The 288,358-nt window shown below is 44.3% G+C and overlaps 1 protein-coding gene across 1 annotated transcript; it reads left to right on the top strand.

Annotated features, from left to right (window-relative positions):
- Positions 1-54,168: 54,168 nt before the first annotated feature.
- On the top strand, positions 54,169-273,540 carry IGF1 (insulin like growth factor 1). Its single transcript, XM_077265624.1, has 4 exons — positions 54,169-54,519; positions 58,367-58,523; positions 267,558-267,739; positions 270,940-273,540. The coding sequence occupies exons 1-4, from the start codon at positions 54,457-54,459 to the stop codon at positions 270,997-270,999; spliced, it is 462 nt and encodes a 153-aa protein (XP_077121739.1). The 5' UTR covers positions 54,169-54,456; the 3' UTR covers positions 271,000-273,540.
- The last annotated feature ends 14,818 nt before the right edge of the window (positions 273,541-288,358 follow it).

Raw genomic sequence — 288,358 nt, 5'->3', positions numbered from 1 at the left:
ACTCCATCTTTAAGAATACCAACAGGATCAGCGACTCCAGGAGCATCAGGCACAAAGCTCCTAGAAAGAGCATCGGCCTTCACATTCTTTGAACCTGGTAAATACGAGACAACAAAATCAAAGCGGGAGAAAAACAATGACCAGCGGGCCTGTCGCGGATTAAGGCGTTTAGCAGACTCGAGATACATCAGATTTTTGTGATCAGTCAAGACCACCACACGATGCTTAGCACCCTCGAGCCAATGACGCCACTCCTCAAATGCCCATTTCATGGCCAACAACTCCCGATTGCCCACATCATAATTTCGCTCGGCAGGCGAAAACTTCCTAGAGAAAAAGGCACAAGGTTTCATAACAGAGCAACCAGGGCCTCTCTGCGACAAAACGGCCCCTGCCCCAATCTCCGAAGCATCCACCTCAACCTGAAAGGGAAGTGAGACGTCAGGCTGGCACAAAACAGGCGCCGAAGTAAACCGGCGTTTCAACTCCTGGAAAGCCTCCACGGCAGCAGGAGCCCAGTTAGCTACATCGGAGCCCTTCTTGGTCATATCCGTCAAAGGTTTCACAATGCTAGAAAAATTAGCAATAAAACGACGGTAGAAGTTAGCGAAGCCCAAGAACTTCTGAAGACTCTTAACTGACGAGGGCTGAGTCCAATCAAGAATAGCTCGGACCTTGACTGGGTCCATCTCCACAGCAGAAGGGGAAAAAATGAACCCTAAAAAGGGAACCTTCTGTACACCAAAGAGACACTTTGAGCCCTTGACAAACAAAGAATTTTCACGCAAAATTTTAAAGACCAACCTGACCTGCTCCACATGCGAATCCCAATTATCAGAAAAAACCAAAATATCATCCAGATAAACAATCAAAAATTTATCCAGATACTTCCGGAAAATGTCATGCATAAAGGACTGAAAAACTGAAGGCGCATTGGAGAGCCCAAAAGGCATCACCAAGTACTCAAAATGACCTTCGGGCGTATTGAATGCGGTTTTCCATTCATCACCTTGCTTAATGCGCACAAGGTTGTACGCACCACGAAGGTCTATCTTGGTGAACCACTTGGCACCCTTAATCCGGGCAAACAAGTCAGACAACAGCGGTAAAGGATACTGAAATTTGACAGTGATCTTATTTAAAAGCCGATAATCAATACAAGGTCTCAAAGATCCGTCCTTTTTTGCCACAAAAAAGAATCCCGCACCAAGAGGGGAAGAAGACGGACGAATATGTCCTTTCTCCAGAGACTCCTTGATATATGAACGCATAGCGGTATGTTCAGGTACCGACAGATTAAACAGTCTTCCCTTAGGAAACTTACTGCCTGGGATCAAATCTATAGCACAGTCACAGTCCCTATGAGGAGGCAGTGCACTGGACTCAGACTCACTGAAGACATCCTGATAATCAGACAAATACTCCGGAACTTCCGAAGGCGTAGAAGAAGCAATAGACACAGGCAGGGAATCCCCATGAATACCACGACAGCCCCAACTTGAGACTGACATAGCCTTCCAGTCCAGGACTGGATTATGGGTCTGTAACCATGGCAGCCCTAAAACAACCAAATCATGCATTTTATGTAAAACCAGGAAACGTATCACCTCGCGGTGTTCAGGAGTCATGCACATGGTAACCTGTGTCCAATACTGCGGTTTATTTGCTGCCAATGGTGTAGCATCAATACCCCTAAGAGGAATAGGATTTTCTAATGGTTCAAGAGTAAAACCACAGCGCTTAGCAAATGAGAGATCCATGAGACTCAGGGCAGCACCTGAATCTACAAACGCCATGACAGGATAAGATGACAGTGAGCAAATCAAAGTTACAGACAGAATAAATTTAGGTTGCAAATTACCAACGGTGACAGGACTAACAACCTTAGCTATACGTTTAGAGCATGCTGAGATAACATGTGTAGAATCACCACAGTAGTAGCACAAGCCATTCCGGCGTCTATGAATTTTCCGCTCATTTCTAGTCAGGATTCTATCACATTGCATTAAATCAGGTGTCTGTTCAGACAACACCATGAGGGAATTTGCGGTTTTTCTATCACATTGCACCGAATTAGGTGTCTGTTCAGACAACACCATGAGGGAATTTGCGGTTTTGCGCTCCCGCAACCGCCGGTCAATTTGAATAGCCAGTGCCATAGTATCATTCAGACCTGTGGGAATGGGAAAACCCACCATAACATTCTTAATGGCTTCAGAAAGGCCATTTCTAAAATTAGCGGCCAGTGCACACTCGTTCCAATGTGTCAGCACGGACCATTTCCGAAATTTTTGGCAATACACTTCAGCCTCGTCCTGCCCCTGAGACATAGCCAGCAAGGCCTTTTCTGCCTGAATCTCAAGATTGGGTTCCTCATAAAGTAAACCGAGCGCCAGAAAAAACGCATCAAGATCAGCCAATGCCGGATCTCCTGGCGCCAGCGAAAAAGCCCAATCCTGAGGGTCGCCCCGTAAGAACGAAATAACAATTTTTACTTGCTGAGCAGAATCTCCAGATGAACAGGGTCTCAGGGACAAATACAATTTACAATTATTCACGAAATTCCTAAACTTAAACCTGTCTCCGGAAAACAGTTCAGGAATCGGTATTTTAGGTTCTGACCTAGGATTTCTGATAACATAGTCTTGTATGCCCTGCACACGAGTAGCCAGCTGGTCCACACTTGTAATCAAGGTCTGGACATTCATGTCTGCAGCAAGCATAGCCACTCTGAGGTAAAGGGGAAGAAGAAAAAAAAAAAAAAAAACTCAGAATCTTCTTTCTTATAATCCCTCTTCTGCAATGCATTAAACATTTAATACTGGCCTGGCAAACTGTTATGACCCCAATTGCGAGGGTCTCAGAGGAACGTGGAAGTCTGCAGAATACAAAAATCCAGCTCATAGGGCAGTGGTAACTGGGTTGACCATATATCTACTCCTAACGCCAACACTAGAAGTAGCCGGGGATCATTCCTACGTTGATTCTAGATGACACGCGCCAGCCGGAGAATCTAGCTACCCCTAGTAGAGGAAAACAAAGACCTTTCTTGCCTCCAGAGAAGGGGACCCCAAAGCTGGATAGAAGCCCCCCACAAATAATGACGGTGAGGTAAGAGGAAATGACAAACACAGAAATGAACCAGGTTAGCACAGAGAGGCCCGCTTACTGATAGCAGAATAAAGAAAGGTAACTTATATGGTCAACAAAAACCCTATCAAAATCCACACTGGAAATTCAAGAACCCCCGAACCGTCTAACGGTCCGGGGGGAGAACACCAGCCCCCTAGAGCTTCCAGCAAAGGTCAGGATATAGATTTGGAACAAGCTGGACAAAAATACAAAACCAAAACAAATAGCAAAAAGCAAAAGGCAGACTTAGCTGATATAACTGGAACCAGGATCAGTAGACAAGAGCACAGCAGACTAGCTCTGATAACTACGTTGCCAGGCATTGAACTGAAGGTCCAGGGAGCTTATATAGCAACACCCCTAACTAACGACCCAGGTGCGGATAAAAGGAATGATAGAAAAACCAGAGTCAAAAAACTAGTAACCACTAGAGGGAGCAAAAAGCAAATTCACAACACAGGACTTAGCTTAATTTTGCAAGATCCAAGACCAGCAGACAGGAGCAAACAGAAAGGAACTGATTACAACGATGCCAGGCACTGGACTGAGAAACCAGGAAGTTTATATAGCAACACCCCTGGACTAACGACCCAGGTGGGTGCCAAACTGAGGAAAGACAATCCCAGAGTCATATCACTAGTGACCACAAGAGGGAGCCAAAAAAGTCTAATTCACAACAGTACCCCCCCTTTAAGGAGGGGTCACCGAACCCTCACCAAGACCACCAGGGTGATCAGGATGAGCAGCGTGAAAAGCACAAACTAAATCGGCCGCATGCACATCAGAGGCAACCACCCAGGAATTATCCTCCTGACCATAGCCCTTCCACTTGACCAGATACTGAAGCCTCCGCCTGGAGAGACGAGAATCCAAGATCTTCTCCACCACGTACTCCAACTCGCCCTCAACCAACACCGGAGCAGGAGGCTCAACAGAAGGAACCACAGGTACAAAGTACCGCCGCAACAAAGACCTATGGAACACGTTGTGAATGGCAAACGACACCGGAAGATCCAAGCGAAAGGACACAGAATTAAGGATTTCCAATATCTTGTAAGGACCAATGAAGCGAGGCTTAAATTTAGGAGAGGAGACCTTCATAGGAACAAATCGAGAAGACAGCCATACCAAATCCCCAACACGAAGTTGGGGACCCACACCGCGGCGGCGGTTGGCAAAACGCTGAGCCTTCTCCTGTGACAACTTCAAGTTGTCCACCACATGATTCCAGATCCGCTGCAACTTGTCCACCACGGAATCTACCCCAGGACAGTCAGAAGGCTCCACATGTCCCGAGGAAAAACGAGGATGGAAACCAGAGTTGCAAAAAAATGGCGAAACCAAAGTAGCGGAACTAGCCCGATTATTAAGGGCAAACCCAGCCAACGGCAAGAAGCTCACCCAATCATCCTGATCTGCAGAAACAAAACACCTCAAATAAGCCTCCAGAGTCTGATTAGTTCGCTCCGTTTGTCCATTAGTCTGAGGATGAAAGGCAGACGAAAACGACAAATCAATGCCCATCTTAGGACAAAAGGATCGCCAGAACCTGGAAACAAACTGGGATCCTCTGTCAGACACAATATTCTCAGGCATGCCATGTAAACGAACCACATTCTGAAAGAACAAAGGAACCAGATCGGAAGAGGAAGGCAGCTTAGGCAAAGATACCAAATGGACCATCTTGGAAAAGCGATCACATACCACCCAGATGACAGACATGCCCTGAGACACCGGAAGATCTGAAATGAAATCCATGGAAATGTGTGTCCAAGGCCTTTTCGGGACAGGCAAGGGCAAGAGCAACCCGCTGGCACGAGAACAGCAAGGCTTAGCTCGAGCACAAGTCCCACAGGACTGCACAAATGACTGCACATCCCGTGACAAGGAAGGCCACCAAAAGGACCTAGCCACCAGATCTCTGGTGCCAAAAATTCCCGGATGCCCTGCCAACACCGAGGAATGAACCTCGGAAATGACTCTGCTGGTCCACTTATCAGGAACAAACAGTCTGTCAGGTGGACAAGAGTCAGGTCTACCAGCCTGAAATCTCTGCAACACACGTCGCAAATCCGGAGAAATGGCTGACAGGATAACTCCCTCTTTGAGAATACCAACTGGTTCTGCGACTCCAGGAGAGTCAGGCACAAAGCTCCTTGAAAGAGCATCAGCCTTCACATTCTTTGAACCTGGTAAATACGAGACCACAAAGTCAAAACGGGAGAAAAACAATGACCAGCGGGCCTGTCTAGGATTCAGGCGTTTAGCAGACTCGAGATACATCAGATTTTTGTGATCAGTCAAGACCACCACACGATGCTTAGCACCCTTGAGCCAATGACGCCACTCCTCAAATGCCCACTTCATGGCCAACAACTCCCGATTGCCAACATCATAATTCCGCTCAGCAGGCAAAAACTTCCTAGAGAAAAAAGCACATGGTCTCATTACAGAGCAACCAGGGCCTCTCTGCGACAAAACGGCCCCTGCCCCAATCTCAGAAGCATCCACTTCAACCTGAAAGGGAAGTGAGACATCAGGCTGGCACAAAACAGGCGCCGAAGTAAACCGGCGCTTCAACTCTTGAAAGGCTTCCACAGCTGCAGGAGCCCAGTTAGCAACATCAGAACCTTTCTTTGTCATATCCGTCAAAGGTTTAACAACGCTAGAAAAATTAGCGATAAAACGACGGTAGAAGTTAGCAAAACCCAAGAACTTCTGAAGACTCTTAACTGACGTGGGTTGAGTCCAATCATGAATAGCTCGGACCTTGACTGGGTCCATCTCCACCGCAGAAGGGGAAAAAATAAAACCCAAAAAGGGAACCTTCTGTACTCCAAAGAGACACTTTGAGCCCTTAACAAACAAAGCATTCTCACGCAAAACCTGAAACACCATCCTGACCTGCTCTACATGCGAGTCCCAATCATCAGAAAAAAACAGAATATCATCCAGATAAACAATCATAAATTTATCCAGATACTTCCGGAAAATATCATGCATAAAGGACTGAAACACTGAAGGAGCATTAGAGAGCCTGAAAGGCATCACCAAGTACTCAAAATGACCTTCGGGCGTATTAAATGCAGTTTTCCATTCATCTCCTTGCTTAATGCGCACAAGGTTGTACGCACCACGAAGATCTATCTTGGTGAACCACTTGGCACCTTTAATCCGGGCAAACAAGTCCGACAACACAGGCAAAGGATACTGAAATTTAACAGTGATTTTATTCAGAAGCCGATAGTCAATACAAGGTCTCAAAGATCCGTCCTTCTTGGCCACAAAAAAGAATCCCGCACCAAGAGGGGAAGAGGATGGACGGATATGCCCCTTCTCCAGTGATTCCTTGATATACGAACGGATTGCGGTATGCTCAGGTACAGACAGATTAAATAATCTTCCCTTAGGAAATTTACTACCTGGAATCAAATCTATAGCACAGTCACAGTCCCTATGAGGAGGAAGAGCACTGGACCTGGACTCGCTGAATACATCCTGGTAATCAGACAAATACTCAGGAACTTCCGAAGGAGTAGAGGAAGCAATAGACACCGGCGGGGAATCACCATGAATTCCCTGACAGCCCCAACTTGACACAGACATTGCCTTCCAATCCAAGACTGGATTATGGGTCTGTAACCATGGCAGACCCAAAACGACCAAATCATGCATTTTATGCAGAACAAGAAAACGAATCACCTCCCGATGTTCAGGAGTCATGCACATGGTTACCTGTGTCCAAAACTGCGGTTTATTTTCCGCCAATGGCGTAGCATCAATACCTCTAAGAGGGATAGGATTTACCAACGGCTCAAGAACAAAACCACAGCGCTTGGCAAACGACAGATCCATAAGACTCAGGGCAGCACCTGAATCCACAAACGCCACAACAGGGTAGGAGGACAATGAGCAAATTAAAGTCACAGACAAAATAAATTTAGGTTGCAAATTACCAATGGCGACAGGACTAACAACCCTAGTTAGGCATTTAGAGCATGCTGACATAACGTGTAGAATCACCACAGTAAAAACACAACCCATTCTGACGTCTATGATTTTTCCGCTCATTTCTAGTCTGAATTCTACCACATTGCATTAAATCAGGTGTTTGTTCAGACAACACCACCAGAGGATTCGCGGCTTTGCGCTCCCGCAAACGCCGGTGTTGTGGATTCTGTTTGCGGGCTCCCTCTGGTGGTTACTGCTGGTACTGGGTGACTTTGGTGGGTTGCGGCCTTTGGTTTCCATCTGTCCATCAGAGGCTGGGTGTTTCCTATTTTACCTGGCCTCTCTGTCATTTCCCTTGCCGGCTATCAATGTGTTCAGATGTGCTCTGTTTGGTTCCTGCCTACCTGCTCCCAGATCTTTCAGGATAAGCTAAGTGCTGATTTTCAGTTGTTTGGTTTTTTGTCCAGCTTGCTTAGAATGTCTCTTTGTTAGCTGGTTGCTCTAGTGGACTGAGGTTCTCCCCATGTGCCATGAGTTGGCACATGGGTTCTTGTAATCTCAGGATGGTTTTTTTGATTAGGGTTTTTTGCTGACCGCTCAGTCCCCTTTTGTGTCATTCTGCTTTCTAGTTTTCAGCGGGCCTCTATTTGCTAAAGCTATATACATCATCTCTATGTGTGTGCCTTCCTCTCATTTCACCGTCAATACATGTGGGGGGCAACTATATCTTTGGGGTTAATTCCTCTGGAGGCAAGTGAGGTCTTTGTTTTCTCTGCAGTACTAGTTAGCTCTTAGGCTGGTGCGTGGCGTCTAGAACCAACGTAGGCATGCTCCCTGGCTATCTCTAGTTGCGTTTGTCAGGTGTAGGGCAGCGGTCAGCCCAGGTTCCATCACCCTAGAGCTCGTCCGATATTTATTATACTTTGCTCATCCTGTGCTATCCCTAGCCATTGGGGATTCATGACAGTATAGCCGGCCCACAAAGTGTTAATTGTTTGGGCTGAAGCAGGAGAAAAAGAAGTGTTCAAGGAAAAATTTTTTTTTTTTTTTCCTTCAGAGTTTTGCTGCCTAGCCCTTAATTGCTGTCTAGCTGCTTCTTACCTCCTCTTAACCCTTGAATGGCTCTGATCTTAGCTGTTTATCATGGATGTCCAGAGTTTGGCTTCCAGCCTGAGTAATCTCGCGGCAAAGGTTCAAAACATACAGGATTTCGTTGTTCACACTCCCATGTCTGAACCTAGAATTCCTATTCCAGAGTTTTTTTCTGGAGATAGATCTACCTTCCTGAATTTCAGGAACAATTGTAAATTGTTTCTCTCTTTGAAATCTCGCTCCTCTGGAGACCCTGCTCAACAGGTCAAGATTGTTATATCGTTCCTACGGGGCGACCCTCAGAATTGGGCATTTGCATTGGCACCAGGGGATCCTGCATTGCTCAGTGTGGATGCGTTTTTTCTGGCATTGGGATTGCTCTATGAGGAACCTAACCTAGAGATTCAGGCTGAAAAGGCTTTATTAGCCCTCTCTCAGGGGCATGATGAAGCGGAAATATATTGTCAGAAATTTCGGAAATGGTCGGAGCTTACTCAGTGGAATGAGTGCGCCCTGGCTGCAAACTTCAGAAATGGTCTTTCTGAGGCCATTAAGGATATTATGGTGGGGTTCCCTGCGCCTACAGGTCTGAATGAGTCTATGGCTATGGCCATTCAGATTGATCGGCGTTTACGGGAGCGCAAACCCGTGCACCAGTTGGCGGTGTCTTCTGAACAGGCACCTGAGACTATGCAATGTGATAGAATTCAGTCCAGAAGTGAACGGCAAAATTATAGGCGGAAAAATGGTTTGTGTTTTTATTGTGGTGATTCAGCTCATGTTATATCAGCATGCTCTAAACGCACAAAAAGGGTTGATCAATCTTTTGCCATTGATACTCTGCAGTCTAAGTTCATTTTGTCTGTGACTCTGATTTTTTCACTGTCTTCCATTTCCGTCGATGCCTATGTGGATTCAGGCGCTGCCCTGAGTCTTATGGATTGGTCATTTGCTAAACGCTGCGGTTTTAGTCTAGAGCCTCTGGAAGTTCCTATTCCTCTGAAAGGAATTGATTCTACACCATTGGCTATGAATAAACCGCAGTATTGGACACAAGTGACCATGCGCATGACTCCCGTTCATCAGGAGGTGATTCGCTTCCTTGTACTGTATAATTTACATGATGTACTAGTGCTTGGTCTGCCATGGTTACAAACTCATAATCCTGTCCTGGACTGGAAAACAATGTCTGTGCTAAGCTGGGGATGTCACGGGGTTCATGATGATGCACCTCCGATTTCTATAGCTTCATCTACTCCTTCGGAGATCCCTGCGTTTTTGTCGGATTATAGGGATGTTTTTGAGGAGCCTAAGCTCAATTCGCTCCCTCCCCATAGAGAGTGTGACTGTGCTATAGAATTGATTCCTGGCAGTAAGTTCCCTAAGGGTCGTTTATTTAATCTGTCACTGCCAGAGCATACTGCTATGCGGAATTATATTAAGGAGTCCTTGGAAAAGGGACATATTCGTCCATCTTCGTCCCCTCTGGGAGCAGGTTTTTTTTTCGTGGCAAAAAAAGATGGTTCCCTGAGGCCTTGTATAGATTATCGCCTTCTGAATAAGATTACAGTCAAATACCAGTATCCATTGCCATTATTTACTGATTTGTTTGCTCGCATTAAGGGGGCTAGGTGGTTCACTAAAATAGATCTTCGTGGTGCGTATAATCTGGTGCGGATAAAACAGGGTGATGAGTGGAAAACCGCATTTAATACGCCTGAGGGCCATTTTGAGTATTTGGTAATGCCTTTTGGACTCTCCAATGCTCCGTCAGTCTTTCAGTCCTTTATGCACAATATTTTCCGTGAATATCTGGATAAGTTTATGATTGTGTATTTGGATGATATTTTGGTGTTTTCTGATGACTGGGAGTCTCATGTTCTACAGGTCAGGAAGGTGTTTCAAGTTTTGCGGGCCAATTCTCTGTTTGTGAAGGGCTCAAAGTGTCTCTTCGGAGTCCAGAAGATTTCTTTTTTGGGGTACATTTTTTCTCCTTCTACTATTGAGATGGATCCCGTTAAGGTTCAGGCTATTTGTGACTGGACACAACCTACATCTGTTAAGAGCCTTCAGAAGTTCTTGGGGTTTGCTAATTTTTATCGTCGGTTCATTGCTAATTTTTCCAGTATTGTTAAACCTTTGACTGATTTGACTAAAAAGGGTGCTGATGTTGCTGATTGGTCTCCTGCGGCTGTGGAGGCCTTTCGGGAACTTAAGCGCCGGTTTTCTTCTGCTCCTGTGTTGTGTCAACCAGATGTTTCACTTCCTTTCCAGGTGGAGGTTGATGCTTCCGAGATTGGAGCGGGGGCGGTTTTGTCACAGAGAAGTTCTAATGGCTCGGTGATGAAGCCATGTGCTTTCTTCTCTAGAAAATTCTCGCCCGCCGAGCGCAATTATGATGTGGGTAATCGGGAGCTTTTGGCCATGAAGTGGGCATTTGAGGAGTGGCGTCATTGGCTTGAGGGTGCTAAACATCGCGTGGTGGTCTTGACTGATCACAAGAATCTCACTTACCTTGAGTCTGCCAGGCGTTTGAATCCTAGACAGGCTCGTTGGTCGTTATTTTTTTCTCGTTTCAATTTCGTGGTTTCATACCTGCCAGGTTCAAAGAATGTGAAGGCAGATGCTCTTTCCAGGAGTTTTGTGCCTGACTCCCCTGGAGACACTGGGCCTGCTGGTATCCTTAGGGATGGGGTAATATTGTCCGCCGTATCCCCAGACTTGCGACGCGCATTGCAGGAGTTTCAGGTGGATAAACCGGATCGATGTCCACCAGAAAGACTGTTTGTTCCGGATGATTGGACCAGTAGAGTCATCTCCGAGGTCCATTCTTCTGTGTTGGCTGGTCATCCTGGAATATTTGGTACAAGAGACTTGGTGGCCAGGTCTTTTTGGTGGCCTTCCTTGTCTAGGGATGTGCGTACCTTTGTGCAGTCTTGTGAAGTGTGTGCTCGAGCTAAGCCTTGCTGTTCACGGGCTAGTGGGTTGTTGTTATCCTTGCCCATCCCGAAGAGGCCTTGGACGCACATTTCCATGGATTTTATTTCTGATCTCCCGGTTTCACAGAAAATGTCCGTTATCTGGGTTGTGTGTGACCGCTTTTCTAAGATGGTTCATTTGGTGCCCTTGCCTAAGTTGCCCTCCTCCTCTGAGTTGGTTCCTTTGTTTTTTCAGAACGTGGTTCGTTTGCATGGGATTCCGGAGAATATCGTTTCTGACAGGGGATCCCAGTTTGTGTCTAGATTTTGGCGGACGTTTTGTGCCAAGATGGGCATTGATTTGTCTTTCTCGTCTGCATTCCATCCTCAGACGAATGGCCAGACGGAGCAAACTAATCAGACCTTGGAAACTTATTTGAGGTGTTTTGTTTCTGCTGATCAGGATGACTGGGTTGCTTTTTTGCCACTGGCCGAATTTGCTCTTAATAATCGGGCTAGTTCGGCCACGTTGGTCTCTCCTTTTTTTTGTAATTCGGGGTTTCATCCTCGTTTTTCCTCTGGTCAGGTGGAGTCTTCGGATTGTCCTGGAGTGGACGTGGTGGTGGACAGGCTACATCACATTTGGAATCAGGTGGTGGACAATTTGAAGTTATCTCAGGAGAAGACTCAGCAGTTTGCTAATCGCCATCGCCGCGTGGGTCCCCGACTTCTTGTTGGGGACTTGGTGTGGTTGTCTTCTCGTTTTGTCCCTATGAAGGTCTCTTCTCCTAAGTTCAAGCCTCGGTTCATCGGTCCTTATAGGATCTCGGAGATTCTTAACCCTGTATCTTTCCGTTTGGATCTCCCAGCATCGTTCGCTATTCATAATGTGTTCCATCGGTCGTTGTTGCGGAGGTATGAGGTGCCTGTTGTTCCTTCGGTCGAGCCTCCTGCTCCGGTGCTGGTGGAGGGAGAATTGGAGTATGTTGTTGAAAAGATCTTGGATTCTCATGTTTCCAGACGCAAACTCCAGTATTTGGTTAAGTGGAAGGGTTATGGTCAGGAGGACAATTCCTGGGTGGTCGCCTCCGATGTTCATGCGACTGATTTGGTCCGCGCCTTCCATAGAGCTCACCCTGATCGCCCTGGGGGTTCTCGTGAGGGTTCGGTGACCCCTCCTCAAGGGGGGGTACTGTTGTGGATTCTGTTTGCGGGCTCCCTCTGGTGGTTACTGCTGGTACTGGGTGACTTTGGTGGGTTGCGGCCTTTGGTTTCCATCTGTCCATCAGAGGCTGGGTGTTTCCTATTTTACCTGGCCTCTCTGTCATTTCCCTTGCCGGCTATCAATGTGTTCAGATGTGCTCTGTTTGGTTCCTGCCTACCTGCTCCCAGATCTTTCAGGATAAGCTAAGTGCTGATTTTCAGTTGTTTGGTTTTTTGTCCAGCTTGCTTAGAATGTCTCTTTGTTAGCTGGTTGCTCTAGTGGACTGAGGTTCTCCCCATGTGCCATGAGTTGGCACATGGGTTCTTGTAATCTCAGGATGGTTTTTTTGATTAGGGTTTTTTGCTGACCGCTCAGTCCCCTTTTGTGTCATTCTGCTTTCTAGTTTTCAGCGGGCCTCTATTTGCTAAAGCTATATACATCATCTCTATGTGTGTGCCTTCCTCTCATTTCACCGTCAATACATGTGGGGGGCAACTATATCTTTGGGGTTAATTCCTCTGGAGGCAAGTGAGGTCTTTGTTTTCTCTGCAGTACTAGTTAGCTCTTAGGCTGGTGCGTGGCGTCTAGAACCAACGTAGGCACGCTCCCTGGCTATCTCTAGTTGCGTTTGTCAGGCGTAGGGCAGCGGTCAGCCCAGGTTCCATCACCCTAGAGCTCGTCCGATATTTATTATACTTTGCTCATCCTGTGCTATCCCTAGCCATTGGGGATTCATGACACGCCGGTCAATTTGAATAGCCAGCGCCATGGAATCATTCAGACCTGTAGGAATGGAGAAACCCACCATCACATTCTTAATGGCTTCAGAAAGGCCATTTCTGAAATTTGCGGCCAGAGCACACTCATTCCACTGAGTAAGCACGGACCATTTCCGAAATTTTTGGCAATTCACTTCAGCTTCATCCTGACCCTGAGAAATAGCCAGCAAGGCTTTTTCTGCCTGAATTTCAAGATTGGGTTCCTCGTAAAGCAATCCGAGCGCCAGAAAAAACGCATCAATATTTGCCAATGCCGGATCTCCTGGCGCTAGCGAGAAGGCCCAATCCTGAGGGTCGCCCCGTAAGAAAGAGATAACAATTTTTACTTGCTGAGCTGAGTCTCCAGATGAACGGGGTCTCAGAGATAGAAACAATTTACAATTATTCCTGAAATTCCTAAACTTAAATCGGTCTCCAGAGAACAGTTCCGGAATAGGTATTTTAGGTTCAGACATTGGACTACTGGTAACAAAATCTTGTATGCCCTGCACACGAGCAGCAAGCTGATCCACACTTGTAATCAAAGTCTGGACATTCATGTCTGCAGCAAGCACAATCCACTCAGAGGTAAAGGGGAGGAAAAAAGAGAGGAAAGAAAAAAAAAAAGAAAAAAACCTCAGACTTTCCTTTCTTGTAATCCCACTTCTGCAATGCATTAAACATTCAACCTTGGCCTGGCATACTGTTATGACCCCAATGGCAGAGGGTCTCAAAAGTACATACCAAGTCTGCAAACACAAAAAACCAGCTCATAGGGCAGTGGTAACTGGGCTGACCATATATCTAATCCTAGCACCACAAATAGCAGCAGCCGGGGAACGTGCCTACGTTGGTTCTAGACGTCTCGCGCCAGCCGGAGAACTAACTAACCCTAGAAGGGAAAAGATAGACCTTTCTTGCCTCCAGAGAAAAGACCCCAAAAGTTGGATACAAGCCCCCAACAAATAATAACGGTGAGGTAAGGAGAAAAGACAAACGTAAGAATGAACTAGATATTTAGCAAAGAGAGGCCCACTGACTAATAGCAGAATATAGTAAGATGACTTATATGGTCAGCAAAAACCCTATCAAAATCTCCACGCTGGATATTCAAGAACCCCCGAACCGTCTAACGGCCCGGGGGGAGAACACCAGCCCCCTAGAGCTTCCAGCAAAATCAGGAATCACATTTAGTACAAGCTGGACAAAAAATAAGAGCAAAGCAAATAACCAAAAAACAAGGAAGCAGGACTTAGCTTAATTTTGCAAGATCCAAGACCAGCAGACAGGAGCAAACAGAAAGGAACTGATTACAACGATGCCAGGCACTGGACTGAGAAACCAGGAAGTTTATATAGCAACACCCCTGGACTAACGACCCAGGTGGGTGCCAAACTGAGGAAAGACAATCCCAGAGTCATATCACTAGTGACCACAAGAGGGAGCCAAAAAAGTCTAATTCACAACAATATACTATGTGGCTGTGCTATATACTATGTGGCTGTGGTATAAACTATGTGGCTGTCTGTGTTATATACTATGTGGCTGTGTTATTTACTACTTGGCTGTGGTATATACTACGTGGCTGTGCTAAGCGCGACATACATACATACATACATACATATTCTAGAATACCCGATGCGTGTTATATACTATGTGGGCTGTGTTATATCCTGCCTGGCTGCTATATACTACATGGGCAGTGTTATATACGGTGTGGGCTGTGCTATATATTACGTGGGCAGTGCTATATACTATGTGGCTGCTATATACTATGTGGCTGCTATATACTACGTGGCTGTGCTGTACAGTATACTACGCGGCTGTCTGTGTTACGTGGGCTGTGCTATATAGTATGTGGCTGCTATATACTATGTGGCTGCTATATACTATGTGGCTGCTATATACTACGTGGCTGTGCTATATACTACGTGGCTGTGCTATATTCTACATGGCTGTGTTATACACTACGTGGCTGTGCTAAGCGCAGCATACATACATACATACATATTCTAGAATACCCGATGCGTTAGAACGCATAATCCTAAATAGGATTATTTAGTCTAGAAAAAGGATGACTGAGGGGCGATCTAATAACCATGTATCTATCTATATAATCGTCTAAAGGTCACTTCCATCTGTTTGTCTGTCACGGAAATCCCACGTCGCTGATTGGTCCCGGGGGGCCGCAAGCAATCAGCGATGGGCACAGTCCGGCCGTGAAGTCGCCCTTCCCTACTCCCCTCCAGTCAGTGCCCCCTCCAAACTCCCCAGTGAGTGCCCCCATAGCGGTTTAGCAGTCCGTTAAACGACTGCGTTACACCGCGGCATAACACGGTGTAACGTAGTCTGTTAACGCTGCTATTAACCCTGTGTGACCAACTTTTTACTATTGATGCTGCCTATGCAGCATCAATAGTAAAAACAAATAATGTTAAAAATAATAATAACAATAATAATAATAATAATAAAAAATCATTATATTCTCACCTTCCGGCACCTTTCCCGCTCCTCGCGACGCTCCGGTCCCAAGAATGCATTGCGGCAATCACTCGAGATCACGTAGCAGTCTCGCGAGATGATGATGTAACGGTCTCGCGAGACCGCTACATCATCACGTGTTATTGCTGCAATGCATTCTTGGGACTGGAGCGTCGTGAGGAGCATCGCTAAACGCCTGGGCTGGATTCAAGGGCCACCGGAATCCAGATTTTGAAGACATTGTTTCTTCAAGAAGTGGTACAGAAAAAAAAATCTGTATCTTTCAAGAAAACCATAATTTTTATGCAGGACATTGCTCCATCGCATACATCACAGTACTGTACTACTTGGCCATCTAGTAAAGACCTTAGAGATGAAAGAATAATGACATTGTCCCTTCCTCACCTGACTTAAACCTTATTGAGAACTTGTGTGAAATGTATGGTGAAGGAAAACAGTACACTTCACTGAACAGTGTTTGGTCATCAACAGATTAGGAAACTTATTGAAAAAAAGAAGGACTATTGGTCATGGACACTAATATTTTTTTGAAATGATAGAATGTATTTTTGCACATTTTGAGATGTTTCATTAGTATACTCACTCTAACAGATGAAAATAAAGAATTGAGATGGAAACTATGTGTTTCATTTAAATACATAATAATTCTGAGCATTAATAGTTGCTCAATAAGTCTTCACACATAGATACTCTCCAAAGAAAGACAACACTTGACTTTTACTTTCTTAAATATTCATGTTTTTTAAAGGGAATCTGTCAGCAGGTTTTTACTATTTGATTTGAGAGCAATATAACTATAGCCATTGAGAGCCCGATTTCAGGGACTTGTCACTTATTATGGTGTGTGTTGAAGTTTTAATACAATCCCCATTTTATTAGCAGAAGATTAACAATGCTCAACTTCAGCTCAGTGCAGCTTAAACAGTTAATAAGTGCAATCCCACTACCACCAGCAACACTAAGGAGCACCTTGCTCACATTGCACAGTGGAGCGCCCCCAGACGCAGGGCCGCGGGGTACTCGGTACCGGGCCTCTCTGTCTCAGTTCTGGGGTCGTCACGGTGGCTAGACCCGGTCCGTGACCCTGCTAAGGGGCGTCCAATGAAAGGTGTGATGATGGTGCGTGGTGCAGGTCGCGATGAATAACGAGGACACAGGGTTGCAGTCTCTTTACCTCTTTACTGAAGGCTTCAGGATCCTCAATCCAGAGTACTGCTAACAGGGCTGTCTGAGACCGGCCGGTCCAAAGGCACATCCAGAGTTCCCTTTGCAGGTGGAAATCAGTGCCTACCTTCTAGCGCCTGTGTGTTGTAGTACCTCCCTGCTGAGCACCACGGGATAGTCCTCACAACTGTTGTGTCTGTTTCTGATATTCTTCTCTGTCCCCCAGATGATATGGATAGGACGCACCCGTATGATGGGTAGGCCTGGAGTTCTTCCGGGACCCTAGCGTCGCCCCTCTCCCACAAATTGCCCCCTATGTCTGCTTAGGTGATTTAGGTGAGACAGCCAACCTAAAATTAACTGTCCTGCCGCTGTTTGAAGTATTGCTTGGAGCCTAATACTTCCTCGGCGTTCCGGCCACCGGCTACGCGCCTCAGTAGGATGTTGCCTCGATCTTACGGCATGACTCCTACTGGCTTTATCTCCTTTTTGCTGTGATCTCGTTTCTCACTTCTCCACAGTAAACCTTGCTTCTTTTCCTTTCTTAGGATGCCACCGCACTCGAGTGCAGGCGCGGCTCCGTAACGTTCTGTTCTGTTCGCTAGGCCACTGTCAGGATCCCACCCCTGACAGAGACCCCCCTGAATCTTCCCCCCCCCGCAACACCCTCTGCCACAGGATGTTGCCTGGTTCCAGCCCAGTCAGCTTCTCCCTAACTTCCTATCCAGCCCCCAGTTTTACCAGATTGTGAGGAGTGACCTAATGCATAGAACCCTTTGCTCCCCCTGGTGGCCAGAATGTGAAGTGTAAAGTGTGACTGTGATACCTGGTCAGGTGAACTCCTTAAGTGCCATCAGACGTACCATCACTCCCCTTAGCGGCGGAGCATCAGTACTGCAATGACCAGGACTCTGGGGCGCTGCACACAGTGTACACAACAAGCTGCCAGTCAGGGATGTGGGCCGGATTATACACAGTTTAACTCTTACATTTGCTGTGTCTCATCAGACAAACAAGGTGTTCTAAAACTACAGTAAGCAGTCCAGTAAGTGATACACCCCTCAGATTATATAGCAAAAACCTGCTGACAGATTAACCTTTTGGGTTTGTAAGGTGGCCAGTGTGGTAGTAAAGGCGAGGGGCTGTTGTGTTCCCACACCCTGGCACCCTGCAAAGAAAACATAATGTCCAGTCTGATGTGTGGTGTGGGAGTATTGCACAACATTCACGTTTGCATTTGCACATCCTGCTGATCCCATAGTCCTGTCTCCGGAAGATATCACACACTCAGCAACAGACACCATATTCTGTTTTAACAGTGTAACTTTACTTGATAACAAACAATCCATGGCAGTTTCAGTACAGCATGTTTTCAGCCTGAGCTTTCCCTCCCAATGCTGGTTTTTCGAGCTCCTGAGATGCTCTTCCTGGCTCTGTGGTTAGTGTTGAGCGATACCGTCCGATACTTGAAAGTATCGGTATCGGAAAGTATCGGCCGATACCGGCAAAGTATCGGATCTAATCCGATACCGATACCCGATACCAATACAAGTCAATGGGACACCAAGTATCGGACGGTATCCTGTATGGTTCCCAGGGTCTGAAGGAGAGGAAACTCTCCTTCAGGCCCTGGGATCCATATCAATGTGTAAAAGAAAGAATTAAAATAAAAAATAGGGATATACTCACCCTCCGACGCAGCCTGGACTTTACCGCCGTAACCGGGAGCCGTTGTACCTAAGAATGCGCGCTTGAAGGGCCTTAGATGACGTCACGGTGCTCTGATTGGTCCGTAGCGGTCGCGTAACCGCTACGCGACCAATCACAAAGCAGTGACGTCACCTAAGGTCTTTCAAGCGCTTGAAAGACCTTAGGTGACGTCACTGCTTTGTGATTGGTCGCGTAGCGGTCACGTGTCCGCTACGGACCAATCAGAGCGCCGTGACGTCATCTAAGGCCCTTCAAGCGCGCATTTTTAGGTACAACGGCTCCCGGTTATGGCGGTAAAGTCCAGGCTGTGTCGGAGAGGTGAGTATATCCCTATTTTTTATTTTAATTCTTTCTTTTACACATTGATATTAATCCTGATACCGATTCCCGATACCACAAAAGTATCGGATCTCGGTATCGGAATTCCGATACCCGCAAGTATCGGCCGATACCCGATACTTGCGGTATCGGAATGCTCAACACTATCTGTGGTCCCATACTCAGCCTGAGCTTTCCCTCTCAATGCTGGCTCCTCTAGCCTCTGACATGCTCATCCTGGCTCTGGGATCCCCATATTCCTGCGCCCTCTTTCCCGTACTGGTTCCCACTCCAGCTCCCCTTCACTGGGAGATGAAAAAGGTTCCTCTGTCCTGATTCGAGCCATAGGCCCCAGATTCACTAAGGAATACCATTGTACGAAGTGGCGGCTGACCCCATTCTGCTTTTCCCAAGCGTTCTTTGCCATTCCATAAAGTGTGGCACTCTGGCCTCTTCTGCCTTCTCCTGAATCACTTTCCAGCACTTTCTTAACGTTACAACTATAATACATTACTGTACACTGCTCCCAATTGCTGACTGAGAATCAGTCAACTTGGAAATCCCCTACATATTCTTATACTGGCATCCTAGTTTCCCGACTCTATTGTGCCCCACAATACTTTACCCAATACTATTCTAATTTATAGCTAGCCTCTTATCTTATCCTTTACATCTTTCCCTAATCTTATAACAATATAAAAATGCATAAAATTAGATGTAAAACTCTTATACACTATAACCTCATTATTATTAGTAAGGTACACATAAGCATAATTTACATTACCACACATTAATTGTATGCCCATGAACACTAAGGGGAGATGCGCATTACAGCTTCTGTCACACTCTTACAGGTTGACTGACAGGGCTATAGTTATTCATTTATAAAATGAAACATCAGAAATACAAAATGCCTAAGAATTGTGAAGAATGTAAATTGCATAAACCAATCAACCACTGCATATCCAATGCAACTTTAATAAAAACAAATACAAATAGTGGCCTGGTTAAGGAAAAAAATTGCCATTGCTAGTAAATGAGCAGCATATCTTGGAAATATATGTGAATAGATATTGATAAGTCAGCCACTGTAAGAGAAACCTGAGCGAAAGATAAAGCAATCCAATGAATAAGCCCCCACCCCACAAAGCTTTATGGCAAATTACTCTCCTAGCTGACACAATTTAAAAAAAAATGATAAATACAAAATTAGAAACTTATCGAAAAGACAGAAGAATTCAGAGATAACTGGCCAATCCCCATTGTTCATTATGGCAGTGGGGTCTTAATGGTTTTCTAAAGTGTGATTCATTTTACTTCACGTTTGTATAAATTTATTCATAAGGTTACCTGCTCTTGACCCATAAAACACTTGGTCAAGGGCTTTAACTTGTGAGCTAACCGGTGATATTTCCACTAGTGTCTGGGAATTGGTTTAACTCTAGTGATGAGCGAATATACTCGTTACTCGAGATTTCTCGAGCACACTCGGGGGTCCTACGAGTATTTTTTAGTACTCAGAGAATTAGTTTTTCTTGCCGCAGCTGAATGATTTACATCTGTTAGCCAGCATAAGTACATGTGGGGTTGCCTGGTTGCTAGCCAACCCCCACATGTACATATGCTGGCAAGCAGACGTAAATCATTCAGCTGCGGCAAGAAAAACTAAATCTCCGAGTACTAAAAAATACTCGGAGGACCCCCCCAAACATGCTCGAGAAATCTCGAGTAACGAGATTATTCGCTCATCACTATTTAACTCCTAAATGACATGGTGATTTTTCACTTTTGCAGTTTAGTTTTTTCCCTTTCCTTCTTCCAACAGTTAAAACATTTTTATTTTTTGCCAACATAGCCATATGACAGCTTGTTTTTACTGTATGACCTTTAGCTTTGAGTGACAATATTACCATTAGTGTTGAGCGATACCTTCCAATATCGGAAAGTATCGGCATCGGAAAGTATCGGCCGATAACGGCAAAATATCGGATCTCGCCGATACCGATACCCGATACCAATGCAAGTCAATGGGACGAAAATATCGGAATTAAAATAAACCCTTTCTTTCCTTGTAGGTTCATTCTACATGAAGGAAAACAGCTAAGAATAATGTAGGATGTATTGGGGGAGGTGGCGGAGACATTAAAGGCATAGAGGTTTAGCCCAATCACATAGAATAGCAGGAATTTTAATTTTTTTTAATACGTTCGGAGTTACAAAGATATTGACTATGTTAAGTTTTTTTTTATTTTGTCAGATATTGATGTTTCACTACTTCCACACCCTTCACCCACTTTTTTACTTCTCCCACACTTTCTTCTTCATCATCATCAGCATCTTTGACATCAACTTCTTCTTCACCTTATTCATCTTCTTCTTCATCTTCTACCTATTTTTTTTTTTTGTTACATTGTTCATATTCTTTATATTTAACTATTATTCTTCTTCATATTCAACTTCTTCATCATATTCTTATTTGTGACAGGCATTCCCGTAGTTGTTATCTCTAAAAGTTTGAAGATTACACCTTCCGTTCTGCCTGTCACAAAAGAGTTACATTTGTCTGCGTTCAGTTTGGCCTGCAGCATCAGGCTTTATCCAGGGGCACCACGAGGAGGAACGGACTCACGCCCATACACTGCTTAGTCTTCTTCTGCTTATAACTTAGATAATATATTTTGCTCTGATATTTAGTGTTATGCTTAATGTTCTTCTGCTCTTTGTTCTGCAGCCTCTTGTTCTTCTGCTTCTCGGTCTCCCATGTCGTCGTCGTCTCCAGGGTCGTCGTCTCCGGGGTCGTCGTCATCGGGGTGGTCTTCAGGGTCATCGTCTCCAGGGTCGTCGTCATCTCAGTGGTTGTCGTCTCTGGTGTCGTCGTCATCTTAGGGGTGGTCTTCCGGGTCGTCGTCTTTAGGGTCTTGAACTTGGAAATGTAGCAGAAGGTACAAGAAGGCTGAGAAAATGCTGAGAAACAGCTGATGGAACTGGAACTCGGATGGCTACCCGAAGGTCCAAGAGCCAATGGAACTACCGAGGACCAGCCGACGTTACTGGAACCCGGTTACTAAGCAGGAGGTACTCGTGCCTGAAAGCACTACCGAGGACCACCTGACGTTGGTGGAACTCGGATACCCAGAAGGAGGCACCTAAGCCAAAGGCTCTACCCGGAACCAGCTGACGGTACTGGAACCAGGATGGGGACCTATGCAAGCTTGTCTTCCTAGAGCCCCAACTAGTGGTGTTGGAGCAAAGGGTCAGCAGGAGGAGCAGAGTGTAGGCCGAAGCCTGCACTGGCGGCAGTCTGTTGTGTCTGCGTGGCGTTTGCAGGACACATTGCTGGCTACACAGCAGGGGCACAGCTGGCGTTGCTGAACCCCACTGACACATTGGCGGGTGTTTTTCTCTGTGCAGCCAGCACTTCCGAGCACCAACTGGTGGTGTTAGAGCCCAGGGTCAGCAGGAGGAGCAGAGTGTAGGCCGAAGCCTGCACTGGAGGCAGCTTTGTGTCTGTGTGGCGTTTGCAGGACACGTTGCCGGCTACACAGCAGGGGAACAGCTGGCGTTGCTGAACCCCACTGACACATTGGCGGGTGTTTTTCTCTGTGCAGCCAGCACTTCCGGGCGCCAACTGGTGGTGTTGGAGCCCAGGGTCAGCAGGAGGAGCAGAGGGAGCAGAGTGTAGGCTGAAGCCTGCACTGGCGGCAGTTTTAGGTCTGTTGTGTCTGCGTGGTGTTTGCAGTACACGTTGCCGGCTACACAGCAGGGGAACAGCTGGCATTGCTGAACCCCGCTGACACATTGGCGGGTGTTTTTCTCTGTGCAGCCAGCACTTCCGGGCACCAACTGGCGGTGTTAAAGCCCAGGGTCTGCAGGAGGAGCAGAGTGTATGCCGAAGCCTAATTGAACCAATTTTAAAGGTAACCTTTAACCCCCCCTCAGGTGTTACAAACTAGAAGAGCCACACCTTGTGCAGCTGTAATGCTGCACAAGTGAAAGGTTGCTCTTTAAGTTTTGAAACTTGCAGACGCTGAACGAAACACGTATAAAATTTAGCCCCTTATACAGTCAAACTGTCTTGGAGGCGTGACTTTCGTTCTTAATGAGACGCAGCACAGCTGTCAAAAATCCCACCTTGGTGCTGGGCGCAGCCTCCTGAGCGTCGTTATTAGCTGTACAGGAGTCTGCGCTGTTGTGTTATCCCTTGGCCATGCGCTGTTAGCGCTGCCCGTCTTCTGACATCATTTCATGTCGGCCGCTGCGGTTCGCGATGCCCATGAATCCCAGCCCCGCAGTGTCTTTTCATTAATTCACACTGCGGGGCTGGGATTCATGGCCTTGCGCAGTCAATATGTTCGCCTCTCACTCGTGTCCTTACACCTGCTACAGACTGTGCGGCATCAGCTGATCCCTTATTGCATGCCACGGCCATGAAGCCGTACAGTCTGAAGAAGGCGGAAGGAGATGAGTGACAGGCGAAGATATGCACTGCTCATGCCCGTCAATCACACCCTCGCAGTCAAAATAAATAAGACACCGAGGGGCGTTGTGTCGGGCAGGGTGGCCACAGAGGCGCAGCCAGCCAACCAATGATGTCAGAAGATGGGCAGCGCTACCAAGGGGGTTGCAGCGTGTCATTACAAAGGAAATTCACACCTCAGGGACGGTTTAATGGTCTCAGGGGACACATTTTAAATGTGTTGCGTTCGGCGTGTGCAAGGAGAATAACTTAATGAGCCACCTTGTACAAATGCAGCATTACTGCTGTACAAGGTGGCTGTTATACATGCCAACGCCTGGGGGGGGACAGGTTCCCTTCAATTTCAGTTCTTGTGTCTGCGTGGCGTTTGCAGGACACGGTGCCGGCTACACAGCAGGGGAACAGCTGGCGTTACTGAACCCCACTGACACATTGGCTGGTGTTTTTCTCTGTGCAGCCAGCACTTCCGGGCACCAACTGGTGGTGTTAGAGCCCAGGGACAGCAGGAGGAGAGGGAGCAGAGTGTAGGCCGAAGCCTGCACTGGCGGCAGCTTTGTGTCTGCGTGGCGTTTGCAGGACACGTTGCCGGCTACACAGCAGGGGCACAGCTGGCGTTGCTGAACCCCACTGACACATTGGCGGGTGTTTTTCTCTGTGCAGCCAGCACTTCCGAATCAACTGGCGGTGTTAGAGCCCAGGGTCAGCAGAAGGAGCAGAGGAGCAGAGTGTAGGCCGAAGCCTGCACTGGAGACAGCTTTGTGTCTGCGTGGCGTTTGCAGGACACGTTGCCGGCTACACAGCAGGGGAACAGCTGGCGTTGCTGAACCCCACTGACACATTGGCGGGTGTTTTTCTCTGTGCAGCCAGCACTTCCGGGCACCAACTGGCGGTGTTAGAGCCCAGGGACAGCAGGAGGAGAGGGAGCAGAGTGTAGGCCGAAGCCTGCACTGGCGGCAGTTTTAGGTCTGTTGTGTCTGCGTGGCGTTTGCAGGACACGTTACCGGCTACACAGCAGGGGAACAGCTGGCGTTGCTGAACCCCACTGACACATTGGCGGGTGTTTTTCTCTGTGCAGCCAGCACTTCTGGGCACCAACTGGCGGTGTTAGAGCCCAGGGTCTGCAGGAGGAGCAGAGTGTAGGCCGAAGCCTAATTGAACCAATTTTAAAGGTAACCTTCAACCCCCCCTCAGGTGTTACAAACTAGAAGAGCCACACCTTGTGCAGCTGTAATGCTGCACAAGTGAAAGGTTGCTCTTTAAGTATTGAAACTTGCAGACGCTGAACGAAACACGTATAAAATTTAGCCCCTTATACAGTCAAACTGTCTTGGAGGCGTGACTTTCCTTCTTAATGAGACGCAGCACAGCTGTCAAAAATCCCACCTTGTTGCTGGGTGCAGCCTCCTGAGCATCGTTAATAACTGTACAGGAGTCTGCGCTGTTTTGTTATCCCTTGGACATGCGCTGTTAGCGCTGCCCGTCTTCTGACATCATTTCATGTCGGCCGCTGCGGTTCGCGATGCCCATGAATCCCAGCCCCGCAGTGTCTTTTCATTAATTCACACTGCGGGGCTGGGATTCATGGCCTTGCGCAGTCAATATGTTCGCCTCTCACTCGTGTCCTTACACCTGCTACAGACTGTGCAGCGTCAGCTGATCCCTTATCGCATGCCACGGCCATGAAGCCGTACAGTCTGAAGAAGGCGGAAGGAGATGAGTGACAGGCGAAGATATGCACTGCTCATGCCCGTCAATCACACCCTCGCAGTCAAAATAAATAAGACACCGAGGGGCGTTGTGTCGGGCAGGGCGGCCGCAGAGGCGCAGCCAGCCAACCAATGATGTCAGAAGACGGGCAGCGCTACCAACGGGGATGCAGCGTGTCATTACAAAGGAAAGTCACACCTCAGGGATGGTTTAATGGTCTCAGGGGACACATTTTAAACGTGTTGCGTTCGGCGTGTGCAAGGAGAATAACTTAATGAGCCACCTTGTACAAATGCAGCATTACTGCTGTAGAAGGTGGCTGTTATACATGCCAATGCCTGGGGGGGGACAGGTTCCCTTCAATTTCAGTTCTTGTGTCTGCGTGGCGTTTGCAGGACACGATGCCGGCTACACAGCAGGGGAACAGCTGGCGTTACTGAACCCCACTGACACATTGGCTGGTGTTTTTGTCTGTGCAGCCAGCACTTCCAGGCACCAACTGGCGGTGTTAGAGCCCAGGGACAGCAGGAGGAGAGGGAGCAGAGTGTAGGCCGAAGCCTGCACTGGCGGCAGCTTTGTGTCTGCGTGGCGTTTGCAGGACACATTGCCGGCTACACAGCAGGGGCACAGCTGGCATTGCTGAACCCCACTGACACATTGGCGGGTGTTTTTCTCTGTGCAGCCAGGACTTCCGGGCACCAACTGGCGGTGTTAGAGCCCAGGGACAGTAGGAGGAGCAGGCTGGAGGTATTGCCGCAACACAGCAGGGGAGCAGCTGGCGTTACTGAACCCCAATAACAGAGGAGCGACTGTTGACTGTGCAAACAGCACTTCTGGGCAGCAACTGGCGGTGTTGAAGCCCAGGGACAGCAGGAGGAGCAGATTTGTTTTGCCAGATACACAGCTGGGAATCAGCTGACGTTACTGAAACCCAATAACACGGCAGCAAGTGTTAACTGTGCAGCCAGCACTTCCAGGCACCAACTGGCGGTGTTAGAGCCCAGGGACAGCAGGAGGAGCAGAGGAACACAGTGTAGGCCAAAGCCTGATTGTAGAAAGTCGAAAGGGAACCTTTAACCCCCACCAAGGCGTTTGTAGCTGAAAGAGCCATCTTGTGCAGCACTAAGGATGCAAAAGGAAAAGGTGGCTCTTTTTATTATGCTCCTTGCAAACACAGAACTAAACACTTATAAAATGTGTCCCCTGATACCGTGAGACCGTCCCGGAGGTGGGACTTTCCTTCGTAATGGGACGCAGCTCAGCCGTCATTCCTACCCCCTTGGTGGTGTGTGCCGCCTCCTCAGTGTTGTTTGAATCTGTCCTGGAGCCTGCGCTGTTACGTTATCCCTTGGCCAGGCACACTTAGCGCTGCCCGTCTTCTGACATCATTCAGGTGTCAGGCTGGCAGCGCCTGTGCGGCCACGCTGCCCAAGATCCCACCTCGCAGTGTTGTCTAATGTAATCCCACTGCGGGCCTGGGATCCATGGGCATGCGCAGTGCATATCCTCGCCTCTCACTCCCCTCCCCCCGGCTTCTTCAGACTGTGCGGCATCACGGCCGTGGCATGCTATTAGGGATCAGCTGACGGTGCAGAGTCTGAAGAAGGCGGAGGGAGATGAGTGAGAGCCTGAGGTGAAGATATGCACTGTGCATGCCCATGGATCCCAGGCCTGCAGTGTGTTTAAATCAGAAGACACTGCGAGGCGGGATCTCGGCCAACGCGGCCGCACATCCGCAGTCAGCCTGACACCAAATGATGTCAGAAGACGGGCAGCGCTAGGTGTGCATGGCCAAGGGACAACATAACAGCGCAGGTACCGGGACAGAATCAAACAACGCTGAGGAGGCGGCGCACGGCACCAAGGGGGTAGGAATGACGGCTGTGCTGCGTCACATTACGAAGGAAAGTCCCACCTCCGGGACGGTTTTACGGTATCAGTGGACACATTTTATAAGTGTTAAGTTCTGCGTGTGCAAGGAGCTAAACTAAAAGAGCTACCTTTTCCTTGTGCAGCATTACTGCTGCACAAGGTGGCTCTTTCAGTAACAAACGACTGGGGGTGGGGACAGGTTCCCTTCAATTTTTGTTGTGCCAGCGTGGCGGTCGCATGACACGTTGCCGGATACACAGCAGGGGAGCAGCTGACGTTACTGAACCCCACTAACACATTGGCGAGGTGTTTGGCTCTGTGCAAACAGCACTTCCGGGCAACAACCAGCAGTGTTGGAGCCCAGGGACAGCAGGAGGAGCAGAGTGTAGGCCGAAGCCTGCACTGGAGGCATGTACATGTCTGTTAGTGTGCTAGCGTGGTGGTCGCATGACACGTTGCCGCACACACAGCTGGGGAGCAGCTGACGTTACGGAACCCCAATAACAGAGGAGCGAGTGTTGACTGTGCGGACAGCACTTCCAGGCACGAACTAGCGGTTTTAGAGCCCAGGGACAGCAGGAGTAGCAGATTGGAGGTATTGCCGCACACACAGCTGGGGAGCAGCTGATGTTACTGAACCCCAATAACAGAGGAGCGACTGTTGACTGTGTGGACAGCACTTCCAGGCACCAACTAGCGGTGTTAGAGCCCAGGGACAGCAGGAGGAGCAGATTGGAGGTATTGCCACACACACAGCTGGGGAGCAGCTGACGTTACTGAACCCCAATAACAGAGGAGCGACTGTTGACTGTGTGGACAGCACTTCCAGGCACCAACTAGCGGTGTTAGAGCCCAGGGACAGCAGGAGGAGCAGATTGGAGGTATTGCCGCACACACAGCTGGGGAACAGCTGATGTTACTGAACCCCAATAACAGAGGAGCGACTGTTGACTGTGCGGACAGCACTTCCAGGCACCAACTAGCGGTGTTAGAGCCCAGGGACAGCAGGAGGAGCAGATTGGAGGTATTGCCGCACACACAGCTGGGGAACAGCTGACGTTACTGAACCCCAATAACAGAGGAGCGACTGTTGACTGTGCGGACAGCACTTCCAGGCACCAACTAGCGGTGTTAGAGCCCAGGGACAGCAGGAGGAGCAGATTGGAGGTATTGCCGCACACACAGCTGGGGAACAGCTGACGTTACTGAACCCCAATAACAGAGGAGCGACTGTTGACTGTGCGGACAGCACTTCCAGGCACCAACTAGCGGTGTTAGAGCCCAGGGACAGCAGGAGGAGCAGATTGGAGGTATTGCCGCACACACAGCTGGGGAACAGCTGACGTTACTGAACCCCAATAACAGAGGAGCGACTGTTGACTGTGCGGACAGCACTTCCAGGCACCAACTAGCAGTGTTAGAGCCCAGGGACAGCAGGAGGAGCAGATTGGAGGTATTGCCGCACACACAGCTGGGGAACAGCTGACGTTACTGAACCCCAATAACAGAGGAGCGACTGTTGACTGTGCGGACAGCACTTCCAGGCACCAACTAGCGGTGTTAGAGCCCAGGGACAGCAGGAGGAGCAGATTGGAGGTATTGCCGCACACACAGCTGGGGAGCAGCTGACGTTACTGAACCCCAATAACAGAGGAGCGACTGTTGACTGTGCGGACAGCACTTCCAGGCACCAACTAGCGGTGTTAGAGCCCAGGGACAGCAGGAGGAGCAGATTGGAGGTATTGCCGCACACACAGCTGGGGAACAGCTGACGTTACTGAACGCCAATAACAGAGGAGCGACTGTTGACTGTATGGACAGCACTTCCAGGCACCAACTAGCGGTGTTAGAGCCCAGGGACAGCAGGAGGAGCAGATTGGAGGTATTGCCGCACACATAGCTGGGGAACAGCTGAAGTTACTGAACCCCAATAACAGAGGAGTGACTGTTGACTGTGCGGACAGCACTTCCAGGCACCAACTAGCGGTGTTAGAGCCCAGGGACAGCAGGAGGAGCAGAGGAACACCGTGTAGGCCGAAGCCTGATTGGAGCAAGTCGAAAGGGAACCTTTAACCCCCCCCAAGGTGTTTGTAGCTGAGCCAGCTTGTGCAGCACAAAGGATGCAAAAGGAAACGGTGGCTCTTTTAATTATGCTCCTTGCAAACACAGAACTAAACACTTATAAAATGTGTCCCCTGATACCGTGAGACCGTCCCGGAGGTGGGACTTTCCTTCGTAATGGGACGCAGCACAGCCGTCATTCCTACCCCCTTGGTGGCGTGCGCCGCCTCCTCAGCGTTGTTTGATTCTGTCCCGGAGCCTGCGCTGTTATGTTATCCCTTGGCCAGGCGCACTTAGCGCTGCCCATCTTCTGACATCATTTGGTGTCAGGCTGGCTGCGCCTGTGCGGCCGCGCTGGCCAAGGTCCCGCCTCACAGTGTCGTCTAATGTAATCCCACTGCGGGCCTGGGATCCGTGGCCATGCGCAGTGCTTATCCTCGCCTATCACTCCCCTCCCTCCGGCTTCTTCAGACTGTGTGCCGTCACGGCCGTGGCATGCTATTAGGGATCAGCTGACGGCGCACAGTCTGAAGAAGGCGGAGGGAGATGAGTGACAGCCTGAGGTGAAGATATGCACTGCGCATGGCCATGGATCCCAGGCCCGCAGTGTGATTAAATCAGAAGACACTGCGAGGCGGGATCTTTTCCTTGTGCAGCATTACTGCTGCACAAGGTGGCTCTTTCAGTAACAAACGCCTGGGGGGGGGAAAGGTTCCCTTAAATTTCAGTTGTCATGTCAGCGTGGCGGTCGCAGGACACATTGCCGACTACACAGCTGGGGATCAGCTGACGTTACTGACACCCAATAACACTGGGTCGTATGTTTTGACTGTGCAGACAGCAGTTCTGAGCCTCAACTGGCGTTGTTGGAGCCCAGGAATTACAGTTCAGGTGGTAGAAAGATGAACACAACAGGAGACCTGGATACTGTAGACAGTCACCCAATTATTTAATCAGGAAGAGGAGTGGCAAATTCCTGCGAGATCCAGGCCTGGTTCATTTTCAGGAAAGTAAGCCGGTCAACGTTATCGGAGGATAGTCGCATGCGACGGTCTGTTAGTACACCACCTGCAGCACTAAAGACGCGTTCCGATAATACACTAGCCGCAGGGCAAGCCAGCACCTCCAATGCATACTGGCTTAGCTCTGGCCATGTATCCAGCTTAGAGACCCAAAACTTGAAAGGGGAAGAGCCGTCTGGGAGTACAGTAAGAGGGCAAGACATGTAGTCTGTCACCATCTGACGGAACCGTGGCCTCCTGCTGACTGGAGCCGCCTGTGATGGTGTAGACATTTGTGGCGGGCACACAAAACTGTGCCACAGTTGGGCCATACTGGTCTTGCCTTGGGCAGAGGCACTGCTTCTGCTCCCTCTTTGTGCAGAGCCTCCTCCACTGCCAGGACGCACTGAGCTGCTTTGTAAAGCACTAGCAGCACTTCTCTCAGTTGGACTGGAGAAGATGATGGAATTCACCAGTGTGTCTTGGTACTCCCGCATTTTACGATCCCGGTTCAACGGTGTGATGAGGCTTTGTACGTTGTCCCGGTAGCGAGGATCGAGGAGGGTGTACACCCAATAATCAGCCATGTTGAGAATGTAGGCAATGCGCCGGTCGTTTCTCAGGCACTGCAGCATGTAATCAACCATGTGCTGCAGACTGCCAACTGGCCAAGAAACGCTGTCCCCCGCTTGAGGCGTGAGCTCTGCCCGCTCTTCATCACCCCACTGTACACTGTTGTGAACTATACTTCTTGGCTCCCTCTTGTGGTCACTAGTAATTTGGCATTTGATTGTCTTTTACCAGGTTGGTACTCACCTGCTTCGTTAGGCCTGGGGTGTTGCTATTTAAACTTCCTGGATTCTCAGTCCAGTGCCTGGCATCGTTGTAATCAGTTCATTTCTGTTTGCTCCTGTCTTCAGGTCCTGGTTCTTTGCAAGATAAGCTAAGTCCTGCTTTCTTATTTTTGTTTATTTGCATTGTTCTTATTTTTGTCCAGCTTGTACAAAATCTGATTCCTGATATCGCTGGAAGCTCTAGGGGGCTGATATTCTCCCCCCTCACCGTTAGTCGGTTTGGGGGTTCTTGGATACTCAGCGTGGATATTTTGCAGGGTTTTTTTGCTGACCATATAAGTCATCTTTCTATCTTCTGCTATTTAGTCAGTGGGCCTCTCTTTGCTAAAATCTAGTTCATTCTTACGTTTGTCTTTTCTTCTTGCCTCACCGTTATTATTTGTTGGGGGCTTGTATTACTTTGGGGTCTTTTCTCTGGAGGCAAGAGAGGTCTTATTTTCCCTGATAGGGTTAGTTAGTTCTCCGGCTGGCGCGAGACGTCTAGGATCAACATAGGCACGTTCCCCGGCTACTGTTAGTGTTTGTGCTAGGATCAGCTATATGGTCAGCTTAGTTACCACTTCCCTATGAGCTGGTATTTGTGTTTGCAGACTTTGCTTTAATCTTGGAGATCCCTTGCCATTGGGATCACAACATTATGCCAGGCCTTAATAGTTAATGCATTGCAGAAGTGGGATTAAAAGAAAAGGAGTTCTGAGTTTTTTTTTTTTTTCTCCTCTTTCTTCCTTCCCCTTTTTCTCAGAGTGGCTGTAAGCTTTGCTGCAGACATGAATGTTCAGACCTTGATTACTAGTGTGGATCAGCTTGCTGCACGAGTGCAGAGCATTCAGGATTTTGTTGTTAGCAGTCCTATGTCTGAGCCTAAGATACCTATTCCTGAGCTGTTCTCTGGAGATCGATTTAAATTTAGGAATTTTAGGAATAATTGTAAATTGTTTCTATCTTTGAAACCTCGTTCGTCTGGAGATTCAGCTCAGCAAGTTAAAATTGTTATCTCCTTTTTGCGTGGCGACCCTCAGGATTGGGCTTTCACGTTAGCGCCAGGAGATCCGGCATTGGCGGATGTTGATGCGTTTTTTCTGGCGCTTGGATTGCTTTATGAGGAGCCTAATCTTGAAATTCAGGCAGAAAAAGCTCTACTGGCTATCTCTCAGGGCCAGGATGAAGCCGAAGTGTATTGCCAAAAATTTCGGAAATGGTCCGTGCTTACTCAATGGAATGAATGTGCTCTGGCCGCAAATTTCAGAAATGGCCTTTCTGAAGCCATTAAGAATGTGATGGTGGGTTTCACAATTCCTACAAGTCTGAATGATTCTATGGCGCTGGCTATTCAGATTGATCGGCGTTTGCGGGAGCGCAAATCCGCTTATCATCTGGCGGTTTTGTCTGAACAGACACCTGTTTTAATGCAATGTGATAGAAACCCCGATCCAGCAATGCAATGTGATAGAATCCTGACTAGAACCGAACGACAAAATCATAGACGACAGAATGGGCTGTGTTTTTACTGTGGTGATTCTACACATGTTATATCAGCATGCTCTAAACGCCTAACCAAGGTTGTCAGTCCTGTCTCCATTGGTAATTTGCAGCCTAAATTTATTTTGTCTGTGACTTTAATTTGTTCATTGTCTTCCTACCCTGTTATGGCGTTTGTGGATTCAGGTGCTGCCCTGAGTCTTATGGACCTGTCGTTTGCCAAGCGCTGTGGTTTTGTCCTGGAGCCTTTAAAAGTTCCTATTCCTCTCAGAGGAATTGATGCTACGCCACTGGCGGAAAATAAACCGCAGTTTTGGACACAAGTGACCATGTGCATGACTCCTGAACATCGGGAGGTGATTCGTTTTCTTGTTCTGCATAAAATGAATGATTTGGTCGTGTTAGGTCTGCCATGGTTACAGACCCATAATCCTGTTTTGGATTGGAAGGCTATGTCTGTGTCGAGTTGGGGTTGTCAGGGAATTCATTGCGATTCTCCGCCGGTGTCTATTGCTACTTCTACTCCTTCAGAAGTTCCTGAGTATTTGTGTGACTATCAGGATGTATTCAGTGAGTCCAGGTCCAGTGCTCTTCCTCCTCATAGGGACTGTGACTGCGCTATAGATTTGATTCCTGGCAGTAAATTTCCTAAGGGACGATTATTTAATTTGTCTGTACCCGAACATGCCGCGATGCGTTCTTATGTCAAGGAGTCTTTGGAGAAGGGGCATATTCGTCCATCCTCTTCCCCTCTTGGTGCGGGATTCTTTTTTGTGGCCAAGAAGGACGGGTCTTTGAGACCTTGTATAGACTATCGGCTTCTGAATAAAATCACTGTTAAGTTTCAGTATCCTTTGCCACTGTTGTCAGACTTGTTTGCTCGGATTAAGGGTGCCAAATGGTTCACCAAGATAGATCTTCGTGGTGCGTACAACCTTGTGCGCATTAGGCAGGGAGATGAATGGAAAACTGTATTCAATACGCCCAAAGGTCATTTTGAATACTTGGTGATGCCCTTTGGGCTCTCTAATGCTCCTTCAGTGTTTCAGTCCTTTATGCATGATATCTTCCGGAAGTATCTGGATAAATTTATGATTGTTTATCTGGATGATATTCTGGTTTTCTCGGATGATTGGGATTCTCATGTGAAGCAGGTCAGGATGGTGTTTCAGGTTTTGCGTGATAATGCTTTGTTTGTGAAGGGCTCAAAGTGTCTCTTTGGAGTGCAGAAGGTTTCCTTTTTGGGTCTTATTTTCTCCCCTTCTGCTGTGGAGATGGACCCAGTCAAAGTCCGAGCTATTCATGATTGGACTCAGCCCACGTCTGTTAAGAGTCTTCAGAAGTTCTTGGGGTTTGCTAATTTCTACCGTCGCTTTATCGCTAACTTTTCTAGCGTTGTTAAACCTTTGACGGATATGACCAAGAAAGGTTCTGATGTGGCTAATTGGGCCCCTGCAGCCGTGGAGGCCTTCCAGGAGCTGAAGCGCCGGTTTACTTCGGCGCCTGTTTTGTGCCAGCCTGATGTCTCACTTCCCTTTCAGGTTGAAGTGGATGCTTCTGAGATCGGTGCTGGGGCTGTTTTGTCGCAGAGAGGCCCTGGTTGCTCTGTGATGAGACCATGTGCTTTTTTCTCTAGGAAGTTTTCGCCTGCTGAGCGGAACTATGATGTTGGTAATCGGGAGTTGTTGGCCATGAAGTGGGCATTTGAGGAGTGGCGTCATTGGCTCGAGGGCGCTAAGCATCGTGTGGTGGTCTTGACTGATCACAAAAATCTGATGTATCTCGAGTCTGCTAAGCGCCTGAATCCTAGACAGGCTCGTTGGTCATTGTTTTTCTCTCGTTTTGACTTTGTGGTCTCGTACCTGCCTGGTTCGAAGAATGTTAAGGCTGATGCTCTTTCTAGGAGCTTTGTGCCTGACTCTCCTGGAGTCTCGGAGCCAGCTGGTATTCTTAAAGAGGGAGTAATCATGTCGGCCATATCTCCTGATTTGCGACGTGTGTTGCAGAGATTTCAGGCTGGTAGACCTGACTCTTGTCCACCCGACAGACTGTTTGTTCCTGATAAATGGACCAGCAAAGTCATTTCCGAGGTTCATTCCTCGGTGTTGGCAGGGCATCCGGGAATTTTTAGTACCCGAGATTTGGTGGCTAGGTCCTTTTGGTGGCCTTCCTTGTCACGGGATGTGCGGTCATTTGTGCAGTCCTGTGGGACTTGTGCTCGGGCTAAGCCTTGTTGTTCTCGTGCTAGCGGGTTGCTTCTGCCCTTGCCCATCCCGAAGAGGCCTTGGACACACATTTCCATGGATTTCATTTCTGATCTTCCGGTGTCTCAAGGAATATCTGTCATCTGGGTGGTGTGTGATCGTTTTTCCAAGATGGTCCATTTGGTACCCTTGCCTAAGCTGCCTTCCTCTTCCGATCTGGTTCCTTTGTTTTTTCAGAATGTGGTTCGTTTACACGGCATTCCGGAGAATATCGTGTCCGACAGAGGATCCCAGTTTGTGTCCAGATTCTGGCGATCTTTTTGTGCTAAAATGGGCATTGATTTGTCGTTTTCATCTGCCTTCCATCCCCAGACTAATGGTCAAACGGAGCGAACTAATCAGGCACTGGAGGCTTATTTGAGATGTTTTGTTTCTGCGGACCTGGATGATTGGGTGACCTTCTTGCCATTGGCGGAGTTTGCCCTTAATAATCGGGCTAGTTCCGCTACTTTGGTTTCGCCATTCTTCTGCAACTCTGGTTTTCATCCTCGTTTCTCCTCGGGTCATGTTGAGTCTTCTGACTGTCCTGGGGTGGATTCCGTGGTGGATAGGTTGCAGCGGATTTGGAATCATGTGGTGGACAACTTGAAGTTGTCTCAGGAGAAGGCTCAGCGTTTTGCCAACCGCCGCCGCGGTGTGGGCCCCCGACTTCGTGTTGGGGATTTGGTTTGGTTGTCTTCTCGGTATGTCCCTCTGAAGGTTTCCTCTCCTAAGTTTAAGCCTCGCTTTATTGGTCCTTATAAAATTTTGGAAGTTCTTAACCCGGTTTCTTTTCGTTTGGATCTTCCGGTGTCGTTTGCCATTCACAACGTGTTCCATAGGTCTTTGTTGCGGCGATACGTTGTGCCTGTGGTTCCTGCTGTTGAGCCTCCTGCTCCGGTGTTGGTTGAGGGCGAGTTGGAGTACGTGGTAGAGAAGATCTTGGATTCTCGTCTCTCTAGACGGAGGCTTCAGTATTTGGTCAAATGGAAGGGCTATGGTCAGGAGGATAATTCCTGGGTGGCCGCCTCTGATGTTCATGCGGCCGATTTGGTTCGTGCCTTCCACGCTGCTCATCCTGGTCGCCCTGGTGGTCTTGGTGAGGGTTCGGTGACCCCTCCTTAAAGGGGGGGTACTGTTGTGAACTATACTTCTTGGCTCCCTCTTGTGGTCACTAGTGATTTGGCACTTGATTGTCTTTTACCAGGTTGGTACTCACCTGCTTCGTTAGGCCTGGGGTGTTGCTATTTAAACTTCCTGGATTCTCAGTCCAGTGCCTGGCATCGTTGTAATCAGTTCATTTCTGTTTGCTCCTGTCTTCAGGTCCTGGTTCTTTGCAAGATAAGCTAAGTCCTGCTTTCTTATTTTTGTTTATTTGCATTGTTCTTATTTTTGTCCAGCTTGTACAAAATCTGATTCCTGATATCGCTGGAAGCTCTAGGGGGCTGATATTCTCCCCCCTCACCGTTAGTCGGTTTGGGGGTTCTTGGATACTCAGCGTGGATATTTTGCAGGGTTTTTTTGCTGACCATATAAGTCATCTTTCTATCTTCTGCTATTTAGTCAGTGGGCCTCTCTTTGCTAAAATCTAGTTCATTCTTACGTTTATCTTTTCTTCTTGCCTCACCGTTATTATTTGTTGGGGGCTTGTATTACTTTGGGGTCTTTTCTCTGGAGGCAAGAGAGGTCTTATTTTCCCTGATAGGGTTAGTTAGTTCTCCGGCTGGCGCGAGAGGTCTAGGATCAACGTAGGCACGTTCCCCGGCTACTGTTAGTGTTTGTGCTAGGATCAGCTATATGGTCAGCTTAGTTACCACTTCCCTATGAGCTGGTATTTGTGTTTGCAGACTTTGCTTTAATCTCGGAGATCCCTTGCCATTGGGATCACAACAGTACACACTGACTACTGGACAATTGTGTAACTCCCTCCTCTGGACGGATGTCTTCCTCCTCCATTGACTCCTCCTCATCCTCCTCACAAAGTGTCCCCTGCCTACGCGTTTGTGAGGAACCACGTGGCGATGACTGTCGAGAAGCTGATGTAAATGGTGAGTCCTCATCCTCCACCTCTTCCACAACATCATCCCTTAGCGCTTGCAGTGTTTGTTGAAGCAAGCTGATAAGGGGGACAGTCATGCTCACTAGTGCATCATCTGCACTCGCCATCCGCGTGGAATAATCGAAGGGACACAAAACCTGGCAGACGTCTTTCATAGTGGCCCACTCTGTGGTTGTGAAGTCTGAACGGCGCGGAGTGCTGCTTACACAACCGCTCCAACATATGTAACGTGGAATTCCACCTGGTAGGTAGGTCACATATGATGTGATGTTCCGGAAGGCAGAATCGGCGCTGCAGAGCTGCAATGCGCGATCTTGCCATGCTGGAACGCCGCAAGTGAGCACACTCTAAGCGGACCTTGTGCAGCAGTGCATCAAGATCCGGATAGTCCCTCAAAAAACTCTGCACGACCAAGTTGAGCACATGCGCCAGACATGGGATGTGAGTGAGGTTGCCGAGGCCCAGAGCTGCCACCAGATTTCGGCCATTGTCACACACTACCATGCCTGGCTGGAGATTCGCTGGCACAAACCACACATCGCTCTCCTGCTTGATGGCATTCCAGAGCTCCTGCGCTGTGTGGCTTCGATTCCCCAAAGAAATTAATTTCAAGACGGCCTGTTGACGTTTGGCCACGGCTGTGCTCAAGTCGGTCGTAACAGGTAATCGTTCACGGGTCCATGTGGAGGTGGACTGTGACGGCTCCTGCAGCGATGTTTCTGAGGAACTTGTGTATGAGGAGGAGTCAATGCGTACAGACTGGATTCCTGCAATCCTTGGAGTGGGCAGGACACGTCCTGCGCCACTTGCACGATCTGTACCCAGCTCAACAACATTAACCCAATGGGCAGTGAGTGAAAGGTATCGCCCCTGTCCATGGTGACTGGTCCACGCATCTTTGGTGAGGTGGACCTTGCTACTGACGGCTTTCAGTAGCGCATGTTTTATGTGTCCCTCCACATGCTTGTGCAGGGCAGGGACGGCTTGCCTGCTGAAATAAAAGCAGCTGGGCACATTGTACTGTGGGACTGCCAATGCCATCAAGTCACGGAAGCTGTCAGTCTCCACCAGCCTGAATGACAGCATTTCCAGTGACAGAAGTTTGGCAATGCCTGCATTCAGAGCCTGTGCTCGTGGGTGGTTTGACGAGAATGGCCGCCTTTTCTCCCATGCCTGTACTACCGATGGCTGTAGACTGGCCTGGGAGTGTGAGGATGACTGGGAACGTGGTGCTGCGGGTGGAATTACAGTGGGTCTCTGGACAACAGTGCCAGAGGTTTTTCCATGGCGATCCTGGGAGGAAGCCGAATCAGCTGTGTGTGAGCTGGAGGAAGAGGCAACACGAGCTGAAGAGGTGGTAGCTGCCGCTGTTGGTTGGCCTAGCTCATCAGTGTGTTTTTGTAACTCCGCCGCGTGCCTGGTCCGCACATGTTTCCACATATTTGAGGTATTGAGGCTGCTGACATTTCTCCCTCTTTTGATTTTCTGATGACACACCTTGCATTTGACAAAGCAAATGTCATCTGCAACTGTGTCAAAAAAGGCCCAGGCACTGCAAGTCTTGGGAGCACCCTTTTTGGCTGTTGGAAGAGGCATGCTCCGAACGGGTGCCGAAGTGGAGGCTACAGGCTCCGCAGTCTTCCCCCTCCCTCTCCCTCTTTGGCCCGTTCGGGGAATCTCTTCCTCAGAGCTGCTCCCACCACCTTCCTGTCCCTCACGCCACGATGGGTCAAGGATCTCATCATCTACACTACCCTCTGCCACCAACTGCTCCTCCTGGGTAGTCTCAGCAGCACAGCACACACCAGAAATTGGCACCTGAGTGTCATCATCAGCGGATGCGTACTGCGGTGTGGTGACCAAAGGCACTGGCCCACCCGCCTCTTCAGACTCAGAGAGAAAAAGCTGTTGGGCATCACTGCACACTGCCTCTTCTTCCATTTCTCCAATGTTGCTTGGCTGGCCCCCTGTTTCCAAGCCAAGAGATTCAGAAAACAGAAGTAGAGACGGCTCCTGTCCTGGGCTCTCTGACTGGGCAATTTGGCAGGTGGTGAAGAGACAGATGGGTGCTCTCCAGTGCTCTGTGCCTGAGAGGATGTGGCACTAATTGAAGTCGATGCATTAGCTGCCATCCATCCGACAACGGCTTCAATTTCGTCTTCACGCAGCAGCGGTGTATGGCGCTCTCCGACAAAGCTGCGCATGAAGGACTGTTCCCTGCTGAAACTGGGTGATGATGAGTCACCGGTGCCCGCAGCAGGCACAGAATCCCCACGTCCTCTCCCTGCTCCGTGCCCACGCCCACGTGCCTTACTGCCTGCCTTCTTCATCTTGGTTGACTGATAAAGATAAGCAGAAAAGTACTAACGGCTTAGGCCGGCGTCACACTCAGCGTAAGACAATACGGTCCGTTTTTTATGGCCGTAATACGGCCGTAATACGGAGAAATGTTCCCAAAATAGTGGTCCGTATGTCATCCGTAGGCAGGGTGTGTCAGCGTATTTTGCGCATGGCATCCTCCGTATGTAATCCGTATGGCATCCGTACTGCGATATTTTCTCGCAGGCTTGCAAAACCGACATCTAATGGATTTATGTGCTCAAATGTTCGGTAAAACATATATACAGTATATATATATATATATATATATATATATATATATATATATATATATGTCATTGAGACACATATATATATATATATATTCTGTATTTATATTTAATTCAGCGCGATATATGTGAAAAGCCGGTAAATCAATTGCCGGCTTCTCATTTCTCCTTCACAAACCCGACATGATATGAGACATGGTTTACATACAGTAAACCATCTCATATCCCCTTTTTTTTTGCATATTCCACACTACTAATGTTAGTAGTGTGTATGTGCAAAATTTGGGTGCTGTAGCTGCTAAAATAAAGGGTTAAATCGCGGAAAAAATTGGCGTGGGCTCCTGCGCAATTTTCTCCGCCAGAGTGGTAAAGCCAGTGACTGAGGGCAGATATTAATAGCCTAGAGAGGCTCCATGGTTATTGCCCCCCCCCAGCTACAAACATCTGCCCCCAGCCACCCCAGAAAAGGCACATCTGGAAGATGCGCCTATTCTGGCACTTGGCCACTCTCTTCCCACTCCCGTGTAGCGGTGGGATATGGGGTAATGAAGGATTAATGTCACCTTGCTATTGTAAGGTGACATTAAGCCAGATTAATAATGGAGAGGCGTCAATTATGTCACCTATCCATTATCCCTTTTCTGGGGTGGCTGGGGGCAGATGTTTGTAGCCAGGAGGGGCCAATAGCCATGGACCCTCTCCTGGCTATTAATATCTGCCCTCAGTCACTGGCTTTACCACTCTGGCAGAGAAAATTGCGCTGGAGCCCACGCCAATTTTTTCCGCGATTTAACCCTTTATTTTACAAGCTACAGCGCCCAAATTTTGCACATACACACTACTAACATTAGTAGTGTGGAATATGCAAAAAAAACGGGATATGAGATGGTTTACTGTATGTAAACCATGTCTCATATCCTGTCGGGTTGGGGAAGGAGAAATGAAAAGCCGGCAATTGAATTACCGGCTTTTCACTAACACCGCTGCGTATTTCTCGCAAGTCACACTGCTGGTCCGTGTGGAATCCGCATTTTTCTCGCCCCCATAGACTTTCATTGGCATAATTTTTGCGCAATACGCTGACAAACGCAGCATGCTGCGATTTTGTATGGCCGTAGAAAGACGTATATTACGGATGCGTTATATATGGCTGATAGGACCTGACCCATTGGGAATAATTGGGCCGTTTGTTAGGCGTGTTTTATGGACGTATTTTATGCGCTCTTATGTCCGTAAAACTCGCTAGTGTGACGGCAGCCTTAGTGTGCTTATTCCTGAACAGCTCCTAACAGGTATAAGAAACACTAATTTTGTGGACAAGACTTTAATATGAGCTAATGTGGCCTACACAACTGTAAAGTGGTGTTTGGTGAACTTTATTAGTTATTTATTTTTTGGGGGCTGAACTGACTACAGTGCGAGCTGCACTCACACGGAGACCGTGCAGACAGCCGTAAACGGCGCTGCAAGGCCCAAAAAACCTCCTCTATGTTATCCTATGTAGTGTTTTTCCACAATTTAGCTGGATACGGGTGGAAAGCCACTAATAGGAATTATTTGAAAAAATGTGCAGCTGGTTGCACTATTTGCAAAAAAGGACAATGTATTTTACGCTATGAGGCAGTGACGCACCCTGAGCTGGATACAACCGGCTGTGGCTGCACACAGACTACAGGGCGAGCTGCACTCACACGCAGACCGTGCAGACAGCCGTAAACGGCACTGCAAGGCCAAAAAAACCTCCTCTACGTTATCCTATGTAGTGTTTTTCCACAATTTAGCTGGATACGGGTGGAAAGCCACTAATAGGAATTATTTGAAAAAATGTGCAGCGGGCTGCACTATTTGCAAAAAAGGACAATGTGTTTTACGCTATGAGGCAGTGACGCACCCTGAGCTGGATACAACCGGCTGTGGCTGCACACAGACTACAGGGCGAGCTGCACTCACACGCAGACCATACAGACAGCCGTAAACGGCGCTGCAAGGCCCAAAAAACCTCCTCTACGTTATCCTATGTAGTGTTTTTCCACAATTTAGCTGGATACGGGTGGACAGCCACTAATAGGAACGATTTGAAAAAATGTGCAGCGGGCTGCACTATTTGCAAAAAAGGACAATGGAATGGATAGAACAGTATGAGACAGTGAACCACCCTGAGCTGAATACAACCGGCTATGGCTGCACACAGACTAGCGAGTGGGCTGCACTCACACACACACACAGAGACCGTGCAGATAGCCGTAAACGGCGCTGCAAGGCCCAAAAAACCTCCTCTACATTATCCTATGTAGTGTTTTTCCACAATTTAGCTGGATACGGGTGGAAAGCCACTAATAGGAATTATTTGAAAAAATGTGAAGCGGGCTGCACTATTTGCTAAAAAGGACAATGTATTTTACGCTATGAGGCAGTGACGCACCCTGAGCTGGATACAAACGGCTGTGGCTGCACACAGACTACAGGGCGAGCTGCACTCACACGGAGACCGTGCAGACAGCCGTAAACGGCGCTGCAAGGCCCAAAAAACCTCCTCTATGTTATCCTATGTAGTGTTTTTCCACAATTTAGCTGGATACGGGTGGAAAGCCACTAATAGGAATTATTTGAAAAAATGTGCAGCTGGCTGCACTATTTGCAAAAAAAGACAATGTATTTTACGCTATGAGGCAGTGACGCACCCTGAGCTGGATACAACCGGCTGTGGCTGCACACAGACTACAGGGCGAGCTGCACTCACACGCAGACCGTGCAGACAGCCGTAAATGGCGCTGCAAGGCCAAAAAACCTCCTCTACGTTATCCTATGTATTGTTTTTTCACAATTTAGCTGGATACGGGTGGAAAGCCACTAATAGGAATTATTTGAAAAAATGTGCAGCGGGCTGCACTATTTGCAAAAAAGGACAATGTATTTTACGCTATGAGGCAGTGACGCACCCTGAGCTGGATACAACCATCTGTGGCTGCACACAGACTACAGGGCGAGCTGCACTCACACGCAGACCATGCAGACAGCCGTAAACGGCGCTGCAAGGCCCAAAAAACCTCCTCTACGTTATCCTATGTAGTGTTTTTCCACAATTTAGCTGGATACGGGTGGACAGCCACTAATAGGAATGATTTGAAAAAATGTGCAGCGGGCTGCACTATTTGCAAAAAAGGACAATGGAATGGATAGAACAGTATGAGACAGTGAACCACCCTGAGCTGAATACAACCGGCTATGGCTGCACACAGACTAGCGAGTGGGCTGCACTCACACACACACACAGAGACCGTGCAGATAGCCGTAAACGGCGCTGCAAGGCCCAAAAAACCTCCTCTACGTTATCCTATGTAGTGTTTTTCCACAATTTAGCTGGATACGGGTGGACAGCCACTAATAGGAATGATTTGAAAAAATGTGCAGCGGGCTGCACTATTTGCAAAAAAGGACAATGGAATGGATAGAACAGTATGAGACAGTGAACCACCCTGAGCTGAATACAACCGGCTATGGCTGCACACAGACTAGCGAGTGGGCTGCACTCACACACACACACAGAGACCTTGCAGATCGCTGTGAAAACAGCGCTGCAAGGCAAAAGCAAGGTGAACACACAGCGGTTGCTAAATTAGCCTGGGAAAAGCACAAAGAAGCAAATCGCTATCTCAACTGGCCCTCAGTCAGAACACAGCATCCTATGCCTAACTGAATTGACAGCAGAGTGAGCCAGAACGGGCGGCAGCGTTTTTTATAGTGCATCATGACATCATTTCAGCAGCCAATCACAGCCTTGCCAGTAGTTACATGCCCACCATGCTGAACAAGATGTGCCCACACTTGTAATCATTCCTCATTGGCTGAATTTGTGCTGTTTGAATTATGGGAACTTCAGATTCCGGTATCCGATATGCGGTAAGTATCAGATCTCGGTATTGGAATTCCGATACCGCAAGTATTGGCCGATACCCAATACTTGCGGTATCAGAATGCTCAACACTAATTACCATTCAATATACTGGTAAAACAGAAAAAAAAGTGTGGTAAAAAAAATTTGGGGGTCAGTAATGATTGATCATGCCAAACATGTATAGTTTTCCTAAGTGGTTAAAAAATTAGAATTTTGTATAAAAAAATATAATAAAAAGGTTTTTTTTACCATATTCTAAGGGTACTGTCACACTCTGCAACTTTCCAACGATCACGACCAGCGATACGACCTGGCCGTGATCGTTGGAAAGTCGTTGTGTGGTCGCTGGAGAGCTGTCACACAGACCGCTCTCCAGCGACCAACGATGCCGAGGTCCCGGGTAACCAGGGTAAACATCGGGTTACTAAGCGCAGGGCCGCGCTTAGTAACCCGATGTTTACCGTGGTTACCAGCGTAAAAGTAAAAAAAAAAAAAAACGTACATACTCACATGCCGGTGTCCTTCAGGTCCCTTGCCGTCTGCTTCCCGCACTGACTGAGTGCCGCCGTAAAGTGAAAGCAGATCACAGCGGTGACGTCGCCGCTGTGATCTGCTCTCACTTTCCGGCCGGCAGTCAGTCAGAGCGGGAAGCAGACGGCAAGGGACCTGAAGGACACCGGAATGTGAGTATGTACGGTTTTTTTTTTTTTACTTTTACACTGGTAACCACGGTAAACATCGGGTTACTAAGCACGGCCCTGCGCTTAGTAACCCGATGTTTACCCTGGTTACAAGCGAACGCATCGCTGGATCGCTGTCACACACAACGATCCAGCGATGACAGCGGGAGATCCAGCGACGAAATAAAGTTCCAAACGATCTGCTACGACGTAAGATTCTCAGCAGGGTCCCTGATCGCAGTAGCGTGTCAGACACTGCGATATCGTATGGATATCGCTGGAACGTCACGGATCGTACCGTCGTAGCGACCAAAGTGCCACTGTGTGACAGTACCCTAAGACCTGTAACTTTTTCTATCAATGTGATGGCTTTTTATGATACCTTTGATGAGTAGATACGATTTTGATCTTTTTTTATTGCAATTTTTTAGTGGATGTTGTGACCAAATAAATATGAATTCTGCAGTTAAGATTTTTTTTCTCATTACGCTGTTTACCTTTCGGGTTAATTCATTTATATTTTTATAGATCCTACTTTTACGGGCATAGTAACACATGTGGTAACACCAAATATACTTTTCTTTTAATTTCTTTTTTATTAACTTGGGAAATTGGAGGGATTTTAATTTTTAGATTTTTCTAGTTTTTTTCAGGTTTTAATGCAATTTTACTTTTACTTTATACTATTTTTTAGTCCCTTAGGGCACTTGAACCAGCTATCATCTGATAGTTAATACAATAGTATTGCAGTGTTTAGCTGAAAAATATACTCCTTTGAAGTTCAGCCACAGGGTTGGCTTCACAGAAAAACAAAGGTGACGGCCATGAGGGTAGCTAACAGGCCCCCTGCTGCCATGAAAATCTGGCTAAATCTTGGAAAATCTATCCTAAAACATTCTAATATCAGGGTATAATATAAGTTAGTACAATTCTTAAGGTTATAGGAAGAACTGTGACAATGCATTAAAATGCAATAATGGGAGATCAAAAGATTATACCTGCACCAAAATTATATAATTAGAAATGTCAGCTCTGCGCACAAAAAATAAGCCCTCACCCAACCCGAGATCACAAAAAATGAATACGCTACGGGTATCAGAATATGGTGCAATTTTTTTTTAACCCCTTTCTGACCTCGGACGGGATAAGTACATCCGAGGTCAGAAGCCCATCTTTGATGCGGGCTCCGGCGGTGAGCCCGCATCAAAGCCGGGACATGTCAGCTGTTTTGAACAGCTGACATGTGCCCGTAATAGGCGCAGGCAGAATTGCGATCTGCCCGCGCCTATTAACAAGTTAAATGCCGCTGTCAAACGCAGACAGAGGCATTTAATTACCGCATCCGGCCGGGCGGCCGGAAATGACGGCATCGCCGATGCTTCAATATTGTAACCATAGAGGTCCTTGAGACCTCTATGGTTACTGATCCCGGGCAGCTGTGAGCGCCACCCTGTGGTCGGCGCTCACAGCACACCTGATTTTCTGCTACATAGCAGCGAACAGCAGATCGCTGCTATGCAGCAGAGCCGATCGTGCTGTGCCTGCCTCTAGCCTCCCATGGAGGCTATTGAAGCATGGCAAAAGTAAAAAAAAACAGTTAAAAAAAATGTGAAAAAAATAAAAAAATATAAAAGTTTAAATCACCCCCCTTTCGCCCCAATCAAAATAAATCAATAAAAAAAAATCAAATCTACACATATTTGGTATCGCTAAACAGCGTAGCGAGAAAAAAAATTGAAACGCCAGAATTACGTTTTTTGGGTCACCGCGACATTGCATTAAAACGCAATAACGGGCGATCAATGGAACGTATCTGCACCAAAATGCTATCATTGAAACGTCATCTCAGCACGCAAAAAATAAGTCCTCAACCGACCCCAGATCATGAAAAATGGAGACGCTACGAGTATCGGAAAATGGCGCAAATTTTTTTTTTTTAGCAAACTTTGTAATTTTTTTTCACCACTTAGGTAAAACATAACCTAGTCACGTTAGGTGTCTATGAACTCGTACTGACCTGGAGAATCATAATGTCAGGTCAGTTTTAGCATTTAGTGAACCTAGCAAAAAAGCCAAACAAAAAACGTGTGGGACTGCACTTTTTTTGCAATTTAACCGCACTTGGAATTTGTTTCCCGTTTTCTAGTACACTACATGCTAAAACCAATGATGTCTTTCAAAAGTACAACTTGTCCCGCAAAAAATAAGCCCTCACATGGCCAAATTGACGGAAAAGTAAAAAAGTTATGGCTCTGGGAAGGAGGGGAGTGAAAAACGAACACGGAAAAACTAAAAATCCCAAGGTCATGAAGGGGTTAACAAAGTTTGGAATTTTTTTTCACCATTAAGATAAAAAAGAACCTAGACACGTTTGGTGTCTTTGAACTCATAATGACCTGGAGAAATTATATTGGCAGTCAGTTTTAGCATTTAGTGAACCTAGCAAAAAAGCCAAAAATAAGTGCGGAATTGCACTTTTTTTTCACTTTCACCGCACTCGGAATTTTGTTCCTGTTTTCTAGTACATGACATGGTAAAACCAATGTTGTTGTCCAAAAGTACAACTTGTCCAGCAAAAAACAGGTGCTAACATGGCCATGTTGACAGAAAAATAAAAAAAGTTATGGCTCTGGGAAGAAGGGGAGCGAAAAACAAAAAATGCAAAACAGAAAAAAGTTCCAGGGGTTAACGGGTTAAGAGTATCATGTGCGGATGTGATGCACAAGACTGGAGAAGATGGAAGTCTGTAAAGACAAGCTGTGGCTGTGAAAAATCAGCATGATGTCTGAATATTAAGAATAAAAGAAAGAATTAATCAAATAAAAGGCAACATCATCTATAAGGTACCTGGATATAAATTTTTATTTGTGATACTGACTAATTCTTATTAGTACTGTGACTCCTGTGTGGTCCTCAGTCTGATGATGACTTTAAGGAACAACTCCCAATATCTCCTTGCCATTGTTAAGGATGTACTAGAAGTTGTAAGTTCATGCGATACAAATGTGTATGAGTCTGACCTATTATTACAATTGATGTACCATGTGATGGTTCTGGTGATGTATTCATGTACTGATGGTGGTTATGGTGATATATTCATGTACTGATGGTGATTTTGGTGAGGTATTCCTTTACAGATAGTAGTCCTGGCGATGTATTCCTGTACTGATGGTTATTCTTGTGATGTATTTCTGTACTGATGAGGGTTTTGATGCTGTGTTTTTATACTGATGTGGGTTATATGGATGTATTTCTGTACTGCTGGTGGTACTGATGATGAATCTCTTTACCGCTCGTGGTTTTGGTAATGTATTTCTGTACTAATGAGGGTTGTAGTGATGTACAGCTCTGGCAAAAATTAGGAGACCACTTCAAAATGTTCAGTTTGTATGATTTTTGAGTAAAATGTAAATTGTTTCTTTATTCTATAAAATTCTGACAACATGTCTGCGAATTTCCAAGCAATAAATTTTGTATTTTTTCTGAAAAAGAGAAATGGTCAAAATTTAAAAGACAGTGTTTTCATACCTCAAATAATGCTAAAAAACAAGTTCATAATCATTTATAAACAACAGTACAAATGTTTTAACTCAGGAAGAGTTCAGAAATCAATATTTTGTGGAATAACCATGATTTTTAATCACAGCTTTCATGCTTCTTGGCATGCTTTCCACCAATCTTTCACACTGCTTCTGGCGCAAAAATTTAAGCAGTTCTTTGATGGTTGTGGAGCGCCCGCTAGGGCCGTGGAATACTCTGTACCGGGTCCGGAAGTGGTCACAGTGCCAGTGACCTGGTCCGTGGCTCTGGGCATCCAGTTAAAGGGGAAGTGAATGAAAGTGGAAAATAAAGTCTTTTAAGGAAATGTTTGTGACACCGCCTGTGGAATGGCAATGGAGATGTTAGCCGACGCTGCTATGTAGTCCTCTGGGGCAGATGATAATGCAGCTGAGTTGTTAAAGCTCTCCACAGGTAGAGCTTGGTCTCCAGGGCAGTTAGTGGTGTGGGTGGCAATGTTGCTAGTGGCAGGTAGTGGTGCAGGGTAGGTAATGCCGGAAAGAAATGGAAGGAAACAGCATGTTGCAGTTTTCACAGTTTTACTTATAGTTCGGGCCCCCAGCCGGGGTGCTGTGTCCTATGGGTAAAAAGTCCAGGAAACTCTCCGGCAAGTTGGGCACCTGTATGCCTCTCTTGGCCGTCTTTCTGCACTGGCTACCTCCTTTCATGCCCTTTGCTTGCCACCCAGTGTCCCAAGCCAGTGAACGCGGGTCTTGTCGGGCGACATACTCTCTGTCCCCTGGACCCTCTGAGTTCACCTTTTCAGCGAATAAGTGCTATAAGTGCAAGTTTGGCTGCTTGCACTTACAATCACAGCAGCCTCTGGATTGTTAGCTGGAGCCTGAAGCTGTCCCACTGGTTCAGGGGCCGGTCCCCTGTTATGATCCGGTGGTAGGATCTCAAAACTGACCTGACACATATGACCAGAATATAGGACAAGTTCTGGGGATGTGGAAGCTATACTGACCGCAATCCTGATCCTATCCACAAACACTAAAGGCAGCTGTGGAGCGTTCCTAAAATCCTAGACGCCTCGTTCACAGCCTGAGAAACTGACTACCCCTAGAGAGAAAGTAAAGACCTCACTTGCCTCAGAGAAATAACCCCAAAGTTATAGTCAGCCCCCCACAAATAATAACGGTGAGTTAAGGGGAAAAGACAAACGTAGAAATGAAACAGGTTCAGCAAATGAGGCCCGCTAACACTAGATAGACTGAAAATAGATAGGAGTCTGTGCGGTCAGTACAAAACTATCAAAAATAAACCACGCAGAGAATACAAGAACACCCACACCGACTCACGATGTGAGGGGCGCACTCTGCACCCCAGAACTAACCAGCAAGCGAAAAATCATATATAAGCAAGCTGGACTGAACTCATCATATACAGAGAAACGTTTTCAAGGAAATAATGAGCAAAATGAACAAACAAACTTAACTTCTCCAGCAGGAGACTGGTCACAAGGAATATTCAGGAGCTCTCAGAAACAGAACTGAATACACCGACAGCAGGCAACAAATGAAGGTCCAGGTGAGTTAAATAGGCCCAGCATAGAAGGAAATGAAGCAGCTGAGCCCAGCCATATCGCTAAAGGCCACCAGAGGGAGCCCAAGAACAAACTCACACAGTACCACTCATGACCACAGGAGGGAGCCCGAGAATGGAATTCACAACAGTCCCCTACTACTGCCTGGTTCCTCCACTTCTGGATATGGGTCCCATGGGTGGCCTTCACACTTCCCGTGCCCCTGGAACCCCTTCTAGCTTCCTGGGAGCTTCTTGCTTTCCTTCTCCCTTCAGCCTGTCAGGATCTGCAGACCCTCACGTCTGCTCAGCTGAGCTCCACTTCCTTTCTCCAAATCCCTCCTGTATCTAACTCTGTGTGTCCTAGCTCCCCCTCTTTCCTACCTTCCTCCACCCACACCCTCTACCTATTAACCCTCTCCAACCTGGGATGAGGCCAACCTCCCTTAGGGTATGCCCAGGTGCCCTGACTGGAGTAGTGTGGTGTTGGATGCAGGTGTTAGAGTTCTGTACAATGTTCCCTTCTTACCAGAGAGTTGGAATACTACACCTCTGGCTGAGATGCAGTACCTCTGTGGCGTCTGGACCCTCAAGGGCGCCACAGTTGGCTTGTGACTATCCGTCACCCACTTGATTACATTTCAGAGGTTTTCAATGTGGGTCAGGTCTGGAGATTGGGCTGCCCATAACAGAGTTTTGATGTGGTGGTCTCTTAATTTTTGCCAGAGCTGTATTTCTGTACTGCTGGTTGTTTCTGTTGATGAATTTCTATACTGCTGGTCTTTCTGATGATGCATTTCGGTACTGCTGATGGATCTGGTGATATATTTCTAAAGTGATGAGGGTTGTGATGATGTATTTCTGTACTGCTGTTGTTTCTGATTCTTGTGCTGTTATTGGTTCTTATCCTGTACACATGTAACTATTCATTACTTGTAAGATTACAGAATACAAGGCTATGTTAATAAAGTGTTGTGCAGTCTGAAAAGTTAAGGGTTACTATGCTTTTATCTATGTTAGGAGCATTAAAGGGGTTGTCAAAGTTTGTGATGAATCTGCAGTCATTCTGAATTCTTACAACGTGCACTGCAAGAAACTGATTTACATAAATATGGTCACGTTCAAACTAGAAATACAGTACGTTGCCCCACTCAATGAAAATGAATTGAGCAGGGACACTTCTAGTTGAAATGTGACCAGAAGTAAACAAATAACATACTTGTTCTCACATGACCGTTCTCTCTTGCCACCGGCAACAGAGAATCCCAAAAGTGTGCAGTGTATGCGCTGTTAGAATTCAGATACTTTCATCTCAAAAGATGAGCAGTCATCTCATAATCATAAAAGGTTTGGCCAATTAATGATAAATGTATTTTTATGCTGGATGCCACGCTAAAACAAGTTAGTAATAATGCACACTACATTTACATAGAGAAGGGACTGTACTAGAGATAATCTAATCCAGTCAAATTTTATTAAACTTTTTTTTTTATCTTGCTGAATTTCAATAACTCAGTAGAATCAAGCAAACATGCCATCTGACACTGATTCCATTATTTTTTTTGTTTAAAATATTGTGCTGTCTTGCTGCTGCTTTCTAGTGCTTTATGACAAAAGGTGACTACACCATATTACTGAACACGCACACTAGTCTGGGATTGATGCTGCTAGCATACCTCCTATATCTCCACACTTATTAATTGAATCTCTATATCATTGGAGACAACTACTCTCATCTTCTTCAGTGCAGTTTTTACAAAACATTCCTGTCTGTATCCAATGTTTTGGAAATGCAAAAACTCAGTAGAGTTGCCTGTGACAAATAAGCACACCTTCTGACACCGATTTTAGATTTTTTTCTCTGTAAAAACTATTGTGCTGTTTTGCTTCTTCTTTTTATTATACACTGCTCAAAAAAATAAAGGGAACACTAAAATCCCACATCCTAGATATCACTGAATGAAATGTTCCAGTTGTAAATCTTTATTCATTACATAGTGGAATGTGTTGAGAACAATAAAACCTAAAAATGATCAACGTAAATCACAACTAATATCCCACGGAGGTCTGGAGTTGGAATGATGCTCAAAATCAAAGAGGAAGATGAAGTTATAGGCTGATCCAACTTCAGTGGAAATGCCTCAAGACAAGGAAATGACGCTCAGTAGTGTTTGTGGCCTCCATGTGCCTGTATGATCTCCCTACAACACCTGGGCATGCTCGTGATGAGGAGGCAGATGGTCTCCTGAGGGATCTCCTCCCAGACCTGGACTAAAGCATCCGCTAACTCCTGGACAGTCTGTGGTGCAACATGACATTGGTGGATTTTGCGAGACATGATGTCCCAGATGTGTTCAATCGGATTCAGGTCTAGGGAATGGGCGGGCCAGTACATAGCTTCAATGCCTTCATCTTGCAGGAACTGCTGACACACTCCAGCCACATGAGGTCTGGCATTGTCCTGCATTAGGAAGAACCCAGGGCCAACCACACCAGCATATGGTCTCACAAGGGGTCTGAGGATCTCATCTCGGTACCTAATGGCAGTCAGACTACCTCTGGTGAGCACATGGAGGGCTATGCGGCCCTCCAAAGAAATGCCACCCTACACCATTACTGACCCTCTGCCAAATTATATCACAAGGTATAGCATAGCCAATCAGGAGGGACTATCATACCTTGTAAAAAATAAGGCATGGTAAGGAGCAGCTATCAGTATATCTTCAGAAAATGGGAAGAATACAAAATTCCCATAGAAAATCCATACAAACATAGAACATATAAACTACTTGCCGATATTTTCCTTACTGGGTTTTGAACCCAGGACTCTAACATGGCAAGGATACAGTGCTATCCACTGAGCCACAGGACTGCCTTTTGCGTAAGCCATGTACTAGGGGTCAATGAATAGTTACTTATAGAGTAATCAACATTATTCTCACCCCATTGCAATTTAGACAATGTTTTTGTTCTTTTTTTTAATGGTCTTCAGTAGTGTTGAGCATTCCGATACCGCGAGTATCGGGTATCAGCCGATACTTGCGGTATCGGAATTCCGATACCGAGATCCGATACTTTTGTGGTATCGGGAATCGGAATCGGAAGTTCCCAGTGTATGGTTCCCAGGGTCTGAAGGAGAGGAAACTCTCCTTCAGGCACTGGGATCCATATCCATGTAAAAAATAAAGAATTAAAATAAAAAATTGGGATATACTCACCCTCTGACGCGCCCTGGTAGTAACCGGCAGCCTGCTTTGCTTAAAATGAGCGCGTTCAGCACCTTCCATGACGTCGCGGCTTGTGATTGGTCGCGTGGCGGTCACATGAGCGGCACGCGACCAATCAGAAGCCGTGACGTCATGGAAGGTGCTGAACGCGCTCATTTTAAGCAAAGCAGGCTGCCGGTTAACAGCGTTAAGGTGCAGGGGCCTCCGGACGGGTGAGTATATCAATATTTTTTATTTTAATTCTTTATTTTACACATTAATATGGATCCCAGGGCCTGAAGGAGAGTTTCCTCTCCTTCAGACCCTGGGAACCATCAGGATACCTTCCGATACTTGGTGTCCCATTGACTTGTATTGGTATCGGGTATCGGTATCGGCGATATCCGATACTTTTCGGGTATCGGCCGATACTATCCGATACCGATACTTTCAAGTATCGGACGGTATCGCTCAACACTAGTCTTCAGCTTCATGTCAAGCTATGGCGATTTGATGGATGAACAATCTGCAGGAAGATCGATCTTGTGCAAGCCTAGATAGGTCCTCCAGGGTCTTCTCTACAGATATCTTGATAGTATGAAGCCATCGGTTTCTTGTTTTCCTCTTGTTATTCCTTCTAGTCTTCTGACCATAATGTTCTTCAGTGATTCCTCTCTTCGTATGATGCGTCCAATGTAGGCAAGTCATAGCGTCATGATTCTTGCTTGGAGTGACATGTCTGGTTTGATTTGTTCCAAAATTGATTTGGTTGTTCTTCTTGCCATCCATGCTATTGGTAACATCCTTATCCAGTACCACATTTCAAAGGCATCAATTCTTCTTCTATTTTGTTTCTTTATTTACAAAGCCTAAGCCAGAAACAAAATGAACATATACCCTACTGTAAGTAAATAAGTAAAAGCAATAGTGCATATAAATAACACAGGGTACTTAGTAAGCACCCTTTTTGATCAAAAAGGTAAAATCCATCCCACCACTATCAAGATGAACCCAAATTTGGATAGTCCTATGCTCTGGTATTAAAACCTTACAGTCAAAGTGATGTCGATTAAGTTCTAAGTTTATCCAAACCCAACCAAAGAAGTCAAATAAGAAGAAATAAAAAAAAAAGTGAAATCATTTAATAATATATAAATGTTCTATCCTAATTTGTTTCCTTCACATTTTTCTACAAGTGTTAAGAGTATAGATAGATGTGACTACCATTTAAAGAAAAAAGGCATTACCTTGATGCATTGCACATGAATCATGTCTGCATTGTCTTTATTGTTACTGTGACACAAGTCTTTTTAATATTCCACACACGCAGCTTCATCAGCTGTATTAGTTCTGGAAATAGAACCCACATGATATTACCGCTGTTGAGAAAAGATGTTCATTACACTCTTCAGTCACACTTTCTATGTACTGTATATAGGGTTAATTTTCTGCGTCCAAAAGTTACCCATGCCTTTAACTAGGAACCATTATGACAAAGGTAAAAGTCGTACCACGTAGCAATAAAATTATATAACTCAAAGGTTAAACATTGAATGCTGCTAAGTGCTGTACTATATAAATAGAAAAAAAAACCAGCTGACTTGAGCTTTCATTGCAGAATCTCGGGGGGATCTGAATGACATCATCACCTGTGATCACATACTGACAAGCAGCTGCTATTATTTAAATGATGCCGTTATTGTTGTTTTATATACAATTCAGGATCAATGTTTGTCAAACGTTTACTATTTCTTGGAACACTTCATCCATTTCCCATGGCAAGTTCTGTGATTTCATCTGGTAACCTATCAGGGTTGTTTATAAAAATAGCGAAAAAAAAAAATAACATCTGTCATGTCTATAAAAGGCCTACTGTATCATATTGCATATTGCAATAAAAATAAGTCATCATATTTTCCTGCTTGAACTTTTATCACTGCGGACGTCAAACAGCCCTGCGCTGATTGCTTGCAGAATTCTACCTACATCATGCAGGCTTCATAGGAAAAAGATGTGAGACATGCACAGCAGCAGACTCCCTCCTGTGATTTTTTTTTTTTTTTTTTCACTATGTCACCAAAGTGAATTCCTTTAAGTAAAAATAAATATGCTTTGTGATCCAGTCCTGCAGTGCTAAGGTATGATGATGTTATTTGTCAGGCAGCCCAAAAAAAAGTCTTTGCTCCAAAAACTTGCCAGAAGAGGGAGAGAGAGAGAGAAAACACAACTGTTCTCCCAGCTGTTTCCTGTCTACAGTGTGTAAATGTAGATAAATGTGAGGATTTTCTGTAAATCCTTCTTCTGTTTGCTAAATCTGACTGTCACTGCTAAAATCAGAGCAGATCCTACGCAATGGAGTAAAGTCCTAATATTCAAATGTGACTTAGCATTGAATATCTCTCTGGATTTCTTTTTTTTTTTTTTTTTCTTTTCTTGTTATCAGCTAGCAATCTCATTTGCAGACCCTGTACTTAAAGAAGCTATGGAAAAAAACAAGTCTTTCTCGTCACAATTATTAAAGTGCTACTTTTGTGATATCTTAAAGGTAACTCATTTCTTATTTCATTTCCTTGTATGTTTCTATTCTAATGATTTCTTGTGTCTCTTTTATTTCTTAGAATGCTAGAACAATTTTCCCCATCTGTCACAGAGCAGTGAATCTGCAGCTTTCAAACTGCTGAATATGCATTTTTGTGTATGTAGCTATTTTATCTATAGTATAATGCAAAATGCTAAGAAGATGAATGTGTTAGAATGAGCTTTGTAAGATATTCATTCAGTTGTGTGCAGCCTGTGATTATCTGGAAAGTCAATGATCTGCATGCATTGTTGTATTTATGACTTCTATAGTGTAGGGGCATATACCTCTGCATTTGCTATGTATGCATGAAGTTTATTGGATTTTTGGCAATAGATTAATTCATTCATATTCAAAAGATTTTTAGATAACATTTCCATTTGCTTTTTTATGACATTGTATTTCTTTTATGACACTTCTGTTGCTTTTTTTTTAACTATTTTTAACATATCACTGCACCTGCTTTTCGGTGAGTAGGAAGTATATGTACATTGACTTTAGATATTCCCTACTTGCAAATTAGTTATTTTTCAGGACATTTGATTTATAAGTCTTCCTATAATTTCCTTCAATTATATTTTTGTGTCTCTTTTATACTACTCGTTGCTGACAAAGGGATTTAATGTTATATTAGGTAATTGATGAGTAAGTATGCTATATTATTATGCTCCCACACCATTGATATCGTTTTTGTTTGAAACATTCAGGCTTATTTGGTCATGGTGGTTATACTGACCTTTTTTTTTTACAGTTGCTGGCCAGTCTTCAAGTTTCCTTTCTCAGCATAAAAAAAGTTTCTTAGGATTGTTTTTTTTTTTTTATATAACTTGGAATGAGCTCATGCCATTGGATCAGCCACTGAAAATGTTCACTTTAGGCCCAAGCCATAAAACATGCAATTGGTTGCCCAATTTTAATTTATTTGTTTTAGGCAGAAAAAAAAGTGACAAACATATTGTAACAATCATTTATGATAATCTCTCTGTTGGCTGCTTGATTTCTGTATTGTTCTGGTTATTCGTCAGAATTGAGGTTGAAATGATGTTGGCTAGAATCTGAGTTCACAATGTTAATGTGATAGCCTCTGAAAATATCTTCTATGCCTAATGGTTGGTTTAATAAATGTGTTCATTTCATGTCTTCAAATGAAGAGAAATGTCAATGTATGGCTTAGCTACTAAATGAATGGGGCTTTAGAATTATGAAATGACAGTAATAACCATATTGCCTATTACATGGGGTATAAACTATGTGACTTTAGAAGAGAAACCAGTTGGATAGCCACCCAAGAATGTGTTTTGACTAGCTTTTTAATTGCTAAATCTTTGATATCTACCTTTTGATAAATTAAGAATGTAGACACCAAAACTTTCTCATTATAAGAACCTCTGGTGCATTGAGCCATAAATTACACTGGTTAAAATTGGGCTGGGTAATGTAAGTCTAGAAAGTAGACACAAAATGTTGCACTTAACTCTTCTCTTTTTTTTGGCAGGGTTTTTTTTTAGCAGGCAGTGATGCAAAATAATTATGTATCCTTCATCTTTTATACATCAAAGTCAGCAAGTCTGACAATCATATTATTTGACATTTGGCTTTAGAGAAGTTGAGGCACAGATTGAAAAACTGCCATAATACTTACATGCATTTAAAGAGGCATTTCCCAAACATAAGCTCCCCCGACTGGTATGGTTAATATTGAGGTATTACTAGTATTCCAACATGACTCATTTCAACCTTGTACATTAAAAAGAAGAAACATTTCCTTATCATAGTAAAACTTGTTGAATTAATTAATCACACAAAGGTTTTTATTGAAATTTAATATTTTACCCTCTCATATTTCATTGATCATTGGGTCACGCCCCTCACCCTTTTATACCACAAGCTCAGGGCTCTAAGTTAAGGAGAAGAATTGACAGTGATACTGGAATGCCTTAAAAACTTTATGTTACAAGGCTGTGAACATAAAGGTAAGGACATATTGTGCTCAAGATACTCAATAAGGTATTCAATATCACTTAAAAAGTTAAATCATTTGGCAAATCAATTTGTGAATGGAGTTCTAGCCTACATGATTCACATTGGTATATATGGTCTTAGACCAAAAATGGGAAAAGCCAATCCATAATAACAATGTAATTTGATAATAAAGAAAAGTCAGAACTCAAGTCAGTGAAGTAATTTTGATATGTTTTTCTTCTAATTTTCTAATATTCAAGTTTACATCAAACATGTTTTACCCTTTTAAAGTGGCCTTCAATAAACACTGGAGTATTTAAGTAGTACAATTACAGGGGAGAATGTTTCACATGATAGTAGCCTGCGGTTTGGCAACAATTTTTTAATGGCATGGCTGCTTACTTAGCTTATTGACCACAACATTCCTTCTTAAATCATATGTAAAATGTATGGAATTAAATAATATGCAATATATATAATAATCAGCATACATTAGCAAGAATAGAGAATCAAACTTCTCTTGCACTTCCTAATAGTTCAAGTAGAAAGAGACAGAAGTCTACTGCCATGGACCTGCTGCTATCAATTATAGTGCAGTTGTGCTTGAAAGTTTGAACTTTTAGAATTTTCCACCTTTTTGCATAAATTTAAACTAAAACTGCATAAGATTTGAACAAAAATCCTAAAAGTACATAAAAAGAAGTCAAGCCAATAAGTTAAAAATATTAGAGTTTTTAATTTAGTAAAATTATCCGGTATTGCATGTCTGTGAGGGGCAAAATTATGTGAACCTTTGATTTCAGTTTCAGGTGTAACCCCGTTCTGCAACTGTAACAGCATCTAAACATTTCCAGTAATTGATTATTAATTATGCTCATTGACTTAGAGGAATGTTAGCAAATTCCTTCCTATAAGACACCTTCAACTTTACTATGCTGGTTGGTTTTCACCCATTAACTGCTCGCTTCAGGTCCTTCTACACATTTCTATATGATTAAGATTAGGACTTTTACTTGGCCTATCCAAAACTTGTTTGTCAACCACCCCTAGTGATGGTAGTGTTTGTATTGAACTTTCTACATTTGTACAAAATCTGTCTGACTGGTGAGTGGTTCCAGTCTAAACTCTTTGGAGATGGTTTTATGACCTTTTCTAGCCAGAAGAGCACCAAAAACTCTTCTCCTAAGGTCCTCTGAAATCTTCTTTGTTCATGCCATGATATAATTCCACAAACAAATTTAGTGAATTTAGTGAAGATCAGACTTTTATAGATGAGATGTGAAATTTGATCATTTTCCTCAATAAAAAAGTTAAAGTGTAATATTTTTGGACTCATTTCTTTTATTTGGTTCTTTTTTCTACTTATAGGGCTTGTGGGATAATCTGATGTAGACTTTGTTGAAATCTATGCAAAAAACTGGACAGTTTCAAGCACCACTATATTGTACAAATAGATTATATGCTGAGATGCTGCTTTTATGTATTATAACAGCAGATAAAACTGGCTGTGCAATATACTACGTAGCTGTGCAATATACTACGTGGCTGTGCTATTTACTATGTGGGCTGTGCTATATACTACATGGCCGGCCGCGAACAATCAGCGACAGGCGCAGTCCGGTGCGGGATTTGACCACGCTTTGCTAATTGGTCGCGGCCGGCCGAATCCTGTGTATTCAATGTATTATTCTAAAATCTTCATAAATAAACTACATACATATTCTAGAATACCCGATGCGTTAGAATCGGGCTACCATCTAGTTCAAGGGATGAATGTTTTACAATCATACTATACACTATTCTAAATTATAGTAAATATCACTAATGTTATGTAATTTTTTTTATTTCCTAGGTCAAGATGCACACAATGTCCTATCTTCATCTCTTCTATCTTGGTATATGTCTACTCACTTTAACCCACTCAGCCACTGCAGGCCAAGAGACACTTTGTGGTGCTGAGTTAGTAGATGCTCTTCAGTTTGTGTGCGGAGACAGGGGCTTCTTTTTCAGTAAGTTTTTCTATTGATGTTTTAATATTTATTTATTAACTGATGACCTCCAGAAGTTATGTGGCCCAATTAAAAGGACTGTCTACTTGGAAAAGCACTTTTTATAGGAAGTATAATGCTGTTGAGTTTTCCAGCAATTAGTTATAAGGCTCATATTGGTCAGAATGCTGAGCTGGGTATAGTCTATATCACTGATTGGCAGCTTCCTGTGTACACGATGTACAGTCAGCAAGCTGCCAATCAGTGGTGAAGGCTGGGTTACACAGATTAGACTAATCATGCAGTGACAATCTCTTGCTCATAAAACACTGATTGTACTGAAACTACATGAAACTGTGGGCAAGTGACACATTCCAGCAATCAGGCTGTCTGCCCCTACATTATGCTGCTCTCAGATTAAATAGCAAAGATCTGCTGACGGATTCACTTTAAGCATTCTAATTTGATCTCCATTTACTTTATTGTGCTGGCATTCTTAGTAAATTGGATGTTCACTCCCACAAACAGACACAATATTCATTTGGCATACGCTGGTTATTTCACTGTAAAAGGAAAACATAGTAGCTTTCCTATGCAGGGCATAATAAAATAAAAAACATGTGTACCTCACCTTATACGTTTATATTTCAATGAAAGCTTGTAGTTAACATATTTCACTGTATGGTGGAATATGTTGCAAAAATCAGTGGAGAGTATATTTTAGGGGAGCTTCCCAGCTTATTCCTCCAACATACTATAGGCTGAAATGAGAGGTGAATAGAGCCAAACGTATAGGGAAACCTTACAAGCACTGTTCAATCCTGTTGGCTCAGTGGTTAGCATTTCAGCTTTACAGCGCTGGGGTCCTGGGTTCAAATCCCACCAATGACAACATCTGCAAGGTGTTTGTATGTTCTCCCTGTGTTTGCATGGGTTTCCTCTGGGTAGTCCAGTTTCCTCCCACACTCCTAAGACATACTGATAAGAAATTTAGATTATGAGCCCCAATGGGACAGCGATGATAATGTGTGTAAAGCTCTGTTGAATTAATGGTGCTATATACACACGTGGTCAAAATTTTTGGTACCCCTCATTTAATGTCAGAAAAACCCACAATGGTCACAGAAATAACTTGATTCTAACAAAAGTAATAATAAAGAAAAAATCTATGAAAATGAACAAATGAAAGTCAGACATTGCTTTTCAGCCATGCTTCCACAGAATTAAAAAAAAAATAAAACTCATGAAATAGGCCTGGACAGAAATATTGGTACCCCTGAAAATGATGTGACAAAAGGGACATGTTAAATCAAGGTGTGTCCACTAATTAGCATCACAGGTGTCTACAATCTTGGAATCAGTGAGTGGGCCTGTATATAGGGCTACAGATACTCACTGTGCTGTTTGGTGACATGGTGTGTATCACACACAACATGGACCAGAGGAAGTGAAGGAAAGAGTTGTCTCCCATCTCCAAGCAGCTTGATGTTCCTGTGACTACAGTTGTACATATTATTCAGAAATTTAAGATCCATGGGACTGTAGGCAACCTCCCTGGTCATGGCCGCAGGAGGAAAATTGATGACAAATCAAAGAGACGGATAATACGAATGGTAACAAAAGAGCCCAGAAAAACTTCTAAACAGATTAAAGGTGAACTTCAAGTTCAAGGAACATCAGTGTCAGATCACACCATCCGTCGTTGTATGAGCTAAAGTGGACTTCATGGAGACGACCAAGGAGGACACCATTGTTGAAAAAAAAATCATAAAAAGCCAGACTGGAATTTGCCAAGCTACATGTTGACAAGCCACAAAGCTTCTTGGAGAATGTCCTATGAGCAGATGAGACAAAAATGGAGCTTTTTTGGCAAGACACATCAGCTCTATGTTCACAGACGAAAAATGAAGCATATCAAGAAAAGAGCACTGTCCCTTCTCTGAAACATGAAGGAGGCTCTGTTATGTTCTGGGGCTGCTTTGCTGCATGTGGCACAGGGTGTCTAGAATCTGTGCAGGGTACAATAAAATATCAAGACTTTCAAGGGATTCTAGAGAGAAATGTGCTGCCCAGTGTCAGAAAGCTTGGTGTCAGTCGCAGTTCATGGGTCTTGCAACAGGATAATGACCCAAAACACACAGCTAAAAACACCCAAGAATGGCTAAGAGGAAAATACTGGACTATTCTGAAGTGGCCTTCTATGAGCCCTGACCTAAATCCTATTGTGCATCTTTGGAAAGAGCTGAAACATGCCGTCTGGAAAAGGCAACATTCAGGCTATATGTAAAAGTTCAGGATTTTTAGCTTTTTTTAGCTTTTTTTGGCCGTTTTCATGTGCGGTTGGTACCCAGGGTGGAGGAGAGGAGACTCTCCTCCAGGCCCTGGGAACCATATACCTGTTAAAAAAAAGAATTAAAATAAAAAATCGTGATATTCTTACCTTCCGGCGGCCCCCGCAGCCTTCCCGCTCCTCGCAATGCTCCCGTTCCCAGTAATGCCTTGCGACAATGACCTGTGGTGATGTAGCGGTCTCACAAAACCGCTACGTCATCTGGGGTCATTGCCGCGAGGCATTACTGGGAAGGGGAGCTGCTGGGAGCATCGCGAGGAGCTGCATAGGCAGCATCAATAGTAAAAAGTTGGTCACACTTGTCAAACACTATGTTTGACAAGTTTGACCAACCTGTCAATCAGTTTTCCAAGTGATGCTACAGATCGCTTAGAAAACGCTAGCATTCTGCAAGCTAATTACGTTTGCAAAACGCTAGTGTTTAGCGGAAATATGCATGCCAATTCCACATGCGTATGTCCCGTTGCAAGGAGTTGCAAATTTTCACAGCAATTCTGCAACGTGTGCACATAGCCTCAAACACGAGACAGCTGGAGCAGTTAGCTCTTGAGGAGTGGGCCAGAATACCTGTTGAGAGGTGCAGAAGTCTCATTGACAGTTACAGGAATCGTATGATTGCAATGATTGCCTCGAAAGGTTGTGCAACAAAATATTAAGTTAAGGGTACCATCATTTCTGTTCAGGCCTATTTCATGAGTTTTAGTTTTTTTTTTTAATTCTGTGGAAGCATGGTTGAAAAGCAATGTATCACTTTCATTTGTTCATTTTCATAGATTTTTTATATATTATTACTTTTGGTAGATTCAAGTTATTTCTGTGACCATTTTGACCACATGTGTAAGTGGGTAAAATAAATAAATATTGCACCATTAGCAATAATGAATCGTCCATGTGAACCAGAAGACATGTTAGGTCCTGTGTATTTGCTTCCCCTTTTAGGCATCAGAAGATTGTTCTGAATTAGAGTTGAGCCAATTTGTTCGGCTTTGGTCGTTGAATCTGAATTTGCCATACTCGTGCCATTTTGTTGCCCTATTTGTGCCAAATGTATGTTTGTTGATCGGTTCCGAACATATTCGGTAATTTCTGCTCCCACTGATTCTAATGACATTTGGCTGTGTTCGACGAACATTGCAAAAACAATATATTCTGAATCTCTTAATGTGTCATATTTAGAAATGCCCCTTTAAACTTTCATGTTTGATTAAACATATATTGTGATGGCGAATGGTACAGTTGATACTAATGCCATAAGCATAAGTTCAGTATTCGGTCAGTTTTTTACCTCAGTATCGGTAAGCCAAATCTGTTGTGAAATTGGATTCTGGGCTCCCCCGGTGGCCACTGGTGGAATTGAACTTGTGTGCATCATCCTCTCTGTTCACCTGTTCCCATCAGGATGTGGGAGTCTCTATATAACCTTGCTCCTCTGTCAGTTTCATGCCGGTCATCAATGTAATCAGAAGCCTTTCTTTGCATGTTCCTGCTACTAGACAACTCCCACCTAAGTTGGACTTTCGTCCTTGTTTGTTTTTGCATTTTGTTCCAGTTCACAGCTGCTGTTTCGTTACTGTGTCTGGAAAGCTCTTGTGATCTGAAATTGCCACTCTGGTGTTATGAGTTAATACTAGAGTCTTAAAGTAATTTCTGGATGGTGTTTTGATAGGGTTTTCAGCTGACCATGAAAGTGCCCTTTCTGTCTTCCTGCTATCTAGTAAGCGGACCTCGATTTTGCTAAACCTATTTTCATACTACGTTTGTCATTTCATCTAAAATCACCGCCAATATATGTGGGGGCCTCTGTCTGCCTTTTGGGGAAATTTCTCTAGAGGTGAGCCAGGACTGTATTTTCCTCTGCTAGGATTAGTTAGTCCTCCGGCTGGCGCTGGGCGTCTAGGGATAAAACGTAGGCACGCTACCCGGCCACTGTTAATTGTGCGGCAGGTTTAGTTCATGGTCAGTTTAGATTCCATCTTCCAAGAGCTAGTCCTTATATATGCTGGGCTATGTTCTCTCGCCATTGAGAATCATGACAGTTTGACCGGCCCAAAAGGGTTAAATTATTGGCTGAGAAAGGAGAGAAAAAAGAAGTCTGCTGAAAATTTTTTTTTTTTTTCTCTAGTTCTGAGTGTGCTCATAATTGAATCACTTGCTAGTCTGCCTATACTGCAGCCTTCCTCTCTTTCTCTCCTTCTAATCCTTGAATGGCTCTGTGTTCACCTGTTTGAAATGGATCTTCAGAGTGTAGCTACAGGTTTGAATAATCTCGCCACGAAGGTACAAAATTTGCAAGATTTTGTTGTTCATGCACCTATGTCTGAACCTAGAATTCCTTTGCCTGAATTTTTTTCAGGGAATAGATCTTGCTTTCAAAATTTTAAAAATAATTGCAAATTGTTTTTGTCCCTGAAGTCTCGCTCTGCCGGAGATCCTGCACAGCAGGTCAGGATTGTAATTTCCTTGCTCCGGGGCGACCCTCAAGATTGGGCTTTTGCATTGACACCAGGGGATCCTGCGTTGCTCAATGTGGATGCGTTTTTTCTGGCCTTGGGGTTGCTTTATGAGGAACCTCATTTAGAGCTTCAGGCGGAAAAAGCTTTGATGTCCCTATCTCAGGGGCAAGATGAAGCTGAAATATACTGCCAAAAATTCCGTAAATGGTCTGTGCTTACTCAGTGGAATGAGTGCGCCCTGGCGGCGATTTTCAGAGAAGGTCTCTCTGATGCCATTAAGGATGTTATGGTGGGGTTCCCTGTGCCTGCGGGTCTGAATGAGTCCATGACAATGGCTATTCAGATCGATAGGCGTCTGCGGGAGCGCAAACCTGTGCACCATTTGGCGGTGTCTACTGAGAAGACGCCAGAAAATATTCAATGTGATAGAATTCTGTCCAGAAGCGAGCGGCAGAATTTTAGACGAAAAAATGGGTTGTGCTTCTATTGTGGTGATTCAACTCATGTTATATCAGCATGCTCTAAGCGTACTAAGAAGCTTGACAAGTCTGTTTCAATTAGCACTTTACAGTCTAAGTTTATTCTATCTGTGACCCTGATTTGTTCTTTATCATCTATTACCGCGGACGCCTATGTCGACTCTGGCGCCGCTTTGAGTCTTATGGATTGGTCCTTTGCCAAACGCTGTGGGTATGATTTGGAGCCTTTGGAAGCTCCTATACCTCTGAAGGGGATTGACTCCACCCCATTGGCTAGTAATAAACCACAATACTGGACACAAGTAACTATGCGTATTAATCCGGATCACCAGGAGATTATTCGCTTTCTGGTGCTGTATAATCTACATGATGTTTTGGTGCTAGGATTGCCATGGCTGCAATCTCATAACCCAGTCCTCGACTGGAAAGCTATGTCTGTGTTAAGCTGGGGATGTAAAGGGACTCATGGGGACGTACCTTTGGTTTCCATTTCATCATCTATTCCCTCTGAGATTCCTGAATTCTTGTCTGACTATCGTGACGTTTTTGAAGAACCCAAGCTTGGTTCACTACCTCCGCACCGGGAGTGCGATTGTGCCATAGATTTGATCCCGGGTAGTAAATACCCTAAGGGTCGTTTATTTAATCTGTCTGTGCCTGAACACGCTGCTATGCGAGAATATATAAAGGAGTCCTTGGAAAAGGGACATATTCGTCCTTCGTCATCTCCCTTAGGAGCCGGTTTTTTCTTTGTGTCTAAGAAAGATGGCTCTTTGAGGCCGTGTATTGATTATCGGCTTTTGAATAAAATCACGGTTAAATATCAATATCCGTTACCACTGCTGACTGATTTGTTTGCTCGTATAAAGGGGGCCAAGTGGTTCTCTAAGATTGATCTCCGTGGGGCGTATAATTTGGTGCGAATCAAGCAGGGGGATGAGTGGAAAACCGCATTTAATACACCCGAGGGCCACTTTGAGTATTTGGTGATGCCTTTTGGTCTTTCAAATGCCCCTTCAGTCTTCCAGTCCTTTATGCATGACATTTTCCGCGATTATTTGGATAAATTTATGATTGTGTATCTGGATGATATTCTGATTTTTTCGGATGACTGGGACTCTCATGTCCAGCAGGTCAGGAGGGTTTTTCAGGTTTTGCGGTCTAATTCCTTGTGTGTGAAGGGTTCTAAGTGCGTTTTTGGGGTTCAAAAGATTTCCTTCTTGGGATACATTTTTTCCCCCTCTTCCATCGAGATGGATCCTGTCAAGGTTCAGGCTATTTGTGATTGGACGCAACCCTCTTCTCTTAAGAGTCTTCAGAAATTTTTGGGCTTTGCTAACTTTTATCGTCGATTTATTGCTGGTTTTTCTGATGTTGTTAAACCATTGAGTGATTTGACTAAGAAGGGTGCTGATGTTGCTGATTGGTCCCCTGATGCTGTGGAGGCCTTTCGGGAGCTTAAGCGCCGCTTTTCTTCCGCCCCTGTGTTGCGTCAGCCTGATGTTGCTCTTCCTTTTCAGGTTGAGGTCGACGCTTCTGAAATCGGAGCTGGGGCGGTGTTGTCGCAGAGAAGTTCCGACTGCCCCGTGATGAGACCTTGTGCTTTTTTTTCCCGTAAATTTTCGCCCGCCGAGCGGAATTATGATATTGGGAATCGGGAGCTTTTGGCCATGAAGTGGGCTTTTGAGGAGTGGCGTCACTGGCTTGAGGGGGCCAGACATCAGGTGGTGGTATTGACTGACCACAAAAATTTAATTTACCTTGAGTCTGCCAGGCGCCTGAATCCTAGACAGGCGCGCTGGTCGTTGTTTTTCTCTCGGTTTAATTTTGTGGTGTCATACCTACCGGGTTCTAAGAATGTTAAGGCGGATGCCCTTTCTAGGAGTTTTGAGCCTGACTCCCCTGGTAATTCTGAGCCCACAGGTATCCTTAAGGATGGAGTGATATTGTCTGCCGTTTCTCCAGACCTGCGGCGGGCCTTGCAGGAGTTTCAGGTGGATAGACCGGATCGTTGCCCACCTGGTAGACTGTTTGTTCCTGATGATTGGACCAGTAGAGTCATCTCTGAGGTTCATTCTTCTGCGTTGGCAGGTCATCCTGGAATCTTTGGTACCAGGGATTTGGTGGCAAGGTCCTTCTGGTGGCCTTCCCTGTCACGAGATGTGCGAGGCTTTGTGCAGTCTTGTGACGTTTGTGCTCGGGCCAAGCCTTGTTGTTCTCGGGCTAGTGGATTGTTGTTGCCCTTGCCTATTCCGAAGAGGCCTTGGACGCACATCTCGATGGATTTTATTTCGGATCTGCCTGTTTCTCAGAAGATGTCTGTCATCTGGGTGGTGTGTGACCGTTTCTCTAAGATGGTCCATTTGGTTCCCTTGCCTAAGTTGCCTTCTTCTTCCGAGTTGGTTCCTCTGTTTTTTCAAAATGTTGTTCGTTTGCATGGTATTCCGGAGAATATCGTTTCTGACAGAGGGACCCAATTCGTGTCTAGATTTTGGCGGGCATTCTGTGCTAGGATGGGCATAGATTTGTCTTTTTCATCTGCTTTCCATCCTCAGACTAATGGCCAGACCGAGCGGACTAATCAGACCTTGGAGACATATTTGAGGTTTTTTGTGTCTGCGGATCAGGATGATTGGGTTGCTTTTTTGCCATTGGCGGAGTTCGCCCTCAATAATCGGGCCAGCTCTGCCACCTTGGTGTCCCCGTTTTTCTGTAATTCGGGGTTTCATCCTCGATTTTCCTCCGGTCAGGTGGAATCTTCGGATTGTCCTGGAGTGGATGCTGTGGTGGAGAGGTTGCATCAGATTTGGGGGCAGGTAGTGGACAATTTGAAGTTGTCCCAGGAGAAGACTCAGCTTTTTGCCAACCGCCGTCATCGTGTTGGTCCTCGGCTTTGTGTTGGGGACTTGGTGTGGTTGTCTTCTCGTTTTGTCCCTATGAGGGTTTCTTCTCCTAAGTTTAAGCCTCGGTTCATCGGCCCGTACAAGATATTGGAGATTCTTAACCCTGTGTCCTTCCGTTTGGACCTCCCTGCATCTTTTTCTATTCATAATGTTTTTCATCGGTCATTATTGCGCAGGTATGAGGTACCGGTTGTGCCTTCCGTTGAGCCTCCTGCTCCGGTGTTGGTTGAGGGTGAGTTGGAGTACGTTGTGGAAAAGATCTTAGACTCCCGTGTTTCCAGACGGAAACTCCAGTATCTGGTCAAATGGAAGGGATACGGTCAGGAGGATAATTCTTGGGTGACTGCCTCTGATGTTCATGCCTCCGATCTTGTCCGTGCCTTTCATAGGGCTCATCCTGATCGCCCTGGTGGTTCTGGTGAGGGTTCGGTGCCCCCTCCTTGAGGGGGGGGTACTGTTGTGAAATTGGATTCTGGGCTCCCCCGGTGGCCACTGGTGGAATTGAACTTGTGTGCATCATCCTCTCTGTTCACCTGTTCCCATCAGGATGTGGGAGTCTCTATATAACCTTGCTCCTCTGTCAGTTTCATGCCGGTCATCAATGTAATCAGAAGCCTTTCTTTGCATGTTCCTGCTACTAGACAACTCCCAGCTAAGTTGGACTTTCGTCCTTGTTTGTTTTTGCATTTTGTTCCAGTTCACAGCTGCTGTTTCGTTACTGTGTCTGGAAAGCTCTTGTGATCTGAAATTGCCACTCTGGTGTTATGAGTTAATACTAGAGTCTTAAAGTAATTTCTGGATGGTGTTTTGATAGGGTTTTCAGCTGACCATGAAAGTGCCCTTTCTGTCTTCCTGCTATCTAGTAAGCGGACCTCGATTTTGCTAAACCTATTTTCATACTACGTTTGTCATTTCATCTAAAATCACCGCCAATATATGTGGGGGCCTCTGTCTGCCTTTTGGGGAAATTTCTCTAGAGGTGAGCCAGGACTGTATTTTCCTCTGCTAGGATTAGTTAGTCCTCCGGCTGGCGCTGGGCGTCTAGGGATAAAACGTAGGCACGCTACCCGGCCACTGTTAATTGTGCGGCAGGTTTAGTTCATGGTCAGTTTAGATTCCATCTTCCAAGAGCTAGTTCTTATATATGCTGGGCTATGTTCTCTCGCCATTGAGAATCATGACACAAATCCAGGAGTAGATAGAGTGCCTTGTGAAACTATTCGGCTCCCTGGAACTTTTCAACCTTTTTCCACATATCATGCTTCAAACATAAAGATACCAAATGTAAATTTTTGGTGAAAAATCAACAACAAGTGGAAAACAATTGTGAAGTTGAATGATATTTATTGGTTATTTTAAATTTTTGTGGAAATTCAAAAACGGAAAAGTGGGGCGTGCAATATTATTTACTTTCAGTGCAGCAAGCTCACTCCAGAAGTTCATTGTGGATCTCGGAATGATCCAATGTTGTCCTAAATGCCTAATGATGATAAATATAATCGACCTGTGTGTAATCAAGTCTTCGTATAAATGCACCTGCTCTGTGACAGTCTCAGGGTTCTGTTTGAAGCGCAGAGAGCATCATGAAGACCAAGGAACACAACAGGCAGGTCCGTGATACTGTTGTGGAGAAGTTTAAAGCCGAATTTGGATACAAAATGATTTCCAAAGCTTTAAACATCCCAAGGAGCACTGTGCCAGCGATCATATTGAAATGGAAGGAGTATCATACCAATGCAAATCTACCAAGACCCGTCCGTCCCTGTAAACTTTCATCTCAAACAAGGAGAAGACTGATCAGAGATGCAGCCAAGAGGCCCATGATCACTCTGGATGAACTGCAGAGATCTACAGCTGAGGTGGGACAGTCCGTCCATAGGACAGCAGTCAGTCGTACACTGCACAAATCTGGCCTTTATGGAAGAGTGGCAAGAAGAAAGCCATTTCCCAAAGATATCCATAAAAAGTGTAATTTACAGTTTGCAACAGGCCACCTGGGAGACACACCAAACATGTGGAAGAAGGTGCTCTGGTCAGATGAAACTAAAATCAATCTTTTTGGCAACAATGCCAAATGATATGTTTGGCGCAAAGGCAACACAGCTCATCACCCTGAACACACCATCCCCACTGTCAAACATGGTGGTGGCAGCATCATGGTTTGGGCCTGCTTTTCTTCAGCAGGACTGGGAAGATGGTTAAAATTGATGGGGAGATAGATGGAGCCAAATACAGGACTAGTCATGAAGAAAACCTGCTGGAGTCTGCAAAAGACCTAAGACTGGGACGGAGATTTGTCTTCCAACAAGGCAATGATCCCAAACATAAAGCAAAACCGACAATGGAATGGTTCACAAATAAATGTATCCATGTGTTAGAATGGCCAAGTCAAAGTCCAGACCTCAATCCAATCGAGAATCTGTGGAAAGAGCTGAAAAATTGCTGTTCACAAATGATCTCCATCAAACCTCACTGAGCTCGAGCTGTTTGCCATGGAAGAATGGGCAAGAATTTCAGTCTCTCGATGTACAAAACTGATAGAGACATACCCCAAGCGACTTGCAGCTGTAATCGCAGCAAAAGGTGACGCAACAAAGTATTAAGTTAAAAGGGGCCAAATAATATTTCACGCCCCACTTTTCAGTTTTTGAATTTCCACAAAAATTTAAAATAACCAATAAATTTCGTTCAACTTCACAATTGTGTTCCACTTGTTGTTGATTCTTCACCAAAAATTCATATTTGGTATCTTTATGTTTGAAGCATGATATGTGGGAAAAGGTTGAAAAGTTTCAGGGGGCCGAATACTTTCGCAAGGCACTGTAAAAAGTGCACAAGTGGTGACGTGTTTCTGCTATACTTTTCCTCTGTAACACCGACCAAATTACTCAACATGTGCATGCTGCCTTAAACTCTTTGTTTTCTTATTTTTGTCAATGTATTAGTAATCCAGATTTAAACTGTCATGTTGAGTATGTTTAATTAATTAAAGGAGTTCTCCGTGAATAGAAAAAAATACAGAAAGAAAACGTTGTTATAGATAAATTCTTAAATACCTGTATTAGCAAATAACACTTGTTTTGTCTAAAGAGGTAATCACAATAATACATTAAAATAGCCACCGTCTAATTACACTGACAGAAAGCTGTCCTAGAATGTTAATATGGCAGCTACATATAAATATGTGCAGTAGAAAGCTTTGCCCCTCCCTCCCTGTGTAGGAGATATATATTCTACTGATATACTGGAGAAACCACAGGTGCTCAGGTAAAATTAAGTTGCACACGTTGCTGTCTACTCTTACTGATCTAATACTGGAGATAATAGGGATGGTAAGGGTACTGTCTCACAGTGGCACTTTTGTCGCTATGACGGTACGATCCGTGACATTCCAGCGATATCCATACGATATCGCTGTGTCTGACACGCAGCAGCGATCAGGGACCCTGCTGAGAATCGTACGTCGTAGCAGATCGTTTGGAACTTTCTTTCGTCGCTGGATCTCCCGCTGTCATCGTTGGATCGGTGTGTGTGACACCGATTCAACGATGCGTTCGCTTGTAACCAGGGTAAACATCGGGTTACTAAGCACAGGGCCGCACTTAGTAACCCGATGTTTACCCTGGTTACCATCGTAAAAGTAAAAAAAAAAAGTAAAAAAAAACAAACAGTACATACTCACATTCCGGTGTCCGTCAGGTCCCTTGCCGTCTGCTTCCCGCACTGACTGACTGCCGGCCATAAAGTAAGAGCAGAGCACAGTGGTGACGTCACTGCTGTGATCTGCTTTCACTTTACGGCGGCACTCAGTCAGAGCGGGAAGCAGACTGCAAGGGACCTGACGGACACCGGAATGTGAGTATGTAGTGTTTGGTTTTTTTACTTTTACGATGGTAACCAGGGTAAACATCGGGTTACTAAGCGCGGCCCTGCGCTTAGTAACCCGATGTTTACCCTGGTTACCCGGGGCCTTCGGCATTGTTGGTCGCTGGAGAGCTGTCTGTGTGACAGCTCCCCAGCGACCACACAACGACTTTCCAACGATCACGGCCAGGTCGTATCGCTGGTCGTGATCGTTGGAAAGTTGCAGTGTGACAGTACCCTAAGAAGAGGCCGCACACGCTGCTGTCCACCCTGTCTATCTGATCTAATACTGGAGATAACAGGGGTGCTGAGGTAAGAAAGAGGCCGCTGACGCTGCTCCCTACCCTGTCTGTCGTATCTCATACTAGCGATAACAGGGGTGCTGAGGTAAGAAGAGGCCACTCACACTGCTCTCCACCCTGTCTGTAGTATCTCATACTAGCGATAACAGGGGTGCTGAGGTAAGAAGGGGCCACTCACACTGCTCTCCACCCTGTCTGTAGTATCTCATACTGGCGATAAGAGGAGTGCTGAGGTAAGAAGAGACCGCTCACACTGCTTTCTACCCTGTCTGTCATATCTCAAACTGACGATAACAGGAGTGCTGAGGTAAGAAGAGGCCACTCACACTGCTCTCCACCCTGTCTGTAGTATCTCATACTGGCGATAAGAGGAGTGCTGAGGTACGAAGAGACCACTCACACTGCTCTCTACCCTGTCTGTCATATCTCAAACTGATGATAACAGGAGTGCTGAGGTTAGAAGAGGCTGCTCACACTGCTCCCCACCCTGTCTGTCTCTTCTAATACTGGTGATAACAGGAGTGCTGAGGTAAGAAGAGGCTGCTCACCTTGCTCTCCATCCTGTCTGTTTTAATATTAGAGATAACAGGGCTGCTACGGTTAAAAAAGGATGCTCACAGTGCTGTCCAGCTTGTTTTTCTTAAAGCTATGTGGCTGCTAGCATGATGTAAAAGTCACAGCAGAGTTTCGTATTGCACATACTTACTAGCAATTAAACTATTACCACTCTAGGACAGCATCCTTTTTAATGTATTATAGTGATAACCCCACTGGTCAAAACAAGTGGTATTTGCTAAATAAAGTATGGTAGTTCAACTCAGGTGGTGGTATGCGGAGGTAGAAAATAGGAACATCGTGTCTTTAAATCTTCGGTTGGTTTATTATTATGCGGCATAGACCAGCAAGAAGGGAAAATAAACACAGCCCTTCAGGCTAAAAAGGAAAACAAAAAAACAAAAAAAAACACTACAACACAGTCCATACGTATGCGGATAACATCCCGCTCTGGAGGAACACAGATTCAGTCTGTCTTCAGGACACAAAAAGCACTGCAAAACCTCTCTCCAGTCTTGCTGACCAAAGACTGCCTCTAGAGCCCAGTTATTTACTCCCAGACCATGTGACTCTTGCCATCATGTGACTGACTACATGATTATGACATCACACAGGTCCTGTCAGTACACAAAGGTGCAGGTGGAGATAAGGTGGACATCTTCCCGTGCACTCTATAGATGTCCACAAAGAAAACAGCTCATGTACGAAACTTTAATTTAACCCTCCGAACACGCAGTGTGCTGGAGGAAAATACTCTGGTTTCATATCACTGATGCCTTTAGTAATAATAATAATAATAATAATTTTATTTATATAGCTCCAACATATTCCGCAGCGCTTTACAACTTATAGAGGGGACTTGTACAGACAATAGACATTACAGCATAACAGAAATCACAGTTCAAAATAGATACCAGGAGGAATGAGGGCCCTGCTCGCAAGCTTACAAACTATGAGGAAAAGGGGAGACACGAGAGGTGGATGGTAGCAATTGCTTTAGTTAAAAGCCTTTAAGCGCAGTGACACATATCTCCCCTCTATTACGCTTCCAGTGACTTCATCATAAAAGATATTAAAAAATGTATTTAGAATTACTTTCTCTTGATATTTATTTTTTGCACTCTCGGAGAATTCTTTTAAAATAGATTGCTGAAGACATTATATCTAAGTGCTCAAGCACAATGGCATAGAGCATTTACGGCAAATTTGTACAAAGCCACACGCCTTTCAGGCGCTACATTACAGGCTTCACTGTACAAAGTATCTACAGTCATACTTTCTGGAGAATTCCAAGTAGCACATCGTAAACTCAAATGCATTCTCGAGTCAATGACTGTTTCAACATTATGTGTATGGAACTCATAAGCCGGCTGGAATGTCACAGGCACTTGTAGTGCAAAGTGAAAATATTTATTGTTCTCCCACAATAATCTTGCTGGTTACTGTCAATTTAAATGATACCAAAAATAAAGGATACCCAGGTTTCATGGTTACTCCCAAATGTGGGAAGCAAATACTCTTGGAAAATTGGATTATTGAAGAAACATTACCGCTTTTTGGCTTAGGTTTGGTGGTCAGAAAGATGACTGATGGCTCTTTCTCAAAACTTCTATTCAGTGTCGAACTGGGAAACATTGGGTCCACTGGAGGACTTGATTCTGAAGCCCACCTTTCAGCTATGCAAAACCAATACATTATCATTAAAGAGGTTTTTCGGACCAGGAATAATTTTCATCAGGCACTGTGCCTACCCGTTTGTTTGGGCATCATGTGATCTCTCATACTTAATTTGCAACTTGTGGTCACATGCCAACTATCTAATCTCTCTGCCTCTTTGAATGCTAATGTTAAATCATTGAGAGAAGCAGGGAGAGAAGTTAGTCAGCATGTGACCAAAAGTATGCAAATCACATTTGAGTGATCATATGATGACTGATTGAAAAGACAAGCAGAGCCAAATCCAAGCAGTGAATATACAACATAGTGTTAGTATTTGGCATAATACAGTGGCTGAAGAATATTAGTCCGGACCTGAAAAAAAGATCACCTTTTGCCACAGGTGATTTTAATTAGCAGGAGACTGCAAAGTAAGGGGTCTAGCCCATTATGGCTCTCACTGAAGAGCTGGAGGAAGGCCAGTTTCAGTGCTCCTTTCATTTTGGTGCTGGTGCTGTGTGGCGGCCATTGTTGCTGTGGCTTTGTGCTGGTGGGGCCGCGCGGTCTGGAGTCATGGTGACTCAATCTTGCAGCATGGATGCTGTGGGGCAACAGGCCGTCTGCCCCGCTGGTGCATTGCTGCTGTGGTGGTGGTCGCCGCATGGCTCTGCTCCGTTAGGGCGGAAGGACCCACTACGAGGTTTGCCATGACGTGGCAGTGGGCTTCATACAGTCTGATCAGAATGTTAAACTGAAAACCTCATGTTCAGTTATATAAATTTTTGCCTAGCGGTTTTAGATCAACGTATGATTTTTGGAGGTGCAGTTCATGCTCTTTTTTTTCTCTTTTTTTTCTTTTTGTGCTGACCTGAAAAAAAACCTTTAATGATAATGCAAAATGACACACTGGAGAGAGCTGTGCAGTATAGGTCTATAAATGTTTACATCCGCCGGCTATCAGAGGCTATTACAGCTGATCGGTAGAGGTTCTGGGTATCAGACCCCCACTAATCATTTATCGATGACCTAGCCAAGTGATAAATCAATGTCACTTGTGAAGAGAAGTCACTTTTTTAGTAGGTTTTCACATACTATGATATTGATTTCATGGTTCTTTTTGAATGTGATGCCCTGCAAAATGCCTCTTCCATATACATTATAATATCCCCATAGTGAATTACGTAACACAACCACAGTATGATGACCTAAGAGTGACCCCAGAACACAGTATGATGGACTGCAGCTCCCTACACACAGTGTGATGATTCACACAGCTCCCTACACAGTATGATGGCCCACACAGCTCCTTATATACTGTACAGTAATATGGTCACTGTTTGGTACCGATGCAACAGGCCATAGCATACCTCGAGTCCAGTCTATACCCAGGGTTAAAGCGGCCTAGGCTTGATTATATCCCAGGTATATTATGGCCTAAGCCACTTTATACTCTGGGGTATAAATTGTCATAGGCTATTTCATACACCCTCATGCCAGATTATAACCCACTTGATATTAGGCAGCATTGAGTGAAATACACAAGAATTGCTTATTTTTTCATTATTGGGGTTCGTGGTTTTCCGGTAAGTTATGTGAGAAGATAATTTACTTAAATCTTACAGTTATAAGCAAGAAACACATAGACTTTTATTACTTGAACCAGAAAAACTTCAATTTATAAAAATATTAGACTTTCAAAAATATATAATGAGGTAAGGAATCCTATTGCACTTCTCAGTAGTTACACATTAGGCCTCTTTCACACTTCAGTTTTTTGGCATCAGTTTAAAACCGCCAGTTTCCTCAAATAACGGATCCGTCATTTTTTTTTGGCGGATCCGTTATTTTCCCATAGACTTTGCATTGGCAATGGATTGTGACTAGTGTTGAGCGATACCGTCCGATACTTGAAAGTATCGGTATCGGAAATTATCGGCCGATACCGGCAAAGTATCGGATCCAATCCGATACCGATACCCGATACCAATACAAGTCAATGGGACTCAAGTATCGGACGGTATTCCTGATGGTTCCCAGGGTCTGAAGGAGAGGAAACTCTCCTTCAGGCCCTGGGAACCATATTAATGTGTAAAATAAAGAATTAAAATAAAAAATATTGCTATACTCACCTCTCCGACGCAGCCTGGACCTCACCGAGGGAACCGGCAGAGTTCTTTGCTTAAAATGCGCGCTTTTACTTCCTTCTGTGACGTCACGGCTTGTGATTGGTCGCGTGCCGCCCATGTGGCCACGACGCGACCAATCACAGCAAGCCGTGACGTAATTTTAAGGTCCTCAATGCCTAATTCTAGGCATTCAGGAATTTAAAATTACGTTCCGGCTTGTGATTGGTCGCGTCGTGGTCACATGGGCGACGCGACCAATCACAAGCCGTGACGTCACGGGAGGCAGGAGACGCGCGCATTTTTAAAATTACGTCACGGCTTGTGATTGGTTGCGTGCCGCCCATGTGACCGCGACGCGACCAATCACAGCAAGCCGTGACGTAATTTCAGGTCCTCAATGCAGAAATAGGCATCAGGACCTGAAATTACGTCACGGCTTGCTGTGATTGGTCGCGGTCACATGGGCGGCACGCAACCAATCACAAGCCGTGACGTAATTTTAAAAATGCGCGTGTCTCCTGCCTCCAGTGACGTCACGGCTTGTGATTGGTCGCGTCGCCCATGTGACCGCGACGCGACCAATCACAAGCCGGAACGTAATTTTAAATTCCTGAATGCCTAGAATTAGGCATTGAGGACCTTAAAATTACGTCATGGCTTGCTGTGATTGGTCGCGTCGCGGCCACATGGGCGGCACGCGACCAATCACAAGCCGTGACGTCACGGAAGGAAGTAAAAGCGCGCATTTTAAGCAAAGAACGCTGCCGGTTCCCTCGGTGAGGTCCAGGCTGCGTCGGAGAGGTGAGTATAGCAATATTTTTTATTTTAATTCTTAATTTTACACATTAATGTTGTTTCGATACCGATACCCGATACCACAAAAGTATCGGATCTCGGTATCGGAATTCCGATACCCGCAAGTATCGGCCGATACCCGATACTTGCGGTATCGGAATGCTCAACACTAATTGTGACGGATGGTCGTCAGTTCCATCGTCATGCGACGGATCCGTCGAGATTTGGCGGATGTTGTCTAGATATAGACGGACATTGAAACGTTTTTTGTCAACGCCGAAATGACGGTTCTCAGCGGATCCGTCGCGTCCGTCATTCCATAGAATGGCCGCCTATGGGCAACGGATCCGTCGCGACCGTCATTTCGGCGGATCCGTCGCCCCAATCCGTTTTTTCAATTTGCGCATGCTCCAAAAAGTAGATACTTTTCCCAGACAACCCCCAAGTAACGGATTCGTCAAAAAAACGGATCCGTTGGAACCGTTTTCTCAACAATTGTGACGGATCCGTCGATCCGTCACTATGTCGGAAGTGACTGACGCCAAACAACTGAAGTGTGAAAGAAGCCTTAAAAGCATCTGTGTGTCTGAGTATGATAGAAAGAGATCTGCACTCTTTTCAACCAATCAGAGACAGGTGAGAAAATCAGTGAAATGATAGGGTTAAGTTTCAATTGCATCCTATTGTCCCTTTTCCCATATTATTAACATTGTTCCCCAGCTGTGGGCTTTTCCTCTCCTGGTTATATAAATTGTGTGGGAGTCCATGCCATTTTTTTCATTTAATTCTTTATTTAACACAAGAGGGACATAGCGGGTGCTGAATACAACTCCCATCATTGTCGACTAGTCACGCTAATCTCAGGGAGACCATGCGACAATGATGAGAGGTGCCTTCAGCAGCCGGAGCCTGGGAGAGAAAACTGTACAGCTTATCTTAATGGACAATAGCGTAATCTCAGATGTAATGACTGTTGTCTGTCACATTGTTTTGTAAAACCAATCTTCATTATGTGACACAACACAAATACCTTCCCACTATGTGTAAGTCAGTTTTAAGTTTTTAGAAAATGTAATCTAAAATCTATCTAATTTACAAGGGCTCATAAAATAGAGAGGTATATTGTATCCTGGAGGGGTATAGTTGGCCTAGGATATTTTACACCCCTGGGTATAGTTTATCCTAGGAGAGTTTATCCCCTGGGGAATACTGTGGCCTGGGCATAACTATACCCGAGTTTAATCTGGACAGTGGTTAATTTGGCCTATTGCAGCAGCTGCTCCTGTATTTAGCTACAGATGTCCCAAGGAAGATCCCAGTGTCCACTAGAGGATTCTCAAGTGAGCATGTCTGACTCTGCTTGTATGTCACTGTATCTCTTAGGGAGGCTATATAGCACACTCCAACTTTGGGATGTTTGCAGGGTTGCCTTTAGTGTTGCCCTGATGCCTTTGCAATCCTCAGATAACTACAATTTCTTTGGAACTATCCCATGTATAATGTTTTTCTCATTCTCTAAATGACATCTCTGTGGGCTACCAGTTCCAGAATATTTCTCACCTTCTATCTCATCCTGATCTCACTTGGTGGTCAGTCCGATCATCTTCACTCCTCTAGCTTTAGTTACTCCTCAATAACAAGATTATAACTTCCACCATCATATCTGGCAAACGGCACGCAATAGTCACCATTTGACTAACATCTACTCTTGATGTATTCCATTTAGGTATGATGCTCCTGATGTTATCAACTAATACAGGCCCTGACCACATATAGTGCTTTAACTAATTCTCTGAATGACACTTGTCTCATCCTCTCATGCTTTTCTCACTTGGTGGTCAGATCATCTTCACTCAAGCTTTAGTCACTGCTCAATAATATTAACAACTTTCACCATTTAGACATGCTGTTTCTGGTGTTATCAACCAACCCAGGCTGTCAAGACAATGGTTTGACCATCAGCCGAGCCAGAGGGTGCCATATGTACAAGTACTTTACAGGGCTGTGCATCCCTATTTGCAAGTTGTTAAAAACAAAAAGGTCCTATGTTGGTTCATAGCTAGTGTTGAGCGATACCGTCCGATACTTGGAAGTATCGGTATCGGAAAGTATCGGCCGATACCGGCAAAGTATCGGATCCAATCCGATACCGATACCTGATACCAATACAAGTCAATGGGACTCAAGTATCGGACGGTATTCCTGATGGTTCCCAGGGTCTGAAGGAGAGGAAACTCTCCTTCAGGCCCTGGGATCCATATAAATGTGTAAAAGAAAGAATTAAAATAAAAAATATCGCTATACTCACCTGTCCGACGCAGCCTGGACCTCAGCGAGGGAACCGGCAGCGTTGTTTGTTTAAAATTCGCGCTTTTACTTGGTTACGTGAAGTCCCGGCTTGTGATTGGTCAGGGCGGCCATGTTGCCGGGACGCGGACCAATCACAGCAAGCCGTGACGAAATTACATCACGGCTTGCTGTGATTGGTCCGCGTCCCGGCAACATGGCCGCCATTAACCAATCACAAGCCGTGACGTCACGGGAGGCTGGACATGCGCGCTTTTTAAAAAGCGCGCGTGTCCAGCCTCCAGTGACGTCCCGGCTTATGATTGGTCACGGCGCCATGTTGCCGGGACGCGGACCAATCACAGCAAGCCGTGACGAAATTACGTCACGGCTTGCTGTGATTGGTCCGCGTCCCGGCAACATGGCCGCCATTAACCAATCACAAGCCGTGACGTCACGGGAGGCTGGACACGCGCGCTTTTTAAAATGGGCGCGTGTCCAGCCTCCCGTGACGTCCCGGCTTGTGATTGGTTGCGCCGCGGTCAACCAATCACAAGCCGGGAGGCTTGTATAATACATCAGCTGAGAGGTGATACATGGGAATGTGAGACACATCCTGCAAATTCGACCAAACTTATTATGCAATAATTGATGTTTTGACAACATTGGCAGTTTCCCCTTGTTTGGTTTAGTTCATCCTCACTCATTTTGTGCGCCGCGGTCAACCAATCACAAGCCGGGAGGCTGGACACGCGCGCATTTTAAAATTTTAAAATGGGCGCGTGTCCAGCCTCCCGTGACGTCCCGGCTTGTGATTGGTTGCGCCGCGGTCAACCAATCACAAGCCGGGAGGCTGGACACGCGCGCATTTTAAAATTTTAAAATGCGCGCGTGTCCAGCCTCCCGGCTTGTGATTGGTTGATCGCGGCGCAACCAATCACAAGCCGGGACGTCACGGGAGGCTGGACACGCGCCCATTTTAAAATGCGCGCGTGTCCAGCCTCCCGTGACGTCACGGCTTGTGATTGGTTGCGTCTCCCATGTGACTGCGACGCAACCAATCACAAAGCCGGGACGTAATTTTAAAATCCTTAAGGACCTGAAATTACGTCACGGCTTGCTGTGATTGGTTGCGTCGCCCATGTGACTGCGACGCAACCAATCACAACGCCGGAACGTAATTTTAAAATCCTGAAGGACCTGAAATTACGTCACGGCTTGCTGTGATTGGTTGCGTCCCGGTCACATGGGCGGCACGCAACCAATCACAAGCCGGGACTCACGTAAAGGAAAGAAAAGCGCGAATTTTAAACAAAGAACGCTGCCGCTTCCCTCGGTAAGGTGCAGGCTGCGTCGGAGAGGTGAGTATAGCAATATTTTTTATTTTAATTCTCTCTTTTACACATTTTTACATTAATGTTGTTTCGATACCGATACCCGATATCACAAAAATATCGGATCTCGGTATCGGAATTCCGATACAGCAAGTATCGGCCGATACCCGATACTTGCAGTATCGGAATGCTCAACACTATTCATAGCACCAAAAGAAATTTGGGGTCAACAAGAGCTGGTTTCCTTTCGTAATAGACTTAAAAGTGTATGCTTTCTCTGTGATATGGACACCTTTTCATCATGCCTTTGTATACTTCACAATAGCTTAGTAACATATTGCACCATGAACCTTTCATAGATAAGCAACTTTTCCATGTTCATGAAGATTTTATATATATATATATATATATATATATATATATATAGTATATATATACACATATATACTGTATATATATATATATATATATATATATATAAATAATTTCTGATTACTCATCATGACTGAATTCAATGTCACCTGACTAGCAGCAAAGCAGCTACATGAGTAATGATGCTGAACTATAATATTTGTTTCTATATTTTATCAACGTGCATTTGTTGAGATCTCGGGATTCCTATTCCTGACTTTGCAGCATAGCCAGTAAATCTGCATTTTACAACTATGTACAGAAATCATAAACCTCTTTAAAGAAGATAATAGGCATTTAAAAGTGAACATACACAAGTAATGAAAGGCTATGTAGATACCAAGTATAACTTTTTATGGATTACATTTTCAAACAAAAAATACTGTACTTTCAAGAAAAAGTCACTGTATCCTGGCTCTTAGATGAAATGGAGATATTAGCAGGGAGGAATGGGTGTTTTAAGAACCAAAACCAAAACATCATGGCCCCTGATTCAACACTAGAGAATTTTTACAATCTTGTGATATTATTTTTTGTTATGTTGTATTCACATATTTTTTGCATGAAATTCTTTAAAATGGCACAAGTGATTCATAAATATGGCGTAAAAGCAAAAATGCAATAATTTTAGTTCTTCACTGTTTTTTGCAACTTATTAACAATAAAATTCACAAAAAGATAATAATCTTTATACAGCGCTAAGATATTCCGCAGCGCTTTACAGTTTGCACATATTATCATCACTGCCCCCAATGGGGCTCACAATCTAAATTGCCTATCAGTATGTTTTTGGAATGTGGGAGGAAACCGGAGTGCCCGGAGGAAACCCACACACACACGGGGAGAACATACAAGCTCCTTGCAGATGTTGCCCCTGGTGGGATTTGAACCCAGGACTCCAGCGCTGCAAGGCTGCAGTGCTAACCACTGAGCCACCGTGCTGCACATCTGTTTAAAATGACTCTGTATGGCTACAGCCTTGATTCCATGACTCCTGGTAAGTTCTTTACACATAGGACACAGTGAGATGAAATAGACAATTTAACCAAAAAGATGTTTGGAATGATGTTCACAAGTTCTATAGCATTTTACCATCACAGTAATCACTAAAAACTGGTGACAGGTTAGCTTTAAGTTTGTTTTGTACAATAATTTCTAAAGGGAATGTATCACTTTTGTTATTCTGTAATAATTGTAGTCTCATTTTCATAACTATTCTGTTTATATTTCCTAATTGTAGCTTTTTTGTTTATTTTTCTGTTCATAAATATGAAGGCAGCCATATTGATTAATCTATGTTAACAGAATTTAGAGCTATATTTTACATTAGCTACAAGGACCATATGAATCAGAAGTTTTCTAGGCATGCTTGAAGATCAGTGCAGAGGTCATTGTAGAGTGCATGAAAGAGGAGGAAGTGAGCTATGATCATTACCTATTCTGAAAAGTGTGACCCTTCCTTAGTTATCTATAACTAGTTGTACCTTTCATTTTCTATAACGATAGTGAGATCACTACAGAAAAGTGAACTACACAGAACAGGAAGTATTGAATATTAAGCTTAGTGGACATGGTAAAAAAAATTCAAGATTTCAGTTTATTTTTCCTTAACATAGTGATACAGGAAACTTGATTTAAAAAATTATTTCCTGACAACATATAAGGAATGAGTTTTCTGTTTTATATTGATTGCATTGTAACATCACTCATATCAGTCACAGCCAGATGATGTTATCTCATCATGATGTTACCAGTGACTCAAGCTGATTCTTTGTCAGCTTGAGTCAGTGTTCTGCTCAGTCCACGTGTTCCATCACTGTAACAAATAATGTTTGTTATAGTGGACTTCAATTCCATCAATGACAGCTTTATCTGTTCTGTGCCTTAGTTTGATAACTAACCCTGAGGGTTAAAGGGAACCTGTCACCCCGTTTTTTGAAGATGAGCTAAAAAAAGCATTAAATAGGGGCAGAGCTGGGCGTTACATTAGTGTCTTTTGTGTGCCTTTATTACCCACCTATGCTGCTGAAATACCTTTGTAAAGTCGCCGTTTTCTGCTGTCACTCACGCTGGTCTGGTCCTATGGGCGTGGTGACAGCGCTGTTTCTCCCCCAGATCAGGCTCATCATTCCGTTGGTGGCGTAGTGGTGTGCGCATGTCCAAAAGGCGAATCCACTGCCCAGGTGATGATAAACAGCGCGATCTGCGCTATTCAGCCGTTTACCGGTGGGCGCGGCCATCTTTCCTGTGGCCGCGCGTGCGCAGATGGAGCGCTCTGCTGCCCGGGGCTTCAGGAAAATGGCCGCCGCGATCTCCATCTGCGCACGCGCGGAATCCCGCGGCCATTTTCCTGAAGCCCCGGGCAGCAGAGCGCTCCATCTGCGCACACACGGCCACAGGAAAGATGGCCGCGCCCACCGGTAAACGGCTGAATAGCGAAGACCGCGCTCTTTTTCATCTCCTGGGCAGTGGATATTCTCTGTTGGACATGCGCACACCACTACGCCACCAACGGAATGATGAGCCTGATCTGGGGGAGAAACAGCTCTGTCACCACGCCCATAGGACCAGACCAGCGTGAGTAACAGCAGAAAATGGCGACTTTACAAAGGTATTTCAGCAGCATAGGTGGGTAATAAAGGCACACAAAAGACACTAATGTAACGCCCAGCTCTGCCCCTATTTAACGCTATTTTTAGCTCATCTTCAAAAAACGGGGTGACAGGTTCCCTTTAAGGAAAGTATTTCACCAGACCAACTTCTTCCAGGTGATCTCTTGAAAGAGTTGAACTGTTAGCCTTTGTTCTCTGATGACATGGAGCCAAATGCCTATCTTTGTTAATTACTCTGCAAGTTATTGTGTTAATTGCACTGGCTATTGTAACGGCACTCTAAGGGTACCGTCACACAGTGGCATTTTCATCGCTACGACGGCACGATTCGTGACGTTCTAGCGATATAGTTACGATCTCGCAGTGTCTGACACGCTATTGCGATCAGGGACCCTGCTGAGAATCGTACGTCGTAGCAGATCGTTTGAAACTTTCTTTCGTCGCTGGATCTCCCGCTGTCATCACTGGATCGTTGTGTGTGACAGTGATCCAGCGATGCGATCGCTTGTAACCAGGGTAAACATCGGGTTACTAAGCGCAGGGCCGCGCTTAGTAACCCGATGTTTACCGTGGTTACCAGCGTAAAAGTTAAAAATAAAAAACCGTACATACTCACCATCTGATGTCCGTCAGGTCCCTTGCCGTCCGCTTCCCGCTCTGACTGTCTGCCTGCTGGAAAGTGAGAGCAGATCACAGCAGTGACGTCACCGCTGTGATCTGCTTTCACTTAATGGCGGCACTCAGTCAGAGCGGGAAGCGGACGGCAAGGGACCTGACGGACATCAGATGGTGAGTATGTACGGTTTTTTTTTTTTTACTTTTACGCTGGTAACCACGGTAAACATCGGGTTACTAAGCGCGGCCCTGCGCTTAGTAACCCGATGTTTACCCTGGTTACCAGCGAACCTCGGCATCGTTGGTCGCTGGAGAGCGGTCTGTGTGACAGCTCCCCAGCGACCACACAACGACTTACCAACGATCACGGCCAGGTCGTATCGCAGGTCTTGATCGTTGGTAAATCGTATAGTGAGACGGTACCCTAAGCCAGAGCAAATCTCGCGGTGCTAATCAAGTGTATGAGGGGGACAAAGACTTCAGTGCCTTTTTCACAGAGAAGCAATTATCTGCCGAGTAAGGACTGATGATGAAGATCATTGTGTGTCGGAAAAGGCCTCGGAACCAAAGAGTGGTCCTGAGGCACTGGTCTTCTCCTGTTGTAACCCGGCATGCTACATGAAAGAGTTGGTCCTGGCTAGGTGTTGGTGCTGTGAGGGCCTTGCATCAGTGCAGGCCACCTGTAGCCAATGGGGTTGGCCAGCCGGGACCATAGGTTTCAGTGTTCAATAAGGGAGACTGCTATTCTAAAACACAGTCTTTACTGATTGATAACTTGGTAAAAGTTATATACAAGGGGTAGTGGGTGCAAAGTCTTATGGACATTTCTTTCACAGTGTAAAGCATTTTCACACACAGAGTAACCGTCCACTGTAGTCTACTCCAGAGCAGGTGAAGCACACACTGTTTTGCCCTTCTTCATCAAAGCCCAGCTCGTTGCCTTAGTCCTGATCAGCAATACTCTCTACCTGCTCAGCAGTTCCACAACCTATTTCTTTCATACTGATTCCCTGGATCTACCGCTTGGGACCCTGACCAGTCCCAAGAATTCAGTTTTGTTATCTTTGGTGTTCACCAAGCTCAGGAGGACCCCTTTTCGTTGGAAGGTCACTCTGTCCCTTTGTTCATTTCAAGGTCTCTCTACTACCTTGTTCCTTAGCTTCCTCGTTGTAGTTCACCCACTGTGGCAGCACTGCTCACAAAATACTTCCTACTTGAACTCAAACTTTTCCCATCTGACTATTGAAAGGAATTGTCATGATCCAGGTCGGGGTTTGTTTCTTGCTTTTCTTTCCCTGGCCTGGTTATGGTGGGGTTAACCTTTCCTGCCTCTCATTGGTTCGTGGGTGGCTATTTATTGGTGCCATTCCTGGTAGCATTTGTCAGTGATAGTTCCAATCTCTGGCTTGAGCAGCTGACCCGTATACCCTAGTGATCCTTCTGCCTCTGACTACCCGTATTTGTGCCTGATCCATTCCCTATCACTGACTTAGTGTGTGTTTGGTGGTTTCCTACAGTGTATGACTCAGCTTGAATTCTGAAACCTGCCTCTTACTTCCCGTTGCTACATTTCCCATCTGGCCTTGACTCTCTGGCTCGCATCAGACTACGTCTTCTGTCTCACATTTCGGATCCCGCCCTCCCGTCTGGTTCCGATTTCTGGCTTGTCTTTGACCATGTGCATTGCTGTGACCTCTGGTACTTCGTCTTCCTGTTTGTTGCTGACCGGCCTGTCTGACTACTCTGCCCCCTCCTTGTGGCGCTCCGCTCTTTGCACTGTGGTGCTACAAGGTGAGTGCTACCTTGTTCCCCTTACCTGCAACCCCTTGTGGAGGTTGCGTGCAACTGCCTTACAGTTGCATTACAGGAATGATCTCTATCCCTGACACTAAACCCCACCCACTATGGGCTAGTCCCAAACACTAACTCTATCCTTACCCTAATGTCCTACTTATCTTATGTCCTAAGTCCTAAGCTACATCTTACCCCATGCTATCCTACATTCTCACATCCTACAATCTAAATTACTACACATTACATAGGAAAAAAATCACATTACACAATATACAAAGATGCAAACCACTTTACACATGATGTGATTGGTGTATTCAGGGGTAGAAAGGTGACAATCCAGCCCACACCTTTTACACATCACTACCTACACAGCAAAATAAGAAAAATGTGTAATCTTCCATTGGTTGCCTGCAAATTTCTTTCAGGCAAAGAAAAGAAAAAATAGTCTTAAGTAATAGCCAAAAAATAAAATAATAGAAAAGATCAGGTATATATACATATACATAGCTAAAAAAAATAAAAATAAAGGGAACACTAAAATACCACATCCTAGATATCACAGAATGAAATATTTCAGTTGCAAATCTTTATTCATTACATAGTGGAATGTGTTGAGGACAATAAAACATAAAAATGATCAATGTAAATCAAAATGAATATCCCATAGAGGTCTGGATTTGAAGTGATACTCAAAATCAAAGTGGAAAATCAAATTACAGGCTGATCCAACTTCAGTGGAAATGCCTCAAGACATGGAAATGATGTTCATTTGTGTGTGTGTTGCCTCCATATGCCTGTATGGCTTCCCTACAACATGCTCCTGATGAGGCGATGGATGGTCTCCTGAGGGTTCTCCTCCCAGACCTGGACTAAAGCATCCGCCAACTCCTGGACAGTCTGTGGTGCAATGTGATGTTTGTTCTCAACACTCTCCACTATGTAATGAATAAAGATTTACAACTGGAATATTTCAGTGATATCTAGGATGTGGGATTTTAGTGTTCCCTTTATTTATTTGAGGCATGTGTATGTATATATATATATATATATATATATATATATATATATATATATATATATATAGTGGGTATGGAAAGTACGTTTCACTCTTTGTTTCATTGCAGCCATTTTGGTAAATTCAAAAAAGTTAATTTTTTTCTCATTAATGTACACTATGCACCCCATCTTGACTGAAATAAAACCCAGAAATATAGTAATTTTTGCAAATTTATTAAAAAAGAAAAACTGAAATATCACATGATCATAGGTATTCAGACCCTTTACTCAGTATTGAGTAGAAGCACCCTTTTGAGCTAGTACGGCCATGAGTCTTCTTGGGAATGTGTCATGTCGGACGCTGTTCAGACCAGGTCGATCGACAGACAGCGGTAATTCCGCTTTTGACCACTATTTGCTCATTGGCGTCGGCTAGATTTTATCTAGCTGTTCCGGGGTTAATTTACCTGATCCTCGGATTGGAAGCTGGGCCATGCCCATTGCCTTTAAATAGTTCTCCTGATCATTGAGCGTCGCCGATTATAGCTTCTGTCTTGTGCGTTGTTATCTCGGTCTGGAGTGGAGAGCTGGTTGTTGGAGATTCGTTGCTGGTGGTGTATTTTCCTTAGTCTTATTTACTCCTTCCTATATTTGTATTTATTTTGCCCTGCACATTTATAGTGTATTCCTGAGTGACTGCGGTGTGGTCTATATTTTCCTTTATCCTTGTCTGTGCTAACTGTGGGTATTGGTGTATTACCTCTTCACTGGGTGGTGGGCAGAGGTTTCAGCCTAGGGTTGAAACAGGAGACAGGGTGAGGTTCGAGGCCTGGACATGCACACCATCAGTGTAAACTCCAGGTAGAGGGTCAGTCAGGATTTCCCTAGTCTGAGGGAAATTACAGGGGCCTGGGTTATTAGCTCTCGCTCACCTCGTCTTCCCGTGAAATTATAATCTGCCAAACAACAAAAAAGAAAAAAAAGGGGTTTCTTTTTTTTTTCTTTTGTCATGGATCCCATGACTTCCATAACCCGCCAGTTGGAGGCGCTGTCCCTACAGGTCACTGAGTTGAGGGGGGCAGTTCAGCAACAGGGACTAGCAGTATCTAATGTGCAAGCTGGAGCGACAGGAAGAGTTGCTGAGCCTAAATTCCCTTTGCCTGAAAAATTTGCTGGGGATTGCAGTAAATTTCTTTCTTTTCGTGAAGCTTGCAAACTATATTTCCGTATGCGCCCGATCTCCTCGGTTAATGAGGCTCAGCGTGTGGGCCTGGTGTTGCAATTGTTAAGCGGGGATCCCCAAGCATGGGCGTTTTCTTTGCCATCTGATTCTGCTGCATTTGACTCTGTGGAGAGTTTTTTTTTCCTCTCTTGGAAAAATCTACGATGAACCTGACAGAATGGCTCTAGCAGAATCTAAGATACGCACTATTCGCCAGGGGGAGAGAGTTGCAGAGGATTACTGTTCTGAATTTCGTCGCTGGGCGATCGATACACAATGGAATGATCCAGCATTGCGGAGTCAGTTTATTCATGGGGTTTCTGGAAGGGTTAAAAAAGCCCTTCTGATGTACGAGACTCCTGCTTCTCTAGATTCCGCTATGAGTCTTTTTGTCCGCATTGATCGCTGTTTGCGTCAGGGGGAGCATGAGACACCGCCTATGGGAGAGGGTTTAGGTTCACGTGAGGTTGCTGCAGGTGAGCCCACGGAGCCTATGCAAATCGCAGGGGTGTCACATGTGAAGCGTCGAGCCCCTGAGCTCAGGAAGCAGGGAGCCTGTTTTTACTGTGGTAAAACTGGTCATTTTATTAACATCTGTCCTCTGCTGTCTAAGAAAAACGCAACGGCGGAAAACTTCTAAGCTCAGAGGGTGTGGAGGAGACCAATCTGAGTTTATGTATATCCTCCATGGTGGTTTCTCAATGCATGCTCCCTGCTAAGGTTTTTATCACTGGCAGTGAGCTGCCAATTACTGTTTTTTTGGATAGTGGTTCAGCCACAAATCTCATTGATGAGGAGTTTGCGTGCACAGCAGGTTTTAGGATTGAAAAACTGTCTCATCCTATCCAAGTGGTCACCATCAATGCTGCTCCTCTCTCTCAGGGGGAGAATACTGAATTTGTGGCTGAGGTGAAACTCTACATTGGGGTTCTACATTCCGAGCGGGTTACATGTAAAGTGCTCAGGAATCTTCCTGCTCAGGTGGTTTTGGGTTTTCCTTGGTTGTCCATGCACAACCCGGTAATTGACTGGAAAACTCAGGACATAATTCAGTGGAGCGAGTTCTGCCAGGAGAATTGCCTGGCCACATGTGTGGCTGCGGTGACTTCAAGCGTTCCAGAGTCACTTCTGGATTTTGTGGATGTGTTCTCTGAAAAGGGTTGTTCAGAGTTGCCGCCACATCGTCCCTATGACTGTTCTATCAGGTATAAACCAGGGGCCAAGTTGCCTAAAGCAAGGATGTTTAACATCTCCGGTCCGGAGAGACAAGCGTTAAAAGATTATATTGCTGAAAGCTTGCGCAAAGGGCACATCAGGCCGTCATCCTCGCCGGTGGCAGCAGGGTTCTTCTTCGTGAAGAAGAAAGATGGCTGATTACGCCCGTGTTTGGATTTCAGGGAGTTGAACCAGATTACGGTTCGTGATCCTTACCTGATGGCACGGATACCAGATTTGTTCAACCAGGTGGCGGGTGCTAAGTGGTTTACCAAGCTTGACCTCAGGGGGCGTACAACCTCATAAGAGTCCGTCAAGGTGATGAGTGGAAGACGGCTTTTAATACCCCTGAGGGTCATTTTGAAAATTTGGTGATGCCTTTTGGGTTGACTAACGCACCTGCAGTGTTCCAACATTTCATCAATGATGTGTTCTGTCATGTTTTGGGGAAATTCGTTATCGTGTACCTAGATGACATCTTCATATATTCTTGCGACCGTGATGCTCATTTAAATCATGGCAGGCAGGTGTTACAGCTTCTCAGAGAGAATAAGCTGTATGCTAAACTTGAGAAATGTGTATTTTCTGTTCAAGAGTTGCCTTTCTTGGGTTATATTGTGTCTGCTTCTGGTTTTAAAATGGACGCCGCTAAGGTGCAAGCGGTGCTGCATTGGGAACGTCCTGATAACCTGAAAGCACTTCAGCGGTTCCTTAGGTTTTCTAACTACTATAGGAAATTTATCAAGGATTTTTCCATCATTGCTAAACCGCTAACTGACATGACTAAAAAGGGTACCAATTTCTCCGTTTGGCCTGAGGCTGCTGTGCGCGCATTTGAATTTCTTAAGAACAGTTTTGTTTCAGCCCCCATTCTTGTGCAGCCAGATGTATCAAAACCCTTTGTTGTGGAAGTCGATGCGTCTGAGGTTGGTGTGGGGGCGGTACTATCTCAAGGCTCATCTTTGAGTGGTTTGCATCCGTGCGCCTATTTCTCCAATAAACTGTCGTCCGCCGAACGTAACTACGATATCGGCAGCAGGGAGTTGTTGGCAATCAAGTTGGCCTTTGAGGAATGGCGACACTTCTTGGAGGGGTCGGTACATCAGGTTACTGTTATTACCGATCATAAGAATCTGCTGTATTTGGAGTCAGCCAAGCGTCTGTCCCCCAGGCAGGCTCGCCGGGCATTGTTTTTCACGTTGTTCAATTTTGTTGTCACTTACAGACCGGGGTCTAAAAACACTAAGGCGGATGCTCTGTCCAGGTGTTTTCCGGGGGGTGAACCTTGGGAAGATCCAGTACCCATCCTCCAAAAGGGTGTTGTGGTTTCGGCTCTCACTACCGAGGTTGAGGCTGAGATTGCCGAGGCTCAGGAGGAGGTACCATCTGAGCTTCGCATCAACAAATCTTTTGTACTGCTTCATCTCCGCTTAAAGATTTTGGCGGAGCATCATGATGCTGTCCTGGCAGGCCATCCAGGGGTTAGAGGTACCTTGGAGTTGGTGTCACGTCGGTTTTGGTGGCCCAAGATCCGACAGGACGTGGTCTCATACGTGTCAGCTTGTACCACGTGCGCTAGGGCTAAGACGCCCCGCTCCCTTCCTGTTGGCACACTACTTCCTCTTGAAGTACCTAGTAAGCCATGGACGGAAATCTCCATGGATTTCATCACTGATTTGCCCTCATCAGCTAGGAACACGGTCATCTTGGTGATTGTTAATCGGTTTTCTAAAATGTCGCAGTTTGTGTCTTTGCCTTTGTTGCCTAATGCTAAGACTCTGGCTCAGGTATTTGTGCAAGAGGTGGTCAGACTTCATGGGGTTCCGTCTGACATCGTGTCTGATAGGGGGTCTCAGTTTGTGGCAAAATTTTGGAAAGCATTTTGCTCACGGCTGGGGATCAAGTTGTCTCATTCTTCGGCGTTCCATCCTCAGTCAAATGGTCAGACTGAGCGTATGAACCAAAATTTAGAACAGTACCTACGCTGCTTTGTCTCTGATAACCAGGAGGAGTGGTCTACCTTTCTTCCTTTGGCTGAGTTTGCCATCAATAATCACCGCCAGGAGTCGTCTGGGGAGTCTCCGTTTTTTTGTGTTTATGGGCTACATCCTCAATTTTGTACCTTGAGTCAGAGGAGCTCTTCCGGCGTTCCGGAGGAGGATCAGTTAGTAGCACAATTGTCATCAGTCTGGAGAAGAGTTAAACAGCGCCTGTTGAGTGTGGGTGCTAGGTACAAACGTGTGGCTGACAGTAGGCATGTGCCAGGTCCGGACCTGAGTGTGGATGACTGGGTGTGGTTATCCACAAAAAACATAAGACTCAAAATATGGTCCCTTAAATTGGGTCCACGGTTTATTGGTCCAATTAGGGTCACCGCCGTCATTAACCCAGTAGCGTACCGATTGGAGCTCCCTACGGTGTATAAGATACACAACGTGTTCCACAGGTCTCTTCTAAAGAAGGTGGTGGGTTCTGTGGACACGGCACCTATGCCACCTCCAGTCTTGGTGGATGGTAATTTGGAGTTTGAAGTCTCCAAGGTGGTTGACTCTCATGTAGTGCGTCGCACTTCACAGTACTTGGTACACTGGCGTGGTTATGGGCCTGAGGAGAGGTCCTGGGTACCAGCCTCGGATATTCATGCGGATCGGCTGGTCAGGTTTTCTCAGCATCGCCATCCAGACAAGCCGGGTCCTATATGCCGGTAGGGCCCTGGGGTCCCTCGTAGAAGGCAGGGTACTGTCATGTCGGACGCTGTTCAGACCAGGTCGTTCGACAGACAGCGGTAATTCCACTTTTGACCACTATTTGCTCATTGGCGTCGGCTAGATTTTATCTAGCTGTTCCGGGGTTAATTTACCTGATCCTCGGATTGGAAGCTGGGCCATGCCCATTGCCTTTAAATAGTTCTCCTGATCATTGGGCGTCGCCGATTATAGCTTCTGTCTTGTGCGTTGTTATCTCTGTCTGGAGTGGAGAGCTGGTTGTTGGAGATTCGTTGCTGGTGGTGTATTTTCCTTAGTCTTATTTACTCCTTCCCATATTTGTATTTATTTTGCCCTGCACATTTATAGTGTATCCCTGTGTGACTGTGGCATGGTGTATATTTTCCTTTATCCTTGTCTGTGCTAACTGTGGGTATTGGTGTATTACCTCTTCACTGGGTGGTGGACGGAGGTTTCAGCCTAGGGTTGAAACAGGAGACAGGGTGAGGTTCGAGGCCTGGACATGCACACCATCAGTGTAAGCTTCAGGTAGAGGGTCAGTCAGGATTTCCCTAGTCTGAGGGAAATTACAGGGGCCCGAGTTATTAACTCTCGCTCACCTAGTCTTCCCGTGACAGAATGGTGCAACAAGTTTTCCACAAATGGATTTGGGGATCCTCTGTCATTCTTCCTTGCAGATCCTCTCCAGTTCCGTCAGGTTGGATGGTGAACGTTGGTGGACAGCCATTTTTAGGTCTCTCCAGAGATGCTCAATTGGGTTTAGGTCAGGGCTCTGGCTGGGCCAATCAAGAATGGTCACAGAGTTGTTCTGAAGCCACTCCTTTGCTATTTTAGCTGTGTACATAGGGTCATTGTCTTGTTGGAAGGTAAACCTTATGCCAAGTCTGAGGTCCAGAGCACTCTGGAAGAGGTTTTCATCCATGATATCTCTGTACTTTGCCGCATTCATGTTTCCTTCAATGACAACCAGTCATCCTGTCCCTGCAGCTGAGAAACACCCCCATAGCATGATGCTGTCAACACCATGTTTCACTATTGGAATTTTATTGGGCAGGTGATGAGCAGTGCCTGGTTTTCTCCACACTGCTTAGAATTATCACCAAAAAGGTCTATCTTCGTCTCATCAGACCAGAGAATCTTATTTCTCATAGTCTGGGAGTCATTCATGTGTTTTTTAGCACACTCTATGTGGGCTTTCATATGTCTTGCACTGAGGAGAAGCTTCCGTTCGGCCACTCTGCCATAAAGACCTGACTGGTGGAGGGCTGCAGTGATAGTTGACTTTGTGGAACTTTCTCCTATCTCCCTACTGCATCTCTAGAGCTCAGCCACAGTGATCTTGGGGTTCTTCTTTACCTCTCTCACCAAGGCTCTTCTCCCACGATTGCTCAGTTTGGCTGGACGGCCAGGTCTAGGAAGACTTCTGGTGGTCCCAAACTTCTCCCATTTAAGGATAATGGAGGCCGCTGTGCTCTTAGGAACCTTGAGTACAGCAGAAATTCTGCTGTAACCTGGCCTGTCTCTGAGCTCCTTGGCCAGTTTCTTTGACCTCATGATTCTCATTTGGTCTGACATGCACTGTGAGCTATGAAGTCTTATATAGACAGGTGTGTGCCTTTCCAAATCAAGTCCTATCAATTTAAATAAATGCAGCTGGACTCCAATGAAGGAGTATAGCCATCTCAAGGAGGATCACAAGTAAATGGACAGCATGTGACTTAAATATGAGTGTCTGAGCAAAGGGTCTGAATACTTAATACCATGTGAAATTTCAGTTTTTCTTTTTTAATGAATATGCAAAAATTTTTACATTTCTGTTTTTTTTTCAGTCAAGATGGGGTGCAGAGTGTACATTAATGAGAAAAAATGAACTTTTTTGAATTTACCAAACGGCTGCAATGAAACAAAGAGTGAAAAATTTAAAGGGATCGGAATACTTTCTGTACCCACTGTATATCCACAGAGTGGCTGACAAAAATATACATACAAAATATGATCACACCAAAAACAAATTTATCAGTGCTGCCTGATCTCTACTTGTAGTTTCTAGTAATTTTCGTTACACATTTGTTTATGGAAAAATGTTTTCATAGCATTGATTGTGTTGTAACTGTGGATTATGGATTTATTTTTTCTGCATTAGCACTTCAAAAATCTGACAGCACAGATAACATGACTGATTTTGAATTATACAGAATGAGGTCATGTGGAAGATATTCCCTATTATGTATGTTATCAGGAGGAGGAAAGCAGTTGGGTCATAACGGATTGATGCATGCCTTGGCTTTCTGTGAAGGAGAGGGCTGTCACTGTGCCACTATTGTTTATTGTTGAGTAGGTAAATCTTTCTTACAAAATGACTAGAATCCCAGTGTGCATTCATGTGAATAAAATCAGTCAATTTTACTGGTCAGGCTATAGATGATGTTAATCTTAGCCTATCAGTCAAAATGAACTCAGATGTTTGAATCTTTTGCCTTTTAAAAGCTCCATGGGGCCTACTTGACAACCAGATTAGTTCAGTCAATCTGTTCCATAGGAAATGTCATACATGCTTTGAATCCTGGGTCTAGAGAACTGTGCCACCCGTAATCTCCATCTCATAGCCACAGTGAATGGAAAATTGGATTACACAGTTCTCTGTATTCATGTTTATGGGAGTTCCAATAATAGCCAATCACGTTTGCTTTGCTGTTTTTTCAAATCCCATAGAAGTGATTTGGAGCTGCCAATATTTGACCACCTTTCCATTCAAAGTGGCCGTGAGAGGAGGCCATGTTCTTGAAATTGGTGTGGGTCCTAGAAATGGAAGGCGTCTATCAGACATAAGAATGGCAGAAATGAGAATACTTTTTTATTCAAATACCAAAAAGTGTTTAATGTAAATGTAAGAAAAAGGTTTGTTTAGTTATTCATATACACTACCGTTCAAAAGTTTAGACAGACAATTTTGTGTTTTCCATGAAAACTCATACTTTTATTAATCATATGAGTTGTCAAATGAATTGAAAATCTAGTCCAGACACTGACAAGGTTCAAAAAAAAGATTTTTATTTGAAATAATAATTTTCTCCTTCAAATTTTGCTTTCATCAAAGAATGCTCCCTTTGCAGCAAATACAGCATTGCAGACCTTTGGCATTCTAGCAGTTATTTTGCTGAGGTAATCTGGAGAAATTTCTCCCCATGCTTCCAGAAGCCCCTCCCACAAGTTGGTTTGGCTTGATGGGCACTTTTTGCTTACCATACGGTCAAGCTGCTCCCACAACAGCTCAATGGGGTTGAGATCTGGTGACTGGGCTGGCCACTCCATTACAGATAGAATACCAGCTGCTGCTTCTTCCCTAAATAGTTCTTGAATAATTTGGAGGTGTGCTTTGGGTCATTGTCCTGTTGTAGGATGAAATTGGCTGCAATCAAGCGCTGTCCACAGGGTATGGCATGGCGTTGCAAAATGGAGTGAGAGCATTCCTTATTCAGTATCCTTTTTACCTTGTATAAATCTCCCACTTTACCAGCACCAAAGCAACCACAGACCATCACATTACCTCCACCATGCTTGACAGATGGCATCAGGCACTCTTCCAGAATATTTTCAGTTGTTCTGCATCTTACAAATGTTCTTCTGTGTGATCCAATGATCCAAACACCTCAAACTTGGATTCGTCTGTCCATAACACTTTTTTCCAATCTTCCTCTGTCCAATGTCTGTGTTCTTTTGCCCATATTAATCTTTGCCTTTTATTAGCCAGTCTCAGATATGGCATTTTCTTTGCCACTCTGCCCTGAAGGCCAGAATCCCGGAGTCGCCTCTTTACTGTAGACTTTGACACTAGCGTTTTGCCTGTACTATTTAATGACACTGCCAGTTGAGGACCTGTGAGGCGTCGATTTCTCAAACTACAGACTCTAATGTACTTGTCTTGTTGCTTAGTTGTGCAGCGGGGCCTCCCACTTCTCTTTCTACTCTGGTTAGAGCCTGTTCGTGCTCTCCTCTGAAGAGAGGAGTACACACCGTTGTAGTAAATCTTCAGTTTCTTGGCAATTTCTTGCATGGAATAGCCTCCATTTCTAAGAACAACAATAGACTGTCGAATTTCACATGAAAGTTCTTTTTTTCTGGCCATTTTGAGAGTTTAATGGAACCAACAAATGTATTGCTCCAGATTCTCAACTAGCTCAAAGGAAGGTCAGGTTTATAGGTTCTCTAATCAGCCAAACTGTTTTCAGCTGTGCTAACATACTTGCACAAGGGTTTTCAAAGGTATTCTAACCATCCATTAGCCTTCTTACAGAGTTAGCAAACACAAAGTACCATAAGAACACTGGAGTGATGGTTGTTGGACATGGGCCTCTATACATGTCCAAAGATATTGCATTACAAACCAGACATCTGCAGCTAGAATAGTCATTTACCACATTAACAGTGTATAGAGTGTATTTCTGAATCATTTAATGTTAGCTTCATTGGAAAAAACACTGCTTTTCTTTCAAAAATAAGGTAATTTCTAATTGACCCTAAACATTTGAACGGTAGTGTATATAACAGTATATAGCAATAACATTTCCACTGTTGAATAGAAACACGTCTGCCAACTAGGGTAGCTTACAAGAGAAAAAATATTCATGTGCCAAATAAGCTTAATTTCTTAATAACCAAATAATTTTCAGAGAATTATGTCATTTAATGGGATATATTAACCTAGGTCTGCCAAAGCTGTGATGCCAGGAGCAGATATGCAGTATGAGAAGGATTAAACACACTATAGTCAAGTGTTTCAGTATTTTGCCCATAATTAGAACTAGCCTAATATGTTATGGTAATCAGCTATGTCATATAATCTCATATATGTGTTTATGGTATTCTGTAATATCCGTATGTGAAAATTTAAATGCATTGTCTGATGAAAACAAGTTATCTTCAATCCACAAAATAGGTGATGACTAGGGATGATCAAATGTGCTCAGTGATACTCGGGATATCAATTGAGTATCTGGGTGCTCGAATGTGCTCGTTATTTGGTGAACATTAGCCAGTGCTCGATTTCAAACTCAAATCTCTGCCCTCATGTTTGGAACCTGGTACACAGCCAATAATCACGCGGGGACTGCATGTGAGTCACTGTGATGACATAGCCATCTTGGTAGTGGCATTACTGTGATTGGCTGGCCGTATGACATCATCACGGATGATGTGGTACATTTCGGTGGTATATAACCCTTCAAAAAAGCGTTAAAAGATTAATCGGTATTCAATTACTCATCCATATAATATTACGTGCTCTGGGGTACATGGTGGTGGCACATAACCCTCAAAAAAAGTGTTGAAAAATGTGTCTGGATTCAATTACTCATCAATACAGTATTACGTGTTCTTGGGTACATTTCAGTGGTATGTAACCCTCCAAACAAGTTGTTAAAATTTTTTCAGTATTAAATTGCTCATCCATAGAGTATTACATGTTTTTCGGAAGATTTTGCTGGTAGATAACCCTCAAAATAAGTTTACATTTTTTTTGGTATTACATTGCTCATCCATAGAGTATAACGTGTTCTGGAGTACATTTCAGTGGCATATAAATCTCAAAACAAGTTCTAAAAAAATGTTGCATTATATTGCTCATCGATAGAATATTACATGTGCTTGGGTAGATATTGTTGGTATACAACCCTCAAAATAAGTTGTCAACTTTTTTCGGTATTATATTGCTAAGCCATACAGTATTATGAGTTCTGTGGTACATTGTGATGGTATATGTTAGGGGTCGAGTTCATGCCTCTGCACAGGGGGAATCTCGATCCATCTCCGCTGCGGTCTCCCATTCTTCTCCTGCTGCAGTGGAGCCTGCTCAGTGGAGGCGTCAGTCCCAGCGTCATGCTCAGTGAGAAGGGTTACTGCTGTCCTTCCAGCTTCTGCCATTGTGGCCAGTACTGTTCAGCAGAGAGCAGACATCTTTGGGACTAAGTCCTACTTTTCCTCTTCTGAGCATGCCCAGGGTAAGATCTCTCATTGGAGATCAAGGGTCACATGCTCAGGTACTGCAGCAAATCCTATTGGTCTTCTAGGAAGGTCCTGAAGGTGTTCAACGTCTGTGGCAGTCTCTCATTGGTCCTGCTAGGAAGGTCCTGTACTTGCTGCAGCTATAAGAGGTGCGCATGACCGCATGGCCATGCGCTAGTGTCAATTTATGTACGAGCTCAGCGCCAGTGTGCTCATGTTTGTGTGTGTATTCAGGGACCCGGCTGAAATAAGCCCCTAGAATGCTGGGACCTCCGGTGAGGAGCTGCTTGTTTGCATTTGACTGCATGACCACCATCTGCTCTACTAAGTAGCTGTGTTCCTCTGTGAGCCAAAGAGGGCACAGCGTTATACTTGCTAACAGACTCTGTGAAGTAACAGAGTCTGTTTATATTACTAAGTTGTACCGCCATATCTAGCTGCAGGTGCTTTCCTGCACGGTGGATCCCGGGTTGCGAACGCACCAACTTCTTCTAATAAATATATATATGCGGTGCGTTCCGCCAACCGTAACAGTACACTAGCGCCAGGATCTGGCTAGTTATGGCGGACACACAGCAATCCATGCGGTACATCCAGCAGCTGGAGGATAGGTTGGCGGCTCTCGAGCGCATAACCTCAGCTGTGGACGTAACTGCAGTTGCTGTACAGGCTGCTAGCGTGGCTGCAGCAACCATGTCCACTGCCACCCCTGTTCTGACTCTATCTCGCCTCCCGCTGCCAGAAAAATTTTCTGGTGATAGTAAATCTTGTAGGGGTTTCGTGAGCCAGTGCTCTATACATCTCGAGCTTCTGGCCGTATGTTTCCCCACAGAGCGGGCTAAGGTGGGATTTATCGTGTCTCTCCTGTCGGACAGGGCGTTGGAGTGGGCTACGCCGCTGTGGGAGCGTGGCGATTATGTGGTGCAGAGTGCTCCATTGTTCCTGAGCACTCTGAAACAGGTCTTTTTAGGACCTCATGTCACCCATGATACTGCGCTCCAGCTGTTGGCATTGACTCAGGGCTCGTCCTTGGTCAGCCATTTTGCCGTCCACTTTCGCACACTAGCATCTGAGCTGGAGTGGGCGGATAAGGCCCTTATGCCGATATTTTGGAGGGGGCTGGCTGACCACATGAAGGACGCTCTGGCCACTAGGGAAATTCCTGCCACACTGCAGGAGTTAATAACTGTATCCACTCGTATTCACCTACGTTTTCACGAGCGGAGGTTAGAGCGAACCCAGTGTAGGCAGAGGTTTCGGCTGGCTCCCACCTTTGCCAAACCTCTGGAATTTCCGGTCCTGATCCCTGAGTCACATGAGGCCATGGTAGGGTCACGAGCGGGATCTAAGTCCCGGACCGCTCGTGCACTCCAGGCTTGTCATGTTTGCCAGCAGTCAGAACATCTTGCCACCAGATGTCCTCAGCGGTCGAGGGATCATCAGCGTCTAGTGGTAGTAGGTGGAGGTACACTAGACATGGCGACATTTGCCTCCAGATTGTCCTTTAAGGGGACAATTACTATAGGCTCATTTACCCACTTGGTAGAGCTCTGCGTGGATTCTGGGGCGGAGGGCAATTTTATGTCTTCTGCTTTCGCCCAATGTCACGCAATTCCCCTGGTAATGTTAGCTCAACCAGTAACAGTATGTGTGGTAAATGGGTCGACACTGCCCTCACAGATTACACACCAGACCATCCCTTTCACTCTGTCCTTGTCGCCATCTCATCAGGAGATTATTTCTCTGCTCGTCATTCCTGAAGGAATTGATGAGGTCCTGTTAGGGATGCCTTGGCTACGGTACCACTCTCCTCATATCGAGTGGTCCACAGGCAGAATTTTGGGATGGGGTGAATCTTGTGGGGGTAGAGGTCAGAGGGAGAGCGTTCAGGTTGCTACAACAGAGGTACCCGCAGATCTTTCCTCTCTGCCCAAGCAGTATTGGTCCTATGCTGACGTGTTCTCCAAAAGGGCTGCGGAGACCCTTCCGCCTCACCGCCCCTATGACTGTCCTATTGACCTCTTGCCTGGTGCTGAGCATCCCCGGGGTCGAGTCTATCCGTTATCTCTCCCAGAGACGGAGGCAATGTCTCAGTACATCCAGGAAAATCAGTGTCACCCGCAGGGGCTGGGTTCTTCTTTGTGCAGAAGAAGAATGGAGAAATGCGTCCATGCATAGACTACAGGGGTCTTAACGCCATCACCGTTAAGAATAAATCTCCTCTACCCCTGATATCTGAGCTTTTTGATAGGCTTCGGGGAGCAAGGGTGTTTACTAACCTAGATCTGCGGGGTGCTTACAAGCTGATTCGCATCCGTGAGGGGGACGAATGGAAGACGGCTTTTAACACCAGGGATGGGCACTATGAATATCTAGTGATGCCCTTTGGGCTCTGTAATGCCCCAGCCATTTTCCAAGACTTTGTAAACGATATCTTCCGGGATATGCTCTCCACCTCGGTCGTAGTCTATCTGGATGATATTCTCATCTACTCTCCAGGTATTGACTCCCACCGGAGAGATGTTTGCAGAGTCTTGGACCTCTTACGAATTAACTCCCTCTACACCATGTTGGAGAAATGTGTGTTTGAGCAGGAGTCCTTACCTTTCCTGGGCTATATCATCTCCGCCCAAGGATTGGCTATGGATCCTGCCAAATTACAGGCTGTGATGGACTGGCAAGTACCCCATTCCCTTAAAGCGGTGCAGCGCTTTATGGGGTTCATTAACTATTATCACCAGTTTATTCCTCATTTCTCAACCTTGGTAGCTCCCTTGGTAGCCCTCACCAAGAAGGGAGCAAATCCCAAATTGTGGTCTGTGGAGGTCTCCAAGGCTTTCACTTCTATTAAATCTCATTTTGCTAGTGCTCCCATTCTACATCGCCCTGATGTAGATAAGCCGTTTATAATGGAGGTGGATGCCTCTTCTGTTGGTGCTGGAGCAGTCCTCTTCCAAAAGGATGCTCAAGGTCGGAAGCATCCTTGCTTCTTCTTTTCCAAAATCTTCACACCAGCGGAGAGGAATTATTCCATCGGGGACAGGGAGTTGCTAGCAATGAAGTTAGCCTTCTCAGAGTGGAGACATCTCCTGGAGGGGGCTCGTTTTCCCTTCCAAGTATTCACAGACCACAAGAATTTGGTTTATTTACAGACCGCCCAGCGGCTAAATTCTCGCCAGGCCAGATGGTCCTTGTTCTTCTCTCGGTTCCATTTCACCCTCCATTTTCTTTCCGGGGAGAAGAACATTTGTGCCAACGCTCTCTCTCGCTCCGTTGTATCATCTGAGGAAGAGGAAGAGGAGCCTCGGCTTATTGTCCCTTCCGAGAGCCTGAGAACTGTGGCCCCGGTTTCGCTAGAGTCTGTGCCTCTGGGCAAGACTTTTGTACCATCCAGTTTGCGTCCGGAGGTTCTCTCTTGGGCTCACTCGTCTAGGGTGGGTGGACATTTTGGGACCAAAAGGACATCTGAGCTCCTGGTGAGGACATATTGGTGGCCGCATATGGCCCATGATGTCACAGACTATGTTCGGGCATGTGTCTCCTGAGCCAGGAACAAGTCTCCTCGTCAATGGCCAGCTGGGTTGCTTCATCCCCTGCCGGTGGCAGACAGACCCTGGGAGATGGTCGGGATGGATTTTGTGGTGGGCTTACCCAAGTCTCGTTGCTGCAACATTATTTGGGTTATCACCGACCATTTTTCCAAAATGGTGCACTTGGTGCCTCTTCCACGGCTACCTTCTGCACGGGCGCTGGCGGTGTTGTTTATCAAACACATATTTCGCCTACATGGTATGTCGGACAAAATTGTCAGTGACCGGGGTCCCCAGTTTGCGTCTTGTTTCTGGAGAGAGCTTTGTCGTCTACTCAGCATTGAGTTGAATCTCTCTTCAGCTTATCATCCCGAGACGAATGGGTTGGTAGAGAGAGCCAACCAGACCCTGGTCACATATCTTCGACATTTTGTCTCAGCCAGGCAGAATGACTGGGCATCCTTGGTACCGTGGGCGGAGTTTGCGCTGAATAACGCCGCAGCCGACTCCACCGGACAGACCCCATTCCTCCTAAACTATGGTCAGCATCCGTGGGTACCTGTGCCTATGCCCGTGTCTTCCGCCAACTCCCGGGTGGCAGACTGGGCTGTGGAGGCGCGGGACATTTAGGACCGCACTCAGGATGCCATTCGGGCCTCCAAGGAGAGAATGAGGTCCTCCGCCGATGCACATCGGCGCCCCGCTCCGACCTTTGCTCCTGGCGACTTAGTGTGGCTCTCTGCCCGTAACATCAGGCTGCGAGTTGAGTCCACTAAGTTTGCTCCTTGCTACCTGGGTCCTTTCAAGGTCCTCGAACAGGTTAACCCAGTGATCTACCGTCTGGCCCTTCCACCACGTCTGGGTATCACCGACACCTTTCATGTGTCCCTCTTGAAGCCCGTATACATGTCCCGGTTTTCTGAGTCATCTGCTGGGACATCAGGTTCGTCTGCGGACGATTATGAGGTGAATGCTATTTTGGGGTGCAAGGTGGTACGTGGCAAAAAATTTTATTTGGTGGACTGGAAGGGTTATGGTCCTGAGCACAGGTCCTGGGAGCCTGCTGAGAATTTTTGGGCTCCGCAGCTCATTGCTGCCTTCGAACGTGGCGAGGTCCAAGGAGGGGGGTAAGGTTAGGGGTCGAGTTCCTGCCTCTGCACAGGGGGAATCTCAATCCATCTCTGCTGCGGTCTCCTATTCTTCTCCTGCCGCAGTGGAGCCTGCTCAGCGGAGGCGTCGGTCCCAGCGTCATGCTCAGTCTGACACTGTGCGAAGGGTTACTGCTGTCCTTCCAGCTTCTGCCATTGTGGCCAGTACTGGTCAGCAGCGAGCAGACGTCTTTGGGACTAAGTCCTACTTTTCCTCTTCTGAGCATGCCCAAGGTAAGATCTCTCATTGGAGATCAAGGGTCACATGCTCAGGTACTGCAGCAAATCCTATTGGTCTTCTAGGAAGGTCCTGAAGGTGTTCAACGTCTGTGGCAGTCTCTCATTGGTCCTGCTAGGAAGGTCCTGTACTTGCTGCAGCTATAAGAGGTGCGCATGACCGCATGGCCATGCGCTAGTGTCAATTTATGTACGAGCTCAGCGCCAGTGTGGTCATGTTTGTGTGTGTATTCAGGGACCTGGCTGAAATAAGCCCCTAGAATGCTGGCACCTCCGGCGAGGAGTTTGGTGTGTGTGTATTCAGGGACCCGGCTGAAATAAGCCCCTAGAATGCTGGCACCTCCGGTGAGGAGCTGCTTGTTTGCATTTGACTGCATGACCACCATCTGCTCTACTAAGTAGCTGTGTTCCTCTGTGAGCCAAAGAGGGCACAGCGTTATCCTTGCTAACAGACTCTGTGAAGTAACAGAGTCTGTTTATATTACTAAATTGTACCACCATATCTAGCTGCAGGTGCTTTCCTGCACGGTGGATCCCGGGTTGCGAACGCACCAACTTCTTCTAATAAACATATATATGGTGCGTTCCGCCAACCCTAACAGTATATAACCCTCAAAAAAAAATTCAAAAATTTATTGGTATTATATTACCCATCCATACAGTATTACGTCTTCTGGGGTACATTTTAATAGTATATAACCTTCAAAAGAATTGATCAAAAATGTATCAATATTAGATTGCTCATCCATAGAGTATTACATGTTCTTTGGTATATTTTGGTGGTACATAACACTCCAAATAAGCGTTATAAAAATTTTCTGAATTGAATTAGTAATCCATACAGTGTAACGTGCTTAGTGGGCGACAAAGCAACAAAGATGGAAGAATCCCGCGAGACTCCCGAGGGAGCGACCAAAGGAATATCAGAGCCAGAACAAGCTGACGCAACAGTGGAGGTGGCAGCAGCCTGTGGTCTGTAAATACCGCTTTCACAGAACCACAAAGGCCCGAATCCAGACCTTATCCTTCACCCCTGGGGTTATTGCGGACTGCGGACAGAAGAGACAGGAACCAGCAACTAGTGAGCGGACAGCAGGGCCTATGCTGGTCTGAAGAGACAAGTAGGCAAGCCAGGACCAAGGCTGGTGAAATGCTTGCAGGCCCGCTAGCCACAAGGTACCAACAGTTGGCGTCCCTGGGGAAAGTCGTTTTATATGACCAGCAGTGGAGAAAGGGGTCCATCGAAGAGTTGGGGACCCGTCATCACATCTCATTTAATCAGCAGGCAGTAGAGACGAAACACTTGCCTCGACATCTGCAAGAGCTGATGGCTGGAACCAGGGTCATGATCCTCAAAATGGAGGATCAACATCGATGGTATGCAGTGGTGTGATCTCAAAAAGAAGGGGGTAGGATGCACCCTACTTGAGAAATGAACGGGCCTGGGAGAGACTCCTCAAGGTGGCTCGCTCGAGAAGTGACTACCATCCCCAAGACATTGTACTGTCCTTGAGATTCCCCACCTCCAATGCAGTAGGAGATAATGGTGAAGGTATCACATGGAGCTGTGGCCCATTTATACATTTTAGGGGCTCCAGCACTACCCAAAGCCAGGCCACTTACAGCCCAGACACTTGGGAATCGGGCTCCAGGAACCAAATGAAGGCAGTCCCATCAGCCTCCCAAGGAAGAAGAGGCGGACACCTGAAGAGGATTACAGTATAATTTTATAATTTTTTTCTGGCTTTGCACTTTCTGTAAATCGTTTAGGAGTGTAGGAGTACATGAAATGCACTTTCAAAGTCTTTACGTTCAAAAACTTTTCTGGATTCAATTTGTCATCCATTCTGTATAACATGCTTTGTGTAAAATAACAGTGGGTTAAAATTTTTAAAAACCGCTCAGCTTGGCTGTTTACAAAATATTTTTGCTCCAAAAAATTCCTATTATCATATATACTGTAAAACCTGCTTTGTGTGAATTTTGGTGGTTTGAAATAAAAGCTAAAATTGGCCTGCTACAAGTGTAAATGCAGTTGTTCAAAAATGCACTATTCTCACATATAATCTAGTACTTGGTTGGTGTGACATTTTGTTGGTTTCAAAAAAAAGAAAAATTTTCCTGCTACAGGAGTACAAATTTGGTCCCTCGGTACTCAGTCCCCAGCCTCCACAATTTCTCCCATTGTGGTATCCCTGCCTTGTGCCAGCACGTTCCAGAAATATCACCCTTGCCTTTAACAATGCTGTTACTGTGATTGTCCACTTAACTGCTGATATGTGTACAAGCACTTTTGGCTATGGCCGCTACATTTCCCTGATGGCACACTGGGTGAACATTGCTAATGCCAAGGCAGAGTCCCAACTTGGCACAGCACATGTGCTACCGACTTCGAGGATGGCTGACCCTTTTTCTATCAGGGTTTCCTCCACCTCCACCAGTTCTTGCACTCCTCCTGCTCATCCTCATCCATCTCCAATGTGCTATCTCAAAACACGTCATCAACATCAGCTGAAAGCTGGAAGCTCTGCAGTACTGTCTCAACTAAGTTCTGCTGAAGCTACTTTGTCTAGGAGGAAAAATGCACACCGCGGCACAGTTATTGAATGGAATACCAGACAGATCTGTGTCTCAACACTGAACCTCCAACAAGGCATGGTCGTGTGTGATAATGGCCGCAACCCAGTGGCGTCTGTGACGCTTGGCAAGTTCACACAGCTTAGTCCACGTACTCTACTTGGTAGTTCAGCGGTTTCTGAAAACCTACCCATATTTGACAGAGCTTCTGGTCAAGGAAAACCGCATCAGTGCCAATATACCCAAGTCAGCTATGGTTGCCACCACTCTGGCAGTGTCACAGCAGCAATGTAAGGGCTCATTTCCACTGGCAAGAGACAAATTGGTCCGTAATCTGGACCGAAAAAAGGGATGTAGCGTATGCGATTGTCATGCGAGTGTAATGCCAGTGCAATGCGATTTTTAATCGCACCATCCGTTTTACATCCGTATGACATCCGTATGCAATCCATTTTTTTTCTCTGCAACTATTTTTATACAGTCATTTACAGGACCATTTACAGTGTTATATGCCACAGAATGGTAATGTATCCGTAAAAAACGGACGGAATACGGATGGTCCGTATTCCGTCCGTTTTTTTTCTCGCACCCATTGACTTGCATTGGCGAGTCTCGTCCGAGACTCGCAGCAAATCGCAGCATGCTGCGATTTTTTTCTCAGTCCGATTTCGGCTGAGAAAAAAATCGCAAATGAAAAGACACCTATTGAATAACATTGGTCCGAGTGCAATCCGATTTTTTATCGGATTGCACTCGTCCGTTTTCCTTGCCAGTGGCAATGAGCCCTAAGTGGTAGCACAGCGATTGGTGTGCAATTTGACCTCATGCTTCAATTCCACACTTCATATGCTGGCAAGGTCCTGCTCGCCCCATTCTGCTCCGAATTCAGTGAGAGTAGGGAGAGCTGCTGCCGAGATAGGGTCAGAATCATGGTTTTTAGAGTTAGTGTAGGTCTGCAACTCTTAAATCCACAACTCCCGAGAAACCAACAATCCTTTTTAGGGCTAATTCGTGGGTCCCAATATTGCAGCACTAGGTAGCAGGGCACAGCATATCCACATCAGTGCAAGGCCTGCAGGCACTGTATGTGCATCCATTGCTCCCACTGCATCCCTTCCAAAGCTCCATAACTGTCTGCTGCTGCAGTTTCTTTACTATATACCTAGTTGCATTTTTTTCCCAAAAATTCACCCCCCAAAAAAAAAAAATATACAGTGTGTTCTGTCAGACTGAGGCCTGTTTAAAAATCATAGTTTTGTCAGGCATATGTAGCATAGTTGTGTGTGCTAGCCTTGTGCTACTTTTTTTTTGGTGCTTTAAATTCACCAAAAAAGGCCTCATATATCTGCGTGCTCTAAGCTTTTGCATTTCAGGCCATTTTGCCAATTTTTTGCTGTCTGTCACTCTAATTATGTACAGCACTATTTGGCATTTTAAAAATTAACAGGCCACATATTTGCCAGTGTGGTATTTCCATGACAGCCCTCATAACTCTGCGTGCTCCAAGTTTGGGCATTGTAGGCCGGAGGACCACTTTTTTTGTTGTCTGTTACTGAAATTATATACAGCACTATTTAGCATAAAAAAATATAAAAAGGGCACATATTTGCCAGTGTAGTATATCCATGAGAGCCCTCATATATCTGCGTGCTCCAAGTTTGGGCATTGAAGGCCGGTGTCAGGCCTGGATTTAGGGGGGGGGGGGGCTGAAGGAACCCGGGCCTGGGCCCTGGGCCACCCACCAAGCAGGGGCCTCCCACCAATATAGGGATTAATATCACAAAACATGTAAAATACACTTCTCTTTGCTGTGAACTGTTTCTAATGATAAGGAACATTTAACAAAGGAGAAACTATTGAAAGTGTAGGGACCTGGCTACGGTCCTACATCTCAGTGGCTGGCACAGAGCGGCAGTCATGACACCTGACCTGCGTCAGCATCCACTGACCTGGCTAGCCGAGCCAGACTTCCTTAGTACCCTCCCTGTATTTAATGCGTAGCTTATGGCATGTGGCAGCCTTCTCCGATCCCAACAGAAGCTTCTAGGCACTACCTATTCAGCTATATGATCGCTCCCTCGGATTAGATCAGATGAGAGTTTGTTCAGCTACCTTCGAGGAAGGAAGCGGAGCTACAATGTTGGCGCAAGTAGAGGATTCTCCATCGCGGAGCGCGGCAGGACTTCACACTGGATTTTCAGTCACTCAAGATCCAGAAGTGAAGTGGTTCAGTCTTCACAGTCTCACAGTGTGGGAGTATGATCTCTGTCTGTGTGTGTGTGTGTGTGTGTCTGTCTGTGTATCTTTCTTGCAGCTCCTGTCCTATACAGTACCATACTGTATATACAGGTCCACACTATATCCTGCATTACAGTGTGTCTGTGTATACTGTATGTATATAGTGTGGGCATGTTTACAGTATAGTGCTGTGTATGCACTTTATACAGCCCTCAGCCTCTATTCTATATGCAGCCAGCACAAAAACAAACTACCTGTCATCTACAATTATGGAAGAAATTATTAATGTAATGGGCGAACAAGTCCTCAGAGAAATTATTTCTCGAGTTAACAAATCAAAATACAGTACTACTCCATCTCTTTGGACTCCACACCCGATGCAGCTCGCGTTGACAACTAACCCTTGTATTGAGGAACATGGAGAAAGATGGCCCTGTGGAACGCTTTGCAACATTCATGACAAACAAAGGCCATGGCTCAAGACATGTTCAATGCCTTGTTGGAATTTTTAAAGAGACATTACTTAGACCTGGGAAATTGCCGCAGTCAAAGTTATGACAATGCATCTGCAATGATTGGCAAATACAACGGCCTGGAAGCCAAAGTGAGAGAGAAGAACAATCTTGCATCCTGGATTCCTTGTACGGCACACTCTTTAAATCTGGTTGCTAAAAATGCTGTAGAAAGCTGCTCGAGTGCTGAGCATTTTTTTGACTTCCTTGAAAAGCTGTTCCTCTTCTTCACAGTTTCAACGCATCGGCATCAGCTTCTGACTGAGGCTTTGAAAAATATTGACTCAGCAACAGCATTGACTCTCAAATGTGTCACAACGTGTTGGTCCTGCAGAGCTGACGCTACTAAGGCCCTTAAGCATGACTATCAGCAGATTAAAGATGTACAGATTGCTGATGACTTTGAAGAAAAAAGCTGTGCATGGTGTGAAGCAAAAGCACTGTTAAGACAAATGAATCAGCTTGAAATTGGTATTAATACCACCTTCTGGAATGATATCCTGCAAAGAACAAATGCTACTAGTAAAAATCTACAACACGCAAAACTTGATCTAAACACTGCTGTGGCGTCACTGACCAGCTTAAAAATGTATGTCGCATCAAAGCGTGACTCCTTCAAAATTTATGAGAAGCAAGGCGAAGAGCTGTCTGGTTCATGTGTGTATGTTCAGACGATAACTCGACACTAGTGTTGAGCATTCCGATACTGCAAGTATCGGGTATCGGCCGATATTTGCTGTATCGGAATTTCCGATACCGAGATCCGATACTTTTGTGGTATCGGGTATCGGGTATCGCAACAACATTAATGTAATAATGTGTAAAAGAGAGAATTAAAATAAAAAATATTGCTATACTCACCTCTCCGACGCAGCTTGGACCTCAGCGAGGGAACCAGCAGCGTTGTTTGTTTAAATTTTGCGCTTTTACTTGGTTACGTGAAGTCCCGGCTTGTGATTGGTCAGGGCGGCCATGTTGCCGGGACGCGGACCAATCACAGCAAGCCGTGACGAAATTACGTCACGGCTTGCTGTGATTGGTCCGCGTCCCGGCAACATGGCCGCCATTAACCAATCACAAGCCGTGACGTCACGGGAGGCTGGACATGCGCGTATTTTAAAAAGCGCGCGTGTCCAGCCTCCAGTGACGTCCCGGCTTATGATTGGTCACGGCGCCATGTTGCCGGGACGCGGACCAATCACAGCAAGCCGTGACGAAATTACGTCACGGCTTGCTGTGATTGGTCCGCGTCCCGGCAACATGGCCGCCATTAACCAATCACAAGCCGTGACGTCACGGGAGGCTGGACATGCGCGTATTTTAAAAAGCGCGCGTGTCCAGCCTCCAGTGACGGCCCGGCTTATGATTGGTCACGGCGCCATGTTGCCGGGACGCGGACCAATCACAGCAAGCCGTGACGAAATTACGTCACGGCTTGCTGTGATTGGTCCGCGTCCCGGCAACATGGCCGCCATTAACCAATCACAAGCCGTGACGTCACGGAAGGCTGGACATGCGCGTATTTTAAAAAGCGCGCGTGTCCAGCCTCCCGTGACGTCACGGCTTGTGATTGGTTAATGGCGGCCATGTTGCCGGGACGCGGACCAATCACAGTAAGCCGTGACGTAATTTCGTCATGGCTTGCTGTGATTGGTCCGCGTCCCGGCAACATGGCGCCGTGACCAATCATAAGCCGGGACATCACTGGAGGCTGGACACGCGCGCTTTTTAAAATACGCGCATGTCCAGCCTCCCGTGACGTCACGGCTTGTGATTGGTTAATGGCGGCCATGTTGCCGGGACGCGGACCAATCACAGTAAGCCGTGACGTAATTTCGTCACGGCTTGCTGTGATTGGTCCGCGTCCCGGCAACATGGCCGCCCTGACCAATCACAAGCCGGGACTTCACGTAACCAAGTAAAAGTGCGAATTTTAAACAAACAACGCTGCCGGTTCCCTCGCTGAGGTCCAGGCTGCGTCGGACAGGTGAGTATAGCAATATTTTTTATTTTAATTCTTTATTTTACACATTTATATGGATCCCAGGGTCTGAAGGAGAGTTTCCTCTCCTTCAGACCCTGGGAACCATCAGGAATACCGTCCGATACTTGAGTCCCATTGACTTGTATTGGTATCGGGTATCGGTATCGGATTGGATCCGATACTTTGCCGGTATCGGCCGATACTTTCCGATACCGATACTTTCAAGTATCGGACGGTATCGCTCAACACTACTCGACACAGGCGCCGAAACGTGTGTCTCAATCCATTGGATTATGGCCACACGGAAGAAGTACAACTCAGCCCTTCTGAAAAATACAGAACAGAAACTTTCTTGTCTATCATTGATCAGTTTATTGCTTCTCTTGACCAACGTCTTAAAGCATATTTAGATATATCAAGCAAATTTAGCTTTTTTAGGCATCTGAAATAACTGTCTTCAGACGAGCTTAAGGCCACAGCAGAGCAACTCGTCAGGACTCAGGTCTTATTCAGATGATTTGGACATTACATTTATCGATAAACTGTGTCAGTTTGTAACATTTGCCAATTTATTCACAGACGAGGAGCCAAAAGATATCATCACTGAACTTTTCATGTACAAGCTTATCATGGAAAGGGGTGTGCAGGAAACTTTCCCAAATATTGAGATAGCTCTACGTAAATATCTAATTTTGATGGTAACAAACTGCAGTTTTTAAGGACCTCCTTGAAGCAGGAATGACTTGTAAATTTGGCTATCATCAGCAGATATACTGCGTGAATTGGACTTTACTGACATCATTAGTGATTTTGCAGCACGAAAATCAAGGAAGGTGCCTGGATTGTAAAAAATGAATGATTTTACCTGAATTACTCTGCGTAAATGATTTTTGTAAATAAACTTGCGTTCGTTTCATTTTGTGTTTTTGAATTACATATTGCAATACTTTGAAAAATGGGCCTCCCTCCAAAATTGGCCCCGGGCCACCCAAATCTTAAATCCGGCCCTGGCCGATGTACCCCTTTTTTTGCTGTCTGTTACTCTACTTATATACAGCACTATTTTGCATAAATTAACTTCACAAAAAAGCACACAAAAATTGAATACAGTCTGTTATGTCAGGCTGAAGCCTGCCTGGTGTTTGGGTTTGAAAAATTGTAGATTTGCAGGCATACTGATCAGATATTATTTGCCTACTAATAAATATATTTATGTTGAGCATTTGAAATAGTGCAGTAGTCCATTTAAAATGGGCAAGGCAAGGGGCAAGGGACGGTGAAGTGGACGTGATAATGATGGTGCATGCAGAGGACGAGGCCGTGGTCAAGGTGAAAGTGGGCAACAACAAAGACCCCCATCTTCTCGCTCGACCTTCCAGTCCCAGTTTCTAGGGGACCACAGCACACCACTATTGAAGCCAGAGCACTGTGAAAGGATGGTTGGTTGGACAGCGGATAATGCCTCCAGTCACTTAGCCACCACCACCATGTCTTCCACATGGTCAAGTCTGAGTAGCCTTGAGTGTGGCCCGGATATTCCTCACCCTGATCCTCCTTCCTCCCAGCATGCCGAGTGCCCTGAGACAACTGATCCCACAAATGGACACTCTGAAAAGCTGCTCAGTTCTCCATTTCAAGATTCAGAACTCTCACTTGAAGTGGGGACAGATGAGATCGCATGTAGAGATGCCCAAAGTTTTGACCAGCCCTGGTCACATGAAGGCTATGGTGGGAAAGTGTCAGAAGAGGTGGACGATGATGAGACACAATTGCCAGAAAGTCAGGAGGAGGAGCAGGGTGCAGATGAGGAAGACGAGGTGGTGGATGACTATGTGACTGACCCAACCTGGCAGGAGGACATGCAGAGCGAGGGCAGCAGCACACGAGGGGAAGGAGGCATATCACCCCAACAGGCAGGAAGAAGCAGTGTGGTGGCCACAGACAGAAGGCGTGCATCCGTTCCCGGTAAAACCAACATGAGGGAAGTTGCCATTCCAACTGTTGGATCTTCCCAAGTCTGGTTATTTTTTAAAGACTCTGCCGATAACCCCAAACAGGCCATTTGCAGCACCTGCCATGCCCGCATCAGCAGGGGTAGCAAAACAACCAGCCTGACCACCACCAGCATGATCAGGCACATGGCAGCAAAGCACCTGACTTTGTGGGCTGAACCCCAGGCTCCAGGACCACTGCCTGCAGGTCACACCACTGCTTCTTCCACTGTTTTGTGCAGAAGCCAATCCCCAGTACACCTTGCATGTGAAGATGCCTCTAGTCCTGCACATGTTGTGGCCCACAGTCAAATAGCACCATCATCAAGCCCGTCCATGCCCTTGTCCCAGCACAGCCTTCAGTTGTTTATAGCCCACTCTTTGGAACGCAAGCGGAAATACCCAGCCAACGCGCCACAGTCCTAAATTCAAATATTTCTCTTCTGCTTTCACTAGAAATGCTGCCTTTTAGGCTCGTTGAGATGGAAGCTTTCCACAACCTGATTGTGGCGGCCGTCCTAAGGTACTCGGTCCCCAGTCCCCAATATTTCTCCCAGTGTGCCATACCAGCATTACACCAGCATGTGTCCCAGAACATTACCCGTGCCCTCAACAATGCTGTTACAGGGAAAGTCCACCTAACCACGGACACATGGACAAGTGCTTGTGGGCAGGGATGGTACATCTCACTGACGGCACACTGGGTTAACATAGTGGAAGCCGGGACCCAGTCGGACCTTGGGATGGAACACATTCTCCCCACGCCTAGGATTGCTGGCCCTACATCAATCGGGGTTGCCTGTTGTGAATTCCGTTCTCGGACTCCCTCCTGTGGTCATGAATGGTACTTTGGTTAGTTCTGCTCTTGGACTCCCTCTGGTGGCTTTGAGCGGAACTGCTGGTCACTGAGGTTGGTTTTGTCAGCTGCTCTCGTTTATTGCTATGCTGGCTTCCCTATTTAACTCCACTCAGATCGTTACTTCATGCCAGCTGTCAATGTTCAGTATTGGTTCAGATCTCTCTTGGACTTCTCTGAGGACCTCTCTACTCAAGCAGAAGCTAAGTCTTTGCTAGTTCATTTGTTGTTACTGCTTCCTGAATATATTTCTTAGTATTTCTAGTCCAGCTTTCTATCATGATATTCCCTTGCTAGCTGGAAGCTCTGGGGTGCAGAGTGGCACCTCCACACTGTGAGTCGGTGTGGGGAGTCTTTTTGCTTACTCTGCGTGGTTTTTTGTAGTCTTTTGTGCTGACCGCATAGTTCCCTTTTCTCTCCTCTGACTATTTAGTGAAGTCTGGCCTCCTTTGCTGAAACCTGTTTCATTCCTGTGTTTGTGACTTTCCTCTTAACTCACAGTCAATATATGTGGGGGGCTGCCTTTACCTTTGGGGAATTTCTCTGAGGCAAGGTTAGGCTTCTTTTTCTATCTTTAGGGGTAGTTAGCTCTTAGGCTGTGAAGAGGCGTCTAGGGAGAGTTAGGTACGCTCCACGGCTATTTCTAGTGTGTGTGATAGGAGTAGAGTTTGTGGTCAGCAGAGTTCCCACTTTCCCAGAGCTTGTTCCGATTAATAGTTTACTCATCAGGTCATTCCGGGTGCTCCTAACCACCAGGTCCATAACAGTACAGCTGGCCCACAAAGTGTTAATGCATCTCAAAAGAGGGATAAGAGAAGTTCTGAACCCATTTTTTTTTCTTTGCAGTGTGTTTTGTCTCTCTTTTCCCCTTAATCTCTGGGTGGTTCAGGACTCAGGTGTAGATATGGATATTCAAGGTCTGTCCTCTTGTGTGGATCATCTCACTGCAAGAGTACAAAGCATTCAAGATTATGTAGTTCAGAATCCGATGTTAGAGCCTAGAATTCCAATTCCTGATTTGTTTTCTAATAATAATAATAATAATAATAATAATTTTATTTATATAGCGCCAACATATTCCGCAGCGCTTTACAACTTATAGAGGGGACTTATACAGACAACAGACATTACAGCATAACAGAAATCACAGTTCAAAACAGATACCAGGAGGAATGAGGGCCCTGCTGCTCGCAAGCTTACAATCTATGAGGAAAAGGGGAGACACGAGAGGTGGATGGTAACAATTGCTTTAGTTATTTGGACCAGCCATAGTGTAAGGCTCGGGTGTTCATGTAAAGCTGCATGAACCAGTTAACTGCCTAAGTATGTTTTCTAGGGATAGATCTAAGTTTCTGAATTTCAAAAATAATTGTAAACTGTTTCTTGCTTTGAGACCCCGCTCCTCTGGTGACCCCATTCAGCAAGTAAAAATTATTATTTCTTTGTTGCGTGGTGACCCTCAAGACTGGGCATTCTCCCTTGCGCCAGGAGATCCTGCATTGCTTAATGTAGATGCGTTTTTTCTGGCGCTTGGATTGCTTTATGACGAACCGCATTCAGTGGATCAGGTAGAGAAAATCTTGCTGGCTTTGTGTCAGGGTCAGGATGAAGCAGAGATATATTGTCAGAAGTTTAGAAAATGGTCTGTGCTTACTCAATGGAATGAGTGTGCCCTGGCAGCAATTTTTAGAAAGGGTCTTTCTGAAGCCCTTAAGGATGTTATGGTGGGATTCCCCACGCCTGCTGGTCTGAATGAATCAATGTCCTTGGCCATCCAAATTGATCGGCGTTTGCGTGAGCGCAAAATTGTGCACCATTTGGCGGAGTCCTCTGAGCAGAGGCCTGAGCTTATGCAATGTGATAGAACTTTGACCAGAACTGAACGGCAAGAACACAGACGTCAGAATAGGCTGTGTTTTTACTGTGGTGACCCCACTCATGCTATCTCTGATTGTCCTAAGCGCACTAAGCGGTTCGCTAGGTCTGTCACCATTGGTACTGTACAGCCTAAATTTCTTTTGTCTGTTACTCTGATTTGCTCTTTGTCATCCTACTCGGTTATGGCATTTGTGGATTCAGGCGCTGCCCTGAATTTGATGGACTTGGAGTTTGCCAGGCGCTGTGGTTTTTTCTTGGAGCCTTTGCAGTATCCTATTCCATTAAGGGGAATTGATGCCACGCCGTTGACCAAGAATAAACCTCAGTACTGGACTCAGTTGACCATGTGCATGGCTCCTGCACATCAGGAAGATATTCGCTTTTTGGTGTTGCATAATTTGCATGATGTGGTCATGTTGGGTTTGCCTTGGCTACAGGTTCATAATCCAGTATTGGATTGGAAATCAATGTCTGTGTCTAGTTGGGGTTGTCAAGGGGTACATGGCGATGTTCTGTTGGTGTCAATTTCTGCTTCCACTCCTTCTGAAGTCCCTGAGTTTCTGTCGGATTACCAGGATGTATTTGATGAGCCCAAATCCAGTGTCCTACCCCCTGATAGGGATTGTGATTGTGCTATAAATTTGATTCCTGGTAGTAAGTTTCCTAAGGGCCGACTTTTCAATTTATCTGTGCCAGAGCATGTCGCTATGCGGAGTTATATAAAGGAGTCCTTGGAGAAAGGGCATATTCGCCCGTCTTCATCACCGTTGGGAGCAGGGTTCTTTTTTGTGGCCAAGAAGGATGGTTCTCTGAGACCCTGTACAGATTACCACCTTCTCAATAAGATCACGGTCAAATTTCAGTACCCTTTGCCTCTGCTGTCTGATTTGTTTGCTCGGATTAAGGGGGCTAGTTGGTTCACCAAGATAGATCTTCGAGGGGCGTATAACCTTGTGCATATTAAACAGGGCGATGAATGGAAAACAGCATTTAATACGCCCGAGGGCCATTTTGAGTACCTGGTAATGCCATTCGGGCTTTCAAATGCTCCATCTGTGTTTCAGTCCTTTATGCATGACATCTTCCGAAAGTATCTGGATAGATTCATGATTGTATATTTGGATGATATTTTGGTCTTTTCGGATGATTGGGATTCTCATGTGAAACAGGTCAGAATGGTATTCCAGGTCCTTCGTGCTAATTCCTTGTTTGTGAAGGGGTCTAAATGTCTCTTTGGAGTTCAGAAGGTTTCCTTTTTGGGCTTCATTTTTTCCCCTTCTACTATCGAGATGGACCCTGTTAAAGTTCAGGCCATTTATGATTGGACTCAACATACATCTGTGAAGAGCCTCCAGAAATTCCTGGGCTTTGCTAATTTTTACTGTCGCTTCATCGCTAATTTTTCTAGTGTGGTTAGACCTTTGACTGATTTGACAAAGAAAGGTGCTGATGTGGTGAATTGGTCCTCTGTGGCCGTTGAGGCTTTTCAGGAGCTGAAATGTCATTTTTCTTCGGCCCCTGTGTTGCGTCAGCCAGATGTTTCGCTCCCTTTTCAGGTCGAGGTTGATGCTTCTGAGATTGGAGCAGGGGCTGTTTTGTCTCAAAGAAGTTCTGATGGCTCTGTGATGAAGCCATGTGCCTTCTTTTCTAGAAAGTTTTCGCCTGCTGAGCGTAATTATGATGTTGGCAATCGGGAGCTGCTGGCTATGAAGTGGGCATTCGAGGAGTGGCAACATTGGCTTGAGGGAGCCAAGCACCGCGTGGTGGTCTTGATGGATCACAAAAATCTGACTTATCTCGACGAGTCTGCCAAGCGGTTGAATCCTAGACAGGCTCGATGGTCGTTGTTTTTCTCCCGTTTCGATTTTGTGGTCTCATACCTTCCAGGTTCTAAGAATGTGAAGGCGGATGCCCTTTCTAGGAGTTTTGTGCCTGATTCTCCGGGAGTCCCTGAGCCGGCTGGTATTCTCAAAGAGGGGGTAATTCTGTCTGCCATCTCCCCTGATTTGCGGCGGGTGCTGCAGGAGTTTCAGGCTGATAGACCTGACCGTTGTCCAGCGGAGAAACTATTTGTCCCTGATAGATGGACTAGCAGAGTTATTTCTGAGGTTCATTGCTCAGTGTTGGCTGGTCATCCTGGGATTTTTGGGACCAGAGATTTGGTGGCTAGGTCCTTTTGGTGGCCTTCCTTGTCTCGGGATGTGCGTTCTTTTGTGCAGTCCTGTGGGACTTGTGCTCGGGCTAAGCCCTGCTGTTCTCGTGCCAGTGGGTTGCTTTTGCCCTTGCCAGTCCCGAAAAGGCCTTGGACGCATGTTTCCATGGATTTTATTTCAGATCTTCCTGTCTCTCAAAGGATGTCTGTCATCTGGGTGGTTTGTGATCGCTTTTCTAAGATGGTCCATTTGGTACCCTTGCCTAACTTACCTTCCTCCTCTGATTTGGTGCCATTATTTTTTCAACATGTGGTTCGTTTGCATGGCATTCCGGAGAACATTGTGTCGGACAGAGGTTCCCAGTTTGTCTCTAGGTTTTGGCGGTCCTTTTGTGCTAAGATGGGCATTGATTTGTCTTTTTCTTCGGCTTTCCATCCTCAAACAAATGGCCAAACCGAATGAACCAACCAGACTTTGGAAACCTATCTGAGATGCTTTGTTTCTGCTGATCAGGATGATTGGGTGACCTTCTTGCCATTGGCTGAGTTCGCCCTTAATAATCGGGCTAGTTCGGCTACTTTGGTTTCGCCTTTTTTTTGCAATTCTGGTTTTCATCCTCGTTTTTCTTCGGGGCAGGTTGAGCCTTCTGACTGTCCTGGTGTGGATTCTGTGGTGGACAGGTTGCAGCAAATTTGGACTCACGTGGTGGACAATCTGACGTTGTCCCAGGAGAAGGCTCAACGTTTCGCTAACCGCCGTCGTTGTGTTGGTCCTCGACTTCGTGTTGGGTGTCATGGTTCCCAATGGCAAGGGAACGTAAGAAACATATAAGTAACGAACGAGCTCTCGGGTGATGGAAACTCGAGTTGACCGTGAGCTAAATCTACCACACAAATAACAGTAGCCAGGGAGCATACCTACGGCTTCCTATATGCCACGCGCCAGCCGGAGGCCTAACTACGCCTGGTAGAGGAAGAAACAGACCTGGCTTACCTCTAGGGAAATACCCCAAAAGATGATAGCAGCCCCCCACATGTAATAACGGTGAATTAAGAGGAAAAGACATACACAGTATGAAAGTAGATTTAGCAAAGAGAGGTCCACTTACTAGATAGCAGAAGGATACAAAAGAGGACTTCACGGTCAACTGAAAACCCTTTCAAAAACCATCCTGAAATTACTTTAAGACTCCTGTGTCAACTCATGACACAGGAGTGGCAATTTCAGCCCGCAAGAGCTTCCAGCTACAGAGAATTACAAAAACTGCAAACTGGACAAAAGGTACAAAACAAAAGGACAAAGTCCACTTAGCTGATCAGCAGACTAGTAGCAGGAACATGCAACCGAAGGCTCTGGTTACAATGATGACCGGCAAGGAAATGACTGGAGAGCAAGGCTAAATAGGAAACTCCCATACACTGATGGAAGCAGGTGAACAGAAGAAGCAAAGTGCAAACAAGTCACCAGTACCACCAGCAACCACCAGGGGAGCCCAAAAAGCGGATACACAACAGTACCCTCCCCTTAAGGAGGGGGCACCGAACCCTCACAAGAACCGCCAGGGCGATCTGGATGAGCCCTATAAAAGGCACGAACTAAATCCGAGGCATGAACATCAGAGGCAGTTACCCAAGAATTATCTTCCTGACCATAGCCTTTCCATTTAACCAGATATTGAAGTCTCCGTCTGGAAATACGGGAGTCCAAGATCTTCTCTACGACGTACTCCAATTCACCCTCCACCAGCACAGGAGCAGGAGGTTCAGTAGAAGGAACCACCGGTACCTCATATCTCCGCAACAACGACCGATGGAACACATTATGGATAGCGAAGGATGCCGGGAGGTCCAAACGAAAGGAAACAGGGTTAAGAATCTCCAAAATCCTATAAGGACCGATGAACCGAGGCTTAAATTTGGGAGAAGAAACCCTCATAGGGACAAAACGGGAAGACAACCACACCAAGTCCCCAACGCGAAGGTGGGGACCAACACGACGACGACGGTTAGCAAACTGCTGAGTCCTCTCCTGGGACAATTCCAAATTATCCACCACTTGTCCCCAAATCCGATGCAACCGATCCACCACCGCATCCACTCCAGGACAATCCGAAGATTCAACCTGACCAGATGAAAAACGCGGATGAAACCCTGAATTGCAAAAGAAAGGAGAAACCAAAGTGGCAGAACTAGCCCGATTATTAAGAGCAAACTCCGCCAACGGCAGAAAGGCAACCCAATCATCCTGATCCGCAGACACAAAACACCTCAAATAAGTCTCCAAAGTTTGATTAGTTCGCTCCGTCTGGCCATTGGTCTGAGGATGGAATGCAGATGAAAAGGACAAATCAATGCCCAACCTGGCACAGACTGCCCGCCAAAATCTAGACACGAACTGGGTACCCCTGTCAGAAACGATGTTTTCCGGAATACCATGCAAGCGAACCACATTTTGAAAAAACAGAGGGACCAACTCAGATGAGGAAGGCAACTTAGGCAATGGCACCAAATGAACCATTTTAGAAAAACGGTCACACACCACCCAGATGACAGACATCTTCTGAGAAACAGGGAGATCCGAGATAAAGTCCATAGAGATGTGCGTCCAAGGCCTCTTCGGAATAGGCAAGGGCAACAACAACCCACTAGCCCGAGAACAACAAGGCTTGGCCCGAGCACACACATCGCAAGACTGCACAAAAACACGCACATCTCGAGACAGGGAAGGCCACCAGAAGGATCTAGCCACCAAATCTCTGGTGCCAAAAATTCCCAGATGACCTGCCAGAGTAGAAGAATGAACTTCCGAGATGACTCTAGTGGTCCACTCGTCAGGAACAAACAGTCTACCAGACAGACAACGATCAGGTCTATCCGCCTGAAATTCTTGCAAAGCACGTCGCAAATCTGGAGAGACAGCAGACAAAACCACTCCATCCTTAAGGACACCAGCAGGTTCAGAATTCCCAGGAGAGTCAGGCTCAAAACTCCTAGAAAGAGCATCTGCTTTCACATTCCTAGAGCCCGGTAAGTACGAGACCACAAAATTAAACCGGGAAAAGAACAACGACCAACGTGCCTGTCTAGGATTCAGGCGCCTGGCAGACTCCAAATAAATTAAATTCTTGTGATCAGTCAAAACTACCACCTGATGTCTGGCACCCTCAAGCCAATGACGCCACTCCTCAAATGCCCACTTCATGGCCAAAAGCTCCCGATTACCAACATCATAGTTTCGCTCGGCGGCCGAAAATTTTCACGAAAAGAACGCACAAGGTCTCATCACTGAGCAGTCGGAACTTTTCTGCGACAAAACCGCCCCCGCTCCGATCTCGGAAGCATCGACCTCAACCTGAAAGGGAAGAGAAACATCAGGCTGGCGCAACACAGGGGCAGACAAAAAGCGGCGCTTAAGCTCCCGAAAGGCCTCCACGGCAGCAGGGGACCAATTGGCAACATCAGCACCCTTTTTAGTCAAATCCGTCAGAGGTTTAGCAACGCCAGAAAAAACAGCTATAAATCGAAGATAAAAATTAGCAAAGCCCAAGTATTTCTGGAGACTCTTCAGAGAAGTAGGCTGCGTCCAGTCGTAAATAGCCCGAACCTTGACAGGGTCCATCTCAATAGAAGAAGGGGAAAAAATATACCCCAAAAATGAAATTTTTTGAACCCCAAAAACACACTTTGAACCCTTTACACACAAAGAATTCTCCCGCAAAACCTGAAAAACCCTCCTGACCTGCTGAACATGAGACTCCCAGTCATCAGAAAATATCAAAATATCATCCAAGTACACAATCATAAATTTATCCAAATATTCACAGAAAATATCATGCATTAAGGACTGAAAGACAGAAGGTGCATTAGAAAGGCCGAAAGGCATTACCAAATACTCAAAATGGCCCTCAGGCGTATTAAATGCGGTCTTCCACTCATCCCCCTGCTTAATTCGCACCAAATTATACGCCCCACGAAGATCAATCTTAGAGAACCACTTAGCCCCCCTTATGCGAGCAAACAAATCAGTCAGCAAAGGCAACGGATACTGATATTTGACTGTAATTTTATTCAGGAGACGATAATCAATACAAGGCCTCAGAGAGACATCCTTTTTAGAGACAAAGAAAAAACCGGCTCCTAAAGGTGATGAAGAAGGACGAATATGTCCCTTTTCCAGGGACTCCTTAATATACTCGCGCATAGCAGCATGTTCAGGAACAGATAGGTTAAACAAACGACCCTTTGGAAATTTACTGCCAGGAATCAGATCTATGGCGCAATCACAATCCCTGTGAGGAGGGAGTGAACCAATCTTAGGCTCTTCAAAAATATCACGATAATCAGACAAAAATGCCGGAATCTCAGATGGAATAGATGACGAAATGGACACCATAGGAGTGTCCCCATGAGCCCCCCGACATCCCCAGCTTAACACAGACATAGCCTTCCAGTCAAGGACTGGGTTATGAGACTGTAACCATGGTAATCCAAGCACCAAAACATCATGTAAATTGTACAACACAAGGAAGCGAATCACCTCCTGATGGTCTGGAGTCATACGCATAGTCACTTGCGTCCAGAACTGTGGTTTATTACAAGCCAAAGGTGTAGAATCAATACCCTTCAGAGGTATAGGGACTTCCAGAGGCTCTAAATCAAACCCACAGCGCCTGGCAAAGGACCAGTCCATAAGACTCAGAGCGGCGCCAGAGTCCACATAGGCATCCACGGTAATAACTGATAATGAACAAATCAAGGTTACAGACAAAATAAATTTGGACTGTAAAGTGCCAATTGAAATGGACTTGTCAACCTTCCTAGTACGCTTAGAGCATGCCGATATAACATGAGCAGAATCACCACAATAGAAGCATAACCCATTTTTACGCCTATAATTCTGCCGCTCGCTTCTGGACATAACTCTGTCACATTGCATTTTCTCTGGCGTCTCTTCAGAAGATACCGCCAAATGGTGCACAGGTTTGCGCTCCCGCAAACGCCGATCAATCTGAATTGCCATTGTTATGGACTCATTCAGACCTGTAGGCGCAGGGAACCCGACCATAACATCTTTAACGGCATCAGAAAGGCCCTCTCTGAAATTTGCCGCTAAGGCGCACTCATTCCACTGAGTAAGCACAGACCACCTACGAAATTTTTGGCAGTATATCTCCGCTTCATCTTGCCCTTGAGATAGGGCTATCAAAGTTTTTTCAGCTTGAATCTCCAAATTAGGTTCCTCATAAAGCAACCCTAACGCCAGGAAAAACGCATCCACATTGAGCAAGGCAGGATCCCCTGGTGCCAATGAAAATGCCCAATTTTGAGGGTCACCTCGCAGCAAAGAGATTAAAATCTTAACCTGCTGGACAGGATCTCCTGAGGAGTGAGGTCTGAGAGAAAGGAATAATTTACAATTATATTTGAAATTCAAAAACCGAGATCTATCTCCGGAAAAGACCTCTGGTGTAGGGATTTTAGGTTCAGAAATAGGAGCATGTATAACAAAATCTTGTAAATTTTGAACCTTCGTAGCAAGATTATTTAAACCTGCAGCCAAACTCTGAGGATCCATCTTTAAACAGGTGAGCTCAGAGCCATTCAAGGATTATAAGGAGAGAAAGGCAAAGGCTGTAATTAAAGCTGAAATACAACAGATCCAACTATGGAGCAAGCATAGAGGAAAAAGGGGAAAAAAAAAAAAAATTTACAGACTTCTTTTTTCTCTCCTTTCTTCTGCCAATAAGTTTAACACATGCAGCCGGTCATACTGTCATGGTTCCCAATGGCAAGGGAACGTAAGAAACATATAAGTAACGAACGAGCTCTCGGGTGATGGAAACTCGAGTTGACCGTGAGCTAAATCTACCACACAACTAACAGTAGCCAGGGAGCATACCTACGGCTTCCTATATGCCACGCGCCAGCCGGAGGCCTAACTACGCCTGGTAGAGGAAGAAACAGACCTGGCTTACCTCTAGGGAAATACCCCAAAAGATGATAGCAGCCCCCCACATGTAATAACGGTGAATTAAGAGGAAAAGACATACACAGTATGAAAGTAGATTTAGCAAAGAGAGGTCCACTTACTAGATAGCAGAAGGATACAAAAGAGGACTTCACGGTCAACTGAAAACCCTTTCAAAAACCATCCTGAAATTACTTTAAGACTCCTGTGTCAACTCATGACACAGGAGTGGCAATTTCAGCCCGCAAGAGCTTCCAGCTACAGAGAATTACAAAAACTGCAAACTGGACAAAAGGTACAAAACAAAAGGACAAAGTCCACTTAGCTGATCAGCAGACTAGTAGCAGGAACATGCAACCGAAGGCTCTGGTTACAATGATGACCGGCAAGGAAATGTGTCATGATCTCAATGGCAAGAGAACATAGCATAAGCATATATAGGAACTAGCTCTTGGAAGATGGGAACTGAGCTGACCATGAACTAAACCTAACGCACAACTAGCAGTGGCCGGGTAGCATGCCTACGTTGATTCTAGATGCCCAGCACCAGCCGGAGGACTAAATAAAGCTAGCAGAGGAAAATATTAGTCCTAGCTCACCTCTAGAGAAATACCCCGAAAGGAGACAGAGGCCCCCCACATGTATTGGCGGTGAGTTGAGATGAAATAACAAACGTAGTATGAAAATAGGTTTAGCAAATTTGAGGTCCACTTACTACATAGCAGAAGACAGAAAGGACACTTTCATGGTCAGCTGAAAACCCTATCAAAAACACCATCCAGAAATTACTTTAAAACTCTGGCATTAACTCATAACACCAGAGTGGCAATTCCTGTTCACAAGAGCTTTCCAGACACAGTAACGAAACTACAGCTGTGAACTGGAACAAAATGCAAAAACAAACATGGACAAGAGTCCAACTTATCTAGTAGTTGTCTAGGAGCAGGAACAAGCACAGAGAGGCTTCTGATAACATTGTTGACCGGCAAGCAACTAACAGAGCAGCAAGGTTATATAGCGACTCCCACATCTTGATGGGAACAGGTGAACAGAGAAGATGAAGACACCAGTTCAATTCCACCAGTAGCCACCGGGGGAGCCCAGAATCCAAATTCACAACAGTACCCCCCCCTCAAGGAGGGGGCACCGAACCCTCACCAGAACCACCAGGGCGATCAGGATGGGCCCTATGAAAGGCACGAACCAGATCGGAGGCATGAACATCAGATGCATTCACCCAAGAATTATCCTCCTGGCCGTATCCCTTCCACTTGACCAGATACTGGAGTCTCCGTCTGGAAACACGAGAGTCCAAGATTTTCTCCACAACGTACTCCAACTCACCCTCAACCAACACCGGAGCAGGAGGCTCAACGGAAGGCACAACCGGTACCTCATACCTGCGCAATAATGACCGATGAAAAACGTTATGAATAGAAAAGGATGCAGGGAGGTCCAAACGGAAGGAAACAGGGTTAAGAATCTCCAATATCTTATACGGGCCGATAAACCGAGGCTTAAACTTAGGAGAAGAGACCCTCATAGGGACAAAACGAGAAGACAACCACACCAAATCCCCAACAGAAAGCCGAGGACCAACACGACGGTGGCGGTTGGCAAAAAGCTGAGTCTTCTCCTGGGACAACCTCAAATTGTCCACCACCTGCCCCCAGATCTGATGCAATCTCTCCACCACAGCATCCACTCCAGGACAATCCGAAGATTCCACCTGACCAGAGGAAAATCGAGGATGAAACCCCGAATTACAGAAAAACGGGGACACCAAAGTGGCAGAGCTGGCCCGATTATTGAGAGCGAACTCCGCCAATGGCAAAAAAGCAACCCAATCATCCTGGTCAGCAGACACAAAACACCTCAGATATGTCTCCAGGGTCTGATTAATCCGCTCGGTCTGGCCATTCGTCTGAGGATGGAAAGCGGACGAAAAAGATAAATCTATGCCCATCCTAGCACAGAATGCCCGCCAAAATCTAGACACGAATTGGGTCCCTCTGTCAGAAACGATATTCTCAGGAATACCATGCAAACGAACAACATTTTGAAAAAACAGAGGAACCAACTCGGAAGAAGAAGGTAACTTGGGCAGAGGAACCAAATGGACCATCTTAGAAAAACGGTCACACACCACCCAGATGACAGACATCTTCTGAGAAACAGGCAGATCTGAAATAAAATCCATCGAGATGTGCGTCCAAGGCCTCTTAGGAATAGGCAAGGGCAACAATAATCCACTAGCCCGAGAACAACAAGGCTTGGCCCGAGCACAAACGTCACAAGACTGCACAAAGCCTCGCACATCTCGTGACAGGGAAGGCCACCAGAAGGACCTTGCCACCAAATCCCTGGTACCAAAAATGCCAGGATGACCTGCCAACGCAGAAGAATGAACCTCAGAGATGACTCTACTGGTCCAATCATCAGGAACAAACAGTTTATCAGGTGGGCAACGATCAGGTCTCTCCGCCTGAAACTCCTGCAAGGCCCGCCGCAGGTCTGGAGAAACGGCTGACAATACCACTCCATCCTTAAGGATACCTGTGGGCTCAGAGTTACCAGGCGAGTCAGGCTCAAAACTCCTAGAAAGGGCATCCGCCTTAACATTCTTAGAACCCGGTAGGTATGACACCACAAAATTAAACCGAGAGAAAAATAATGACCAGCGCGCCTGTCTAGGATTCAGGCGCCTGGCGGTCTCAAGATAAATCAAATTTTTGTGGTCAGTCAATACCACCACCTGATGTCTGGCCCCCTCAAGCCAATGGCGCCACTCCTCAAAAGCCCACTTCATGGCCAAAAGCTCCCGATTCCCAACATCATAATTCCGCTCAGCGGGCGAAAATTTACGGGAAAAGAAGGCACAAGGCCTCATCACGGAGCAGTCAGAACTTTTCTGCGACAACACTGCCCCAGCTCCGATCTCAGAAGCGTCGACCTCAACCTGAAAAGGTAGAGCAACATCAGGCTGACGCAACACAGGGGCAGAGGAAAAACGGCGCTTAAGCTCCCGAAAGGCCTCCACAGCATCAGGGGACCAATCAGCAACATCAGCACCCTTCTTAGTCAAATCGGTCAATGGCTTAGCAATATCCGAAAAACCAGCAATAAATCGACGATAAAAGTTAGCAAAGCCCAAAAATTTCTGAAGACTCTTAAGAGAAGAGGGCTGCGTCCAATCACAAATAGCTTGAACCTTGACAGGATCCATTTCAATGGAAGAGGGGGAAAAAATATATCCCAAAAAGGAAATCCTCTGTACCCCAAAAACACACTTAGAACCCTTCACACACAAAGAATTAGACCGCAAAACCTGAAAAACCCTCCTGACTTGCTGGACATGAGAGTCCCAGTCATCCGAAAAAATCAGAATATCATCCAGATACACAATCATAAATTTATCCAAATAATCGCGAAAAATATCATGCATAAAGGACTGGAAAACTGACGGAGCATTAGAAAGACCAAAAGGCATCACTAAATACTCAAAGTGGCCCTCGGGCGTATTAAATGCGGTTTTCCACTCATCCCCCTGCCTGATTCGCACCAAATTATACGCCCCACGAAGGTCAATCTTAGAGAACCACTTGGCCCCCTTTATGCGAGCAAACAAATCAGTCAGCAACGGCAATGGGTATTGATATTTAACAGTGATTTTATTCAAAAGCCGATAATCAATACATGGTCTCAAAGAGCCGTCTTTTTTTGACACAAAGAAAAAACCGGCTCCTAAGGGAGATGACGATGGACGAATATGTCCCTTTTCCAAGGACTCCTTTATATATTCTCGCATAGCAGCATGTTCAGGCACAGACAGATTAAATAAACGACCCTTTGGGTATTTACTACCCGGGATTAAATCTATGGCACAATCGCACTCTCGGTGCGGAGGTAACGAACCAAGCTTGGATTCTTCAAAGACGTCACGATAGTCAGACAGGAACTCAGGAATTTCAGAGGGAATGGATGATGAAATGGAAACCACAGGTACATCCCCATGAGCCCCCTTACATCCCCAGCTCAACACAGACATAGCTCTCCAGTCGAGGACTGGGTTGTGAGATTGCAGCCAAGGCAATCCTAGCACCAAATCATCATGTAGATTATACAGCACCAGAAAGCGAATAATCTCCTGGTGATCCGGATTAATACGCATAGTTACTTGTGTCCAGTATTGTGGTTTATTATTAGCCAATGGGGTGGAGTCAATCCCCTTCAGAGGAATAGGAGTCTCCAAAGGCTCTAAATCATACCCACAGCGTTTGGCAAAGGACCAATCCATAAGACTCAAAGCGGCGCCAGAGTCGACATAGGCGTCCGTGGTAATAGATGACAAAGAGCAAATCAGGGTCACAGATAGAATAAATTTAGACGGTAAGGTGCAAATGGAAACAGATTTACCAAGCTTTTTAGTGCGCTTAGAGCATGCTGATATAACATGAGTAGAATCACCACAATAGAAACACAACCCATTTTTCCGTCTAAAATTCTGCCGCTCGCTTCGGGACAGAATTCTATCACACTGCATACTCTCTGGCGACTTCTCAGTGGACACCGCCAGATGGTGCACTGGTTTGCGCTCCCGCAAACGCCTATCGATCTGAATAGCCATTGTCATGGACTCATTCAGACCCGCAGGCACAGGGAACCCCACCATAACATCCTTAATGGCATCAGAGAGACCCTCTCTGAAAGTCGCCGCCAGGGCGCACTCATTCCACTGAGTAAGCACAGACCATTTACGGAATCTTTGGCAGTAAATTTCCGCTTCATCTTGCCCCTGAGATAGGGACATCAAAGTTTTTTCTGCCTGAAGCTCCAAATGAGGTTCGTCATAAAGCAACCCCAAGGCCAGAAAAAACGCATCCACATTGAGCAACGCAGGATCCCCTGGTGTCAATGAAAAAGCCCAGTCTTGAGGGTCGCCCCGGAGCAAGGAAATCACAATCCTGACCTGCTGTGCAGGGTCTCCGGCAGAGCGAGATTTCAGAGACAAAAATAATTTGCAATTATTTCGAAAATTCTGAAACCCGGATCTATTCCCCGAGAAAAATTCCGGCAAAGGAATTCTCGGCTCAGATACAGGTGCATGACAAACAAAATCTTGCAAATTTTGTACCTTCGTGGCGAGATTATTCAAACCTGCAGTTACACTCTGAAGATCCATTACAAACAGGTGGACACAGAGCCATTCAAGGGTTAAGAGGAGGTAAGAAGCAGCTAGACAGGAATTAAGGGCTAGGCAGCAAAACTCTGAGGGGAAAAAAAAAAAAATTTCCCTTCAACACTTCTTTTTCTCCTGCTTCAGCCCAAACAATTAACACTTTGCGGGCCGGTCAAACTGTCATGATCTCAATGGCAAGAGAACATAGCATAAGCATATATAGGAACTAGCTCTTGGAAGATGGGAACTGAGCTGACCATGAACTAAACCTAACGCACAACTAGCAGTGGCCGGGTAGCATGCCTACGTTGATTCTAGATGCCCAGCACCAGCCGGAGGACTAAATAAAGCTAGCAGAGGAAAATATTAGTCCTAGCTCACCTCTAGAGAAATACCCCGAAAGGAGACAGAGGCCCCCCACATGTATTGGCGGTGAGTTGAGATGAAATAACAAACGTAGTATGAAAATAGGTTTAGCAAATTTGAGGTCCACTTACTACATAGCAGAAGACAGAAAGGACACTTTCATGGTCAGCTGAAAACCCTATCAAAAACACCATCCAGAAATTACTTTAAAACTCTGGCATTAACTCATAACACCAGAGTGGCAATTCCTGTTCACAAGAGCTTTCCAGACACAGTAACGAAACTACAGCTGTGAACTGGAACAAAATGCAAAAACAAACATGGACAAGAGTCCAACTTATCTAGTAGTTGTCTAGGAGCAGGAACAAGCACAGAGAGGCTTCTGATAACATTGTTGACCGGCAAGCAACTAACAGAGCAGCAAGGTTATATAGCGACTCCCACATCTTGATGGGAACAGGTGAACAGAGAAGATGAAGACACCAGTTCAATTCCACCAGTAGCCACCGGGGGAGCCCAGAATCCAAATTCACAACAGTAATGACTGGAGAGCAAGGCTAAATAGGAAACTCCCAAACACTGATGGAAGCAGGTGAACAGAAGAAGCAAAGTGCAAACAAGTCACCAGTACCACCAGCAACCACCAGGGGAGCCCAAAAAGCGGATACACAACAGTTGGGGATTTGGTTTGGTTGTCTTCTCGTTATGTTCCTATGAAGGTTTCTTCTCCTAAGTTTAAGCCTCGTTTCATTGGTCCTTATAAGATTTCTGAAATTCTCAACCCTGTCTCATTTCGTTTGGTCCTTCCAGCGTCTTTTGCCATCCATAATGTGTTCCATAGGTCGTTGTTGCGGAGGTACGTGGCGCCTATGGTTCCCTCCGTTGATCCTCCTGCCCCGGTGTTGGTTGAGGGTGAGTTGGAGTATGTGGTGGAAAAAATTTTGGATTCTCGTATTTCGAGATGGAAGCTTCAGTACCTGGTTAAGTGGAAGGTCTATGGTCAGGAGGATAATTCCTGGGTTGTTGCCTCCGATATCCACGCTGCCGATTTAGTTCGTGCTTTTCATTTGGCTCGTCCTGATCGGCCTGGGGGCCCTGGTGAGGGTTCGGTGACCCCTCCTCAAGGGGGGGTACTGTTGTGAATTCCGTTCTCGGACTCCCTCCTGTGGTCATGAATGGTACTTTGGTTAGTTCTGCTCTTGGACTCCCTCTGGTGGCTTTGAGCGGAACTGCTGGTCACTGAGGTTGGTTTTGTCAGCTGCTCTCGTTTATTGCTATGCTGGCTTCCCTATTTAACTCCACTCAGATCGTTACTTCATGCCAGCTGTCAATGTTCAGTATTGGTTCAGATCTCTCTTGGACTTCTCTGAGGACCTCTCTACTCCAGCAGAAGCTAAGTCTTTGTTAGTTCATTTGTTGTTACTGCTTCCTGAATATATTTCTTAGTACTGCTAATTTCTAGTCCAGCGTTCTATCATGATATTCCCTTGCTAGCTGGAAGCTCTGGGGTGCAGAGTGGCACCTCCACACCGTGAGTCGGTGTGGGGAGTCTTTTTGCTTACTCTGCGTGGTTTTTTGTAGTCTTTTGTGCTGACCGCATAGTTCCCTTTTCTCTCCTCTGACTATTTAGTGAAGTCTGGCCTCCTTTGCTGAAACCTGTTTCATTCCTGTGTTTGTGACTTTCCTCTTAACTCACAGTCAATATATGTGGGGGGCTGCCTTTACCTTTGGGGAATTTCTCTGAGGCAAGGTTAGGCTTCTTTTTCTATCTTTAGGGGTAGTTAGCTCTTAGGCTGTGAAGAGGCGTCTAGGGAGAGTTAGGTACGCTCCAGGGCTATTTCTAGTGTGTGTGATAGGAGTAGAGTTTGCGGTCAGCAGAGTTCCCACTTTCCCAGAGCTTGTTCCGATTAATAGTTTACTCATCAGGTCATTCCGGGTGCTCCTAACCACCAGGTCCATAACAGTTGCCCCCACAGTCTACAGCTCCTGCACTTCCTCCTCCTCTTCTTCATCCTCCATCTCTGAAATCAACACATCAGTCAGAAGCTGGAAGCACTGCAGCACTGCCTCAGCCAAACGGCAGCTGGCTGTGCTGAAGCTAATCTGCATAGGTGACAAATTGCACAATGCAGAAGAGTTGTGGACAGCGATAAAAGAGCAGTCAGATGTTTGGATGACACAGCTGAACCTACAGCCAGGCATGGTTGTGTGTGACAATGGCCGTAACCTGGTGGCGGCTCTGAGGCAAGGTGAGTTCAAACACGTACCTTGCTTGGCCCATGTGCTTAACCTCATGGTTGAACATTTTCTGAAAAGCTACCAGGAGCTGCCGGATCTGCTAGTGAAAGTACGCTGTCGGTCTGCCCATTTTAGAAAGTCAGCTACAGCTTCAGCTTCAGCTGCCCTTGCCGTGCTTCTACAGAGTTTGCAGCTTCCAGCTCACTGGCTGGTGTGTGATGTCCCAACGCTCTGGAACTCTACGCTGCATATGTTGGAAAGGATTTGTGAGCAGAAAAAGGCAGTTGTTGACTACCAACATCAACAAGGCTGTCGATATTCAGTTCAGACTCCACCTACAAGACCTCAGGAGTGGACATGGATGTCCGACATATGAACCATCCTCCAAAACTTTGAGGACTGCACCAAGATGGTGAGCGGCGATGACGCCATAATTAGCATCACCATCCCTCTTCTCAGCATTCTGAAAACCTCTCTGCTCACAATTAAAGAGGATGCATTGCAGGCAGAGCACAAGGACATGGATCAAGGAACCATACAGGGGGATTACACTCAGTCCAGCCTCATGTCTTCTCAACGTAGATTGGTAGTCAATGAGGAGGAGGAGGAAGAACAGGAGCTACTTTCATGCGCTATACATGGAAGTCATTCCTGTTAGCAGTCTGGCACGCATGGCTGACTTTATGTTGCGCTGCCTTTAACGTGACCCTTGCATTATTAAAATTTTGGGTGACACTCAATACTGGTTGGTGACACTTCTAGACCCATGCTACAAGGAGAACTTTCAATCTCTTCTACCAAAGGCAGAGAGGTGTACTAAAATGTTGCAGTACAGAGGGCCCTTGTAGCGGAATTACTTAGAAAATTCCCATGTGAGAATGCTGGCAGCAGATGTCAGAGTTTGTTGTACAACCAAGGAGTCCAAGCGAGAGAGACAGAAGTACAATCCAGCTCAGGCAGGAGAACAATGGCAAAGTTCTGGAGCAGTTTTCTCAGACCCTCCCATCGTAACGGCACAGAGGCAAGGGGTGCTGTCACAAGAAGTGCAATGTTTGGGAAGATGGTGAGGGAGTACCTTGAAGATCGTACAAACGTCCTCCGTGATTTCTCTGTGCCTTTTAATTATTGGGTATCCAAGCTGGACACGTGGCATGAACTGGCTCTCTACGCCTTGGAGGTCCTGGCCAGCCCTGCTGCTAGCGTTCTGTCAGAGCAGGTTTTTAGTGCCGCTGGTGGAATTATAGCAAATAAGCGCATCCGCCTGTCAACTGAAAATGCTGACAGGCTGACTCTTATAAAAATGAACAAGGGCTGAATTGGGAAAGACTTCTGTATACCACCAAGTGAAAACAGCGAAACATAACCTCAAATACATTCTCTCTTTTGGGGAGGTGTATTCTCATGCACCTCTTCACAACCAGCTATGGGTATACGCTTCCAGATTTGGTCTGTTTGTTCTTGTCCTCCTTCTTATCCTCTTCCTCATCATCCAGAACCACTAGATGACCAGGGTGAACGTGCTCTGTACTCCTATAGGCCGGTGCATTTTGGGTAAGTGGGCTGTGATGGCACTATTTTAATTTGTAAAAAAAAAAGGTCCCCACATTAGGGATTTGGGCACGACATTACTTTGGGCCTACTTCTTAATTCTGTCTCCTGCAATGTGTCTTTTAACTGCTACTAGATCACCAGTGTGAACGTGCTCTGTACGGTGCATTTTGGGCAAGGGGGCTGTGATGGCACTCTTTTAGTTTGTAAAAATAAAGGACCCCACATTGGGGAATTGGGCATGACATTACATTGGGCCTACTTCTTAATTCTGTCTCCTCCAATGTGTCCTTTAACTGCCACTAGATCACCAGGGTGAACGTGCTCTGTACGTTGCATTTTGGGCAAGTGGGCTGTGATGGCACTGGCACACACCATATGGCCAGCTAGGGTTGTTAAATGTAACAATGACATTTCCCAGTGAATGCATTTGTAGTGGTTGAAAGCAATGTTAAAGTTGAAAAACGCTTCAAAAACACTGTGTCTGAATTAAGCCTAAGTGGGGGAGGAAACTTTAGTCCTGGGGTTAATAATTTGGCCTTACATTCAAGTCATTAACCTGCAAAGGATGTACCTTAACATATTTCCCATGAAAATCCGTTTTGGTTTCGTTTTAGTGTGTTTTTGGTGACACCGGGAAAAATGGCATGAATCTTGGAAAAAATGGTTTAAAGCTGTGAACTAGGAGTCAGGAATGCTTCCAGAGGATCCCCATGATGTTCCTGTGCCATTTGAGCAGTGTTTCCATCATTTTCAGACATTTTTAGATCTTAAAAGGACCCCCGAGGGGATCGCGGTAAAAATACTCGGGTCTCCCATAGACTTACATTGGGCTCGTTGTTCTGGCCGAGTATACGAGTATTCCAATCTGCTTGACCCGACCAACGAGCACCCGAGCATTTTAGTGCTCACTCATCACTACTCAGCCACAATAAGGAAGCCTGAGATGCTTCTAGGGGTCTTGCCAATGCTGTTCCACTTCCATTCAGCACTTTTTTCATTCATTTCAACTTTTTCACTGTCACACAGACCTGTTTATAGGGTCTGCTGGAAAAAATGCTTGGATTTCCCATTGACACTCATTATACTCGTTACTCGAAATGAGTACCCAAGCATTAGAAATTACTTGATTCAAGTAACGAGCATCCGAGGATTTTAGTGGTCACTCATCTCTAATGATGACTTATTGATCAGGCAGAACAGGAAAATGTTATACTAGTTAAAATTAGGGTTGAGCGACTTTTACTTTTTTAGGATCGAGTCGGGTTTCGCGAAACCCGACTTTCTCAAAAGTCGAGTCGAGTGAAATCGGCCGATTATCGCGAAAAGTCGGGGAAAACACTTACAGTGCCCATTTTAATGCCAAAAACATCAATTCTTGTTATTTAAGCTTGTCAATCTTAATTTACCTTATAATAATAGTTAGGCATTGAAAATTGGGGGTCATTTGGCTTAAGTTGTGGGGGGTAGGGCTGGCTCAAGTTTTTCATGGGCCCAGGAAACGCGGACTACGTCACGGCGGTGGAGCAGGGAGAGGTCAGTATTTCAACTTTGCAAGTGCTGTGATCCTGAGCAAGCAGGGGGGGCACACTCATTCGCATTGGCACTGGCACAGGGCCCCTCAAAGTACGGCGTTGTGTTTGACGGCGGGGGCGCCTCCCACCGGCAGAGACATTTTTGCATACTATGAGGGGCCCTGTGCCAGTGATGTCGCCAACGAGTATGCCCTCCCCACCTGATGAAGGAACCTGCACTTTAATCTGTGCCTTCCTCTTTGTCCCCGTGTAAGGTGGTATAGTATGCAGGAAGGGGAACCAGACTTTCAGGAGGGTCAGATTCTGGCTGTGTAGAGTGCAAGGGGAATGTAGTGGTCTGGGTAAATGTACCAGCAGACTCATCTAGCAGTGGCTGGGCAATGGGCAGGATGAGGAGGAAACACAGATATAGGCCCAAAGAATAAAGTAGGCTAATTGCAGTTCAAAATTGGTAACAGGACTAAACAGGCGGCATTGCTTTGTTCAGTGGAGGACAACTGTAATGAGTGGGAGACACAGTTAGTAGGCCCAAATAATAAAGTGGGCCAAATAAAGTTCAAAATTGGAAACAGGAGTAAACAGGCGGCACTGCTTTGTTCAGTGGAGAACACCAAGGAGCGGCAGACACCGTAAGTAGGCCCAACCAAACTAGTAGGCCAAATGCAGTTTCATTTTCTAAATACAGGCCAAAAGCCTGAAGATTGAAGCTCAGCTATTTTCAGTGGAGGACAACACCAAGGAGCGGCAGACACCGCAAGTAGGCCCAACCAAACTAGTAGGCCAAATGCAGTTTCATATTCTAAGTAGAGGCCGAAAGCCTGAAGATTGAAGCTCAGCTTTTTTCAGTGGAGGACAACACCAAGAAGCACCACACACCGTAAGTAGGCCCAACAAAACTAGTAGGGCCAAATGCAGTTTCATATTCTAAATACAGGCCGAAAGCCTGAAGATTGAAGCTCAGCTTTGCTCAGTGGAGGAGAAAAGCAAGGAGCGGCAGACACCGTTACTAGGGCCCAACCAAACAAGTAGGCCAAATGCAGTTTAATATCTGATGTAGGCCGAAAGCCTAAAGATTGAAGCTCAGCTTTGTTCAGTGGAGGACAGCTGTATTGAGTGGCGCAGACAGACACAGGTAGTAGGCCTAAAATAAAAAAGTAGGCTCAATGCAGTTTAAAATGGGGTACACAGGCAGCATTGGTTTGGTCAGCGGAGGACGATTGCAAGGAGTGGCGCAGACTTACTAGGCCTAAAATAAAAAAGTAGGCTCAATGCAGTTTAAAATAGGTTACAGGGGTACACAGGCAGCATTGGTTTGGTCAGCGGAGGACGATTGCAAGGAGTGGTGCAGACTAGTGTTGAGCGATACCGTCCGATACTTGAAAGTATCGGTATCGGAAAGTATCGGCCGATACCGGCAAAGTATCGGATCCAATCCGATACCGATACCCGATACCAATACAAGTCAATGGGACTCAAGTATCGGACGGTATCCCTGATGGTTCCCAGGGTCTGAAGGAGAGGAAACTCTCCTTCAGGCCCTGGGAACCATATTAAAATGCGCGCGTGTCCAGCCTCCCGTGATGTCACGGCTTGTGATTGGTCGCGTCGCCCATGTGACCGCGACGCGACCAATCACAAGCCAGAACGTAATTTTAAAATCCTGAAGGACCTGAAATTACGTCACGGCTTGCCGTGATTGGTCGCGTCGCGGCCACATGGGCGACGCGACCAATCACAAGCCGTGACGTCACGGGAGGCAGGACATGCGCGCATTTTAAAATGCGCGCGTGTCCAGCCTCCCGTGACGTCACGGCTTGTGATTGGTCGCGTCGCCCATGTGACCGCGACGCGACCAATCACAAGCCAGAACGTAATTTTAAAATCCTGAAAGACCTGAAATTACGTCACGGCTTGCTGTGATTGGTCGCGTCGCGGCCACATGGGCGGCACGCGACCAATCACAAGCCGGGACTTCACGTAAGGAAGTAAACGCGCGAATTTTAAGCAAACAACGCTGCCGGTTCCCTCGGTGAGGTCCAGGCTGCGTCGGAGAGGTGAGTATAGCAATATTTTTTATTTTAATTCTCTCTTTTACACATTTTTACATTACTGTTGTTTCAATACCGATACCCGATACCACAAAAGTATCGGATCTCGGTATCGGAATTCCGATACCCGCAAGTATCGGCCGATACCCGATACTTGCGGTATCGGAATGCTCAACACTAGTGCAGACTTACTAGGCCTAAAATAAAAAAAGTAGGCTCAAAGCAGTTCTACACTGGTAACAGGAGTAAACTGGCGGCACTGCTTTGTTCGGTGGAGGACAACTGGAAGAAGTGGCTGACACAGTAAGTTGGCCAAAATAGTAAAGTGGGCTAAATGTCTGCAAAACCATTTTTCCTAAATAAACAGGTGGCAAAGATAGGTACAGGGGTGGGTTCCTCTGCTGAGTAGCAGACAGTGGTAGTTCGCGCACAGTATTAACTTGTCTAAATGGAGGGCAGGGCCCCTGTATATTTTTACTATCATCTATCATTTCAACACATTTGTATTGGCAGTGCCATTGAAGGATTTATCAGCACAGACTAAACAGTGGTGGAGCATTGAGAGGTAAGTTTTACAAGTGGTAGAGCACTGTTTGAGCTGGGGAGGGGACACTCTCTCGTGGGCGGCGGTACTGGCACAGGGCCCCTCATATTACGACGGTGTGTCTGACGTTGGGTGTGCACCACCACCGCCAGAGACACTTCATTGTACTATGAGGGACCCTGTGCCAGTGCCGTCGGCCAAAAGGGGGCACACCCACCTGTCCAGGCAAACGGCACTCGCACGGGTGCTTGCGCCAAGTGGTGACCACGGCCCCGTGGGGGGAGTCAGCCCATTTAGAGAGGTGTAAAAATGGCCTATGGTGGACATTCAGCAACTGCAAATGGAGGAATTGGAGCAGTCAGTAAGAAGAGTCCAAAAGCAAGACCTTTTTACAGGAAAGCTACGTGTCAGCAGGGGAAGGTGGGGCAAAATAATTAGAAATCCATAATTGGTTCATTTTAATGAAGGTTAGATCATCAACATTTTGGGTAGCCAGACGAGTCCTTTTTTTGGTCAGTATTGAACCAGCAGCACTGAAGACTCTTTCTGATAGCACACTAGCAGCTGGGCAAGCGAGCTCCTGTAATGCATATTCTGCCAATTCAGGCCAGGTGTCTATTTTTGATGCCCAGTAATCAAAGGGGAATAACGTGTGAGGGAGAACATCGATAAGGGAGGAAAAATAGTTCGTAACCATACTGGACAAATGTTGTCTCCTGTCACTTTGAATTGATGCAGCAGTACCTGTCGTGTCTGCGGTCATTGCGAAATCACTCCACAACCTGGTCATAAAACCCCTCTGTCCAACGCCACTTCTGATTTGTGCACCTCTAACACCTCTGCCATGTTGCCCCCTGCAGCTCGTGTGAGAACTATCACCGCCGCTGTGTGCTGGGAATGCCTGAACCAAACGGTCTACAAGAGTTGCTTGTTTGGTAGCCAATATTTGCTCAAGGTTCTCATGTGGCATGATATTTTGCAATTTCTCTTTATAGCGTGGATCCAGGAGGCAGGCCAACCAGTAATCGTAATCAGTCATCATTTTGATAATGCGGGGGTCACTTTTTAGGATACGCAAGGCATAATCAGCCATGTGGGCCAATGTTCCAGGTGTCAAATCACTGCTTGTGCTGGGTTGAGGAGCACTTTCTGGCAAATCAGCATCACAAGACTCCTGCGAAAACCCTGTACCTGACCTTGCAACGCCACCAGTTTCTATTGCCCCTGAGAAGCTTCCTCCTCCCATAAATATTCATCCCCATAATCCTCCTCCTCCTCCACCTCTTCGTCTGCCATCTCATCCAGGAGAGTTCCCTGAGCAGACAATGGCTGACTGTCATCAAGGCTTCCCTCATCCTCGGCTGCAGATGCCTGCTCCTTAATGTGTGTCAAACTTTGCATCAGCAGACGCATTAGTGGGATGCTCATGCTTTTGATGGCGTCGTCTGCACTTACCAGCCATGTGCATTCCTCAAAACACTGAAGGACTTGACAGAGGTCTTGTAGCTTCGACCACTGCACACCTGACAACTCCATGTCTGCCATCCAACTGCCTGCCCGTGTATGTGTATCCTCCCACAAATAGATTACAGCACGCCTCTGTTCGCACAGCCTCTGAAGCATGTGCAGTGTGGAGTTCAACCTTGTTGCAACGTCAATTATTAGGCGGTGCTGGGGAAGCTTCAACGATCGCTGATGGTTCTGCATACGGCTGGAGTGTACGGGCGAATGGCGGATGTGCGAGCAAAGTCTTTGCACCTTCAGGAGCAGGGCTGGTAACCCCGGATAACTTTTCAGGAAGCACTGCACCACCAGGTTCAAGGTGTGAGCCAGGCAAGGTATGTGTTTCAGTTCTGAAAGGGCTATGGCAGCCATAAAATTCCTTCAGTTATCACTGACTACCTTGCCTGACTGAAGATGTACACTGCCCAGCCATGAATGAGTTTCTTGCTGCAAGAACTCTGCCAGAACTTCCGCGGTGTGTCTGTTGTCGCTCAAACACTTCATTTCCAACACAGCCTGCTGACGCTTACCACTAGCTGTTCCATAATGGGACACCTCGTGTGCAACACTGGCAGCTGCGGATGGAGTGGTCGTGCGACTGCGCTCTGTGGATGAGCTTTCGCTTCTGCTGGAGGAGGAGGAGGAGGGGTGGCGAACGCCTACAGCCAACTGTTTCCTAGACCGTGGGCTAGGCAGAACTGTCCCACTGTGGCTGTCCCCTGTGGACCCTGCATCCACCACATTAACCCAGTGCGCCATGATGAACACGTAACGTCCCTGGCCATGCCTACTGGTCCATGCATCTGTTGTGAGGTGCACCTTTCTACTGACTGATTGCCTGAGTGAATGGACAATGCGGTCTTTGACATGCTGGTGGAGGGCTGGGATGGCTTTTCTCGCAAAGAAGTGTAGACTGGGTAGGTCATAGCGTGGTACTGCGTAGACCATCAGGGCTTTGAAAGCTTCGCTTTCAAACAACCGGTAGGGCATCATCTCTAACGAGATTAGTCTAGCAATGTGGGCGTTCAAACCATGTGTACGCGGATGAGAGGATGAGTACTTCCTTTTTCTAACAAGAGTCTCTTGTAGGGTGAGCTAGACTGGAGAGCTGCATATGGTGGAACTAGCGAGGGTGGTGGTGGACATGGCAGACTGAGAGAGGGTTGGTGAGGGTATTCTTGCTGTTGGCCTACATACAGTGTTTCCTACCAACAACCTGGTGATTCCCTGACTGCTTTGGCCTTGCGACGATACCTCCACATTTGCTGCAGGTGGTGTCATAAACGGTGGGCTTACAGTGAGGGAAGCAATGTAGCGTTGCTGACTAGCTTCATGCAGAGCGGGTGCATCTATGTTAGGGGACGTTTGGTAGTTAGTCCAGGCTTGCAAGTGCATGCTGGTTAAATGTCTACGCATGCACGTTGTATCGTTGTATTTAAATTTTTGACATTCTGCCCTCTGCTAAAGGTCCTTGAGCATTTCTTACAGATAACTTTGCACTGATCATTCAGATCTTTGTTAAAAAATTGCCAGACTGCACTCTTCCTACTATCGAATACCTTTTCAGGCATTGCACGCTGTGCTACTTTCACCGGATGGCCACGCTGTCCTAAAACTGTTTTTGGTTTTGACACACGGTTTTGGCCAGTTACGGGCCTGCCAGATGAAAGCTGTTGCGATGTTGATGCCTGCTGCAGCTCATACTCCTCCACTTCAGAGCTACTGCCAGGGGCACCCTGTTCCCCCAATGGCTGCCAATTGGGGTCAACAACTGGGTCATCTATCACCTCCTCTTCAATGTCCTGTGTACCTTCCTCTGTGTCACCGTGTAAGGTGCTATAGCGTTCGGGACGGGGCACCATAGTCTCATCAGGGTCAGGTTCTGGCTCAGTACACTGCGAGGGCAATATTGTGATCTGAGTCAATGGAACAGCATAATAATCTAGCTGTGGCTGTGCATCTGTGCACTCCATGTCCGATTCATCTTGTAATGGCCTGTTGACAATTTCCCTTTCTAACCCAGGCACGGTATGTGTAAAGAGCTCCATGGAGTAACCTGTTGTGTCGCCTGACGCATCCTTCACTGTTGTTCTGGGTGAAGGACACAAGGAAGCGACTTGTTCCTGACTGGGAGCATCCACTGACGACTCGCTGCTTTTAAATTTTGAACTTTCCGAAGAGGAGGCGAAAGAGCTAGAGGCTGAGTCAGCAAGGAAAGCCAAAACTTTTTCCTGCTGCTCCAGGTTTAAAAGCAGTTTTTCTACCCCCAGAAAAGGGAGCGTTTGAGGCCTTGTGTAGCCAGACGATGATGCTGGCTGAACAACTTGAGCCTTAGGTGCTATTTTGCTTTTCCCACTACCACCAGATGCTCCACCACCACCCCCACCATCATTACCAGCTGGCAATGACCGCCCACGGCCATGACCTCTTCCACCAGACTTCCTCATTCTTGGAAAAATGTAACCAAACTAAAAACCGTTATATGGTACTGTAAAACAAGGTAGAAGGTGTATGTAAACTTGTTGTGAATTTAAATCTCCCTTTCTATGTGTGGGACACTGCTGAAAAAATCAGGCCCACTGTGTTACACTACACAGTGTACGTGGCAGAAAGGGGCTGGCAGATATACCACAAACAGGACTGACGCAGATGCACTTAGTGGCAATATAAATCTCCCTGTTTATGTGTGGGAGACTGCTGGAAAAATCAGGCCCACTGTATTACACTACACAGTGTACGTGGCAGAAAGTGGCTGGCAGATATACCACAAACAGGACTGACACAGATGCACTTAGTGGCAATATAAATCTCCTTTTTGTATGTGTGGGAGACTGCAGGAAAAATCAGGCCCACTGTATTACACTACACAGTGTACGTGGCAGAAAGTGGCTGGCAGATATACGCCAAACAGGACTGACGCAGATGCACTTAGTGGCAATATAAATCTCCCTTTTTATGTGTGGGAGACTGCTGGAAAAATCAGGCCCACTGTGTTACACTACACAGTTTCAGTGGCAGAAAGTGGCTGGCAGATATACCACAAACAGGACTGACGCAGATGCACTTAGTGGCAATATAAATCTCCCTTTTTATGTGTGGGAGACTGCAGGAAAAATCAGGCCCACTGTATTACACTACACAGTTTCAGTGGCAGAAAGTGGCTGGCAGATATACCACAAACAGGACTGACGCAGATGCACTTAGTGGCAATATAAATCTCCCTTTTTATGTGTGGGAGACTGCTGGAAAAATCAGGCCCACTGTATTACACTACACAGTTTCAGTGGCAGAAAGTGGCTGGCAGATATACCACAAACAGGACTGACGCCGATGCACTTAGTAGCAATATAAATCTCCCTTTTTATGTGTGGGAGACTGCTGGAAAAATCAGGCCCACTGTATTACACTACACAGTTTCAGTGGCAGAAAGTGGCTGGCAGATATACCACAAACAGGACTGACGCAGATGCACTTAGTGGCAATATAAATCTCTCTTTTTATGTGTGGGAGACTGCTGGAAAAATCAGGCCCACTGTATTACACTACACAGTTTCAGTGGCAGAAAGTGGCTGGCAGATATACGCCAAACAGAACGGACGCAGATGTACTTAGTGGCAATATAAATATCCCTTTTTATGTGTGGGACACTGCAGCAAAAAACAAACAGGCCCACTGTATTACACTACACAGTATAAGTGGCAGAAAGTGGATGGCCGATATACGCCAAACAGAACTGACGCAGATGCACTTAGTGGCAATATTAATCTCCTTTTTATGTGTGGGAGACTGCTGCAAAATTCAGGCCCACTGTATTACACTACACAGTATAAGTGGCAGAAAGTGGCTGGAAATATATATAAAAAAAGGGACTGTACTACAATAACAATCTCCCTACAATGATCTCAGGACAAGTATGGCAGCCAGCAATAAAAAGGACTGCTGCTCGCAAAAGTATGGACAAATAAATAATAGAACGATGCAGAAAGTAGCAACAGGACTTTTGCTTTTAAAAAAGCAGTTGGTTTGCACAGCGGCGTACAAACAGCAACGCAGCTATCAGGGTGCCTTATAAGCTACAGAGCTGATGCACAGAAATCTAGCCTCCACTGTCCCTGCAAAGAAAAGGTGGTGTTGGACAGTGGAAATCGCTACAACACAAGCGGTTTGGGGATTAATATTTCCTCCCTAACAATATCCCTGCTTCTGACGAAGCTGCAGCAACCTCTCCCTATGCTCAGATCGGCAGAAGTAAGATGGCGGTCAGCGTGCATGCCCCTTTATAGCCCCTGTGACGCCATAGAAAGCAAGCCAATCACTGTCATGCCCTTCTCAAAGATGGTGGGGACCGAGACCTATGTCATCACGCTGCCCACACTCTGCGTCCTCCTTCATTGGCTGAAAAATGGCGGTGAAAGCGTCATATGAAACGCGACTTTGGCGCGAAGATCGCCGACAGCATGGCCGATCCCACATTGGGATCGGGTCGGGTTTCACGAAACCCGACTTTGCCGAAAGTCAGCGATTTTTTTAAATGTCCGATCCATTTCGCTCAACCCTAGTTAAAATGCAATGGCAGTGTGCATTCTCGATCACCACATCTTTCACTCTTTATAGAGCTACTCTTGTTTTTCCAGAAGCCCCTAGAGAAATAATAGACCTACAGTTGGGAATCTGACCTGTGACTTAATTTTGTAATGTGGATAAAAGTTCCCCATTAAGCATAAATATTCTCTGTTCTGCCAATCCATTTGCGAACCCTGTCATTCTTATGCTCCTGTATCAGTTTGATCTGGCTGGCTTGCTGAGTGGTTGAATCATGCCACCGCTCAACAAACCACTCAGATGTAGCAGAGCTTGAGTTCTTCGTCGGACAGCATTACATAGGGATTCTTGGTGGCCAGGTGAGGAATATGGTTGTTTATTATTTTTTATTCTACAATAATAAATGGGAAAAAGAGTGACGGGGAGTATTTATTTAAAATAAATTAGTTTGAGCGTTTCTTTCAATTAAAAGATTTTTTTCTGGCTGTGTATTTTTACAATATGACTATTGGGTTAGTAATGGGAGTATTTTATAGACGCCTTTCCAATACTAACCCCTGGAGGTGATGTTAGCTGACAGTACAAAGCTAGTATCAATCCAAATAATATTACCCCACTTGTCACCGCACCAAGGTAAGTGGGAAAAGTGGATGCTAAACCCCAGAATTGGTACACGATATTGATGAGCCATTTCTGGGGCAGCTATGAGCTGATGTTTTTAGTCTGGCGGGGGCAATATCCATGGTGGCCCCTTCCTAACCTATTATAATCAGCCCACAGCTGTCTGTCAAGTGTCTAGCCTTTGCTGGTTATTGATTATAAGGGGAACCCCTTGTAATTTTTGGGGGAATTCCCTGTTTTAATATCCAGTAAAGGCTAAGTATATAGCTATGAGCTGATATTACTAGCCTAAGAAGCTCTGTGCTTATTACCACTTTCCCAGGCTATAAACATTAGCCCCCAACTGATGGTTTTTCCCCTGCTGGTTATTCAAAATTTGGAGGAACACACGCCATTAATTTATTTGATTTATAGAATTATTAGCTTAATACATGTACACTTAACTACACACACCCTACACTCATTATATACAGTATCTCAATGACATCTATCTATCTATCTATCTATCTATCTATCTATCTATCTAGCTATCTAGCTATCTATCCCATGCCTCTCTATCATCTATCAATCTCTCCCATATCTATCTATCTATCTATCTATCTATCTATCTATCTATCTATCTATCTATCTATCTATCTAACTATGGATTGCATATGCATGTCATATGGACGTCATACGGATGATAGGTGAGAAAAATTGCATGATACTCGCATGTCTCTCGTCCAACTTTTAAGTACCAACATTTTATAAAAGCAGATGAGAGTGAGCCCTCATACTGTGTTCTGCAAGACCTGGAAATGTCTTTTAGACTACGTTTGCACTATCAGTATTTGGTCAGTATTTTACATCAGTATTTGTAAGCCAAAACCAGGTGAGGAACAATCAGAGGAAAAGTATAATAGAAACACATCCCCACTTCTGTATTTTTTACCCACTCCTGGTTTTGGCTTACAAATGAGAACATATTCAGAAAATTTCCCACGCTACAGTTCATATGAGTTTATGCCACCAGGGGGCGCAGCTTTGGTGACGGCACCGCTACTCACTAAAGCTACGTTACCTTCATTTCATTCATTCCCTAGTCTTTTACAGCCGGGAGCAGCAGCATTAGCAGCGTTCCTGGTTGTAAATGTATTTAACCCCTTGAGATGGATTTACAGCGTGGGACGTGACTGTACGGCGGACAGGTATGGGATATTATTGCTTTCTTACTTTGGAATTTGTTACAGGAGAACGAGGGTCTTCAGTTGGATTGAGCATACAATAAAGATAATAAAACCCTGTGTCTTTCTTTATTTCGTTAAAATACTTTATTCTTAATGTGTGTGTTTATTTTTGACCCTTTCCTACTATTGGATTAATAATGGATAGGTGTCTTATTGACTCCTCTCCATTATTAACCAGGCTAATGTCACCTTACAATAGCAAGGTAACATTAACCCCTTATTACCCCATATCCCACCGCTACATGGGAGTGGGAAGAGAGTGGCTAAGTGCAAGAATAGACACATCTTACAGATGTGCCTTTTCTGGGGTGGCTGGAGGCAGATGTTTCTAGCCAGGGGGGGACAATAACCATGGTCCCTCTCTAGGCTATTAATATCTGCCCTCAGTCACTGGCTTTCCCACTCTGGCAGAGAAAATTGTGTGGGAGCCCACGCCAGTTGTTTCTGTAATTTAACCCTTTATTTTAACACCTAGCGCTCCCAAATTTTGCACACACACACTACTAACATTATTAGTGAGGGATATGTAAAAATATAACAGATATGAAATGGTTTACTGTATGTATACCATGTCTCATATCCTGTCGGGTTTGGTAGGACTTAGCAAAAGCCGGCAATTGAATTACCGGCTTTTATGCTATCTAGCTCTGTATTATATATATATATATATATGTCAATGACATACATATATACATAAAATATATATATATACATATAATATATATATATATCTACCTATACTATGTGTAGACATTTATTTTATCTATTCTATTCTAGCCTGTCAGTGTGATTTTACTATACACTGCACTGAATTACTGGCTTTTCTGTAGGGCACCGGTGCGTATTTCTCGCAAGGCAGATGTGTGGTCCGTGTGTAATCTGTATTTTTCTCACCCCCATAGACTTGCATTGGCATATTTTTGTAGGAATACACTGACAATCGCAACATGCTGCGATTTTCTCAGCCCGTTAAATACGGCCGAGAAATATACGGCTGATGGAAGCTGCCCCATAGAGAAACATTGGTCCGAGTGCAATGCGTTGTTTTTGCACCTCTCACTCGTCCGTATTTCTCTCTAGTGTGACCTCGGCCTTACAGTTCCAATGTCATGCTAAATTAAGTGGAAAATACTGCTCGGAATGATTACTTGACGTGGTTATTTAAACTACTGTCAGGTTTATTCAGATTTAACGCATTGTTTAGTTTCTCATTGGCAAAACTCATCTAAAGAAGCACTTGGCAAGCTTGGAAATGATTCTTGGCACATTGACTACTTTTACTTTTCCTTAGACCTAAAATACCAAGAAAAACCCTTGAATTACTTAAATTCTGGCAGATGATGTTGAGCAATTAGAGAAAGTTTTTCATACGGACTTATACTATGGTCTGACATAATTAATTGCTTTGTGAGTTTTGATTTGTCGTTTTAACCACTGGGCCAAGTCACACAGTTGACAGAGACCACACAGCCTTTTAATTAAAATCATTTGCTGCTGTGATCATACATATAAGAGAGTGACCTGTATAGTGATGGCTCTGGTGAAAAGGGCTCAATATTCCACATGTTGGAAGGATACACAAATAAAGTGAACCCTGTGTTACAATTCCCGTTGTACATGCTGTAATTCATGACACACACAAAACTATATATCAAAAAGACCGAGGCAACAAGAATTAGGTTCCACTTAAGTGCTTTCCAGGGAACATTTGAAATGATTTTTCATGTTGTCATTTTTTCCTGGAATGTGAGAACTTTAGTAAGGACTGATATAAAGTAAAGGAGTCTAGAATAGATTGTTTGTGAGATGGTGAGTAAAGACAACAGTACTTTATTAAAGTCATATTTGATGCTTACACAGTTACTTTAAATAAATATATATATATATATATACTAGCTGAAGAGCCCGGCGTTGCCTGGGCATAGTAAATATCTGTGGTTAGTTATAGCACCTCACTTCTCTTATTTTCCCATCACGCCTCTCATTTTCCCCATCACATCTTTCATTTTCCCCCTCACATCTCTCATTTTCTCCCTCACACCTCTCATTTCCCCCCTCACTCCTCTTATTTTCCCTTCACTCCTCTCATTCCCCCCTAACACTTGTCATTTCGACCTCACATCTGTCATTTTCCGATCACTCCACTATTTTCCCTCACTCCTCTCATTTTGCACTCACACCTTTTCATTTTCACCTCACACCTCTCATTTTCACCTCAGTATATACATGTTTGTCATCTCCCTTATATATAGTATACACCTGTGTCATCTCCTGTATATAGTATATACCTGTATGTCATCTCCCCTGTATATAGTATATACCTGCTGTGTGTCATCTCCCCTGTATATAGTATATACCTGTATGTCATCTCCTCCTATATATAGTGTATACCTGTATGTAATCTCCTCCTGTATATAGTATATACCTGTGTCATCTCACCTATATATAGGTATTAGACCTCGTTCACACGTTATTTGGTCAGTATTTTTACCTCAGTATTTGTAAGCTAAATTGGCAGCCTGATAAATCCGCAGCCAACAGTAAGCCCACCCCCTGGCAGTATATATTAGCTCACACATATACATAATAGACTGGTCATGTGACTGACAGCTGCCGGATTCCTATATGGTACATTTGTTGCTCTTGTAGTTTGTCTGCTTATTAATCAGATTTTTATTTTTGAAGGATAATACCAGACTTGTGTGTGTTTTAGGGCGAGTTTTGTGTGTCAAGTTGTTTGTGTTGAGTTGCGTGTGGCGACATGCATGTAGCGACTTTTGTGAGATGAGTTTTGTGTGGCGACATGCGTGTAGCAACTTTTTGTGTGTCGAGTTGCATGTGACAGGTTAGTGTAGCAAGTTGTGTGCAGCAAGTTTTGCCCATGGCGAGTTTTGCGAGTGGCGAGTTTTATGTGTGGTGCCTTTTGAGTATGTGCAAGTTTTGTGTGAGGCAACTTTTGCATGTGTTGCAACTTTTGTGCATGTGGCAATTTTTCCACGTGTGCAAGTTTTGCGTTTGGCGAGTTTTCCATGAGGTGAGTTTTGCACGTGTGGCGAGTTTTGCATGTGGAGAGTTTTGCGCGTGGCGAGTTTTGAGCGGCAACTTTTGTGTTTCGACTTTTATGTGGCGAGGTTGGTGTATGTGTGGTGAAATGTGCGCTGAGGGTGGTATATGTGTTCGAGCACGTGGTAGTGTGTGGCGCATTTTGTGTGTGTGTCCATATCCCCGTGGTGGTGTGGTGATTATCCCATGTCGGGGCCCCACCTTAGCAACTGTACAGTATATACTCTTTGCCGCCATCGCTCTCACTCTTTAAGTCCCCCTTGTTCACATCTGGCAGCTGTTAATTTGCCTCCAACACTTTTCCTTTCATTTTTTCCCCATTATGTAGATAGGGGCAAAATTGTTTGGTGAATTGGAAAGCGCGGAGTTAAAATTTCACCTCACAACATAGCTTTGACGCTCTCGGGGTCCAGACGTGTGACTGTGCAAAATTTTGTGGCTGTAGCTGCGACGGTTCAGATGCCAATCCCGGACATACATACACACATACATACACACATTCAGCTTTATATATTATATATATATATATATATATATATATATATATATATATATATATATATATATATATATATATATATATATATATATATATATATATATATATATATATACAGTGGGGCAAAAAAGTATGGTATGGTGTTTGATGGATGCAACTCAGTATTCTTTTTCCTCCAAACACGACAAGTTGTGTTTCTACCAAACAGTTCCAGTTTGGTTTCATCAGACCATAGGACATTCTCCCAAAACTCCTCTGGATCATCCAAATGCTCTCTAGCAAACTTCAGACGGGCCTGGACATGTACTGGCTTAAGCAGTGGGACACGTCTGGCACTGCAGGATCTGAGTCCATGGTGGCGTAGTGTGTTACTTATGGTAGGCCTTGTTACATTGGTCCCAGCTCTCTGCAGTTCATTGACTAGGTCCCCCGCGTGGTTCTGGGATTTTTGCTCACCGTTCTTGTGATCATTCTGACCCCACGGGGTGGGATTTTGCGTGGAGCCCCAGATCAAAGGAGATTATCAGTGGTCTTGAATGTTTTCCATTTTCTAATCATTGCTCCCACTGTTGATTTCTTCACTCCAAGCTGGTTGGCTATTGCAGATTCAGTCTTCCCAGCCTGGTGCAGGGCTACAATTTTGTTTCTGGTGTCCTTTGACAGCTCTTTGGTCTTCACCATAGTGGAGTTTGGAGTCAGACTGTTTGAGGGTGTGCACAGGTGTCTTTTTATACTGATAACAAGTTTAAACAGGTGCCATTACTACAGGTAATGAGTGGAGGAAAGAGGAGACTCTTAAAGAAGAAGTTACAGGTCTGTGAGAGCCAGAAATCTTGATTGTTTGTTTCTGACCAAATACTTATTTTCCACCATAATATGCAAATAAAATGATAAAAAAACAGACAATGTGATTTTCTGGATTTTTTTTCCTCAGTTTGTCTCCCATAGTTGAGGTCTACCTATGATGTAAATTACAGACGCCTCTCATCTTTTTAAGTGGTGGAACTTGCACTATTGCTGAATGACTAAATACTTTTTTGCCCCACTGTATATATATATATATTCAGCTCTATATCCTTTCCTAAAATCCATTACCACAGTTTTTCAGGAAGTCATGGCAAAAGATATCATTATAACAACTCGGACAGCTTCTTTTCATACCCCTCGCTTGGCCTTCATAAAATAATAAAGCCTATTCCCACCTCCAGTGGTGGTGCAGTACCCGCGGTGTTGGCAGTCGCTCCCCCCGGGGCTCTGGTTTGGAGTTGTGACACATGATTGTTGTGAATTTGGATTCTGGGCTCCCCCGGTGGCCGCTTGTGGAATTGGACTTGTCATCCTCTTTCCTGTTTCACCTGGTTCCATCAGTAGTGGGTGTCGCTATTTAAGCTCATTTCTCTGGTGGTTTCTTGCCGGTCAACAATGTTATCTGATGCCTCTCAGTGCTTGTTCCTGCTTCTAGACTACTACTAGATAAGTTGGACTTTTGTCCATGTTTTGTTTTGCCTATTTGTTCCAGTTCACAGCTGAAGTTTTGTTACTGTGTCTGGAAAGCTCTCGTTGATCAGGGATTGCTACTCTGGCGTTATGAGTTAATGCCAGAGTTTAAGGTAATCTCTGGATGGTGTTTTGTTAGTGTTTTTCTGCTGACCATGAAAGTATACTATCTGTCTTCTGCTATCTAGTAAGCGGACCTCAAATTTGCTAAGACTATTTTCCTGCTGCGTTTGTTGTTTCATCTGAACTCACCGTCATTATATGTGGGGGGCTACTGTCTTCTTTGGAGTATTTCTCTAGAGGTGAGCCAGGTCTTATATTTCCATCTGCTAGCTATTTAGGTCTTAGGCCAGAGCTGGGCATCTAGCGATAAATAGGAAATGCTACCTGGCTATTTCTAGTTGCGCGGCAGGCTTAGTTCATGGTCAGTATAGTTCCATCTTCCGAGAGCTTGTCCCTCTATAGGCTTGCTATGATCTCTGCCTGCAGAGATCATGACAGTTTGACCGGCGACTAAAGTGTTAAAGACCCAGGTTGAGAAAGGAGAGTTATAAGAAGTCTGCTGGAATTTTTTTTTTTTTTTTTTTTTCCTCCAGTCTGCCTTGCTGCAGTCTTTTTTCTCTCTCTCCTCCTAATCTCTGCATGGCTCTGTGTGCACCTGACAATAATGGATCTCCAGAGTGTAACTGCGGGTTTGAATAATCTCATCACGAAAGTACAAAATTTACAAGATTTTGTGGTACATGCTCCGGTATCTGAGCCGAGAATTCCTTTGCCGGAGTTCTTCACAGGGAATAGAGCTAGCTTCCAGAATTTCCGAAATAATTGTAAGCTTTATTTGTCCCTGAAGTCTCGTTCAGCTGGAGACCCTGCTCAGCAGGTTAGGATTGTGATTTCCTTGCTCAGGGGTGACCCTCAAGATTGGGCCTTCTCATTGCCAGCAGGGGATCCTGCGTTACGCGATGTGGATGCGTTTTTTCTGGCCTTGGGCTTGCTTTATGAGGAACCTCATTTGGAACTTCAGGCAGAAAAAACTTTGATGGCACTATCTCAGGGGCAAGACGAAGCTGAAGTTTTCTGCCAAAAATTCCGTAAATGGTCTGTGCTTACTCAGTGGAATGAGTGCGCCTTGGCGGCAACTTTCAGAGAAGGTCTCTCTGATGCCGTTAAGGATGTTATGGTGGGGTTCCCTGTGCCTGCAGGTCTGAATGAGTCCATGACAATGGCTATTCAGATTGATAGGCGTCTGCGGGAGCGCAAACCGGTGCACCATCTGGCGGTGTCTATGGAAAAGACGCCAGAAAGTATGCAGTGTGATAGAATTCTGTCCAGGAGCGAGCGACAGAATTTTAGACGGAAGAATGGATTGTGTTTCTATTGTGGGGATTCTACTCATGTTATATCAGCATGCTCTAGGCGTACAAAGAAGCTTGATAAGTCTGTTTCCATTGGCACCATTCAGTCTAAGTTTATTTTGTCTGTAACCCTGATTTGCTCTTTGTCATCCATTGCCACGGACGCCTATGTTGACTCTGGCGCCGCTCTGAGTCTTATGGATTGGTCCTTTGCCAATCGTTGTGGTTTTGATTTAGAGCCTTTGGAGACTCTTATTCCTCTGAAGGGGATTGACTCCACCCCATTGGCTAATAATAAACCACAATACTGGACACAAGTAACCATGCGTATCAATCCGGATCACCAGGAGATTATTCGTTTCCTGGTGCTGTATAATTTACATGACGATTTGGTACTGGGATTGCCATGGTTGCAGTCTCACAACCCAGTCTTGGACTGGAGAGCAATGTCTGTGTTGAGCTGGGGATGTAAGGGTATTCATGGGGACTTACCTTTGGTTTCTATTTCGTCGTCCATTCCCTCTGAAGTCCCTGAGTTCCTCTCTGATTATCAAGATGTCTTTGACGAACCCAAGCTTGGGTCGTTACCTCCGCACCGTGAGTGCGATTGTGCCATAGATTTGATACCGGGTTGTAAATATCCCAAGGGTCGTTTGTTTAATCTGTCTGTGCCGGAACATGCTGCTATGCGGGAATATATAAAGGAGTCTTTGGAAAAGGGACATATTCGTCCATCTTCTTCTCCCTTGGGAGCTGGGTTTTTCTTTGTCTCAAAAAAAGACGGCTCTTTGAGACCATGTATTGATTATCGGCTTCTGAATAAGATCACTGTTAAGTATCAATACCCATTGCCATTGCTTACTGATTTGTTTGCTCGTATAGAGGGTGCTAAGTGGTTCTCTAAAATTGATCTTCGTGGGGCGTATAATTTGGTGCGGATCAGGCAGGGGGATGAGTGGAAGACCGCATTTAATACGCCCGAGGGCCACTTTGAGTATTTGGTCATGCCTTTCGGTCTTTCTAATGCCCCTTCAGTTTTCCAGTCTTTTATGCATGATATTTTCCGCGATTTTCTGGATAAATTTATGATAATATATCTGGATGATATTCTGATTTTTTCTGATGACTGGGACTCTCATGTCCAGCAGGTCAGGAGAGTTTTTCAGGTTCTGCGGTCTAATTCTTTATGTGTGAAGGGGTCTAAGTGCGTTTTTGGGGTCCAGAAAATTTCCTTTTTGGGGTATATTTTTTCTCCCTCTTCCATTGAGATGGATCCCGTCAAGGTGCAAGCTATTTGTGACTGGACTCAGCCCTCCTCTCTTAAGGGTCTTCAGAGATTTTTGGGCTTTGCCAACTTTTACCGCCGATTTATTGCTGGTTTTTCGGATGTCGTTAAACCACTGACTGATTTGACCAGACAAGGCGCTGATGTTGCTAATTGGTCCCCTCATGCTGTAGAGGCCTTTCAGGAGCTTAAGCGCCGTTTTGCCTCTGCCCCTGTGTTGCGTCAGCCTGATGTGAATCTGCCTTTTCAGGTTGAGGTTGACGCTTCGGAGATCGGAGCTGGGGCAGTGTTGTCGCAGAAAGGTTCCGACTGCTCCGTCATTAGGCCTTGTGCCTTCTTTTCTCGCAAATTTTCGCCCGCAGAGCGGAATTATGATGTTGGGAATCGGGAGCTTTTGGCCATGAAGTGGGCGTTTGAGGAGTGGCGCCATTGGCTCGAGGGGGCTAGGCATCAGGTGGTGGTATTGACTGACCACAAAAATTTGATTTATCTTGAGACTGCCAGACGCCTGAATCCTAGACAGGCGCGCTGGTCTTTATTTTTTTCTCGCTTTAATTTTGTGGTGTCATACCTACCGGGTTCTAAGAATGTTAAGGCAGATGCCCTTTCTAGGAGTTTTGACCCGGACTCTCCTGGTAATTCTGAACCCACAGGTATCCTTAGGGAGGGAGTAATTTTGTCGGCCGTTTCTCCTGATCTGCGGCGGTCCTTGCAAGAGTTTCAGGCGGATAGACCGGATCGTTGTCCGCCTGATAGACTGTTTGTTCCGGATGATTGGACCAGCAGAGTCATCTCTGAGGTACATTCTTCTGCATTGGCAGGTCATCCCGGAATTTTTGGTACCAGGGATTTGGTGGCAAGATCCTTCTGGTGGCCTTCCCTGTCACGAGATGTGCGAGTCTTTGTGCAGTCATGTGACGTTTGTGCTCGGGCCAAGTCTTGTAGTTCTCGGGCTAGCGGACTGCTGTTGCCCTTGCCTATTCCTAAGAGGCCTTGGACACACATCTCGATGGATTTTATTTCAGATCTGCCTGTTTCCCAGAAGATGTCTGTCATCTGGGTGGTCTGTGACCGTTTCTCTAAAATGGTCCATTTGGTTCCTCTGCCCAAGTTGCCTTCTTCTTCTGAGTTGGTTCCTCTGTTTTTTCAGAATGTTGTCCGATTGCACGGTATTCCTGAGAATATTGTTTCTGACAGAGGTACCCAATTTGTGTCTAGATTTTGGCGGGCATTCTGTGCTAGGATGGGCATAGATTTGTCTTTTTCATCTGCTTTTCACCCTCAGACGAATGGCCAGACCGAGCGGACTAATCAGACCCTGGAGACATATCTGAGGTGTTTTGTCTCTGCTGACCAGGATGATTGGGTTGCTTTTTTGCCATTGGCAGAGTTCGCCCTCAATAATCGGGCCAGCTCTTCCACCTTGGTGTCCCCGTTTTTCTGTAATTCGGGGTTTCACCCTCGATTTTCCTCCGGTCAGGTGGAATCCTCGGATTGTCCTGGAGTGGATGCGGTGGTGGAGAGATTGCATCACATCTGGGGGCAGGTTATGGACAATTTGAAGTTGTCCCAGGAGAAGACTCAGCGTTTTGCCAACCGTCATCGTCGTGTTGGTTCTCGGCTTTGTGTTGGAGATTTGGTGTGGTTGTCTTCTCGTTTTGTCCCTATGAGGGTCTCTTCTCCTAAGTTTAAACCTCGGTTCATCGGCCCTTATAGAATATTGGAGATTCTTAATCCTGTTTCTTTCCGTTTGGACCTCCCTGCGTCCTTTTCCATTCATAACGTTTTTCATCGGTCGTTATTGCGCAGGTATGAGTTACCTGTGGTACCTTCAGTTGAGCCTCCTGCTCCGGTGTTGGTTGAGGGTGAGTTGGAGTACGTTGTGGAGAAAATTTTGGACTCTCGTGTTTCCAGACGGAGACTCCAGTATCTGGTCAACTGGAAGGGTTACGGCCAGGAGGATAATTCTTGGGTCAATGCATCTGATGTTCATGCTTCTGATCTTGTTCGTGCCTTCCATAGGGCTCATCCTGGTCGCCCTGGTGGATCTGGTGAGGGTTCGGTGCCCCCTCCTTGAGGGGGGGGTACTGTTGTGAATTTGGATTCTGGGCTCCCCCGGTGGCCGCTTGTGGAATTGGACTTGTCATCCTCTTTCCTGTTTCACCTGGTTCCATCAGTAGTGGGTGTCGCTATTTAAGCTCATTTCTCTGGTGGTTTCTTGCCGGTCAACAATGTTATCTGATGCCTCTCAGTGCTTGTTCCTGCTTCTAGACTACTACTAGATAAGTTGGACTTTTGTCCATGTTTTGTTTTGCCTATTTGTTCCAGTTCACAGCTGAAGTTTTGTTACTGTGTCTGGAAAGCTCTCGTTGATCAGGGATTGCTACTCTGGCGTTATGAGTTAATGCCAGAGTTTAAGGTAATCTCTGGATGGTGTTTTGTTAGTGTTTTTCTGCTGACCATGAAAGTATACTATCTGTCTTCTGCTATCTAGTAAGCGGACCTCAAATTTGCTAAGACTATTTTCCTGCTGCGTTTGTTGTTTCATCTGAACTCACCGTCATTATATGTGGGGGGCTACTGTCTTCTTTGGAGTATTTCTCTAGAGGTGAGCCAGGTCTTATATTTCCATCTGCTAGCTATTTAGGTCTTAGGCCAGAGCTGGGCATCTAGCGATAAATAGGAAATGCTACCTGGCTATTTCTAGTTGCGCGGCAGGCTTAGTTCATGGTCAGTATAGTTCCATCTTCCGAGAGCTTGTCCCTCTATAGGCTTGCTATGATCTCTGCCTGCAGAGATCATGACACATGATACTGGCACACAATCAGAGCTGACATCATTGTCCCCGCCTTTGGACAAAACTAACATGAAGAGGAATTCTGGGATCAGCTGCAGCCTGGACTCCTTCATGATCGATTTGTCCGAAAGGCAAAGGTACTGCCAACACCGGAGGAATGGTGCTGGCATGGGAGGTGAGTATAGACTTTATCATTTTATGGGAGGGGAAACATTTTGATCAAGAATACTGCGTCATCATAATATGGCCACGGCCACTCGTTCAGTATTTGTAATCCAATACCAGGAGTGGGTGATAAATACAGAAGTGGTGACTAGAGATGAGCGAATATCTTCGGCTCCCTACTTATTCGACAAGCTATAGCGCTTACCGAAGAAGCTGCAGCGGGAAACCGGATACCTGGAGTGCTCCCCATAATCAGGTGTCCGCCGCCGCAGCTGCATGTGTCGCCGCTGTGTGACAATAACAACACACAGGCTCTCCATGCATGTGTCGTGATAAGGAGGGATCTGAAGATATTCCCTCATGTCTAGTGGTGGTGTTTCTATTATATTTTTCCTCTGATTGTTCCGCATCTGGTTTTGACTTACAAATACTGATGTAAAATGCTGACCAAATAAATACTGAACGTGTGAACATAGCCTAGGAGTGACCTGAGCAAATGGGCACCTTTAGTAACATCATTTACCATAAAATGACTCTCTGATGAAAATATGGAAACCTGCATGCATTTTTTACTAAAAATCATTTTTGTAATTGGGCTACATTAAAAACTGTAAGAAATACTGGAAACAAAATACGTAAGAGGTGAACCTATGAGTGAACTTGCTCTCACAAGACAGTTTATAATTGTTATGTTACCTCTTCTCACTTGAGTTATGGTGGCATGAAGGTTAATTTGTGGTAATAAGTTGACCAAAAGAAGCTCAGAAGTACAAAGATAAGAGTTATTAACTCTCCTGTTACTACAAGCCAATAGACTAAAATTTATAAATAAACCCAATCACAAAATACGATTTTTAGCTAAAAATGCATGCATTTAAGTTAAAAAAAAAAACGTTGCCCAGGAAAGAGTCCATAGCCTTTTTCTTCTGATGCCAGAAATAATCTATATATATAATTGTCTAAGGGTTTTTCTGTCTGTCTGTCTGTCTGTCCTGGAAATCCCGCATCTCTGATTGGTCGAGGCCACCAGACCTCGACCAATCAGCGACGGGCACAGTATGGCGACGATGATGTTATAAAGGTTGCCTCGACCAGTCAGCGACGGGCACAGTCTGCCGCGAATTCGCCTCGACCAATCAGCGACGGGCACAGTATCGACATAGATGTCATAATGGTTGCCATGGTGACGATGATGTCATAAAGGTTGCCTCGACCAATCAGCGACGGGCACAGTATAGACGTAGAAATCCCGCATCTCTGATTGGTCAGCGACGGGCACAGTATCGACGTAGATGTCATAATGGTTGCCATGGCGACGATGATGTCATAAAGGTTGCCTCGACCAATCAGCGACAGGCACAGTCTGGAATCATCATTGTCCATATACTACGGGGACATGCATATTCTAGAATACCCGATGCGTTAGAATCGGGCCACAATCTAGTCTATATATATAATCATCTAAGGGGCACTTCCATCTGTTTGTCTGTCTGTCTGTCTGTTTGTCTGTATGTCACAGAAACCCCAAGTTGCTGATTGGACGCGACCAATCAGCGATGGGCACAGTCCGGCCGCGAAATGGCCGCTCCCTACTCCCCTGCAGTCAGTGCCCCCTCCATACTCCCCTCCCAGTCAGTGCCCGCCACCCATATAGTGTTTTAGCAGTCTGTTAAACCGACTGCGTTACACTGCGGCATAACGCGGTGTAACGCAGTCTGTTAACGCTGCTATTAACACTGTGTGACAAACTTTTTACTATTGATGCTGCCTATGCAGCATCAATAGTAAAAAGATATAATGTTAAAAATAATAAAAAAAAATAAAAAATGGTGCTATTCTCACCTTCCGCCATCCACCGATGCGCGCATGTGGCGAGGCTGCCGCCAGCTCCCATTCCCAGAGATGCATTGCGAAATTACCCAGATGACTTAGCGGTCTTGCAAGACCGCTAAGTCATCTGGGTAATTTTGCAATGCATCTCTGGGAACGGAAGCTGGCGGCAGCCTCGCACGCATCGGGACAACTTCGGTGGACACCAGAGGGTGAGTATATAACTATTTTTTATTTTAATTCTTTTTTTAACGTAGATATGGTGCCCACACTGCTGTATACTACGTGGGCTGTGTTATATACTGCGTGACTGATATTTTTTACATGGGCAGTGTTATATACTGCTTGGGCTGTGTCATTTACTGTGTGGGCTGTTATATACTATGTGGCTGCTATATACTATGTGGCTGGTATATACTACGTGGCTGCTATATACCATGTGGCTGTGCTATATACTATGTGGCTGCTATATATTATGTGGCTGCTACATACTATGTGGCTGCTATATACTATGTGGCTGTTCTATATACTACGTGGCTCTGCTATATACTACGTGGCTGTCTGTGTTATATAGTATGTGGGCTGTGTTATATACTACTTGGCTGTGCTATATGAACACGGGGGGAAGGAATAAATCCAACAGATAACCAATGGTCAATTAAAATTATGCTTTATTGTGCAAGGCATAGAAATGGTGACAGCAACGGATAATCACCAGACATGAAAAAGAAAGAGCACTGGGAGCCCATACGTGCCATAAAAATATATACAGTGTAACAAATGTACACATTACCGGGTACAAAAATGTATTACACCACATGTAGAATTCATCCATATACAAATCGTTTTAGATTACATGTGAACAAATACTGTCCCAGCTCCAATAAGGAGCCCAAAGACATCTAAGGCAGAGTAAGCATAAGTCATGCAGGTAAAAAAATCAGTAATACATCACTCAGAGAATACAGGCAAGTGCAGGCAGGTAGGGGGTCCCAGCGCCCGCCCCAACGCACGTTTCGGGAAACCTTCGTCAGGGGGCACATATACTATGTGGCTGCTATATATTATGTGGCTGCTACATACTATGTGGCTGCTATATACTATGTGGCTGTTCTATATACTACATGGATCTGCTATATACTACGTGGCTGTCTGTGTTATATAGTATGTGGGCTGTGTTATATACTATTTGGCTGTGCTATAAACTACATCGCTGTGCAATATACTACATGGCTGTGCTATATACTACATGGCTGTGCTATATACTACGTGGCTGCTATATACTACGTGGCTGTGCTATATACTACGTGGCTGTGCTATATCCTACGTGGCTGTGCTTTATACTACAGGTTGTGCTATATACTATGTGGCTGCTATATACTACGTGGCTGTGCTATATACTACGTGGCTGTGCTATATACTATGTGGCTGCTATATACTACGTGGCTGTGCTATATACTACATGGCTGTGCTATATACTACGGGCTGTGCTATATGCTATGTGGCTGCTGTATACTACATGGCTGTGCTATAAACTACGTGGCTGTGCTATATACTACGTGGCTGTGCTATATATTACATACTACATGGCTGTGCTATATACTACGTGGCTGCGTTATATACTACGTGGCTGTACTATATCCTGCACCCTGAACCCCCAACATCCAGCGGCCAGAACCCCCGACATCCTGCAACCAATCAGCGACAGACGCAGCCGCGAATTGACACGGGATTTAAACCACGCTTCGCTGATTGGTCGCGCCCGGCCGGCCACGACCAATCAGCGATATTGGCACGGGATTTAAACACCTCTTCAGTGATTGGTCGCGCATGTCCAGCCGCGACCAATCAGCGATATTGGCGCGGTATTTGAACACCGCTTCGGTCATAGGTCGTGCACGGCCGGCCGCGACCAATCAGCGACCGGTGCTGTCCGGCCACGAATTGGCGCCAGATGATTTGAACCACGCTTCGCTGATCGGCCAGCTTGGCGCGACCAATCAGCGATATTGGCGCGGAATTTAACCCCCACTCACAGCGCGACGTACTTACATACATATTCTAGAATACCCGATGCGTTAGAATCGGGCCACCATCTAGTGTATAAATAACTAGATAAGAAAAGTATTTTAGCATGTGAGTACAAGACTTAAAGGTTAATAGTGTGATTCACTAGTAAAGACTTTACGTTAAAGCACCACTTCGGTGTTTTTTTTAAATTTCACCACCAGAATATCACTAAGGCTGGATTCACACAGAACGTATAAAAAAATGGTCCATTTTAGACAGATAAGAATCGCAGAAATGTTCCCTGAACAGTGATCAGTATGCCATCCATGTGCAGTGCGAGGATGCGATTTTCTTGCATGTAAGCATCCGTGTGACATCCATATGACATCCGTATGGCGAGGTTTTCTCGTTGGCTTGCAAAATGGACATATAATGGATCCATAGGCTCAAATATTCATGAAAACATATATACAGTCCATGTATATATATATATATATATATATATATATATATATATATATATATATATATATATATATATATATACATATATATGTCAGTGAGACACACGTATATGCATATATATATATATATATATATATATATATATATATAGATAGATATATATGTATATACACTCAGCGGCCACTTTATTAGGTACACCTGTCCAACTTCTTGTTAACACTTAATTTCTAATCAGCCAATCACATGGCGGCAACTCAGTGCATTTAGGCATGTAGACATGGTCAAGACAATCTCCTGCAGTTCAAACCGAGCATTAGTATGGGGAAGAAAGGTGATTTGAGTGCCTTTGAACGTGGCATGGTTGTTGGTGCCAGAAGGGCTGGTCTGAGTATTTCAGAAACTGCTGATCTACTGGGATTTTCACGCACAACCATCTCTAGGGTTTACAGAGAATGGCCCGAAAAAGAAAAAAAATCCAGTGAGTGGCAGTTCTGTGGGCGGAAATGCCTTGTTGATGCCAGAGGTCAGAGGAGAATGGGCAGACTGGTTCGAGCTGATAGAAAGGCAACAGTGACTCAAATCGCCACCCGTTACAACCAAGGTAGGCCTAAGAGCATCTCTGAACGCACAGTGCGTCGAACTTTGAGACAGATGGGCTACAGCAGCAGAAGACCACACCGGGTACCACTCCTTTCAGCTAAGAACAGGAAACTGAGGCTACAATTTGTACAAGCTCATCGAAATTGGACAGTAGAAGATTGGAAAAACGTTGCTTGGTCTGATGAGTCTCGATTTCTGCTGCGACATTCGGATGGTAGGGTCAGAATTTGGCGTAAACAACATGAAAGCATGGATCCATCCTGCCTTGTATGGAGCATCTTTGGGATGTGCAGCCGACAAATCTGCGGCAACTGTGTGACAGGACAGGATATGAGACACGGCTTACATACAGTAATACAATGTATATCCGTTAGATTTTTATATGTCACTCACTAATAATGTTAGTAGTGTGTGTGTGTAAAATTTTGGAGCTGTAGTTTTTTAAATTAAAGGATTAATTCACGGAAAAAACTGGCGTCGGCTCCCGCGCAATTTTCTCCACTAGAGAGGGAAAGCCAGTGACTGAAGGCAGATATAAATACGGACTTGCCCACATTACACCTGAGGTACAGCAACAATCAGAGCCCGGAGTCACCGCGAATAGAGACCCCAAGGAAGCGGCTCAAGTTGCCTACTGTGCAGGTACTGTCCCAGGACAGGAGAGAAAGAGTACCTTGCCAGAAAGCCGCAGGCAGCAAGGGACTAATATTCAGTGCATAATGGAAGGCTCCCAATCTGACCTGCCCAAGGGGGTTCAGTCCATTTCCAGGCTGCCTGGACTCCACCGTCACCTGTTGCCAGTACCCTGGACTGAAACTGACTGCCAGCAGTAAACCAGGTAAAGACATTGCAACTCCGTGTCCTTCGTTTATTCTGGCACCACACCACTCTGGTCAAACACACAGGGAGCCATGGGGACCCCGCTTCACCTGTGGGAAGCAACACCATCTTTGCTGAAGCACCATTGCCCCCGGAGGACCCCTTTAAGCAGCGTCGGTCACCTCTGACTGAGAACCACAGGTGGCATCACAAACTTTTATTATTTTCACATCCCCTTTAAAGACTGTTCCCCTTTTACTTGGGTGCCCAGGGCCATGGACTGGGTCACCGCCACCGTGACCTCCCCTTTAACAACGAACAGACCCGGTACCGAGTACCCCAAGGCCCTGGCAGGCAACTCAAGAACCCTAAGATCACTGTTGCTGAGCTCCAGAGATGCAGTAGGAAGATGGGAGAAAGAAATACTGCAGCCCTCCACCTGTCGGGCCTTTATGGCAGAGTGGCTCGATGGAAGCCTTTCCTCAGTGCAAGACATATTAAAGCCCACTTAGAGTTTGCTAAAAAAACACATAAAGGACTCCAAGACTATGAGAAATAAGATTCTCTGGTCTGATGAGATGAAGATAGACCTTCATGGTGATAATTCTAAGCGGTATATGTGGAGAAAACAAGGCTTTGCTCATCACCTGCCCAATAAAATTCCAACAGTGAAACATGGTGGTGGGAGCATCATGCTATGGGGGTGTTTTTCAGCTGCAAGGACAGGACGACTGGTTGTCATTGAAGGAAACAAGAATGTGGCCAAGTACAATGATGTCCTGGATGAAAACCTCTTCCGGATTACTCTGGACATCAGACTTGGCCGAAGGTTCACCTTCCAACAAGACAATGACCCTAAGCACACAGTTGAAATAACAAAGGAGTGGCTTCAGAACAACTATGTGACCATTCTTGACTAGCCCAGCCAGAGCTCTGACCTAAACCCAATTGATCATTTCTGGAGAGACCTGAAAATGGCTGTCCACCAAAGTTCACCATCCAACCTGACGGAACTGGAGAGGATCTGCATGGAAGAATGGCAGAGGATCCCCAAATCCAGGTGTGATAAACTTGTTGCATCATTCCCAAGAAGACTCATGGCTGCACCAGCTCAAAAGTGTGCTTTTATTCAATACTGAGCAAGGGGTCTGAATACTTATGACCATGTGATATTTCAGTTTTTCTTTTTTAATAAATTTGCAAAAGTTACTACATTTCTGTTTTTTTCAGTCAAGATGGGAAGCAGAGTGTATATTAATTAGAAAAAATAAACTTTTTTTGAATTTACCAAATGAAAGAGTGAAAAAGGCCATTATACGGTTTGCAGAACTATGTAGGGTAAATTATACTGTTTGCAGGTCTATGTGGGGTTGTCATTATACTATTTGCAGGTCTATATGGGAAGCATTAAACTGTTTGCAGGGCTATGTGGGGGCCATTATACTATTTGGAAGCCTATGTGGGGACCATTATACTGTTTGGAGGGCTATGCGGTGGCCATTATACTGTTTGTAGGGCTATGTTGGCCATTATACTGTATGCAAACAATTATATAGTGTGTTTTTTGTAAGATCCATCATACTGTGTAGAGGGCTCTGTAGGCGCCAGTATGCTGTTTGGAGGACTGGGTGAGGGCCATTAAACTGTTTGTAAAGCTAGTGGGGGCCATTATACAGTGTGGATGGTTATGTTGGCTCCATCATACTGAGTGGAGGAGTGTGGGGGCCAATATACTGTATGAAGACCCATTATGTAGGGCTGTGTGGTGATCAAAGTTGGGGCATCTTGCTGTGCTAGGGTCACTATACTTTACATTAGGGTCATACCATGTGTGTGCAGGTTACTGTGGAAGAATTCACTGTGGGGGTATCATACTTTGTTCCAGAGGACACTATTGGGAGCAAAATACTTTATGGGGCAATGAATGGGTAATCTAGGGGATTTAATAGGAGGAAAATTACTTTGTGATGACTGCAAAGATATTATGAGATATGCCCTTCTGTAACCCCACTGAATGTTATTTTTTGGGGGGGTTCCCAATTAGAATATCTTCTATGGGGCCCCATGATTTCTATGTCACCCCTGCCCATAGCTAGCCTGCCTCTTTCAGAAGATAAAAAAAGTGATAGCAACCAAAAGGGTACAGCAGTCATCATATGGAGATCTCAGGAACTGGACACAGTCTGAGGCCAGGGTCACACTTGCAAGTGTGATGCGAGAAACTTGCACGAGTCTCTCGCATCTATACCCGGCACTGCCGCCAGCACTCGGACTGGAGCAAGTGTGACCCCGGCCTGATCTAAACTGCTCACATGTTATTATGTTGTGCTGGTAAATGCCATCATAGCGACACAACCACATGTCAACTTCAGATACCATTTTACAGTTTTGATATAGAACTAAACTGCAATATTAAGTGAATAAAATTGTAAATACACTGTATTACTTGTCTTGTAAGAACACTGACATATTGCCTGTCATACAGTCCAGAGCTGTATACATAAATTCTTTAGGCTTTAGGCATGAATACCCCTGGAATTCTTTGCTGATGCTTGTGTCTGTACAGAGGTTTCTCTATTTTTCAGATTTACTACCATGATGTACTACCAGATTTACTACCATGCCATGATATGAGTGAGCTAGCCAATTGTGACTCATCACTGAGATGCTATGGTCATGCTGACATCTCTGGAGTATTGCATAGTCTTATGTTGCTTATTTTTAACCCTTTTCCGACCTTAGACGTATAGGTACGTCCAGGGCCAGCTCCAGGTTTTGGAGGGCCCCGGGTGAAAGAGTCTCAGTGGGCCCACTCTTTAACACATACCATGATTCATGATGCACAGATACAGCAGAGAAATATAGGTATAGTACAATGCCAGATTTCACTACTTACATGAGTGATAGCTAAATTGTAAATTCTACAATACCATACAGCAGAGGGGCTTTAAATAATACCCCTTATATGCCAATTGTCGTGACCTACTCCCTCTTCCTCAGTCACCAGTAGGCATTTTATTGTTAGGTAAACTTGCTGCAAAGAATACATTGAATATGACAATTTTTAGTGGAAAACTGTTTAAAGTAAACATTAGAAAGTATTAATGTAGAACATTTGTAAAAGTGCAAAATGGGTAGCATATAGCATAGCCACGTAGTATATAGCACTGCCACGTAGTATATAGCACAGCCCACATAGTATATAGCACAGCCACATAGTATATAGCACAGCCACGTAGCATATAGCACAGCCAACGTAGTATACAGCACAACCCACGTAGTATATAACACAGCCATGTAGTGTATAACACAGCCACGTAGTATATAGCACAGCTACATAGTATATAGCACAGCATAGGCAGCATCAAAAGTAAAAAGTTGGTCACACTTGTCAAAATGGGCTCCCCGTCTTGCTATGGCCCCGGCACTTGCCCGGGTGCATCGGGTGGTGACGCCAGTCCTGGGTACGTCTAAGGTCATCTCCCCTTGTTTCCTGCGGGCTCCGGCCATGAACCCACAACTTTTCCCGCACATGTCACTTGATTTCATTAGTTGCAGCATTTAGGCTCCCATGGAGACTATTGAAGCAAATGAAATGTAAAACAAAATGTTTTTAAAAATATTTAAAAAATGTAAAAGTTTAAACCACCCCACATTCGCTCCATTTGAAATAAAACAATTATAAAATAAAATAAAAAATACTCATATTTGGTATCACCGCGTTCAGAATCACCCGATCTATCAAAATATAAAAAGAATTAGTCCAATCGGTAAACAGCGTAATGAGAGAAAAAAATGCCAGAATTACGCTTTTCCGGTCGCCGCAACATTGCATTAAAATGCAATAACGGGTGGTCAAAAGATTATATCTACCCCAAAATGGTATCAATAAAAATGTCAACTCTGTACGCAAAAAATAAGCCCTCACCAGCACCAAATCATGAATGGAGACACTACGGGTTTCAGAAAATGGCAACTTTTTTTATGACAAACTTTGGATTTTTTTTTTCACCATTTAAATACAAAAGAATATATACATTTTTGATATCTACGAACTCTTAATGACCTGGAGAATCATAATGGCAGGTCAGTTGTAGTAGGTAGTGAACATTGTAAAAATAGTAGAAGTGCCCTTCTTTGCAATTTCAATGTACTTTGAATTTTTTTTACCATTTTAAGCACATTATATGGTGCAATCAATGGTATTGTTCAAAAGTAAAACTTGTCCCACAAAAGACAAGCCCTCACATAGCCATATTGATGGAAAAATAACAAAGTTATGGTTCTGGGAAGAAGGGGAGCAAAAAACAAAAACTCAAAAATGGAAAAACCCAAGATGGTGAAGGGATCTAAGAAGCACTCCCACCAAACTTTTTATTGCCTAAAACTATGTAAATGTACATGTAGTGTAGTGTAAGTGCGGTAATATACAGCTCTGGCAAAAATTAAGAGACCACTGCAAAATGTTCAGTTTGTCAGATTTTTCTCTTTATAGGTATATTTTTGAGTAAAATATAAATTGTTCTTTTATTCTATAAACTTCTGACAACATGTCTCAGAATTTCCAAGCAATAAATTTTGTATTGTTTTCTGAAAAGGAGAAAAGGTCAAATTAAAAAAAAACAGTGCTTTCAGACCTGAAATAATGCAAAGAAAACAAGTTGATAATCAGTTAGAAACAACAATACTAATGTTTTAACTCAGGAAGAGTTCAGAAATCAACATTTTGTGGAATAACTATGATTTTTAATCACAGCTTTCATGCGTCTTGGCATGCTTTCCACCAGTCTTTCACACTGCTCCTGGTGCAAAAATGTAAGCAGATCTTCTTTGTTTGAAGGCTTGTGACTAGTGTTGAGCGATACCGTCCGATACTTGAAAGTATCGGTATCGGAAAGTATCGGCCGATACCGGCAAAGTATCGGATCTAATCCGATACCGATACCCGATACCAATACAAGTCAATGGGACTCAAGTATCGGACGGTATCCCTGATGGTTCCCAGGGTCTGAAGGAGAGGAAACTCTCCTTCAGGCCCTGGGATCCATATTAATGTGTAAAAGAAAGAATTAAAATGAAAAATATTGCTATACTCACCTCTCCGACGCAGCCTGGACCTTACCGAGGGAACCGGCAGCGTTCTTTGCTTAAAATGCGCGCGTTTACTGCCTTCCATGACGTCACGGCTTGTGATTGGTCGCGTGCCGCCCATGTGGCCACGACGCGACCAATCACAGCAAGCCGTGACGTAATTTTCAGGTCCTGAATGCCTAATTCTAGGCATTCAGGATTTGAATATTACGTTACGGCTTGTGATTGGTCGCGTCGCGGTCACATGGGCGACGCGACCAATCACAAGCCGTGACGTCACGGGAGGCAGGAAACGCGCGCATTTTAAAATTACGTCACGGCTTGTGATTGGTTGCGTGCCGCCCATGTGACCGCGACGCGACCAATCACAAGCCGTAACGTAATTTTCAAATCCTGAATGCCTAGAATTAGGCATTCAGGACCTGAAAATTACGTCACGGCTTGCTGTGATTGGTCGCGTCGCGGCCAAATGGGCGGCACGCGACCAATCACAAGCCGTAACGTCACGGAAGGCAGTAAACGCGCGCATTTTAAGCAAAGAAGGCTGCCGGTTCGCTCGGTAAGGTGCAGGCTGCGTCGGAGAGGTGAGTATATCAATATTTTTTATTTTAATTCTTTCTTTTACACATTAATGTTGTTTCGATACCGATACCCGATACCACAAAAGTATCGGATCTCGGTATCGGAATTCCGATACCCGCAAGTATCGGCCGATACCCGATACTTGCGGTATCGGAATGCTCAACACTACTTGTGACTATCCATCATCCTCTTGATTGCATTCCAGAGGTTTTCAATAGGGTTCAGGTCTGGAGATTGGGCTGCCCATGACAGGGTTTTGATGTGGTGGTCTCTTAATTTTTGCCAGTGCTGTACTCTCCGATCGCCATCTAAACCAGGTTCCAGACTATGTAGGGTATGACCGAAGCTCCCAAGCTTGCATTTGAAAAACAAATTTCAGTTCACAAATAGAACCCAGTGTCATTTTGCAAGTCAGCACAATCATCGTGTGGCCCAGAAGAGGATATATATATATATATATATATACACACACACATACAAGGTGGGCCATTTATATGGATACACCTAAATTAAATGGGGATGGTTGGTGATATCAACTTTCTGTTTGTGGCACATTAGTATATGGGAGGAGGAAAACTGTTCAAGATGGGTGGTCACTATAGTGGCCATCTTGAAGTCAGCCATTTTGGATCCAACTTTATTTTTTTTAATGTGAAGAGGGTCATGTGACACATGAAACTTATTGAGAATTTCACAAGAAAAACAACGGTGTGCTTGTTTTTAATGTAACTTTATTCTTTCATGAGTTATTTGCAAGTTTATGACCACTTATAAAATGTGTTCAAAGTGCTGCCCATTGTGTTGGATTGTCAATGCAACCCTCTTCCCATATTCCTCCATATAGTATAATGCACCTCCATATATAATGCACAGCCCATAATCCTCTACATTAGTATAATACACAGCCCATATACTTCACATAATGTAATGTACAGCACATAGTCCTTCATACTGTATAATGCACAGCCCATAGTCCTCCATACTACTATCATACAGAGTCCATATCCTTCATATAATATAATGTACAGCCCATAGTCCTTCATACTGTATAATGCACAGCCCATAGTCCTCCATATAACTATCATACAGAGTCCATATCCTTCATATAATATAATGTACAGCCCATAGTCCTTCATACTGTATAATGCACAGCCCATAGTCCTTCATATAGTATAATTCACAGCCCATAGTTCTCCATATTACTATAATACATAGCCCATATCCTTCATATAATATAATGCACAGCTCATAGTCCTTCATATAGTATAATGTACAGCCAGTAGTACTCCATACTGGTATAATGCATAGCCCATAGTCCTCCATATTATTATAAAACACAGCCCATATCCCACAGCTCATAGTCTTCCAAATATTATAATGCACAGCCCATAGTCATCCATGTAGTAGTATGGCTGCTTAAAAAAACTCATCTCCCTTTCACTCCCCCGCCACCAGGCATGCTCTTCTGAAGCCGGAAGCTGACTTTTTGTGATGAGATCGCATGACGTCACTGCCATGCACCCACAGTCAAGTGCACACCAATGTCAGCTACTGGCCTCTGTTTGGCCGCCAGTGTGCATTGCCGTGCACAGACCTGATGGGTCTGTGCACTCCAATACTATTCAGCTGAATGTGCGTCCGAGGATGCACATCCAGCTGAAGTATTTGCTGGAGTTGACAGGCCCCTAACCCGCCAGGCCCAGTCGAGGTGGAGAACTCTACGACAGCTGTAGTTGCGTCCCTTCTTATACTTACGTTTTGATCCACTTCTGACTTTAGCAAAACATCTGCAACACAAATGAGTGTGTGACAGCAACTAAACTGTATAAGATTGAAAAAAAGAATCTGTTTTCTCAACATCATGCCACACTTGTCCATTGGCACTGACACAGCTTAGTCTCACTGAATGCTTGATGAATTAGAAAAGGACTTCACCTAATGGAACACTCTTCTTGCCACAAGTCATAATGATAGGAGTCTGGTATACTAAGAAGTGGGGTGCTGTGCCATAGGTCATGACACTTTTTTGGGTCACCCTGTACCTACAGAACACAGTTTTCAAAAGTGATATGGTTTCCATGACTATAGAATTAGAGGCTTTCTTGTATCAAAGGTTCATTTTATACTAAAGAGTCAGTGAAAGACATAGGTCTGTCCATTCAGCTGTAGCATAAACTAAAATGGTCCAAATTTCCTAAACTGGTGATAAATGTTATCCTTTTCCACTTCATCTCAGTTTATAGGGCCCCAAAATCATCAGAAACCATATATGGATGTAATAAGTATGGTCCCAAAACTATGACATTATGGCAATTGTGAATTTTAGCAAAAAATTAAATGATTTATTATTATTATTATTATTATTATTATTATTTATTTATATAGCACCATTAATTAATTTAGGCGGTTACATACAGAGTTATAGACAACGTTTATGGTAAACAAATTTACAATGACAGACTGGTACGGAGGGGAGAAGACCCTGTCCTTGCGAACTTACATTCTACTGGATAATGGGGAAGAGACAGAAGGTCTCGTGCTGCGCCAGCTCTCTGGAATGCACTACCCCAGACGATCAGACTGATACCTAACCCCGACCTATTTAAGCGAGCTTTAAAAACCCATCTCTTCAAACAAGCCTACCACACCAACTACTCAGTAAACTAACGTTGCCCTGTTCCCTCCCTCCAAATATTACTCTGAATCTGCACCCTACTATTCATCTGTCTCCACACCCTCCATGCACGCGATTAACTGCACTTGATACTTGACTATTGCACTTAAACACACAGGCTGATGACCGGATCATGCAGCTTTGTATGAAAATCCCTATGTATTATAATTGCCAGACCTGAAATAACAAGCACTTTTCACCTATTGTGTCCCATTTCCTTGTAGATTGTAAGTTTGCGAGCAGGGACCTCACTCCTAATGTCACTGTTTAAATTGTTTTAACTCGTACTGAATTTATTGTTTGTACATGTCCCCGCTTAATTGTAAAGTGCTGCGGAATATGTTGGCGCTATATAAATAAAAATTATTATTATTATTATTATTAAGGTCGGTGGTGCAGCAGCACGGGTGGTGGTGAGGGGCAGAATGGTTATTGCAGGCTGTAGGGTTTCCTGAAGAGATGGGTTTTCAGGTTCTGTCTGAAGGATCCGAGGGTGGTGGATAATCGGATGTGTTGAGGCGTGGAGTTCCAGAGAATGGGAGATATTCAGGAGAAATCTTGGATGCAGTTGTGTGAGGAATGAATAAGTGTGGAGGAGAGTAGGAGGTCTTGGGAGGATCGAAGATTACATGAGGGAAGATATTGGGAGATTAGTTCAGAGATATAGGGAGGGGACAGGCTGTGGATGGCTTTGTAGATCAGTGTTAGCAGTTTGAACTGGATTCCTAGGGGAATTGGGAGCCAGTGGAGGGATTTGCAGAGGGGATAAACGGGAGTAGCAAGGAGAGAGGTGGATTAGCCAGGCAGCAGAGTTGAGGACAGACTGGAGTGGTGCAAGAGAGTTAGCGGGGAGGCCAAAGCGGAGGATGTTGCAGTAATCGAGGCAGGAGATGATGAGGGCATGCATGAGAGTTTTAGTAGATTGAGGGCTGAGGAAGGGACGGATTCTGGCAATATTTTTGAGTCGGAGGTGACAGGAGGTGACAAGAGTTTGGACGTGCGGTTTGAAGGACAGGGCAGAGTCGAGAGTTACTCCGAGACAGCGGATTTCAGATGCGGGAGAGAGCGTGATGCTGTTTACCATAATAGATAGATCGGGAAGGGGGAATACGCAAGATGGAGGAAAGATGACGAGTTCAGTTTTGTCTACATTGAGTTTTAGGAAGCGAGAGGTGAAGAAGGAGGATATGGCTGATAGACACTTTGGGATTCTGGACAGCAGAGAGGTGGCATGTGGGCCAGAGAGGTAGATCTGAGTGTCATCTGCATACAGATGGTACTGCAAGCCATGGGACTTTATGAGTTGCCTAGGCCAAGGGTATTGATGGAAAAAAGTAGGGGCCCCAGGACAGAGTCTTGAGGGACCCCAACAGATAGAGGAGGGGATGAGGAGGTAGTGTGGGAGTGGGAAACGCCAAATGTGCGGTCTGAAAGGTATGAGGCAATCCAGGACAGGGCAAGGTCTTTGATGCCAAGGGAAGAAAGAATCTGTAGCAGTAGGCAGTGGTCGACTGTGTCGAAGGCAGAGGACAGGCCGAGGAGGGAGAACTGTCTGTTAGCGTGGGCTGTGAGTAAGTCATTAGTAATTTTGGTCAGGACAGTTTCGGTGGAGTGGTGGGGGCGGAAGCCAGATTGGAGGTTGTCAAGGAGAGAGTTAGATGAGAGGTGGGAGGAAAGCTGAGCATGGACATACTGCTCAAGGAGTTTTGAAGCAAACAGGAGCAGTGATATGGGGTGGTAGCTGGGCATAGCAGTTGGGTCAAGGTTTGTTTTTTTGAGGATGGGTGTGATGGTGGCATGTTGGAAGGCAGAGGGGAAGGTACCAGAAGATAGCGATAGGTTGCAGATATGGGTTAGGGCTGGAATGAGCATGTTAGTGAGGTTGTCGAGCAGGTGGGAAGGGATGGGGTCAAGTGCACAGGTGGTGAGGTGTGATTTGGAAAGGAGGTGAGTAAGCTCTCCTTCAGTGATGTTGGAGAGGGAGGTTATTAGGGAAGGGCAGAGGTCTGGTATATGGAGTGGTTGGGATGGTGGAACAGTAAAGGTTTGCCTTGCTTGGTCGATCTTGTTTTTGAAGTAGGTGGCAAAGTCCTCGGAAAGTATGAGGGGAGTTGGGGGTGGCAGTGGTGAGTGGAGGAGAGAGATAAATGTGCTCAACAGTTGTTTTGGGTTGTAGGATAATGAAGATACAAGGTTTGTGAAATAGGTCTGTTTAGCAGAGGTGAGGGCTAATTTGAAGGCAATTGTAGCTTGTTTGAAAGCAGTGAAGTTGTCTAGCAGACGTGTTTTCCTTCAACGCCTTTCCGCGACCCTGGATGCTTGTAGAAGTTTTTTGGTGAGATTGTTGTGCCAGGATTGCCTGTTGATTTGTCACACTTTGCCATGCATGAGAGGGGCGACTGAGTCTATGGCTGATATGAGGGTGGCGTTACAGAAAGTGGTGGCGCTGTCCAGGTCGTGGAGTGAAGATATGGAGGACAGGGATAGAAGAGAGTCTGTGAATGTCAAGGTGTGCAAGTTTTTTGCGAGGATGTGGTAGTGGCTGGATGTGGGGGATGGGTGAGGAGGACAAGGATGAGAAGGTGAGTAGATGGTGGTCAGATAGGGGGAAGGGAGAGGTTGTGAGATTAGATATGGAACAGAGGCAGGTGAAGATGAGGTCTAGTGTATGTCCATCTGTGTGTGTGGCTGTGGAGGACCACTGAGTAAGTCCAAAGGATGAAGTAAGGGCCAGGAGTTTGGAGGCTGCTAGCTGGCGGGTGTCAGTAGGGATATTAAAGTCACCCATGATGATGGTGGGATTTTCAGCAGAGAGAAAGTGAAGAAGCCAAGTAGAGAATTGTCAGTATATGACAGACATTAGGAGATTAGAGGGAGAGTAGATACGGACAGAGTGAACCTCGAAAGAAGGGAGGATAAGGGAGGATGGGGGTTGGATAGGGTTGAATGAGCAGCTTTTAGAAAGAAGGAAACCCACACCTCTGCCATGTCTGTTACCAGAGCGAGGAGTGTGGGTAAATTGGAGGCCATCGTAACTCAGTGCAGCAGGGAAGGCCGTGTCAGGGGGTATCAGCCAGGTCTCACTGAGGGCCAGGAAGAAAAGGTTTGCTGGAAGTAAAGAGATCGTGGATCATGTGGAGCTTGTTGCAGACAGAGCGGGCTTACCAAAGTGCCCCAGAGAGAGGAAGCAGGGGGGTGGGGGTCAGTGGCACAGATTTTAAGTGTGAGGGATTGCGATAGTTTATTATTAATAATAATAATAATAATTTTATTTATAGAGCGCCAACATATTCCGCAGCGCTTTACAAATTATAGAGTTTCTCTTAGTGTGAGAAGGATAGGGGTGATTAGTGGGATGTATGAGGCAGGGGAGCAGCATTAGAGGATATGTCACCAGCAGTGAGCAGAAGCAAAGAAAGGGAAAGCAGGTGGTGAAGGAGAGTGATCGGCTTATATTATATTTTAGTAGGAGATGTCACAGGTTAAGGAGCAGGTCTGCAGATGAAGCGAGGTAGGGGGATAAGAGAAAGGGGGAGATAGTTATTTGGTTCAAGAGTGCAGGGGTTTGGGGGATAGCAAAGGAGAGTGAGGATTAGTGGTGAAAAAATGGTGAGGGCAAATGTGAGTGAAGCGCCCCCACTGCCGCAGGGCCGAGGGGATACCCGGTACCGGGCCTCTGAGCCTCTGCTCTGGGGTTGTCACGGTGGCTAGGCCCGGTCCGTGACCCTGCCGAGGGGCGTACAGTGAATAAGTATGACGGATGATGGTGGTGAAGCTGTAGTGGTGCGGTGCAGTAAATAACGAGGACACCAAGTTGCAGTCTCTTTACTTCTTTACTGAAGATCTCTGGGTCATCAGTCCAGAATCTGGATAACCAGGCTGCGCAAGTCCGGCCAGTCCAATGGCACCTCCAGAGTTCTCTTAGCAGGTGGAAATCTGTGCCTTCCTTCTAGCGCTATGTGTTGCGGTCCTTCCCTGCTGTGCTTACGGAAAGTCCCCACAACTGTTGTGTCTGTTTCTTAAGTTCCCTCACAACTCGATTAGATGATGTTCTGCTAATCCTCCGTCCCTCCGTCTTACAGCACGACCCCTACTGGTATTCTCCTTATTGCTTTGATCTCGTTTCTCACTCAGCACAATCTATCTCGCTTCTGGTCCTTCCTTGGGCACCGCCGCTATCCTGAGCAGGCACGGTCCCGTTACGTTCGTTCAAGTTGCCAAGCCTCTGTCAGGATCCCACCCCTGACAGAGACCCTACTGTATCTTCCCCCACAACACCCTCTGCCACAAGGTGTTGCCTGGTTCCAACCCAGTCAGCTTTCTGACTAACTTCCTGCCCGACCCCCAGTTTACCCACTATGGTGGGGAGTGGCCTAGTGAATAGAACCCTTAGCTCCCCCCGGAGGCCCGGCTGTGAAATGTATTGGTGTCTGTGATACCTGATCAGATGAACTCCTTCAGTGCCATCAGACGCACCATAGCTCCCCATAGTGGCGGAGCCACAGTACTGCAACGACCAGGACTCTGGGGCGCTGCACTAGCATGGTTAAAGAGCAGGGGAAGAAAAGAAAGGCAAATAAAATTAGAAGACAGTGATTATTCTTACCTTCTGACCGATTTCTCATGTTACACTTTAAAGAAGTCACTTCAAATGATGTCACATCTGACCTGCTCCATTCAACTTATGCCATTCAAATGTCCATTAAATGAAGCCAGGTGAGAGAGAGAGGGGAGGACAGTTCACAGCAGGAAGCAATTAACAGATTGCAGTTAATACAACATTTGACTAACAACAAAGCTGAAAAAAGACAGAATGAAATGATAGGGCTAGGTGTGAGGAGCATGGATATATCAATATGCATTCAGTGAATTTGAAGTATGATACATGGAATTAGTCAGTGACTAAGCCACAGTGTACCAGTTGGAACAGGAGCACATGGGATTCTGGGGTGCAGTGGGTGTTCTGGATTAAAAGATAGTTCAGACATACCAGTTAGAACAGAGGAGCACATGAGATTCTGGGGTGCAGTGAGTATTCTGGATTAAGAGATAGTTCAGACGTACACATAGTATATTGCAGCTCCCGTGTCAGGCGCTGGGATTCTCCCTCTGCACAGGAGGGATCCCAAGCCTTGTCTTCTCCTGCGGTCTCCCATTCATTCTCAACCACAGTGAATGCTGCTGAGTGCTGAGCAAAGATGTCAGTCTCAGTGTCTTGCTCAGAGACAGGCTGTACGCTTGGCTACTGCTACCTCTCCAGGTTCAGCTATAGTAACTTTAGATTCACAATTCAAGAATACCACAAGAGTGAATAAGATAAATGTAAATTGGTAGGGAAGCTATATGTATGTTCCTTAACACACACTGAATAAGTTATTTTTATATCTAATTTAGGGTCAAAAATGTTTTTAGGAATTGCTTGGAAACCCAATATTGTAATTATAAAACTACTTGCAATAAGGCTGGAAAACCAGTTGGCAGTGAAGAAATACTTCTTATATCCAATTTCTTTATTTAAAAAAATTGACGTAGGTTTGATATAAATTAATTTTTCTTGGCCCAACATTTTGGTCCCATTCCCTATGAAATTGCACCTTATACTGGTGTCAAGAAAATGGAAAAGATTGCATTTTATGATTACCTGCATGTACAAGAAAGCATTTATTTTTGCCCCACAATAGTTTCTGTTGGATTGCACTTTATTATTTTTTTAAGTAAATACTTCATAAAAGTTTTGCACAGTATTAGTACACTTTGCATATACATTGCCAACAAAAAAATATTAAAATGATGCTACTCAACGTTGGGTTTACAGTGTGCAGCCCCTTAGTCATTAAAGAAAGTGTACATTTTTTCCTAAGTTTGTCATTAAACTGCATGTTATATTGTGTTTTAAAAACTTTCTCTTAATACACAGCAGTTTAAGTTGTTACAATAACAGGCTAACAGATCCTAATGACTATAATGGGCTCATTCAGGTTTCTGCCATTGTGGCCTTCCATGTACTGGACAAAATGGTGAAGTATGCTGTGCTATTTTGTCTGCTTGGCCATGTTGGCAATGAAAGTTCTGAGCGCAGATGCAAACAGAGCTTAAAGCATATGTTAGTAGAGACTTAGTTTACAGTTCACTGTATAAACTTGCAGTAAGCCATTAAATCCCTACATTTATCTAAAGAAAACGTAACATTTTTAATGGCATTACTTCTTCAGGGTTAGAGAAAAAACTGGTCCTTCCTGACATGGAACCTTTACATAGGTGTCATTGCGTGTAGGTAACTGCTCATAATGAAGACAGATCCAAAATACTAATTAGACAATTTCTCAAAATACAATGCAAAGGTTTGGTTCTCTGAGCAGTAGCTTCCCATTAGCAGTATAAACTATCCCCTTGCAAGACAAGCAACTCTATATTGTATGACACAAAAATAAAAAAACTAGACGTTTGAAACGTGATGTGGGGCCGTAACCATGGGCAAGGTATTCGTCTTACATGAAGGTGGAGGTCCTGGCTGGGTGTATGGACTTGTGTTGTGAGGGCGCTACGCCCATGCAGGCCACATGTAACTGATGTTGCTGATTTGCCAGGAACAGATGTTTCACACATTGATGAAGGAGACCACTATTCAAAAATAAATATTTTACTGAATGGGAACTTGGTAGGGGACATGTTCAAGAGATAGCGGGTACATAGTCTTATGAATGTTTCCTTTACAACTCAAAGAATTTTCCACACAGTTTCCTTCTTTCTTTCCTCTATACTCAGCTTTTCTTTTTACTCTCTCTACTTGTCCTCAGTATTCACTGTTTCTCACTATTTCACCACAACCCATCTCAGTGCTACAGTCCTACTTAGTAAGAGTCCTTTACTTGAACTACAGTTCCAAGTCTTATTTCCCCTCACAGTGCCAGTATGGCAGATATTTATCTTCTCTAGTGCTGTTGCTCTGATACTCCCACCCAGCATGGGACTGGAGCACCTTGTGCCCACCAGAGAAAATAATTTGTGGGGCCCACTATGTAGCTACATAGAAATAAATGCAAGACTATCATTTGTGTGGTAAAACACACTAATATCAGGGTGTAATATAAGGTAGTGCCCATCCTGATTATGTAGCAGGGGTTGGGGTAGTCCCCCCCATAGAATATAAAGTTGTGCCATCATAGAATATAATTCAGCCCTCATATAGTATAATGCAGCCCCCTCATAGAATATAATATAGCCCCCTCATAGAATATAATGCAGCCCCGCATAGAACATAATGCAGCCTCCCATAGAAAATAATGTAGCCCCCTCATAGGGTATAATGCAGCCCCCTCATATAGTGTAATGTAGCCCCCCCAGAACATAATGTAGCCCCCTCAGAGTATAATGCAGCCCCCCCATAGAATATACTGTAGCCCCCTCATAGGGTGTAATGCAGCCCCTCATATAGTGTAATGTAGCCCCCCACAGAATATAATGTAGCCCCCTTAGAGCAGAATACAACCCCCTCATAAGGTATAATGCAGCCCCCTCATAGGGTATAATCCAGCCCTCTCATAGGGTATAATGCAGCCCCTCATAGGGTATAATGCAGCCCCCTCATAGGGTATAATGCAGCCCCCATCATAGGGTATAATGCAGCCCCCTCATAGGGTATAATGCCGCCCCCCTCATATAGTGTAATGTAGCCCCCCACAGAATATAATGTAGCCCCTCAGAGTATAATGCAGCCCCCTCAAAGTATAATGCAGCCCCTTATAGAATATAATGTAGTCCCTCATAGGGTATAATGCAGCCACTCGTAGAGTGTAATGTAGCCCCACCCACAGAATTTGATGTAGCCCCTTAGAGTAGAATGCAACCCCCTCATAAGGTATAATGCAGCCCCCATAGAATATAATGTAGCCCTTAATAGGGTATAATGCAGCCCTTCCATAAGGTATAATGCAGCCCCCTCATAAGGTAAAATGCAGCCCCACTCATAGGGTATAATGCAGCCCCCTCATAGGGTATAATGCAGCCCCCTCATAGGATATAATGCAGCCCCCTTCATAGGGTATAATGAAGCCTCCTCATAGGGTATAATGCAGCCCCCCTCATAGGGTATAATGAAGCCCCCTCATGCAGTATAATGCAGCCCCCCTCATATCGTATAATGCAGCCACTTCATAGGGTATAATGAAGTCACGTAGAAAACCGACTAGAATATTGAAAGGATATATTAAATTGAAAAACCAGAAAAAGCGTACTATCCTTAAAACGATATTTTATTATTAAATTGTCTAAAATCCCAATAAATAAGACTCAAATGTATGCAATCAACATCAGCCAACTGGTTTGGGTAAGCTAGAAAAATAGGGAGAAAATAGCAGATATGCCTGACACAGTCCCTGTAGGTGGCCCTAAAGTGTCTTAAACCTACCTACCAGCGGAGGTTGGCACCCTAGATTTCGATATGGCGCCCCCGCTCACCGTCGACTGTCCCTTCTTACCCTAGTAGGGTCCTACTTGCTACCCACACCCAGGTACCCACAGACATACACACACAAATTGACCAATAGGTCACACTAACCAAAAAACGTGAAAAAGTGAAAAAAGAAAAAAGTGAACGAAAAATTCTAAAAACACTGCAGACATAGCTGCATAAATGCACTAAATAGCATGTAACCCACAGTTACCTCAAAAAATATTTTAAAAAATATATAAATAGTGCAGAGCTATGGGGTACAGCAGGGCACAGTTGGAGTGTGCTCAGTTAGATATTCGGAGGTCATGAGTAGTGAAGCCTCTAATAGATGTAACAATAGGTCACTGTCTTTGTTAGTGATTGATGACCCAAAAATCATAGACAGACCAATAAAGCTAATGTACAGAGTGGATCCCTAGGCAAGATAGCACCCCTCCGAAAAGGTTAGCAGATATATGAGTACACTCAATGGATGTAAGTATGTTGTTGGGTGATATAGATATTACACCCTAAATTGTCCAAAAATAAACAGAACAAAATATTCAACAAAAACCAAAAAACAAAATAAACCCAAATGAAAAAATTATCTGCCTTATAGGGTATCACATATAGTATTTCTTATTTAGTTTGAGGGCTAATGCACATCAGTATACAGAAACGACTGAGAACCATCCCTCATTACTCTCTCTATATTAGATGATCTGGTAAACTTTTATTGCTATGAGTAGCATATTAGTCTGCACTCTAGATGCCATCCGAGTTCCGCATCTTATACCATAGAAAAAATCAGCAAAAATATTAAACAAAATCAGAAAAAAAATAAAAAAAAGAAAGAAACACAAAACAAATAGGTATCACATATAGTGTCTCTCAATTGCGTTAAATTAGTGCATCTACAAGCCCAAAATATCTGAGGCCAATCCCTTATAGGATATCACATATAGTATTTCTCATTTGGTTTAAGGGCTAATGCACATCAGAGTACAGAAACAGCTAAGAGCCATCCCTCATTACCCTCTCTATAATGGATAATCTGATACACTTTTGTTGCTGTCAGTAGCACATTAGTCTGCACTCTAGATGCCATACGAGTTCCGCATCTCATACCAAAGAAAAAATTAGCAAAATAATAAAGTGTCTCTCAATAGCATTAGATTAGTGCATCTATAAGCCCAAAATGTCTGAGGCCAATCCCTCATTGCTGTCCTATAAGCAAGAACTAAACTTGGTCTGTCTTGACAGAGAAACATAAAGAAAAAAACTTATCTGAGTAGGTGACATATTCAGTCCCATCTCGCCATCCCTACGCGTTTCACCCCTTCCCAGTTTAGGGGCTCATCAGGGGATAAATTCGGGTATAGCAACAATGGCTTCAGAAGTCTAGCAGCAATGGCTACACACGATTTGGTAATCCACGTGTGTAGCCATTGCTGCTAGACTTCTGAAGCCATTGTTGCTATACCCGAATTTATCCCCTGATGAGCCCCTAAACTGGGAAGGGGTGAAACGCGTAGGGATGGCGAGATGGGACTGAATATGTCACCTACTCAGATAAGTTTTTTTCTTTATGTTTCTCTGTCAAGACAGACCAAGTTTAGTACTTGCTTATAGGACAGCAATGAGGGATTGGCCTCAGACATTTTGGGCTTATAGATGCACTAATCTAATGCTATTGAGAGACACTTTATTATTTTGCTAATTTTTTCTTTGGTATGAGATGCGGAACTCGTATGGTATCTAGAGTGCAGACTAATGTGCTACTGACAGCAACAAAAGTGTATCAGATTATCCATTATAGAGAGGGTAATGAGGGATGGCTCTTAGCTGTTTCTGTACTCTGATGTGCATTAGCCCTTAAACCAAATGAGAAATACTATATGTGATATCCTATAAGGGATTGGCCTCAGATATTTTGGGCTTGTAGATGCACTAATTTAACGCAATTGAGAGACACTATATGTGATACCTATTTGTTTTGTGTTTCTTTCTTTTTTTTTTTTTTTCTGATTTTGTTTAATATTTTTGCTGATTTTTTCTATGGTATAAGATGCGGAACTCGGATGGCATCTAGAGTGCAGACTAATATGCTACTCATAGCAATAAAAGTTTACCAGATCATCTAATATAGAGAGAGTAATGAGGGATGGTTCTCAGTCGTTTCTGTATACTGATGTGCATTAGCCCTCAAACTAAATAAGAAATACTATATGTGATACCCTATAAGGCAGATAATTTTTTCATTTGGGTTTATTTTGTTTTTTGGTTTTTGTTGAATATTTTGTTCTGTTTATTTTTGGACAATTTAGGGTGTAATATCTATATCACCCAACAACATACTTACATCCATTGAGTGTACTCATATATCTGCTAACCTTTTCGGAGGGGTGCTATCTTGCCTAGGGATCCACTCTGTACATTAGCTTTATTGGTCTGTCTATGATTTTTGGGTCATCAATCACTAACAAAGACAGTGACCTATTGTTACATCTATTAGAGGCTTCACTACTCATGACCTCCGAATATCTAACTGAGCACACTCCAACTGTGCCCTGCTGTACCCCATAGCTCTGCACTATTTATATATTTTTTAAAATATTTTTTGAGGTAACTGTGGGTTACATGCTATTTAGTGCATTTATGCAGCTATGTCTGCAGTGTTTTTAGAATTTTTCGTTCACTTTTTTCTTTTTTCACTTTTTCACGTTTTTTGGTTAGTGTGACCTATTGGTCAATTTGTGTGTGTATGTCTGTGGGTACCTGGGTGTGGGTAGCAAGTAGGACCCTACTAGGGTAAGAAGGGACAGTCGACGGTGAGCGGGGGCGCCATATCGAAATCTAGGGTGCCAACCTCCGCTGGTAGGTAGGTTTAAGACACTTTAGGGCCACCTACAGGGACTGTGTCAGGCATATCTGCTATTTTCTCCCTATTTTTCTAGCTTACCCAACCCAGTTGGCTGATGTTGATTGCATACATTTGAGTCTTATTTATTGGGATTTTAGACAATTTAATAATAAAATATCGTTTTAAGGATAGTACGCTTTTTCTATAATGAAGTCACCTCATAGGGTATAATGAAGCCCCCTCATAGGGTATATTGCAGCCCCTTCATATAGTATAATGCAGCCCCCCTCATAGGGTATAATGCAGCCCCCCTCATAGGGTATAATGCAGCCCCCTCATAGGGTATAATGCAGGTCCCCTCATAGAGTATAATGTAGCCCTCATCATATAGAATAATGCAGCCCTCTCATAGGGTGTAATGCAGTCCCCTCATAGGGTATAATGCAGCCCTCTCATATAGAATAATGCAGCCCCCTCATAGGGCATAATGAAGCCCCCTCATGCAGAATAATGCAGCCCCCCTCATATAGCATAATGCAGCCCCCTCATAGGGTATAATGAAGTCCCCTCATATAGTAAAATGCAGCCCCCCTCATAGGGTATGATGCAGCCCCCTTCATAGGGTATGATGCAGCCCCCTTCATAGTTTATAATGTAGCCCCTCTCATAGGGTATAATGCAGCTACCCTCATAGGGTATAATGCAGCCCCCCTCATAGGGTATAATGCAGCTCCCCTCATAGGGTATAATGTAGCCACATCATATAGAATAATGCAGCCTCCTCCTAAGGTGTAATGCAGCCCCCCTCATAGGGTATAATGCAGCCCCCTCATAGGATATAATGCAGCCCCCTTCATAGGGTATAATGAAGCCTCCTCATAGGGTATAATCCAGCCCCCCTCATAGGGTATAAGGAAGCCCCCTCATGCAGTATAATGCAGCCCCCCTCATATAGTATAATGCAGCCACTTCATAGGGTATAATGAAGTCACCTCATAGGGTATAATGAAGCCCCCTCATAGGGTATATTGCAGCCCCTTCATATAGTATAATGCAGCCCCACTCATAGGGTATAAAGCAGCCCCCCTCATAGGGTATAATGCAGCCCCCCTCATAGGGTATAATGCAGGTCCCCTCATAGAGTATAATGTAGCCCTCATCATATAGAATAATGCAGCCCCCTCATAGGGTGTAATGCAGTCCCCTCATAGGGTATAATGCAGCCCTCTCATATAGAATAATGCAGCCCCTTCATAGGGTATAATGAAGCCCCCTCATAGGGTATATTGCAGCCCCCCTCATAGGGTATAATGCAGCCCCCTCATAGGGTATAATGCAGGTCCCCTCATAGAGTATAATGTAGCCCTCATCATATAGAATAATGCAGCCCCCTCATAGGGTGTAATGCAGTCCCCTCATAGGGTATAATGCAGCCCTCTCATATAGAATAATGCAGCCCCTTCATAGGGTATAATGAAGCCCCCTCATAGGGTATATTGCAGCCCCTTCATATAGTATAATGCAGCCCCCCTCATAGGGTATAATGCAGCCCCCCTCATAGGGTATAATGCAGCCCCCTCATAGGGTATAATGCAGGTCCCCTCATAGAGTATAATGTAGCCCTCATCATATAGAATAATGCAGCCCTCTCATAGGGTGTAATGCAGTCCCCTCATAGGATATAATGCAGCCCTCTCATATAGAATAATGCAGCCCCCTCATAGGGCATAATGAAGCCCCCTCATGCAGAATAATGCAGCCCCCCTCATATAGCATAATGCAGCCCCCTCATAGGGTATAATGAAGTCCCCTCATATAGTAAAATGCAGCCCCCCTCATAGGGTATGATGCAGCCCCCTTCATAGGGTATGATGCAGCCCCCTTCATAGTTTATAATGTAGCCCCTCTCATAGGGTATAATGCAGCCCCCCTCATAGGGTATAATGCAGCTCCCCTCATAGGGTATAATGTAGCCACATCATATAGAATAATGCAGCCTCCTCCTAAGGTGTAATGCAGCCCCCCTCATAGGGTATAATGCAGCCCCCTCATAGGATATAATGCAGCCCCCTTCATAGGGTATAATGAAGCCTCCTCATAGGGTATAATCCAGCCCCCCTCATAGGGTATAAGGAAGCCCCCTCATGCAGTATAATGCAGCCCCCCTCATATAGTATAATGCAGCCACTTCATAGGGTATAATGAAGTCACCTCATAGGGTATAATGAAGCCCCCTCATAGGGTATATTGCAGCCCCTTCATATAGTATAATGCAGCCCCACTCATAGGGTATAAAGCAGCCCCCCTCATAGGGTATAATGCAGCCCCCCTCATAGGGTATAATGCAGGTCCCCTCATAGAGTATAATGTAGCCTTCATCATATAGAATAATGCAGCCCCCTCATAGGGTGTAATGCAGTCCCCTCATAGGGTATAATGCAGCCCTCTCATATAGAATAATGCAGCCCCTTCATAGGGTATAATGAAGCCCCCTCATGCAGAATAATGCAGCCCCCCTCATATAGCATAATGCAGCCCCCTGATAGGGTATAATGAAGTCCCCTCATAGGGTATAATGCAGCCCTCTCATAGGGCATATTGCAGCCCCCTCATATAGGATAATGCAGCCCCACTTATAGGGTATAATGCAGCCCCCCTCATAGGGTATAATGCAGCCCCCTTCATAGGTTATAATGTAGCCCCTCTCATAGGGTATAATGCAGCTACCCTCATAGGGTATAATGCAGCCCCCCTCATAGGGTATAATGCAGCTCCCCTCATAGGGTATAATGTAGCCCCATCATATAGAATAATGCAGCCTCCTCATAAGGTGTAATGCAGCCCCATCATAGGGTATAATGCAGCCCCCTCATAGGGTATAATGCAGCCCCCTCATAGGATATAATGCAGCCCCCTTCATAGGGTATAATGAAGCCTCCTCATAGGGTATAATGCAGCCCCCCTCATAGGGTATAATGAAGCCCCCTCATGCAGTATAATGCAGCCCCCCTCATATAGTATAATGCAGCAACTTCATAGGGTATAATGAAGTCACCTCATAGGGTATAATGAAGCCCCCTCATAGGGTATATTGCAGCCCCTTCATATAGTATAATGCAGCCCCACTCATAGGGTATAATGCAGCCCCCCTCATAGGGTATAATGCAGCCCCCTCATAGGGTATAATGCAGGTCCCCTCATAGAGTATAATGTAGCCCTCATCATATAGAATAATGCAGCCCCCTCATAGGGTGTAATACAGTCCCCTCATAGGGTATAATGCAGCCCTCTCATATAGAATAATGCAGCCCCCTCATAGGGTATAATGAAGCCCCCTCATGCAGAATAATGCAGCCCCCCTCATATAGCATAATGCAGCCCCCTCATAGGGTATAATGAAGTCCCCTCATAGGGTATAATGCAGCCCTCTCATAGGGCATATTGCAGCCCCCTCATATAGGATAATGCAGCCCCACTTATAGGGTATAATGCAGCCCCCCTCATAGGGTATAATGCAGCCCCCTTCATAGGTTATAATGTAGCCCCTCTCATAGGGTATAATGCAGCTACCCTCATAGGGTATAATGCAGCCCCCCTCATAGGGTATAATGCAGCTCTCCTCATAGGGTATAATGTAGCCCCATCATATAGAATAATGCAGCCTCCTCATAAGGTGTAATGCAGCCCCCCTCATAGGGTATAATGCAGCCTACCCCCACAGAATATAATGCAGCCCCACTTGGAATATAATGTTGCCCCCTCCATAGATTGTAATCTAGCCCCACAGTTTTATGGCCACCAGGACTCACACACACACACACACACACACACACACACACACACACACACACACACACATATATATATATACATATATAAACAAACACAATGCTCACCTCTCCTTGTTCCCATGCTGATTCCGGCTCTGCTCCAGTCTCAGCAGCTCCACTTCAGTCTGCACAACACACAGCAGGTACGCGATACACGATGAAGTGATGTCATTGTGCACCCGCAGAGTCAGAGGCAGAGAGGAATGATGGGAGAGGGAGCGTCATCTGACGCGCTCTCCTCCATTATTGCTTTCAACTGCATCAGCATCTATGATGTCGATACAGTTGAATGTAGCGCGTGCTGGGGAGGCGCTGGCACTGACTCCCCCTGATTTACGGGCTCCATAGTGGCCACGTGGGCTGGGGGAGCCGGGTCCCTGGTCTGCCGGCTCTGAAAGCGAGCAGTGTTAGCCACGGCCTGTGGCTAACACTGCCAGCTATTAAAGTGAAATGAATATTCACTCCTCTCCATGCCCATGGGGGCATGGGGAAGAGTGAATATTCATTTCTCTTTAGAAGCGGGAACAGGCTTTAGTTGCAGCAGCCGGCTTCTGCCTCCTGTCACCCGCTGCTGCTTCGCTGGCACCGGGTAGTCCCCTCTGACTCTTGGGCCAATAGCAGCTGGGTGTGCCGCTATTAGCGATGCCACTGGCTGAGGGACCCTGGAGCAGCAGGGTCCCTAGACAGCTGCCAGTCCTGTATGCCAGCAGGTGTCAGTGCCTGGGCCCACCGGACAATCCTCCGGTTCTCCAGTGGGCCAGTCCGACCCTGCTCGCGCCTGGGACAATCTATTTGTCTCACTTACTCAGTTCTGTCTATGTCTGTTACCTTTAAGAGCTGTAAGCTACTCTGGGTCTTTGTGCTAGACGTCCTCTCCGAGGATCCGTCTCTGGTAGATCAGTCTGTGTCTTAGTCACTTCTGCTCCAGATCCAGATTTTTTTGACAGTAGTGCATCAGTATCTTCACTCTAGGACAGAACATTTGGCCACAACTAGGCCTCAGAGATCACAGTGCATCACACCGTCATGACATCACAACATGCCATTGCCTAGTAGCAGTCAGAGTTCCTTTTCTGGATAGAAGACACCAGGCCTCAGTGGTTACAGCTAATCCTAAAGGTGTTACTTTATGACGTGAAAAAACACCATAAGAGGAAAGACCTCCACTATTCTAGACCAAAAAAAACCAGTACACAGGCAGAGATGCTTACCTGTCCAAGGCCTCCAAACAATTGCACTAACCAAGGTGCAGCTGACCCAAGTTAAGATGGCAGATACACAGGTGCAATAATACCGATAAGGCAGCCACCCTACAATCAGGAATTGGCCGCTTGGTGCACCTGTGTGTGTACTGGTTTTTTTTTTTTGGTTTTTTTTTACTTTATGATGTGCCCTGACCTCTGAAGCTTGGATGTGAATGGAAGCCATGTTCTAGAGTGTAGATATTGGTATGTGTGTGGCACCCCAGGAGTCCGGGTACCACAGTGGTATTGCCTTCCTCTCGGGGAGGGTAGTGCCATGCCTGGAAGCAAGGAGGAACCTTTTAACAGGTAGCACATAAATGCAACATGTTCTAACTCCAGGCCAGAAGGGGGAGCTGTAGACCCGGTTTCAGGGAAACTTCCCTATATATGTTCTGGCTTGGAGGAGGAGTTAGTTCAGTCTGTAGGAAAGTGTGAGGGAGAAGGAGCACAGGACAAGTGAGGAGCTGGAGGGGAGCTGCGACTGAGCTTCCTCCACGCTGAAGCGCAGGAGCTGGACACCGGGAGTCTGAGGATGCTTGAGACTGTATGCCCCGCAGCAGAAACCGGAGGGCAGGAGATTTAAAGTTGCCTGTCCACAACTACACCCGAAGGCACAGCAGCATATAGAGCCCGAAGTCACTGCAGTAGGGGCACCTGTAAAAAGGCTTGCGTTGCCTGCCATGCGGGTACTGTCCTAGGTCAAAGAGAGAAAGGACCGTGAGAGAAGCCTCAGGCAGCAAGGAACACACAGTACAGTGCAGTAAGGAAGTCTTCGAACCCCACCCGGTTATAGGGACTCTTAATCGCTTCTAGGCTGCCCGGACCTCACTGTCACCTGTGATCTGCACACTGGACTTTGGCTGTATACCACCAGTAAAAGGTAAAGAGACTGCAAACTTGTGTCCTCCAATTGTTTCCGGCACTACACCGTCTGTCATCTTTACTCACTACATCGGGAGCCCTGGGGACTAAGCTTCACCTGTGGGAAGCAATACCATCCCTACTGCAGTACTATCATTCCCAGGAGACCCATTTAAGCAGCGTCGGTCATCCCTGACCGAATACCACAGGTGGCGTCACGAACATTCTTTATTCAAAACAGCCCCTTCAAAGACTTTCCCTTTAACTTGGACGCCCAGGGCCACGGGTCGCTGCCACCATGACTACACCTTTAATGATCACCGGACCCGGCCAGAGTACCCCAGGGTCCTAGCGGGCGCTCCATGTGCATGCAGAAAGAAGAGGCCCTGAAAACTGCAAGGGTGAGCAGCAGGCACCAGGAGCATCGGGGTGCCAGAGGAGGTGAGCGGTGAGAAGAGTATTAGCTTTTTTGTTTGTTTTTTTTACATGAAATGTTAATTTTACTCTGGGTCTCTCAGAACAATTACTTTGCTGCTTATCAAATTTCCTAGTAAAATCTGTAGTTTTTGGCAAAATTAAATCTCAACCGATCCGCTCATCTCTAATAGCAAGTACTGTTCTCTCCACATGAAGACTATTATTATTATGAAAAGATTATGACCAGAACAGAGTGTTGCTTTGTGTGAATGTCTCCTGTTCTGATGGAGAGTTGTCCATAAACTATATTATTTGAATGTATTATTCATTTTTTCTGGAACTGAATTTTGCACGCTAAATGTCTGGCTGGCCTGCAGACCCCCATCAGTATCAGCTGTATGCCAGTGGTGCCAGAAACAGGTGGTTGTCTTTGATGAGATATGAATATTGAGTATGTATGTATTTATTTATATATAAATAAATGATGTAGAAATGAATGAATTTTTTAATGGTATTACCATTTGACAGCTATGTGACCCTGTTTAAAAAAGCAGATTTAAATGATATTATTTCTAGAAGTAAGTAAATATGACTTGAAATATGACATAAGTTACTAGTTCATTATACCACACCCAGTCTGGTACCTTGATACATGTGGACGGAAGCACCAGCTGAGAATTTCTGTGTTAGAGGATTAAATTGTGGGAAAATTTAACGAAAGACTGAAAACATATCAGTGTATCCTTAGCAAACGATTTAACAAGCTTAGTGAAGACATTTACAGCACAGAACTCCCTAATGTCAAGCTGATTGAAAATTCAGATTCGGATGTATTTATAGACATGCAATGATCCATGGCTGGAAAGTCTTATTTTTAGTATATGTGCATGATAATTTCTAGTAACCATGTGGTTGTCAATTTTTAACAAGTGATTAAGGGCTATCATTTATTTTAAAAAAAAACCTTTAACTGATGAATCAATTAATATTTTTTTTTAATCATTAAAGTAAGGTCTTTGAGTATCACACACGCATATCTATATATAATTGTCTAAGGGTTTAATTGTCTGTCTGTCCTGGAAATCCCGCATCGCTGATTGGTCGAGGCCGCCTGGGCCTCGACCAATCAGCGACGGGCACAGTATCTGATTGGTCGAGGCCAGCCGACCTCGACCAATCAGCGACGGGCACAGTCTGCCGCGAATTCTGGATTCATCATTGTCCTCCACTGCTGTCAAGTGCCACCATTGTGTTGTCTAAGGGTCTAATTGTCTGTCTGTCTCAGAAATCCCGCCTTGCTGATTGGTCGAGGCCAGCCGGCCTCGACCAATCAGCGACGGGCACAGTCTGCCGCGAATTCTGGAATCATCATTGTCCTCCACTGCTGTCAAGTGCCGCATCGGGTATTCTAGAATATGTATGTCCACGTAGTATATTGCCCAGCCACGTAGTATATTGCCCAGCCACGTAGTATATTGCCCAGCCACGTAGTATATTGCCCAGTTACGTAGTATATTGCCCAGTTACATTGTATATTGCCCAGTGACGTAGTATATTGCCCAATTACATTGTATATTGCCCAGTGACATAGTATACAGCACAGAGCCACATAGCATATTGCCCAGTGACGTAGTATATTGCCCAGTGACGTAGTATATTTCCCAGACACGTAGTATATTGCCCAGCCACATAGTATATTGCCCAGCCACATAGTATATTGCCCAGTTACGTAGTATATTGCCCAGTAACATTGTATATTGCCCAGTGACCCTCTGTCTGTCATGGAATCCAAGTCGCTGATTGGTCTCGCCAGCTGCCTGTCATGGCTGCCGCGACCAATCAGCGATGGCCACAGTCCGATTAGTCCCTCCCTACTCCCCTGCAGTCACTGCCCAGCGCCCGCTCCATACTCCCCGCAGTCACCACTCACACAGGGTTAATGCCAGCGGTAACGGACCGCGTTATGCCGTGGGTAACTCACTCCGTTACCGCCGCTATTAACCCTGTGTGACCACGTTTTTATTATTGATGCAGCCTATGCAGCGTCAATAGTAAAAACATCTAATGTTAAAAATAATGTAAAAAACTAAAAAAATCATTATATACTCACCTTCCGCCGCCTTTCCCGCTCCTCGCGACTCTCTGGTGACCGCTCCATGCAAGCGGCAGGTTCCGGTGGCAAGGGTGGTCTGCGAGAAGGACCTGCCATTACGTCACGGTCATGTGACCGCGACATCATCACAGGGCCTGCGCGAGAAGGACCTGCCATGACGTAACGGTCATGTGACCACGACGTCATCAAACCCTGGGACCGGAAGCTGCCGCCTGCACCGCACACAGGCGACAGAACTACTACAAGGGGCCCTCGGAAGGTGAGTATATGTTTATTTTTTATTTTTTAACCTGTGACATACGTGGCTGGGCAATATACTACTTGGCTGGGCAATATACTACGTGACTGGGCAATATACTACGTGGCTCTGTGCTTTATACTACGTCCCTGTGCAATATACTACGTGGCTCTGTGCTGTATACTACATAACTGGGCAATATACTACGTGGCTGGGCAATATACTATGTCACTGGGCAATATACTACATAACTGGGCAATATACTACGTGGCTGGGCAATATACCACGTGCCTCTGTGCTGTATACTACATCACTGGGCAATATACTACGTAACTGGGCAATATACTACGTGGCTGGGCAATATACTATGTCACTGGGCAATATACTAGGTCACTGGGCAATATACTACGTAACTGGGCAATATACTACGTGGCTGGGCAATATACTACGTAGCTGGGCAATATATTACGTGGACATGCATATTCTAGAATACCCGATGCGTTAGAATCGGGCCACCATCTAGTCTACTATATAATTGTCTAAGGGTCACTCCCGTCTTTCTGTCTGTCTGTCCTTCTGTCTGTCTATCACGGATATTCATTAGTCGCGGCCTCTGTCTGTCATGTAATCCAAGTCGCTGATTGGTCATGGCAAAACAGCCACGACCAATCAGCAACGGGCACAGTCCAGCAGAAAAATGGCCGCTCCTTCCTCCCCGCAGTCAGTGCCCGCTCCGTACTCCCCTCCAGTCTGCGCTCACACAGGGTTAATGGCAGCGTTGACCGCGGTGTAACACACTCGGTTAACGCTGCTATTAACCCTGTGTGACCAACTTTTTACTATTCATGCTGCCCATGCAGCATGACTAGTAAAATGATCTAATGTTAAAAATAGTAAAAAAAACCAAAAAATCGTTATATACTCACCGTCCATCGGCCCCCGGATCAACAACAGGCCTTTCCCGCTCGCGACGCTTCGGTAACCGGTCCATGCTGTGATCTCGCGAGATGATGACGTATGTTGTGATTCGGTTCGTGGGCTCCCCCGGTGGTCTCTTGTGGTACTGGTGTCCTGCAAGCTTTGCCTTCTCAGTTCACCTGTTGCTATCAGGATGTGGGAGTATCCTATTTAACCTTGCTCCTCAGTCATTCTAATGCTGGCCATCAATGTATCCAGAGTGTTTCTGTTGCATGTTCCTGCTCCCAGTTTTCTGCTCAGCTAAGTTGGACACTTTAGTCCTTAAGTCTATTTTTGTATGTTTTGTCCAGTTTGCACTTATGTGAATCTCTGCAGCTGGAAGCTCTTGTTGGGCTGAAGTTACCACTCCGGTGTCATGAGTTGTCACATGAGTTAAGGTAATTTCAGGATGGTGTTTTGAAGGGTTTTGCAGCTGGCCGCGAAGTCCTCTGTTGTATCTTTCTGCTATTTAGTTAGCGGGCCTCTCTGTGCTAAATCTGCTTTCATACTATGTGTGTCTTTTCATCTGCTCTCACCGTTATTATATGTGGGGGGCTGCTATCTCCTGTGGGGACATTCTCTGGAGGCAAGCCAGGACTGTGTTTTCTTCTACCAGGGGTAGTTAGTTCTCCGGCTGGCGCGCGGCATCTAGAGACAACGCAGGAATGCCCCCTGGCTACTTCTAGTGTGGTGTGTAGGTTTAGCATCGCGGTCAGCTCTAGTTTCCATCACCCGAGAGCTTGTCCGTTTATTCTATGCTTCTGATGTTTCCTTGCCATTGGAAACCATAACAGTATGGCCAGCCCAAAATGTTTAATCTATAGGCTGAAGCAGGAGAGAAAAGGAACTGTGTGAAACCTTTTTTTTTTTTTTTTTTTTCCTTCCTCTGAAGTTGCACTCCAGCTCTAATTGCAGTCTCCTGTTTTCCTCTCCTCTTAACCCCTGAATGGCTCAGACTTTATCTGTTGAAATATGGATCCCCAGAGTCTGGCTACCAATTTGAATAATCTTGCCTCTAAAGTTCAGAATATACAAGATTTTTTGTTACATGCTCCTCGGTCTGAACCTAAAATTCCTATACCGGAGTTTTTTTCTGGAGATCGATCTTGTTTTCTAAATTTTAAATACAATTGTAAATTGTTTCTTTCGCTGAAATCTCATTCTGCTGGAGATCCTGCCCAGCAAGTAAAAATTGTTATTTCTTTACTGCGGGGTGACCCCCAAAATTGGGCATTTTCATTGGCACCAGGGGATCCTGTGTTGCTCAATGTGGATGCGTTTTTTCTGGCTTTGGGGTTGCTTTATGAGGAACCAAATTTGGAGATTCAGGCTGAGAAAGCCCTAATAGCCCTCTCTCAGGGGCAAGATGAAGCCGAAATATATTGCCAAAAATTTCGAAAATGGTCTGTGCTTACTCAGTGGAATGAGTGCGCTCTGGCGGCAATTTTCAGAGAAGGTCTCTCTGATGCTGTAAAAGACGTCATGGTGGGGTTTCCTGCGCCTACTGGTCTGAATGAGTCCATGACGATGGCAATTCAGATTGATCGGCGTTTACGGGAACGCAAACCTGTGCACCAGTTGGCGGTGTCTTCTGAAGAGGCACCACAGAGTATGCAATGTGATAGCTTTCTGTCCAGAAGCGAACGACAGATTTATAGGCGCAAAAATCATTTGTGCTTCTATTGTGGAAATTCTACTCATGTTATATCAGCATGCTCTAAACGAACAAAGAAAGTTGATAAATCCTCTGCTATTGGCACTTTGCAGTCCAAGTTTATTTTGTCTGTAACTCTAATTTGTTCGTTATCTTCTATTGTTGCGGATGCGTATGTGGATTCTGGCGCCGCTTTGAGTCTTATGGATTGGTCCTTTGCCAGGCGCTGTGGGTTTGATCTAGAGCCTCTGGAAGTTCCTATACCTTTAAAGGGTATTGATTCTACACCATTGGCTAGTAATAAACCACAATACTGGACACAAGTGACTATGCGTATGACTCCAGACCATCAAGAGGTGATTCGCTTCCTTGTACTGTATAATCTACATGATGTGTTGGTGCTGGGATTGCCATGGTTGCAAACTCATAACCCAGTCCTTGACTGGAAAACAATGTCTGTACTAAGCTGGGAATGTCAGGGAAATCATGGGGACACATCTTTGGTCTCCATTGCTTCATCTATTCCCTCTGAAATTCCTGAGTTTTTGTCTGATTATCGTGAGGTTTTTGAGGAATCTACTCTTAATTCTCTTCCTCCTCACAGAGATTGCGATTGCGCCATAGATTTGATCCCTGGCAGTAAATTTCCTAAGGGTCGTCTATTCAATCTGTCTGTACCTGAACATGCTGCCATGCGAGAGTATATTAGGGAGTCCTTGGAAAAGGGACATATTCGTCCTTCTTCGTCTCCTCTTGGAGCGGGGTTCTTTTTCGTAGCTAAAAGCGATGGTTCTTTGAGACCTTGTATTGATTATAGACTCTTGAATAAGATCACAGTCAAGTATCAGTATCCTTTGCCATTGCTGACAGATTTATTTGCTCGCATTGAGGGGGCGAAGTGGTTCTCTAAGATTGATCTTCGCGGTGCGTATAATTTGGTGCGAATTAAGCAGGGGGATGAGTGGAAAACCGCATTTAATACGCCCGAGGGCCATTTTGAGTATTTGGTGATGCCTTTTGGTCTGTCAAATGCCCCTTCGGTCTTTCAGTCTTTTATGCACAATATTTTCAGTGAATATCTGGATAAATTTATGATTGTGTATTTGGACGATATCTTGATTTTTTCGGATGACTGGGAATCTCATGTTCAACAAGTTAGGAGGGTTTTTCAGGTTTTGCGGACCAATTCTCTGTTTGTTAAAGGTTCAAAGTGTGTTTTTGGGGTTCAGAAGATTTCTTTTTTGGGGTACATTTTTTCCCCCTCTTCTATTGAGATGGATCCTGTGAAGGTTCAGGCTATTTGTGACTGGACGCAACCGACTTCTCTTAAGGGCCTTCAGAAATTTTTGGGCTTTGCTAACTTTTATCGTCGATTCATAACTGGTTTTTCTAGCGTTGTCAGGCCTTTGACTGATTTGACTAAAAAGGGTGCTGATGTTGCAGATTGGTCTCCTGCTGCTGTGGAGGCCTTTCGGGAGCTTAAGCGCCGTTTTTCTTCTGCTCCGGTGTTGTGCCAGCCTGATGTTTCTCTTCCTTTTCAGGTGGAAGTTGATGCTTCCGAGATCGGAGCGGGGGCGGTTTTGTCGCAGAAAAGTTCAGATTGTTCAGTGATGAGACCTTGTGCGTTCTTTTCTCAAAAATTTTCGCCCGCCGAGCGAAATTATGACGTCGGTAATCGGGAGCTTTTGGCGATGAAGTGGGCATTCGAGGAGTGGCGTCATTGGCTTGAGGGTGCTAAACATCAGGTGGTGGTCTTGACTGATCACAAAAATTTGATTTATCTTGAGTCGGCCAGACGTCTGAATCCTAGACAGGCGCGCTGGTCGTTGTTTTTCTCCCGGTTTAATTTTGTGGTTTCGTATCTGCCAGGTACTAAGAATGTGAAGGCGGATGCCCTTTCTAGGAGTTTTGAACCTGATTCCCCTGGTGATTCTAAACCTACGGGTATACTTAAGGATGGGGTGATATTGTCTGCTGTCTTCCCAGACCTGCGACGTGCTTTACAAGAGTTTCAGGCGGATCGGCCTGATCGTTGTCCGCCTGGTAGATTGTTTGTGCCGGATGAGTGGACCAATAGACTCATCTCGGAGGTTCATTCTTCTGCGTTGGCAGGTCATCCGGGAATTTTTGGTACCAGAGATTTGGTGGCTAGGTCCTTCTGGTGGCCTTCCCTGTCTCGGGACGTGCGTACTTTTGTGCAGTCTTGCGATGTTTGTGCTCGGGCCAAGCCTTGTTGTTCTCGGGCTAGTGGGTTGTTGTTGCCCTTGCCTGTTCCTAAGAGGCCTTGGACACACATCTCTATGGATTTTATTTCTGATCTCCCTGTTTCTCAGAAGATGTCCGTCATTTGGGTGGTGTGTGACCGCTTTTCTAAGATGGTTCATTTGGTGCCCTTGCCCAAGCTGCCTTCCTCATCTGAGTTGGTGCCCCTGTTTTTTCAGAATGTGGTTCGGCTGCATGGTATTCCGGAGAATATCGTTTCCGACAGGGGATCCCAGTTTGTGTCCAGATTTTGGCGGGCGTTTTGTGCCAGGATGGGCATTGATTTGTCTTTTTCGTCTGCATTTCATCCCCAGACAAATGGCCAGACGGAACGTACTAATCAGACCTTGGAGACTTATTTGAGGTGTTTCGTGTCTGCTGATCAGGATGACTGGGTCTCCTTTTTGCCGTTGGCTGAGTTTGCCCTTAATAATCGGGCCAGTTCTGCCACTTTGGTCTCCCCTTTCTTTTGCAATTCAGGGTTCCATCCTCGTTTTTCATCTGGTCAGGTGGAGTCTTCGGATTGTCCTGGAGTGGATACCATGGTGGATAGGTTGCATCGTATTTGGGGGCAGGTGGTGGACAATTTGGAGTTGTCCCAGGAGAGGACTCAACGTTTTGCTAATCGCCATCGTCGTGTTGGTCCTCGTCTTCGTGTTGGGGACTTGGTGTGGTTGTCCTCCCGTTTTGTCCCTATGAGGGTCTCTTCTCCTAAGTTTAAGCCTCGGTTCATCGGTCCTTATAAGATTTTGGAAATTCTTAACCCTGTGTCTTTTCGTTTGGACCTCCCAGCATCCTTTGCTATCCATAATGTCTTCCATCGGTCATTATTGCGGAGGTATGAGGTACCACTTGTGCCTTCTGTTGAGCCTCCTGCTCCTGTGCTGGTTGAGGGTGAATTGGAGTACGTGGTGGAGAAAATCTTGGACTCCCGTGTTTCCAGACGGAGACTTCAATATCTGGTGAAATGGAAGGGCTACGGTCAAGAGGATAATTCTTGGGTTACAGCTTCTGATGTTCATGCTTCTGATTTGGTCCGTGCCTTTCATAGGGCTCATCCAGATCGCCCTGGTGGTTCTTGTGAGGGTTCGGTGCCCCCTCCTTAAGGGGGGGGTACTGTTGTGATTCGGTTCGTGGGCTCCCCCGGTGGTCTCTTGTGGTACTGGTGTCCTGCAAGCTTTGCCTACTCAGTTCACCTGTTCCTATCAGGATGTGGGAGTATCCTATTTAACCTTGCTCCTCAGTCATTCTAATGCTGGCCATCAATGTATCCAGAGTGTTTCTGTTGCATGTTCCTGCTCCCAGTTTTCTGCTCAGCTAAGTTGGACACTTTAGTCCTTAAGTCTATTTTTGTATGTTTTGTCCAGTTTGCACTTATGTGAATCTCTGCAGCTGGAAGCTCTTGTTGGGCTGAAATTACCACTCCGGTGTCATGAGTTGTCACATGAGTTAAGGTAATTTCAGGATGGTGTTTTGAAGGGTTTTGCAGCTGACCGCGAAGTCCTCTGTTGTATCTTTCTGCTATTTAGTTAGCGGGCCTCTCTGTGCTAAATCTGCTTTCATACTATGTGTGTCTTTTCATCTGCTCTCACCGTTATTATATGTGGGGGGCTGCTATCTCCTGTGGGGACATTCTCTGGAGGCAAGCCAGGACTGTGTTTTCTTCTACCAGGGGTAGTTAGTTCTCCGGCTGGCGCGCGGCATCTAGAGACAACGCAGGAATGCCCCCTGGCTACTTCTAGTGTGGTGTGTAGGTTTAGCATCGCGGTCAGCTCTAGTTTCCATCACCCGAGAGCTTGTCCGTTTATTCTATGCTTCTGATGTTTCCTTGCCATTGGAAACCATAACAGACGTAGCAGTCTCGCGAGACTGCTACGTCATCATCTCGCGAGACCGCAATGCACTCTTGAGACCGGAGCGCACAAGCAGCGTCGGTAAGCTGATGCTTGCACCGCACACAGGGCCAGGACTTCAACGGGCATTCAGAGGGTGAGTATATGTTTATTTTTTATTTTAACTCTGTATGCTACGTGGCTCTGTGCTGTATACTCCGTCGCTGTGCAATATACTATGTGGCTGGGCAATATACTATGTACGTGGCTGGGCAATATACTACGTGGCTGGGCAATATACTGTGTGGCTCTGTGCTGTATACTCCATCGCTGTGCAATATACTACGTGACTGGGCAATATACTACGTGGCTGGGCAATATACTACTTGGCTGGGCAATATACTACGTGACTGGGCAATATACTACGTGACTGGGCAATATACTACGTGGCTGGGCAATATACTATGTGGCTCTGTGCTGTATACTCCGTCGCTGTGCAATATGCTACGTGGCTGGGCAATATACTACGTGGCTGGGCAATATACTACGTGGCTGGGCAATATACTATGTACGTGGCTGGGCAATATACTACGTCACTGGGCAATATACTACATGACTGGGCCATATACATACGTGGCTGGGCAATATAATACATACGTGGCTGGGCAATATACTACATGACTGGGCAATATACTACATAGCTTGGCAATATACTACGTGGCTCTGTGCTGTATACTCCGTCGCTGTGCAATATGCTACGTGGCTGGGCAATATACTACGTGGCTGGGCAATATACTACGTGGCTGGGCAATATACTATGTACGTGGCTGGGCAATATACTACGTCACTGGGCAATATACTACATGACTGGGCCATATACATACGTGGCTGGGCAATATACTACGTATGTGGCTGGGCAATATACTACATGACTGGGCAATATTCTACATAGCTGGGCAATATACTACGTGACTGGGCAATATATTACGTGGCTGGGCAATATACTACGTGACTGGGCAATATCCTACGTGGCTGGGCAATATACTACGTGGACATGCATATTCTAGAATACCCGATGCGTTAGAATCGGGCCACCATCTAGTAACACATAAACTGCGAAATTTGTGACTTAATATAATATACTGCTTGAAAGATTTAAACCATACATTTACCTCCACATAGATATTTTTGCATGCAGTCTACTAGTTTCTCCTTATAGGGAGACCATTATCTCCAAAAATCCTATTTACCAGCAGAAATAGTGTTCATCTGCAGGTTAATAGCAATTAAATGATGTCTGACTGATACTGGAGCAGCAGCTACAGGGAGAAAATAAACATATCCTTCCTGCAGCCACTCACGTCCACTCATCAGGTGCAGATTGCTATTACAGTCACCACTCACTACATAATGAATACATTGTAATCACTCTGTGCACAGAGCAGGCTGTCAATTAATATGCATGGAGAGTGATTACAGTGGGGTCACTAGGTAAGTGTGACTGTAACAGCATTCTACACCTGATGAGTGGAAGTGAGCGGCTGCAGGGAGAATATAACTTCATGTTGCCCCTGTAGCCACTGCTCCAAGGAACCTGAAAGACCTAATTTACATGCTATTTACCTACAGATTACCATTATATCTACAATTAAATGACATTTTTAGATAGATTTAAAAGAAAAATTTGTAGACTAAAACAACTACAAAAATATGGATTGACTTTGCAAGGCTATTCTTTAATTATTTGAACAGTAATATGTATTGATATAATAAATTTCTTTAAGTTGGGGTATTCTAATAGACCAAATTCATTAAATGTCACTATTAGCTAATTATTCTTCCAATTAAGTATTCAAATTGAGTTGATACAATATGTACAATATATGAGTACACCCAGGGAACTCATCTTCTAACACTTAGCTCTTATTGTTGACTTACCCTACCCTCTTCAGCACCCATGATAGTGCTCTACCTCTGTATACCTACGATTATATATTCAGGCATATTGAGGAATTTTTTGTCGGCACATGTATTTTTTTGAAAAAACATGGCAAGTGACATCTGATGGGCTTTGTACAGAGGTATTCTTTCCTAGAAACATGGCTTCCACAAGAGAAAAGCAGCTTAAACATAGAGTATAACACCTTAAGCCACATGGTAAGCCAGTAGATGCCACGGGGCTCCTTACTAGTCAGTTAATCAGGCGCCTCTTCCACGGAGCCTTAAAGCCTGCGGAAATATATAACCTATCAGAGAATGGCTGGGTCTTTATTGGGATAAATAGCAGCAGTTTTCTATATAATGCAAAAAAAGTTTACGTCTATAACCAACTGGCCTATTGACAGATTATGCAGCAATACTAACATGTCTGTGAATTCCTAAATAATTTTTTAGCAACTTCAGTAGCCATAAAGCATCATATTACATTATAATAATTATAATAATTAATTATTAAATAAATAATTATCAGTAGAGTTGAGCGACTTTTACTTTTTTCGGATCGAGCCGGGTTTCGCGAAACCCGACTTTGTCAAAAGTCGGGTCGGGTGAAATCGGCCGATTATTGCGAAAAGTCGGGGGCCGACTGAAACACAAAACCCAATGCAAGTCAGTGGGGAATCAAAGTCAGCAGTGAGTGTGCAGCGCCCCAGAATCCTGGTCGTTGCAGTACTGATGCTCCGCCGCTAAGGGGGGCTATGGTACGTCTGATGGCACTGAAGGAGTTCACCTGACCAGGTATCACATACACCAATACACTTCACAGTCTGGCCTCCAGGGGGAGCTAAGGGTGCTATGTATTAGGCCACTCCTCACAATCTGGTAAAACTGGGGGTTAGATAGGAAGTTAGTCAGAAGCTGACTGGGTTGGAACCAGGCAACATCCTGTGGCAGAGGGTGTTGCAGGAGAAGATTCAGGGGGGTCCCTGTCAGGGGTGGGATCCTGACAGAGGCCTAGCGAACAGAAAGAACGTTACGGGACCGCGCCTGCACTTCATTGCGGCGGTACCCCAAGAAAGGACAAGAAGCGAAGTTTATTGCGAAGACTGAGAAACGAGATCAACGCAACAAGGAGAAACACCAGTAGGAGTCGTGCTGTAAGACAAGGCAACATCCTACTGAGGCGCGTAGCCGGTGGCCGGAAACGCCGAGGAAGTATTGAGCTCCAGGCCTTACTTCAAACCTACGGCAGGACAGTCAGTTATAGGCGGGCTGTCTCACTCAAATCACCTAAGAAGACATAGGGGGCAACATTTGGAGAGGGGCGACACTAGGGTCCCGGAAGAGCTCCAAGCCTACCCGTCATACAGGTGCGTCCTAGCCATATCATCTGGGGGGACGAAGAAGAACATCATAATCAACTTGTGAGGGAACTTCAGAAACAGACACAACAGTTGTGGGGACTCTCCCGTAAGCACAGCAGGGAAGGACCACAACACACAAGCGCTAGAAGGTAGGCACAGCTTTCCACCTGCAAAGGGAACTCTGGAGGTGCCATCGGACCGGCCGGACTCAGGTAGCCCGGTTAACCATATTCCAGACTGAGGATCCTGAAGCCTTCAGTAAAGAGGTAAAGAGACTGCAACCTGGTGTCCTCGTTATTCACCGCGACCTGCACCACACCACAACATCATCACATTCTCAACTTTCACTGGACGCCCCTTAGCAGGGTCACGGACCGGGCCTAGCCACCGTGACAACCCCAGAACCGAGACACAGAGGCCCGGTACTGGGTGCCCCTCGGCCCTGCGGCTGTGGGGGCGCTCCAAGTGGAGGACAGGAAAACACCTACAGTGCCCATTTTAATGCCAAAAACAACAATTCTTATTACTTAAGCTTGTCAATCTTAATTTACTTTATAATAATAGTTAGGCATTGAAAACTGGGGGTCATTTGGCTAAAGTTGTGGGGGGTAGGACTGGCTCAAGATTTTCGTGGGCCCAGGAAATGCGGAATACGTCACGGTGGTGGAGCAGGGAGAGGTAAGTATTTCAACTGTGCTGTGATCCTGAGCAAGCAGGGGGGGGCCCACTCGTTGGCCCACTCGTTGGCATTAGCACTGGCACAGGGCCCCTCATAGTACGGCGGTGTGTTTGACGGCGGGTGGCACCTCCCACTGGCAGAGATACTTTTGCATACTATGAGGGGCCCTGTGCCAGTGATGTCGCCAACGAGTATGCCCCCCACGTGATGAAGAAACCTGCACTTTCATCTGCACCTTCCTCTTTGTCCCCGTGTAAGGTGGTATAGTATGTGGGAAGGGGAACCTGACTTTCAGCAGAGTCAGATTCTGGCTGTGTAGAGTGCAAGGGGAATGTAGTGGTCTGGGTCAATGTACCAGCAGACTCATCTAGCAGTGGCTGGGCAATGGACAGGATGAGGAGGAAACACAGTTAGTAGGCCCAAATAACAAATTAGGCTAAATGCAGTTCAAAATTGGTAACAGGACAAAACAGGCGGCATTGCTTTGTTCAGTGGAGGACAACTGTAATGAGGGGCAGACACAGTTAGTAGGCCCAAATAATAAAGAAGGCTAAATGCAGTTCAAAATTGGTAACAGGACTAAACAGGCGGCATTGCTTTGTTCAGCGGAGGGCAACTGTAATGAGTTGCAGACACAGTTGGTAGGCCCAAATAATAAAGTGGGCTAAATGCAATTCAAATGTGGTAACAGGACTAAACAGGCGGCATTGCTTTGTTCAGTGGAGGACAACTGTAATGAGGGGCAGACACAGTTAGTAGACCCAAATAATTAAGTAGACTAAATGCAGTACAAAATTGGTAACAGGACTAAACAGGCGGCATTGCTTTGTTCAGTGGAGGACAACTGTAATGAGGGGCAGACAAAGTTAGTAGGCCCAAATAATAAAGTGGGCTAAATGCAGTTCAAAATTGGTAACAGGACTAAACGGGCGGCATTGATTTGTTCAGTGGAGGACAACTGTAATGAGCGGCAGACACAGTTAGTAGGCTCAAATATTAAAGTGGGCTAAATGCAGTTCAAATGTGGTAACAGGACTAAACAGGCGGCAGTGCTTTGTTCAGTGAAGGACAACTGTAATGAGCGGCAGACACAGTTAGTAGGCCCAAATAATAAAGTAGGCTAAATGCAGTTCAAAATTGGTAACAGGACTAAACAGGCAGCATTGCTTTGTTCAGTGGAGGACAACTGTAATGAGCGGCAGACACAGTTAGTACGCCCTAATCATAAAGTAGGCTAAATGTCTGCCAAAAAATTGTTCACAAATAAACAGGTGGCATAGCTAGGTACAGGGGTGGGCTCCTCTGCTGAGTAGCAGACAGTGGTAGTAGGCGCAAAGTATTAACTGGTCTAAATGGAGGCCAGGGCCCCTGTATATTTTAACTATCATCTATCATTTCAACAAATTTGTATTGGCAGTGCCATTGAAGGATTTAACAGCACAGACTACACAGTGGTGGAGCAGGGAGAGGTAAGTATTGTAAGTGGTAGAGCACTGTTCGAGCTGGGGGGAACACTCTCTCGTGGGCGGCAGTACTGGCACAGGGCCCCTCATATTACGACGGTGTGTCTGACGTTGGTTGTGCACCACCACCGTCAGAGACACTTCATTGTACTATGAGGGACCTTGTGCCAGTGCCGTCGCCCAAGAGTGGGCCCACCCACCTGTCCAGACAAACGGCACTCGCACGGGTTGTTGCGCCAGGTGGTGACCACGGCCCTGTGGGGGGAGTCAGCTCATTTAGGTAGGTATAAAAATGGCCTATGGTGGACATTCAGCAGCTGCAAATGGAGGAATTGGAGAAGTCAGTAAGAGGAGGCCAAAAGCAAGACATTTTTCAGGCAAGCTACGTGTCAGCAGGGGAAGGTGGGGCAAAATAATTTGAAATCCATGATTGGTTAATTTTAATGAAGGTTAGATCATCAACATTTTGTGTAGCTAGACTATGACGCTGGCTCAACACCTCCAGCCTTAGGTGCTATTGTGCTTTTGCCACTACCACCAGATGCACCATCACCACCACCACCATCAGTACCAGCTGGCAACCACCGCCCTCGGGATCTTCCACCAGACTTCCTCATTTTTTGGAAAATCTAACCAAAATAACAACCGTTATATGGTACTGTAAAACAAGGTAGAAGGTGTATATAAACTTGTTGAGAATTTAAATCTCCCTTTTTTGGGGGAGACTGCACCAAAACTCAGGCCCTGTGCATAAAACAACACAATGTAAGTGGCAGAAAGTGGCTGGCTGATATACGACAAACTAACAGAACTGACGTATATCCACTTTGTGACAATTTGAATCTCCCTTTTTTGGGGGGGAGACTGCACCAAAACTCAGGCCCAGTGTATAACACAACACAATGTAAATGGCAGAACGTGGCTGGCTGATATACGACAAACTAACACAACTGACGTATATCCACTTTGTGACAATTTGAATCTCCCTTTTTTGGGGGGGAGACTGCACCAAAACTCAGGCCCAGTGTATAACACAACACAATGTAAATAAATAGATAAGTGGAGGGCACCACAAGATATATCAAGAAAAGGGGAAGGTTCACTGTGGACTTGTAATTAAGCATGAGAAAAAGAATAAGAGAATGATCATGCCCACATGAATAGGAACACCTCCAAACATATATCAATATCAAAATAATTTTTATTGGCAGTAAACCTCAAAGACTACATATATGTGCATACAAAGAACGACACCACAAAACGATTAAAAACACTTAAAAACTGCAAACATGCAAAACAACATGCCTATATTAGAGTATTTATCATATTCTAAAATGAGGAAAATGATAACCCACAAAACATAAGCTTCCCACAATAAGGTGATCACAAATGATCTAGCTGCACAGACAGAATGCAGAGGTTAATAACCACTCAATGGTGTGGTGTTCATGTTGCAATACCATAACTCCCCAGAATAGGGTGCATAATTGATGTGCAGAGAAACTTCAACAGTATCAAGACCCTAGTCATATGGCAAAAAATACCCTGGTAAAAGAATGCACCAAGGATGAAAAGCACTTAGATAAATGACTAAAAGATGGTGCATATAGGATCTGCAAGGGGAGGGGAGAGGGAGAGCTAGATAATACAAAAGCCCAAAGACCTCAATCCCATAAAAAGTCCCCCATCATACCAGCAGTCCAAAGCCATAGAGAGGATCTATGTGAAGCAGGGAAGCAAAGTGTGGGTAAGGCTCCCGAGTAGCGGCTTCCTCAGGGAAAATATATCATGTTGTCAACACAATGTAAGTGGCAGAACGTGGCTGGCTGATATACGACAAACTAACAGAACTGACGTATATCCACTTTGTGACAATTTGAATCTCCCTTTTTTGGGGGGGAGACTGAACCAAAACTCAGCCCAGTGTATAAAACAACACAATGTAAGTGGCAGAAAATGGCTGGAAGATATATGAAAAAATACAAGGACTGTAGTACAATTTCAATCTCCCTACAATGATCTCAGGACAAGTATGGCAGCAATACAAAGGACTGCTGCACACAAAAGTGTGGACAAATAAACAAGATAACTGGAGAAAGGGGCAACAGGATTTTTGCTTTTAAAAAAGCAGTTGGTTTGCACAGCAGCGTGCAAACAGCAATGCAGCTATCAGGGAGCCTTATAAGCTACAGAGCTGATGCACAGAAATCTAGCCTCCACTGTCCCTGCAAAGAAAAGGTGGTGTTGGACAATTGAAAACGCTACAGCACAAGCAGTTTGGGGGTTAATCTTCCCTCTCTAACTATATCCCTTCGTCTGATGAAGCTGCAGCAACCTCTCCCTATGCTATGATCGGCAGAAGTAAGATGGCGGTCGGCGTGCATGCCCCTTTATACCCCCTGTGACGCCGCCAAAAGCAAGCCAATCACTGTAATGCCCTTCTCTAAGATGGTGGGGACCAAGACCTATGTCATCACGCAGCCCACACTCGGCGTCCTCCTTCATTGGCTGAAAAATGGCGCTGGACTCGTCATATGAAACGCGACTTTGGCGCGAAGATTGCCGACCTCATGGCCGATCCCACACTAGGATCGGGTCGGGTTTCATGAAACCCGACTTTGCCGAAAGTCGGCGATTTTTGAATTTGTCCGATCCGTTTCGCTCAACCCTAATTATCAGTAGTCCTGCAATCGTACCTTCCACTTTCTGATACGTTGTTCATAGGGACATGTCACAAGAGTATGAATACTAATCATGTCTCCCCTGTGCAGCCTTCTTAAAAGCCTCCGAGTGGTACTTTTTTTTCCCAAAAAGTTGTATTTTACCTTGTTACTTTATATATCTTTATAACTTTTAGAAGTAGTCAACCAGAGAAGAACTTGTGTTTAAAGAGTTTCCTACTGGACTTTCAAGGGTGTACCTTTCCAGCCATAAATTAATCCATATACAAAGACAAATGATGAGCATTGGAATCTGAACATCTTTAAAGAGTTATAGACATAAACTCTTCTATTACGTCAAACTGCATACTCAGGGGAGAAGTCTGCAGCTCTAGAGAAAATAGAAATCATAACCCTGACAAAGGCATTATTTATCTCTTCAGTGTGGAGCCACAGCTCAGCACAGGTCCGAACACTCATGTGATGCAAATCACTCTCGAAATTTATGAGCTGAATTCTCAGCTGTGTCAAAAAGTACATCACAGACCTGTTCTAATTTGCTTGGCAAACTAAGTGAGAGTTTTATAGATCTATTTAATCTGGAACTGATAAAACATCAGGACCTGTGTTTTTGGAACACCAGGGGAATAGATATTTACTTGGCAATTCATGACTGAGTTTCTTAATCCTGCTGAGCAAGTTTCGCAGACATGATTTAAGCATGCGGGACCATTTAAAACCAACATTCAGGACTGCAACGCATTTAGCTTCAGGGCATTGATGCTCATATTACAAAATTGTGTTGAGCAATAGAAGCAGAACATCAGATCCACTTGCTCTTTAGCAAGCAGTATTGTACAAGTGCCTTAAATTAGCTACACTATAAAGGCAATAATTGTTTACTGATTTTCCCAAAATGACTTGTGTGACATTTTGATAGTAGATTGAACAGTGGGAATGTTTTTTGCTGTTATGAAGAACACTTTGTTCCAGCCATCTTTGAATTAGTGACATTGTATTATAGGAAACCAAAAAAACACCCGGTCAACTTTTCAAGACATAATTTCATTGATCTAAGTTCATTTTCAGACTTCACAAGTAAAACTTCATTTAAATGTTCCCTTTTTAGAAAATTCTAACTTAATAGAAAGAGGTTTTATGTTCAAGGCCTCATATCTTGGTCAGATGCCTCTCACACAGCCAAACCAAATCTCACACTTTGCACTGATGAGGAGCAGTGTCTGCAAATTGAGATTCTGGTTTTGGCTTTTATCCTAAGTCACGTGACAAGGCTCGCTAAAGGGTCAACATTGGCTTTTAGGTTTGCTACTTCCAATAGGTGGCACTAGAGTTCTACTCCTCTTCCTCTCTGAAAAGACAATTTGCATATCTTGGTCAGAATCGAGAGCAATTACAAAGAGAATTTTTTGCTTTGGGGAGGGACTGTGGAATCCTTTATTTCCCTTGCTGTAGTGCTGCAGGGTAATCAAACAATTACGGCCAGATTTCTAGCATATTAGAGCTGATTGCTGTAGAACCATTGTTGCCTGCTTATTTTTAAGGAACCCTTTTAACAAGTAGTGGTTATTAGCAAAATGCATTTTCATTGCCTTCATCTCTTTCCTGTTCCACCAATGACTCCTTATAAGTCATAGTAACATAGATATATCATGGATATATTGATCCAGTCAGTCTCTTGTTTAACATGCAACGCAATGGCAAGCATATTTTAATACTTTATGACAAGTGTCCAATGTACGCTATCAAAACAATAAGGCACCGAGCATTTCCTGGATTATTCGGCGGTAACTGGTGTCTCCACCCAGCGTTTTTGGCGGATTTTAGAGACCCAATTACGCTGCAGGGATTGTCTGCCAGGCCATGAAACGCCGCAGCCATCTTTGTTGTGGTTGTGCAGTGATTGGCTTGGCCGCACAGCATCATCACGAGTATAAGAGACCTGCGCCGCCCTGTTCGCCACATTCTGCTCCTGATTTAGCGACAGTAGGGAGAGCTGCTGCTGAGATAGGGTCAGAATTATGCTTCTAATAGTTAGTGTAGGTCTGCAACTGTTAATTCCACAACTCCTCAGTAGCCAACAGTCCTTTTTAGGGCTAATTCGTGGGTCCCGATATTGCAGCGCTAGGTAGGCAGGGCACAGCATATCCATATCAGTGCAAGGCCTGCAGACACTGGATGTGCGTACATAGCTCCAAATGCATCCCTCCCAAAGCTCCATAACCGTCTGCTGCTGCTTATTTACTATATACCTATCTGCAGTTTTCAGTTTTGTTTTTTTTTTACAAAAATTCACCTTCCCCCTCCCCACAAAAAAAAATATACAGTATGTTATGTCAGACTGAGTCCTGGTGCATCTGTTTAAAAATCATAATTTGTCAGGCATACGTAGCATAGTTGTGTATGCTAGCCTTGTTCTACTATTTTTTTTTTTTTTATAAATTCACCCAAAAGCCAAAAAAAAAAAAATAATACAGTGTGTTATGTCAGTCCTGGTGTATTTGTTTTTGAAAAATTGTATTTCCGCAGTAGCATAGTTCTGTGTGGAAGCCTTGTGCCACTCTTTTATTTTTGGTTTTAAATTCACCAAAAAACAAAAAAAGCCTCATATATCGTCGCGCTCCAAGTTTGGGCATTGTAGGCCGGTTTTCCACTGTTTTGGTGCTTGTTACTCTACTTATATACAGCACTATTTTGCATTTAAAAAAATACAGGCCACATATTTGGCAGTGTTGTATTTCTGTGACAGGCCTCATATATCTGTTTGCTCCAAGTTTGGACATTTTAGGCCGGTTTTCCACTGTTTTTGCTGTCTCTTACTCTACTTATACACAGCATTATTTTGCAGACCCCCCCAAAAATACAGGCCACATATTTGGCAGTGTTGTATTTCCATGACAGGCCTCATATATCTGCGTTCTCCAAGTTTGGGCACTTTTGGCCGGTTTTCCACTATTTTTGCTGTCTCTTACTCTACTTATATACAGCACTATTTTGCAGACCCCCAAAAAATACAGGCCACATATTTGGCAGTGTGGTATTTCCGTGGCAGGCCTCATATATCTTCATGTTCTAAGTTTGAGCATTGTAGGCCGGTTTTCCACTGTTTTTGCTGTCTCTTACTCTACTTATATACAGCATTATTTTGCAGACCCCCAAAAAATACAGGCCACATATTTGGCAGTGTTGTATTTACATGACAGGCCTCATATATCTGCGTGCTCCAAGTTTGGGCACTTTTGGCTAGTTTTCCACTGTCTTTGCTGTCTGTGACTTTACTTATATACAGCACTATTTTGCACTTAAAGTACAGGCCACATATTTAGCAGTGTTATATTTCTGTGGCAGGCCTCATATATCTGCGTGCTCCAAGTTTGGGCATTTTAGGCCAGTTTTCCACAGTTTTTGCTGTCTCTTATTCTACTTATATACAGCACTATTTTGCAGAACCCCCACAAAAATACAGGCCACATGTTTGGCAGTGTTGTATTTCCATGACAGGCCTCATATATCTGCATGATCCAAGTTTGGGCATTTTAGGCCGGTTTTCCACTGTTTTTGCTGTCTCTTACTCTACTTATATACAGCACTATTTTTCATTTAAAAAAATACAGGCCATATATTTGGCAGTGTTGTAATTCCGTGACAGGCCTCATATATCTGTGTGCTCCAAGTTTTGGCACTTTTGGCCGGTTTTCCACTGTTTTTGCTGTCTGTTACTTTACTTATATACAGCACTATTTTGCATTTAAAATACAGGCCACATATTTGGCAGTGTTGTATTTCCGTGACAGGCCTTATATATCTGTGTGCTTCAAGTTTGGGCATTTTAGGCCAGTTTTCCACTGTTTTTGTGTCTCTTACTCTACTTATATACAGCACTATTTTGCTGACCCCCCCCAAAAATACAGGCCACATATTTGGAAGTGTTGTATTTCCGTGACAGGCCTTACATATCGGCGTGCTACAAGTTTGGGCATTTTAGGCCGGTTTTCCACTGTTTTTTCTATCTCTTACTCTACTTATATACAGCACTATTTTGCATTTAAAAAAATACTGGCCACATATTTGGCAGTGTTGTATTTCCATGACAGGCTTCATATGTCTGCGTGCTCCAAGTTTGTACATTTTAGGCCGGTTTTCCACTGTTTTTGCTACCTCTTACTCTACTTATATACAGCATTTTCCAAAACTTTGCACTCCTTGTGAGAGTACCCCATGCCTCATAGCCAGTGTGATAAGAGGGTCTGAGAAAACTCTCCCCGAACTTTGTCAGTGTTTCACTGCCTCTGCTGGATTGGAGTTGTGTCTCTCTCACCTGTACTCCTTGCTTGGCCAACGAACTGTGACCTCTTCTGCCAGCGTTTTCAGATGGGAATTTTTTTAATAATTCAGCAAGAAGGGCCTATGGTCCTCCAACATTGTAGTACACCTGTCTGCCTCTGGAATAAGAGATATAAAATTCTCCTTGTAGCGTCTTGGGTCTAGAATTGTCATCAATCAGTATTGCCTGTCACCTAAAATTTTGAGAACGCGAGGGTGACGGTAAAGGCAGCATAACATAAACTCAGCCATGCGTGCAAGACTGCTAAAAGTCAATAATTCCATGTCCTCACCAAGAGGACAATTGACCATGGTCTCCTCCTCTTTGTCCTCAGGCCTCCATGACAAACCTCAGTAATATCATTGTAAATACATCATTGTAAATACATTCCCCTGTAGTTTTTATCTCCCTCACCTCATTGTAGATTGTAAGTTGTCACTTGCAGGATTGTTTTTTTTGGGCTTAATTATTGTTATCTAGTGTAGATTGTAAGCTGTCACAAGCAGGTTAGTTTTATTTCTGTTTAATTATTGTATTATTGTTATCGTTGCTACTTAGGACTGTTGTGTTTGAAACTGTAAATGTGTGATGCATATAAATAACTGTAAATATTAATATTAGAACACAGAGAAGCAGGATGGATATGTTAATTATGGCATCAGCATCTTGGTGAATTCCTCAAAGTTTTGGAGGATGGTACATATGTCTGACATCCATGTCCAAGCCTGAGATCTTATGTGTGAAGTCAGAACTGAATACCGACGGCCTTGTTGATGCTGGTAGTCAACAACTGCCTTCTTCTGCTCACAAATCCTTTCCAAAATATGCAGTGTAGAGTTTCAATGCATGGGGAGGACATCACACACCAGTCGGTGAGCCAGGAGCTGCAAGTGCTGCAGAAGCGCGGCAAGAGAGTATGAAGCTCTAGCTGACTTTCTAAAATGGGTACTCAGAGCCTCATACTTTTCCTAGCACATCTGGCACCTCCATGTTGCTTTTCTGAAAATTTTCAACAATGAGGTTAAGAACATGGGCCAGGCATGGCACGAGTGTGAGCTTGCCTCGGCACAGAGCATCCACCAGGTTCCAGCCATTGTCACACATGACCATGCCTGGCTGTAAGTTGAGCGGTGTTAGCCACAGATCGGCCTGTTTTTCAGGGCTGTCCACAACTCTTCATCATTGAGCGGCTAGTCAAAGCATATTACTTTCAGCACAGCCTGTTGCCGATTGGCTGAGGCAGTGCTGCAGTGCTTCCAGCTTGTGACTGATTGGTTACTTTCAGAGATGGAGGCTGAATAGGATGCTAAGGAGGAGGAGGTGCAGGAGCTGTAGACTGTGGGGGCAACCTGATTGACGTAGGGCCTGCAATACTCGGGGTTGGGAGGACGTGCACCATCCCAAGGTCGGACTGAGTCCCAGCTTCCACTATGTTAACCCAGTGTGCCGTTAGTGAGATGTACCGTCCCTTACCACAAGCACTTGCCCACATGTCTGTGGTTAGGTGGACTTTCCCAGTAACAGCATTGTGGAGGGCACGGGTAATGTTATGGGACACGTGCTTGCTTGTGTAATGTCATGATGGCAAACTCGGAAAAATTGTGGCGGCTGGGTAACGAGTACCTTGTGATGGTCACCGCCATCAGGTTGCGGAAGGCTTACGTCTCCCACAGGCCTAAAATGCAACATTTCCAGCCAAGCAGACAACAAATGTGTGAATTTAGTACTGTGGTGTTGGCTGCGTATTTCCGCTTGCATTCCAAGGACTGGGTTATGGACAACTGAACACTGTGCTGGGACAAGGATGTGGATGTGCTTGTTGATGGTGCTATTTGAGTTTGTGTGCATCTGCAGATGCAGGGCATGAGACATCGTTGCATCACCATGGACAGTGGATTGGCTTGCTTGCACACCGGAAGAAGCAGTGGTATCACCTGCAGACACTGTTCATGGAGCCAATAAAGTCAGGTGCTTTGCTGCCATGTGCCTGATCATGCTTGTGGTGGTTAGGATGGGAGTTTTGCTACCCCTGCTGCTGCAGGCATGGCCGGTGGTGCAAATGGCCTTTTTGGGTTTATTGGCACAGTCTTTAAAAAACAACCAGGCTGTTAAGGGGACATTCAGTGTCTCCCTCTCCCATACCACCTCCTTACTTCGACCCCAGTCTTTCGGTGTTCCCCAAGGCTCAGTTCTAGGACCCTACTCTTCTCCATCTACACCTTCTGCCTGAGACAGCTGATGTAATGGCACGGTTTGCAATACCATCAGTACGCTGATGACACACAGATCTACCTATCTGTACCTGACATCACCTCCTTACTGACCAAAATCACTCTTCTTCCTGCTATTTTATCCTTCCTTTCTGCTCGCTTTCAAAAAGTGGACATGGACAAAACAGAATACATCATCTTTCAACCATCTCAGGCTAAATAGACATGAGAGCTGTGTATGCATCATTCGGTACCACTTTAGTAAGAGGGAAAGTTTGCCCAAGAGAAACATTTTTTCCAGACATTCTCGGCCTTTTTTGCACATTTTTTGAAGCTGTGTTCTTCATCTTCTTGGTGAGGATGTGGTAAATTTCAAAGTCGTCATCAATACCATTATCGTCCATATCTTGTAAAGAGGAAATCTGGTGTTTCCCAGGGTTGTGGTTATCTACGTTTAGTGGCATTCCTTTGACAGTGTTCGTTACACTTGAACGTATAATTTTCGGCTGTGACATTTGGATATTATTGGTAATATGTATGGGTGAAGATGAAGACGTTTGTGCCACTGGTGTGTTTATAGTTACGGACAGTGCACTCCTCTTTAAACTTAGTTTTTCACAAGCATCCATCAGTTTGTTTGGTTTTCCTCCAACACTGATCTGCTTTCTCTAATTCAGCAACTCACGAACATGTTGCACTTTGCCCTTTAGACAGACACGTGCATCTTTGGCAACATATTTTTGACAGGCATTTTTTAGGCCGAGTCTAACACGCGCATTTGTTACACCAATCTTCTGATGGGCATGAAACACATTCTGGGAATTGGTGGTGGATAAACGAATAATCATTGTAGGCTGTATCCTGGATCTCATGAAATGTTTGAAAGCCCATGCACTTAGTGTATGGGCATTACAAGTCAAGGAGACCCGCTCCTTTACATTAGGCCTACTTTTTAATGAGGCCTTCCTCTACCTCTCATCATTTTCCACCACTAGATCACTAGGGTTAATGTGTTCTGTGCTGCTACAGACAGTTAATTTTTTGGCAAGGGTGTCTAGGATGCCCAAACTGTGTTTTTAATAAATGTATCCCCCTTGGGGAAATGTTTGTCAGCCCATAGGCACTTAGTGTATGGGCATTACACGTGTAGGAGAAACGCTTCTTTAAATTGGGCCTAGGTTTTAATGAGGCCTTCCTCCACCTCTCATCATTTTCCACCACTAGATCACCAGGGCTCATGTGTTCCACGCTGCTACAGACAGTCAATTTTTTTGCAAGGGTGATTAGAATGCCCATAGTATTTTTTTAATAAATGTTTCCCCCTTGGGGAAACGTTTGTCGGCCTATACACTTAGTGTATGGGCATTACAAGTGTAGGAGACACAATCCTTTACATTGGGCCTAGGTTTTAATGAGGCCTTCTGCAATGTCTCCTCATTCTCCACCACTAGATCACCAGGGTTCACATGTTCCGTGCTGCTACAGACAGTGAATTTTTTGGAAAGGGTGTCTATGATCCACATTAAATATTATTAAAAAATGTACCCCTCATGAGCAAATGCTTGTCAGGCCAGGCACTCCATTACAAGTCTCAGAGATGCACACCCCTACGTTGGACCTACTTCTTAACTCTGTCTCCTGCAATGTCTCTTCTTTACCTGCCACTAGATGACCAGGGTGAACGTGCTCTGTATTGTTATAGACCAGTGAATTTTGGGCAAGGGGACTGTGATGGAACTATTTTATTTATTAAAAAAAAGGATCCCCCATTGGCCAATTGTTTGTCAGCTCATGCACTCCATTACAAGTCACAGAGACCCACACCCATACATTGGGCTACTTCTTAACTCTGTTTCCTGCAATGTCTCTTCCTTATCTCCGACTACATGACCTGGGTGAACATGTTCTGTACTGTTATAGGCCACAGAATTTTGAGCAAGGGGGGCTGTGATGGCAATAGTATATTTTTTTTAAAAGGTACCCCCCATTGGTGAAACCACATCCTTGTTGGCAAAGACTTCATAACATTTGTTTACCTTAAAGAGCTCACTTGAAAAGCTCCTTTTTTGGTTGCCTGGTTGCTCACATTGGACACAATACACTTCATATAAATTTGATAAAGCAATGCCGTTAGTTTGGCTCAGTAGTTCCTTACAAATATTTCTTTGTCTACTATATTAGTTTCTCTCCTTGAGAGCCATAACTTTGGCTGCATCAAATGTACAAATGGCAAATATACAAATGGCTTGGAATCCAGATTAAAATACTGTATACCGAATGCATTCAGACAAGTACATAGCTGCATTTCTTGTAAAACATTTACAGATATGACAATGCTCATAGTGACACAATCTTGAGAAATGTTTGTTTATTCACTTCACAAACAGTTCTAAGCCTCTATATGTTTGCTGTTTGTCATTGTAAAACATTAAGGTTTATTGAAAGTCTGCCTGTGGTGGTTTGATCTAAATCCTTGTGGCTTTTATACTCTAGGGGTTTATGGCCCCTCGTCTGATCACTCCATGATATCTCAGTTTCATACAACCTTGAAAGCTGGCCATTTGAAGGGATGGGTGAAACTAAAGTTACTACATAGTGTAAATCACTATATAAGACCAGAGAAACATGACTAAGACAGGTGCAAAAACTGGGGTACCTGTACATGCACAATGTGCTCATACCTGCATAATTGGGGACACCCATGCAGTGTAGTGAATCTCCCAGGGGTTCTCTGTCTTGGTGTTGCTTCTCTGATATTACAGACGGATGATGTTTAAAAGCCTGTTGGTGATGATGTAAGTACACTGTATGTAGTTAATCTTTATATATACTTAATCATTATATGTATTCAATCCTTCTATTTACTTAACCTTTGTATGCTAACTTATACAAAAGTGTATGCACTCATACTATTCAATCATACTATTCCTTGAATTTTGTACCTTGCAATAAAATTGCATTGTATTGCAAGTATTAGCCTTCCTTAAGCCGTATCTGAATCTTAGCGTTAAACACATGGCAAATAAAATTGCCAATACTCCTGTAAATAATTCTGCAAAGAGGGCACCATCATACCATTAAAGAATGCAAGTGGATTTTCATGGGCCCATCCAGTATGTGGGTTCCAAGGTGTAATGGGGTGCATATGACTATGCAGCAGGGAAGACATTGCTGTCACTGTGTAAACAAAGGAGTACGGGAGTACAAAATGCATATTGATAAGTGGATTTTCATGGACCCATCCAGTATGTGGGTTCCAAGGTGTAATGAGGTGCATATGACTGACTATGCAGCAGGGATGGCCTTGCTGCTGATGTGTAAAACAAATGATTGCGATGCACAAAATACATATTGTGAAGTGGATTTTCCTGGGCCCTTCCAGTATGTGGGTTCCAAGGTGTAATGGGGTGCATATGACTGACTATAAAGCAGGGATGGCCTTGTTGCCAATGTGTAAAACAAAGGAGTACGGAGCACAAAATGCATATTGTGAAGTGGATTTTCATGGGCCCATCCAGTATGTGGGATCAAAGGCTTATTGGGGTGCATATGAATTGGTAGCAGGGCAGGTTTTGAATTCAATGCAACACTTTTTCAGGAGTCCCCCCTGGACATCTTATGAAAGGGGTATTGTGGTGCGTCATAATTCTTGGCAGCCCATCCACTCACAGCATAGGCTACAACAGCTTAGGAGACCCACTGTTTAATAATGGCCCTTTAAGAAGATTAATGCCGCCTGATGCACCAGTAAAAATAGGCCCTGTGAATTTAAGAGTCCCTCCTTCATAAATTAAACAAGATGGGTCTGCTTATGTGTCACACACCACATGGCCAGCTAGGGTTGTTAAGTGTAACAATGACATTTCACAGTGAATGCATTTGTAGTGGTTGAAAACAATGTTAAAGTTGAAAAACGCTTCAAAAACGCTGCGTCTGAACTAAGCCTAAGTGGGGGAGGAACATTTTGGTCTGGGGTTAATAATTTGGACTTACAGGCAAGTCATTAACCTGTAAAGGATTTACCTTAACATATTTCACAGCAAAATCCATTTTGCTTTTGTTTTAGTGTGTTTTTTGTTGCACCGGGAAAAATGGCATGAATCTCGGAAAAAAATGTTTACAGCTGTGAACTAGGAGTCAGGAATGCTTCAAGGGGCGATCCCCATGATGTCCCTGTGTCATTTGAGCAGTGTTTCCATCATTTTCAGATGTTTTTAGACCTTAAAAGATCTCCGGGTGATCGTGGTAAAAATACTTGGATCTCCCATAGACTAACATTGGGCTCGTTGCTCGGGTGGAGTACCCGAGTATTCCAATCTGCTCGACCCAAGCAACGAGCACCCGAGCATTTTAGTGCTCGCTCATCACTATTAATTACATGTACTACAGCCAATTTAATGTTTCAAATCTAAAGCATAAAAAATGCATTTTTAATAGAGAATCTAGTTTAGTTTTAATTAGGTATAACGACATGTCACCATGTCATTTGTGCAAGTTATCAAAAGTTGAAAATAAGATTGACTAAAGCAAACATTTTCCATGCAGGGCACTATATTGTTACTCTTTTTTATAAAGTTTATTTTAAAAAGACTTCAGTGAAAGTAAAACTTTTGTAAAAACAGATTCAAACTAGAAGGCCAGAGGGAAATGAGAAAGTGCATCCAGGAACCATCTTGAGCCTTGAATTTGTGCCCAGATTTTATAAGTGCACTTCTTGCTATAACTGAGGCCATAGTGTTTGTTAAGTTTTGTTTCCTTGGAGGTCAAATCAGCTGTACTAAGTTATGTAAGTGTCTATTTATACGACTACGTTAAGATTCATGATTTGCAAACAAATTTCTTTCTTTACCATTACTTTTAATAGACGCAATGTGCAAGTGCAAGCCCAATTGGTTTCATGTGCTAATGCAGTGATGGAATTGAATTTATATACCTCCCTTTCCTGGGGTAAAAAATTATTTGATCCCTTGCTGATTTTGTAAGTTTGCCCACTGACAAAGATATGAACAGTCTATAATATTAAGGGTAGGTTAATTTTAACATTGAGAGATAGAATATCAAAAATACAATACAGCAAATCACATTGTATAAATTGTATACATTTATTTGCATTTTGCCAACAATTAAGAGTTCTGGCTCCTACAGACCAGTTAGACGCTCCTAATCATCTCGGTACCTGCATTAAAGACAGCAGTCTTACATAGTCACTTTTATAAAAGACTCTGTCCACAGACTCAATTAATCAGGCAGACTTTAACCTCTACAACATGGGCAAGACCAAAGAGCTTTATAAGGATGTCAGGGACAAGATCATAGAACTGTAAAGCTGTAATGGGTTACAAAACCATAAGTAAGATGCTGTGCGAGAAGGAGACAACTGTTGGTGCAATAGGAAGAAGAAGGAAGAAATACAAAGTGACTGTCAATCCACATCTATTTGGGGCACCATGCAAAATCTCACCTCTTGGGGTATCCTTGATCATGAGAAAGGTGAGAGATCAGCCTAAAAGTACATGGGGTGAACTTGTCAATGAGCTCAAGGCAGCTGGGACCACAGTCACCAAGAAAATCATTGGTAACACACTATGCCGTAAAGGTTTAAAATCCTGCAGAGCCCGCAAGGTCCCCCTGCTCAAGAAGGCAGATGTGCAGGCCTGTCTGAAGTTTGCCAATGAACACCTAGATGATTCTGTGAGTGATTGGGAGAAGGTACTGTGGTCAGATGAGACAAAAATTGAGCTCTTTGGCATTAACTCAACTCGCCGTGTTTGGAGGAAGAGAAATGCTGCCTGTGACCCAAAGAACACCATCCCCATTGTCAAGCATGGAGGTGGAAACATTATGTTTGGGGGTGTTTCTCTGCTACTGCATCAATGGAAGAATGGATGGAGCCATGTACCGTAAAATCCTGAGTGACAACCTCCTTCCTTTCACTAGGCGTTCAAACAATGACCCAAAACATACAGCCAAGGCAACAAAGGAGTGGCTCAAAAAAAGCACATTAAGGTTATGGAGTGGCCTAGCCAGTCTCCAGACCTTAATCCCAGAGAGAACTTATGGAGGGAGTTGAAGCTCCGAGTTGCCAACCAACAGCCTTAAAATCTTAATGATTTAGAGATGATCTGCAAAGAGGAGTGGACCAAAATTTCTCCTGACATGGGCGCAAACCTCATCATTAGTGTTGAGCATTCCGATACTGCAAGTATCGGGTATCGGCCGATACTTGCTGTATCGGAATTCCGATACCGAGATCCGATATTTTTGTGGTATCGGGTATCGGTATCGAAACAACATTAATGTAAAAATGTGTAAAAGAAAGAATTAAAATAAAAAATATTGCTATACTCACCTCTCCGACGCAGCCTGCGCCTTACCGAGGGAAGCGGCAGCGTTCTTTGTTTAAAATTCGCGCTTTTCTTTCCTTTACTGAAGTCCCGGCTTGTGATTGGTCGCGTGCCGACCATGTGGCCGGGACGCAACCAATCACAGCAAGCCGTGACGTAATTTCAGGTCCTTCAGGATTTTAAAATTACGTTCCGGCGTTGTGATTGGTTGCGTCGCAGTCACATGGGCAACGCAACCAATCACAGCAAGCCGTGACGTAATTTCAGGTCCTTAAGGATTTTAAAATTACGTCCCGGCTTTGTGATTGGTTGCGTCGCAGTCACATGGGAGACGCAACCAATCACAAGCCGTGACGTCACGGGAGGCTGGACACGCGCGCATTTTAAAATGGGCGCGTGTCCAGCCTCCCGTGACGTCCCGGCTTGTGATTGGTTGCGTCGCGGTCAACCAATCACAAGCCGGGACGTCACGGGAGGCTGGACACGCGCCCATTTTAAAATGCGCGCGTGTCCAGCCTCCCGTGACGTCACGGCTTGTGATTGGTTGCGTCTCCCATGTGACTGCGACGCAACCAATCACAAAGCCGGGACGTAATTTTAAAATCCTTAAGGACCTGAAATTACGTCACGGCTTGCTGTGATTGGTTGCGTTGCCCATGTGACTGCGACGCAACCAATCACAACGCCGGAACGTAATTTTAAAATCCTGAAGGACCTGAAATTACGTCACGGCTTGCTGTGATTGGTTGCGTCCCGGCCACATGGTCGGCACGCGACCAATCACAAGCCGGGACTTCAGTAAAGGAAAGAAAAGCGCGAATTTTAAACAAAGAACGCTGCCGCTTCCCTCGGTAAGGTGCAGGCTGCGTCGGAGAGGTGAGTATAGCAATATTTTTTATTTTAATTCTTTCTTTTACACATTAATATGGTTCCCAGGGCCTGAAGGAGAGTTTCCTCTCCTTCAGACCCTGGGAACCATCAGGAATACCGTCCGATACTTGAGTCCCATTGACTTGTATTGGTATCGGGTATCGGTATCGGATTGGATCCGATACTTTGCCGGTATCGGCCGATACTTTCCGATACCGATACTTTCAAGTATCGGACGGTATCGCTCAACACTACTCATCATCAACTACAAAAAAGTCTGTGCTTGCCAACAAACGTTTTGCCACCAAGTATTAAGTCTTGCTTGCCAGAGGGATCAAATACTTATTTCTCACTGCAAAATGCAAAAACAATTATAGAATTCATACAATGTGATTTTCTGGATTTTATATTTGATATTCTATCTCTCAATGTTAAAATTAACCTACCCTTAAAATTATAGACTGTTTATGTCTTTGTCAGTGGGCAAACTTACAAAATCAGCAAGGGATCAAATACTTATTTCCCCCACTGTACATGTGATAATATATCCATTAATTAATGGAAGCAAAAACAACCAAAATACTAATAATATATCATCTTTATTCATTTCTGACAAACAATCTAAAAACAAATAGAAAATAGGAGTGTGGAGTAGAACATCCCCATTTCCCCAGAAGCATGAATAAATGGTACATAGAAAATAATTATTATTTAAATTAAGATATAATACTAAACATTCCCTGGTTATTAATACATAATCACATGCTAAATCATAATAATGTGGAGCATGATCCTACATACATGAAATAAATACATAGAAAAAAATACAAACTCATGCTCAAAAATTGCAAATAAAGCAGCGAGTCACTGGGAGGTATATAAATTCAATTCCATCACAAAATACTGTGGAACATGATCCCTACATAAAGATTCCATATTTTAACTATATTCATAGATATCTCCATATTTAGAATGATGTGGAACAATGTCGTACATGGAACTAGAGTCTAGTAAATATGCACATGATTATCACTAAATAAATACTGTGCAAAGTGTGCAAAAAATGACATATGAATATGGGACCAAGCAAATGTTATGCCTATGGATTCAATCCAGCCTTGGTAGATGGGGTGCAGAAGACCCCAACGCATGTTTCGCGTCAGCTTCTTCTGGGGGTGTCATAATACATGTGATACAATTCTTCGATTGGATAGTGCAAATGTAAAGAATTTAAGCCTACCTGCCAACACTGAAATCACACTGATTCATATTCAATCTAATTATAGATTTGCAATAAATACATTTATTAAACATGAAATAATTGAACTGTCGTAGCATTCATTATCAGCATTTACTGAAGTCTGTTTTAGGGCACAGTCAGATGGTTGTATAACACAGACGATGATCGCATTGCAATGCGGTGGCTCTCCTGACCCGAACGTGATAGCTGCAAAGAAATACATGCTGTCATGCTTGGGTCAGAAGAGCCATTGGCCAGTCCAAGCATTGCAATGCGATTTTCTTCCATGTTATACTGCACTCTTAATAGTATGTAAAGACTTGCAGTTTATTTTATTTCACCAATACTTTTCATTCCTTCACTTTTATGATAGGCCTCTTGGTGGTCTGCCTCACTAATGCCCAGCTCCATTATGCCTCACTAGTGCCCTGCTTCATTCTGCCTGCCTAGTGCCCAGCTTGGTGGTCTACCTCACTGGTGCCCTTCTTAGTGGTCTAACTCACTATTACCCTGCTTGGTGGTCTACCTCACTAATGCCCTGTTTACTTGGTCACACAATTTTTAAGTGCCTTATGTATATCTCTCTAGGATACAGTAAGTTTGTTACTCTAAGATATGTTCTTTTCATAAACCCCATTGCAGAGGAGAATTCCCTTAACCAAGACAAGAAAAGAAAGTTGCTAAGTGCGTTTTACATAGATGACCATTCATGTGAATGGCTGCCATAAAATACTAAAAAGTAGACTTTTACGCCAGCTACAAATTAACTTTAGTTGTGGAGATGATCGTCTAAACTAAAATTATCTTGAGAGCCGTAAATTATATGGACTGGGGTCATTTTTGCTCTTTTCTTCCATTCACATCAAAATACTCCACATTTATTACATTTTAAACCTAAATTTTCCCACTTTTGTTGCTGCCCTGCTACATTATATACAATTGGTAGAGACAAGATGTAGTGATGAATTCTAAAACAATTTAATTCCATCTGTTCAATTCTTAATCAACAGCTACTTCATGAGCAAGTTATTTTCATCCGTATACTTGCTGCTTATTTTTATATCCATTCTTTTTTTCCAAGAGATATATTTTGCTTGGCATAGGGGAATTCGTGACTCACAGCATGAAGAGATTCAGCGGAAAGCTACTGAAAATGGACTTTATACCCTTGAGAGTATGCAGTGAAACATGATATTGACATTAAACCGCTTCTCCCTTATGAAATGCTGAGTGCTATCAGCTGGTGCTCACATACTGCAATATTGCTTGTTTCCGAAAATGTTACCATGTGCACTCTGCAGGTGACAGTTCTGGTTGCTGTCATGTTTGCTAGGTGTTTAAAATCCATCTACCCTTTTACAATTATTCCTGTCAGTGATGTGTTTTCACCCTCACAGAGAGACAGGAAACCCCTATTGTGTCATCTTCCATACTTTCCATCAGTAACACTGCAGATGGAATTCGACATTAGGACTTTCAGGCAGATAAACTTGTGTTTTTCCATCTCCTTTTGCATCTTTCTAAGAATTGGAATACTAAATGTATAGGATTTACTTTAAGAAAACTGTCAAACTATGAAGAGTGGCTTACAAGGGTTCTCCTACAATCAAATATTACATTGCTTTGTTAGGTCAGGCAAAACAACAATTTAGATAGTTAAAAAAAGCTTGTATGTCTCGATCTTATTGTTATATACTTGATACCTCTCCCCCCACCCTTAGGCCAGGTTCACATTGCGTATATGGCGACCGTTAGACGGACTACGTTAACGCAGTCCATTAACGCCGCCATTATGCCCTTTGTCGGATGCATCCTAGCGCATGCCCACAATGTGCGTGCGCTAGCGATGTGCCGTCATTGAGTGACGGACCCTGGGACGCGGGCTGCAGCGTTTCCGGGTCCGTCACTCCTAGCGCAGATAGAGCATCTGCTAGCTCTATCTGCGCTAGCACTATATCAAGTCAGCATTTGTGTTAACAGCAGCCTGTTAACGCATGTGTTGAATGGGCTCCTGTTAACGCAATGTGAACCTGGCCTTAGCCTTCTTTAAAAATATCCACCAAATGGCCCCTATTCATTATTTGCTGAATTTTTAAGTCACTTTTCTTTTTTAACTTGTTGTTTTCACTCATGTTTATTGCTCTAAATGTTAGGCGTCTGGATTCCCCCACTGCACGGGATAGATCCCAAACATTGCCTTATGCTGTGGTCTCCCATTCAGGTTTGGTCGAGGCAGATGCTGCCCAGCCCAGACATTGGTCCCAGCGTCTTGCTCAGGCTCGTAATATTCACTTGATTATTGCTGGCTCTCCAGCCGTCTATGGGAACCAATGATATTGTGGTGCAGCCCTGCACTCTGGAGTCTAAGTCCAGAGATTACCCTTCCGAGCATATCCATGATGTGGCGTCTTCTCATTGGTGGTCAGACGTTAGCTGCTCTGATGATGTGGTGGTTCCGGATTGGCCCGCGGGCGATGTCACGGCTGACTGGGTGTGAGTGTTTGGGGTGGAGCCTAGGGTTTAAAAGGCTCTCAGAGGCGCACATGGGCGTGCTAGTGTAATTTATGTGTGGCGTTTATGAGTGGATACACTACCACTCTGTTTGCACGAGACGTTCTATACACTGAGAGTTCTTTAATTGGCAAGGTAGGGTTAGAACTGGGTAGCTACCCCTTGGCTTAGCATCTGTTTCCTACATATGTGCGGTTAGCACACTTGAGTCACAGAGCAAGTCCAACCCTCAGGCTACACCCCTCAAGGAAAGTGTCAGGACTTTGCACCTAGCGTCACATGAGTTCTTCCTTTGACTCAGCATCTGCCTCATTCTTGTGTGCGATTGACACAGTTTAGTTGCAGAGCAAGCGCAATTCACGTGCTTTCATCCCTGTGACGTTTAACAAGGTATAGTACTCAGCATAATGAGTGCAGTATCTCTCAGTGAAGTAACTAGCTACTTTGCATACTGTTCATACTCTGAGGCATTAACACAGTGTGGTTATAGTAGTCGCACACTGTTGTGTCCCGCCATTGTTTACACTAGCAGCAGTCGTACATCTCTGCACGGTTTTATTTAGTGCAATCCACCAACCCTAACTCTAAATTCATCAATATGGCACAGATTAATCATGAGTTTTGCTCAAAGCCCAAATCGTTTTTTTTTTGCTTTTTTTAGTCAAGTGGAAAAGTCGCTCGTTTTTTCAAAATGCTGCAAAAAATGGTCTCTAGTAAGAGTTGTACATAATCTCTCTGGGATGGATTTTAGTTGAGTTGCAATAAGATTTGCAACTTTTTTAAAAAGTTGCATTGCTGGAATCAGTCTAAAACATCTGGAAAAGCCACATTGATGTTGATAGGAAAACTAACTGAACCATGAACGAAAAATTGAATAAAGGCTCAAATCATTTGATGAATTTGTCAAAAATCGAAAAGGCACTCATTGAGAGGTAGTCACGCCAAAAAATTGGTGAAAATTCAATGATGAATCAGGCTCAATGTGTCCATTGCCGGAGGTCACTCTTGCACACAGACATTCCTGCTGTTATTGCTGTTTTGTAGGGAAAGCAGCAAGTTTTAACATACTACGCACAGCTTCTTCCCATTAGCACTGGAGGCATTAGGAAGATGTTCCAATAGGGATTTAAAGGAGCAGCAGTTGGCGTCACAGTGTGTCATTTTACACTTGTACACAGTTTTTGAAGGAACTCGACAGAGAGGTTGTTTCAAATATCTTGGTGAACTAACCACAGATCTTCTGTGCATGTAGGCTTACATAAATCCTTCTATCTCTTCGTGTAAACCCATAAAGACTTACTGTTGAGATCAGGGCTCTCTGGAGGACAGACTATTACTTCTTGGACTCCTTGTTCTTCTTTACACTGAAGATATTTCTTAATCACATTTCTATTTAATCGGGATTTTTGTCTTGATGAAGACTATATTGGAGCCAATCAGATCCATCCCTTATGGTATGGTATGATGAGTAAGTATCTGACTGTATTTCTTAGCATAGAGGACACTATTAATCATGTCCAAATCCTTAGTTTGATTTGCTGGCAGGCAGCCCCAAACTTGCAAGGAACCTCCACCATGCTTCACTTGTGCAACCCCAAACAGTCAGCCTTTGTCACTACAAACTATTGTCCTGGAAGTGATGATATAGCCCCCAACAGAGACATGATCTGTACATCATTGAGTCTGTATAGGATTACATGGAGAGAAATATTTGCACAAGTATATACCAAAGATGATCTATGGTTAGTTCTCCAAGATGTTTGGAGTAAACTTTCTGCAGAGTTCCTTCAAAATGTGTTTGCAACTGTAACTAGGATAATTAAAACTTTGATCCTGCTCTGAACTTAAAAGGTGGTTACACCAAATAGTGATTTGATTTAGATTTCTGTTTTATTTATTCACTTTGCATTTTCTTAATTGATAAAAATAAATAATTAGCATTTCCATTTTTCAAAACACTTTACTTTGCAACGTTTTTTTCCACAAAGGCCTAAAACTTTTGCACAGTGGTGTATATATACATATATATGTACCCTAGATTTGCTTTCACAACCATCAACCATGAAGCCATAACATTTCAAATAGGAGATAGTAATGTTAAAATGACGGAGATCATGAGAAATATGGTATATTAGAAAGCTTTCTTAAATTCTAGAGATACTGCAGATTTACTGATACTCATATCATAACTCTTCGACAGTTGGCATCATTACACTGGTTGTAGTTTTTCAGCTGTTGCTTTAATTTTGCCAGTTGTAGCGGTTGAGTTTTTGGCACAATAATTTCCTCACACATCTTTATCCTTGCTAGAGCCTTTAAGTATTACAAATATTATTAGTCTTGTCAGCTTTATGACTATAAATTCATATTTTATTATAAATCTTTTTCTTGGTTGGAAAACAAATCATAAAGGAAGCCAAGCATGGACTCTGATGAACGTGCATTTTTTCTACAGAACTACAGAGGTCAACTAAGCTACAGTTACTGTTTATTTCTTCTGAGAATTGCGTAACTTTCTTAATATTTCATTGCCCATAAACTATGTAATCTGGGGCATTCTGATGATAAATCTCATGGTTTATAGGTTTACAACAGTCCATTTTCCATTAAAAAAAATTCATAAATCATCTATAAAGAGGAGTATGCATAGATAGATAAAGATAAATAGGTAGAAAAATATAGTTAAAGAAGCATAAGAGTACAGTTCAATTCCACTCTAATATATTCGTTCAACTCATATAAATTGTTTTGGGTGCAATACTTCCACAAGCAACCAGACAAAAACCTCCAAATATAGAAAAAAATAGAGTGCAAACAGAACTCCAATGGAAATAAGTGAATACGGGGAACTTTATTTACCCAGAAGTCAACTTTTCAACTATATTAGAATGGATTTGAATTCTACTCAAATTTTATAATAATCTGCATTTGCACAAAATCAAAAGGTTTTAAAAAATTCCTTAAGCACACTTTACCACTCAGCTCTCTGGCCTCTCTGCGAAACAACTTCACCCGTCATGAGCACTGAAATCTCTAGGCTTCCGACATTGAATCGGGTTTCCTTTTCTGATGAGGCCCAGGAGTGTTCTTCACATGCGCCCAAGGTCACAGCATTCCTCGTGAAATCATGATATATATTTACATATAAATTCTGTATATATATTGTAACAAGACCAGGGAAAATGTGTTTGATGATGTGTACTTTTCCCCTAGGTTTCAATCTTATAGTGTGTAAATAAACCAGTCTTGCAGTTTTACATCAGGAAAAGTTGCATTCCCCTGCTCCACTTAGCCACTCACAGCTTTTCTTGATAATTGTGGCTAATCACTTGCAATGCTCAGATTTGGTATAAACGGGCAGAGAGTCCACAAGGTGATGGCTCTTTGTGCGCCTGAGGAACTGCTGTGAGCACAGCGATTGTTCAGTTGGCAATGGTGAACTAGGCCCAGTTCTCGGCCATTGCACCAAATCTGCCTGGTCTGAACTGTGTCTTTGGAGCGCCTGAAACCGAGGAGATGGTGATCCCGTGAGCCAATCCCCTAACCTATTCAAACAAATATATATATATGCTTTATGAATGAACTACATGATAAATTACATCCCAGGATACTGAAAGAGATAGCAGAGGAAACTGCAGAACTACTAGCCAGAATCTTTGAAAATTCATAGAGAACAGGAGAAGTCCCAGAAGATTGGAGAAGGGCAAATGTTGTCCTTTTCTTCAAAAAAGGAAAGAAGATGGAGCCAGGAAATTACAGAACAGTGAGCCTTACTTCTGTACCAGGAGAGATCTTTGAACAAATTATTAAACAATATGCATGCACTTGGATAAGAATACAGTAACTAACCAGAGCCAGCATAGGTTTGTAGCAAACAAGTCATGCCAGACTAATCTATTTTCAATCTATGGTGGAATCACTGACTGAGTGGATCAGGGAAATGTGTTAGATATAGTATATCTCGAGTTCAGCAAAGCATACTATCCTTTTTTAAAAAATAAAAAAAAAGACCTACTATGGGATTGACAAGGCTACGGTTAGGTGGATTCATAACTGGCTCAGTGATCGTACGCAAAGAGTAATAAAAAAAGTTACACATCCAATTAGAAGAGTGTTCACAGTGGGGTACCACAAGGCTCTGTCCTGGGCCCAGTGTTGTTCAACATTTTTATGAATGATCTTGATAAGGAAACTGAATGTAAACTAATCAAATTTGCAGATGATGCAAAACTAGGAGGGATAGCTAAGGGTACCGTCTCACAGTGGCACTTTGGTCACTACGACGGCACGATCCGTGACGTTCCAGCGATATAGTTACGATCTTGCTGTGTCTGACACGCTACTGCGATCAGGGACCCCGCTGAGAATCGTACGTCGTAGCAGATCGTTTGAAACTTTATTTCGTCGCTGGATCACTCGCTGCATCGGCGTGTGTGACGCCGATGCAGTGATGTCTTCACTGGTAACCAGGGTAAATATTGGGTTACTAAGTGCAGGGCCGCGCTTAGTAACCCGATGTTTACCCTGGTTACCATTGTAAATGTAAAAAAAAAAAAAACACTACATACTTACATTCCGGTGCCTGTCACGTCCCCGGGCATCCGCTTCCCTGCACTCCTCCTGCATCCTGTGTCAGCGCCGGCCGTACATCAGAGCACAGCGGAGACGTCACCGCTCTGCTTTACGGCCGCGCTTACACAGGATGCAGGAGGAGTGCAGGGAAGCGGACGCCCGGGGACGTGACAGGCACCGGAATGTGAGTATGTGGGGTTTTTTTTACATTTACAATGGTAACCAGGGTAAACATCGGGTTACTAAGCGCGGCCCTGCGCTTAGTAACCCGATGTTTACCCTGGTTACCTGGGGACCTCGGTATCGTTGGTCGCTGGAGAGCTGTCTGTGTGACAGCTCTCCAGCGACCACACAATGACTTTCCAACGATCACGGCCAGGTCGTATCGCTGGTCGTGATCATTGGAAAGTTGCAGAGTCTGACGGTACCCTAAGACAAGAGAAGACAGAGAAAGGATTCAGAAGGATCTAGATAAGCTTGAACAATGGGCAGCAACTAATAGAATGGTATTTAACAGGGAGAAATGCAAGATTCTACGTCTGGGCAAGAAAAACGAAAATTGTCTCTACAGAATGAAAGGAATAGAACAGAGCAACAGCACATGTGAAAAAGACTTGGGTATCCTAATAGATAACAGACTGCACATGAGTCAAGAGTGCGAACAAAAAGGCAAACAAAGTTCTGAGATGCTTTAAGAGATGCATAGAGTCTAGATCACATGAAGTAAATGTGACGCCCGGGGGACCGAGGTACCCAGCACCAGATCAATGAGGTCCGTCTCTTGAGGGGGATGTCACTAGTGGCTTGACCCGGTGCTGTGGCCTCAGGCGATGCACAGTATAAGGGGTATCATGAAGGAACAGACACTTACTTGATCAGCAGCAGGTCCTCTCAGCTGTGATGACCCCGATCCTGGATTGATGGCTATTGTCCAAATGAAAGACTGAGGCGCTGAAACATTTAACCAGTTTACTTCAACAAAAAGGGACTTGTGACCAACACTGTCACCGGAGTCTGTATAAGAACTCTGAAATTACTTTGACCCTGTCAGGATTTCCACCTCTTATTATGCGCAGTTTCTGTACAGCCCTGCTGCTGTTTGTGAACTGGCTGCCGGCCCAATCTGTCTCTTCTATGCTCTGGTTCGACGGACAACCCGAGTCCTTTTTGTCGGCTTACCCCCTCTGGGAGTACCGCTGAACTCTGTGTCTGTTGCTGCGTCTTACCCTAGTGAAGCTGATATCACCTCACTTCCTTCCGGTTGCTGTATTATATATAATGAATATAGCTACGGATCCGGTATCCGTCTCTGCGCCTATTTTGGGTAGAGGTTATTGCTACCCGGTTCTCATAATGTCCTTTTTCTCTATTCCTCTTTTCCTACTATGGGTATTACGGGCCTATAATCCGTCATAGGGCTGTTAGGAGTTCAGTTATACGACCTCTCACTTTCAGCTCCTTAACCCAACTGTCAGTCTTTTTCTCAGACCAGAATAGATCAAGGGGAGTCTCTGGAGCTCCCCCCTTCTGGCCGGAGATGGTAGTGCAGTCTTGCTATTCTAGTATTTGTATTTGGTGTCAATAACTATTTTTGTGGCAAATACCCCTAGGGGCGCCACATCCCCCCTTAGTTAAGAACAGTACTCCGGGACTGTGGGATGATAACATTTTGAAATAACAATTGATATGTACAGAGTCTTAAAAAATGAAAAGTTACAAAAACCACTCAATGAAACCAAAAAAAATGGAATTCTGTAAAAAGTCACTTCAAATAGCGTCCTGTTGTGAGTTTGGTTTTTGGGCTCCCCCGGTGGTCACTGGTGGTACTGGACTTGTGTGCTTCACTTTCTCTGTTCACCTGTTTCCATCAGGATATGGGTGTATCCTATTTAGCCTTGCTGCTCAGTTATTCTAGTGCCGGCCATCAATGTAACCAGAGCCTTCTGTTGCATGTTCCTGCTTCTAGACTACTATCAGCTAAGTTGGACTCTTAGTCCTAAGTTTGTTTTGCATTTTTGTTCCAGTTCACAGTTATGTTATTTTTCTGTAGCTGGAAGCTCTTGTTGGCCGAAATTGCCACTCCGGTGTCATGAGTTGACACATGAGTCTTAAAGTAATTTCGGGATGGTATTTTAATAGGGTTTTCAGCTGACCGTGAAGTTCCCTATTCTATCTTCTTGCTATCTAGTAAGCGGACCTCGCTTTGCTGAACCTACCTTCATACTGCGTATGTCTTTTCCTCTGAACTCACCGTCAATATATGTGGGGGGCTTCTGTCTCCTTTTTGGGGGAATTTCCCTAGAGGTAAGCCAGGTCTGTCTTTTCCTCTATTAGGGTTAGTTAGTCCTCCGGCTGGCGCTAGGCGTCTAGGGATAAAACGTAGGTACGCCACCCGGCCACTGTTAGTTGTGTGGTAGGTTTAGCTCACGGTCAGCTCGAGATTCCATCCCCCAAGAGCTGTTCTGTTATTTATGTTCTCTGACGTTCCCTTGCCATTGGGAACCATGACAGTATGGCCGGCCCAGTGTTAAAACCGTTGGCAGAAGAAAGGAGAGAAAAAGAAGTCTGCAGATTTTTTTTTTTTTTTTTTTTTCCTCTGAGCTTGCTCTATAGTTGACTTAGTTGCATTTCTGCTCTAATTGCAGCCTTTGTCTCTCTCTCTCCTTCTAATCCTTGAATGGTTCTGATCTCACCTGATTAAAATGGATCCTCAGAGTTTGGCTACAGGTTTGAATAATCTTGCTACGAAGGTTCAAAATTTACAGGATTTTGTTATTCATGCTCCTATATCTGAACCTAGAATTCCTGTACCAGAATTTTTCTCCGGGGATAGATCTCGTTTCCTGAATTTCAAAAATAATTGTGAATTATTTCTTTCCCTGAGATCTCGCTCCGCTGGAGATCCCGCACAGCAGGTTAGGATAGTAATTTCCTTGCTGCGGGGTGACCCTCAAGACTGGGCATTTGCATTGGCACCCGGGGATCCTGCGTTGCTCAATGTGGATGCGTTTTTTCTGGCTTTGGGGTTGCTTTATGAGGAACCTAACTTAGAGATTCAGGCTGAAAAAGCCTTGATGGCCCTATCTCAAGGGCAAGATGAAGCTGAAATATACTGCCAAAAATTTCGTAAATGGTCTGTGCTTACTCAGTGGAATGAGTGCGCCCTGGCGGCGAATTTCAGAGAGGGTCTCTCTGATGCCATTAAAGATGTTATGGTGGGGTTCCCTGCACCTACAGGTCTGAATGAGTCCATGACAATGGCTATTCAGATTGATCGGCGTTTGCGGGAGCGCAAACCTGTGCACCATTTGGCGGTGTCTTCTGAGAAGGCTCCAGAAAATATGCAATGTGATAGAATTCTGTCCAGAAGCGAACGGCAGAATTTTAGGCGAAAAAATGGGTTGTGCTTCTATTGTGGTGATTCAACTCATGTTATATCAGCATGCTCTAAACGTACTAAAAAGGTTGATAAGTCTATTTCAATTGGCACTTTACAGTCTAAGTTTATTCTGTCTGTGACCTTGATTTGTTCATTATCGTCAATTACCGCGGATGCCTATGTCGACTCTGGCGCCGCTTTGAGTCTAATGGATTGGTCCTTTGCCAGGCGCTGTGGGTTTGATCTAGAGCCTCTGGAAGTTCCTATACCTCTGAAGGGTATTGACTCTACACCATTGGCTAGTAATAAACCACAATACTGGACACAAGTGACTATGCGTATGAATCCAGACCATCAGGAGATGATTCGCTTCCTTGTGTTGTACAATCTACATGACGTTTTGGTGCTCGGATTACCATGGTTACAATCTCATAACCCAGTCCTTGACTGGAAAGCAATGTCTGTGTTAAGCTGGGGATGTCAGGGGGCTCATGGGGACGTACCTTTGGTTTCCATTTCGTCATCTATTCCCTCTGAGATTCCGGAATTTTTATCTGATTATCGTGATGTTTTTGAGGAGCCTAAGCTTGGTTCACTACCTCCTCACAGAGATTGCGATTGTACCATAGATCTGATTCCGGGCAGTAAATTTCCAAAGGGTCGTTTATTTAATCTATCTGTACCTGAACATGCTGCTATGCGAGAATATATTAAGGAGTCCCTGGAAAAGGGACATATTCGTCCTTCTTCATCTCCCTTAGGAGCCGGTTTTTTCTTTGTATCTAAAAAAGATGGCTCTTTGAGGCCGTGTATTGATTATCGACTCTTGAATAAAATTACAGTCAAATATCAGTATCCTCTGCCACTGCTGACTGATATGTTTGCTCGAATAAAAGGGGCTAAGTGGTTCTCTAAGATTGATCTCCGTGGGGCGTATAATTTGGTGCGAATTAAGCAGGGGGATGAGTGGAAAACCGCATTTAATACGCCCGAGGGCCATTTTGAGTATTTAGTAATGCCTTTTGGTCTTTCAAATGCCCCTTCAGTCTTTCAGTCCTTTATGCATGACATTTTCCGTGAATATTTGGATAAATTTATGATCGTGTATCTGGATGATATTTAGATTTTTTCGGATGACTGGGATTCTCATGTCCAACAGGTCAGGAGGGTTTTTCAGGTTTTGCGGGCTAATTCCTTGTGTGTGAAGGGTTCTAAGTGTATTTTTGGGGTTCAAAAGATTTCTTTTTTGGGGTACATTTTTTCCCCCTCTTCCATTGAGATGGATCCTGTCAAAGTTCGGGCTATTTGTGATTGGACGCAACCTTCTTCTCTTAAGAGCCTTCAGAAATTTTTGGGCTTTGCTAATTTTTATCGTCGATTTATAACTGGTTTTTCTGATGTTGCTAAACCTTTGACTGATTTGACCAAAAAGGGTGCTAATGTTGCTGATTGGTCCCCTGCTGCTGTGGAGGCCTTTCGGGAGCTTAAGCGCCGCTTTTCTTCCGCCCCTGTGTTGCGTCAGCCTGATGTTGCTCTTCCTTTTCAGGTTGAGTTCGATGCTTCCGAGATCGGAGCTGGGGCGGTCTTGTCGCAGAAAAGTTCCGACTGCTCCGTGATGAGACCTTGTGCGTTCTTTTCTCGAAAATTTTCGCCCGCCGAGCGAAATTATGATATTGGTAATCGGGAGCTTTTGGCTATGAAGTGGGCTTTTGAGGAGTGGCGTCATTGGCTTGAGGGGGCTAGACATCAGGTGGTGGTATTGACCGATCACAAGAATTTGATTTATCTTGAGTCTGCCAGGCGCCTGAATCCTAGACAGGCGCGCTGGTCGTTGTTTTTCTCTCGGTTTAATTTTGTGGTCTCATACTTACCAGGTTCTAAAAATGTGAAGGCGGATGCCCTTTCTAGGAGTTTTGAGCCTGATTCCCCTGGTGATTCTGAACCTACAGGTATCCTTAAGGATGGGGTGATATTATCTGCTGTTTCCCCAGACCTGCGACGGGCTTTGCAGGAGTTTCAGGCGGATAGACCTGATCGTTGCCCGCCTGGTAGACTGTTTGTTCCTGATGATTGGACCAGTAGAGTCATCTCGGAGGTTCATTCTTCTGTGTTGGCAGGTCATCCCGGGATCTTTGGTACCAGGGATTTGGTGGCTAGGTCCTTCTGGTGGCCTTCCCTGTCTCGAGATGTACGAGTTTTTGTGCAGTCTTGTGATGTTTGTGCTCGGGCCAAACCTTGTTGTTCTCGGGCTAGCGGATTGTTGTTATCTTTGCCTATTCCGAAGAGGCCTTGGACTCACATCTCTATGGATTTTATTTCTGATCTCCCTGTTTCTCAGAAAATGTCTGTCATCTGGGTGGTGTGTGACCGTTTTTCAAAGATGGTTCATTTGGTGCCCTTGCCTAAGTTGACTTCCTCATCCGAGTTGGTTCCTCTGTATTTTCAAAATGTGGTTTGCTTGCATGGTATTCCGGAGAATATCGTTTCTGACAGGGGGACCCAGTTCGTGTCTAGATTTTGGCGGGCGTTCTGTGCTAGGATGGGCATTGATTTGTCTTTTTCGTCTGCGTTCCATCCTCAGACTAATGGCCAGACTGAGCGAACTAATCAGACCTTGGAGACTTATTTGAGGTGTTTTGTGTCTGTGGATCAGGATGACTGGGTTGCCTTTTTGCCGTTGGCGGAGTTTGCCCTCAATAATCGGGCTAGTTCTGCCACTTTGGTTTCTCCTTTCTTTTGCAATTCGGGGTTTCATCCTCGTTTTTCTTCCGGTCAGGTGGAGTCTTCGGATTGTCCTGGAGTGGATACTGTGGTGGATAGGTTGCATCGGATTTGGGGACAGGTGGTGGACAATTTGGAGTTGTCCCAGGAGAAGACTCGGCATTTTGCTAACCGCCGTCGTCGTGTTGGTCCTCGTCTTCGTGTTGGGGACTTGGTGTGGTTGTCTTCTCGTTTTGTCCCTATGAGGGTTTCTTCTCCTAAGTTTAAGCCTCGGTTCATCGGCCCGTATAAGATTTTGGAGATTCTTAACCCCGTGTCCTTTCGATTGGACCTCCCAGCATCTTTTTCTATCCATAATGTCTTCCATCGGTCATTATTGCGCAGGTATGAGGTACCGGTTGTGCCTTCCGTTGAGCCTCCCGCTCCGGTGTTGGTTGAGGGTGAATTGGAGTACGTTGTGGAGAAGATCTTGGACTCCCGTGTTTCCAGACGGAAACTTCAGTATCTGGTCAAGTGGAAGGGCTACGGTCAGGAGGATAATTCTTGGGTGACAGCCTCTGATGTTCATGCCTCTGATTTGGTCCGTGCCTTTCATAGGGCTCGTCCTGATCGCCCTGGTGGTTCTTGTGAGGGTTCGGTGCCCCCTCCTTGAGGGGGGGGTACTGTTGTGAGTTTGGTTTTTGGGCTCCCCCGGTGGTCACTGGTGGTACTGGACTTGTGTGCTTCACTTTCTCTGTTCACCTGTTTCCATCAGGATATGGGTGTATCCTATTTAGCCTTGCTGCTCAGTTATTCTAGTGCCGGCCATCAATGTAACCAGAGCCTTCTGTTGCATGTTCCTGCTGCTAGACTACTATCAGCTAAGTTGGACTCTTAGTCCTAAGTTTGTTTTGCATTTTTGTTCCAGTTCACAGTTATGTTATTTTTCTGTAGCTGGAAGCTCTTGTTGGCCGAAATTGCCACTCCGGTGTCATGAGTTGACACATGAGTCTTAAAGTAATTTTGGGATGGTATTTTAATAGGGTTTTCAGCTGACCGTGAAGTTCCCTATTCTATCTTCTTGCTATCTAGTAAGCGGACCTCGCTTTGCTGAACCTACCTTCATACTGCGTATGTCTTTTCCTCTGAACTCACCGTCAATATATGTGGGGGGCTTCTGTCTCCTTTTTGGGGGAATTTCCCTAGAGGTAAGCCAGGTCTGTCTTTTCCTCTATTAGGGTTAGTTAGTCCTCCGGCTGGCGCTAGGCGTCTAGGGATAAAACGTAGGTACGCCACCCGGCCACTGTTAGTTGTGTGGTAGGTTTAGCTCACGGTCAGCTCGAGATTCCATCCCCCAAGAGCTGTTCTGTTATTTATGTTCTCTGACGTTCCCTTGCCATTGGGAACCATGACAGCGTCCATTAATACAGTTCAATCCTTGAAGGTACTAGGAAGCAAAGTTGACAAAGCAGTCTTTCCAGAGCTTTGATTTAGTGTTTCTGGGCTGATAAAAAGTTCAAGAATATGCAAGAAGTTCATACAGCTAAGTCTCTGTAGGTACTGGGCTTAAACGTTACAGAACGACAACAATGACTATAGTCTTATAGTTGGTAATCCGCATACCTGGCCGGTAATTGACCCTGGGTACTACGCTGGGATCTACGTAATAGCGGTGTCTCTTTATGTGGTGTACTACTGTCTACTGCAGATATAGTATTTGCCCTCTCTGCTAAAGATAATTCCACCACTATGGGGTTGGCAAGTCCACCGTGAATGGGATCACTCTGATCAGGAATCTGTTCTTCCTGACCTGGAACCTCTTGTAGTACGGGGTCAGCCTCTTCTTGTCTTGGGACTTCTAATATTGGATTCGGTGTTGGATAAAAGGCCATCATGGGAACCACTACTGCACCATGGTATGTTAGTAGGGTTTTGGGAAAGTCTCCTATACAGGTGTGATACATTTCCTCTTCTTTTTCCTTTACTGGTTGAACCTGTATAGGTTGAATAACTTCTGTTTCTGGCTGGACAACTTCTGGCTCTTTCAACGTTTCCGGACATAATTTAAGATTGTCTCTTGACACTAGTACAGATGTTAAACCTCCATTTTTGCTAATGAGACACATTTTAGGATTATCCATTCTTGTTGGTAAAACTGTGTAGGGTACGGCTTCCCACTGATTATCCAGTTTATTGGTTCGACGATTCCTCTTGAGTACTTGGTCACCCGGTCTTAATGGAGTTGCTAGAGCATTCTGGTTGAAAGTTCGCTCTTGTCTTTCTCTGGTTTGCTGGAGGCTTCTTTCCACACTCTCTTGTACTTGGCGATACTGCTTTTGCCGTACGACATCCCAATTGGAGTCTTGAACTTCTGCGTCTGGTTTCAGAATTCCCATTTCTAGATCGATTGGCAATTGGCCGGGTCTTGCACGCATAAGATAAGCTGGGGTGCAGTTGGTAGAGCTCACCGGACCTGATTATACAGATCCACCAAGTCAGGCAATTTCTCTGGCCATTGATTCCTTTCCGTTTCAGGTAAAGTCTTTAGTAGGTCTATCACAATATGGTTCATCTTCTCACATAAGCCGTTTGTTTGCGGATGATAGGCCGTCATCCGGATCTTTTTGCAACCATACATATTACAGAATTCTCTGAAGATCTCTGATTCAAAGGCTGTACCCTGGTCAGTGAGAACCTGTTCCGGATATCCATGGGGTCTACAAAAGTACGTTTGGAACGCTTTGGCTGCTGTTTTTGCAGTCAGATCTTTTACAGGTACTAGTACCAAGAAGCGCGAATAATGATCCACGATGGTCAAGGCATAGACGTAACCGGACCGGCTCGGTGTCAACTTCACGTGGTCCATGGCTACCAGTTCAAGTGGTTGTTTGGTGATTATGGGCTGCAGTGGTGCTCTTTGGCTCTTTTGATTGTTCCTTCTGAGGTTGCACGGGCCACAGTTTCTACACCACTGTTCGATTGATTTTCTCATCCCGACCCAATAAAATCTTTCTCTCAGAAGTACTTCTAGCTTTTTCCAACCAAAGTGACCAGCACCATTGTGGTAAGCCTCGAGGACCATCCTCACATCTTGTTTAGGTACGATAATCTGCCAAACCAATTCATGTGTTTTCGGATTGGTGTATCTTCTACAGAGTTTCCCTTGATACAGGAACATTTTGCCTCTCTCTTTCCAGAGTTGATGCGTCTCTTCTGGGGCATCCTCATCGGGATATTCACCTTGCTCAGTCAATAGTTCCTTCACTAGCTTCACAGCCGGATTGCTATCTTGGGTGTCCGCCCATCTATGGTGTGCTAACGGATTAAAATTCACTTCTTGTTGTTTCTGATAGGCATTTGACTGACGATGTTTTACCTTGGGCTGATGAAAGGCTGGTAGTTCAATTTCTTCAAGCTCCCCCGTTTCTTCTTCTACATCTCTCAAGTGTGGCATCCGGGATAGGGCATCGGCATTTCCATTTTTGCGACCTGCTCGATACTTGATCACGAAGTTGTAATTAGATAACCGGGCTATCCATCGCTGTTCTAACGCACCTAATTTAGCCGTGTCTAAGTGGGTCAGTGGATTGTTGTCAGTATAGACAATAAATTCTGCACCGGTCAAATAGTGTTTGAAACGTTCAGTCACAGCCCAAACTACTGCCAGTAGCTCCAATTTGAAAGAGCTATAATTTTCAGAATTTCTTTCAGTAGGCCAGAGTTTTCTACTTGCAAAGGCGATGACTTTCTCCCGACCTTCTTGCTTTTGTGACAACACCGCTCCCAATCCCACATTACTGGCATCAGTGTAGAGGATGAAAGGATGATGGTAATCCGGGTACGCCAGAACTTCTTCTCCGGTTAGTGCCTTCTTTAGTTGTTCAAAGGAGTCTTCTCTTTCGTCGTTCCACTGAAAAGGAGGGTTTCGGTTTAAAGGTTTCTTCGTCTGCCCTATCAAAGTATCTTGCAAGGGCGCTGCCAATTTGGTAAATCCTTTTATAAATCTACGATAGTAACCCACTAATCCCAAGAATTGCCTCACTTCTTTTACGTTGGTAGGTCTTGGCCAATCCCTTATGGCAGTTATTTTCTCGGGATCCGGTGCTACTCCCTCCGAACTCACGATGTGCCCTAAGTATTGTACATTTGGCTTGAGAAGGTGACATTTGGATGGTTTGATTTTCATACCATACTTGGATAAGGCTTCGAACACCTCTGCCAGGTCTGTTAAGTGCTGTTCGTAAGTCTTTGAGTAGACGATCACGTCATCTAGGTACAGGAGGACGGTCTCGAAGTCCAAGGCAACATTCCATCAGTCGCTGGAAAGTACCGGATGCGTTGCAGAGTCCGAACGGCATGCGATTAAATTCGCTTAGACCCATTGGTGTGGTGAATGCCGTTTTTTTTTTTATCTCTCTCAGCCACAGGGACTTGCCAATACCCGCTTGTTAAGTCTAAGGTGGAAAAATAATTAGCAGATTTCAAAGCAGTCAAGGACTCTTCTATCCTAGGCAAGGGATAGGCGTCTTTATGGGTGATATTATTAATCCGCCGGTAGTCTACGCACATTCTCATGGTTCCGTCCTTTTTTTTGACAATCACCAGAGGGGCCGCCCAAGGGCTACAACTATCTCTTATTACCCCGGCCTGTTTCATCTCTCTCAGCATGTCCTTCGCGCATTGATAGTGAGCGGGCGGTATGGGTCTATATCTTTCTTTTATCGGGGGATGGTCACCGGTGGGGATTGTATGTTCCACCCCTTCTATCCGTCCGAAGTCTAATGGGTGTTTACTGAAGACCTGTTCATATTCCGTCACTAATCTATACACCCCTTGTCTTTGATGGGTAGGTGTTGAATCTACACCCACATCTAGCTGTTGGCACCAATCCTCCGATTCTCCATCTGAGCCGTTATTTTCCACCTGACAGGTCGATTCTAAGGGCTCAACGGTTGTGATGGCATTGTTGTCAACAGTATATAACTTTGCCACTGTAGCATACCTTGGCAAAGTGACCTCTTCCTCTCCACAGTTCAAAAGTCGTACCGGCACCCGTCCCCGGTGTACCTCGACCACCCCTCGTGCCGTGAGTATAGTGGGCCTGCTGTCGGTGTACGCTGGTTCTATTAAGGCTTGATAGTCTCGTCCTTTAGTACCAATGGCCGCTCTACACCATACCAGCATTTCTGTTTTTGGTGGGATTACAATAGATGTTGGATCACTTAACTGCATCATCAGGAGACTAACACGCTGAGCTTCACCCACGGGGAACATATCAAAATGAGCCAGCATCTTTTCTCTGAAACCGTCAAGGGTATTAGGTTAACCTTCATACATTGGAAGCCACGGGCCACCCGGGGTATATGGCATCAACACCGGCATGATGGGCGCCACTCCTTGCACTGCTGCGCTGCCAGGCTCTCTATCGACACTCTGTCTTTCAGCTGCATTAGCGTCGCCGGGTGCTGCGGCGTCTCCGTGCTGCGACATACTGTACCCCCTTAGTTAATCCAGACCCCTCCGGTCCCAGCTTCCGTCTAGATAATGTAGATTCGTTCCTCTGTGCAGCAGGATGACAATGACACGCCCCCTGCTGCCTCTAACTGCCGCACGATCTGTGATGATGGATTTTGAAGTTTTTCAGTTAGACTGGGGCTTGGGTAATGACGTAGCTCGATTAACAGTTTTGTGCTTAAGAGTTATGAGATGATTACATCAGGGGATGGCGGCCATTTTTACCCCATCATAACCAATGGAGAAAAGTCACTTTCAATAGTTTTTAATGGGGAACGGGATTTTCTTTAACAAAGTCAATTTCCAAGATTTTTCATCCAAATTTTCACAGTTTCAGACTCCAATTACGGCACACAATACCCGGTGTAGGGGCTGGTCCAATCCTGTTCGTGACGCCAGTTGTGACGCCCGGGAGCCCGAGGTACCCAGCACCAGATCAATGAGGTCCGTCTCTTGAGGGGGATGTCACTAGTGGCTTGACCCGGTGCTGTGGCCTCAGGCGATGCACAGTATAAGGGGTATCATGAAGGAACAGACACTTACTTGATCAGCAGCAGGTCCTCTCAGCTGTGATGACCCCGATCCTGGATTGATGGCTATTGTCCAAATGAAAGACTGAGGCGCTGAAACATTTAACCAGTTTACTTCAACAAAAAGGGATTTGTGACCAACACTGTCACCGGAGTCTGAATAAGAACTCTGAAATTACTTTGACCCTGTCAGGATTTCCACCTCTTATTATGCGCAGTTTCTGTATGGCCCTGCTGCTGTTTGTGAACTGGCTGCCGGCCCAATCTGTCTCTTCTATGCTCTGGTTCGACGGACAACCCGAGTCCTTTTTGTCGGCTTACCCCCTCTGGGAGTACTGCTGAACTCTGTGTCTGTTGCTGCGTCTTACCCTGGTGAAGCTGATATCACCTCACGTCCTTCCGGTTGCTGTATTATATATAATGAATATAGCCACGGATCCGGTATCCGTCTCTGCGCCTATTATGGGTAGTGATTATTGCTACCCGGTTCTCACAATGTCCTTTTTCTCTACTCCTCTTTTCCTACTATGGGTATTACGGGCCTATAATCCGTCATAGGGCTGTTAGGAGTTCAGTTATACGACCTCTCACTTTCAGCTCCTTAACCCAACTGTCAGTCTTTTTCTCAGACCAGAATAGATCAAGGGGAGTCTCTGGAGCTCCCCCCTTCTGGCCGGAGATGGTAGTGCAGTCTTGCTAATCTAGTATTTGTATTTGGTGTCAATAACTATTTTTGTGGCAAATACCCCTAGGGGCGCCACATAAATATCCCCTCTGCTCCTCCTTGGTCAGACCTCATCTGGAATACATCTGCATTACATATAAAAAAAGACATTGGAAAACTGCAGCAAACTCAGAGAAAAGCTACCAGGATGGTGAGCAGACTGCAAACTATGTCCTATGATGAACGGTTAAAGGATCTGGAAATGTTTAGCTTGCAAAAAAGAAGGGTAAAAGGAGACTACAAATCTACAAATATCTGAAGGGAAGTCAGTGTAGAGGGATCTGGGAATGTTTAGCTTGCAAAAAAGAAGACAAAGAGGAGTGCAAAAGTAGATATACAGCTTAAATAATAGTTAATTGAGTTCTATAAAAAATAATATGAATAGGCACTATGTGCATGCATAAGCATCCAGTGTCTATAGGTACATTATCAAGTGACTGTTAACCTGTAGGTGCATAATCTAATGATTGGGGGCTGTCCATAACGAAAGGTTAATACACACCACCTACATTCTAGTCTTCTAATTCATCTCCAAAAAAATGTGCCTTGTTTCTTTCATGGTAGATTATGAATAGGAAAAAAGAAGCATATTAAATAATTGAATGGAATTGAATCTACTATAGTTAGCACTCAGCCAAATTTGCAAAATTCGTCAAATTTACACTCTAGAGTCCACACCTCACAGACTTTAAGTTTTGCTTGCCCTACATAAGGTGGAGAAGAGAGCTGAAACAGAATTAAAAAATTAGTGACACTCATGACCTTAATTTTAAAAATTATAAAAATGGTGCCTGGAGTTTTTACGAGAGGCCTCAAGTCTATAACTGGAAAACCTCTTTAAATGTTGTCAAAATGAATTTCATGTGTAACATGAGATTGTCTGTACAAACTTGAACATTGGCCCTCCAATCACCTTCTTCAGAGGGGCCACAAAACAGAATAGTCAAGCTGCCAGAACTTTGGATCAAAGTGAAGAATCTTTTAATTTAAAAGCAGCACACAAAGAGACAACATTTTGGACATTTTCAATGGATTTTTATCCCAAGGCTGTAAAACATATTCCATCTATCCCTTCCATCTATCTCATTCTATCTAACCGGCAGCAGAGAAGAAATCTTTGACTCCTTTATGCTTTTGGAATCTCATTGTGATTTGTTGAGTTACTTTATAAAGTTTGGAAGAGCTATAGTAGCTTGTGTTTTGCAGGTGACACCAACGTGTTACTGATGTTAAAGGGATTTTCCAGGCTTGGGGTTCAGGTTTGCAGTCACTTTATTTGACTGCAGACTTGTGAGTCCATAGAGCGCGCACAGTGCGTGCTGCCAGGATCCTCCGGTGATGGCGCTCAGAGTGAGCAATCATGTGATGAAAAGTTTTCAATTTGCATACTTACAGTCACCTTCCGAATAGATATATCCAGCCTCACTCAATTCACTTGTATTGATTGAGGGCGAGCACATCATTGCAATTGATTGCATACTTGCAATCAATTGCCTACCCACTCCTGGCATCGGCAATGGAGAATCCTGACAGCGCACACTGTGAGGATTCAGAAGTCTAAAGGCACACAGAGTGACTGAAAACTTAAACCATAAGCCTGGACAACCCCTCTAAACCTTTCAACAAAAGTGACAGTTACTATTAAGTGGAATGTTCCTAATACTAACTTACTAATAAACAGAATTTACTTTTGCTTATATGATTATCATACCATATTCTCCAAAAATTACACAGTGCACAATATGTTAAAATCAAGGAACTTTTACCGGAACGTTAAGCAAGGACCCTTAAGCGGGAAGTGCATTCAAGTATGAAGTTTGAACCCAGTATCAGATTTACTAAATTTACAATTCATTGAAATCAAATTAGACCACGCTATAGACATCGACAAGCATAGCCAAAACCACGGCTGGCTTGAATTGTATAAATATAACTGATCATGGGCACCGCTCTATTTCTTGCATACAATATTATTTATAAATCCAGAATGTTGCTATGGAGCAAAATGTTTGGTAAATACAAGCAGAAATTGTTTCCACTATCTCAAATAGTTTTTTATAATAGTTGGATTATATTTAATATGTATTTACTCTACGTGTGTAACTATGTGGTAGTTTAGGAATATAACATGATAAACTTAAGCAGGTTGTTTATAGGAAGCCTTGCATGGCTATATACAGCGTTCTGCTTTACATTTCCTGAAGCTTCATGCTCAAATGATGCAGTATATAAAGACGAACACAGGACAAGTAAAAATAATACATTATGGACATTGCCTAATATCAAAGTATAAATAAAGTGTAAACTTCATATATAAAATCTCAGGATTGACAAGGACGTCATACTGTAAATATCTTTTCAAGTCGTTATTAGTCATCTTGTCAGCCATATGATATCAAAGATGATCAATAGTATAAAAGCCATTACTGTTGTCATCTTTATAAAGCAAAACCTAAGATAAAATTAAAATGAGTATAAGCCCTGCAGAAAGTAAATAGTAATAGTACATGTAAATAACATTCGGTATTGTCACGATTCCTCTGCACAGAGTGTCTGGTATTCTGTGATGGACAGCTTTGTCATCCTATTGTCACACCCACCAGGACCGTGGGGTACTCGGAACCGGGTCGGGCAGTTCTTTGGGGAAGTCACGAGGCCGTGACCTGACTTCGTGGCCCTGGCTGTGCCGTAAAATTTGGAATATGTATATGGGATTTAACGTGATGCCACCTGTGGTGTTTTGCAACGAATGGCCGACGCTGCTAAAGGAGACCGCTGGGGCTGATGGTGACACAGCTGGGATGGTTCTGCTCCCCACAGGTGGAGCAGGGCTCCAGGGCTACCAGTCCCGTTTATGTCAGGCTTCGTGTACCTTGTGGTGCAGGACTCAGAGCGCAAGAGATCACTGAATGACACAAGGGCTGTAGTTTTCTTTTCCTTTACTTGATGGTTGATAGTACAGACCGGGGTACTGGTAACAGATCGTAATGGAGAGCGGGGCAGCCTGGAAGCAATTTTTAGATACACCTGGCCAGGTAGGTACAGAGGCCTACCTTCTGCACCATCCTCCTTTTTTTTCTTGCTGCCTAACAGCTCACCCTCCTGCTGCTAACTGTAACTCTGTTTTTAAAAACTAACCATTGCCTGCATGGCAGGCAGCTTGAGCCTAATACAGGTGCCAGTCCTTTGTGTCGGCTCCAGGCTCTGGCATGCTGCTGAGCTGCCAGGTATTAAATTGGGCCAGGAGACCTGCAGTCCCCTACCCTCTGGATTTAACTGCCGGGACTTTAGTACCCATGCAACCACGGACTCCGGTATCCGGTTCCTAGCGTTCAGTTCTGGGGCGAGTTTAATCACAACTCCACTCCCCAGGTTCTGCTCTACTTCTCTCCTACTGACACCTGGTAAGGGGACCCCTTCTTGCCTCTGTGAGGGAGGCAATGCCACTGTGGCAACCGGACTCCTGGGGTGCCACACTATCCTGTGCTGGGGCATGCTGAGCTGTTGGTGCTTTGATTGACAGCTCGGTTGACCTATCTGACTGGAAGGTGCAGAAATTTTTACAGGTGCTCCATGTTCTTGGTAATTGCCCTGCTATTTAGGTGAGCTGTCTGGCTCAGATCATTGCCAGTCAAAAGCTTGTTCTAAGTTTGTGCTCTCTGGTGTGTTCGCCTGTACACTGTACCCTGTGCTGTAAGTTCTGATCTTCTTCTGCTGCTGACCTTTGGACCATGTTCAGACTACCCATTTGTTATTGCCCCATTGAATCTGATATTCCATTGCTGACCTTAGGACCGTGTTTAGACTACCCGTTTGTTATTGTCCCTTTGCTTATCCGCTATTTCTCTGGTATTCTGACCCTGGCATGTGACCTGACTTACGACTTCGTATTTTCCCTTGGTTTACTACATGATCTTTTGGTATTGACTCTGGAATGTTTGACTGCGCTGATTAACAGCCTTGCCGTGGGTTGTGACTAACTTCACAGGTACTTAGTTGACACTATTTTGCTCAAAAGAGCAAACCGCGACAAGGTGTGCCCAATCGCGACAACCCACCGCGGCAAAGTGTACCCAATTGGGATGGTCCCTACCTTTATAGAAGTACCATAAGGGAGGAAATATTTTGTCTATAGGAGAGATCTATGACAAAGTTCTGTAGAGAAACATAGTAACTAGTGATGAGCGAGTATGCTCGTTGCTCGGGTTTTCACAAGCACACTTGGGTAATCTCCGAGTATTTGTTAGTGCTCGGAGATTTAGTTTAGTACATGTGGGGGTTGCCTGGTTGCTAGGGAATCACCACATGTAATCAAGCTGTCTAGCAGTGGTAAATCATGCAGCTGCGGTGACTAAAACTAAATCTCCGAGCACCAACAAATACTCGGAGACCACCCGACCATGCTCGCTCATCACTAATAGTAACTTAAATGTGAACATTTTTTTAACTCAGAAATTTTAGTTTGAAATACTTTTACAATCCTTAGGGCTTGTTCACGTTACGTTTTTGCTGAGTTTTTGCTTTGTAAAAAAAAAAACAGCCAGTAAAATGAAGAAAAAATTCCAAATAGCGGCAGATGGATAAAATGTGTAAAACTTTGTTTCAAGACATAAAATTAAAATTAATGGTGGTAGATGGAGTAACCCTCAGACGCGTTTCAGGCATGAAAGTAGGGCAAAGGCAGTTGATGCCTGAAACGTGTTTGAGCGTTAGGCCATTTACCACCATGAGTTTTAATTTTATGCCTTTGATCCAAATAGTAATGTTTCTCCTTGCGGAGAGTGACATGTTAAGCAAAAGGGTCGACATTGACTTTTAGGATTGCTATTTCCAATAGGTGGCACTAGAGTTCTAGTCTTCTACCTCTCTGTATGTGCAATTTTATGCCTTGAAATAAAGTTTGGAAGATTTTATCCAGTTGCCGCAATTTGTAATTTTTTATCATGGGTCAGTGGTTTTCCTTGGAGTGGTAATGCTACTGTATGTCAGGAACGGTTCTGATATTGAACAATACGGTGAGGCTTTAAAATTGTTTCTTACTACATAAATGCAGCCAAAAGATATGTTAGAAACATAATAATGCAGCGATACCTATATCCAAAAATGGCAATATGATAAATAGCAAAAGGTACCTTACTACATGCATAACCAGACCGTAGTCAGGAAACAACTGCCAGCCACAGGCAAACACTTCACAGATACGCAGTCTAGAATTCCCATAAAAACTATATCTTTATTGGTACATGATAAAAATTACATAAAAATCAGAACAGGTAAATGGGTAGCAGAGAGAAACAAAAATGCGACATAGACAACGGACACGAAGCCCATAGGCTCCGGGCGAACTGGGTTACAGCAACATTAGTGCGGTGTGAGTAAACAATATACATAAAATATGGGGCCTAAAATGAGTACTCATGAACAATCAATGCCCCACACCACCACATTTTTTATAAATGCAGCCAGTAAAGTTAATATGACTTCTGAAATCTCATGCACATGCTGATGACTTTTTGCTTGTGAATTTGAACCTTCGAATGCACTTTTGTTTTTTTTTTCAAATCTGCAGAATGTCAATTCTTTCAGTGTTTTTACCGGATTTTTTCCCTATTCAAATGAATGGTGAAAAAATGCAAATAAAAACGCATGTCAAAAACATGGTTAAAATGTCCATATTTTATGCAGTTTATTTCCTGCCAACTCTCCAGTTTTTACAGCAGAAAAAGCTGTTGCAAATACTAGATGTTTGCACACACCCTTGGACACTGAATATGGTAAATAGGGTTATTCACATCAGAGTAAGTGATGGCATATAAATAGGATCATCTCTTTATGATCTAACTGTCTGAGCCAACTGTTCCTGAGATTTGAGGGACTGCAGTCCTGGTTTTAACTCTGTACCCCTATCAAAGTTTCAAAGCTCATCTCAGCGCAGTGCTGCTCCCAGCCACAAGCCGTTCAGGGAATTTCTCCATGGCACCATTCCTAGGAATAAAATTTGTAGCGGTTGGGAGGTAACTTGCTGTTCATTAGATTAAAACTATTGTGCATGAATTGATTTTTTTATGTTAATGAGAATTTTTTGCTCCCCCTACAGCTTATTAGAGGGAATCTGTCCTTAGGACTTTGCCACCTCATTTGAGAGGAGCATGAAGAAGTGATAAAGACCCTGATTACAGCAATGTGTCATTTACTGGTCTCAGTAGCCTAGCTCACTGGGGGGGCAGACTGGCAGTTGCCCTGGGCCCTGCGATAAGAGGGGCTCGCCCAGATTTACCGCCATCCTTAACTGTATCAGCGTGTGCAGCATGCCGATATAGTTCAACTCTGCAGTAGAGGAGGAAGACATAATCTCTTTGCACTACCTCTCTCTGTTCTGGAAACTGTATGCTGCTTTATGATTGTGGTCTACAGAACAGCGGTGTGATGTATTGGTGGTGGCGCCGGAGCACTCACAGGACATGTGGTACCCAATGCGGTGACGTAATCATGCTGGGACTATGATGTCCTGTGCGTGCGTCGTCCTATGATATCAGCGTGTTGGTCCACGAGGCCTTCGTCAGGATAATGGTTTAGGTGAGTATATGATGTTTTTATTTGTTGTTACTATGGGGGCATTATAAACAATGAAGGGGGCCTTGTATAGTGTGGGGCTTACTGTAGGGGACCCTGAAACAGTGAGAAGGGATTCATGCATTATAGGAACTACTTTGGGGCTCTCATAAAGTGTGGGGGCCAGTAAACACTTTGGTTGCTAATGTGGGGTGCATAATACAGTTTGAGGCCTACTGTGGGGTCCTTTATACAGTGTGGGAGCTAATGCAGGTGCCATTACACCATGTGGGTTCTGCTGTGAGGTTCATTATACTGTGTTTTGGGGAGCAGTGAAAACATCATACTGCGTATAGAAAAACTGTGGTGGTCCCATCATTTTGTGTATTAGGAAGCTGTGTGGGCATTATACTCTGTATAGAGTAGCTGCTGACCCATTATACTGTTTCTAGGGGAGCTGTGGGCCCACCATACTGTGTCTAGGGGGAGTTGTTGGATTATCATACTGTATATAGGGAGTTGTGGGGATATCATACTGTGTTTAGCTAAGCTGTTGGCCCATCATACTGTGTATAGAGGAACTGTACATTGGATGACTCAGGGCCCAGGGGACATTATCAAATGTTAAGTGGACACTTAAGAAGCATTATTGTTATAGGGGCACTCAGGTTATTGTGACCATCAAAGATGCACAGGGGTAATTATTACTTTCTAAGAGCAAAATATGGGCACTGTTTTCTAGGGCACTTGCACAGGACATGAACATTTTCTGGGTGGCAATTTCACCTTCTGGAGGGCACACAGGAGGCATTCCTATGTAAGGGGCACACATTGCGGGACATTATTATGTGGGGCAGTAAGAGGAGGGCTGTTATTGTGCCAAACAGAAGGTACAGTAATAGGGACACATACGGCAGCAGCGGCTCAGCATTGGGGCGACAGCAGAGTTGTGCAGGTTCCGATGGGGACGATGCAGGAAATATGAGAAGTCAAATGGGTATTTGATGTAATCTGTGCAGATGAGGCATGGATGGAAGAAGTTGTCATATCGGTCTGGGCCAGATGGAAAGGACGGTAAAATGAATGGCTCCATCAGAAAGAACGTCAGCTATATGTCACTATACATAACTGCACTGCAATCTCAATATGTTCTGCAGGACTAGTATCTAGCTCTATATTGCCATCATATTGCGGTAATATCGGTGTTTGTCTTTGTGTAGATTTATTTTCAGTAACAGCTGTCATTTGCTGAGGTTCTCCTATACCCACAATTACGGTGCGTCACCAAACTTGTAGTTAGTGGTGCACTAAGATGTTTCACCTCCCCTGAACTGAATCCCTAGCTATTAGTGTTGAGCATTCCGATACCGCAAGTATCGGGTATCGGCCGATATTTGCTGTATCGGAATTCCGATACCGAGATCCGATACTTTTGTGGTATTGGGTATCGGTATCGAAACAACATTAATGTGTAAAATAAAGAATTAAAATAAAAAATATTGCTATACTCACCTCTCTGACGCAGCCTGGACCTCACCGAGGGAACCGGCAGCGTTGTTTGCTTAAAATTCGCGCTTTAACTTCCTTACGTGAAGTCCCGGCTTGTGATTGGTCGCGTGCCGCCCATGTGGCCGCGACGCGACCAATCACAGCAAGCCGTGACGTAATTTCAGGTCCTTCAGGATTTTAAAATTACGTTCTGGCTTGTGATTGGTCGCGTCGCGGTCACATGGGCGACGCGACCAATCACAAGCCGTGACGTCACGGGAGACAGGACACGCGCGCATTTTAAAATGTGACCATGTGACCGTGACGCGACCAATCACAAAGCCGGAACGTAATTTTAAAATCCTGAAGGACCTGAAATTACGTCACGGCTTGCTGTGATTGGTCGCGTCGCGGCCACATGGGCGGCACGCGACCAATCACAAGCCGGGACTTCACGTAAGGAAGTTAAAGCGTGAATTTTAAGCAAACAACGCTGCCGGTTCCCTCGGTGAGGTCCAGGCTGCGTCTGAGAGGTGAGTATAGCAATATTTTTTATTTTAATTCTTTATTTTACACATTAATATGGTTCCCAGGGCCTGAAGGAGAGTTTCCTCTCCTTCAGACCCTGGGAACCATCAGGAATACCGTCCGATACATGAGTCCCATTGACTTGTATTGGTATCGGGTATCGGTATCAGATTAGATCCGATACTTTGCCGGTATCGGCCGATACTTTCCGATACCGATACTTTCAAGTATCGGACGGTATCGCTCAAGACTACTAGCTATGCCTCTGCTGGTTTGTTTGTTGTTGTTTTGATTAAATCATAGTTTTTCAGTAGGAGAATATTACAATAGGACTAGTAAACCTGCTGCGAGGTAGTCTTCCATATAAATCAGCTCTGTATAACAGCACCACTGATTGGCAGCTTTCTGCTTATACACAATCAGTGGTGTGGGCGAGGATATACAGAGCTCAGCATTTAGAGAACTGGTAGATTTGCAGCAGATAAATCAGGAATTATATCAAAATTGCAGCAAGTAGCCCAGTAAGTGATACATCCTTGAAATCAGGGTCTCTGACGCAAAATCGTACCTCTCTTAGATGGGATAGCAAAAACCTGGTGACTTATTATTAGGCGCAAGGATTCTCCCACTGCATGGCGTCGATCCCAAGGCTTGCCTGCATCTGCGGTCTCCCCTCCAGCTTTGGCCACTGTGGGTGCTGCTGAGCATAGACGTCAGTCCCAGCGTCTTGCTCAGTCTCGTGCTATTCGTCTGGTTACTAATGGCTCTTCAGCCAAGCCTATAGTAACCAGCAGTAGGCAGTGATGAGTGAACGCTCTGGAGACTAAGTCCAGAAATAACCCTACTGAGCATGCACGTCATGTGGCGACATGTCATTGGTGGTCGGTTGTCAACTGATCTGGAGATGTGGCAACTCCGGATTGGTCCACGGGCAAGGTCCTGTCCAATTGGACTTGAGCTTTATGTATAAAAGGCTCTCAGAGGCTCACACCGGAGTGCTAGTATCAACCATTCTACATGTGTGTTTGTGACATTGCAACAGTGTGGTCTATGTCAGCATGTGCTCAGGGTCGGTGGTAAGCCGTTAGAATTCCAGCACCTCCGGAGAGGAGTTTGTCTGAGTGAATTCAGGGCTGGCGTTTAGCCATTAGAATTCTGGCACCTCCGGAGAGGAATTGGCTGAGTGTTGTTTGCTGGCTGTGTGACCACTGTTTGCTATCTACCCCGTGTGCGGGTTTCAATCTCCTGTGAGGTTAACAGGCATCATATCTAGCATAATTTCTATTCCATTGCTGTGTGCGAGTGACATAGCTCTATAGCAGAGTATCTTTTCTGTCACTGTGTGCGAGTGACACAGCTCTATAGCAGAGCATCTATTCTGTTTCTGTGTGCGAGTGACACAGCTTTGTGTGCTGTTCACTGAGTGATGTGTAACTCAGTGCGATCTAGCAATCGCTCACTGTGTGTTCAGCCATTGTTGCCATTAGCTGCAGTTTAACACCTCTGCATGGTGGACCCTGGGTTGCGATTGTACTTCATTATTAAATTTATTTAGTGCAATCCGCCAACCCTAACACTTATTCCGTTTAAAACCTATAATGAATTTAAGGTCCTTTTGTTTCTGAGATTCATTATAGAAGCTAAAATTTCATTAGTGTAATGGGTTTTATGGTCATTTTCCCATTAAATGCTACAAACTATCCCACATATTGTGCAATAAGCCCCTCAAACTCAACTTAAAATGTATCTTCTGTTCTTGAAGAGCAGTGTTGGTGTCAAATTCTGTAGTGTTCTTATAGTTTAAACCAGGATAAAAAAAAATAACTTTTCCAAGTGAAGGAGCTAATGATTAAGAAGACAGAAATTAGAAAAAGATTATATATAGAAATTTTGCGATAATTTTTTTTTTAAATGATACTATTTATTTACTAATGGCGAGTCGGCGACCACTCGTGACTATTTTCCTGCTCTCGTTCTACTCTTTTCCTATCTCCTGGTGTACAGGGCTGACCCTACTAAGATAGCCAACATCGCTCCCAACTGTGCTTAGCAATAGCTGAGCAACGCACATTTTGATATAGATGTCAAATGTGAAGCCTACTTTCTGACAGTAAATCTGTGCAAATTACAGTTTAATATCGGACATCCACAGCCAAGAGGGAAAATATACCAATAAGTTTGTCATGGAGATTGATAACAAAACAAATACATTTGCTAGCTGTCAGCATACATTTGATAATGAGCTCTTCATGTCTACATAAATAAGTGGTGTTGGGCATTGGCATCCTGCAAGGATGAAACCAGATTGGGAGTATCGTATGTCAGCCATGTGAAGCCCCAACATGAATTCCCCGTTGTATTAGTAGTCTTAGGAGGGGCTGCTTTGACTTGTGCTTTTTAAACTAACAAAAGATAATAAGAAAGCGAAGGGATTTGAGAGATGTAAAAAGAGCCAAGCATTTGACGTATCCCAGTAATAAAGTTTAACCACATAAGGAAGAAATCAGATCAGTCTTAGTCAGGGATAAGTTCTTTAATATTTAATTGCAGGGAAACACACTTTAAAAGGGCTTCACAGAACACACATGCTTTGCGGGCCTGGGCTTCCATCTACAAGTGTGCATTCTTTGGACCCTTCCCAATATGTACTTGAATATCAGGCAACAGCAAGAAATGGGAGGATAGCTAATTTAAGGATTGAAGAAATGACCTTGTGTTTATAGCTAAAGGTATAAAGCTGCCAGAGATGCAAAAAGGGCAATTCCTCCTAAAGCTTTTGAGTTTATATTAAAAATGAAATATAAATTGTTATGATAATCCTCGATGATTAAATTGTATAGCTTCTCCACAACAGATAGTTCATTGGCATCCATCCATAACATCTGCAGAAAATCTAAGGGTCGAGGCTCAGATTCCTGGCAATAGTGACTCATCTTTTTTTTCTGCTGTGATAGACTAAAAATGATTTTTTTTGATCAGCTTTATAGAAAAGTAATGTGGATGTGGATGACACATATTATGTATGTATATAAATATACAGCGGGGGGGAATAAGTATTGAACACATCACCAATTTTCTAAGTAAATATATTTCTAAAGGTGCTAGTGATATGAAAGCTGCTTTAATGTGTATATGGCTGAATCCATGGTTGTAGTAACATTGCCCCTGTGTTCTACTCCAGTTTTAGCATTATCTAAAGCACAAGACCTGGTAGACCCTCATAGCAATTCTGTAGAGCCCAGACATATTTTTGAGCACATTTTGAAACAATTATGGCTTCTTTACAAAGTACAGAAATGCCAAAATTCTGATCAGAGCTTTACATAAAACATTTTTCAGAAGGTTATAGATATGACAGAGAAAAACTATGGCAGGTACAAGGATCATTTACCTTGATAGAATACTTATCAAGTAGTCATTCCATATTCACACTACACACATACCTGGTGTTCCCACCAATATGGCACTAGGATGATAATAACAAGATTAATAGAGAAGTAATGTGAATAGCACCATTTGACTTTTGACCATTGGGAGCCATAATTATTCATTACACGCCTTGACACATGATGAAAGTAAATTAACTATGTTTTTTTTTGTTTCACACCCAATGCTTGATTGAACTAACTCAGTCTCTTTCCAAACAGCAACATACCATCAGTTAACCTTAAAATTCCTTGTGAGCAAATTTATAATTGAATTTAGCACAATGATTCACAGGCCCCTGGCTCAGCAGCCACATCGGCAGCCTAGACCAGCGCTCTGTGAACCACCTGGTACCCGCAGCATCCCTTACTTCTGATTTTGCCCCATCAACATTATGCGTAGTTCTCGCCACTACTTATTTACATTACTAATCAGAAGAAGAGCCAGTGATGCTGCAGGCGGTAGATTCCTACTGCTCTGGTCTGGCGGCCATAGTACTAATAGTACTATTAATATATACTGTATTTTAGAGAAGCATAGAGTCTAGATCACATGAAGTAATCCCCCTCTACTCCTCCTAAGAGAAGACTTCATAGCGGTCTACACATACCTGAAGTGATGTTACAGTGTTGAGGGATCATCCTTATTTTCATTTGCACATGGAAACATGAGAAGCAATGGAATGAAAGTGAAAGGGAGAAGATACAGATTAGATATTACAAAAAAACTTTTTCCCAGTGAGGGTAATCAATGAGTGGATGAGGCTGAGGTGGTGAGTTCTCCTCCAATGGAAGTCTTCAAACAGAGATGGTTTGAGATGGTTTAGTGAATCCTGCACTGAGCAGGGGGTTGGACCAGAAGACCATGGAGGTCCCTTCCAACTCTACCATTCTATGATTCTATGATTCTATAATGGAACAGGATCCTGGAAATATTTTTGCTCTATTACTTTATTTATGTATTTACTTTATTTTTAAGAACTCTCATAATACATTGCATGAAATTACCAACTAGTTTCTGACATGGTTACAGTTTTTGCAAACAATATGCCAAGGAATCAAACATTTCTGAATTTCTCCATGAACTAAGCATTACTGTTTGCAGACAAATGATCAAACTTTGTTGAAGGTAATCACATTGTGGCTCCTTTGGCAGGAACTTCCTCTAATGGTTACAGGAACTGTAGATGAATTTTCATTATCCACTGTGCCTATAAGGAGTCATACTCTCTATAATACTATTACAAATCGTGCTGAGCAGTAGGACCAGCTAAATAACATGCTTATGTCATTAGTATCTTGCTATATTAACTCTGTTAGAATGGAGGAGCTGTCAAAAATCCATTGTGAAAATGAGCAGTCTTCTGCATTCTCCATTAGATTGCTTTCAGGTTTACTTAATGCATTTAACAATTACCGTGTATAATAATGCCAGTGACTGTTCAGATTGAATGAACTTTGTTTTCAAAAGGAAGTCTATTCTTTTCCTAACATAAAATCTTAGAGCCATTACGCACTGTATTCTCATTAAGCAGAAACATTTTTTTTCCAGAGAATATACTGTAATAATAGAAATGACGAAGGAATGAGTCTGTGACTGTTGTCACAATCATAAAAGAGGACATGACTGAGGTCTATGAAAGCACCAGAACATATAAGCAATGATGACGTCTATTTTTTTAAACATTATCAAGAATATATTTCATTAAATAGCCTAAACACTAAGCGAATTAAGTAATTTTTTCATAAATCACATCCAAAAAAATGCAACATGCTTTTAAGTTTTGGGTGGGTTTTCCAGTCACTTTCTCATTTTTGTGATATTAGTTGTTTTTGGTGGCACACGTGATTCATTAATTTGGAGCAAAGTAAAACATGGGCTATATTCCTGTCTTGAAGTGATTAATTTTGATGCCAAAAGTTGCACTTTAGCGCCAAAAGTCACAAAAATTACACCAAAATTTGGAGTACTCAGAAATACACCAGAGGGGAACTGGAGAAAATTGCTCCAAATTTTGCAACTTTTAAAAAGTCGCAATTGATGAATAAAGTGAAAACGTTTCGAATAATGCTAAAATTTGTCTAGCACATGGAAAAAAAGATAGGCGAGCCCATATAAAAAAGACTTAAAAATAGGCGCAAATATAAGAATGAATTGGGTCAAAATAAAACAAGGTGCAAAACTCAAAACTAGACAAAACACAGATTTTAAACAGAAAAGGGTTGGCTAGGGTGGCACTGGATATGATTTAACCATAATGTTGCGAACACGCAAAGTAACCCTTTTCTCTGTACAGCATTTTGCAAGTGTGTTTCAAATTATTTTCACTCACATAATACTACTATAAAAAAGCAATAGTATCAAATAGACCCATGTAATACCACTACCACTTTTGTTTCAACAAACTTTGCATAAAGCAATAGTAAAAGTGAGTTTGAGAAACTTTGTAGTATGTCTTATCAGAAAAATATGTTTCTCTATTTATGAAGTGAGAAGCAGTCAAAATAGTGAAAGACAGGTAGACACAAAAAATGCAGATTCTGTTGTGGATTCTTCCAAATTTATTTCACTGCAGTGCTGGATTCACAGCAACATGGCTCAATATTGCTGTATAATGTCTTTCATTCTGCTTCTGATCATGTGCTGTCAGGAAAGAAGAGTTGGGATATGTATTCCTATGTGTATTGTGTATGACAGATGTTATACCAGCTAGTCTCTACCACACTGTCTCAGACAGCTGATTATTTGTGAAAGAGCCTGCAGAGGGCAAATATGGTGAAAAATGCAAATTTAAATCATATAGTGACTAGAAATAGTTGTAGCTTTTTTTAAATAATTACCTGAAAAAAGAAGCATGCTTTAGAAAAATCACTTCTAATTTTGTGCCAAATAGGCAAGAACAATGTGCTTTGGGCAAGACATAAAATACTTTTCGATTTAAATGTTCAACTGTAATTTAGATTGTGAGCCCCAACAGGGACAGTGATAATGTGTGTGCAAAACTGTAAAGCGCTGCGGAATATGTTAGCGCTATATAAAAATAAAGATTATTATTATTATTATTATTATTAAGTGCAGCTGCCCATAGTGTGCGTAATGAGATATGTAAACATGGGCGTATATAAAAATCATGGGGCCTAATAGCAAACGTTTAATTCCCTCCAATGCAGAGTAGGTGAGGTCATGGCACAAATGCATAGTCACAAAATTTGCCTCTCACCTTTTATAGATAGGGAGAGGGACATGTACTGCAGCACATGCATAGTAATATTATAGCAAAAAGGAAAGGAAAAAGTTCCAGCACCAGGCGTCTCTTCATAAAATCTTCAGTACTTCATTCTCATGTCAAGAAAAAAACATCATGTGGGGACGCAGCCCCTAAACGCCATAGTAATATTATGCCCATAATGAAGTCCCTTAGTTTTAGTTTTTTTACCCACCCCCATAGCTCTTTCATGGTTCCCATAGAATATGATGCCCCAACAATGACCCCCTCCAAATACAGTATGACAACCCCAAAGTGAATTTGACCCCACAAGCACCGTCTAATGTCCCTAGAATGACTCCAGCAATGTATGATACCCATAAACAGCATATAATGGCCTCCATAACCACCTACATACAGTATTATGACCCCCACAGTTCCCATATGTACAGTATGATACCCCTACAGCCTCACTGTATACAGTATGATGTTCTCACAGTCCTCTATATGCAATGTAATGCCCCCACCCTATAGATAGTATTATGGCCCCATAGCCTCCATACACATTATGAAGGTGAAGGAGGTAGTCATCAGCTCTTTCCTCCACCATTGTATTGAACAGTATCGGCATCCTGAGTATGCAGACGCAATTGAAAGCCAGAATGTGGGGGCCCAATGCCATTTGGTACCAGGCCCTCCCGTTTCTTGAGCCCCATTGAAGGCACATGATCTGCCATTATGGATGGTATGTCGATTCATCTAAACAGTCTGACAATGCAACAGATTTATTAAAGAGTGTGGGTTTTTTAATAATACAAAGCAATAATTTCTCGGATTAATGGGTTAACTTTGCATTTTTTTTTCCAGATCACATGTTTATCTGTGTCGTAATTGTATGCAAAATGCAGACGTATCTATTCTTGGCTTTGATTTCTACACCAGTGACAATAATGCTGTTAGCACAGCCCATTTGTCCTTTTATCGCTGTGAGAAGAGGTTTATTGAGGAATATCAGATATTCAGAAATAAAATGATCCAGCACCATATTTTGTTATGTACCGGTGTTATATTTGAGAAAATTGTGTTATGCTATTTTCTTATATTTGATCGGGCATTACAGTTTGGTTTTGGCTTTTTATTGTTTCCTGTAAAGTGTGTTAACATGCTCTTCTCTAGTGATTCCCAGCAAATTCTTTACCTAAATACAGCTGCTTATACATGCATTTTATGGCTTGCTGTACATCATCAATAGCCTACTAAAATCTTTCCCATTTGATTTATTGAATATATATCAACCCTGCTGTTATACCATATCTGCTAGACTCATTCTGTTTTGTCTGTGTATGCAGTTCCTAAATTCCTCTAGTAACCCTCTAATTGACTTACCCTTATAGATTATGAACTTGGGCTATGTGCCCATGATCAGGAAGAGCAGCGTTTTGGACGTAGCTCACCTGCGTTGCGTCCAAAACGCTGCGTTCTACATTGGATGGTATTTATAGAAATGTCATGGGAAAATATGATGTGTCCAAAATGCTGCTATATCCTGTTTGTGGGCACATAGCATAACTGTGACCCTGTCTCAATACAGACCAGGCCACTACACACCATCATTAACACCCATCCACCACTTGTTATCTGGGCTCACAATCAAGTCAATTCACAAGAACTCACAGCTACAAGGATGGGACCTAATGTGCTATTTCTAATACTGATGTCTGGTATAGCAAGGGACCTTGGCCCCTCTCAGACACTGCGGCTTAGGTACAATTAATAACACTGAAGCCCTTCGCTACTGAACAGTGCCATTAGGAAGAGTAGTGTCATGAGTAGAGATGAGAGCGAATGCTAACAATTTGTGATTCAATTTGTGCAAATCATCAAATTATGCTCCCTTCTATTTTGCACATTAAAGAAGAATGCAGTAGGATTTCCCTGTAATGTCTTGCAGTTACCAGATCACATCAATCAGGAGGGACTATCATAGCCTGTATAAAATCCTAAGCAAGGAATGCAACAACTATTTTAAGGTAATTTAGGAAATATTGAGAGAGTGTCAGAGCTCAAAATTCAGCAATAGAGACATGAAGAGAAAGTCCTAAAACATTGGACAGAAACTATATTCAAAAATCTATTCTACAACTGCAGCTCTGAATAAGATGTGTAGTAGTCTGTGAATGATCTAGATATTCAATTGATAGGGTAAAAGAGAGATGAGAGGTGCTTGCAGCAGCAGTGACAGACTTAGGCTACGTTCACATTTGCGTTGTGCGCCGCAGCGTCGGCGACGCAACGCACAACGCAAACAAAACCGCAACAAAACGCACGCTAAAACGCTGCGTTTTGCGACGCATGCGTCCTTTTTGGCCGAAAGTTGGACGCAAAAAAAATGCAACTTGTTGCGTTCTCTGCACCCAACGCTTGCGGCCATGCGTCGCAAAACGCAGCACAACGCATGTCCATGCGCCCCCATGTTAAATATAGGGGCGCATGACGCATGCGGCGACGCTGCGGCGCCGAACGCTAATGTGAACGTAGACTTAGTGTGATTGATCAGTGATATTGTATAGCTGGCATTTGTCCTGCTTCATTTCAATTATACAGTAATTATACATTTTTTATTTTATTCATAATGCATTAGAAAGCATCAGCATAGCCGCACAATATTTTTACCGAAAAAAAAATATGAAATCTGTGTTAGTCAGAGATATTGTGTTTGATTGTCACAAGTGACTGTATCAACAGAAGGTGGCTTGATCAACCTCTTATGTATGTTGCAAAGAAGAGATTGGGTGCTTGTTCCAATAGAGCAGGATTCAATACTCCCTACTTCATCAGAAAATTAATATTGTATAAAGGAATAGCACATAAAAAATATGCAAAAAAAAATGAATTTTTTTTTAATGCTTTTAATTTTCTACCCTCATACCCAAAAATAGTTATTTTACAACAGAATGAAAAATAGCAAAGTTTCAGGTAATGTACACTTTATCAGGCTATGAATAGGGTATGTGTGGAATGTCTTTCTTAGACTAAAAAAAAAAGCAAAATATCAACTTCTACCAGTATATAAAGGGATGGAATCAATGGACTGTCCAGAAATCCAAAGAGAGTGTGGACATTATACCCCATAAAACCAATTTTATTAAATTATGTTAAAATGCCACCAACCTGTGGCCATACCATACACTCCAAACACACTGTGAAAAATTGGTATAGGAATAAATACTCCTACAATGATTCCTATACTGGTGCCTGCCTACCTGCCGGGGGGGTTGGCGCCCTAGGGAAAATGTTGTGGTGCCCCCTAGGGGAAACGTTTTGGTGCCCCCACTCAACAATGGCTGGCCCGAGAGTCCCTAGATAAACCCTACGGGTCCAATAGGGTCCCTCTACCCAGGTATCCAACTGAAGGTACCCCTATCAACTAGACAAAGATCACACTTATATACAAGGAATCCTAATCCCCACACCGTGTTATAAAAACAATAGAGAACATATAAATAGGCATTAGACGGCAATAAGATAAATTCAGCACAATAGCTGTCTATGTTTCACCTTATACACAATCATAGACCTCCCTTCCCCTAGGGCGCCAACCCCCGCAGGTAGGCAGGCACCAGTATAGGAATCATTGTAGGAGTACTTATCCCTATACCAATTTTTCACGGTGTGTTTGGTGTATATGGTATGGCCACAGATTGGTGGCATTTTAACATTATTTAATAAAATTGGTTTTATGGGGTATAATATGATTTTTGTACTAATGGTTACCCTGGTTTAATAATTTGATTTAGGATTTCTAGAGTGTGGCCATTACCATTGTCCATTTAAGAAGGTGCTCAGTGGTACAACCTGCACATCATTTCCCTATATCCACTGCATGATGCACCACTGGGTTTCTTCTCCTGTGGGTGTGTGAGACAGAAGGGCTTGTGAGGAGCATTGGGTTGAGACCACTGAGCCAATATGCACCCTTTTATGTAAAATATTAACTTTGATCACTGCATGCAAGCAATGCAGAAGAGTTTCCTGGACTCATGGAGGTGCAGCATGGGTGAAAAGTCATAGAACCTGATCTCTAAAAACACCCATTCCATCTTGATTGACAAACCTGAGGCAAAACAACATCACCTTTAGCATATATAGTGAGGCTGGCAAATCTTGGCTTTCATGATTGATGTATTCCTGTCTCGGAGACATCAGTAAAGCAAGAATGGGTCTTTATAAGTGCATCAAAATGCAATAATCCAGAGGAGATTGCTATTGCATATTGTGTATGCAGAAAAAAGCACTGCAAAAAAATACAGCAGTTTTATATGTGGAAATATGGCATAAGAGAAACAACCCAAATTAAAATACTTCTAAAAACAGAAAAAGAATGAGAGTATAAGTCTGTTCTAATAGGGTAATCTGGTGAGATTTATGTGAATTTTATTAGTGGCCTACTTTAATCTATACAACCTTTTTGAACATCATACTAGTCATTAAACTTGCCTTTCAACATTTTTAGACTTACTAGATGTATACATTTGTTTGGTTGTAATGTCGTGCTCAAACACTCACATACCTGTACCCATCAGGTCTCTGTACAGACTAGAAAAGACCCTAACAGCACAACTACAGTAACTACACCTCCTCGAACGTTGCTTCTTAAAAGGCCGTAGAGGGGTTTCTCGTATATCCTGAGGAAGCAGAGGGGAAGCAGCAACACAAATCCAACAAAAGTAGAGGAAAGCATGTGGGGAGACAGGAGAGCACAGGGTGAGAAACTAAAACAAAGGATAGATAGGGATAAATAAGGAGAGCCAAAAAACAAACAGAATAAGTCATACCTCCTAGACCCCCCTAATGTGAAGAAGGGAAATTTGCTGTGGAGGAAAAACTCATAGATTTGCAACAGGAAAAAAAACTGGGGCTTAACGGACAAGATAAACCCCTTGCTGAGGAACTGGAACTCCAACCACCAATCTCTATGGAAATATAACTAGCAAGTGCGATAAGAGAAATGTGAACATGTAAAGCCCATCCCAAAATTTGATAGGACAAAGCCAAAAGGGAAAGCTTAAAACAACTGAAGAGAAGCCAACCAAGAAAGAAAAACCAAGACAAAAAGAAGCCATCCACATTTGCACAAAAGACGAAAAGATCGGTAGCCCCGCAGAGAGGAAAAGCGAACACGCAGCAAAATGGCACCAGATCGAATTCTTAAGCCAAGCCATGAAACTTTGCTTACTTTGCTCCATTTTATTACACCAAGATGTTGGTGCAGTTTGGTGAACATGGTCACATTTTAAGCCATGCCCCTTCCCCAACTAAGCCACACCCACTTTTCAGGTGGTATCCAAACATTGTTTTAGGGCTCATTCACATTTCATTCACATGTCTGATTTTCCCGTACAAGTGACATCCGTGTTTTTCACAGATTGCACTTGTACCTGTGATAGTCTATGAGGCATTCAAATGTTCATGATTTTTTAAGGGTTGGACCAAATCGGTAATATAAGTCATGAAAAAATCGGACGCACTTTGATGAGATCAGAAAGGTGGATATCCTTTTTTATTGTATTTCTCCACATGCTAGAAAAATGGATGACACTTAGACCATACTCTGATCAAAGTCTGATCAGAATAATTGACCCATTTTTCTCATATATGGAAAAATCGGATGTTTGACTGATCCCTTAAAAATAGAATATAGAAGTCTAAAACTGGATACAACTACTTGTGCCAAAATGCACCAAAACTTGGTGCATTTTCTGACAAAATTGAAATGCACCCATAACAGCATATTTTCCGTGCTGAGTAATAATCAAAGAGTATATCGGAATTTTAATAGAATAAATCAACTGGACTATGTCTAACCAAAAAGTAATTTATTTACAAATTTAATCTAGAGTATTTATTTGTAGTGTTCCTTTATGTAGCAAATGTTTGTGAAATTGCTTAAAGATTAAAATGAGTTTATACATATGTTTAAATTAAGATTAATTTAATACAATTTCATGGAAAAATATTAGTTCAGTATGTGGCTATGCTGTTACTGAGTATGCACAGCCATAGTTTAATAAGTATGAAGATATGCTGTTAATAAGCTATGTTCTGTACTATTCAGAATTGTACATTTGCACGAGCTGTAGCTATACGGTGACATTACAGTCTGTGCATGGTTGTTTAAAAATAAAGTGTAAACTAAGCAGAAAAAATGCTATCTAATTATCTTATCTCAGACCTTGAAAAATTTAGTCTGTTTCCTAGAAAAGTGATTTTGTCATACAAAGCATTTTTGTTGCCAATGAAAATTTTTTGGCTGTTGATCTCACGTTCTACCCTGGAATCTGACCTGGGCTAGAAAATAATGCTGTGCTTGCGAGGCTCTCGCCCTCTAGAGCACAACTACTCTGTAGCTAAGCACCTTCAAAGGCAGCCTCCCTACCATAAGCCTTTCATGCCCAGCTGACTTTATTTCATGTAATTACCTAGGAATGCCAGTTTAATTACATTAATTGGTTAATGCCTATACATTTAACTGACTGCTGGTATCTTAAGACAGGCTTGTGGGTGTAAAGCATCATGAGCAAATCTTTTTATTTTGGGCTTTTTGTAGCTTTTTTAAAACCATCGGATAGTACTCGGTCGTGTTATACGTTCATGTGAACAGGCCCTTAGGCTAACATCAGTTTCAAGTACAAGAAAAAAAGAGTTTCACCTGTGATTTTCATCAGAGCATCATCCGAGTTTCATCCAAGTTTGGTCAAGAATTTCATCAGTTTTTTGTGAAAGAAAAGAATGAAAAATTTCTCCAATTTCTCCTAATAGTCCATGAAAAACGTATAACACTTAGATGGCATCCGAGTGCTGTCCATTTTGGTCACGGACCCATAAACTTACATTGCCGCGTTTGATTTGACACTCAGATCAATATCGAACATGACTTTCACGATTTTGCACAGATCATTCAGTCCACAAAAAATTACAGATATGTGAACAGCACCAAAGAGTAGCATAGGTACAAATGCTAGCAGTGCCAACACTCATATGCAAAAAAATTACATTTGAACAAGGTCTTACACTGATGAAAGAAATTCTCTAACTATGGAGCTAGTCACCACCTCCAAATGTTTCTGCAAAAACAAAATGACCAGCACTTTAGAATAAACAGAATAAAGCAAATTTGAACAGGTCCAAGCTGCATGATATAAAAATGAAAGAATGCAGCGGCACTCTGTGTGCCAAGATAAATGCAAGCACTGAGTATATGAATTTTAATCATTCCCAAGAAGACTCATGGCTGTACTCAAAAGGGTGCTTCTACTCAATACTGAGCAAAGGGTCGGAATACTTATGACCATGTGATATTTCAGTTTTGCTTTTTTAATAAATTTGCAAAAATTACTACATTTCTGTTTTTTAGTCAAGATGGGGTGCAGAGTGTACATTGATGAGAAAAAAAATGAACTTTTTTGAATTTACCAAATGAACAAAGAGCGAAACATTTATAAGGGACTGAATACTTTCCGTACCCACTGTACACATTAGAGCTATATAGTGATATAAGCTACTTTTTATCTGTTTTTACTTTTTTATGTACATTTTTTATTATATTTTCTTTATATGATTATGTGGGCAAGCATTTTTCACTGAACTTGTGTTAACAGCAGTCAATAATATGCATTAATGAAGCTACATGGGCTATAGGAAACAATAGGCTGAAGTTGTTAATTGACTTCAGTGCGAAGTTTTCTAGGCGTGTTCTGTCTTCTGTGCAGTGGCCATTGAGCAGAAATAGGTGTTACCCGTGATTCTTATTTCACCTGTGATGATAATGAGATGACTTCTTAAAAATTATTGTGGAGACACGGAGCTCTCGTTTGCTGGCCTGGCTGCCTTTAGAAAGACTGCACAGACCAGGGTTCATCCCACTGAATGCTTGTACTCCTTGCCTGAGGGAAAAATACTGCATAGACAACACAGGGTGAGCGTAACACACTGTGGTAATGCTTTATTGTATCAGCAACAGTCAACAACATATAGTACAGTTTCAGCAAATACACAAGATGTTGCAAATGACAGAGTCTCCCCCTTCCGCTGGCTTGCCGGAGATTAGAGCCCCTGTGACTTTTTGGCATCCAAAGCCAACTACCCCAACCAGTAGCACCCTGCTTTTGGTTAGCACCCAAAGAGAGGAAGTAGAGGAAAGCTGTAACGCTCATGCCCAGACTGGTTGGCGCAGGCGTCCGGGAGTGTGGACCCACTGGACCACTGACCAGGCTACCCTGGAAGGGGCGTAACTAATTATCTTCCTAGGTGTTCGCTGGAGCCTCTCATGGTGAGGTCAGACTTGTGCGGCAGGTAGCTACCAGGTGCCACTCCAGGGTGGAGTCTGACTGTGGATGCTGATCCCTCCGGGGGGACAGGACATAGGCAGGCAGGCACGGCTGTGACACTGGCTGATGGACAGATACGGCAGAGGCCCTGATGGGCAGATGAGCTTGACGGGTACACAGGAACGCAGGCGGGCACGGCTGGCACTCTGGCAGACAGGCGGGCACGGCTGGCACACTGGCGGACACATGGGCAAGGCTGGCACACTGGCGGACAGGCGGGCATGGCTGGCACACTGGTAGGAACTGGTACAGAGGTGGGTGTATGGAAGCAGGGAAGTACCTGTTCAGACTGGAGGATATATGGGAACAGGTAGAGACCTGTTCCGACTGGTGAATATAAGAAACAGGTAGACCTGTATGACAAGTGCAGAACAGAGGTAGAGCAAGACTGGATACAAAGCAGAACCACAGGAGGCGGAGTTAAGAGCAGGAGGCGGAGCCAAGAACAGAAACTCAGGAGGCAGATCCAAGAGCAGGAGGCGGAGCCTAAAATGGACATGAAGGAGGCGGAGCCAAGAGCAGAGGAGGAGCTAAGAGCAGAGAAGAAGATAGTTAAGAGCAGAGAAGAGGAAGGCAGAGAAAGAGCAGAGAAGGAGAAGACTGAGAAGGAGAAGGCAGAGCTAAGGACAGAGTCACTGGAGGCGGAGCTAAGAGCGGAACCAGGAACGGAGATGCTGGAGGCAGAGCCAGGAATGGAGATGCTGAAGGTGGAGCCAAGAGTGGGACGCTGGAGGCAGAGCCATGAGCGGAGATGCTGGAGGCGGAGCCAAGAGCGGAATTACAGGAGGCAACACCAAGAGCCAGAAGGCATAGAGCCACAGGTTGTGGCAAGCAATGCAAAGAGGCACAGAGCCACAGGTAGTGGCGAGCAAAGCAGAGAAGCACAGAACAACGGGTAGTGACGACCAGAGCAGAGAGTTGCAGAGCCACTGATAGTGGCAAGCAGAGCAGAGATACACACAGAAGAGTGGGAATGGCAACAAACAAAGCAGGAATAGGAACAGACATAAACCAGAGTTCAGACAGGAACGGACATAGAGCAGAGTTCAGACAGGAACGGACATAGACCAGAGTACAGACAGGTACAGACACAGATACACGTACTAGACACAGATATAGGCCTGCAAATTGCAGCCCTCAGAGACAGGAAACAGACACTACCTGGCAGCTCAGTAGCAAATGCTAACTGAGGGAAATAGTTTGCTCAGGCATCCTCCAATGGGTGAGGACGGTTTAAGTATCAGAGGCCAATAGGCAATTGGTCGGTGACACCATAGGGCGGTGCACAGAGTCAATAAGAATCCGGATTTGCCAGTGCCGCCCCCTATGCACACAGACAGGAAGTGTACACAGAGCGAGCGGCAATGAAGCACATGGCATGGAACCGGCAGCAGACAGAACTCACAGCATGGCCTGGGGTGAGTGAGTTGATGTATCAAGCAGATGGGGGATAGAATGCCATGCAGTGATGCCGGCAGGGTGGTTACAAAAGCTTAGGAACCTGACTGAGTACAGTGTGTTATGCGACCAGGTGACCTTATTATCACAACCTGGGTTCTCCAAATGTCTTAAGTTCAGTGATGGCCAGTGGAGCAGATCTGTATTGCACCAGGTGGAGCAGTGGTCTCTCGGCTGATGACCTATAGAGTCTCTGGAGAAAGAGAGAGACAGGCCCCTTTTATACCCACAGCTCTCATTATGGGCATTCTCCCACATGATTGGGGAAAGGTGAGGTGAGGTAATCCCTCATTGTTCGATTGTTCAATTAACCTGCATATTTTTCCTCCAAGGTGTGTAGACTAGTAAACCACAGGGGGCTGATACAAAAAAATAATCTGCAGGCATTCCACAGGTTAACAAACAACAAGAGTTAACATACAGGCTCATATGCAACAATGGCTCATGTCCCTTGACCTGCTGAACAAAGGAACAATACATCTGGCATAATTAAGAATAATTCACCCCGCACCAGTGGACAGGATGACAATGTGTCCTCACAATTATCTTTCCATAAGACAAAGTATAAACCTAATATTAGGGTATGTGGCAAGAGTAAAATATACAAATCACAAATAATTATTTAAAAATATATATAACATAAACATAAAAACTTGCTGTAAACAATAATAATTTTCTCATGACACATTCACTATATACATACAGCATTGCTCTCTTCACTGGAATTGACATGTCCACTTCTTTTTCAGGGCTGAAAAAGTATATCAGGGAGTAATGAAAAATGCACTTTGCATAGGTCACTTTCTGATTTAAGAAGATGGCTTTTAGGTTACAAAGCTGTCTCTGAACTTAACATCTGTTCATTAAATAAAAAAGCCAGGGCCAATTAGTGAGTCATGTATTCTTCAGCCTGGATCTCCTTTAAACGTTACCTGTTACTAACCTGATGTAATAAACTTACTGTTTTGTCTGGAATTTTGATGAGATGCTGATTTTTGAATTTGACTGGACTACATTAACCTACGGGGAGACGTTTCCCTTGTTGCAGATTGTAAACATTTTTGAAACACCTAGAAGGTGAGAGTGCAATTTCCATTCACATCCTCCAGCAGATAGCTAAGGGTTCACTCAGTTTATTGGTTGTGTCTAGCTAGTTGCTTTATGCCTGAGCTTGACATAATTGTTGAAAACGTCACATTGTTCACTGGTCCATCGGCTATGGCTGAACAGAACAATACTGCAGTCAACATTTTCTGCCCTGGGTCCTGAAACCACATCACTTGCCATAAATAATCTTATAGAAAACTATGAGATCGGTTCTAGTGTCATACATTGGATGGGAACATATAAGTGAGTACATGCCAACAGTTAGTATAGTAACACATATCAATTTCACTGTTGTAAAATGAATTAGTCAACATTGTTAGATGACAGGCAAATGATGATGCTACATGCATCGGAGTGATAAATAAAAAGATGGGGATAACACAAAGAAACCAGATAAAGCAAAAATTTGAAACACTTAGCAAAAGGACATATAATCTGGCACATAGAGCCACCATTGCCGGAGGCTATTGTTATTAAGTAATCTAAATTGCCCAACACCATTTCCCACACTGCTGAAGCATCAGAGAGTTGGCTAACATCATTTTGCCTAAAGGTACCTTCACACTAAACAACTTTCCAACGAGAACGACAACAATCCGTGACGTTGCAGCGTCCTGGATAGCGATCTCGTTGAGTTTGACACGTAGCAGTGATCTGGATCCCGCTGTTATATCGCTGGTCGGAGCTAGAAGTCCAGAACTTTATTTGGTCGGTAGATCGGCGTGTATCGTTGTGTTTGACACCAAAAGCAACGATGTCAGCAATGTTTTTACATGCAGCATGAACAATAAGTGAGTCGCCGTTAGGTCACTGGATCGCTCCTGCATCGTTCTGGAGCTGCTGTGTTTGACGTATCTACAGCGACCTAACAGCGCAATTCTGCGCCTCCTGCCGCGGGTATATCGCATGCAGAATTAGCATGCATATACCCGCAGAAAACTAGCGTTTTGCAAGCAGAATTAGCTTGCAGAATGCTAGCGTTTCCCAAGCGATCTGTAGCATCGCTTGGAAAACTGTTTGACAGGTTGGTCACACTTGTCAAACATAGTGTTTGACAAGTGTGACCAACTTTTTACTATAGATGCAGCCTATGCCGCATCTATAGTAAAAGATAGAATGTTAAAAATAATAAAAAAAATAAAAAAAAAGGTTATACTCACCTCAGCGGCGTCCGTTCCTAATGCTGTGTGTTCAGGACCTTCCATTGACGTAGCGGTCACGTGACCCGCGGTCATGTGACCGTGACGTTATCGCAGGTCCTTCACACACACCACAGAAGCCGTTGAGGAGGTCGGGCAGCAAGAGGGTGAGAATATCGCTATTTTTTATTTTAATTCTTTTATTTTTTACCAATTATATGGTGCCCAGTCTGTGGAGGAGAGTCTCCTCTCCTCCACCCTGGGTACCAACCGCACTTGATCTGCTTACTTCCCGCATGGTGTGCACAGCCCCGTGCGGGAAGTAAGCAGATCAATGCACTCCTATGTGTGCAGAATCGCCGCGATTCCACAATTTTAATGAACATGCTGCGTTTTTTTCTGGATTGCGATTCCGCTCAGGAAAAAAATGCAGCATGTGCACAAAAAATGCGGATTGCATTCTGTTACATAGGATGCTTAATGTTAGCATTTTTTTCGCGGTTTTATAGCGTTTTTATAGCGAAAAACCACGAAAAAAACGCAAAAAATCTGCTACGTGTGCACACAGCCTTATGGTCAGCGAGGTCCTCTCTCTCTCTCCTATACAGTGTATTCTCTCTTGTCTCAGTCTCCTGTAGAGTGTAATCTCTTATGGTCAGCAGAGTTATCTGTCTCCTCTCCAGCATGTGTACTTTCCAAGCAATTACAAAGTTTACCAGTATTGAGATTCACGCAAATTTATTCACCACAAATCTATTTTTTGGGGAAAAAAATGGCAAACTTGATTAATCTTATTCATTATATCACTTTATTTGATATGTAAAGCAGGACTGATGAGACTTTGGAGCATTTTGCATCATGCAATCAATTTAATTTTGTTATTATAATTGAGACTCCGGAATGACGAATATTCATGGTCATACCTCAATGATAGATGTAGTAGTGGTGGTAGGGTGGTGAATCTGTCATAAATGAATATGCACACTGTCTACTTGATCAACGCCTTTTCCTAAAGGGGAAAGAAAAAAAGTGACAAAGTAATAAAATGATTCACATGTATGATTTATAGAGTATAGCAAATATTAAATACTACTGTAAAGTTAACAGGGAAGAAAAGGCATTAAATATTTAGTTAGTATTGTCACGTGAGTTCTCGGAAGTGCTGATAGTTTTGTCACTTCATATTGTAGTAACTGGAGCATAAAGGTTTTGTTATTTTATTTATCAAGAATAATCCACAGCTGCTTTTCAGTCAGTAAAAAGGAGAATAATATACAGCTCTGGCAAAAATTAAGAGACCACTCCAAAATGTTCAGTTTGTCTGATTTTTCTCTTTATAGGTATATTTTTGAGTAAAATGTAAATTGTTCTTTTATTCTATAAACCTCTGACAACATGTCTGCGAATTTCCAAGCAATAATTTTTGTATTTTTTCTCTGACAAAGAAAAATGGTCAAAATAAAAAAAAAAAGTGCTTTCATACCTCAAATAATGCAAAGAAAGCAAGTTCATAATCATTTAGAAACAACAATACTAATGTTAATTAACTCAGGAAGAGTTCAGAAATCAATATTTTGTGGAAAAACCATGATTGTTAATCACATCTTTCATGCGTCTTGGCATGCTTTCCACCAGTCTTTCACACTGCTTCTGGCACAAAATTTTAAGCAGTTCTTCTTTGTTTGATGGCTTGTGACTATCCATCATCCTCTTGATTACATTCCAGAGGTTTTCAATGGGGTTCAGGTCTGGAGATTGGGCTGCCCATGACAGGGTTTTAATATGGTGGTCTCTTAATTTTTGCCAGAACTGTAGCTAAAAATGGAAAAACAAAGGTCAAATTTCAAATCTTTATTATCCAATGTTTAGTTCTATTCATAAAAACACATATTCTTGACCAAACATGGCAAACATACCTCTGATAAATCGACTAAAAATAAAAATGTTTGTTCATTCGAAGGCCGAGAGTGGATCAATTATGTGGGCATAAATATCATCATTGTCAACAGAAAAGCTTTGAAAAGACGCACATTTTAGTGCAATGGGGAGTTGCACAACAATTTTGCAATTTTGGGCATTTTCATGCCAGTTTGAATCAGCTCTGCCAACAGGAGAGGTGTAGGATTTTGTATAGAGCAGCCACGTTTTTCTAAATCTATCATTATTTCTCACTCAGGTAAACCAGTGGGGTATGGATACAGCAGTCGACGTTCACATCACAGAGGAATAGTGGATGAGTGCTGCTTCCAAAGCTGTGACCTAAGGAGGTTAGAGATGTACTGTGCACCGGCCAAGCCGGTGAAATCTGCACGATCCGTGCGTGCTCAGCGTCACACTGATATGCCTAAAGCTCAAAAGGTAATCTAGCATTATAAGAAGACTTTTAGATGTCATAGGTAGTAGTAGAAGAAATGCATTGATACCTTCAAATTAAATTGTATACTGAATAATAAAATTATTATGACTGATTAAGCAGGTTTGTGTATCCACAGTCACGCGTGGATATGTTTAAGCTCACTGTAGATGTTGATGAGGATTTGATTCCACTTAATGCCCATAGGGCAAAGCTTAAGGCTGCAATAGCACATGTAGTAAAAGGTAGCATAGGAGTTGAAATTCTGTACTTAAATTCTTACTATAGGTCTGTGTAAAAAAATTTTTAATAAATGTATAGATGTAAGAGAGCCATGTTGTTGAAGTCTATGACTTTAGACCAGCATTGATTTCCTAGAAAACCTCTATACAACATTAAATTCTGTTGGTCAACTCAATTATTTTGTTGTAAATTTAATTATCCTCCAGAAATTGACAAATTATGAATTTTTGAAATATTTCATTATCTTAATTTACGAAGTTCTCTTGCTCCTTTAGAAGCTTCTTTCAACTGCTGCTCAGCAAAAATATACTATTTTCAGTCTACGTATAGGAAGTCTCCTGAGTACTAGGTTTGGGAATAGAGAGTCTCAGATAAAGGAATTCACTTACACAGATTGTTAGAATATAGTGTGCATATGATTGTCGAGCCACAATTCAAAGAAGTTTCTAAAGCAGCATGATCTGGGCATTAAAGCTGCACTGCATCATACTGTTTGGGAGAGAAGCAAGCAAAATCAGGTAATGAAGTGTAATAATCAATATTAACTTTTATAAAAATAAATTCATTTTCAATGTCTGAATGGTAATTACATTTAACAAAGTTTAATTATTCTTTAACACAACATTCTAAGCACACTGCAATTCATTTCAACATCAAAAAACTCTTTGCCAGAATAAAAAGATTACATATGTTTAAATAGTACGTTGTCAAATTAAGACTCTGGGACCGGGAAATTATTAATTAGAAGCACTGGTGGACACACACAAGGAGGGCCCATGTGCAAAAACTATATATGGGCCCTTTGTAGTCCAGTAGTTCATCATGATGCACAAGTCCACCTTTGGAGTGGAAATGGGCCCCCTAACAACTTGAGACATTTTGTGGCTGCAAAAGTTGCCCCAATGATGTGTCAGTCCCTGATTAGGATGAACAAAGGGAGATATACAGAGTTCAAAAGAAACAAGAAATGAATCCTTTCTTTGTAACAAAAAATCCTGGTTTGACTTTTCTGTATTTCTCTTGTTCACATTTTGTGCCCATAGATATACAGTGCCTTGTTAAAGTATTCGGCTCCCTGGAACTTTTCAACCTTTTCCCACATATTATGCTTCAAACATAAAGATACCAAATGTAAATTTTTGGTGAAGAATCAACAACAAGTGGAACACAATTGTGAAGTTGAACAAAATTTATTGGTCATTTTAAATTTTTGTGGAAATTCAAAAACTGAAAAGTGGGCGTGCAATATTATTCTGCCCCTTTAACGTAATACTTTGTTGTGCCACCTTTTACTGCGATTACAGCTGCAAGTCGCTTGGGGTATGTCTCTATCAGTTTTGTACATTGAGAGACTGAAATTCTTGCCCATTCTTCCTTGGCAAACAGCTCGAGCTCAGTGAGGTTTGATGGAGATCGAAGGTGAACAGCAGTTTTCAGCTCTTTCCACAGATTCTCGATTGGATTGAGGTCTGGACTTTGACTTGGCCATTCTAACACCTGGATACGTTTATTTGTGAACCATTCCATTGTAGATTTTGCTTTATGTTTGGGATCATTGTCCTGTTGGAAGACAAATCTCCATCCCAGTCTCAGGTCTTTTGCAGACTCCAACAGGTTTTCTTCAAGAATGGTCCTGTATTTGGCTCCAGCCATCTTCCCATCAATTTTAATCATCTTCCCTGTCCCTGCTGAAGAAAAGCAGATGCAAACCATGATGCTGCCACCACTATGTTTGACAGTGGGGATGGTGTGTTCAGGGTGATGAGCTGTATTGCCTTTATGCCAAACATATCGTTTGGCATTGTTGCCAAAAAGTTTGATTTTGGATTCATCTGACCAGAGCACCTTCTTCCACATGCTAGGTGTGTCTCCCAGGTGGCTTGTTGCAAACTTTAAACAACACTTTTTATGGATATCTTTGAGAAATGGCTTTCTTCTTGCCACTCTTCCATAAAGGCCAGATTTGTGCAGTGTACAACTGATTGTTGTCCTATGGACAGACTGTCCCACCTCAGCTGTAGATCTCTGCAGTTCATCCAGAGTGATCATGGGCCTCTTGGCTGCATCTCTGATCAGTCTTCTCCTTGTTTGAGATGAAAGTTTAGAGAGACGGCGGGGTCTTGGTAGATTTGCAGTGGTATGATACTCCATCCATTTCAATATGATTGCTTGCACAATGCTCCTTGGGATGTTTAAAGTTTTGGAAATCATTTTGTATACAAATCTGGCTTTAAACTTCTCCACATCAGTATCACGAACCTGCCTATTGTGTTCCTTGGTCTTCATGATGCTCTCTGTGCTTCAAACAGAACCCTGAGACTATGACAGAGCAAGTGCATTTATATGGAGACTTGATTACACACAGGTGGATTATATTTATCATCATTAGGCATTTAGGACAATATTGGATCATTCAGAGATCCACAATAAACTTCTGGAGTGAGTTTGCTGCAGTGAAAGTAAAGGGGCCGAATAATATTGCACGCCCCACTTTTCAGTTTTTGATTTTCCACAAAAATTTAAAATAACCAATAAATTTAGTTGAACTTCACAATTGTATTCTACTTGTTGTTGATTCTTCACCAAAAATTTACATTTGGTATTTTTATGTTTGAAGCATGATATGTGGGAAAAGGTTGAAAAGTTCCAGGCGGCCGAATACTTTCGCAAGGCACTGTACTCTATGTCCCTATATATGGCACATTTAGCTACTGTTCACTAAAAATCAAATATGACAAAAAGTTTGTCATCTTCAATTGGTATGATTGTTTTATAGAGGCCTTTCATTCTAAAAAATTAATAGTGACACAAGATGACAGATACCACCGATGCAATCTTTTCATGAAATTCTATGACACATCAAAAGATCATTTTTATCTGGTTTACTTAAAGTTTGATTTTTGGCATTTTCTAACTTGTTTGTGGTGGTTTTGAGTAAGTTGGTGTATATCTATGCTTACAGGAAGTACATTTGAAGAATGCAAGTAGAGGGAACACGGGAAGCCGGAGCTTCAGGATATAATGCTATTGCCACTTAGAGTCTTGAAGAATGAATGTGCCATCTGCAGGATACATCACTGAAATGGAACAAAATCAGATAAAACAGGGAAAGACTTCACTTCTCTCAATCAATGGGCATTCTTCCTTCGTACGATGCAAATACACATTCCAATATTATGTATTCCAGACAGAATCATGACAATTCACTTAGCTGATCCTATACTGTGTAATCTTTCACCTGTTTTACATGTCCTGCGCAAACATTTCTGTTAATAGCCTGTATCCCCTAGAGGTCCAAAAATAAATAGCCTTTTTGATGGCTCCAATTGCACTATACTTATCCAATGTTAGATGAGTGCTGGAAGAATGACCCAGACATGTCTAAGAGAGTTCTTTCTTACATTTGCACTTCTCTTCATGGACTGTTTTATTATCCAGCATCCATTAACATTGTTTGCCTGCCCTTCTGTATTTGCACAGTTTAGCTTTTCAGTATCAAAAAATGTTGTATTGCTATCCTTATGTTCATGAATCCTATCATCCCAATATAGGCAGATTGTGGGTTAGGTTTTACATTTCACTATGGCTTGATTCATTCACCTATTCCTAATTATGGTATGATGCAACAGTTAAACACGTTTCTAAGCTCATAAACCTCACAAATCACTCTAGGTAACAAGCTAATTAATTGTCCAACAATATACATTTGTGCTCAATCCATTCAATACCTGTATATCACTAATGCACATATATCATTTGGTATGTAGAGCTGTAAAATAGTACAATGGTGCTACCGTATGTTGTAGTGAGTGTTGTGTAATGATCTGGCCAATAATGTTAACTGGTAAAAGCAAACTCATCTCTTAAACAGCAAACTGGGGCCTTATTGTACATGTCAAGAACTTTTTTTTATCGAGTTTAACCTTGTAATTGTACTGGACTTGAAAGAAAAATAGAAATGTGAACAAACAATATTTATTATTGGGAGGTGAGTGAGAGCCCTTTTAGGCACGTCATTAATCAGGAAAAGGCATTCCTAGGAATTTACAAGTCCTAAGTATGAGCCTGTCTAAGCAGGCCTTCAGTCACCCGGTGAACAAGCAAAATACTTGTTCATTGGGTGTGATGATTTTTAAGCAGGATTACAATCATCGTTCATTGGGTGTGATGATTTTTAAGCAGAATTGCAATCATCGTTTTTAACAACACATCATCCTCTGTAAACAAGTCACGTGCTGCCGAGAACATGAAGTTCTATGAGAACACAACGATTGTGTTAACGATCATTCTGTGCACATGGATATGTGGTTGACTTGTCTAAACAGGCCATTAAACTACCACTGACAGACTTACATGTAACTGATCACCAATTGATCACATTCACTGGTCATTTAACATCCACAATTGTGCAGTATAAATCCATCCTAAGTCATGAGGGTCTATTAATCCCACATTTCTGAAAAACTATTTCCTCTCTCATTATCTACATACTGTTCACTTTCAATAGTTTTTTTGGCCCTCTTAAATTGGTTATAAAAATAAGACAGCCCTTTTCAGTTTAAAGCCATCCACATTAACTGATTGGGCCTGGCTTAAGAAAACCCTTATTGCAAAACATGGATGCATTGGCCATCTGTCATTAAGCCACAGCAGGGAACAAGCAATATTACATGCTGGCATTTAAGACAGCAGTATATACCTCATGTATGTGAAGATTGATGGGGATGTAAATATTGGTTTAACTCTATTTATTCCCCAGGTTTCTGTCATACGGGCACACGACGACCACTTAAATTAGATACATGCTATCCGTGGTTTTGATGGCTAGCACTTGTACCCATGTTATTCTATTGGGCTGTGCACATGTCTAATTTTTTATTTGGACAAAGTGGTCCAAGTTAAAATATCACAGCATGCACAATTTACCAACGAAAATCATATGGCACTCGTCCATTAAAGTCTATGGTTCCATTAAAAAAATCAGACCACGCTAGGATGACATTTGTTCGTTTTTCTTGGACTGACATAATGGATAAGGTGGAAAAACTTTCTTTTTCTCTCCATTTCCCGAAAAATCGGATCCCAATCGGATTTTGATATGTGATTAGCATATTTGGGCCAATTTTCTCGGATGGAGAGAAAACGGTCGTGTAACCCTAGCCGAAGAGAGTAGCGCATAAATTGTCAGTTTCACAATTCACAAAAAATAATATAACAAACATTGATTTTCTGTGTTAATGTACTAGAAAGGCTTTCATATTTTTAGTCCCTCGTAAACAAGGAGTTTGCCATGTGTAGAGCTTGATAATAGGGCTGTGCTACTTCCAAAACTACACAATCTATAGGAAGGAACATTATACCAGCAGACACAAAATATGCTTGTCTTGTCTTAACCCCCTCTACTTGAACAGATTGAAAGGCAATTTTTCAGTATCCAAAATGAAAAAGTGTTAATAGCTGCTAATTCATACCAAATGAAAAGAGTTTTTCTCCAAGAGGGTCCTGTCATAGTTTTAAAATGATTGTTTCAGTCATCTCCCAGTAAAGAAACCGTATACCATTTAACAGTTTTGTTGTGTTTAATTTGTACAGCAGATGTCAAAAAGGAGCAATCCCTCGAGTCAATTTACGTAAGTTCATTGAATCATGACCCCCATTCCATATGTGGCTTGAAGAGGAGGTTTATTCAATTTATGGGAAAGGAAAAGCCTGCTTTCCTTACATGAATAAAACTATTTTTAAAAGTTAATAATTCTACCATAAATGAAAAGCATTTAATTGAAATTGATCCTGGCAACCGATAAAACAAGGACTTTTCTGTCTTACACTAGTAACTGTTGACTTAATAAAGGAAACTACAAGATAAAACCTAACAACAAATCTGCAATTCTATATGAAAGCTGAGTTTCTTAATCATGTATGCTATTTCAACAGCAGTACATATATATTAATAGCTAAATGTCTATATTAAAAAGCAATAGGTAGTTGAGTAGAATCGGAAATGTGTTTTTATTCCTAGGCAGTTGCCTCTACATATTGAGATCTTTCCAAGTCTTTCCAGCCATCATAGGATTCCTGGATGCTACTGACATAACCTTCAGGCTCCTTAAAACACCAAGGCCTGGTAGTGACTGCAACGTCTGAACCTACAGGAACCTTTATATGTAATAGTAATCTCTATATTCAAGCAATTTTTACAACTGAGATTGACCAAAAAAAGTGATACGTGAAGTCTATAACACTCTGCACTGAAATATGAGGGGGATTAATTCAAAACTTACATTAATTCAAATTTTATGCAAAAATTATTTTCATCTACAAATACTTGCACAATTGTGTTACCTTCATGAAATTTGGTTTCAGAAATTAAGTCAATATAATGGACTTCAATTTTGCATCTTTAATAAGGACACTTTATTACACAATTGCAAAGTATAAAGAATACTGTAGGACAGAACCTGAATGAAGTGTCTGACTCTGTCAAAGTCACCATAAATAAAACAGCCATCCATGCGAAAAATAACTGATTAACATCAGCAAATGTAAATCCTATTTTACTCTCTGGAAGTCAGGCTCGAAACTAACTAAAAATGGGCAATAAGCTGCTTATGAGAGATCAGTTATTCTTAATGAAGCATTCACATCAATGTTTTTATCCCTTTAAACATTGCACTCATATTATTTAGCAGTGCATTCATAAAATTGCTCATTTTGCCTTTCTACCCAGTAAATTCTTCTCTTTTCCTATGAGATCACGTGATGAAATACTGACTAGCTGAATCCTTCCAAGCTCTATATAGAAACAGGAAGTCTCTCTTACTTGCATGAGTCATCTTTCGCTTCTGACCAGGCTGCTCTTCTCCTTACTCCTGCCAGGGACTTTGCAGTGATGTAGAATTGTAGTTCCAATGATGATTCATGCAGGAAAAATGACTTCTTGTTTCTACATAGAGCAGTCACTGTTTTTTTATGTGTGTGGTATTTCCTGAGGAAGAAGTCATATATAGACTTTGAAAGATAAAGCCGTGTGCACTACTACTGGTGGTGCCCAGGTAGGTTCCCACACCATGTGATACTAAAAGAAAGAACCTGGCACTCAACTTAATGCTTGTGAGATTTTAATCGTAGTAGCCAAAACGTTTCGGTCCTATATCTGGACCTTCATCAGTTACGTACTATGATGAAAAAAGTAAATGACTGTAGTGTCATATAAGGCACAGCATGGTCTGCGTCTGGTATTTGCGCAGATAGGTTTAGGCACACAGAATGGACTTATTCACGCTGATAGGTGCTGTGCTTGTGTCCAGACACGGAATCCCCGCTTGTCTCGCTATCAGCGTGAATAAGTCCATTCTGTGTGCCTAAACCTATCTGCGCAAATACCAGACGCAGACCATGCTGTGCCTTATATGACACTACAGTCATTTACTTTTTTCATCATAGTACGTAACTGATGAAGGTCCAGATATAGGACCGAAACGTTTTGGCTACTACGATTAAAATCTCACAAGCATTAAGTTGAGTGCCAGGTTCTTTCTTTTAATATATAGACTTTGAAACGTGTTGAATAAAACCACCATTCCTTTTCATCAATACGTCCGGATTTCCATTTGTTCAGCAGCGCGGACAATATCCACAAAAATCCTTTGTATGGTATCATTCTCAGTGCATGACACCTAATTCTCTAGATTTTGGTAATCTTGCTATATCATGGTATGCCCCTGTTAACAAACAATGGGTCTAATTGGCTTGAACCATGCACCAATGCTAATTAAATTGGTTGTTTCATCTCATTAAATGGGTAAAATTGCAAAATGTTTGTAAAAAAACAAGAACTTTTTTTATTTTACCACTTATTAAAAATCCTTTCCGTTCCTTAGAATAGATGGATTTTTAATTGTATTGTGTACTGCTCATTGATAAGGTTACTAAGATAGCGTAGGCGGCCAGTTTCCTGGGCAAGAAGCGTGTGCCTCTCTATGCTTTATATGCCCCAGCGCTTCACCTATGCTGCAGAGGCTTGGAGTACGGGAGAGTGCACACTTTAGACCAGCTGTCCAACAATGCCCGGTCAGAAATGACAATCTTTGGGGGCGCACCACCCCTGGCAAGCTGGAAGCTAGGAGGCAAAGAAGTTGTGTGCTCCTAGAGGCAAAAGGTTACATAACAACCTTTATAAAGGGGACCTTTCACCAAATTGTCCATGTTGAACTGGGCGTAGGATGAAATAGTGGCTGTGGAGCGGAATAAAACATTTTGGTGTTTTTTCTACTTTAGCTTTCCGTTGCTGAGATATTAGCAATCAAAATATTGGGCATCTAATGAATTAACTTTTGTTAAGTCTAAGTGGGTGTTATCAGAGTTTTCACTGGGGGCTTGTACTTCTTTCCCTTTATGATGCTGATCAATCATAAGCAGGCAGCGACACTCAGGAGAAAGAAAACATGCTCCACCATAGCTTAGTGCAGGTTCTCAGGGTGTGAGATGTAAGCCCTGATCCCTTGGTCTGCCTGCTTATCATTGATGAACATCACACAGGGACAAGTACACACCCCCAGTGAAAACTGTCTGATAACGCCCATTTGAACTTAGCAAAAGTTAACTCATGAGGTGAGAAATTCTTTGATTGCTAATATTTCCATAACGAGAGACAAAATTGAAAAAAAAAAGTTTTATTCCATTCCACGGTCATTATTACATTGGTGAGAGGTCTTCTTTAACAGGTCACTTCTCAAATCAGGTCTAATGGTAATCAAGCCTTTTTGGTGTTGACAGGAGGTGGTATTTTAGAATATAGTAAAACATTAAGACTCATTAACAACAAAGGCTACTTTTCTTACTTGAAAAGACACCATAATTGAATACTTGCAAATTATTTGAAGATTGGAATGAAAGTAGTATATAGGCCTTCAACAAAAGTGATAAGAACATTCTAGGGATTGCACCAGTTACCTTTACTACTGTATGCAAGCACATTAATTGATAGATTAGTAGGACATTTATTTGTTGCTTTTTTCATCATGAAGAAAGCTGAATCTGTATGAAAGTAGAATTAGGAGATAGGATAAGTGGATCTATCATCAAATTTCACTGTATACAATAGTAAATAGATCTCTCAGACATCATGTGGCTGATGTACTTAAAAATCCATATCAGTATGGATGTATCATTTCTGGAAGAGTTCCTCACCTGATATTAACATGAACTAGACCTTAGTCCATAAAATGCTTATCTTAGTATGATAACTACACAGCCATCATGACATGTATGTTCACAGTACGTACTTTGGCATCGTTAGGCCTAGAACATCTATTTAATAATGTATGCACTTTTCTTGGGAAATCTGGTGACAGATTTTTAATTCAGATATACGCTTAGATCACTTTCAGAACACTTATATGTAGCATATTTGCTTTTACCAGTTGCATGTTGGACCAGAAGTGGTAAAGTGGTGCTATTGTTTTTTTTTAATGAAGTACTTGACTAAAATATAAAAAAATAAAGCATATAAAATATATTTTTAAACAAAGAAACTGACAATCCTTGTGTAAATAGATTACTTATTGAATTGTTTTTTCTATGTCGATATCTTGAATTTTGTGCCATCTGAAATTTTAATAACGTCATCGTAATGTGTCAGCTGGAGCGAAAGCTTTACAAGGTTCCGAATGTTTCAAATACATGAACTTTAGAGTCTGATAATAAGACCAAAAGCTGTGCAAACAGACATTTTGCCTTTGTTGGTAATGTTTTATTTTTTTTATATAGTGCTGACCAAGCTTCCTGCACTTTATAAGATATATTTGGAATATTATATAAGTTTGTGGCAAACTGGTAAAGTGAAAAATACAGATGCAATCAGCCCTCTGTCAGTTGTCTTGTATAACCCCTCGAATGTCTGGAAAGACCACAAGACAAAGGTTTAACTGCATTTTAGGTCGCATTATACATATTGTGAGTGATCCTATAGTAATTGTTATGGCTGGATTAAATTAAAATTCTAAGAAAAATTGTTGATTATTTTACACCTTGATGTCAATAACGGGGTTTACCATCTTCATATCTACGATCTTCAGTGGCTGCATCCAAAGCTTATTAATTAGCTCAAAACTGAGCTTGTTTTATAAAAATGTTCTCATGAATTGAGTAGCGCCAAACAGTTTCACTTTCTCCCCACTAATGTATTGACCAGGACCAGACACACCACTGGCAGACGCACAATGGCCCAAGGAGCAAGGTGGGCCATGTCCACCTCCAAAGCAGTACATAAAGGGGAGCATTGTGATGAACTATTGAACTTCACACAGACTACACACTATTCTTGTGCATAGAATCCCTCCTCATTCTCAGTCTGCCCCTGGTGTTGACTATAGGATGCATAGTTTATTTGTACTGCTTGACAAACAAATTGGCTCTGATATCAGAATTTAAAGATGCTTAGCACTTCTGAAGCCATGCCCAATGATAACACAAGTGACATAATAAAAAAAAAATCAAGTGAGCATCCCCTATAAATTCCAAAAACAATGGCCAACATTTATTAATCAGTCTAAGTCACTGTTTACATACATACATACATACATATACCTATTCAGCAAAAAATTGAAAAACATTTTTGCTTGCATTTGCCCAATACTGTAAATCAGCTTTAATAATCACAAATGTAAATGTAAAGCTTGCAAAACCTATTATATAGCCACTACATATTATCTACCGTTTATAATACTGGTGTTTTCGTACATCAGAAATGCATGTTTGCCACCTTCCCCTTGCACTAGGGCCTTGGTGCAAAGACTAGCTATGCACTTTCCACAGATAAAACACTGAATGAGAGGTCTGTCTGTCAGAGGGAAGTAATTGGAAGGCGCATGTAAATGAAACCAATAAATATATGAGTTGATTTTAACTATTAGTGTACTGCATTCTCAAACATCAAAAATGTTTTATCCATTGAGCTCCACAAAAATGTGATATCCATTTAGCAGTTTATTTCCCTGTAAATTTGGGAAAACCCTACAATTGTAAAGGTCTTCTTAGGGAAATTAAAGTGTTTTTTTAAAAGGGCTGTCCACTACTCGGACAACCCCTTCTGAATCCTTTATTTCCCTCAAGTAAAAAACACTTATACTCACTTCCGGTCCTGGTGCCGTCCCAGCAATGTCGGCACTTGCTTTTCCGGAGATCAAGGGACATTGTTATGTCACGTGATCCATGTGGCCAATCAGTACTCTCTTCACTCTCATCTGACGTAATTGACATCCACAGGAAGTGCGAAGAAGAGGGGAGAGAAGCCAGTGCTGATTGGCAGCAGGGATCACATGACATAATAATGTCACACAAACACAGGGAGGGACACTTTTCCTTCCACTCAACCCTCCATTAATATGCTTGGATACAGTACTCTGTGAACAGCCAACTTCTTCAGTAATGACCTTTTGTCGCTTACCCTCCTTGTGGAATGTGTCAACGACTGCCTTCTGGACATCTGTCAAGTCAGCAGTCTTCCCCATGATTGTGGAGCCTACTAAAACAGACTAATGGATCTTTCTAAACGCTTAGGAAGCTTTTGCAGGTGTTTTTTGTTAATTATTCTAATTTACTGATATAATGATTTGGGGGTTTTTTGGCTGTTACCCATAATCATCAACATTAACAGAAATAAACAGTTGAAATTGATCACGCTGTTTGTAATGACTCTATATAATATATGAGTTTCACTTTTTGTATTGAAGAACTAAAATAAATTAACTTTTTGATGATATTCTAATTTTGTGAGAAACACCGGTAGCTTTGGCTACTTTCACACTAGCGTCGGTACGGGCCCGTCGCAGTGCTTCGGGCCGACGTACCGACGCATGCTGTGAAATAAATGCACAATGGGGGCAGCGGATGCAGTTTTTCAATGCATCCGCTGCCCCATTGTAATGTCCGGGGAGGAGGGGGCGGAGTTTCGTCCACGCATGCGCGGTAGAAAATGGCGGACACGACGCACAAAAAAACGTTGCATGGAACGTTTTTTGTGCCGACGGTCCGCCAAAACACGACACAACCGTCGCACAATGGATGCGATGTGTGGCAATCCGTCGCAATGCGTCGCTAATGCAAGTGTATGGAGAAAAAACGCATCCTGCGGGCAACTTTGCAGGATGCGTTTTTTCTCCAAAACGACGCATTGTGACGTACGTCACATGACGCTAGTGTGAAAGTGAAATATATCGTGGCACAGCTGTGTTGGTGCACTAGATAGGTTCCCCAAACCAGTGAACATATAGTAAATAATTAGGCACTCAACTTATTCGTGGTTGTAGCTTTGAAAAAAGCTTTTTTATTGCAGTCCAAAATAAAACGTTTCGGTCAACACGAGACCTTCTTCAGTAAACTGCGTTCAAAATTTATACAAAAAAAGAATAATAAGATACACAACTATATATACAACAATAGGTATCATAAACAAAAAAATAAAAAAATTAAATCTCATAACAAATAGGTGCATGGTGGTGGAGGTGCGGGTCGGAACAATAAGGAGAGGAGAGAAGAAGTATCTTACATACCCGACTGCTCAAGTGGTAAGTATAGCAGGTGTCCCTGTACATCAATTGGGTCCAAATATATGGGGTACAGCCCTAAGTGACCTAACGGGAGAGTAATCACCCTAAAGACATAAAAATAAATAAAAACTTTGGAATAGGATATACAGTACATGAGTGACGTAAAGAGTGTACTGATGTTGGTATACTAACCAGTCGTTGTTATGCGTCTAATGTGATTTACGGCTACTAGCCAGGCTGAGTACATGTGGGGGTTGCCTGGTTGCTAGGGAATTCCCACATGTGTTCAGCCTGTCTAGCAGCCGTAAATAATTCAGCTGAGGTGACGAAAACAAAATCTCCGAACACTTACAAGTAGTGTTGAGCGATACCGTCCGATACTTGAAAGTATCGGTATCGGAAAGTATCGGCCGATACCGGCAAAATATCGGATCCAATCCGATACCGATACCCGATACCAATACAAGTCAATGGGACTCATGTATCGGACGGTATTCCTGATGGTTCCCAGGGTCTGAAGGAGAGGAAACTCTCCTTCAGGCCCTGGGATCCATATAAATGTGTAAAAGAAAGAATTAAAATAAAAAAATAGGGATATACTCACCCTCCGACGCGCCCTGGACTTTACCGCCGTAACCGGGAGCCTTCTTTGCTTCAAATGCGCGCGTTTTCTTCATTCCGTGACGTCACGGCTTGTGATTGGTCACGTGCCGCCCATGTGGCGGCGGCGCGACCAATCACAGCAAGCCGTGACGTAATTTTAGGTCCTTCAGTATTTTAAAATTACGTTCCGGCTTTGTGATTGGTCGCGACGCGAAGCGACCAATCACAAGCCGTGACGTCACGGGAGGCAGGACAAGCGTGCATTTTAAAATGCGCGCGTGTCCAGCCTCCCGTGACGTCACGGCTTGTGATTGGTCGCATCGCGGCGCGACCAATCACAGCAAGCCGTGACGTAATTTTAGGTCCTTCAGGATTTTAAAATTACGTTCCGGCGTTGTGATTGGTTGCGTCGCCGTCACATGGGCGGCACGCGACCAATCACAAGCCGTGACGTCACGGAATGAAGAAAACGCGCGCATTTGAAGCAAAGAAGGCTCCCGGTTACGGCGGTAAAGTCCAGGGCGCGTCAGAGGGTGAGTATATCCCTATTTTTTTATTTTAATTCTTTATTTTACACATTTTTACATTAATGTTGTTTCGATACCGATACCCGATACCACAAAAGTATCGGATCTCGGTATCGGAATTCCGATACCCGCAAGTATCGGCCGATACCCGATACTTGCGGTATCGGAATGCTCAACACTACTTACAAGTACTCGGAGATCACCCGAACGTGCTCAGGAAAACCCAAGCAACGAGTATACTCGCTCATCACTAGTACCTACCTAACCTTTCTTATTACATCAATTTTGGGAAGTGGGTTGAACTTTGCTAAATAGAAAAAAAGTTTTTAAAAAATGTGGACATTTAACTGTTAGTTTTTGTACACCTGTACCATACCTACCGTACAGGGTCGGACTGGGACTAAAATTCAGCCCTGGCATTTGAAGTTACACAGGCCCACTTGTCGCATGGTGAATATATATTTGTGCGCTGCCAATCACAGTATGCTGCCATTGTTCTCTCATGCCGATTCAGCATGAGAAAATAATCGCTGAACTGCTCTGCCCCATAGAATAACACTGGGCCGAGTGCTATACGATAAAATATCACATAGCACTACGTCCCATACAAACTGCACTTTATTCACACTCCGCAGATCCAGTGTCTACAGTTCTGATGTCACGTCAATAGTGCTGCAGCCAATCAGGGAGCTCAGCAGCTAATCCTCTGTAGCACTACTGACGTGATGTCAGAGATGCAGACAATAATAGACGCCAGCGCAGCAGAAGTTTGTATTTTTTCACAGTTCAGTGAACACATGCGGATCCACCTGCGCTCAGAAGCCGGCAGAGTTTTGGACACAGCGGACATGCACTGCCTAATACTGAATGTTTACACATACCCTTAAAGTGAACCTGACCGTTGATATCTGCTGTGTGACCCATGGGCAGCATGTGTCCGGCACTGGCTGTACGATCTAAGTCAGGTATGTTTGTCTCTGAAACGCTGCGGCATCACAGAGAAAAACATGTCTGACTTCTCCCCTCTGGCTGCCAATGACTGGTGTGTCTCTGTACTCGCACGCAGGAAGAAACTTGTCGCTCAGTGGGAGCGGATGGGGAGAAGCCACCAGGGACCCGCCTGTCTGACTAGTCACCCGTGTGGCCCTGGTCCTTGGTGGCTTTTACAGTATGTTTTTCCCTGCAACGCATCAGCATTTCAGAGTCAAACATACCTTTCTGGAATCATACAGCCAATGTCTGACACGTGCGGCCTGTGGAACCAGCAGCATGCATCAGCCATCAGATTCCCTTTAAGATTCCATAGGTGCTATCGCATTGGGAGTGCGGTGAAATTAACATCTGTGGAGGCTTAGTGGTGCTGACAGGAGCAGCGGACATGTCTCACACCGTTTGCGCTTTCCAACATATCTGTTTTATATCATCCCTCTGCATTTTTGTGCAGATGCAGTTCGTGGCCTTGCGGCCATGAACTGCACCTGCGCAAGTGCCATACACTTCACCGCTATTCCCGAGCATAAGTAGTAACAACACAGTGGGAATAGCGGAGATGTGTATGTCACTTGCACAGGCGGCAGCACAGCACTGAGACAGTCTGTTCAGCACAGCATCCTCTCGTGGGATCTCGCTGGGCCCTCGTCCATCATATTTTGCCCTGCTAGTATTTTGGTTTTGTGTCCTGCCTGGGAGCAGAGTAGTCATAGACAGAACTGCAGCTAAAGGAGGGACTGTTATGTTCCGGGACCTGTGACATCAGAGGCGCTTGGTTCTGCTGGCGGAGCGCGGGACATTCTGGACTGATTTTGAGGCCGGGACTTTGCAGTGTGACTGATGGGGGAAAGGGGGGGGGGTGGCGGTGAGATGCTTGTCCCCCTCCTTGGACCGAGTTGGCTTAACTAGAAGGCTGACGAGAGGTGTCGCAGCTCCGTATCCGAGCTGGTGGCGGAGGAGAAGGCTGTGAGGTGAGTGGAGACTGCAGTGTAGGGTGTTGGGTCCAGGCCAGAGTGACACTGCCACGCTGCCTCATGAGATTTGGGGACAGCGGCCGGAAGTCCTAACTGGCGATTATTATATTAGATGTTTGACTATTATCCTTATCCCTTTGAGGAGAACTATAACTCCCAGCGTGTACAGAAGCTCCTATGGCATGCTGGGAGTTATAGTTCACCACAGGAGTGGTGATTTTCTTTTGAGTTTGGGTACATTTCTACAGTCAGTAAACGCTGTGGATTGGACGCTGTGTACAGCCGCAGTGTCCAATCCGCAGCGTCCAGATGTTACACCATAGTGGAGGGGATTTTATGAAATCTCATCTCCACTATGTGTACAAAAACGCCTCCGGCCTCCCTATGTAAATGGACATGCGGGGCTTCTTTCCAGACCGCAGCATGTCTATTTATCTTGCGGAGACGCTCAGTCTCTGCAAGATAAATGGCACAGTCCAATGTATAGGATGCCGTGATTCCGCACGGTTCTATGAACATATGGGGAATCACCGCACATACAGAAGCTGGCAGCGCTTAGGATGGAGCTGCGTCCAAAGCGCTGCTAATACCGACCCTTAGGGTACGTGTCCACGTTGAGGAAACGCTGCGTGTTTGACCCTGCGTGGGGCCGCAGCGTCAAACACGCAGTGTCCAGATGTTACAGCACAGTGGAGGGGATTTTATGAAATCCCGTCTCCACTATGCATGGTAACACGCACCCGGCAGCCCCATTCCAGACATGCTGCCCGTCTTTTTAGATCGCAGCATGTCCGTTTACCTTGCGGTGACGCTGTGCTGCCGCAAGCTAAAACACAGGGCCCTATGTGTGGGGTGCGATGATGCCGGATGTGTGCAATGTATACATCTGGCATCATCGCGTCACAGAAGGGGGCGGGGCTTTGGGCAGAGCGGGTTTGCAGCTCTGTCCAAACTGCCGGCCATCCTGAAGGTGGACACATACCCTTACTATGTGTCCACGATCAGGATGGCCGGCGGTATCGTCGGAGCGGCAAAGCCGCTCTGCCCAAAGCCCCGCCCCCTTCTGTGATGCGATGATGCCAGATGTATACATACAAACACGCAGCGTTTCCTCAACGTGGACACGTACCCTTAGGGTATGTGTCCATGGTCAGGATGGCCGGCGGTATCGCTGCAGCGGCGAAGCCGCTCGGCGCTAAGCCCCGCCCCCTTTCTGGGACGCGATCATGCCGGATGTGTACAGTACACATCCGGGATCATCGCACCCCTCGCCATAGGGCCCTGTGATATTACCTGCGGCGACGCAGCGTCGCCGCAGGTAGCACGGACATGCTGCGATCTGAAAAGACGCGCAGCATGTCCGGAGTCGCAGGGCCGCCGCGTGCGGGTTTCCACGCATAGTGGACACGGGATTTCTAAAAATCCCTCCACTATGCTGGAACATCTGGACGCTGCGTGTTTGACGCTGCAGCGTCAAACAAGCAGCGTTTACTTACCGTGGACACACGGCCTTAATGCTTGCCTTTCAACAGCTTCTTTTCTCCTAGGTAAAACTCCGGGGCTTTCTGTTCTTCTGCTTAGGACACTGGTTTATCAGCAGCGCCTAAATCTTTTCTGTCCCTGCCACCGCGCTGGACAGGAGGAAGTGGGCGGTCTGATGTCCTGATAACAAACAGCAGTTTATGCAAGTGGCAGAGTCGGAGCTTCACAGAAGAGAAGAGCGCGCCCCCCCCCCCCCCCCCCCCCGCCTGACGTGCCTGCATTACCTCACTGTAGCTGGTGATCAGGACATCAGAGGGCAGCCGCAAACTTCATCCAGTGTGGCGGCAGTGATTTTAATAGAGATGGGCAGCTCGATCGCTTCTGACTGCAGGAGCTGACAGCATGAAGGGGGCAAAAGATCGAGCGGCCCACTACAGGGACCGGCCGTTCTGGCATTTGCCAGAACTGCCCGATGGCCAGTCCGGCCCTGCTACCGTATATTGTGGCCTGCTGCCACATTTTTATTTCTGTTTGTTTCCTACCTACCTAGAATATCCTATCATGTCCCTTTTAACATGTGTTGAATAGGGACTAAAAGATTGTCAAAAGTTAATTACAGTGTCATACAATTTGTATGGTAAAACAAAAAGTTACAGTGGACGGGGTATAGTAAAATACTAAATAGTAATAGAGAATCCAGCAGTCAAGGTGAGTATGGTGAATTATAGTTTTAATTCAGTGGTCCACAAATGATGTATTTACAAAATGTAATCTTTCGGTCGTATGAGCTATATCAAACAAACACCTACAGAGGGGAAATAACACAAAGACATGAACAGTCTATAATTTTAAGGGTAGGTTAATTTTAACAGTGAGAGATAGAATATCAAAAATAAACCCCAGACAATCACATTGTATAAATTATATCAATTTACTTGCATTTTGCAGAGAGAAATAAGTATTTGATCCCCTACCAACCATTAAGAGTTTTGGCTCCTACAGACCAGTTAGCCCCTCCTAATCAACTCGTTACCTGCATTAACCCCTTCCCGACCTTTGACGCCACGTAGGCATCATGAAAACCCGTGCCAATCCGACCCATGACGCCTATGTGGCGTCATGGAATGATCGCGTCACTGCAGAGCGGGTGAAAGGGTTAACTCCGATTTCACCCGTTCTGCAGGGACAGGGGGAGTGGTACTTCAGCCCAGGGGGGGTGGCTTCACCCCCCCGTGGCTACGATCGCTCTGATTGGCTGTTGAAAGTGAAACTGCCAATCAGAGCGATTTGTAATATTTCACCTAAAAAACTGGTGAAATATTACAATCCAGCCATGGCCGATGCTGCAATATCATCGGCCATGGATGGAAATACTGAAGTGACCCCCCCCCACCACACCGATCGCCCCCCCCAAACCACCGTAGTCCCGTAGTCCCCTCCGTCCTGTGCTCCGCTCCCCCGTCCTCCTGTCCGCTCCCCCCGTGCTCCTATGTCACCCCCCATGCTCCGACGCCCCCCCGTGCCCCGATCTCCCCCCCCTTATACTTACCGAGGCTCCCGGTGCCCTTCCGCCTCCTCCATGGGCGCCGCCATCTTCCAAAATGGCGGGCGCATGCTTAGTGCGCCCGCCGAATCTGCCGGCCGGCAGATTCATTACAAAGTACATTTTGATCGCTGTGGTAGGTTCTATCACAGCGATCAAAATAAAAAAAATAATAAATAAACCCCCCTCTTTATCACCCCCATAGGTAGGGACAATAATAAAATAAAGAAAATATTTTTTTTTCTTTTTCCACTAGGGTTAGGGTTAGAACTAGGGTTAGAACTAGGGGTAGGGTTAGGGTTAGGGGTAGGGTTAGGGTTACGGGTAGGGTTAGGGTTAGGGGTAGGGTTAGGGTTATGGCATGTGCACACAGTGTGGATTTGGCAGCGGATTGGCCGCTGCGAATTCGTACCAGTTTTCCATCAGGTTTACAGTACCATGTACACCTATGGAAATCCAAATCCGCTGTGCCCATGGTGCGGAAAATTCCGTGCAGAAACGCTGCGTTGTATTTTCCGCAGCATGTCAATTCTTTGTGCGGATTCCGCAGTGTTTTACACCTGTTCCTCAATAGGAATCCGCAGGTGAAATCCGCACAAAAAAACACTGGAAATCTGCTGTAAATCCGCAGGTAAAACGCAGTGCCTTTTACCTGCAGATTTTTCAAAAATCGTGCGGAAAAATATCACACGAATCCGCAACGTGGGCACATAGCCTTAGGGTTAGGGTTGGAATTAGAGTTAGGGTTGGAATTAGGGCTAGGGTTGGAAATAGGGTTAAGATTAGGCTTGTGGTTAGGGTTACGGATAGGGTTAGGGGTGCGTTGGGGTTACAGTTGTGGTTAGGGTTGGGATTAGGGTTAGGGTTGGGATTAGGGTTAGGATTAGGGTTGGAATTAGGGTTACGGGTGTGTTGCGGTTAGGGTTGTGGTTAGGGGTGTGTTGGGGTTAGGGTTGTGATTAGGGTTATGGCTACAGTTGGGATTAGGATTAGGGGTGTGTTGGGGTTAGTGTTGAAGTTAGAATTGAGGGGTTTCCACTGTTTAGGCACATCAGGGGTCTCCAAACGCAACATAGTTACATAGTTACATAGTTACATAGTTATTAAGGTTGAAGGAAGACTGTAAGTCCATCTAGTTCAACCCATAGCCTAACCTAACATGCCCTAACATGTTGATCCAGAGGAAGGCAAAAAAAACCCATGTGGCAAAGAGTAACTCCACCATGGGGAAAAAAATTCCTTCCCGACTCCACATACGGCAATCAGACTAGTTCCCTGGATCTACGCCTTATCAAGGAATCTAGTGTATATACCCTGTAACATTATACTTTTCCAGAAAGGCATCCAGTCCCCTCTTAAATTTAATTAATGAATCACTCATTACAACATCATACGGCAGAGAGTTCCATAGTCTCACTGCTCTTACAGTAAAGAATCCGCGTCTGTTATTATGCTTAAACCTTCTTTCCTCCAAACGTAGAGGATGCCCCCTTGTCCCTGTCTCATGTCTATGATTAAAAAGATCATCAGAAAGGTCTTTGTACTGTCCCCTCATATATTTATACATTAAAATAAGATCACCCCTTAGTCTTCGTTTTTCCAAACTAAATAGCCCCAAATGTAATAACCTATCTTGGTATTGCAGACCCCCCAGTCCTCTAATAACCTTGGTCGCTCTTCTCTGCACCCGCTCCAGTTCAGCTATGTCTTTCTT

Source organism: Ranitomeya variabilis, chromosome 5 (genome assembly GCF_051348905.1).
Source record: "Ranitomeya variabilis isolate aRanVar5 chromosome 5, aRanVar5.hap1, whole genome shotgun sequence".
Classification (NCBI taxonomy): Eukaryota; Metazoa; Chordata; class Amphibia; order Anura; family Dendrobatidae; genus Ranitomeya; species Ranitomeya variabilis.
This window is presented reverse-complemented; position numbering and strand designations above follow the sequence as displayed.

Bases quoted from the DNA above. Each gene is read 5' to 3' on its own strand.
- IGF1 (XM_077265624.1), top strand. From the start codon at position 54,457: ATGGAAAAAAACAAGTCTTTCTCGTCACAATTATTAAAGTGCTACTTT. The intron at 54,520-58,366 runs GTAACTCATTTC...TTTATTTCCTAG, and splicing joins ACTTTTGTGATATCTTAAAG to GTCAAGATGCACACAATGTC. The intron at 267,740-270,939 runs GTAATCTAGCAT...CTATGCTTACAG, and splicing joins ATATGCCTAAAGCTCAAAAG to GAAGTACATTTGAAGAATGC.